General features: G+C 45.2%; 1 protein-coding gene across 1 annotated transcript; it reads right to left on the reverse strand.

The window, feature by feature from the left end:
• Positions 1–22,949: 22,949 nt before the first annotated feature.
• On the reverse strand, positions 22,950–105,959 carry FBLIM1 (filamin binding LIM protein 1). The gene is made up of 8 exons (XM_069240118.1): positions 105,567–105,959; positions 55,934–56,226; positions 53,587–53,771; positions 51,773–51,902; positions 49,955–50,124; positions 39,710–39,888; positions 38,869–38,986; positions 22,950–24,046 (listed from the first exon to the last, which is right to left on the reverse strand). The coding sequence occupies exons 2-8, from the start codon at positions 56,208–56,210 to the stop codon at positions 23,933–23,935; spliced, it is 1,173 nt and encodes a 390-aa protein (XP_069096219.1). The 5' UTR covers positions 56,211–56,226; positions 105,567–105,959; the 3' UTR covers positions 22,950–23,932.
• Positions 105,960–256,864: the final 150,905 nt, after the last annotated feature.

The raw sequence follows: 256,864 nt of genomic DNA on the forward strand, positions 1-256,864 counted from the left end.
GGACAGAACCGCCAGTACCAGCTCCGCTGGGCCAGACAGGCCTGCCAGCACGAGCCCCGCTGGGCCCGACAGGACCGCCAGCACCAGCTCCCCTGGGCCAGACAGGACCGCCAGCACCAGCCTCGCTGGGCCAGAAAGGACCGCCAGCACCAGCCCCGCTGGGCCAGACAGGACCGCCAGCAGCTGAATCACTGCCAAGGACCCCGCCGCCGCAAGCACCGCTGAACAGTACACCGCCGCCACGAGCACCACTGCCAAGGACTCCGCCGCCACAATCACCGCTGAACAGGACACCGCCTCCACAAGCACCGCTGAACAGGACACCGCTGCAACAAGCACCGCTGCCAAGGACACCGCAGCAACAAGCACAGCTTGTCCATGAGCGCCAAGGGCACTGACGCTACTGAGTTCGTCACGAGCAGGATGAAGCACTCTGGGCACAAAGCCCCCTTCAGAACCAGTGGAGAAAGGCATCCACTACCTCAGTCCTTGGCAGGATGAAGCACTCTGGGCACAAAGCCCCCTCCAGAACCAGTGGAGAAAAGCATCCACTACCTCAGTCCTTGGCAGGATGAAGCACTCTGGGCAGAAAGACCCCTCTAGAACCAGTGGAGAAAGGCATCCACTACCTCAGTCCTTGGCAGGATGAAGCACTCTGGGCACAAGGCCCCCTCAAGAACCAGTGGAGAAAGGCATCCACTACCTCAGTCCTTGGCAGGATGAAGCACTCTGGGCACAAAGCCCCCTCCAGAACCAGTGGAGACTGTTATCCACTTGAGAGACTGTGGCTTTGCACTTCCCAGGATTGAACAGTGGGCAGCCCATCCACTGTAGAGACTTGAGAGACTGTGGCTTTGCACTCCCCAGGATAAAGCAGTGGGCAACCCACCCACAGGAGAGACTTGAGAGACTGTGGCTTTGCACTCCCCAGGATAAAGCAGTGGGCAATCTACCCACTGTAGAGACTTGAGAGACTGTGGCTTTGCACTCCCCAGGATAAAGCAGTGGGCAATCTACCCACTGTAGAGACTTGAGAGACTGTGGCTTTGCACTCCCCAGGATAAAGCTGTGGGCAAGCCACCCACTGTAGAGACTTGAGAGACTGTGGCTTTGCACTCCCCAGGATTGAACAGTGGGTAACCCACCCACTGTAGAGACTTGAGAGACTGTGGCTTTGCACTCCCCAGGATTGAAAAGTGGGCAACCCACCCACTGTAGAGACTTGAGAGACTGTGGCTTTGCACTCCCCAGGATTGAACAGTGGGCATGGGGCCCCCTCCTTGATTTGGCGTTGTGCACTCAACCGGCTGAAGTGCCCCCCCTTTCCCTTCCCCATGAGGTGCCTGTTTTATTGCTATCTGATGCCCCTGCAGTGTTCTCTCCGTCATGTTCAGGTATTGAGTGTGGGCCTCGCCCATGCCGTGTGGGCCCAGTGTTCCACAGACTTCAATGGAGCCATACCTGGACTACTATTCTCGGTGTATATATTTGTTTATAGTGTATATATATTTTTGCGTCCTGGATTTTCATATATTACAATGGTTACACTCATTTGCTTTTGTCTTTGCATTCTTCCGGGGGGTTTGGGGGGTTTAACTGTAATGTGTCATGCTGTATTAGTGTGTGTGTTGTAGTGGGTGAGGGTGGGGGTGTAGCGTGTGAGTCCCTGTTTTTTCCCTCCCCTATGTCGTAGGTGCAGTACTCACTGTTGTCTTCGCCGCCGGCGTTCGTGCTCCTGGTAGAGGAGCAAGAAAATGAGGGCTGGCAGGATCTGGAGTTCGGGTTCCATGGCGTCCTGATTCCTTGTGGGGTGTGTAGAGGTGAGCGTTTTCCCTTCGGAGTCCTGTTTCCGCCATGTTTTTGTCTTTGTTTTTGTTTTTGTTTCCGCCCCGGAAAAGGTGGCGGATTGGTAGGTTGTGATAATGTGGGCGGTACATTGTCCTCCACCTGTCTGTTGGCGGTGACCGGCAAGCTGTTTGTTTGTACCGCCGTGGCGGTCGGAGTGTTAAAGTGGCTGTCTTTGTTGGCAGTTTCCGCCACGGTCGTAATCGCAAATGTTTTACCGCCGGCCTATTGGCGGTCTTACCGTCGCTTTAACACTGACCGCCAGGGTTGTAATGACCACCTATGTGACTTAAAGGCTGGTGCTGCAACATCCTATTTCAGACTTGAAATTCTTCATTGTTGAAGACAATGGTGGACCTGGTCGTCCCAGGGTCTGCAACTTCAGAACATAGTTAGGATTGGCCAGGTGGCTTCACCCTTGTTATCCCAGTGATTCTAGGGAACTATTGTCAATGTGCTGTTGTGTGAGCCACCTCGTTCACATCTCCTATCCACCAAGTCATGAGCATTGCCATTGTTATGAGCCCTAAAGGAAAATCACCTGCATTTGAGCGGGAATCACTGTGCCCTTTTATCCAACACCACCCCTACTGCAACGACAAGGATGCAGGTAACGGGTGCCTAAAACTATGCCCTGAATGAGAGACAGAGAAAGCAAACCGAAGTCTGCTGTTCAAACTTGAGACTTTTACTGGGTGAACTTAAAAAGGTGAAAACATACCGAACTGTTGTGCACACCTATGCCTTGGGGGTCTCTTGAGTGAACTGCACCCACCTAATCAGTGGCTTGTCATGTGCTATCCAGGCAAACAGACTGTGTCTGAATCCACTTGTTGTGGTCAGTGGTACTGCATCATGCTGCATGATTAAAATACTGGTGTAATGGCCAGAGCTGCCGACTTTTGATCTGGTGAACCAGGTTTGAGTCGCTGCGTCACTCAACATCTTGTGATTCTGAGCAAATTAGTTAATCTACCTTTTGCCTAAAAAATATGAATGTGACCTTGTGTAATGTACCTGGTGCTCATGTAAAGCACTCCAGTACCCTTAAGTTGAGTTTGCGCTATGTAAAAATTGCCAGGACATCATCATACAGTAAACTAAGAAGTGTACGAATGGAAAAAAAAACAAAGCAGCAGGCCTTTTCTATCTTTGCACAGAAGATCTGGAACAGCATCCCTGTATCCATTAGGACTGCCCCAAAACGGATTCATCTTAGGAATGAGTTGAAGATTCACCTCTTTAAAGAACACTATGATACAATACACTAACCATCCACAGCCCAGCACACTCTTGTATCACTCATAGACTTTATGGTTGTCTTTGACCCTGTACAACATTCCATTGCGTTTTGGCTAGATTGTGTTACAGAAATACCATATATATATATATATATATATATATATATATGGAAAATGTCACTTACCCAGTGTACATCTGTTCGTGGCATGTCCCGCTGCAGATTCACCTGCTATGCATAGTCTGCCATCTAGGGTTGGGCACAGAGTGTTGCAAGTTGTTTTTCTTCAAAGAAGTGTTTTCGAGTCACTGGAATTGAGTGACTCCTCCTCTTCGGGTCCATTGTGCATGGGCATCAACTCCATGTTAGATTGTTTTCCCGCAGAGGGTAAGGTAGGCGTGATAGAGTATAAAGAAAAGAGATGTCCATGCAAATGGAATATATAAATATATGGAAAATGTCACTTACCCAGTGTACATCTGTTCGTGGCATTAGTCGCTGCAGATTCACCTGCTGTGCACATCCCGCCATCTGGTGTTAGGCTCGGAGTGTTACAAGTTGTTTTTCTTCGAAGAAGTCTTTTTCGAGTCACGAGACCGAGGGACTCCTCCCATTTCGACTCCATTGCGCATGGGCGTCGACTCCATCTTAGATTGTTTTCCCCGCAGAGGGTGAGGTAGGAGTTGTGTATGCTAATAATAGTGCCCATGCAATGGAGTGAATACGTATGTACATAATGAAGTTTAAAGTAATATATTTACAAATTTACAAATGTTCAAGATCAACTTCTAAACGGCTACAGGCTCCTGGGGAGGCGGGTGGGCGCATGTGAATCTGCAGCGACTAATGCCACGAACAGATGAGTGACATTTTCCGTTCGATGGCATGTGTAGCTGCAGATACACATGCTGTGCATAGACTAGTAAGCAGTTATCTCCCCAAAAGCGGTGGTTCAGCCTGTAGGAGTTGAAGTTGTTTGAAATAATGTTCGTAGTACAGCTTGACCTACTGTGGCTTGTTGTGTCGTTAACACATCTACACAGTAGTGTTTGGTAAATGTATGAGGCGTAGACCATGTTGCTGCCTTACATATTTCGTTCATTGGAATATTTCCTAGAAAGGCCATGGTAGCACCTTTGTTTCTGGTTGAGTGTGCCTTTGGTGTAATAGGCAGCTCTCTCTTTGCTTTAAGATAGCAGGTTTGAATACACTTAACTATCTATCTAGCAATGCCTTGTTTAGAAATTGGATTCCCTGTATGAGGTTTTTGGAAAGCAATAAATAATTGTTTTGTTTTTCGAATTAGTTTTGTTCTGTCAATGTAGTACATTAGTGCTCTTTTGATGTCTAATGTATGCAGTGCTCTTTCAGCTACAGAATCTGGCTGTGGGAAGAACACTGGTAATTCTACTGTTTGATTCCAGTGGAACGGTGAGATCACTTTTGGTAAAAAATTTGGATTTGTTCGTAGAACTACTTTATGCTTGTGTATTTGAATAAATGGTTCTTGTATGGTAAATGCACGAATTTCACTCACTCTTCTTAGAGATGTGATGGCAATCAGAAATGCAACTTTCCATGTTAAATATTGCATTTCACAAGAGTGCATGGGCTCAAAAGGTGGACCCATGAGTCGTGTTAAGACAATGTTGAGGTTCCATGAAGGAACTGGTGGTGTTCGTGGTGGTATAATTCTCTTTAGGCCTTCCATAAATGCTTTTATGACTGGTATCCTAAATAATGAAGTTGAGTGCGTAATTTGCAGGTAGGCTGAAATTGCGGTCAGATGTATTTTTATTGAAAAGAAAGCTAGCTTTGACTTTTGCAATTGTAGTAAGTATCCTACTATATCTTTGGCAGATGCGTGTAAGGGTTGAATTTGATTATTATGGCAGTAATAAAAAATCTTTTCCACTTATTTGCATAGCAGTGTCTAGTGGTAGGTTTCCTAGCTTGTCTTATGACCTCCATACATTCTTGTGTGAGGTCTAAGTGTCCGAATTCTAGGATTTCAGGAGCCAAATTGCTAGATTCAGCGATGCTGGATTTGGATGTCTGATCTGTTGTTTGTGTTGTGTTAACAGATCTGGTCTGTTTGGTAGTTTGACATGAGAGGTCTAGTAGTGTTGTGTACCAAGGTTGTCTTGCCCATGTCGGTGCTATTAGTATGAGTTTGAGTTTGTTTTGACTCAATTTGTTTACTAGATATGGAAGGAGTGGGAGAGGGGGAAAAGCGTAAGCAAATATCCCTGACTAGCTCATCCATAACGCATTGCCCTGAGACTGATCTTGTGGGTACCTGGATGCGAAGTTTTGGCATTTTGCGTTTTCTTTTGTTGCAAATAGATCTATTTGTGGTGTTCCCCACATTTGGAAGTAAGTGTTTAGTATTTGGGGGTGAATCTCCCATTTGTGGATCTGTTGGTGATCCCGAGAGAGATTGTCTGCTAACTGGTTCTGAATTCCTGGAATAAATTGTGCTATTAGGCGAATGTGGTTGTGAATCGCCCAATGCCATATTTTCTGTGTTAGGAGACACAACTGTGTCGAGTGTGTGCCTCCCTGTTTGTTTAGGTAATACATTGTTGTCATGTTGTCTGTTTTGACAAGAATGTGTTTGTGTCTTATTATGGGTTGAAATGCTTTGAGCGCTAGAAATACCGCTAGCAGTTCTAAGTAATTTATGTGAAACTGTTTTTGCTGTATGTCCCATTGTCCCTGGGTGCTGTGTTGATTGAGGTGTGCTCCCCACCCTATCATGGAAGCATCTGTTGTTATTACGTATTGTGGCACTGGGTCTTGGAAAGGCCACCCTTGGTTTAAATTTATGCTGTTCCACCATTGAAGCGAGATGTATGTTTGGCGGTCTATCAACACCAGATCTAGAAGCTGACCCTGTGCTTGAGACCATTGTGATGATAGGCACTGTTGTAAGGGCCGCATGTGCAACCTTGCGTTTGGGACAATGGCTATGCATGAAGACATCATGCCTAGTAGTTTCATCACCAGTTTGACTTGTATCTTTTGATTTGGATACATGGTCTGTATCACATTGTGAAATGTGTGAACTCTTTGTGGACTTGGAGTGGCAATCCCTTTTGCTGTGTTGATTGTTGCTCCTAAGTATTGCTGTGTTTGACACGGCAGAAGGTGTGACTTTGTGTAGTTGATTGAGAAACCTAGTTTGTGGAGGATTTCTATGACATATTTTGTGTGTTGTGAACACCGTCTTAGCGTGTTGGTTTTGATTAACCAATCGTCTAGGTACGGGAACACATGTATTTGCTGCCTTCTGATATGTGCAGCTACTACTGCAAGGTATTTTGTAAAAACTCTTGGTGCAGTTGTTATTCCGAATGGCAACACTTTGAATTGGTAATGTATCCCTTGGAATACAAACCTTAGGTACTTTCGGTGTGAAGGATGTATTGGTATATGGAAATATGCATCCTTTAGGTCTAGTGTTGTCATGTAGTCTTGTTGTTTGAGCAGTGGGATTACGTCTTGTAATGTAACCATGTGAAAGTGATCTGATTTGATGTAGGTATTTAATGTTCTGAGATCTAGTATAGGTCTCAGACTCTTGTCTTTTTTGGGTATCAGAAAGTACAGGGAGTAAACTCCTGTGTTTATTTGTTGTTTTGGTACTAACTCTATTGCTTCTTTTTGTAGCAATGCCTGAACTTCTAGTCCTAGAAGATCTATATGTTGTTTTGACATATTGTGTGTTTTCGGTGGGATGTTTGGAGGGAATTTGAGAAATTCTATGCAATAACCATGCTGGATAATTGCTAAGACCCAAGTGTCTGTTGTTATTTCCTCCCAATGTTAGTAAAACTTGGTTAGTCTCCCCCCCACAGGTGTTATGTGTTGGGGATTTGTGACCTTGAAGTCACTGCTTGTTTGGAGGAGTTTTGGGACTTTGGAACTTTCCTCTATTCCTTTGAAATTGTCCCCCTCTATATTGTCCCCGAAAACCTCCCCGCTGATACTGGCTCTGGTAAGTGGGCTTTGTTTGTGAGGTTGTGGCTTCTGTGGTTTGCCCTCGAAATCCCCCTCGAAATTGTGTCTTTCGAAATGTGCCTCTGCTCTGTGGGGAGTAGAGTGCGCCCATGGCTTTGGCCGTGTCAGTGTCTTTCTTAAGTTTTTCGATCGCAGTGTCAACCTCCGGCCCAAACAACTGCTGTCCGTTGAATGGCATATTCTGCAAAGCTTGCTGTATATATGGTTTAAATCCTGATGTACGCAGCCATGCATGTCTCCTTATTGTTACTGCTGTGTTGACAGTTCTAGCAACTGTGTCTGCAGCATCCATTGCTGACCGTATCTGATTATTGGAGATACCCTGTCCTTCTTCTGCTACTTGCTGCACTCTTTTTTGGAATTCCTTGGGTAAATGTTCAATAAGGTGTTGCATCTCATCCCAATGGGCCCTATCATATCTGGCTAGCAAAGCTTGCGAATTTGCGATACGCCACTGGTTTGCTGCCTGTGCCGCCACCCTTTTGCCTGCAGCATCGAATTTTCGACTTTCTTTATCTGGAGGTGGTGCATCTCCTGAAGTATGAGAGTTGGCTCTTTTGCGCGCTGCTCCCACTACAACAGAGTCTGGTGTTAGCTGTTGTGTAATGTACACTGGGTCTGTTGGTGGCGGTTTATATTTTTTATCTACTCTTGGAGTAATGGCTCTCCCTTTAACAGTCTCCTCAAACACTTGTTTGGAGTGTTTTAGCATTCCGGGTAGCATAGGAAGACTCTGATATTGGCTGTGTGTGGACGACAGTGTATTAAAAAGAAAGTCGTCTTCAATGGGCTCTGAATGAAGGCTGACATTATGAAATGCAGCTGCTCTTGACACCACCTGTCCGTAGCCTGTACTATCCTCTGGTGGCGATGGTTTAGTTGGATAGCATTCTGGACTATTATCTGACACTGGTGCGTCATAAAGGTCCCATGCGTCAGGGTCATCTTGACTCATTCCTGTATGAGTTGGGGATTGCATCATTGGTGGAGTGGCTACCGGTGATGGTTGCGGAGAGTTATGTGGGGATGGTGGCGGTGTTACTTGTTTAGCCACCTTTGCGTGTGGCTGTTTGTCTTTGTCTTGGAAGGCAAGCTTGCGTTTCATTTTGACTGGAGGAAGAGTGCTGATCTTCCCTGTATCTTTTTGAATAAAGAGCCGTCTTTGTGTGTGATCTGGCTCTATTGCCTGTAATTCCTGTCCAAATCTATGTGTTTTCATTTGTGTGGACAGTCCTTGTTCCTCAGTGTAGGAACTTGTTTTCGGTTCCGAGGCTGGATATTTCGGTACCGAAACCTTTTCGGCTGCTTTTTTCGGCTCCGACGAAACCTTTTTTACTTTCGGCGTCGTGCTCTCTCGGTGCGACCCGTTTCGGTGCCGCTGTCTCGGTGCCGAATCTTCTCTGAGCCACTATCTCGGGCCCGAGATTGCTGTGTGCCGGTATCTCAACCGGAGTCGGATGACTTCGACACCAGCTCGCCCTTTTTCGGTGCCGATGAACGGTCACCTACTTTTCGGGTTAAGCCATGGCCCGTTGGCGGTGGCGTCCCCTGGGCTTTAGCGCTTTTCTCGTGAGTTCTTGCTTTCGACGTCTTACTCACGGTTTTCGGCGTTTCCTCGGGATCGATCTCCTCAGAGTCCGACTCCTGGGTGGAGAATGTTTCTTCCTCCTCCTCGAAACGCTCTTGTCCTGTCGGCGCCGACGCCATTTGCAGTCTTCTTGCTCTTCGGTCCCTGAGTGTCTTCCTGGACCGAAAAGCTTGACAGGCCTCACAAGTATCCTCCTTGTGTTCTGGTGACAAACACAAGTTACAGACCAGATGTTGATCTGTATATGGATACTTGTTATGGCATTTTGGACAGAAGCGGAATGGGGTCCGTTCCATCAGCCTTGAAGAGACACGTGGCCGGGCCGACCAGGCCCCGACGGGGATGGAAGAAAACCCCGAAGGGCCACCGGAGCTCTTCTTAATTCGGTGTCGATCTGTTGTAACTAACCCGATACCAAATGCAAACAATACCGACGATTTTTCCGAGATTCTAACTAACTTTCCGACCCGAAACACGGAGCGAAAAGGAACACGTCCGAACCCGATGGCGGAAAAAAAACAATCTAAGATGGAGTCGACGCCCATGCGCAATGGAGTCGAAATGGGAGGAGTCCCTTGGTCTCGTGACTCGAAAAAGACTTCTTCGAAGAAAAACAACTTGTAACACTCCGAGCCCAACACCAGATGGTGGGATGTGCACAGCATGTGTATCTGCAGCTACACATGCAATCGAACATATATATATATATATATATATATATATATATATATATATATATATGTGAATGTTGAACTTAAACAGCTACAGGCTCCCGGGGAGGTGGGAGGGTGCATGTGAATCTGCAGCGGAACATGCCACCAGCAGATGTACACTGGGTAAGTGACATTTTCCGTTCAATGGTATGTGTAGCTGCAGATACACATGCTATGCATTGACTACAAAGCAGTTTTACCTCCCATAAAAGCGGTGGTTAGCCTGTAGGAGTTGAAGTTGTTTGAAATAGTGTTCTTAGTACAGCTTGATCTAAAGTGGCTTGCTGTGTTGCTAACACATCTACACAGCAATGCTTGGTAAACTTATGCGGTGTTGACCAAGTGGCTGCTTTACAAATTTCAGCCATTGGTATATTTCCTAAGAAAGCCATTGTAGCCCCTTTTCTCCGTGTGGAATGTGCCTTAGGTGTAACTAAGAGCTGCGTTTTACCTTTAAGGTAACATGTCTGGATGCATTTTACTGTCCATCTTGCTAAACCTCGTTTTGAAATAGGGTTACCAGTATGTGGTTTATGGAATGCCACAAATAACTGTTTGGTTTTCCTAAATTATTTTGTTCTATCTATGTAATACATTAAGGCTCTTTTAATATCTAATGTATGCAGGGCTCTTTCTGCTACAGAGTCTGGTTGTGGGAAGAAGACTGGTAGTTCCACTGTTTGATTGATATGAAATGATGATATAACTTTTGGGAGAAATTTTGGGTTCGTTCGACGCACAACTTTATCTTTGTGTACTTGTATGAACGGTTCTTGAATTGTGAAAGCTTGGATTTCACTAACTCTTCTTAATGAATTCATTGTGACTAGGAAGGCAGCTTTCCATGTTAGGTATTGAATTTGTCATGAGTACATAGGTTCAAATGGTGGAGCCACAATGTTTAGATTCCACAAAGGCACTGGAGGCATTCTAGATGGAATGATGCATTTTAATCCTTCCATGAAGACTTTGATAACAGGAACTCTAAATAAAGAGCTGTGTTCTATATTTTGCAAGTATGCAGAGATTGCAGTGAGATTATTTTTTATGGATGAAAAAGCTAAGTTTGCTTTTTGCAAATGAAGCAAATAACATACAATGTCTTGTATTGATGCTGAAAGAGGGGTAATTTGTTTAGATTGACAGTAATACACAAATCATTTCCATTTGTTTGCATAGCACTACCTGGTAGTGGGTTTTCTTGCTTGTTTAATTACTTCCATACATTCAGTTGGTAGTTGCAGATACCCAAACTCTATGACTTCAGGAGCCAAATCGCTAGATTGAGTATGTTAGGATTTGGATGCCTGATCAGTTGTTTGTTTTGTGTTAACAGATCTGGTCTGTTCGGGAGTTTGATATGTGGTACTACTGACAGGTCTAATAGTGTTGTGTACCAGGATTGACATGCCCAAGTTGGCGCTATGAGTATGAGTTTGAGCTTGTTTTGATGTAGTTTGTTGACTAGAAATGGAATGAGCGGGAGAGGGGGAAAAGCGTAAGCAAATATCCCAGACCAATTCATCCATAGAGCATTGCCCTTGGATAGGGGATGTGGGTACCTGGATGCGAAGTTTTGGCATTTTGCGTTTTCGCTGGTGGCAAATAGATCTATGTCTGGTGTTCCCCAATGGTGAAAGTATCGCTGAAGCACTTGAGGATGAATCTCCCACTCGTGTGTTTGTTGATGATCTGCCAATTGGTTGTGTATCCCTGGAATGTACTGTGCTACTAGGTGAATGAATCTTGTTATGGATTGCCCATTGCCAAATCTTTTGGGCTAGGAGGGAGAGTTGAGATGAATGGGTCCCTCCTTGTTTGTTTAGGTAATACATTGTTGTCATGTTGTCTGTTTTGTTAAGGATGTTTTTGTGAGTGAGAAGAGGCTGAAAAGCTTTGAGCGCTAGGAATACAGCTAGCAATTCTAGGTGATTTATGTGTAACTGTTTGTGTTTGGCATCTCATTGTCCTTGAATGTTGTGATTGTTGAGGTGCGCCCCCCACCAATTGTTGGTGTATCTGTTGTAAGTATGGTCTGAGGCACTGGGTCTTGAAATGGCCGCCCTTTGTTTAGGTTTGTGGAATTCCACCACTGAAGTGATATGCATGTTTGGCGGTCTACCAACACTAGATCATGAAGTTGGCCCTGTGACCATTGCTGTGCAAGGCACTGTTGTAAAGGCTGCATGTTTAGTCTTGCATGTGGGATAATGGCGATACAGGATGCCAATATGCCTAATAGGTTCATGACGAGTTTGACAGTGTGCTGTTGGGCTGGCTGTATTTGTGGCAATATATTGTGAAATGCTTGTATTCTTTGTGGACTTGGGCTTGCAAGCGCTGTTTGCTTATTTAGTGTGGCTCCTAAATACTGTTGAATTTGCGCAGATTGTAGGTGTGATTTTTGGTAGTTTATGAAGAACCCTAGGTTGTGTAGGGTTTGTATTACATAATGCGTATGTTTTTGACACATTGTATGACTGTTGGATTTTATTAGCCAATCGTCGAGATATGGGAAGACATAAATGTGTTGCCTTCTTAGGTAGGCTGCAACTACCGCCAGGCATTTTGTGAATACTCTGGGAGCTGTTGTTATTCCGAAGGGTAACACTTTGAACTGATAATGCCTTCCTTGAATGACAAACCTGAGATATTTTCTGTGCGCTGGATGGATGGGTATGTGGAAATACGCATCTTTGAGGTCTAATGTTGCCATGAAATTGTGCTGTTGAAGTAGTGGGACAACATCCTGTAGTGTTACCATGTGAAAGTGTCCTGACAGGATGTAAAGATTGAGGGTTCTGAGATCTAATATTGGCCTTAAGGTTCCGTCCTTTTTGGGAATGAGGAAATACGGTGAGTAAACTCCTGTTCCTAGTTGATTTTGTGGCACTGGCTCTATTGCTTGTTTGAGTAATAGAGATTTTACTTCCTCTTGCAACAGGGCGATATGTTGTGTGGAGAGGTTGTGTGGTTTTGGTGGAATATTTGGTGGAGTTTGTGCCAATTCTGTGCAATAGCCATTGCAGATAATTGATAATACCCAGTTGTCTGTTGTAATGGGTAGCCAATTGGTGTGGAACCTTTGCAGTCTTCCCCCCACAGGTGAGGTTTGAGTTGGGAAAGGATGGATTAAGTCACTGCTTTGGCTGTTGTGAGGCTTGTTTTGTTGACTGATATTTTACCCTGCCTCTGGGGTACTGGCCTCTGTAAGTGCTTTTGAAACCACCTTATTGATATTGAGGTTGGTAGGCAGACTTTGTGAGGTGTATGCCTCGGGTGTTTGGGTTCCAAATCCACCTCTGTATTGGGGCTTACGAAAGGATACCCTATATTGCATTGTATACAAAGCACCCATGGCTTTAGCTGTGTCTTAATCCTTTTTTATTTTTTCAATAGCCGTGTCTACCTCGGGGCTAAAAAGCTGTTTTTGGTTAAACGGCATATTGAGGACCACCTGTTGTATTTCAGGCTTAAATCCTGAAGATCTAAGCCATGCGTGTCTTCTTATGGTGACAGCAGTGTTGATGGTTCTAGCTGCTGTGTTTGCAGAGTCTAGGGCTGACCGGATCTGATTGTTTGTGATAGCTTGCATTCCTCAACTATTTGTTGCGCCCTTTTCTGTTGTTCTTTGGGGAGATGTTGTATTATATCTTTCATCTCATCCCAGTGGGCTCTATCATGTCTAGCCAACAATGCCTAGGAGTTAGCTATCCTCCACTGGTTGGCTGCCTGAGATGCCACCCTTTTGCCCGCAGCATCAAACTTTCTGCTCTCCTTGTCTGGTGGGGGTGCATCCCCTGATGACTGCGAGTTTGCTCTTTTCCTGGCTGCGCTTACCACTACAGAGTCTGGAGGCAACTGTTGTGTGATAAAGGCAGGATCAGAGGGAGGTGGCTTATATTTTTTCTCCACCCTAGGAGTAATTATTCTAGCTTTCACTGGCTCCTGGAATATTTGGTCTGCATGTTTTAACATGCCTGGGGGGCATGGGAAGCGACTGATAGGTGGTATGTGTAGAGGAGAGTATGTTAAAAAGGAAGTCATCCTCCGCAATGGAGCCAAAGAGGAGCAGTCACTCGATCCCGTGACTCGAAAACACTTTTTCGAAGAAAAACAACTTGCAACACTCCGAGCCCAACACTAGATGGCAGACTATGTACATCATGTGTATCTGCAGCTCCACATGCCATTGAACATATATATATATATATATATATATATATATATATAAACAATGAAGAAGCTTCCAAGGAAGAACGCACACTCGGGAAATCCCAGAACTCAAATAGAGTAATTTATTTCACACACTACGCGTTTCGGCTGTCTAGCAGCCTTGATCACGTGTAACATACCACCAGTGTACATTTAGTTAAATACCCCTTGAATATAAACATAGAAATAGGACTACACATTACACATTACAAAAGTTATACAAACAGTGGAAATAATTATGATTATTTTATTATTTGGATTAATGCTCGTATTGAGTGGTAGCTTTTCATTGAAAGTATGTATTTTTAATACTTTTAATATTTAACCAATTTTTTATTTTTCAATTCTATTTTTATTCTTTCAGAATGGAGGAGTCCGGACGGATTCCCGATTTTGGAATACTAAGTGCATGTATTCAGTCACGAGGTGTCAGGGATATCGGATATTTGAAAACTTGTGTAGAACATGTGGTTATGTAGATTGGGAGAAAATATGGTTAGAATCATCTTAGGGAGTAATTTAAGGAATGTTAAATGAATAACTTTAGATACTAGTGCATTGAAGAAGTACATTTGGAAGTGCGGAATAGATGTAACTTGAAATTTACAACGTAAAAATTGACTGGCTCTTATCTATACTTATATTCTTACTTATATTTATACTTATATTTATATATTTATATGTAACTGTGAAGACATTTATATGCAATTGAGTATGCCGATACAATTGATCGTGTATAATTCTAGACATCTACAACTATTAAGAATATTAAATTCATTAAAATAAAATATTGTAAGATGTATTAAATAATATCTATGCGGTTAATTTGTTAAAACGGATACATATAATAACTTAGATTTATATATATGTATTTATTTATGTTATTTATTGAGTACTAATTGGGAGCCAGTTAGGCAATGTTAATGCACTTGGTTGAAAACCGAATGTTTTCTTATTATTATCATTCCTTTACTTATTACTTATGAAATATTGCAATTATTTTAATATATGAAAAAGTACTGCTTTATTAATATATTTATTCCTGCAATGGTCTTAATGTATGAATTATTTACTCCCCTTTTTATTTCCACTGTTTGTATAACTTTTGTAATGTGTAGTCCTATTTCTATGTTTATATTCAAGGGGTATTTAACTAAATGTACACTGGTGGTATGTTACACGTGATCAAGGCTGCTAGACAGCCGAAACGCGTAGTGTGTGAAATAAATTACTCTATTTGAGTTCTGGGATTTCCCGAGTGTGCGTTCTTCCTTGGAAGCTTCTTCATTGTTTCTATTTTTAACCGGAGTGCTCTGCCGGTTCTCTACGCACCACCTCTCTCGGGCCTCCAGGAGCCCAGCTGTGAGCATTGCTATAGTGAATATATATATATATATATATATATATATATATATATATATATATACACACACCTAAAGTGTTATATGTTTTGTTACATGTTTTGAAATTGCTCATGTCAATATTCCCTGTGACAGAGTTGATAGGGATATGCTATGCCCCCACTTGTTGAGATAAAGCATTGTTTTTGTGTTTGAACAACTTGGTTTTGTATTTGATCCCGGAAAGCCTTTAAGGATAGAAACTGTTTTAACAGACAATTGTTTGTGTTTAATGCTTTGGTCTCCAACCATTTTCTTGTGATTCCATATGCACCCAATCCCTTCTGTGATGTCTGTGTTGTTATGATGGCCTGTGGGTTAGGCAGTTGAGATTGTCTTCTCTTTGTCATGTTCGTAATGTTCCACCAATCTACTTCTTTGTCTAACTTGAAACAACCAGTAGATCTTCCCAGTCTTCTGTGTTTGTGACTATTGATAGATTAGCCACTCTTGACCCAGTCTCACCCAGTCTCATATGCAACCATGCATTTAGAAGTAGTTGGATACATAATGCCATCATTTCCAACATTTTCATTCCTCATTGTCAGATCCTGAGATTTCTGGTAAAAGGGAATCTGGCCCTGCAGTACTTTCACCCTCCTCATTATTGGTTCAGTATAACACATTTTTATGTAAAGCACTCCAAAACCTTTAGGTCGTGTTTGCGCAATACTAAAACTAGACTCAACAATACATTATTGTATCTGTTGGTCGAGCTGAGTTTTGAGCTCTTGCCCCTCCGACCCACACACTACCTCTATGAGAAGCCTTTGACTGCTCACCTTTGCTACCCCGAGAGTTAAGTGTGGACATGGTGTACCTGGCCCCGTTTTGCAGAGCCTTAGTAGGTCTGACCCAAGTACAACAATGGCGAACGATCCCAACCTCCATGGTTAGGGCACAGTAGCTCCTGTCTGCCTGTAGCCTCCCAGATGGGGCCTGACATTTTGCCTGTACCTCAGTAGGCTAGTTTAGATGTGTACACTTTTGCCACAATCTTGTGTGTTGTCTCTGAAAATATGTTATGTAAGGTTGTCTTTCCTGGCATCTGTGATCAGAGGAAATCAATTTTTTAAAGGATCCTCTCATTTGCAAAGCCTCGATTGGTTTAGACTTTTGTATTTGCTTACTTCATTTGCTCTATTGCCTTTTCTACCTAAGATTCCTACACATGTCCTTCAGTAACGGGCACATCAATAACAAACGTTTCTTTAAGCCTGATTCACAAACTGCATTTTGTAGTGGGTGAAGTAGTACTAAAGTAGTACTACTTAGTTACTACAGAATGTAATGGTCAAACCTGCGAGTGCAAATCTCCACATCCATCTCTCCTGTCTTTTCAGTGGGGAGGTCCTCACACATGTAAGTTTGCTACTAAGTAGTAAATGTGGGATAGGACGCGGGGAGTGGCTGGAAAAAGGGCCACAGTTAATACAAAATGAAAGGGTTTTAGGAAGGCGTAAGGTGGGGTTTAGAGAGGGTGAAGGAGGGTTTTCGGGAAGGTCATCCATCCACAAAAGAATAAGCCCATTGCTACTGGAAAACAGCACTTCTAAAGTTACTGAAGCAAAAAGAATCCAAAACAGTACTAAGTGTAAAATTCCAACATCACACCTGGCCAACCACTGATACTCCAGCACCCCCCATATAAAATAATGGAAGAAGGGACTTAAAAATAATGCTATACTAAATTATTTAAACTAGTAAAAATATAAATATATTTAATGTAATGTTAAAAAATAATCTAAAAAGAAAACATATTTATTATTTTATTTTAAAATATTTTAGCAGCCTTTTAGAAATTCTTGTAAAATTATTTTTTTGTAAAATACAACTAAATTAATTTTACTTAATTCTATACAATATTAGTATTTTTTGTTTTACTTTAGGTGTCTTTTTAAAATTTAAACTACAATAAATAATGCTAATTTAATATATATAATATAAATTAAAATTCGTTTATAGGGCTGTAGTATGTTTTTATTCTGGCCTACAGTTAAAATAAATGTAAAACATTAATTTACATTAATATTTAACATACACATACTTTTACTATTCTTTTTCAAATGTATTAAACTTGTTAATTTTACTTTACTAAAGGGAGAGCTCCGCCATCAGGGCTGTTCCATACACCTCCCCTCTACTTGACCACTCTGTCTTTACCCGTCTATTTCTACATCTCTTCACAGTATATCAAACATCTCACATCTTTTTCAAAACACTGCTATACTCCACTTTTCTCTCCCTCTCATGACGTCATTTATTTCAACTATGTCTACCTCAATACTCTCTCTTTACCTTACTGTACTGCTTTTATCTCACCTCCATGTACTCCTGAGTCACCTGCCTCTCGATTTCATCTCTCTTTACATTACCTCTTTAGTTCTCTGTCTGTATCTCACCTTTTTCCACGTCTCTCTCCCCCTCTCTAAATCACATTCCTCTACTTAACCTCTCAACCTCATTTCTCTTTCTACCTCACACCGCACTACATCGTCGGTGTCTAACCCACCTCACTCTCACGACCTAACCTCTCAATTTACCTCATCATACGTTCACTACCTTTCCTTTCTACCTATGTCACCTTTACCCCAGCTCACTCATTACCTAACTCCTTTCTTGTAACCTTGCTTTTTCACTTTTTTTCTCTATCATTAACTATTCTCTCACACACCCTATTATCCTTCACTTTTTTAACTCACCCTCTCTACTTTATCTCTCTGCATCCAAAGATGTTTCCCTACCTCTCTCTATCTCTACGTTTTTCTGCCTCACTAATTTCTGGCTCATGCTCTGTCTACCACTGTATCAGGGGTGGTGCCTCCATTATAGCAGAGGAGCGTCGCCCCACTGTTAAAAATACCCCCATACACTAACCAGAGATGAAAAATAAAATTGTGATAAAGTTAATTTATCATTTTATTGTTCATCCTTCACCCCAGAAAGTGTTGGGATGGGGCTAGCTAAGTGCCAGCAGCAGGGAACAGTGGTGGGCTGCCTGTGCACCTGTTTAAAGTGCGCATGTCCCTTTGGCCGGCCTTCTAGCGAAGGCCATCCAGACGTGCACTTTAAACCTCTCAACCCAGCCTTTCTCAGACAGTTGGGTTCAGAGCAAGCACAGGCCTCCAATGCCCTCGGGAGTGCAGAGGCCGCTCCCTCCATTTCTAGCACTTCTCTCATGCTGGTTAACAGCATGAGAGCAGAGTCAGGATTGGTTAAGGGAGTTGGATCCTGGACAGAAGACAGAAACCGGAGTGAGGAGGACGTCACCTTGCAAGCAAGGTAAGTTATTTTTGTTTTATTCATTTTATTTACACCATCCTTGCACCCACTCCCACTCATTTGCCTGCCCCACCACTCAGTAGTTGTCAGCCGCCCCGCTATTGTATCAACCTCTTCTCTCTTTCTCTACCTCGCCTCTGTCTCTATATATGACCTCTTTTATCTCTACACCTTAGACCTCTTTCTACCCTTCACACTTCCATCTCTACCTTCCTCTGCCATACTCTCTGTACTTGACCTGCCATTCTTTTACTCAATTATCTGCCATTCTACCTCTTCCTTTCTCTATTTCTTTCTACCTCTCGGTCTCTCCATCTCTCTAACATTTTCTACCTGCCCTTCAATTGTAAATGACCCATCGGTGTCCGTCACTCTCCTTCCTGTTTCCCTTTCTTTATCTGTAACTCTTGCTGTTTCATGTTAAAATCTTGTGTTGCTTTCTACCGCTTTCTCAACTTACTGCTTCCTTGTTCTGTCTCTATTTCTCAGTTTCACCGTTTCACCACCTCGCCTTTCGCTCTTTATCTTATGTCTCTCTCTAATTCACCTATTTCACCTATCTCTCTATCCCCATTCTCTCGCTACTTTACCTCTACTCCAAGGAGAAAGTTATCGGATTTCACCCGCTGAAATAGTGGAAATCCTCAAAAAAGCTTTTTGACTTTCCTTGTTACAACGAGGATGTTATATTTGGTTATTAAAGCTACCAAATCAAGTGAATGCTATATGTCTTATTTCAATATTTTGCACTTGTCCTCAACATCCATCGTCACCATGCCTCTTACAATAGGATCAAAGGTCTGTCTGGACACAGAATCCCGCATAAAATATAGCTGCTGCAGGATAAAAGAAATCTAGACCCAAGTTAAGTCTCTTCCCCGGGCCTCAGAAATCCTATCGATGGCACTGGGTGTGATAATTACTGCATCCGACCAGGCCATTTTTTTTTTTTTTTTTTTTGGGTGGATTTAACCTCGAAGCAATTCCTGTACTGACCTGTAGGTGTCAGTAGTTTTTAAGATGTGCTCGCCTGGCTCGTCCAGTCAGTATTCTTTGGCCCTCACCTCCTGTACCAGACACAGGTATTGTTTTCAGCAGTTGCCTCCGGCGTGCGTGCAGGCGCGGTACAGGACGAAACAGTAAATACTTAAAGAACGCATTGCACAACTTCAGTTTATAGTACATAGTCATACTCGTTCCAAGACGTAACAGGTACTGCAACTCAATAATTACTTTGGTAGTTCACTCTTGCTTCTTAATCAGCAGTAGGTTTAAACACGCATTGCCAACAGACCTGATTCAGGCGGGAGACTACCTATTTTTAAAGTCAAACATGACTTTAATTTAGTTTTCTACGGCCTGAAATTGCCCACATTTCAATACAAATCAAATGGAAAAATCCCCGCCCCCGAGACTGTTTTTCTTAAATCTCCCTCTTTCAGATTTCCTGATACTGCCTTATATGGGAAAGCAGTTTGTATGTTCTGTTCCTGGAGGTCTGGTGTTTAGCACATGGACATGTCAGAGTTTTGTGGACATGGACATATCAGAGTTCTGTGCAATTCGAAGTGGACATTTGCAGATCATACTTATCATTCAAGGGGGTAGCCAGGGGGGCTTCTCTATGAGGGTGGAGGAGATTCACGCCCCCCACCCCCAACACCAACAGGACAGCTGCAAAGCCTTTACAAGGAAACAATAAGTGTTTGTTATTGTTTCCTTGTATAGGGGCGGGGCCATGGGGTGACATTCTCTGAGGGGAAGTGTGTGGGGAGTGCTCACCACTCCCCCAGCACTCTCCCTCAGAGAGCGCATGTGTGTTCGGCCGCCCAAACACACATGCGCACAGGGCTCTCTCCAGCCCGGGCGAGAGAGTCTGCACAGGCTCCCAGGCTGCCTGGGAGCTCCCTGGCTGGGCGCTCCCATTCAATCCTGATGCTGCTTTGAGCAGTGTCCGGATTGGCTGCAGCGCAAGCTGGGAACCTGTGCCTGCCTCCAGCCAGCAGAGGAGTGGCGCGGGAGCCAAAGCTAGTTTATTTAAACATTTTTTTATTTTATTTTATTACTATCCCCCCACCCGTGCGCACCACCCCGCCCCTTCAACACCTGCGAGCCGCGTCTGGAAGTAGCCAGAAAAATAAAATAACCCCCTGTTTGAGCGCATGTATCAAAATGTCCTAGATATGAAGAAGCAAATGGGTACTGTTCCGCAGAGGAAAGAGCTTCAGTATGATGCATTTTACAGCACAATTTGAAAAGAATGCGGCCAAAAACACCACATTTACCAGCACTGACGTATTTATTAGATTTATTCTTTCCTTTTTTCTCTACCTCATTTTTCGTACTATTTATTTATTTTCTCCCTTTTCATTCTCCTCATTCTGTTTTTCCATCTTTCTTTTGTTCTGTAAATTCTTCTTTACCAGAAGAATTACCTTTTGAGCTTTCTGTCCTTCTATACATTCCAGTTTAATTTTCCTTCCTGGTTTCCCTCTTTCCTTTTCTAGGTACCATTCTCACATTATTATTCCTTCCTTTCATCTTATCATCCTCCTGTCCTTCCTTTACCCATTCTCCTCATCCTTCTTTATTTTATTTTATTCCACCACCTGTCCACTTGTCTCATTTCTCTTTCCATTATTTCATTCTATTTGCTGCTGTCCTTTCTTTCTCTCCTCCCATTTGTCTTTCTTTCTTTCTTTTTCTTCTTGCTACCCCTTTATCCAAGTTTCATTCTTTTCTTCCCCCTCCCATTCTTTTTCCTTTTCAGTCTTTCTCTACTTCCCATTCTCTTTTGTGCCTATGTTCCATCTGGTTTCTTTTAAACTTTTCTTCTTTCTTTTCTTTTTTGCATTCTTCATTCCTTCCTTCTAACTATTTCATTGTATGGGCCTCTAAGTTATTTTTATTCTATATTCAGAACATTTCTCTTCCATTCTGTCACCATTTAAACTGGTTTGAACTCTTGTGGCCCTTCCACATCCCAGAGAGGTACCACTGTGATTCATTCTTCCAGAATGTATAGGTCATTCATTTTGCCTTGCAGTGACATGCAAGCCCGAGATGAAAGTTAAGAAGGGCCGCAAAACAATGTAATCTATCTGAGGCACCCCTGCTTATGCTGGCATAATGAGGACTTCGATACGCCCTTGTTGTCGATAGTAAGATTAAGGCAGGACATCCATGTGCTTAGCCTCGTATGAGCGAAACTTGTTTGGACGTTTAAAAATATGCTCTAAGTTGTGAGATGCACGCCCACTGAGTGAGGCTGCTCCACCGTGTGAGGGTGACACCCATAGATCTAGGCTGTGCTCCTTGGATACACACTTTAGTACAGTGGATAGTTCTTTCAGATTGTACTTCAAAGAGTGTGCTTCAAGGTGTGAGACTCATATCCAACGACTGCCAGAGTGAGTCCCTGATTCTGTGATGAGATTACAACTGTCCGCGGTTTGGGGGGGTTTCCAAAACACTGGGTGATGGTGGTCTGTTACTCCAAAGCATAATAATATTTTTTTTTTTGTACAAGGAATCTGCGTGGACAACATGACTGTAACTGGCATGGCTTATAGAACAAGGTTACTCTGAGCCTGATTTAGAGTTGGGTGGTAAGGGAAACCCTCGAATTTGTTAAGTGAGTGCTAAATCTGGGAAACTACCCCACAGCAGAATTTCCGTAACAGAAAATTGACTCATTTGTGGAAAGTGTGCTAATTCCAGAGGGAGGCCACCAATAGAGTTTCTTTTGGCCTTGGCTTCGTATGATGGTGGTAGATTCCCCTCCTGGTGTAGCATTTCCTCCACAAATTGGAGAATTGTGTGTTACCTTCGAACAATGAGTAACCCATCTAGTCTCTTTCTTTACTTCTACAACACCTATCAATAACTTCACATGCTTACCATCCTCACTGTAAATCAGAAGCACAGTGCAAGATCCCCCTTTCCTGCCCCATTTCCCCAGAGCCAGCAACGTCCTCTATTTACAGTCATACCAAACAGTTACTTAGTGTTCTTATTTTAGGCAGAATAAATCATTATTTAATATAGTCAGAGAAAACCCTTAGCATTGAAATCTCTATGTCATTTGAAGATTTAGTACTGTGCCAAGGATTTTTGCCACTGGGGAAAATTACATTTTACTGTTGACAACTTCACCTCCCTCCACCGCAAACATAGACCACAACGCTATAGACAATGGGAGGCTTTTTCTTTTTTTCTGCTTCTAAGGAGAATTTGGAGAGCTTCTGCTTGTATATCTTGCAGATGCAGAGGTACTGCCTGGTTTAGCCTCAACCCCAAACTGGCACTGAATACAGAATGTAGTGTTTGCCGGACATGTTGTGCCTTAGAATATACAAATGACCATTTCAGATATCGATCGTGTAAACATTCTTTACATTGTAAACTTATGCAAACGCGACAGCAGAACATGAGAGGAATGTTAACCATGGAGCGATCTAGCTGGCTGCATTTTGGCTCGCCATCCCAAGGTTTCTGGGTGCTTGTGGTACAGGACACCCCATTGACCAAGCCTTCTGGCTGCATATGGCACACGGAGTTCAAATGACTCATAGTGGCTACAATTTGGCAGAGGGCATAATTGTGCCTGGGATTGGTGGTTGTATTTTCACACAGAATAATAATTTACATAGTCATGGTCGCTTTATTATGAAGAAGGAAGAGACACACAAATGGTTTTCAAAAGCACTTTCGGAGAGGACACTCCCAGTACCCGATGAGTACTTTCAGCACAGGATAGCCCAGTGAATGTCTTGGTATTTTGGTAGCTGACACCGTCAGTAATGATCTTTCTTACTTCTTTTTGGTACAGGGTACATCAAAGTTTGGTTGAGGGGGATGACATTTGCTTTAGTGCCCCCAAGTAGAGACCTGGGTCTGCTAAGATGAGATCTTGGACTTATATAGGTGCATTTCTAAGAGCCCAGTCTTTGCACCTTGGGTGACTGCCTGGCTGTAACAGGATGATTACACCATACAACATCACAGGACTATTATCTTATGCCTTTCAAAAGAAACAAAAATGGCTTTTTGTAGTCCAAAATCAGTCTTAAACATGCATTTTTGTACTAATGCCAACTAGCCCCCCCCCCCTCCCCACCCCCCCAAAAAAACACTTAACAGTCCATGGTTCATCGTTCTGAACACATTAGATGAAGTTGGTGACTGGTGTCCATACTTGTCCTTCCTGGCTTCACCATGATGTCATGGACACTCGGATACGGGTATAGTAAGCAGACAAGACAACTGCAGATCTCAAGACTGATAAGGTAGGGACTTGGTATCTCATAATCTGCCACCCAAAAGTCAGATCTTTCAGATACCTCCTTTGCTTAAAACGTTGTACTTAGCTTTGTGCTTTTGGCTCTCCTGCCAATTTGGTCACTCCCTGGTAGTTCAGGACCAGCCCAAACTCTTTCCCACTTCTCTCCCTTTTGGGTTTCAAGACAACTATTTGCAGGGGGTTCACGTGCAGAGTCAAAAATTAAAATCACCAAACAGCTGGCATCAAACTTGTCCATTGAAAATCGGATGTGCTGCTAAGATGGTACCATGTCCGCCTTGGGTGGCTAGGATTGTGATATCCCACTCAGCACTGGGTCTGGCTTCAGCAGGAGGTTTCTCTGTCCCATGCCAAGTGGCACTTCTTGCAGAGGATGTGACTGTCCAGAGGGAAACATCCCTGATCCGTCGGCTCCACTGAAAGCAGGATTCGGCATTTCTGCATGAGAAGAAAGACATCACATTAACACTGCACACAAGGCACAAAAAATAAAGTCCTTAACATCGCAACTCTCAAGTTCTGTTCTCCAGACACCTTTATCGAGACTTTTGGAACACTGTTCTTCTGTTTTCCCTTAAATATTGGAAGTCCACGGACAAGCATGGTTGTTGAAGTGTCCAGGTCCTGCGACTGAGCATGCTATCAGCTTCCTTATAATTCACTCCCTTTTCTCTCACATAGACAAAGAGCGTAAATGGCTTGTGAGACATAGGGGGCGGAGGGGGGATGGGTAGAGTTTCAAGAGTCATGTTACATTTCTTGCCACATTCAGCCCTCATCATTCGACTGGGAAGATTCTAGAATGTTTAGTCCAGAAGGGGAACATAGCAGATAATGACATTAGATACAAAGTATTTATTTAGCATCCCTTAACCAAAGTGATCTTTTAATCTACAGATCCAGTTCACATCAAATGCGTAAAACTTACAAAAGGATGATGAGACTACCCATTTAAAAAGAACAATTTACATCCTCTCAATCTAAGTACTGCCGAGTATCTCTAATGCCTAAAGTGTACAAAAGGATAGTGAAACTGCCCATATAAAAAATAACATTAAACTTCCTCCTCATCTAAGTACTACCTACCCAGTACCCAGTACCCCAAGTCCCATTTATAGGTCTCCCCGACCAGACAGCATAAGCTGTCTGTTTGCAAAAAGACCTATTTTCAGCTAACCATGGCCTTAGAGTCTACCCGTTGCTTACCATGGGTTGACTTTATGCGGACTTTCCTTCCTTCTCTTGTGTTTGTTCTTTGCCTGGAGCATGGCCTTATTACTTGTCCTTTCATTGCTTACTATTCTAGCACTACTTTTTTTCTTTTTAGTTAAACATTCCATGAGAGTGCCTTGTTTTCGAGTTGTCTCTCTCTTGTACTTATCTTTCTCACCCTCCAATGATCTGTGTTGTTCTCTTTCGCTTATCTGCTTCTCCCCTGCCACCCACTCCACACCCGGAATGTGCTCGCCCCTCTGTGTTTCTCCCCCCAGCTCCACATGGCTCTCTCTCCCCTGTGTGCTTCTTTCCTCAACTTATGATCCATGTTGCTCTCTCTCCTTGTGAATTTCTTCTCCCTCTGCCCTCCATTTTGTTTTCTCCACCTTCTTTGATGCTTCTCACCACTGGCAACCTCGGTGTTGCTTTCGTCCCTGCAGGCCCCCTTTGTTACGTCCCCCATACACAATCTCTGTGTTGCTTCTGTCCACCTGCTTCAAAATAAAAACATATTTTTTGCTACTTTTTAAAAACCTTTTTATTAACTGGTTCAACGCACATTAGTAAAAAAAAAAAAACGTCTATGCCATTTTGTAGGCACACTCCTATGTGGTGCGCATGCCTACAAAATAATGTGGCCACGTCATAGGCTTTTTCCCTTTCTCTTTGGCACTGCTGCATTGCATGGCTTTGGGGATTCTGGACAGACACTTTGTAAAAACATTATCAAAGTCAAGGGCACCCAAAGGCCACTGCCTGTGATCTATAGCTCCTGAGCAACTTGTTTTCAATAGACTTATTCACTATGTCTCCCCTTTCAATTTATTGACTTTCCTGCAGTGTGACTTCTTTTAATTGCATTCCACGAAACAGCTCTCACGTGTATCTCAAGCTTTCTGTCTGCTTAGATGTCTGCTTAACAAAAAAACCCTTGTCCATGCACATTCAACCAGACTTCTCTGCTAATGTCAACCACTCCGTCATACGCATAAGCCTCCCCTGAAAAGGTCGAGAAAAGCACTGCTCTATCTGATAGAGACATCTAGCCACAGATTCCTTACTTTATAATCCTTTTCAGACGGGAGCCTAGATCCGGAAACTTTTTTCCCATAGTACATCTGAGCTTTGGTAGAGGGTGTCGCACAACTCCGTAACAAGGTTATCCACCCAATGGACGTCAGCAGAGACCGTATAACCCCCTTGCTGACACGCTGATGTCAGTTCCTTATTTTTCACGCTTAAAACACATATCCGGTAACGGTTGATAAGCCGTTTTGAGCCTTCTTCGGTGTTTCCATTGACGGAACAGTGTGCTTTTTCTGTCCATGTCTTCAGGCTTTAAGCCCTGTCAGTCCTGTGGATGACAAATGTTGACTACGGACCCCCACTCTGTTTGTATGTGGTGCCTGGGAGATCTCCATGAGGCCAAAGGGTGCGAATCCTGTCGCCATCTACGCCCAAAGGCTCTGTGGGAGAGCTGTATGAAGCTTCTAGCTGTGCAGATGTCGGAGCCATCCCAGTGTTCAGGTCCGTCACGGTTTCTTTCTCCTACTGATGTCTAGTTGCATGCCCAGTCAAAGCGTCATTCTTGTAGACATCCTTCTCCATCTACATCAATAGGTAAGTCCTGATGTAAGCGGTTGAAGTCGCAAAAGTTACAGACTGCCGTGTTTGGCCTCTCACCATTACTTGGATGAGGAGTCAAGGCCTGAGTCTGTCCTGCGTCTTCCAGCATTTTTTGGGGCTGGGGCGACTGTGACCCAGATGCGTGAGTTCTACAATTCACTTCATGCTGTTTTGGAGAAATCACCTTTCCCTGGAGTGCCTGTGGGCCCCAAGGAGGTGCAAAAGGTCTTGACTGGGCCCACACCAGCGGGAATGCCCTCGGCTTCAGTTAGGTCTCCGGGCTTCAGTTGAGGAAGCCGTTACAGCACCGGTGCACAGCCCTTTGGGGTTCACACCTTCGGTGGCAGTTCCCGATCAGCCGAATCCGCCGACTCCACTGGCGGTGCCCATCGACCTTGCATCCTTTTCCCAGTCTGAAGTCGACATTGATGTTGAGGATCTGCGTTCAAGGCTCCTACGGTAACTATAACTCGCGCCCTCGCCATTCACTAGTAATTACCCACAAATTATGGCACTTATGACATCTTTGATTTCCTCATTGATAATATCTGCAGTAAAATTTTGGTGAAAAAACTGTGCATGGCGGGGGCGCGAGTTATAGTTACCTTAGGGCACGAGTTACAGTTATTTGAGATAACTCTAACTATAACTGGTTAATTTCTAAGGTTTTAATTGTGAGTCTAACTATAACGTCCCTGTAACCTTTCGTTTTTTCAGTGAATTTCTGTTTAAAAAAAAATCTATTTCCTAACTATAACGTCGCTGTAACCTTTGTTTTTTCAACTTGTAGTAAATTTCATTACTATACTTTAATCCAACCACCGCCGAGCACGACCTTTGGCCGTGCGCAGTGGCAGTTGGCCACACCCCCTATAACCACCCAACCTTACACCGTGCACGGCCTTCACCCATGTGCAGCAGAGGTAACCTGCAAGACCTGGCCTGTAACCAGACCCTGAGGCCAACCTCCTTAACCACCCAACCCCATGCTGCAAATTGCCCTTTGGCTGTGCGTGGCGGGAGTTGTCCGCAGCATCTCTGAGTGTGAGAATAGATGTGATAGGGCGTATCTGGGGATGAGAGTGGCTGTCAGTTTGTCTGTCTGGGTGTAATAGTGCGTACATCAGTGTTTTAGTGGGTGCGTCAGTGTGTGCACGGGTATGTGAGTGAGTTCATGAGGTGTCAGTGGGTCTTCGAGTGGGTGTGTGACAGATTAGTGGGTGTGTGAGTGGGTGTGTGAGGGTCTGACTGGGGCTCTGAGTGAGTGCATGAGGGTCTGAGTGGGTGCGTGGAGTGTCTGAGTGGGTCCGTGAGTGGGTGCGTAAGTTTCTGAGTAGGTGTGTGAGTGGGATAATTGATTGAAAGGGAGACAGAGAGAGAAAAAGAAAGTGAAAGGGAGCGAGGAGTATTTTAGACTTTGATGTCTGATATACTTAGAATGAGATATTTCTATCCAAATTAGAATAAAAAATGTATACATTTGAAAAAAATATATACATTTGAAAAAAAAATATGCATTTTTTTATTTATTTAAAAAAAAAAAATATGGTAATGACTCGAAGCTCTAAGCTTAGTGTGAAGGTCTGCAACCTTCACACTGAACTACAGGGGTTTTGTTTTATAATATTTTTTTTAACTCTTTATGGCTTTCTGGGACCGCGAGGGAGCCCTCAAATGCTCCCCCGTGATCCCTACATATTTTATTTATTTAATATTTTTTTTAATAATAAAAACTACCTTACGGGCTACCTGGTAATGCAGGGGAGGCCACTGCTTTGACAGCCGTTCCGTGCTGGATGAAAGCTCTGCTGTTTGACAATAGGACCTGCTTTAAAGGCCCCACTGTCAAACAGCTGTTTGCTGTGGCTTGGTTGCTTTTTTTTGTCTTTTTTTCTGGGAGTAGGCTGAAGCCGAATCTCAAGATAGCTGCCAACACTTCCTTGCTGAAGTGTTGGCAGCCAATCAGATATCAGCATGGGGACAGCTCGATCTGTGGAGAATCCGCATCCCTATATGTCTATAATTTTTGGGATTACATTTCTCCACAACTACTGAACATAGTCACACCAAATCACAAAAAGCATGATCTGCGGAACAGAATATAACTTCATGGCAAATTTTGTGTAATTCCGTTCAGTGGTTTGGGCTGTAGATGTTTCTAAAGGTCATATGGAAAAATGAATAGGGAAAACGTGTTTTGGGACCCCCCCTTTTCTCGGCCCCGCTTGACAGATCACACGAAACTTCCAAGATAGAAGCTGTACTTAGCAAGGTATAAGTTTTGAAAATTTCATGAAGATTCGTCAAGCGGTGCCTAAGTTTTAGGCAAAACAAATAACGCTCTTTCTATAGAAACTATGTCCTGCCTATAACTACCTAGTGGTGACCGCCACTAGGTAATAATATATATATATATATATATATATATATATATATATATATATATATACATATACATATGTGGCACCTTGCACTTTATTATTATGAAATAAAAAAACCTTTTTGAAATAGCAAATCACTCTGTACCAGTTTGTGCTATCTCCTGGATTTGCCCGTGGATCTGTTCAAGGCATGTAGTGCTGCAGATTCACATGCTTTGCATAAGTCTGCCATCTAGCATTGGGCTCGGAGTGTAACAAGTTGTTTTTCTTTGAAGAAGCTTTTTCGAGCCACTGGATCGAGTGACTCCTCCTCTTGGTGATAGTACGCATGGGCATCGAGTCTTTTGTTAGATTGTTTTCCCGCAGGATGGTGAAGTAAGTAGTGAAGAGGAAGAAAAGAAGATGCCCATGCAATGTATATATATATTTAAATAAAGAAAGTACTACAACAGCTATACGCTTCGGGGAGGAGTGAGGGCGCATGTGAATCTGCAGCACTACATGCCACGAACAGATGTCTACTGGGTAAGTGACACTTTCCGTTTGATGGCATGTGTAGCTGCAGATACACATGCTTTGCGAAGACTGAAAAGCAGTCCCCTCCTGAAGTAAGTGGTGGCTAGCCTGTAGGAGTTGGAGTAGCATGAAACAGTGTTTTAAGCACTGCTTGACCAACATTTGCTTGTTGGCGAGATAACACATCCACACATTAGTGCTTAGTAAATGTGTGTGGTGTGGACCATGTGGCTGCTTTGCACATGTCTGATATTGGTATATTTCCTAAGAATGCCATTGCACCTTTCTTTCTAGTAGAGTGTGCTTTAGGAGTTACTAATAGCTGTCTTTTAACTTTAAGATAGCAAGTTTGAATACACTTTACTATCCATCTAGCTAATCCCTGTTTTGAAAAAGGATTACCTTTATGAGGTTGCTGAAAAGCCACAAAAAGCTGTTTAGATTTTCTGAAATCTTTTGTTCTATATATATTATACATGAGAACTCTTTTGACATCAAGAGTGTGAAGAGCTCCTTCAGAAACTGAATCTGGCTGTGGAAAGAAGACTGGCAGTTCCACTGACTGATTAATGGGAAATGGTGAAACTATTTTGGGTAAGAATTTTGGGTTTGTCCTAAGTACTATTTTATTTTTGGGAATTTGGAAGAAAGGTTCCTCTAAAGTGAATGCTTGAATTTCACTAACTCTCCTTAAGGAAGTAATTGCTACTAGGAAAGCAATCTTCCATGAGAGAAATTGAAGAGTGCAAGAATGCATGGGTTCGAATGGTGGACCCATAAGCCTTGTGAGCACAATGTTACGATTCCAGGCAGGAGCTGGTGGAGCGCTAGGTGGAATAACTCTTTTAAGGCCTTCCATAAAAGCTTTTATGACAGGAATTCTAAACAGAGAAGCATGCTGTCTGCTTTGGAGGTAAGCTAATATTGCTGCTAAATGAATTTTAATAGATGAGCATGCAAGATTTGCTTTTTGTAAGTGAAGCAAATAAGAGACAATATCTTGTACTGGTGCTTTAAGTGGATCAATGTTTTTGGGTTGACAATAATATAAAAAATGTTTTCATTTAGCTGCATAGCACTGTCTGGTTGCAGGTTTGTGTGCTTCCTTCAGAATGTTCATACATTCTGATGAAAGCTGTAGACATCCAAACTCTATGACCTTAGGAGCCAAATCGCCAGGTTGAGCATACTGGGATTGGGATGCCTGATTTGACCTTTGTTTTGAGTCATTAGGTCTGGTCTGTTTGGCAGCTTGTGAAGTGGTACTACAGATAGATCCAATAGTGCTGTGTACCAGTGTTGACGTGCCCACGTGGGAGCTATGAGTATTATAGTGAGGGAGGTGTGTCAGACAAAAATGGAATTAGTGGGAGGGGGGGAAAGCGTAAGCAAATTCCCTGACCAATTGATCCATAGTGCATTGCCCTTGGATGGAGGGTGTGGGTATCTGGATGGGAAGTTTGGGCATTTTGCGTTTTCAATGTTGTGAAGAGGTCTATGTCTAATGTTCCCCACATGCAAAAGTACTGTCGAATCATTTGTGAGAGAGTCTCCCATTTATATATTTGTTGCTGCATCCTGCTTAATGAGGCCCGCTAGTTGGTTGTGTATCCCTGGGATATACTCTGCTAGGAGTTGAATGCAATTGTAAATTGCCAATTTCCAAATTGTCTGAGCTGGAAGAGACAATTAAGATGAGTGTCCCCCTCCTCCCCCCCCCTGTTTTTGCAGATAAAACTTTGTTGTCATGTTGTCTGTCCTTAACAACACTGTTTTGTGTGTGGTCTGTGACTGGAAGGCTAGGAGTGCTAGGAACACTGCTAGTAATTCCAAGTGATTTACGTGGTAAGTTTGTTGAGTTGAGTTACATTCTCCCTGTATAGTAAGATTGTTGAGATGGGCTCCCCAACCTGTCATTGATGCATCGGTGGTGATTATGGTCTGTGGCACAGGGCCCTGAAATGGCCGCCCTTTTGATAAGTTGGTGTGATTCCACCATTGGAGAGAGTTGTAAGTTTACGGTCCAACAACACTAGATCGTGAAGTTGACCCTGTGCCTGAGACCATTGTTGAGAGAGACACTGTTGTCGGGGTCTCATGTTTAGAAGTGCATTGGGTACTATTGCTGTGCACAATGCCATCATTCCAGACAGTTTCATAATAAACCTTACTGTGTAAGTTTGATTGCATTGTAGCTGAGATATTTGATTGTGGAAATCTTGAATTCTTTGTGGGTTCGGGTAAGCTAATGCTGACTGAGTGTTCAGAATTGCTCCCAGATATGGTTGTATTTTCGCTGGTCGCAGATGAGATTTTTGGTAATTGAGTGTGAACCCTAGACTGTGTAAGGTATTGATAGTGTATTGTATTTGCTGTTGACAGGTTTGAATGGTGCTGGCTTTTATGAGCCAGTCATCCAGATAGGGAAAGACATGTATATGTTGCCTTCTGAGGTATGCTGCAACCACTGCTAGGCATTTGGTGAATACCCTTTGTGCTGTTGTAACCCCAAATGGTAGCACTTTGAACTGGTAGTGCTTGCCTGCTATCACAAATCTTAGGTATTTGCGATGCGCTGGAAGTATGGGAATGTGGGAGTAAGCATCTTTTAGATCTAATGCTGTTATATAGTCCTGTTTTGTAGTAGGGGAATGATATCCTGAAGAGTGAACCTGTGCAAATGGTCTGAGAGAACGTACTGATTGAGTGGTCTGAGATCCAGGATTGGTCAGAGAGTACCATCCTTTTTTAGTATAAGGAATTATAGAGAATATACTTCTGTCCCTTTTTGAGGTATAGGTAGCATCTCTGTTGCACCTTTGAGTAGAAGTGATTGTACTACCTGTTTTAACAAATTGAGGTGTTCTAGAGAAAGCCTGTGCGAGTGGGAGGGAATGTTTGGTGGAGTAGAGATGAGTTCTAGGCAATAACCATTTTGGATCATTGATAGCACCCATTGATCTGATGTAATGTGGTGCCATTGTTGGTAGGAATATTCCAGCCTTCCTCCCACAGGAGATGTATACTGTGTGGGGATGTGAAGAAAGTCACTGTTAAGTTGAGGTGGAGGCACCTCTTGTGGTGTTGGATTACCTCTACCTTTAAATTTGTTTCCCTTGTAGGATCCTCTGAAAGACCCTCTTGTGAAATATTGGTGTACCTGCTTTTGTTGGGATGTAGAGGGCTCTGATGTTGATGGTTTAAAACCACCTCTGAACTGGGGCTTACGAAAAGTGCCCCGAGCAGGTGTAGTATAAAGGGCACCCATAGCCTTAGCTGTCTCAGAGTCTTTTTTCAGTTTTTCTGTGGTGGTATCCACCTCAAGGCCAAATAACTTCTGTTTGTCAAAAGGCATATTGAGTACTGCCTGTTGTATCTCAGGTTTGAACCCTGAAGTTTGCAACCATGCATGCCTTCTGATTACCACACTACTGTTAATACCCCTTGCTGAGGTGTCTGCTGAATCTAGGGCTGATCTAATTTGGTTGCTGGAGATAGCCTGGCCCTCTGTAACTATCTGTTGTGCCCTTTTTTGCTGTTCTGGTGAGAGATATTGTAAGAACTCCTCCATCGCATCCCAATGGGCTCTATCATTTCTGGCTAAAAGAGCCTGAGAGTCGGCAATCGTCCACTGATTAGCAGCTTGAGTTGCCACTCTTTTCCCTGATGCTTTCTTTATCTGGGGGAGGAGCATCCCCAGTGGACTGACTATTTGCCCTTTTCCTTGCTGCACTAACACCAATAGAGTCAGGTGGCAAATGTTGTGTGATAAAGAGTGGATCTGAAGATGCAGCTTTGTATTTTTTGTCCACCCTTGGTGTTATAACCCTAGCCTTCACTGGCTCCTTAAAAATGTCATCTGCATGTTTAAGCATACCTGGGAGCATTGGTAGGCATTGATACTGTGTTAAATAAAAAACATCCTCTATGGGATCTGAATGCAACTGCACATTGTGATATGCAGCTGCCATAGCAATGACCTGATTATAGGCAGTGGTGTCTTCATGTGGAGATAGCGTAGCAGGTATAAATCAGGATCATTGGATGGAATAGGGTGTGGGTCTTACAAAGCCCATGGGTCTACATTGTAAGGAGTGTTACAGACCTCATCCCCATGTGAAGAAACAGGGGACTGTGGGGAAAATTGTGTAGGTGGTGGAGTATTAGGTGGTGGAGAAGCAGGAACCAAAGGAGAATGTGGTGGTGAAGGCAGATGTACTGCCTTTGGTTTCTCCTTGTGCTTGAATATTTTTGCAGGTGGAGGCCCAGCTTCCAAAGTATCTTGGAAAGTTAATTTCCTTTTGAGTTGTAGAAGGAGGAGAAGCAATAATCCTTCCAGTATCTTTATGGATTTGGATTTTGCGCTGCTTAGCGTCCATCACTTCAAGTATGGGCCTTATTTCTGAAGAATCTTCTGTAGTTGGAGCATATTTCCCTGCTACAGGTTTTAGCTCTGAAAGTTTGGAGATCAAATGTTTTAATCGGGCCAAGAATGTCAGCTCCGAAATGGATGGTAGTTTTTCTGCTCCGAAATGGATGATGGTTGTTTTGGCTTCGTGTTGGAAGATGGGTGTTTCGGCTCTGAGGCGAGGGGTAAGTCTCCACTCTTTGACTTGATCCTGAAACAGGTGTGGTACGCTGTTCGGTCGACGCCAAATGCACTTTGGTCTTTTTTGGTGCCGATCCCGAGGGTTGGTCATCGGAATGTATTTCTCAGGTGTGACCATGGCCGGTTAGCAGTGGTGGACCCAAGACCAGAGCGGATGTCTTATTATATGGTTTTTTGGTAATGGGAAGAGACTGATGTAGTCACGTACTGCACTGCTGGAAATTATTGGCTGTCCCCATCGAAGTCTCGGTTGGAATCGGATTCTGCGATGAAACTGCATTCTGAAGTTGTTTCTCTCCAAAAATGTTGGGCGTTTGTTCCAGCGACTTGGATGCCATCTCTAACTGACACACTCTTCGATCCCGAAGAGTTTTCTTGGAACGGAGGGTTCGATACGCTTCATAGCTTTCCTCCTTGTGATGGGGAGAGAGGGAGAGGTTGCACACCGAGTGTTGGTCGGTGTATGGGAACTTGGCATGACACTGAGGGCAAAAGTGAAACGGAGTCCGATCCATTAGCCTGACATCATTTGACAACCATGAGTCGAAGTAGGCCCGAAAGAGCGTTCAGTCGATCCCAACAATACAATCGGATCGAATATAAGTGAGAAAACACGATCGAAAAACGATACCGACATTTAGAGAAAGAAGAGAGAAGTTCAGATAGTACCAAAACGAGATTTACCGGAGCGAGAGGAAAAATGTCTGAACCCGATGGCAGAAAGAAAACAATCTAACAAAGGACTCGATGCCCATGCGCACTATTACCGAGGGGAGGAGTCACTCGATCTCGTGACTTGAAAAAGCTTCTTCGAAGAAAAACAACTTGTAACACTCTGAGCCCAACACTAGATGGCAGACTTATGCAAAGCATGTGTATCTGCAGCTACACATGCCCTTGACATATATTGTAGATGTTTTATCATCTCTTGCTACTTTTCCTGGGGAAAAGTATATTTATATGCCAAATGGTTGCCATTGTTCTCTTCAACTACTTGCTAAGGAGGGCAATTATAGTTTTTTTCTGCAAAAGATAAACATTCTGTCTGTGTCTTATAGTGTAGGTCTGGTACGTTATACCTTTACAGGGTAAAAGGTATTGTTCAATAGCATGCTTGCTGCTCTGTGTTCCTGTAAGGTAGTACATGCAGTTTCAATCTACATGTAAGAACAAATACATTTATATTTATTACCTCAATTGGTAATACTGTCCTACAGTCATGGGTAGAGTTTTTTACTCATATTCTCGTTTTATTTTGCAATATCATTGCTGTGGTCCTTTCCACAGCATTGATGAGGTGTCCGTGCAGGTGTTCGTATCCCTTTAGAAGAAAGAGTAGTTTAATATACCCCCTGTTAGTTTGCCTCTAACACTTATTGGCCATGTTAATATGTGTTTTCTTTATTCCATGGTTTTTTAATGTTCATGACTCCTTATATGTGGTTCCTTCCATGGGTATTTCCTCATGGGTAGTCATATGAATGCCTGGTCTATTTATTCCTCTTGTACTAGACCAGTTTTCTTCTGGTTAGAAATTTACAATGTTGTTGGGTCACTTCTGACACACATTTGACATACTGACATGAATTAGCTTATTCCTTGTTTTATTTACCTGTGGTTCCTTCCACAGGATTTGATCTCGTAGAGCATATTACTACTCACGTAATTATTTTTCTCTAGTTCTAGACCGGTTTTGGGATACTTCGAGACTTTTTCGAAGGTCTCAGTTTGCAGTCCCTCCTCTGGGTTACTAAGCTTTGTTATCCGATTATAAAGTAAGAAATCTGTGGCTAGATGTCTCTGTCAGATAAACAAGTTGCTTACCTTTGGTACCACATTATTTGATAGAGTCAGGATCTAGCTGCAGATTCCTTAATGACCCTCCCATCCTCTCTGCTCTGCGAACTCTGTGGTCTTGGAAGATATTGTTATGGAAATCCACACCTAGCATTAAGAATTCGGTGATTAATTGACACAAGGGTGTCTTTTGTTCAAAGCACACTGTTTCGATAGGCAGTTTCTATTTGTGGTTCCATGTTTTGAGGGTGGAAAATAGCCATGGAAGAAACTGACGTTGGCGTGTTGGCAAGGGGGTTATATGGACCTTGCTGACATCATAGCCAAGGGATGACATTGCTACGGAGTTGCGCCACGCCCTCTACCGACAGGTAGATGTATTATGGAGAAAAAGGTTTCCAGATCCAGACTCGCGTCTGGGGAGGATTCTAAAGTAAGGAATTTGCAGCTAGATCCTGTCTCCACCAAATAACGCATTATCAAAGGTCATTGAGACTGTGAAAATTTCAAGTGCCATACAAAGAATGTACAGCAAATGTATTCAGCAAGAGAATAGCAAGCATGTGGTATGTAGTTGGTGGTGCATTTTGAAGCACATTGTTGCAAATGTATTACTAAGGCACAGTGTGCATGGTGTGGTAGCGCACTGTCATTACACATAGCACATATAACACTATATAGCACACACAGATAGTATCTGGGAATCAGGTTTTAGGCAATATTTAATTTTTACATCACTTTGGGTCGAATGTACAAAGCCTTTTTGTGTTTGCAACGGGTCTGATTTGCAGAACTGGGCTATTTGCGACCTCAAAAAGACCCTTTCTTATGTGCAAAACTAAATTGCGTGTTGGTAACGCACGGTACAAAACATTCATGTTTTACCACCGCCTCAACTGCAGGGGGGCCCCCAAAGGGACCACTTCCCTTTTGTGATTGTTGACAAAAACATTTTTTAAGAGTAAGCAATAGTCCCATAGACAACTTAAAAAAATGAAACCACTATTTCAAATCTAAAATCAAAAATGCTTTATTTAAAAGCAACCTCAGCAGGCCGTCATCTCTGTGACAGCTGCGATTTCTTGTGGGTGGCTATTTTAATCAGTAATCTGCAGACTGATGTATTAGCAAATGACCACACTGCTCAAAGAAATAATGGTCGGAAATTGCAACCAGTAATTTCCGACCAGTTCTTAGTACATTTGATGCTAAGTGTATTACTTTGTTTTGACTCTATTAAAATGTGTCTTTCCATCACACTTAAAATGTGTTTTATTTGTGCTTTCCTGACTGCTGCTATATTCTGAAATATTTGTACAGTTCATATACAGGTATTGTTAAGTTAGACAAAATTTACAGGTATTTAAATTTTGTTGAGTTACACAAAAGAACATCCTACAGCCTTTCCTTTCACACTCCCCGATCCCAAAAAGATTGTCACATAGTTCATTTTACAAAAACTTGCAGACAAAGAAAAGTAAACACCAATCTCCATATCAAAGGAGTTAGCAGCAATGTCTCTGAAAACATAGCCTGATATTTGACCTCATTTTTGAAGCAAAGCAAAGGTGATAAGATAAAAAACATAAAGGCATGTTTATTGCTCATTCGTGCTCTCATGGTTTTTCTGGGGGGTGCCTCAGCACGCCCCGGTACCCCGACTTCCAGCATCTATGATAGGAAGTCAGACATTTCGGGGCTAATTCATAAAAACATGTCTGTGAATGTGAAGTGGCTCTATAGGAGCACCACTTTATGTATTTATAGAAGTCTTTGTGAACTGGTCCACAAGTTGGGGGTGGGGCGGTGGCTATCAGCTAAGTAAGTTGCATAGCAGAGGCTACTTACCGTGACCATATATCAGCTGCACTTTGCTTTTCTCAGTTGGTGACATGCCACACTCCCACTTACTTGCTGTGTCTTATTAATCTACACTTTTTTGTTGTTTATAAGCATTCTACAATGTTCCGATTTATCCACAAAGGAATGTCCTCCCTATCCCTGTAAGAAAAAACTCCTTCCTTTATGAGTTCAGTCACACTCCCAAAGCTCACCTACTCATGGACAGACCTAACATTACATTCTACACATGTTAAATGTTATAAATACTGAGTAATACAACTTTTAGAATCATAAGGTCTTCATCAGTGTCCACAGGTCAGCCATTAAAAAAACATTTATATGTTGTCCACATCTCTCAATCGCCTGCAGTGTACCATTGTATATAGCACCTACATAAAGCACCTCTACTAGAGCGGCTCCTCAGTAAACAAATGAAACAAAATTAACCACACTGCACGTGTGTACTCTGCAAACTAAATCCGCTTGCACATGCTTCTCAAAAGCCACCAATGACGCCTTTGCCCTAACTCCGCATAGTGAAGTTTATTTTGCTCAAAACTGGTTCAGCCTGATTCCCTGCCGGCAGTGCCAGTCCAACCATCCTGAGCCAAGGGGAAACTAGACAGAGAAGTAGATACATATAGGTAGCAATCAAGAGGAACATGTTGCTAATCCGGTAAAAATCTGTTCGTAACTCGTAGTGCTGTTCTCACAACAGCCTCTGTCTGACCAACAAGGGCCTGAAAAACATATCCACGTAGCAAAGATCCTCTTCTCGGAGGTTCAGTGCACCCCAAGGATGACTGTGAGGACACTGCACCCGGAGGAAAGATCTGCATGCAGGAGTTTTGAATCCTTCCCTCTAATCCCTCACCCTTATCTGCAACGTCATGGTGAATTCACATATGGCTTGCGTGACTTCGTTCCACACTCGGATGTCCAAAATATTGGAGGTTCAAGGCTCATTCTTGAGAGAAATAAGTGAGAGTTTAACTAAAGCTCACGGCCAACGCATTCACCATTGTGTATCCTACATGGATGTCTTTGGTAATGGCCTTGTTGGCTATGTAACACAGAAAGACTGAGATAGAAATGTGGAAACCTCCTGACCCACATTTGCATCTGAAAGGCTGACAAGAGCTGGAACACATTCAGTTGTATATCAGCGATTGACTACGCCTGCCACTCGTCCCATCTCAATCTCAAGGGTCACAGCCGAGCGTGTGCACACATACCGAACAAGAATAATTACGTTCTAATGTAGTCCAACTTACCTCACAGCGGTAGCAATCTTCATGGAAGTTTTTGCCCAAGCATTCGACCTTGTAGGTGTCTTTGCCATCCTTGGGAATGATAGGGTTGGGGCACACACTGCATACAGGCGCATACTTCCTGCAGGGTTAGGAGGCAACCAGAAACTAAGTCATAAAATGTTACATTCAAGGTCTATATGTAATACAACTGGTGAGTGCTTTCTGACTCGCTCGCTCCTACTGATAGTAACCCCATTTCCATTGATACTGTAGTCAAGCCTCCCCTGTTGCAGTGAGGTGGCTTATCCTGTTACCCTAGCGTTGACCCGCCCCACTGCAGTCAGTAAAGCTTCTGCTGATACCCTAGTCAAGCTTCTCTATTCTGCAAAGAGCAGCTTTCCTCATACACGTGGGCAAGCTTCCACCACTCCGTAAAACAAGCTTCACCTGATGGTCTTGCGGAGCTTCCACTTGAAAAAGTGGTCAAGGCTCTACTGACACCCTTATGACCCTTTCCCAACTGCAGTAAGTAGGCTTCCACTATACTTGAGCCAAGCTTCTGTACAATGTAGTGAGCTCCCTTCTCCATAGACTCCAGCTGTGCTCCCCCACTCCATAGAACATGCTTCTTCAACTTGCTAGGGTTCCACTACTGCAGCGGGCAAAGTTTTCCAGTTGTTCTAATTAACTTTCCCCAATTTCACTGAACAAGCTTACTACATCCTCTTGTTGAGCTTCTCTACACTGCAGTGAGCAGCCTATCGCCTGCACCCTTGTCTTGCTTTCTCCACTTTAGGTAGCATGTTCACCTGTCACAGAGCAGCATTCCCCTTTCAAATTATGCGGATTTCTTTTGACGCACCTATAGTAATCCTCGGCGCAGTGAATCTCGTTGTAGTCATCTACTGCAAAACTCTCGTCTGCGATTCTCCGCCGACAAACCACACAGGTGAAACACTCTGGGTGGTAGCCACTGCCCATGGCACGCACTATGTGGTCCAGGATAACTGCATTGCACTTTGCACATTTATCTAGAGTGTCCTGCATGCAGGAGTACAAGAAACTGGTGAGAAACATGCAAAAGGTGCTACATTATATGTTCTGTCTATGTAACCTTTACATCTTTTTACATATGAATACAAAGCAGGGTAAGTTGATTAAAAAATGACACGACCATCAGTTTGACACTGGTCTGTGTTAAGCACTGATATGTTCAGAAAGCACCTTTTTAACATTACCAAGTCATCATTGCAATAAACTGATCGTTTATATTATTACAGTACATGAGGTCACAGAGCCAAAGATCATGTAGGAAGACCGCACTTAAAGTGTATTTCCAGGACATCCTAGCAGCCTGGCCATTCTAACAAAGGAAGTGACTTCGCTGTTTTACCACCCCATTAGTACCAAGAGCTTGTTATTTATATAGTGCTTCATACCACATTTTTGCTGTTTCTAATAGCTGCATATTGCGGGTTCTATGATTACCCAAGTTAATGGTACTCAATGTATTGACTTTGGAAGGATGGAAGGCTGAGTTCATCTTACTAGGGCTCTAACGTGTAAACTGCACATTACAGCAGATGTCAGAGGAGAGCATTAAGTCACTCAGCCATCCAGCCAACTAAGGCCTAGAACATCCATACTATTGTTTGTGGCGATTCTTGTGCCAGTTGCAAACAAACAGCCTCCAGAATGGAGTACATATGGCAGTTAAATGACCTTATAGATTCACATTTGTCTAAATCTATGTAGTACCTTCTGTGAAACCTTTTAAATTCATTGATTCCCTCTGGGAAAAGTGCTATGCTTTGAAAGATGATTCAAATACATGTTCCCCTTTCTTTTCACCCTCCTGATATCTAAGGGCATTATCAATCAGATCATAGGAAAGAGCTCAGAATTCATCCCAAAACTGCCATTGAAGGAGCTCAACTAGTGTCAATGGGACACCAGGAAATGCAACTCTAAAAGCCAGACTTGCAGCAATAGAACAGGACGTAAGGTGAAGTATAGTCCATTCTTAAACGTCCTTATTGATATAACCATCGAACACATCTTGCAAGACTTAGCATGATTATTTCAACATCTGATGACCCATTCGAAATGTATTTATTGTTTTCAACTAAAAGCCATACAACAGTAAAGCGTACACACTATAGCCGTAACACAGCTAGCTCTACGCTGATAACAATAAATGCAAAAAAGTTAAATACTACATTAAGCCTTTAATCTTTACATTGCAACATACACACGAAATGGTGTATTAATCATGCCGAGGCACGAGTCTAAGCCCTTCATATTACTCAACAGTATTGCCCCATTGCCATCATCTGACTCGTTGGCATGTGGATATTTTGATGTATTATATTCAGACTGGAGACTTACCAGCGCGCCAACAAACCAACAGCGCGTCTTTCCCCGCCCACAATCCCATCCTCACCATCGGCATTTCATAAATGCGTGTACTAACACAACTAATGAACACCTAATTAAGCATCATTGCTCGAAGCTCGGGAGTTAACAATAGTTAACCTCTGCGGAGTATGTTAATTGCAGTCAACAGCCTGCTGTGCAATTCTGTGCCCCCGCCAAAGAGGAGGACTCAGGAGGGGGGGTGGCAAATAACAGCTATTAATGCCCAACAGAATGTGTTGTCAGTAGGCAGACACCACATGGCACCAGATGTACACAGCTAAAACAGCAATTTATTTTTTCTTATGCTGTAGATAAAAAATCCTAGCTTAGGTTGCTTGTATTAGACTGTATTAAGACTTCTGAAACATGTTATGGGCTTCCCTAGTTTATGACATAGCATCTCAGTGCCGGTGTTTTTAAGGCAGTGCCTGGGTTGCTTATATCTAACGAAACTCTTCACTTCTATATTGTAAGGTAAAAAAAGGGATCCTGCCTTTCATATGTGATTGTCGACATAGCAGAAAACATCGAATCATAATAAAGCCTTGCTCTTTGCAACTTCATCAAATTGAAAGAAGACTTTTCTTGCATTGTGGATCACAGTATTGAAATCCTGCTAAACATGTGCACACCTAGTCCTCTTTCGCCTTGCCATTTTAAATGAGGATCAGGTTATGATAGACAGAGAAGATTGTAAACCTGGCTCATGGCATACCACAAGGAATGATGAGTGCTTGCAAGAAGTTCGAAAAACGAAGCTCATCAGGTATTGCATGTGAAAAGAAATTAAAAATGTTTTGCATTACTTCAATTTCTGTTGGTTAAGCAAGGCTGACAATTCTAAACATATTCTTTCCTGACAAGCTGTTCCTACATGTGTTTGACATTGCCCCTACAGTTTTCCCACTCCATCTTTAGACTCCATCATCCAACAGGGCATTTATATCATTGTCATTCAGGGCCTGACTGGGAACCCAAAGCAGCCCTGGTAAATTTTGTCAGACCACGCCCCATAGGGTGCATAGCGAATAAGCTTGGCCACTATGGGTTGGGCTGGGTTCTCCCCTGCCAAGAATATTTGGGAAAAATTGCAAAAAAGGGTTGTCTACAACATATTTTTCAATACATATTCAATTGCATCAGTTTTTAAAGCATAGTAAATGACGACCTGACAGTCCACCAGGATACTGAAATCTTTAAAGGGGCTCTTTAAAGATTCCCTCACCATCACCCAATAATAGTGCCTCTAATCTCTCCATAGCCCCTCTCTCACAAATATTTCACATATTTTATAGTGTTGGGGCACTTTATGTCACACACACATGTACAGAGAGAATAACTCATACCTGTGTAAATCAGTGTATTGAAAATATATGTTACAGGAGACAAAAGGGACTACAAGATGTGGGATTCACATGCCATCTATACTGGTAGTCATTTTTTAAGAGTGCTTGGTCTGGTGAAGCATAAACCCGACATTCAGAACGTAACACAGTGGTTAGGGTTGAGTTTACTAATAACAATTTATTTCTACCCAAAAAAACTCTTTTTGTAAAGCAAAATTAGGATAATCAAAGACTGGGGAAAAACATACCTTTCTAAATTGCACCATGTAGTTTGCATGAAGCCCTGTGATGGTAGTTCATTGCTCACTGTGCTACATTATGAATGTAACTTATGAACTGCACAATAATAGACGGATCTATGTGACAAAAGTAGTATCCCACTGAACACTGCACATAAAATACTGTTCTGTGATATGCAGAGTACATGTTTTTGCAGCAGGCATATTTACCCTCTAAGCTAACTTAGATGAGTCAAAACTGCCACTAGGTAAAACTCCCATCTCTCTCCAGCAGGTACATTAATCAACAGAGTTATCTTGACACTTGTATTGCTTCCGGAAAAACTGCAGTGCTTTTAAACCTGCTGCACTTCTACAAAACTGGCACCCGGTTACAACAGCACCCCCTCCCGTCCTTCCAGCCTCTCGGGAAACGCCAAATGCCCAGTATGGCCAGTCCGGCCTTGTTGTCATTTATGAACATTTCATGTTAGATGGGAGATCCTCTAACTTCTGAAAACAATTTCAAAACTCAATTTCGACTCATCTACATTTCTGCAAATTCCATCCGATCCCCTCCGGGTTTGCCACCATTCTTCAGCGAAATGCCGCCAGATTCGCCTGCTTTGACATTCTGGAATGGCCAGTATCTGGAAAATACTGTGTTTATACTGTGTGATACAATTGTATCACTTGTATTTAGGAATATTTTAGACAACCTTAGTATACCTCTCGTGATTTAGTCTTGTATTTGCTGCTTAAAGTTAAATAACATAGCTTTTTGGAGTTTTCTTAATTGTTTTCTGGATTTTAACATATAGATCCAAGCTGTGTTGGTAAAATTCTTGCTCGATGGAAACCCTTTCCCACACCCACCACCAGCTGAGGTCTTTTCCACCAGGGTGGCATATTCTGATGCTTTTGCATTTCAACCGTTCTCATTACGTTTTTCAAATGTGGCCTGCTTCATCGGAGTGCTGCACTGTAAATATTTTCTGCAAAGAATTCTTTCATTCACATACTGTCTTTGACCTCTGCTAGCCAATGCTACAATGTAAAGCGTCCAAAAACAGGTCATGCAAAGCAAACTGAAACTTACTGAACATGCAAAGTCACTATGGAATATGTGTTAAAGCTTCATTGCTGTAATTATATGAATCACCTGACAATCGTATCCCTCGCATTTCTAACTTTATTTCGCCTCAAATTTAATTAATTTCTCTTTCTCATGTATGTTCATATTTTCCAAGCAATGGCTGTCAAATAAAACATTTATTGCTCAAACGGTGAGTGTGGGTAAAAAAATGGCATCTGATTTATTACGATTATTACTTTAAGGTCAATTTCCTGTGGTGCTTCCAGACCCAATGGTGGAAAAAAGAATCCACGCACAGAAACATCTGGGGAGCTGTCTGACATCACACAGAAGATGGACATACCACCGAATGGTGGTCGACAATGTCCACAAAAGAAAAAAAAAGGGGAAACTGACAATTCTGGACACAAGCACTAGATGGCAGAATAATGCACAGCATGTGAATCTAGAAAATGATTCGTCCTGCGAAACAGAGGCCCTGATTTGCCGTTCCACCTTGGGGACAGGGCAAATTACTCTGTCCCCGTGAGGGAGGGGCCACCCACCTAATTTAAAAATGTCCGCCAAGCAGACGGCCATTTATAAAAACATTGCTAGAAACTACCACAGTTACCTACATCATATGTAATAGGGCCTACACCACTTCTAACGCAGGGGCACCTACCAGAATCAGAACAAACACCTACCATATTTGCCCGTTTGACATTCGTCCAACCAGCTATATTAGCTATTCTCAGGTGATGCCTATCACTTCAGTGTGACTCCACAGATGGGCAACTTCTTCACATTATCTCCTGGGCAGTAGATCACCTAGCTGTGCTCTTTTTACCAACTTTGTATTCTGTTACTTGGAGTCTTGCTTTTACAATGTTTAGGAAAAATAAATCGATAATGAAATGTAATTTATGCATTTTGCCAATTTGAGAGTTATTTCCATGTCTTTGAATATGAGACAATGCCTAAATATACATGCATTATACCATCTCCTCAGAGGGGATTCAGAATTAAACAGTATGTGAAATATGAGCTCTTGCAAACAAAGTCAAAACTAGTGATACAAATAGAGAAAACTGGGACTGTATCAACTACATGAGCGTGACACGCTAACACGGATTAACATGAGATCATGAAGCCACTGGTGAATATTTCTGATACATTGTGCTCAGCACTGCCCCATCCAAAGGTGATCCTTTCCTTTTCTCCTACTTTCTCTAGTGTTCGTTGAATCAAAGTGGTTCATGCTTTTGTTTGTCATTGAAGGAAGTGTACATAAAATGTTCTTTAATGTAAAGAAGTTCAGAGAAATCTGAAAGAATAGGTATTTTTTCAAGTAGCTGGTACTCTGTTACAACCAATTCCCTGCAACATTAGGAGAATAACTATTTCAAACTATTTTTTGCCCTGTGTGTGACATGGCAAGATTCATGATAATTTATTCCTGGGAAAGAACCCTGTGTGTTATGGTGACAATTTTGAAGGAGATGTTTGTTTGGCCTAGAGCCCAGTCCAAGTGTTGCAAATGTGCAGTTATGTATTTCTTCTTCTAGATAACAACCCTGGCAAAGCAGTTTTAAATTACAGATGGGTGATTCATCAATTAATTCAGTAGCCCGCCACATTACCAAAGACTCCCAGTTTCAAACCTGACCTGCAACATGACCAAAACAGCTACTATAGCCCTTCTCCATACCTGGCACACATCGCTCCCACTCTGGAGACCAAATTGAGAAGCATTTCTCAGTCAAGGAACATGAGGGGTGGTGTACAATTGAGGGACATTTGAGCCTGAGATTTCCTGACTATCTCTATGGCACACCCAACTAAACATGACCCCTTGCGACAGGCATGGCAAAGTATATTTTGCATTGGAAAGATTGACATTGGGAGGTTTTAAGGGGTGCCAGTGGGAGAAAAAATATATTAAGAAAAATAAAGGGGCAGATTTAAGAAAAGTGGCACTGCACCCATTGCACCCCCACTTTCCTTGCACCCCATTGGGCCCCACTACCATGTGTGCACCATATTTAAAGTACGGCACACCATGGTGCAGGGTAGGGGGAAATAGCGACAGAATTTTTGACACTATTGATGTACTGTTCAGGGTTAGCCCCAACATTTAGGCGCTAACCCTGAGAGTATATAGTGGCCCATTGTAACCAATGGTGTGACCTCTGGGGCAGGGCCGATGCACCACTTTCTTGTAAATATGCCCCTAAGTGTACACTGGGTATTGTTTCAACCTGTCTTGCACCCCACTCATAATGGTTGCCACTGCCCAGCCATTTTCCTCCTATGGCACAGCCACCTTGATAAGCAAGGACAATTACAGCTAGTGCCCATCATGTAGGCATGTTTGGGTGGTGGCACGTATTAGACATGGGTGGACCACCACGCTCTGGGGATACCTGCGATTCCTCCAGGCAATGCCCTAGGATTTCACCCCTGCAAAGAGTCTATCCCAGGTATTATTTCCACCGGTGCTTGCAACACTGTACTCAAGTCTGCAGCTGCCTTGCCATTCTCCTGCTATGGCACAGCTACCTCAGTCTTCAAGAAAAATTACTGCCAAAAGCCAGTATGTGGGAATGTTAGGGTGGTGATGGGTATTAACTCTGGGCAGAGGCAGTATACTTTCGTCTAATTCGAGGCCTTTTGCATTTTATGCTATTTATTCCAGTGGGATATCTAGTGAAGTTGAGTTTTTGTGGCAGTGATCAAAGTATGACCTACTGGTCCCATATTTCAAATCTAGTAAGATGACTCGTCGGGGAAAGTGAGAGGGACAGTAAGCTTATGTTACTTTTATTTTAGGTACTTAAGGAACATTTTTCTCTCAGAAAGAGCAGCTCCTGATTGAAGTGCTGTGTATACAACTGCATTCTGTGTGTGGTGTCTTGAAGTCTGGGTGGTGGGGGATGGTATTATCTTGGAACATTACCAAGCAATTTGGTCTCAGTGTGTATTAACTGCTTTGAGTGTGTGGAAGAAGGAGGTAAGGTTGGATCATATCACAAATCCAATGAGAAGAGCTCCTGTGTCTCCAGTGGTTTGTATTCCTAAGAACATAAAACCACAGAAACTGCTACACCCAACTGACTGTGACCTGCTCCCGTTACCAGTTAATTAAAGCATTTTTAAATAGTAAAACCTCTATCCCCAAAGCTAAGGCGCTGCCACTACAGAGGTATGTGTCTCTAGATTACCTACTAAGGAGGTTGACTCTACGGAGGTCTACTTCAGGATTTTGTCCCTGGGTTTTGCCTGTGGGAGCTGGGAGTTCAAGCCCAGTCTGGCAAACCTGTGCACGGTGGGATACATAAATACCGTCCCTCCCTCTCAAATTCTCGGCTTGTAGCAAACAGCAACAGATTTCTCTGTGCTTACTTTGGACATTTCATATATTTTGATCAACAGGTGTTCCTTTAGTGTAAGGATGTAGCAGGTCGCATGGAATATTACATCAGCAACCATAAAAAAAAACCTACTGAAATATCCCTCCATAAAGTGCATTCTTCACTGAAGGCCTTCTATAACACATTTTAAACCTAGGAAGAACATAGGCAGCCCCTCAAACATTTCCCAGTGGCTGACACACTCTTCCAAAGTGGTGTCTTCAGGAACAGACATGCTTGGATGCCTACAGGCTGAAGCTTTCAACAAATTGCTAAATGCCAAACACACCCAGCACTAAACATGCTGCAACCTAGTTTTGCACCGCTGAGCCTGAGAAGCGTCTCTCAGGGACTATCTGTATCTTGAGTTTGGCAGATCATGTGTCGCTTTCCATGCCTTTATTTTATGCGTATGTACTTCTGCAATCCCTGTTCCCCATACCTGGTGCCCACTATACACTTGTGCTCATCCTGTATTTGGGTATATGTCTTTGGCACTGACCTGCATTTCTCAGAAGACTGCTAACAGAATGAGTCGAGGTGTGCTAAGAAGAAGTGTGGGAATATGGGGTCCCTTAGTGGATCCAGCCTATAATTCCAATCACTCTCATAGAAAATAAGGGCAGGAGAAGCTTAATGTAACACCCCATGGAACATTATTTCGACTAAAAACAGATACAATTGTTCAGCATTAAAAAAGTTGCACAGAAGAGAACATTCTGTAATTTCAAAAATTAATAATGACCTATTGTTTAAAGCAAAATAATTAAATTACACTATTGAACTGTTTTTCAAAAAATGAAATTTATTTTAAATTGATAGGAATGCAAATAGCTATAATTTTAATAAAAAAATAATTCAATATTAAAATGTGAGGAAGTTTAAAATTGTTGATTAACAATAATATATATCAAATTAATATATTTTAATTATGTAATTCTTTAATAAAATTTGACTTTGATGAGTTTATATGCCGTAACATTTGATTTTATTAGTACTAGGTAAAGGAGAATAATTGTAAATTAATTTACATTTTTATTGTGCATTAAAATATTTCTAATATTTTTATTAAGAGTGATAAAACTTTATTATTCTGTCCCTACATTTACCATTTGGAGATCTCCGCCACTGTGGTGGAGTTCTCTACCTACATGTGAAAAATTAATTTACAGTTGTAAATTCAGTCTTAGATATCTCCCTTCCCTGGACTTAAGTGGTGGAGACTTGCAAGGCTGCACTTACGCGTAAATCTACACTTCGAAATAGTGAGTAGCAAAAAACTGTATTCTTAGGGCTATGTGCAAGAGTAAATCTACATGTAAGTAATTCCAACTGTGTCTATTTACCTTTGTGAATAACACCCATTGTGTCTGATGGCTAATGCGGAAGTCCGCCCTCATACTTCCCGCTGTTTCCCTTGTACTCGTGACATCATTTTTACAAGATCTTTCATGACATGGTCTTTAGATTTACTATTCTTTGATGTAGCATAAGTAATACATCTTTGCAATATATGCCTAGGGTGTTATTTTTGATTTTATTTGATACAGATCCATAATAGATGTGACCATGGACGTCATTTAGGGGTCGCAGTTTTGACCTTTGCTACACCTGGCAGTGCCCTTTCGACCCCTATCTTCAGAGGTGGCAAATTTTGTGTCAGGAACATAGTGGCAGCTCGTCCTTATGGGGGTCAGTTGGAGCTTCACTCTTTGTTTTCTGTCAAATTTTTATTACACTAATGTTGAATAATAATATATTACTCACTATTAGTGTAATAAAAATGGAGTACAATTAGTTGGAATATGCCCTTCCATGGCAGTTGAGGTAATTAAAACATGTTTTTAAATTGTATATTGCATGTGTGCTTGCATGTGGTATATAAGTGTGAGTTTTTGTGTATGTGTGTGAGTGAAAGTGTAGGTCAAAGGGCGTGTGTTCCAAGTTTTTTATTTTACTTGAGTCTACCTATAAATGCTGAAAGGGAACAATATATTTTCGTGTCTAAATTTATTTAAAAAAACAAAAAAATACAGAAACTAGGTTTTCACTTGAGTGTGTCGCCATTCTGTCACTCGCAACTTTTTGGACGATCGTTGTGCATGTTGGCATCTTGGATTTTGAAAACACGAGATATACTAATGAAGCTTACAAGCAGATGTGTACAAATGTTAGTCCTACACTGCTGTTGTTTTCAGGCGATTGTACTGCTTTTTTTATGTTTGGAAACTAGATCTATAAGATCCTAAAGATTACAAATTTCAAATGCAAATGTACATGTTAACTATGTAAATATACTAATTCTAATTACATTTTTATCCACCCAAAAATAAATGAGTTAATACCAAGAACACAAGAAAAAAAATACATATTTTTGGAAATACACATGAAAATGTTTACAAAATAGCCTGAGAACCCTAACCATAATAAATGTATACTCTCTTAACACAAGAATACCTCTCCCCGAGGGCCCAAATGAGGGCCGTCGGAAGAACATATAATCATTAATGCATAAAGACTTCTCACTTCTCCTTGTGTTTGGGATGGTACAAGTTCTACATACATACCCGTGCTTTGCAACGGGATAGAAAGCCGGATTGGTGGGCGGGGCAGAGGGCGGCGTTTCTGAAGTCTCACCTTATAGCAGGAGTCGCAGAGGGGTTGACCGTCCATCTGGTAGTACCGCTGCCCTGCCAGGGGGAGCTGACACTTTCTGCAGGTGAAGCAGCCGGCGTGGTATTGCTTCCTCATGGCCTCCACAGCAGCAGCTTGAGCGGAGATGCCCTTCCGACAGAAGCCGCAAACATCTGGAATGGGAAGAGGACGTGTAACTCCACTCTTTATTTAGTTTGGTTGTTAGAGCACTTGTATCCTAAACACTGTGCATGAAATAGTATGGTACAGAAAATGAAGTGAAAGATTAAATATAGGAAGCTCACCTTTATATTAAGGTGCTAATAGAGAAAATCTGTGAAAGCAAGGAGAGGCCGATGGGAATGAGGCACAAATAATCAATGCAGGGTATCACAGTGAAGAGAACGAGAAGCAGAGTACAGCAAGACCAAAGAACCTAAATAAGGCTGGGCTAAAGAATGAACATAGAAGAATGAAAACAGAGAACTTGAAGCTTAAAGCGTATTTAAACAGTAGCAAGATTAAGATAGATATGGAAGCCTCAAAGACGAAAAAAAGCCCGAAGAAATATTCCTATTTTAAAAATATTATACAGATGAAACGCTATTCATGGTCCGGACTGCCTGCAGTTGCCTGATCCTGCCCATCAGCTATCAGTCCTGCTTGGATGTGATTATTCATGGACCACCTTGTTAGGATGGCAATGTTGGGATGGTAAGTGGAGCCCCTGTGTTTTTGTGGCGACCTCTCTCATCACAAAGGTTTTACTGCTTTGCACTAGTAGCGGTTCTCTGCTTATTATATTTGCATATGGGCCCGATTTTAATAACACAGTACTAGTTAGAGTATCATGCAGAGTCCGTAGTGTACATTGGGAAACTAATCTGGCCCAGGGCAAAAGTTACGGTTTGCTAAGAACCTAAACATCACATTCACTTCACGCAGCCAACCATTTCACAGAAAACTTTCGGAAACAAGGCGTGCTCTGAAAGCAGACCCCAATAACCCTCTTCCTCTTACCTGCACTCCCACTGGTGTAATGCAATATAATGGGGGACGCTGCCCAAAGAAGCATGGCCCTGCCCCCTTCTCTCACCCTCAGTAATTCTCCGTTTTACTAACTGTGGGGTTCTAGGCTGCTGTTAACATCTAGGGACACTCACGTTTAATGGCAGTGAGGTTTGACCTTCTTGTCAGTGTCTTGGGGGTGGTGCAGGAACCTCGTCTGTGACTATTCAACATCGTCCATAGCAGAGTTTTGCCTTGCACCTCATTCTAGATTTATACTAGAAAATGGTCAAGTTCGCCTTTTTTCCTTATAAATTTCACCCTTTCCGGTAAGTACACGCGATTTCTGTGTAAAGGTTACCCTCCCACTCTGTAAAGTGTTCAGTTACCCATTCTCCAGCTCTCCCCTATCTTACCCACTTTGCCAGGGTCGGAGTAGGACAGAAAATATGCCTGGGCACCAAAATACAAGTGGCCCTCATTAGCGAATCAGATATCTAAAAGGCTGCTCACATTTGCAGACCAGGGCAGTTTTGAACTTTTGAAAACATGCTGTGTAGGTGTTTTGTAAAGTATGGGAGATTGCATGCATTTGTGCTTGCTGCAAGTAATGTTTGGGGCAATATCAGGGAAATCAACAGTAAAACCCGACCCAGCAGACCATAAAACAGGCCCACAAACTGCCAGAACACCAGCCCACACACTGACCTGCCAGACCAACAGCCCTTTGGGCACTGCCAGGCTGCCCCCGCACTCTGTTACCACAGTGTCCATCTTCTCGTCCCTTATGCTCCCTTTATCCATCAACTGTACCTGTAGTTGCATCCTCCTCCTTGTATCCGTTGATGCCCTTCTTGGACGGTTGCTGTTGATTGGCTTGTATGAAGCTGACTGGTGGTGGTTTAATCAGGGAGTACTCCTCCAGAAGCGGTGAGTTGACTTGCTGCCGAAAGGAATAGAGATGAGTACAAAGGTCTGTCGCTTGAACTGCGCGTTTGTTGGCTCGCTGCAGAGCTAGACCTACACCTATGCAAACCCTGACAATTGCCTAGGACGGGTGGAGTTACAAGGGATGAAAAGTCCTTTCATTCAAGGAAAGCCTTCCAGCGCTGCCTGACGCCATCCTTCTCTCTTAACACAACAACCCGTTATCTTTTTTAAAAATAGGCAAGCACACAAAACACATTTGATAAGCTCTGTCAGTTAAAAATAAACATTTAAATTGTGCTTAGGTGAATTTTTTTTTTTCTTCTTTTGAGTGATTTCTAAACTCAATTTTCACTTTATTTGTGAAATGTGATTTATAACTGAAAAAAAAATACATTAAAATGTTGGTTCCTCCTTTAAATGCGTGAAACTATTATTTATAGTCGCAACTTTTAATTCAGCACTCAGGCATTAAGGAGACTGATTCAAAGCTCGTATTACTGTTAAAATGAACACAAATCTCTTATATGTCACACACATTTTTAGATGTATTCTTGATAGCAAATAGATGAGATTGAAATACAAATAAAAATATAAAATTGCACGTTATTTCAGAGCAACTTTCTTTTTCCTTTGTTTTGTTCTCTGTTGGATCCCTTTGCGGGGGGTGGCTGACCTGCCCCACCTCAACCACCAGATTCCACAAGCTGTATGCAGTTGCCAACCATCCTAATATCTCTCTGGTGTAGGGATCCGCTCTAATCATTTGCAAGTAGCCCTAACCAAAATACTGGAGCAATCTAACTATTAGCAAGGAATCCATCTGGGCCTAACCAGTTACATTGGGTTCCACTCTGTCAATTCACAAGGCATTCACTCTACTCGATCACAAGGGATGACTAACAATTCACCACAAGGCATCTACTCTATTAGTTTATGAGGAACTCACTCTAACCATTCACAGGGGCTCTATGCTCACTAAACAAAGTGGTCTAACTATAATCATTCACAAAGAAACCACTAGCTATTTGCAAGAGATGAATTACCCATTCACCAAAGACAGACATTTTCCAAAGGATACATAACATGATCTCAAGACAGCTGTTCAAACAATTCAAAAGGGATCCACTATAGTTACTCTGAGGAGGTTTGCTCTAATCTTTCAGAAAGCATACATCTTAATTATTCTGAGGTGATCCATCCTAAATGCTCGACTTTGAATTCATTATAACCACTCACAAGGAAATTCACTGTGACCTCTCACAAGAGATCCACTTAAAAAAAGCACTACTGATCCACTACACTTATTCTCCTAGGATTCACTCTAACAATTCACAAAGGATGCATCTTAACACTTGCAAGGTATCTACTTGAACCATCCACAAGCAAACTACTCTACCCGTTCAAGAGATCCTCTGAACCTATTCTTAAGAAATCTATTCTAACTATTCTGAAGGGATCTGCTCTCTCCATTCACAAGGGACGTCTGGGATCTACTTTTAAATCACCATGGATTCTGTGCATGCTGACATGGCTCACTCTACTTCAGGTCATGGAGCACCACCCTCAATCAAAAATACTGCTTTTTATATTCACCAAGGACACGTCAGTTCCAATGAGAGAGTCCTTGTGTATTCTTCCAGTTAAATCACATAGTTCTTTCTGGGAGCAATCATAAAATGTTCAAGCTAGGGCAGTACCTGATAGCCTGGAGAAGGGGTCAAGTCCAGCTTCTGGAAGTTAGAGCTGAGAGGTTCAATCAGTGTAAGAGGAGTTAAGTCTGGCCGATTAGGGTGAGGTGGTGGAGGAGGTGGAGGAAGGTCCAGGATGTGATCTTTCGGTGCGGGGATGTCATCCAGGAATGGATGAGGTAAAGATGGCAGATCTGAAAAAGGAATATAACAAGCACATGATCAAGCAGTATCATACAATGCAACATTTTGCTGCAGTGGTAGGACTTTTTCAGAGCAACACTGCTATACAGGAATTTTACATGTGGTTTCTCCAGAAAGATGGAGCGGTTCTGCTGAAAGGAAGCTTAAAAGAGCTGTGTGAGAGAAACAATCACTGCACAACTGCCATTTTGACAATTCCCGACAGTGGAGTTCCATTGGCCTAGTTTTGTCAGGCTGGCAACCTGCACTGTGGATATTCGTAATAATGAGGTGAGGTTAAGCCAGGGCAGATAACCTCATATTCAAATCATTACTCCAGCATGGGTCAATGAAATATCTCAAGGGATTCAATGGTGTGCTCATACTTCTTTAGTTTTAGAAGTATTCTCACCGCTGTGTTTATATGATGTAACCTATATCTGACATTTTGTGAGGCTAATCAACGTCATTACAATAGTTGAGCATCAAAAAGATACTTCATCACGTGAGTTCTTTAGGTAGTCCGAGGCGCATAGTAAGAAGACTGTTCTTAGCATATTTAATTCGGGGTTCACACTCTTCCTAACTTAACTGTCAAGTGCAGTGAACGATAACTTGTTTTCAGATCTGATGCCCAGGTGCCTGGCCTTGTCAACTAGGATTCAGGCATCTTTTAAGGCCTTGTGCCAGGGGAATGGGACAGCAATGTTCCCACTTTCCAACTGGGTTTTTAGACCCATAAGACACAGCTTTCTCTCATCCAGGGGGGCATTATTTTCTCTGTTTGAAGAGGTTCTCAGAATAGACTGTGGGGAGCTGGAACTGTAAGTACAATGAACTACACTGTCCTTGCTTGGAAAAAATTCAGTAGGAGACATTGTGATGGTAACTGGAATGGTCTCAAGATTCAGCCAAAGTTTTTTTTTTTTTTTGCAGCCTTGTGACTTCTGTGAGTTTCTTGAGACACCTGATAACAGGATTCTCTGAGCGAGCAGTGTAGTCATGTTAGCATTATGCATTGAGAAGACTCGCTTGATCTGTGTTGCTGTGCGGTGTACCATCTCCTGTCATGACAATATTATCCGCAGTGCGGCTGGCTCTTCCTGTGTAGTGGTCAGGAGATTGAAAGTTATGAAAAATGTGTCATTTTATTTGCTAGGTAAAAACTGAGGTTGAAGCTATGTATAAAACATTACATGTGGTTGAGAGAGGGATGGGGAGAGCTAGATAAACAGAGAGAGAGAGAGAGTGATAGAGAGAGATAGAGGATTTTTTTTTTAATTAGGACAAAGACAATGTGTGAATGAGCAAACAAGACTCAATCCTTCTGCTTTCATCAATAAAGTAGGACATCCTTATACATGGATATTGAGATTTTAACTACGTCTAGTTCCAACAATTAGCCCTGCTTATGGCCAGAAGAGCGATTGCTATGAAGTGGAAAGATACACACCTTCCTGGTATAACATTCTGGGCTGCATCTACACTGAAATGGGGTAAAGCAGATTCACTGGCCCTCTGGAGGGAGGGGGTTACAGGGCAACACAAGATCCCCATTGCACTGGCTTGGGACATGCTCCTGCATTAATTGCAGACACTGTTTGAAGAATCCTAGACCTCACTTTCCTCCCCCCGTCGGCATATTCACCCCCCTCTTCTTGGTTGCCATATTACTTACAATAGAGGAACGCCTTCCAAGAGTATCTGATCACCGTTGACTGTTTCTCCCGACAGAGTTGAGAGGTCACGTTTACTTATCCACTGCCAGCTTAATCAGTTGGTCTACCCTCCCCAACCGATGCTGAACATCCAATAGCCTCAACATGAAGAGCTCCAGTTCACATATGCATGCTATGACCTGCTAGTTCTATATGTTCATGACAAGGTTAGTTGATTATGTGACTTTGAAACAATATGTCCTGCTACTCTGTTCACTGTAATGTCATGTGATTAGACCCTTTTGAGATTGTGCGCAGAGATAATGGAAATCATATATTTCCAGAAAATGTCCAGTCTTTGTATTGTTTAACCTGACGTAAAAACAATAAAAATAGGTTAAAAAAAAATCCTAGTTTCAACAAGTCACCACTGTTCACCAAGAGTGAACGGTATAAAACATGCCCTGGGATTGAATGCCTCAAGACAGTACCCACTAAAGTAATTTCCATCTTACCTCCATTGGGGAAGTTGGATTCCTCCAACCAGGACTCCACCACGCCACGTGACCTTTCACTCTGCTTGCTTTTATTGTAACCTCCGTGTAGTGCCTTGGATGGAGCCAGGATTGATGGCTCCCATTGGCTGACTCCAGAAGGCTTGGGAATGTCCTTGTCCTGGCTTAGCCTTGGTTCTGGAATCTCCTGTCCAGCATCTTTACGAATAGGTGGCAGTCCTCTCTGTGGTGGGGAAAGAGTGATGAAAACAGAGGACACCATCCGTTTCTCCGACATTTTCACCAGGTTGTGTCTGTAAAGCAAAACGGACAAAAATGTGATGTAATTGGTCTCGTGATGAAGCCCCCAGCCATTTTTGAGTCTCAGGTCTGCATTCTATTATTTCTATGCAATTGTTGATTCAACACAAGCAAGAAACAAGAGCTAGGCTTAAATTGTAAAAACACCATATTAAACTTGAGACACGCTGAGCTGGAAGGTAACCTGCAACCCATTACGCATCGACTTGTACCCAGATGTGCACCACTTTCACCCAGATATACACCAGGATGCACCACAGGTAAATCTACCTGAGCACAAAATAAACCTTGCTGTATCAAGATATACACCCACATGCACCATGTCTGCTGCATATATTACTTGATATATACCTGCCTATACAGAATGTTTACCATGCCAGATCCCCATTTTTCTGCATAAGAGTACCCACGGCAGGGCTTCCTCATGTTGCAGGGCGTGACTTAGAAAACTGCATCTAAAAAAAAGTCTCTAATCTTTTACACCCATCTGGTCTTGTAATACTCATCTATTTAATTAGCTCATTATAAAATCAAGCAAATACTACATTTATGCAATTTCGCAGCATCGACATTTGGTATAAACAAAGAACTGGATAAATATATCAGTGACTTGGCAAGTTTATTTTCAATTAATTACACTACTGCTGGTAAGCGACATATATAGGAAGTCCCCTTGGCACAAATATAACATCTCTGTTGAGCAGATGCTAAGTAAAATACACGTAAATTGTGTACAATGTGTTCAGAACATTACACAGTCAAGATGGCGCAGGAAATAAAGTACTTAATGGTGCCATCTGCTCTGCCTTGCAGATCACAAATTTGAATCCAGGCTCGTCCAATACAGCCTTTATTGCATATAAGTTCTACATATAAAAAAAATATTACTAGCAGCGCCTGTTATTTACAGCATATTAAGACTGCCAAATTATAGTGGCACCCGCTTATAAAACAAAAAGTATTATTGCAATGAATCAAACCAAATGAGTATGATTGAATCATTACATCATAGTACGTAATGGACTCTATAAACATATTACATGTGAAGTGCATGGAACGGTGGTTCCCAACATGTGGTCCAGGGACCCCTGGGGGTCCGTGAAGCCTCCTCAGGGGGTCCGCGACTGCTTAGAAAATTAAATAATATTAACAGATTAGGTATCCGGCTTTCAGTGATGACTCAGTGGGGGGGTCCTCGGATTCCAATAATGATTCAGTGGGGGTCCCCGGGTTCCAGTAATGATAAAGTGTGGCTACACGGAAGTCAAAAGGTTGGAAACCACTGATTCATGGAAGATTGTGGATAAAAATAATCTCAAAATGTCTCAACATCCAGCTATTGCTTCTTGTCATCTTTCGATTATTTCAGCCCTCAACAATATCAGTTTGTGGGTCACCTCATGCAAACCTGAATGCAGGTAAGTATAAAAGTTCGACGTGAAGCTGTCAAACTAGTAATTGACAGTTTTAATAGTTCTTGTTTGGTGGGGACATATGGATAGCTAGATTCTTTTGGGATGAATTATTGCGTGTCTTCGGGAGTAAGTGGGGAAGCTCTGAATTTAAACAATCCAGACAAGTGTTTCTAAGTCGAAATACAAGGCTTGTTCATTACTTTATCATCCTTACTCATTACAGGCAAAACTGATTAACATTAGTGTCGGGAAGATTATCTCAAATGTATCTAATTATAGATTAATCAAACTAAATAAACAAAGACAAATCTATTAATTTTTCATTTTTTAAGAATCCATGTTATTTTGTAAAGAACAAAGTTATTCATGTTCTATACCTTTTTACAATGTTTTCTTCTTAGGTCGGTTTATTGATAATTCCAAAGAGAGGCGCTGGTTTTCAGCCACATGTTCAGCTACTGAACAACTATCAGATGCCTAGAACTGGCACTCGGTACCTGCCGATCTATATCAGGGTATTTTGTGGTTGCAAAGCCTGCAATTTGCAAAAACAGAGTTTGTGACAGCAAAACTCCTTTTTAAAATGCATCAAAGCTCTTTTACGAGTTAGAAAATGTTATTCTGACTTGTAAAAAGGTTTTTGCCATCCATTACTAGTTACAAATAAGAAGGGGTGTAATCGCAGTGGGTGTATCAATGGGTTGTTACCGCAATTAGTGATCCAGAGGACCATCTGCTTGCTTTCTACAAAATGTTCCCAATCAGGATTTTTTGTTTAAAAAAAAAAAACACCTCTCCCATTAATGGATATGGGCTGCTATTAAAAAAGTGTCCTGTTTGGAAATGTAAAAGGAGGGACAGATGTCTGTCCACTGGAGACCTCCATCCGTGCATTTGCAGCCAATCCCATTGGGTCGCTAACAGCGACCTGCCTGATGACCCTCTGAACAGTCTGCAATGAGCCCTATGAGTACATAGCAGAGCAAAATAAACATGAAACTCCCACCAACTACCAATTTCTCAATTACTATCAAACACAAAACAGCACCTTAATCCTGTGTGCAATGCTATATTATTTATATTTCATTATTCAATGTGCATGACCTTCTTCATTACGCAAAAATAGCCACGTCTTCCATATATCCTGATCCGTAAAATCCACATCATCATACTTTACAAAAACATATATAAAAACAATATAGAACACAATAACATAGTGGTTCCCTATACACAGAAGACAATATATGACACCAACACACAATCGAAAAGAGGATTTTTACATTTGAACACACAGTTTCCAGAGTCCTGTATACATTAAAGGTTAGATTACGACTTCGGCAGACGGAAAAGTCCGTCCACCAAAGTCCCGGTGGTCAGGTTGCAGCCAGTACTACCACCTTCCAGCAGGCCCCATTTAGAGTTTCCTGCTGGCTTAGCAGGTGGAAACGGTGTTTCTGCCCACTGGCCCAGCAGGAAATGGCCTACAACATTGACGCCAACTCATAATAGAGCCGGTAACAATGCTGTAGTGTATAGGGTGCACCAGCACCTGTTGTGATGTTCAATGTTAAAGCAGACAGTGAACATCGCGACAGGACTGGCCAGAGTGACCCCTACACTGCCCATGCCAAGATATGGCCCTGATGATGACCTCACAAAATAACTGATTCTTATGGTTGATGTTGAAAAGCCTTGGCAAGATTGCATAAGGAAGTTGAAGTGTCCTTTCCTGCACTTCTGAAAAAATTAAATAAGAAGTGCTCTAGGATAACTAATGGACTGAGACCAGTAGGGTAGCTTACTCAACATATAGATAATACATTCCTTATTGCGTTTTTGGGTTTCTTTGTGAAGCTTTCTAAGAAGAACATGTGATCAGTTCAAGGGTTAGCTGTTCAAGACTTAGGGCCTGATTCTAACTTTGGAGGACGGTGTTAAACCGTCCCAAAAGTGGCGGATATACCACCTACCGTATTACGAGTTCCATAGGATATAATGGACTCGTAATACGGTAGGTGGTATATCCGCCACTTTTGGGACGGTTTAACACCGTCCTCCAAAGTTAGAATCAGGCCCTTAATGTGCACAGGACTCTGGAAACTGTATGCTCAAATGTAAAATCCTCCTTTTTGTTGTGTATGGGTGTCATATATTGTCTTTTGGGTATAGGGAACCACTATGTAACTGTGATCTGTTTTGTTGATATATATTTTTTTGAAAGGTATGATGATGTAGTCTTTATGGATCAGTATATATGGAAGATGTGGATATTTTGTGTAATTAAGAAGATGATGCAAATTGAATAATGAAATGTAAATAATATAGCATTGCACACAGGATTAAGGTGCTGTTTTGTGTTAGACTGTAATTGAGAAATTGGTAGCTGGTAGGAGTTTCATGTTTATTTTGCTCTGCTTTATTTGAGCCCTCTCCCACTTAGGCTCTACAGGATGAAACCCCTTTGCTTACTGGCTATTATTACATAGGTCACATCACAAATTGCGTTCCTATTTGCAAACCAGTTGTGCAAATTGCAAATCTCTTGTTTTCGAAAGGCTATAATACACCAGGCTCTATATGATAGTTAGCATAAAAGTCTTCGTGCTGTGGGAAAGCTGTGCCCACCAGCACTGTTGTTTTCTGGCCTGCCCCATTTTTTCCCCCTCGAATTAACTTGATAATCTGGAAGTCCACTGCAGGTGCATCACATTTTACTGTGGTATTTTTCTATTCTTTGCTGACCTAAAAGGAACCCATAACTTGAATGACAGTGGCTGACCAATCAACTCATATCTACCTGTGCCACCCAGGCAAATGTCAGCTAGTCCCACATGGCTGGGGTCACTTGCCTAGCTCGTGTTCTGTGAGACAGAAGATTATGTGACTGTAGCCAGTGGTGCCCACTAGAAGACTGTACACACAGTATTGTAGAATTTCAGTTTCACTTTTTTATGCCTCTTCATGAGTCCCCAAATCAGCTGTGGACACAAAAAGTATGGGGGGGGGGGGTGGAAGAACAAACCACAGGACCTGATCAACCTTGTTTGCAGTGGTTTGCTGTGGTTGTGTGATAGATGTGTTTACATACATATAGCCATTTGTGGATGCCATATCTAAAGCTTCCTTCATCTTTCCCTTATCTAGGCCCTCCAGATTTGAGTAAATACTCAGGTAGGCCTTTAGTGTGTTATATATGAACCTTTTACACCTAAGTCAGGACAGGCCTTTTCTTCACACTATACGTAGGAGAGATTCCAGGCCCTGAAGAATACCCCAGTCCGGTAATGGCTCCATGTCTGGGCAGAAACATGTTGGCCGTTAGGATTAGAGCGACGCAATGAGTCATTACACTCAAAAATCGTCCCAATTTTGCTTTTAATTTACCAGCAGACACCACTATTAAAAGGTGTGATCCGCACTGGTGATCTGCTAGGTAATTTTATTCAAACAACTTAATCCCAATATTATCCAGAAAAACATAATTTCAGCACTCCCTAGTCAAGTTGCCTGTGGCGCCGAAGGGTCCAGCGTCGGATGGATCCGAAGAGCGGCGCCGGCGAAGATCTTCAGCGTCGGCCGATGCCTTATCGACGCCGGGACTCAAATCCAGGGTTCCATCCAGAAGATTAGCTTTACGCCTCCTGGAAGAGGAGGAATAAAGCAGACAGCATCTGGAGGAAGGCAAATTCTTGGAGTCTTCAGGTGATTTTCGGGGCCTGGACACAGCAAGTGGCATTGACACTTCCCCTGAATGGGATTTGGCTTCCCCTGGGGAGTATACCGAAGAGGCTGCATCTTTTCATGCAGTAATAAGGAAGGCTGCAGACTTTTTAGATCTTCCTCTTCCGGCTGCTGAGGTGAAAAGGAACCTTTTGACTGAAGTGCTGCATCCGGCTTCAGTAGTGGCGGAGCCTCTCTTGCCCTTCAATGAGGCGCTCCTGGACCCCATCAAGGACATTTGGAGAAAGCCAGTGACTTCTACAGCTGTCAACAGGGCGGTAGCAAGGCGCTATTGTGCGACTCCAGGTGACCCGGACTTCCTCTCCAAACATCCAACTCCGGAGAGTTTGGTTGTTCAGGCATCGTGCTCCTCCCGGTCATCCCCTGCTTCATGCAGTATGGCCTTGAAGTCGACCAATGCAACTTGCATTTTGGGGCGTTACATTCATGCCCTTATGGAGGAAGCGAAAGGTCATCCTAACTTGCCACAAGAGGTGTTGCATTTGTGGGGGTGTATGGCCAAATGATGAAGCATGACACTATAATGTGTGTGAGACCACCTATTCCGTAGGGAAGAACCTCTGAGATAGGTCCCTAATATATGGTTATCGCAACCCTGTGTCCTTAGACTGGACAACGGAAAAGAGTGGTTCTACCACAGGTTGATCAGGTTTTGTGGGTCCCCCCCCACCTTTATACTTTTGGGAGGCAGTATGGGGACTATAACCTTCCTTGTCTCTCTCTCTATGTGTACAAAGTCCCCAAATCACCTTCCAGGTGGTCGAGTAAGTAGCTACCAGATTGTGATGCATATTCAGAAACCATCAGTTATCCTTACACCCTGGTTTCGCCTCTCAGCACACTTCTATCACCCTTGCACTTGGCCAACCAATTAATGGACCTTATTTTTCAATCACTGAGCTTAGTGGAATTTGTCATAATGTTAGTAACTTTCAGTGGTTTTATAGAACACATTCCCACATTTGCAAAATTTAACACCTTCTTTTATATGTCCACACTCTCCTTCTCTCAATAAAACCACTTTTACCCCATGCTTGCCATTACAATATCGTGTGAACACTGCTTGGGCTATCTTAAGGTTTTCTCTAAGTACTTCAAGTGACCACTTTAAAAATCTTCCTTTCAACATTCATCCTAACTTGTCCTTGCTAAGCAGTATTCTACATGTCAAGATGGCAAAGGGACAGTACCCTGTTAAACTAGGCATACGCCCTCATTCTGATATTGGCGGGCGGCGGTCGCCGCCCGCCAATATCTGGCCGCCGAATGACCGCCCTGCGGTCAAAAGACCGCGGCAGCCATTCCAACTTTTCCGCTGGGCCGGCGGGCGCCCTCCAAAAGAGCGCCCGCCGGCCCAGCGGGAAAGCCCCTGCAACAATGAAGCCGGCTCCGAATGGAGCCGGTGGAGTTGCAGGGGTGCGACGGGTGCAGTGGCACCCGTCGCGATTTTCACTGTCTGCTAAGCAGACAGTGAAAATCTTTGTGGGGCCCTGTTAGGGGGCCCCATGACACCCGTTCCCGCCATCCTGTTCCTGGCGGTAAAAACCGCCAGGAACAGGCTGGCGGGAAGGGGGTCGAAATCCCCATGGCGGCGCTGCAAGCAGCGCCGCCATGGAGGATTCCCTGGGCCAGGGGAAATCATCGGGAAACCGCCGGTTCCCCTTTTCTGACCGCGGCTTTACCGCCGTGGTCAGAATGGCCCTGGAAGCACCGCCAGCCTGTTGGCGGTGCTTCCGTGGTCCCCGGCCCTGGCGGTTTGAAACCGCCAGGGTCGAAATGACCACCATAATGTTTATCAGTGCACATTCTCGCCACTTCTTATTGTTCCTACCTAGTTCTATTATCTCTTTAATTACTCAATTAAATCTTCCAACTAAACTGTTAGCACTCGGATCTTATACCGAAGTAGTGTTACGTTGTATACCTTTATGTTGAAGGACATTTTCATTATGCTGCCTTGAACTATGCCTCATTCACTAACGCTCCTTTCCGGTAAACCTTCATGTTGGAAGGGCTTATCTAAAAACTTTAAGAGTCCTATCTACTAGCTCAACTTCTGGCCACTTCAAACAGTATTTTTTTTAAAGTTTACAACATACTATATAGAGCAAACAACATCGGCGGCAGGTCCCATTAAATCCACTTTCACAGTCTCTCGCGTGTGCTAGGGCAGGTAACTGGACACAAAGGAGGCCTAGAGCTGACTTATCAGCCCTCTCTCACTCCACACAGTTACTCACAGTATGCTCAATTTCAAAATCCACACCTAGCCATCAGTACATGTCTTTTATTTTACCTTTTGCTTTTCAAAATGCCAAAATGTATTTCATGGCACAATTGAATTACCCTTTCTCTTATTTCCGCACCTGTGATGACTTTACCATTCCTCAATTTTAAAAAGTCTTTTCCCCTCAGTTCCTGCCTTATGTCCCAAATAACTTTCAAATCGCAACCCATCTCTTTTCTTTTCTGCCCATTCTAGCCTGTCAAAGCGTTCATATTTTGCCCTCAGCTTGGCCACACAATACTTTAGGCACTTATCTTGCAGATTCTCTTGCTATTGTGTTCTTCACTCCTGGAACCTACTGTATCTTGTAATTGTAGTCTTGTAACCTCATGGATGAATGGACAATTTTAGATGATGTAGCAAACCAACCACCTGTGGTTAGTATTTTAGTTAGCAGATTGTGATCGCACTTTATTACAAATTTAGTACCCCACACAAATTAACAGAAATGCTCCGGAACCCACACACAAGCGCCTCTATCTCAATAACAGAGTGGTGCTGCTCTGTAAGTGTTACGGGAAAAGCAAAAACTATTGGAATTTCTTTTTCATCAGGTTTTATCTGTGCGAGGAATGTTCCAAAGCCTTTACCACTCACACCACTGTTATGATATTCTTGGCGTTGGGATCATATCCCTGTAATGCCCTTGTTTCACAGATGCCCTCCTCGGTTTTAACAAAAGCCTCTTGGCAATGATCCAACCAACAAAAGTTTACTTTGTTTTTTTAACAGTTGTCTAAGAGAATAGATTTTTTCAGCAACATTTTTCACATCAAATAAAATCCAGTCAGACATAAGAAATACCTCAGCTCATCCTTTCTTCCCAGAGATTTTGCCTCACTTAGGGCCTCCACCAGTTCCCTGTTAGGTTTTATCCCTGAACATCTCATTTCAAGTCCCAGGTAGGTGACACTTGGGTCAGCAAATGTTCAATTCTCATACTCCTCAGGTCTAAGATCCTCAGAATTTCCTGCAACCTCACATCATGTACTGACTTACTCTTCCTCCCCTGACTAAAATGTCATCCCGGAAAATACTACTCCTTGGATGTCTTTAAACAGCTGATACATTAACTTGTGTAAAATGGCAGCAGCCAATACAAGACCAAATGACGTGCACAAATTGGGGACACTCTGCAGGTGTAATTAACGACCTGAACGTTTTGCTTTCCTGATGTAACGTCACCTGATGATAACCTGAGGAGAGATTAATTCAGTAGAAAACCAGCTAACTTCTCTAGGCATGGACAGCATTTCATTAACTTTGGGAGTCTAATGTATCAACTACAATATTGTTGTTTAAGTACCCAATGTCAATGTCTGACCTAATGTTCCCTTTGGCACACCTAGCCACAACTAGTGGAGCCAACCACTCCGAGGACCCCATAAGTTCAAAAATACCTACTTCTTGCAACATATTTATTTCTTCGTTGTCCTTTTCTTTTCCACTCTTTGGTATGTTTCCAACCATATGCACCACCTTGGGGATGGTGTTCTCTTTCTCCTCTAACTCTCTGATCTTCCAAAAATGCCTTCAAAAATGTCTTCAACATTTCTTCACCTAAACTGCCACTCTCACTCACTACTAGAACTTGTGCATGGCTCTTTGGATCCAAAATATCAAGTGTCCGTTGAGTAAGTTAACCCTACACTAATTGGCCCGTCTCAGCCATGTATTGGCCTTCTTATTTATTTATATTTTTAAACTCAGAAGTAAATAGTCTACAGCCCAGTATGGGAATAGGGCTGATGGTAAAACTATTAGGGTTGATATTTGACACCAATGAAGTGCCCCAATACTTCCTATAAATTTACTCCTCCACACTTCTTTATTACGATGGCATGCAGTGAACCCGGGACAGCGACAATCCACAACCCAGCCTCCCCAATCTTTAATAAACTGGTTTGCTTCTAGAGCTTTTGTTCAGGTTACACACTTTGCTACCACTGCTACCAATATAGAGCACACAAAGCTTAGTGCTTGTGTTACTGGAATCACCCGCATCAAACGCCTCAATTGACTCATACAATCTCAGCATTTTTGGTTAACAAAGTAAAACGTGTTGTATTGTAAATGCTCAGGGCTCCTATTTCTGAAGCACTTATTGAGCATACTGTTCCCTTTGTGTTGCTTCCTGTACTTGTTACCATTCCCACTAGCATCAGCGCTGCTTCTGTCTTTAAATATTTTTTTGTTGTTCCTCTCTACTTTATGTTTCCCTTATTTGACTTTCCTGATCACTTCTTTATTATTAGTGCATTAAAGCTTTGGGACACATCCAGTGGATTCTTAAGAAGTGAATCCCTGCCGATCCATATCTCTCTTGCACACTCCCACTCTTTGTGTATGATGATCTGATTCTGTATCCACTCATCGTGTAACAGCCCAAAACTCAACTGACTGCAAGATTTTTCAATGAAGAGACATATTAATCTATGGTCTCTGTTTTCCCTGTTTTCCCTTATTTCCTGTGGAAAATGATTTAGTGGGAAAACGGTTATGTATAAACTTCTAGAATAGCATGATTTTAATTCTACAAACGCAATAGAGAAAGCAATACATATCCACTTCTCAAACTGCTTCTGACTTTCTTTACAATTTGTTCGTAGATCCTTAGACACTCCAGACCTAAGATATTGTGTTTAATTATTTTTTTCCTTTCTGTGGCTATTTTCTTTTGGATGTAGTTCAGAAAATATTCCTTCAACTCTAAAGTAAGGTGGTTCACCTGGAGTTGAAAGGAAAGGTTGAGGTGGTCCTAAAGTAAGAGTTTGTGCTGCACATTGGATGAAATAAAAGGTTAACCTTGTCTTTGTTACAATTATGAATTGTTTGCAGTTAGTTAGAACAAGAAATACAGGTACAATAACAAGTAAGTACTAGAGAAGAGGTATGTGAGCAATGGGGAATGTTGTGATGAAATTACAGGCACCCCTGCATAGTGGTGCAGTAAACTTGCAGGGGCAGGATTTATGCCAGTTTGGTTTACTGGGAATCAGCTGGCTGGCAGGTCTTGTACGCTGAAGTAGCTGCACAGCAATCATTGAAGAACAAACTACTGGTCCCCCAAAAAAATGGTCACCACTGAACGGTCATGCTGTGTGGTTTTGTGCAGAGACGAAAGCATCACGCTAATGTTCTGTAGGTCTGCCTCGGGCTGGATGGAACTTGTCACCAAAATTGTACTGGAATCAGCTAAAGTACTTTATTTCAGCCCTGGCAACACCTAATGAATCTCGAAAAACCTTCCCCGTTAGTTACCTCTCTCCAGCTGACACCACATTCACCCCACAACATTCCATTAGAATTAAACACCACACAACAGGAATCTACAAGGGGACATGTTTTAACAACACTGCCCCAGGGATCTCTAAATTTGGCGGATGGTTCTCTGCCTAAATGGTGGAGTTTATGATCTCTGCCTAAATAAAGCCATTATTTGTAACATTAACTTAGTTGATGAGATCAGGACATGGGACATGTATCCATTGAAGAAAAGAGGGACATTACTTGAACCTTGAGTACACCTCTTTGAGAGGTGAAATCAAAGAGTGGAAGGGTGGAGATGTGACAATTTTGGCTAGGTTTGTGAGGTAGGATATTCTCCAATTGAGGACAGATTCCTGTTTCCAATAATTGGTGGTGGTGTTCAGGCTGGTAGAGAAAGAATGGTGCCACAACTCTGTCAGTATCTATGGTGATCCCATGGTCATCCCAGATACAAATTCAGATTCAGTATTTCTTCCAGGTCTGAATATATCTGAGAAGAGGTTGAAGGAACCTAGGAATTTGCAAAAAGAGTCCTTTTCAATGAGTTTTGCACAGGAATGGTGAATTGACCACTGTCTAGCGTAATATGGTTGCAGCTGTCAGTGATCATGATGACGTCTGGATTTAGATCGGCTAACAGGTCTTAAATTTGTATGTTGTTTTTGCTAAGAGATGTAGCTTAAAATGCCAGGTTTGTTTGGTCAGGTTGGGGAGGGGTTGTATTCCCTGGTTCATTACATAGTGCTGGTGTTTGCTGGTGCAATTAGCAATTGTTCTGCTGAGCCCTCTGGTGGTACTCTGCCTGGTAAGGCAGCAGAGACTGAATTCCTCTGTGTATGATAAAACATATTTTATTGACCATAATGTGGAAGCTAGTGCCTTTGTTTAGCAGAGGTCAGCTGATTGCTGTTGGTTTGGTTCTGTAGAGCCATTGAGGACTTAGCAGGACCAGGTGGCTTAGTTGACCAGCGGTTTGGCTGGCTGTTGTAATTGTGGTTCTGATGATTGCTTTGGTAGGCAAGATAGCCAAGATGATACAGTTGATTAATCTGCTGGAGTGGTGGCTGATGATGAGAGGAAAGTGTAGAGGGGTTCACACTCTTTACTCCCTTAGACAACCACAGTTTATTTGTTTGCGCTAAAGACTGGTCTGCTGATTGCTCTGGCTGCTTTGATAGCAGAGGGTATGACCAAGGTGTTAGAATTAATTTATGGAGTTGCTCTAAAGGGTGAAGAAGCAATTTTACTGTGTTAGGTTGGATGAGGGGAGGCATGGGTACCAGGGAGAGTTAGAGTGAGGCAAAGAGATGGTGATTGAGAGTTATGCTTGATGTAGACAGATAGTCATTCTCCTTGAAGATATAGTAATAGCTGGAAAGTGAATTAAATGTCTGTTATGCTGTGCATAAGCTTTAACCCCCACCACCACCTAGACTAAGCCTCGATGAATCTAGTGTCTAAAGGTAACTTAGTTATCGAATTAGAGAGCAATTGTCTTGAAGGCCCTGAAATGTCTGTGGTAAATGAGAGCACTTACAAAGAATATGGCCCAGTTACAGCTGTCTGCGTCAGAACCGCAAGAAGCTCTCTTCACCAAGGCACTGTCTATTATTACACAGGCAGACTCAAGGGTGGTTTCAGAAAGGACTCAACTCTATTCTACCTGGGCCTACCCCAAAACCTGTCTAAATCCCTGTACTTCATGACCTCACAGATCATATCAATGACTGCTACTTACCAAAGTAGGTTCTCAATTGAGAACACTTACTTCTTCAGACCACAATGATAAGACTGCTGAATTGTCTATGAATTCCACCCCCTCAAAAAAGGTCTGCCCTAGCCACATCAACATTTCACAAGCATGCACTTGTCAGAATATCTCATCCTAAAAGCCCTAGCTTGCCATGATGTACACCTAATTCTATGGAGCAACCATCTTTATAGGTGCAGCACCGCAACCTTGAACTCCAGTTAGCTATAGATAGGTAAGTCTCATGTGTTTGTGGCATCATAAAGCTTCTCTGTGTCCTTTGCTTTTCCTGGGTCATGTTTCAATGTAATGTGTCCTTCTATTGTAGTCAGTTGATATGGTTGTTAAAGGGGCGGGCCATGGGGTATGACGAGGACGAGGGGAGTGCACTGTGCATGCCCCTTAGTGTGCATGCACAGTGCTCTCGGGCCAGCCGAACACACATGTGCAAAGGGCTCTCTCCAACCCAACAACACAGTTGCCGGACTGGAGAGACACTGACAGACTCCCAGTCTGCCTGGGAGCGCCCTGGCTGGGTGCTCCCAGCCAATCCTGACCCTCTCTGAGCAGCGCCAGGATTAGCAAGGGCGGGCTGGGAGCATGTGCCTGCATGAAGCGATGAGGCAGGGAGGGAGGCACATTGCGGGAGCGGAGCAGGTAAGTTTTACTTTTTATAAATATATATTTTTAATGTTATTATTATTATTCCCGCCACTACAGCCCCCTCCCCCCACACACCTCTGCACCCCTTTTATTCCCTAAGAGCCGCGACTGTCTTCCTGACAAGTGTGTTCCGTTGCCTGGCTGCATATGTTTCCTTTTACCCATAAAAACTTCGCACAGCATACAATTATCAAAGTAAAAATAGACATGGAGTGGCGAAAATAAGATGTGCCATCTATTAAAAGCCTGGCTCCATAATTGCCAACGTGTAAACCTGAATGGATAGCACGAAAAACAATTTTCGATCGCTTGTGATAGTACGGTAAGAACTGATGAGTAAAAAGCCAAACAACTACACATTTATAAACGCAGAAAAGTTTAGATGCCGCCCAAAACATAAAAGCATCAGTTTTCCTAAACTTGAATAGAAAGAGACGTGTGATAATGAAATACCAGGAAATGCCACCATTCTGAGCCCCGTATGAAATAACAGAACCAGTGTTGCACCAATTTAGAAGGACATCTTCAGTGCACACCCAGACATGTCATAGCGCCAGAGTATGAACTCCCAAAACAAGGTTTCCCGGCACAATGTGGAATAAGATAAGAGCACTTGCAGATAATATCTGAGATCAGTAACACAGGACATTACACTAACATGCCCAGACTCAAGACTAAGGTTAGTGCCCATCATGACGCGAGTTAACAAATTGTATGGCAGACATGAAAGCCTATGAAATTCTGCCAGTCGTAGTCCGATCACCAGAACTATGTTGGCAAATGTTTAATCAATAAAGATATTACATGACCAAAATTCCAAGAGACCATTTACTACAAGTGATTACTGGGTGGAGGCCACGAGGTATGACCTTCAGAGAAATGTGTTGGATGTTTTGGGAAGGGCTACCGGGGAAAAATAAGCAAAGTGTGGTAATTATTTCTTGGTAAAGACTAGTGTGATACTTACTATTATGTCATTGAGAGTTTTACATAGCTATTTTCACATAACTAGTGTGCCTTATCATGTTGTGTCATGACACTGTTTTATGCTGGACATTTCGATCCACTGGTCAAAAAATTGACTGTGGAGTACTGCTGGGGTTCTCTTTATGTCAAACTCTTTCAATATGTCTGTGGATCTTCTAGCTGCAGTTATCAACTTAGTTTTCTGTATGTTTGACTCTTGGACACCTGGATGATGACGCTGTCAAAAATAAGTTCCCTACTCCATCCACGCACGACTTCCTTGCAAAACAATCACCTGAAGCTTAATCGTGATAAGGCTGGTTTCCCTGTTCTTGATGGTCTACTTTACATTTTATTGGGCATTTAGTGGTTGACTGAATTCTGTGAGTTGCTGACTCCTGACACAAAAATGCTAAACCTGGGTGTTTTTATTTCGTTTAGCCCCTTCCGTGATTCTCAAGGTCAACAGACTTGCCTTCATCTGCTTTCTGCTGTAAGAGTTCAAGTGGGAGATTTGTAGCCTTTTCCATGTGGCTGCCAAGAGGATTGTGGTGAAAGTGGTCGTTGTGATAGGTCTGGACAATGGGTATGCTAAATTCCTCTTGTTCAGGCTCCAGACTCTCCTGAACAATGCAACCAGAATTTTCTAAAACTTTTGCGGCAGTGCTGCAACTTAAAGTTCTCCCATCTTGTGCACGTTCATTGGGTTCCTGTGGCCAAATGTTTTACCTTTAAGGATCTGTGCAGTTGACATTGGTCTGGATTAGATACTGCTAGAGTCTTCTTCAGCAGCTGTTATTATCAGTATCATCTTTAGCGGACACTGTACTCTTTCTCGAGGGCCGTTCTGAGAGGCAGATATCCTGTGCATTGCTGGGTGGGTGTTGATTACCTGGGCGTGAAGGTCAATACTGTAGCAGGTGTGTGACTTGGGAGCGCCCTCACCAACTCATACTGTTCAGATAAGAGATGTACTTTGCCTTTTGTAGATTGAGTTGTTTGTTTAATGACGCCTTTAGCACACAGGCAGACAGCACCTGAAGCACGTTACCATAAGAGCATCACAAGACGATGAAGCGGCAATATCCGGTTACAGAACTATGCAAGTGATAGTAACACAAGGCACTAAAGTGAGATTCTGAGTGCTATACTGTGTGAATAAGAGTGATATGTTATGTTACATTACCCTAAGTTATATTATTTTATGCTATGTTATAGAAATTTGTATGGCATTTTCTGCCAATGCTATGGCAATAGCAGTGCCGCTGGAGTTCAGGAACCATTGTGCCCTGAGGATTCTATCATATATTGGAGTCTGATTTCCAATTGAGTTGGATCAACAGTGTGGTTGGGTTACTATGCTGCCTTCATGTATGTCTTTGGTTTTAAGGGTGCTGGAGTGTTAAGAGGTGTTTGGTGTGTGTTGATGGAGAACTTTACCAATTCAGGTCCAAGAAGAAACAAGGACAGCATTAGGAAACTAACATGGAACAATGAAAGAGACCGGGGTACAGTGATATCACTGGATTTTATATCATCCATCCACATAGAAGTGACATCACTGGATTTCTCATCATCCATCTGCACAGGAAGTGACACAACTTTATTTTCCATAATTCCGCTGCACAGAAAGTGACATCAATCCTCCCCCTCCTAGGACCTACTTAGTGGGGTCGCAGCGTGGATGCATCATTGGCGTGTCACAGGCACACCAAAGGCAAATCCGCCTGCTACTGAATTGCACCCAATGCCAGGAATGCCGATCTTCTCCCCCTCCACCGGCTGCAATGCTCCATGCGATTATCCCTGGCCACCACTCCCCACGCTGCTGCCTTGCTGCCCCACACCACACTGAGGGAGCATTCTCCTGCACTTCCTGCAAGTTTTCATGCACTTACCAACACCCAACACTCACCGCAACTGCACCAACAGCACTCAACACCCCACTCATTTCTGCAGCCATCCACACAACACCCTGCAATCACATGCATGCTCAACACCCTCTCATGCACCAAACATCCCACAGAGCAGGGGCGGCTCCTCTGCTAGAGCAGAAGAGCGTCACCCCTACCCCTGCCAATAGCTACTGCTGCGCAGCTGCAAACCTTTTATAAAAAAATGATAAAAGACTGTGTTTATTATTGTTTTCTAGTAAAAGGGATGGGACTATGGGCTGTGACAAGAAAGGAGGAGGAGTGCACAGAATTTCCACTCAGTGAACGTGTATGTTTGGCCAGCCGTCTTGGGACGGGCAAACACACATGCGCACTAGGCTCTCTCCAACCCAGCAAGGCAGGCACTGGTCGGTGCTCAGTCCAATCCTAATGCTGTTTTCATGCTGCCAGCACCTGGTGGCAGGTACGTTTTTTAAAAAAGTATGATGTTTTGTGTCCCCCGCTCTGGCACGCCGTCGTGCCCCATTTCCCTCACGTGAGCAGCCACAGAGACTTGTCACCGGCTGCACAACAACACCCCGTCCTGGTAAGTTCAGCGTTCCCATCCAGTCCAGTCAGACCACCCCCCTGAAACTGGAACAGCATAACTGACATCAACTTGAATACTGCTCTCAACACCCACTGACCCAAACAAAGCAACAGTCAAATCCATTTAAAATATAAAAAATTGGATCATGTCTGACACCACTCAGTCTGGTTTCACACCCAGCCACAGCAAGGAAGCTTCCCTCACCTATGCAATGGATGACATATTCATGACTCTTCACAGAGAAGACACAGCTGCCCTCATACTCCTGGACCTCTCTGTAGCATTTATCGGGGTCTCCCACCCCCCTCCAACCTCATCCAATGCTTACATGACATTGAAATCCAAGGACCTGCACTCTGATGGATCTGCTTCTTCTTGGCTGGAAAGACAGAGTCAATCAGCCAGGCACCTTGCATCTTGGATGCCTGCAATGCCATCTGTGGAGTTCTGCAAGGGTTCTCTCCCTCTTCAGTGCATACATGATTCCTCTAGTCATCATCAGCTCTCATGGCATGAATGGCCTCTCCTATGCAGACGACAGGCAACTCCTTCTCTCTCTCATGGAGAAGATGCCCAGTACCAGGATCAAGTTCAAACCCTGCATGACTAAACTTGCCCACTGAATGAAGACCTGCAGTCTGTAACCGAATCCCGACAAGAACAAAATTGTGATCCTCTGGAAGAACACTTTACAATGTTACTCCACCTGGTGGCCAAGACCCACCCTCCCCACCCATGCCAAGAACCTCATGATTGTCATTGGCAGCAAACGTGACATGACCCCTCAATTCAATGTTGTCACCATCACATGCTTCATAGCCTGAAGATGCAGAGGAAGATTTTCAAATGGCTGTCAATCAAAACCCAGAAAACCTTCACTCATGTTCTTGGAACAACCATGGTGGGCTACGGGAACAGCAAAAAACAACAAAAAACTGAGCAGAAGGCTGCAGACTATTTAGAACTCAGTGACCAAGATCACTCTCAACTTCCCCCCCCCCACACTCACATTACTCGATACTTGAAGGAGCTCCACTGACCCCAACACAAACAAACACAATTCAAACTCCTTACCCACACGTTCAAAGCACTACATAACAATTGCCCAGCATATCTCAATAATGGCATCTGCTTTCACAGACCTTTCACATCCAATTGTCTGGACACCAGATCCGGTGGTCGAGCATTCTACTTTGCTCCTAAAGCGTGGAATGACCTGGCACTACACATAAGAAACTGCTCCTCACTGCTGCACGAAGCTGAAGACCTTGCTTTTCAAGTAGTCCCACTAGGTCCTACGTTTGGCTGGAAGAACACCTCCTCAGCACCAGGATACCCTCCAGGAGATAGTATGCTCTACAAATCTGCATAACATAACTTAACATGCAGAGGAGAACAGCAGTAGTCAATAAAAACAGATTCTGTATCATCAGTGGGAAAAATGGGAGGAATGCAATATACAAGTGGAAGTAAGACGAGGAAACCAAGAGGGATCCAGCTACAGAGAAGGAGTTGGAAACGGTGTAAACTACCCTCATACTAATAGGACGTACTAAAGAGGTGGACTGTTGAATGTTCCCTCACTGAAAGAACAGGTAGAAGCTGTGAAATTTTAATTCCCAAATAACTAAAACGGCTATGGAGCGGCACTGCGAGCTTTCCTCGCACACAGAACCGGTAATGCAAACAGCAATTGTGTAAGCTTCCCACATATACAAAAGTGATATCTTATGTCAGCAACGCTATACACATACCTCTCACACAGCAGCATATTAGCCACGTGGTCGTATGTCATGTTTGGCTTTTTAGCCAACAGCAGTTTGCATTTTTTTTTTGGAGAGATACTAACCACTGCCGGAGTGCAAAGTTTGTTGTCTAAAAACAATGCACTGGTAAGGGGTTTACACGATATGCAGTTGCTTGGCAACTATAAAACCAGCATAGCAGTGTGCAAGTTTTCTTCATTCACAGAAAGGATTTGTCAACAAACAGCACGAGCTTCCATCAGATATAGCAGTAGATCAGGGCCAAGGTAGGCCTTGCCAAAGCTTTCCCTGGAGCTTTGGGTGGTCAGTGCAGTCTTGACGGACGGTGGCCCCAAGTCACCTAGCGGGGGTCTCTAAGTGTTCTGTAGCTTTGCTGGAAGTGGTTCAAGCGTATTTGACTTCCCACAACATCATGTGGTGGTGGTTGCTTCCCTTTTGTTGGCTGGAACTGACTGGTGAGGCTGAGGCACCATGACCTGCCATGACAGAATCAGTGTTTGTGTAAACTGAGGGTCAGTTTCCCTGCCCACTTTTGGCTGACTGGGTAACCTGAAACAGCCCTCGAGGTTGTGTGCGCAAGACAGATTAAGTTGTCTCTTGGCAGGGCTTTTGAGGGAAGAGATGGCTGAGGTGAAATCAAGACCGCGATGCAGTTCAGCTACGGATTCTTGAGTGGGTGTGGAAGGGGCATATGCTGTAGGGCAGGTAGGTTTTTTTTAAAGTCATAACCAGTATTTTAATGTCCAGGCTGGTACAAAAATTAGGAAAATCACCTAAGGCTTGTATTTTCCGGTAAACAGTACACAATTTAATACAAAGTAAACTTAAGAAGAAAGCACTTTAAAATGTCTTCTGGAACTGCTTTGATGGTCCTTGACTGATAATTAAAGTAAACAACGACAGAAACGCCACGTTAATAATATACACATGCAGTTTCACATAAAGTCCCATTCAAGTATTATGTCAGGGCCTTTGCACAATTTTAGAGCGTGACCGGTATTCTGCTCTGAAAAATGTGGAACCCCTGTTGGTGAAGGAGGGGGAAAGTATGGGTATAGTGGAGAAAACGGAACATAGCAACAACCCTATTAAAGTGTTTTTTGCCTTGAAAAGGAACAGCTGATCTGTCTGGGTGGCTTGCTCCCGGCGGTTGCAGAGTGTTTGGGTGGGGAGACAGGTTAGTCCTGTGAGAAGTGCGAGGTCTGCTATGCTGGGGCTTGTCCAGCAGGCGGCACCAGATGGTGGTCAATTAAAAGTTGGAGCTTTGGATGCGCCTTAATGAACATCACCATCAGATGGGGTGGAAACTAAATGGGTGAGATAGGGAACAAGCTTTGACAAAGCCAAAAGGTTGCGCCTATGCAAGAGCTATTGGCTTTGCCAATGTGCTTTAGCCATGTTGTTCACCAACGTGGCTCCTGTTCAGCATGGATAAAAGTTAGTGGCATAGAGGAGAATGGCTTGGAGTGTCGTAAAGTGGAATGGAGAAGAGTGCTGTAGAGTGGAGTAGCAGAGAGTGTCGTGTATTAAAGCGGCATTGTGTGGAGTTGCTTAAAGTGGCATACACTGGAGTGGTGTAGAGTAGAGTGGACTAGTGTAAAGTGCATTGGCGTAGAGTGTTGCAGAGTATAGTGGCACAGAGTGCAGTGGCATTGAATTCAGTGGCGCACAATGCAGTGCAGAGTTGTACAATGGAGTGGCATAGATTAGATTGATGTATAGTAGAGTGCAGTGGTGCAGAGTAGGGTGGTACAGAGTAGAGTGGTGCTGAATAGAGTGCAATGGCTTAGAGTGGTGCAGAGTGGAATGGCGTACAGTTGACTGATGCAGAGTAGAGTTGAGTGGCATAGAGTGTAATGGCTTAGAGTGCAGAGTAGAGTTGACTGGCATAGTGTTTAATGACAGAGTGGTGCAGAGTAGAGTATAGTGTCATACAGTGTAGTGGCGTAGAGAGGAGTAGCATAGAGTGTAGTGCAGAGTAGAGTGACAAAGTTCTATGGCAATGGGTGCAGTGTTGCAGAGTAGAGTGTCAAAGTGCAGTAGTGTAGAGTAGCATGGAGAGCAGTGGCACAGAGTACAGTGATGCAAAGTAAAGTGCAGTGGTGTAGAGTGTAATGACAGAGTGCAGTTGTGTGAAGTGCATTGACATGGTTAAGAGCAGAGTGACGTAGAGTGCAGTAGCATAGAGAGAAGTAGCACAGAGTGGAGTAGGGTGGCATAGAGTAGATTGTTTCTGAGTAGAGTGAAGTATCGTAGAGTGGAGTGGTGCAGGGTACAGTGCAGTTGTGCAGAGTGGCATAGAGAGTAATAGCATATATTAAAGTGGTGTAGAGTGCAGTGGCATAGAGTGCAATGGTGCAGAGTAGATTAGAGTAGCATACAGTGGGTTGGCTTTGAGTGCAGGGGCACAGAGTTTAGTGTTACAGAATATACTGGGATAGAGTGCAGTAGTGTAGAGTGCAGTGTTGCAGAGTGGCATAAAGTACAGTGGCAAAGTGTGGAGTTGTGCAGAGTAGACTGGTATGGCCCAGACTGGAGTGATGTAGAGTGCAGTGGTGAAGAGTGTAGTGGTGTAGAGTAGAGTGGCAAATATTGCATTGGCATAGAGTAGACTGTTGCAGGGTAGAGTAAAGAGACATAGGCCCTCATTCTGACCTTGGCGGGCGGCGGAGGCCGCCCGCCAAAGTCCCGCCGTCAGGTTACCGTTCCGCGGTCGAAAGACCGCGGCGGTAATTCTGACTTTCCCGCTGGGCTGGCGGGCGGTCGCCTTCAGACCGCCAGCCAGCCCAGCGGGAAAGAGGCTTCCACGATGAAGCCGGCTCGGAATCGAGCCGGCGGAGTGGAAGCTGTGCGACGGGTGCAGTTGCACCCGTCGCGTATTTCACTGTCTGCGCAGCAGACAGTGAAATACATGTAGGGGCCCTCTTACGGGGGCCCCTGCAATGCCCATGCCAGTGGCATGGGCACTGCAGGGGCCCCCAGGGGCCCCGCGACCCCCCCTACCGCCATCCGGATCTCGGCGGTCCGACCGCCGGGATCTGGATGGCGGTAGGGGGGGTCGGAATCCCCGCGGCGGTGCAGCAAGCTGCGCCGCCGCGGAGGATTCAATGGGGCCGCGGTACACTGGCGGGACCCCGCCAGTGGTGCCGGTCCGACCGCGGCTTTACCGCCGCGGTCGGAATCCCCATTGGAGCACCGCCGGCCTGTCGGCGGTGCTCCCGCGGTCCTCTGCCCTGGCGGTCAAAGACCGCCAGGGTCAGAATGACCACCATAGTGTGAAGTGAAAGAGTGCAATGGCATAGAGTGGAATGGTGCAGAGTGCAGTGGCTTGCAGTGGTGTAAAGTGGAGTGGTGCAGAGTAGAGTGGAGTGGCGTAGAGTGGAGTATTCATAGTGTGGTAGCACACTGCCATTACAGACACATTTTCAACTAAAATGGCCATTATATTTGCACAGGCACACAGTTTTACTAATCAAACTACACAGTGCACTGACAAAAAAGTGGACATTGCATTACCTAGTTTAATGATTCATTTTGATCATATTAAAGTATTTGTTTCCAACACACCTCAGAAATAACAAACAATGTGCTTCATTTGTGCGTTCCTAAGTCTGATATATTCTGAAATACTTACACAGTTCATTTAAACGTTGTTGTGTACTAGAAAAAAACTATTTCGTACCCCCAGTATCCAGAAAGATTGTCACATTAAACCTCACACTTTGAAGTCAGTCAGACAAAGAGAAGTAAAATTGCACTCTCAGAAGACAGCATGTGACCTTTGACATTGGTCTTTGAATGAATAGCAAACGGGAAGAGATAAGAACAAGATTTAAAGGCCTGTTAACAGTAAGCAAGTTCACACAAGGACACAGAAAACAAAGTTTAGGCAACAAGAGGGACGACCTGAGAGCCCAAGCTCTCAGAACAGCAGCAGTGAGTCAGAGGTGAGATGAGTGTGGCAATTGCAGCTTTCTGCGTTGAGCAAGGGGACAGGCGGAGAGATGGACTGCAGAGTCCGCAGCCATCCACTGTTAGGGGTAAAGAGGTTTACACTCTGTGCCCCAAGAACTGAGACAGCTATGTTGCAAATGGGTGCTCATAAATGGTGCTAAATAGGGTGTAGCACAGAGCAGCGTCTGTTGCCAAAATAAACGCTTCTGCGTTTATTAGGAGGCACAATGAGCAGCCAAGCACGAGCATGGTGATATGTGATATGTGCTGCATACATGAGGAAGACCTTTGGGAAAAGCAAGGTGATGTTGAGTTTTACTGTAAGACAAGAGAAAGCAAAAATAATGCTGAGAGATAAGAAAGTTAAACAACTGGTGTAGAAATATGGGGCAGAAGGATGTCCTAGGCCAATGAGGGAGACAAGAAACTTTGGGGCAGAATTAGGAACAGTGGTGCCGTACCCGGTGCAGCGCCACTTTCTTAAGCCCCTTAGCGCCCCCTACCGCCACCATGTGTGCGACGTGCTTAAAATAGGGCACATCATGGCGCAGGGTAGAGGGCAATAGCGTCATTATTTTTTACGCTATTGATGTACTGTTCAGGGTTAGCGACAAAATGTTGGTGCTAACCCTAAACAGTACATAGGGGCCCTTTGTAACCAATGATGTGCCCCCTTTTAACGCCTGCGCTGAGCAGGCGTTAAAAATCCCGAAAAAAATGGAACAAACAATCTTTTAGATATCTTTGCGCCTTTTTTCAATTTTTTCGGCTCCGTGAGCAGGGTACGCCCACCTTGCATACATTATCCCTGTCGCTAGCATAATGTGGTGCAAGAGGTTACAAAGTGGTGCAATGCATGCGTTGTGCCACTTTGTAAATCTGGCTCAGTGATTTTGGCCTCTTTGGGCCACATTTGTGTAAAAAAGTTACACTAATGTGGTGCACGGAGGCACTAGGCCCTCTTAACTCTGGGCCTTTGTGGTGTGCGGAGCAGGTGCTGGGGTGCAGTATTAAGTCTTAGGTGATGCAGGAAGCTTGGTTGGGCTCCTGTTCTGGTGTGGCTTGTGCCCTCCTATCGCTGAAAGAACATTAGGAGCAGTGGGTGGTAGGAATACTTTGGGCGCCAGTAATGATAGCGATGTGGACGTCCACGGTCATACATATACCAGTGTTCAACGCAAATGCTACCAATGGTAAGTTGCATTATTCAGATATATGGACATTTTAACAGAAGGCTTGAATTAATATCAGTGAAATCGCATAGGTACCAGTGGAGGAAGATCTTTGAGTGAGGACCAAGAAGTTTTATTCAGTGAGCTGATTATGGTTCTGGCTCCAAGCCTATTTGGCTAGTGGTTTACTGCTGCCTTATGAAATATGGCACTCCATTCATTTGAAGGTGCGGATGTATGTTAGAGATTTGGGAATGCACAAAATGTGTAATGAGTATGTCTAACAAGCACATATACTTTCAAGTGATGTGCAACTTAAAATCTCAAAGTCCAGTGCTAAACTGCCACCCATCCTGTGACTTGTGCTTAGTGGCACTGCTTTGCACAAAAGAGGGAAGAGGAAGGAATGTGCAGGGAGAAGGTTATGAGGTCACACTTTAACACGGTTAGGTCTGAGGAGTTGCAATTCCTCTGTCACTAATCAGAAAGAGTTGGGGCACAAATTCAGCTAGGATGATTTGATGTAGAATGTCGTACTAGGTGGAGGTAAGTGGACAATTTAAGATTTGTGAAGTGAATAGAAGAATTTGTAATGTGAAAGATGGAAAAGGAATTGGTGGCAGGAGTTTGATGAATGCCTTATTTATAATGCTTGTGGTGTCAGCAACAAAACAGAATGAGGATACAGGCTAATTTATTAACTGTCAAGGAGGTGGGGATAGTATGTGAATAACAGGAGGTGTGTGTGGTGCTCTACACAAACATGGATGAGGCAGTGGAACTTGTGCAGGCATGTTACTAAATGATGAAGTAAGGCTTAAAAACGATATTCCACATGGATATCAGTCTGATGGACATGCATTTTGTCTGCGGATAAGGCCATGCCAATGGGCTATGGTGTAATTTCCTTTATGGAAGAGTAGCATATATCTTCAGTACGAGTTTTTGATGTTGCTGATTCTGGGCAGGTGATGTATTAACTGGACACTTTCCTTTTTGTGGATAAGGTAGACAAATGAGGTGATTGAGACTAACTTTTTCATGTTTGAGCAAGTAGGTTGGGACCTAGGGTATCCTTTGGAACCACAGAAGACACAGAGCTCTATGCCGAATAACTTCTATGAATCAGGTAAATTGGAGCTTAGGCCCTAAAGGATACTTTGGGAGACATTTTGTGACTGGTTGACATGACTTTGAATGTTGAGAAAGTGAATCTGATAAAGGTCCAGTAGCTGTTGTATTGTCTACATTTTGCATGTATGGTATTGAGGGCAGACGACGTTTTGAAAGTATAGCACTTGATAATGCATATCTCCTGTTTCCAAGCATTAACAACAGGTGCTTCTGTTGTTCAAACATCATATCTGGAAGGATGGATACTCCGCAACGCAGCAGGGACATTTGCAGTATCCATCACACACCAAACCGGTACAGCATGGCCAGCAGCAGTGCATGCAGGAGTCACACACAGAAGAAGCAAACAGCACCCGTGCAAGCTTCCATCTCCCAGAAGAGCGGTGCTGAATGCTCATTCCTCAGAGGGTTAGTCTTTCAACAAGTCTTTGGACCCCTCAAGGATTTTCCTGGCAGTCTGGGGTCGTAGCCGAGGTTTGAATTAAATGTCTGCTCAAGTCTGCCTCCCCTAGTCTGGGGACTAATCTCCTAATTTCCTGTCAATGTTCAGGCCCAGCTGGGAAATCTTCAGCTGCCCAGACTTTAGCAAGGCAGAGAAAGGGATGAGCCCAGTATTCCAGGGGACAGGAACTGTCTCTTCTTATTGAATTGTGTTGTATTTATTTAAGTTTTCACCCTGTCAGAGCGCAGAATCAATATTTAATAAAAGGAGGTGCTTTTTATAGATCTAAGAGCAATGTATGACTTTAGGGGGGCGGATGCACAAAGCGTGCTGTCCACAGCTAAATGTCTGCACTGCTCTGTGACCAGCCTCTACCTTTGCTGTGTGAGGGATGCTCAAAGCCCATGCACTGCAAAAGATTTGTTGGAAACACGTATAACATGCCTTCCTCATGAATACTAACAAGAAAATAATGTGATTGCGACTCCTTGTGATAAGTTGAGAATGGGGGGATGGAATCCTGCAAGGGACAGAAGACCTTCCAGCATTTGAATATAAAATGTGCTGCATTAGAACACCTGTGCCTCAAAGGGCCTGGGGTCATAATACCAAACATGCTTGGCCAAAGCCAACACTTCTGTGTTTAATGAGCTAATAAATGCCAGATTGCCCATTAGATAGTTACAAATAAGATGGGCCCAATAGGAGTGGAAAGAGAGGGCTATTAATGTAAAGTAGCTACTCATGCTGGTCAATGCAAGGACTTGAGTGGAAGCGAAAGGATACACCAAAACAGCTAATAGCATTAGTTGAGAGATGAATACTCTACTAGGCTGTGCAAAGATTGACAAAGTCTGAAGCCACTGAGTGAAACAGGCTATTCAAAGAAAGCCGCTGCTTGAAAGTGGTGGACGCAAAGCCTACTCAATATATATTTTGTTAGCAATCGATCTGTTTGACAGCTGCCCTGTCATACCTCAGACCTAAGAAGGCACATTAGGAATGCAACATTGACTACACTATCCATGTGATCCTAAATGTCACCTGCTGATGCTGCAGTCTGCACAGTGTCGGGTAGGTGCTTAACATTCCGTGCTTAGCAACCACAAAATGGTTACTAAGCAGGCACAGCCTGCCTTTAGTGTGGAGGGGCCACGCCCCCCACCTTTTGCCCCTCATGAAGAGTGCCTGTCAGGCTGCGCAAAGGTCAGCCTGACAGACACTCTTCATGTTCAACTCAGGCAGCCAGGAGTGAGACATGCGCGATTTGCGCAGACTCCTGGCTGCCTGAGCTGAACTTTGTTGGGCTTAAGAGGTAACAGCTCCTGTGGGCGTGACCTCCTCGGCTTAGCAAAGGTGCCTCAAGGCCCTCCCCGGGGTGACGAAGGAAGCGTCACCCATTGACTTCTACCTGGGTGCTTCAGGTATAAGCCCTAGAGGGCGAGTGTCATCAGTGACACCTCGTCACATGGTGGGGTGTGGTCAGCAGTCTCACTGACCCCATCCCACTCTGTGATGAAGTTGGGACTGCTGCCTTCCCTCCTGAGACCTTCGAGGCTGAAGGTAAGAGAGAGTATGTGTGTGTGTATGTGTATGAGTGATCTTTTTAAATTAATATTTAGTGCATGCATGTTTGAATGCTGATGAGTGTTGTTAATGGATGTGTGTGCTTGTGAAAGAATGAGTGTGTGTTTGTGTGCTTCCCGCCCGCCCCCCTCCCTCCTAAAGCTGCCGGCCACCAGTGTTACAAAGTATTTGTGCATTGCTCTGTGAATCGTAAAGGTGGAAGAACGCTCCATGGCCCTCATCTTTCTATGGTGACTTACTAGGGATCACAATGCCTGGATTACAGTTCATGATTAATTCCATAATCTTGTGTATGCGTTTTCACTTAAAGTGCACATTCATTTCCTCACCAGTACACCTATTAGCAATTTTGAAGAAGTTAACTTAATATACCACACCCATTTGTACACAGCATTGCATCACAGGCAGCTAATTTCCAAAGGTGCCTAGAAACATTGTTGCCACCTGAAGCTGATTAGTCAACAACCTTACACGCAGCAGAACAAAACAAGGGAGCCCCATGATGAAGCATGACATCTAATAAGATGTGTGAGGGCTCCTCCCTCTTTTGAAAGAACTACCTGTATACGTTTTTTTGCATGTTGGAACAGTGTACTTTTGTTTTTTCACGATTACTTCTAGGGAGAGTGTGCACATGACCATTGAATCTCCCTTGTCCCCCTTTTTTGAGTGTATAGTTTTTCACGAACAAAACAAATGACAAGCTTCTGAGGCAAAGACACATCTTTACACATACTGATCCACGCAGCTCCATAAAATGATTAATTTGTCCCACTGTCCAATATATACAATTAGTAGCAGTGGGTATCGTTTACCGAACATCTCATCAAATGCAAGGCAGTAGAGATATAAAATATATTAACAGAGGAACTGTGTATGTGAGGGGACACTGTTGCTAACTACAGAGTGCAGTTGTATACCACACTCGATGTAACTATGAAGTAACCTGGAGCACACCAAATGAATTCAAGTCCTTAAGAAACATTTGTCGCTGTATTATCAGTTTAAGAAGTCTTCAACTGTATATAAATCTGGTCACAGAATTATAACCTGTATTTTAAGATGTCTTTAACTGCATTTACTTAAGTTTGCAGTTTTATATTGCTGATCCTGGCTACAAATGAACTTTACTATATATACCGCTACATCAGCTGTGGACACTGTTTTTTTTTTTTTTTTTCGACAGGAGTTGAAAGAAAGGAAAAACTTGACCCACTGTATCCTTTGTAGATAGTTTATAAGTTACTGATACCATTACTTTGGACTTTAACCTTCTATTTGGTGCGCTCCAGGCTACTTTGTAGTATTAACAGACCACTTTTACTCTGGTCAATGAGTATTCCATAACTGGAAAGGGACACAAGAAATACTAGAGAATCACTACACGGGTGCAAGCAGTATGCCATAAAAGACACATATTTCAAAGGTTTTAGCTTTCTGACAACATTTTTTTGTTTCTCAAAGCATACAGGGGCGGACTTCACACAGTGGAGGAACCTTTTACGTGAAACAGAAGTGTAGGATCTGACTTTCAACAGTAGAATTGTTTTTCAGTTTACATAGATCTTACAGACGTTTGCTTTGGACACTAGAGATTTCCCTTATGTGGAACAAAGCATGAAGTCTGCAAATGCGATTTATCTGGCCATATTTACAGATTCAGTCACCGGATAGCTGAGTGGTCGCTCAGCTGATGCAAAACATATAGGCCCATATTTATACTTTTTGACGCTAAACTGCGCTAACGCAGTTTAGCGTCAAAAAGTTTTGCGCCGGCTAACGCCATTCTGAAGCGCCATGCGGGCGCCGTATTTATTGAATGGCGTTAGCCGGCGCAAGCAGACCGGCGCTGCCTGGTGTGCGCGAGAAAAACCACGTACACCAGGCAGCGCCGGCGTAGGGGGAAAATGGCGCATGGGCGTCTTAAAATGGTGCAAGTCAGGTTACGTCGAAAAAATCGTCGTAACCCGACTTGCGCCATTTATTTTCGACGCCCATCCCCCATCAACATGACTCCTATCATTGTACAGATAGGAGTCATGCCCCCTTGCCCAATGGCCATGCCCAGGGGACTTCTGTCCCCTGGGCATGGTCATTGGGCATAGTGGCATGTAGGGGGGCACAAATCAGGCCCCCCTATGCCAAAAAAAATTATTAAAAAAAAAAAAAAAAATACTTACCTGAATGTCCCTGGGGTGGGTCCCTCCAGCCTTGGGTGTCCTCCTGGGGTGGGCAAGGGTGGCAGGGGGGGTCCCTGGGGGCAGGGGAGGGCACTGTGGGCTCATTTTGAGCCCACTTGACCCTTAACGCCATGCCTGACCCAGGCGTTAAAAAGCGGCGCAAATGCGCCGTTTTTAGCCACGCCCACTCCCGGGCGTCTCTTTTGCCCGGGAGTATAAATACCACGCAAAGGCCTGGGAGTCATTTTTTAGACGGGAACGCGTCCCTTGCATATCATTAACGCAAGGAAGGGGTTCACGCTAAAAAATGACGCACATTCCGGGAACTTTGGCGCTAGACGCCTCTAACGCCATAGTATAAATATGGCGTTAGTTGGCGTTAGTTTTGCGTCGAATTTGCGTCGAAAAAAACAACGCAAATTCGGCGCAACCAGAGTATAAATACGGCCCATAGGCTCGGCCAACAGCTGACAGTCGTACGTCTCAGGCAGCAGATCTTTCCCTCATGCTACACAGCCCTAACATTCTGGGGCCTTAGGCAGCAAGCCCCAACCTCATGCATAAGGTTCAGGGATATAGAAAATCCGACCCTCACACAATGCATTAAGGCTAGTGACCTGAGTTAGAGTGTGGTAGCTAACAATCAGGCAGTTTCTGGAGGAAACTATTTATATGTGGTTTATTATCAAATGAGTTAATTTCTTCTACCATATTACAAAGTGGGTGAAGCAAATTCAGCTCATGGAATTTCCGTCTTTAGCATTACCTCCAGAAATTTGAAAATTCTCGTTTACCAGCGAACTTCAAACCAGGTCCTGTGCCTTTCTATCACCAGGTCCATCTTTGTCTTCTCTGTCTCTTCTCCTGTCTCGCTGTTCTGTATTTATATTTCCTTGCACTCTTTTACCCTCTTTCTACCTCTCTAATCTTAACACTGTGGTGTGAAAGGTGTCTTCTCAACTCATACACTGACCCCCACATGTATGCTCCTAAAGGCACATCCGTGAAGCAGGATCACAATATTAATACTGGCATAAAGCTTTCTTTCAGTGGTCCAGTAATACCGACAGCAGATGTAGCAGAGCTGCACCGTGGAGAGGGCACCAAGATGTTAGACAGTTGGGCGAACCAAGGGACTGGGCTGATGGAAGGTGAGGTAGACAGGTGACTAGTGGTAACAGGGATTGGGGAAGCAAGGGGTGCGAGGAGAGGATCTAGTGTGACCCTGGAGAGTGAACCTGCAAGCCAAGAAGGGCCCATCTAAGTCAGGCATAGGCTAAAACTTATCACCCCAAAGAACGGACAGGGAATGGACAGAAGGGCAGAGTTCAGCACAGCTTGCCCTTGGCAGCCAGAGAAGAATGCCAGATGATGGCAACAAGTGAACAAGTTGCATCGCAGGTTTAGTACTGTGAAGAGCTTCCAGACATGAAGGACAGGGGTGGAGGCAGGAATCAGACTGGAACAGAGTATGAAAAATGTGGGATTACAAAGTGCCGTTTGATGTGAAGGCATGGCAGGTGTCTTGTCAGTTTTCCATTTGAGTTAAAGGTGTTCTTCAGGTGGGTGCTGGGGGGTAATTTATTTCATGTCAGACTGGACATTCCAGGAGAGGCAATTAAAATGCTGTATGTGTAGGTTCAAGAGAGGCGGATTACTGGACCCTTCGGCTGGTGGTATCTTCAAAGTTATAAGGTGAGTAAAAGAAAGTGGTGGATGACTTATGGGGGCTGGACAACTGTTTGGTGGTTAATACACGTGCACAGTATGTACTCGTGACCAGGGGTGTAATAATGAACTAAGTCATCTTCAGTTTTCCACCTGTTGTTGGTTCCTCTTGCTTTTTTTGTTTGCTGGGATTGCAATATAATGAAAAGACTGATGCTGACTAGGCCCTCCTGATAGGCTGTTTTTTTTTCTTGAGCACCCTATTTGAAAGGCGCTCAACATTCCTTCAGTGGGCTTCATTGTTTGCTATGTCAGTATGTAATGGCCATGCTGGTTGAATCATTTTCTGTTTGTCAGGAGGCGTAGGAAGAATGTAGAAGGTTATGTCAGGCTGCCTAACAAGTTGTTATCTGCTGGCATCAGAAAAGACAATGGGTGTTTTTAACTGTAACTTTTCTGTTCATGGAGGTTTACTCAGAAATTTGAGCTCAGTGAAAACATGACTTCAATAGAAGACGATTTGAAGGTGAAAAAACTGGAGTTGAGGGAGGCCCTCTGCAGAATATTGACAGCAGGCCAAGAGTGCCACTAGGAGGATGGGGCCAGACACCGGCCTTCCCTATGCTTATGGATTTTACAGTAGATGTGGTGGTGGCTGGTGATGTAGCCTGTAAAGTGCAGTGTCTAGATCTAGAATCGTCAGTGTGCTTATGAAGCAGTAAGGACCTTTGAGGGGGTAAGAGATTGGTGTTGTCTGGTAAACCAATTCCCAAGGTTAGTGTGGTTGAAAGTCCTAGTGAAAGTGGATTTGCAAGTTTTGCATGCTTTTCAAATGGATTTTTTCGGATGCTGGTCTTTATACTTTGTATCAGATAGTTGTCTATGGTGGTTATTGGAAACAAACGTTTGGGTTTGGCTGTTTCTGGGAAGTGATTTTGAGGTCACTGGCGTTTGGTGGGCCAAATGGGCTACAGACTGCTGATAGAGTGAGGAAGAGAAAGCAAGCATTGGCGAAGCCTGACTGAAATATTTTTTTTAAGCCTGCTGCAGTTAAACATCAAAACAAAATGCTTTTTTTCATAGTACTTCTAAGAGATTATTAATTTAGAGTGAGGTGAATCTTTTGAGATGAAAATCAGTCCTGCTTGCATTTAAGTGTAAGCATTCCATAGGCATCAGAATCATGCATTAAACAGTCACTAGCATGAGGTGAGAGAGAAATACTCCTTTGAGTGGAGCCAGAGTGCACTCTATGTATGCTTTAAAGAATTGGTAATAGGTCGTGTAGGCAGCTGTGCTAACAAGCTAGAACTAATATATAGAAAAGACGACGGGAGAAGGCTGGTTAAGGTAACCGTGTTGAAGGGCATGTGTGGTGCGCTGGAAGCAGTTTGTTTGGTTTGAGAGAGGAGCTAAAGTACAATGTTATACAATGTTTTTAGAGGATGTCAGTTTCAGAGTTGGTTGGTGGCAGTGGTTTCTTGTGCATGCTTAGGACGATGTGAACATGCAGTATGATGGGGTGCCAGTTAGGGTAAGCAAGTAATAATTGATGAGAGAGACTGGCTAGCTGGTCAAGCTGCAAGCATCTCTGTACTCTATGCTCCAACCTTGGCATACTTTTCCTACTTCGAGGAGTTAGCGAGTGGACTAGAAGGGATGGTTTTGAGGCACAGGTGGGAAAATTCTAACATATTTTCACTTACTTAATGGTTATGAGTAAATTCTTAAGGAACTGGATCAATGAAGTCTGATTAATGGAGTCAACCTTCTTTTGGATAGGTGCCACAAACCAAGATGGCCTGAATGCAGTTTGGAGAAGAGCAACTAAAATAAATAACACAACATTTTGAAGGTTGTGTGCTTTTATTTTACACAATGTAAGAGGCTTGTTAATATGCGATTTGTTTTTCTCCACGTTATACTATAGGCAATGAGGCAGATGAGGAAGACCCGGGCATTGTGTAGTTTTTTTATTTTTTATTTAAAGGAAATTAAAGGAAACAGCTTGGTAGAGATGCCTGGTCGATTACATTGCTTTGGTTACATGGTTACAGTGTTTTGTAATGGAGCCAAAACCTTTAGTGGAGATGAACAAAGGCTGGACTTGTCCCAACCTTTTGTTGATCTGCTTGAGAGAGTAAGTTCAGGATCCAGCTCCAGGGATCTTCCTTTTAGGGAAATTTAAACAAGACCTAGGTGCCATAAATATGACGGGGCACATAACTGTACTGTGCGACCAAAGCTTTCTCATACCAGGGTCTGAAGGGTGGTCATCTCCCACCGATAAATCACACAGAAACATAAATAGAAGAACCAATTCCACGTGCAAAGAGTGTTGGCGAGTTTGGAGCATGGAGAGGATCTTATGAGCCATCCAATACTTCATGGAGGGCACGGTCTACTTGTTGTTTTTTTATGTTATACAGAGAATTAAAGGTAAGAAGAGAGTCACTGAAGAAAGGAGAGGAATCAGTCGGGAGTAAGCAAAGGTCAATTTTCCATGCAAGATTTAGGAGTATAGTGGGAGAAGGCTTTCTGAGTTAGCAGGCAATAGAATGTAAGCTGTAAAAAAGAACTGTTATGTATGTCACTTATTGTGTTAGATATTTGGAGCAACTGAAATCACAGGAAAGCACCAAATTACCAGTCAAGTGGTACGCAATGGGAATTACATCTTAAAGCCACGCCCTTAATTACGTAGACCATGCCCCTTTTAGAGACCCTCCCACTTTTTTCATTACACTTAAAGCCACGACCCTGGCAGTTAACACTGGCGTGCCTGTAAGAGCAGAGTGGCCCCAGAGTCACGTTTGCCACTCTGAGAGAGAAGTAACTGTTTAGCCAAAAGCATGCTGCATTTTAAAAAAGTACAGTTTTGCATTAACGGAGGCTGAAATATCCCAGCATGGAATCTGCAGTCGGCCAAAGGGCTAGGACTGGCTACATGTTTCATGTATGATATGGAGTCGCCACGCAGCAAGCCTATCAGTCAGACATGGCCTTCCTTTCTTTAGCTACCTACAACGCACTTTCAAAGTATCCTTTAAAATGAGGTGTTAGGACTTTCACCCCCATCCTTGAAAAGTGATCTGTGCTGAAAAGTAGGCTTTTCTGTGCTGAAAAATACGCTTGTATGTGCCAAGCAAAACACGGAGCTGGTAATTCACAATAATCAGGTAAATGGAAACATAGCAAGACTGCAATGCCCATAATGCACTAGGTTATCAAAAGGCTGCCTAGGGCTTGACGGTGTGCGTGGCGACATGGCGTGTTGGTGGTCACCCCACAAGTAATTGTCCCCGAGTGGTAAACAGTGGGCCAAACTTCCAACCAGTCCTTCTTTTCTGCAGCACCATTCTGCAACATGCAGGTTTGCACCAAGGCTCCAGCCGCACCCAGGAGTAGTGGTGACAGCTGAAGGGTCACTCTCACCCCCGGGAAGTGGCCCGCGAAGGGCTGCAGTAGTAGAGGATGTCCAGGTGGAGGCTGGGGCCCTGTGTCCATAGTGGTGACGGTGCAGCAGTGCTTAATTTGAGCCACTGGTGTCCGGTGCTCTGCACCGGCATTTGATTGTCAACACCAACACTTGTGACAGTCTGACCACAACAACAGTTGATTATTATTTCAATGTACATTAAAAATGACTATTACTTGCCGCCCAAGCTATTCTTAGAATTCGGGGGCCTGAAATAGTCTGAATTGTCACACTTTTAAGAGTGTGATGGTTAGTAATTGTGTTGTTACTATCACTGGCAGCATGCCAGCTGCAGTGTGTGGTGCAAGCTGCAATGCCCTCCTGACAAGAGCCCTGGAAGGTATTTATTTTTTTTTACAAATTAAGCACTGTGGTGCAGACGGGTGCCCGGGCCTGACGCCGAGTGTCAGGGCTCCAAAAACCGGAGTTGTGTGACAGGGGACTGCAGGAGGGTTGACCTTGTTTCAGTGTTTCAGTCAGCCCTTAAGCGCCGAGGCAGGTGAACCTGTTGACTCTAAACAAACAGAAGGCCCGGAGAGGTGAGGGACGACCGACCACAGGGGCTCCTAGATCACAGGAGCTCAAGGCAATCAGCCCCACTGACAATATTTAGATAAAGTCACTGTCCCCCCCGGAAGAATGCCTTGCCCTCATCTGCACACAATTGCAGGCTGCTAGAGAGGTTAGCCATGCTGCTCCCGATGCCTAGAACTGCAGACAGTATGCTCCTCCCACAGGTCAGCAAGAAATAAAAGAAACATTGGCAAAGCCAAAAAGTCTTACCTTTGGGATCTATTGGTTTTGCCTATACATTTTAGCATAGCTGTACAGCATCCCCAATGCTGTGCAGTATGGTAAATAAGAATAAAACACGCTTTGGCTAATTTAATAGGTTTTGTCTATGCAAGATCTAGTAGCTTTGTCAATTAGTTTTAGATGTGATGCACAGCAGTATGGGCACCTGAGCAACATGGCTTAAAGTTATGAAAAACAGCGTTATGGCGCGATCATTGATGACTGCAACATAGCGTTTTTTTTCCACTAAGCCATGTTGCACAGCAGCCCGTGCTTCTGTGCAATATGTCTAATAAAGCATGGGGCAAGCAACATGAGGGAAGTAGATGGGAGGAGGGAGGGAGCAGCAACACAATGGACAGCGGGAAGAGGGGAGGAGAAGCAACATGAGGGAGCTGCAGGAGAGGTGCGGGGAAGGGAGAGGCGAGAAGCAACACAGACAGTGGAAGGAGGGTAGGGAGCAAGCAACATGAGGGAGGTGCGGTGAATGAAGGAGGGAGCAGCAACGTATCAGAGAGCGGGAGGAGGGATGGGAGGTTGAAGCAAGAGCATGGAAGCTCGGTGGAGGGAGGGTACAACAGACACATGCACTTTTATAGAGTGCATTACAAAAAGTTTTTAAAAAAAGACACTGGCTGCAGACAGAAAATGGTTCTTGGTCCATGAGCCATGACATGGACAAACACTGGAAGTGCAAGCAGGAAGCAAACGGCAGGCACCAGGTGCTGAGCAACAGGAATCAAGGAAATGAGAGTGATGTTGAGGCCTACAAATCGGTAAGTAATGGGATGGCTCTAAGCCCGTTGAGTTGTTTTTTTTTCTTCTTTTTTTCAAGAGATTTTGTTTTAGTAAAACCTAAAAAGCCTAGGGTATAATTTTCTGTGGGTGCCTATAAAGTGGCCTGCTTCTTTTTCCCTCTTTTTATTGGCCGATCAAACTCTGATTGGCAAATAAAAAGAAAAATAATCTGAGAAAGTGTTTTTTTATTACAAAGCGGTGGGGTGAGCAACAAGTACAGGGGGGTATGGAATCACCAAGGGGGTGAAGCAGGTGGGGTAATACACATAGGTGGCTGGTTTGCTGAAGCAACAGGAGGGACTGGTGGGTGGTGAAGCAACACTGGTTGCTGGAAGCAACACACAGGATGCACCTGAGGGGGACACAACATGAAGGGTGCTTTCATAACTTTCCCAAAAGAGCATGCACATGGGTAATTGGTAAACAGGGTTTCCTCTAGACAGCCAACAATTTAATTATTTAATCCATACTAGGGAGGTTTTATAACTACATCAAAGTGTTTCAAATCAGAGTAGCGGGGTTGCAAGTATACATCTTTGCAAACTCTCATGTAACCAATCTCTGAACGCCCTTTTAAGAAAATATGCCTTTACCTTGTGCTTGATATAGTAATCTGTATTTGTGTTTTATTTAATTCCATGTATAGTGATTGAATTTTAAACATGTGAATGTCCAATGGCTTCTCACTGCCATATAGCTGCATATGACTGCTATACCCGGGAACTTGACAGGTAGGCTGGTAAAAAGTGGTAAGACTAGTAGGTTTGTGGCAGGGGCAAGGATGATGGTGTGAGGTTTATCCAAGGAGAGGCAGATATATGCAATCTATTAGTTCACTGTTAAGGGTAGTTGTGTGAAACAAATGTGACAAGATTAGCATTGTTTCAAAGGTCAGGACCTTCACAGATTCGAACAACAGTCTGTCAGTGATTGTGTCCTGAGCCTTCCTTGCAAGATTTTGTCTCCTTTCTGATTCCTATCACACATAATGTCAAGCTCGCGTTGAGCCCGCTGCTTGTTCTCTACTTCTATTCATAAAATCCCTCCTGCTATTAACAGGTTTTCCAAACAGCCCGGGGCTGGCCTTACGCGCCTTGTAAATACTGCAGTATCATTTTCATTACCGTCTCTCTTGTTCCTGTACTTTTGTGGTGGAGTGAGACAATCTGATACTCTAGCAATTGATGAGGGAATAGATTTTCTAGCAGGCCAACGTCTCCTGGGTGCATGTGGGCTCGTGGACAATACTCTTAAGTGTCAGGCTTAGTGAAAGCCATGGTTTTAAACCCAACGGTGACACCTAAAGTCGAGTCAGTCACGTAGGCTGGCAAAAGCTAACAGACCCCCAGAGAAGATAATTTTGGCGGGTAACACAGAGATAGGATTATCCTGCGAACTCCGACAGGCAGGCTGCGTCGATCCTCTCAACCTGGAAGTCAGGGCCTAGTGCCGAACTGTGACCTAACGGTGACCCCCGTGGCTGTTACTGGGAGGGGCTGCTTGACAAATTCTGACTTGCTATGATGGAGGCGATCGAATGATGAATTAATGGACCACATACCTGTCGGTGATCAGCGCACATGTGTATAGGGAAGGGCCATTAGTATAATGCAATTTTACGACTGTGGCGTTTCCACATAGTTATGGATTTGATGCATTTGCCACATTGCCCGTAATCTGATGCACAATCTCCAGATATTTCACAAAAAATGTTGATCAAAAGTTACTAAAAAAAGCTGCGACAAGTATTGCCGCGCAGTTAAAGGTCCTTCACAATGGTTGACTGCTCACCTTTCTGTTGCTTATTGCAAAAACATCTTGTTAAACTGGTGCTTATATGGTGAAATGTATGCCCAGTGCCGACAGAAATACAAAATACGAAGTAATGCTATCACAGATGTGAAGCAAAGTTGCCTTTTCCTGATGCAGAATTTAGTCAACCAAGCCATATAATTTGACCACCCCCTGCTGCATAACTGCGGTGGTCCTTATGTAGAGCTTGGAATTTTCTGGTCCAGGTATAATCTGGGCCAAGGAGTCAAGGGGCCTAACGACTGCAGCTGCCAACTTTGGAACTGGGAATCCAGGTTTTTGTTCTGGCCTCGGTTCAACATCCTGACATTCCTAGCAAGTCACTCAGTCTTCTCCTGCCTGAAAAAAAGGTGAAGCGTCTGGCTCACACGTAAAGATCCCTAACGCCCTTTCGCGTTCCCAAGAGTGCAGAGATTAAAAAAAAAAACGGCAGGCCGAGTTATTATAAATCCTTTTATTTGGCTTGTCTGTTCATCGCTGAGTTGGAACGAGAAGGGTGGGGGGCAATTTGCGCGCACACATAACTCCCCCGCCTAGTTACTATCTCTCGTTGTCAGGGCCATAAACAATGCAGATGCTCCGGGTCAAAAGTGCTCATGGCAAGGCCCGCATTCCTGTGCCGGTGTGCCGCCATTTCCTCTAGAAAGAAAAAAAACTTCTGCATTGCCCACGATTTTTGTCGATTTCCTGATTGTTCAAACATCTCAGGGCGGCCATGTTGACTCTCCCTCTGCACAGCCAACATGGTGGAGCCCCAGCTGGTATTTCAGAGCAGCGGGCTAGAACTATCCATATGATGCCACGGACCCGTCTGTGCCTGCTGCCTGGGAGGTGTGTGGTGGCCCTTTTGTGAATTCCGTGTCTGGCCCGTAGTCAGTTCACCGTGAAACATGTTCTTCGACACAAAGGAGACTGCCTGCCGCCACTGTGCTGAGTCTCAGACATCTATCTGCCAATACACACAGTTTAGGAGGGGGCCTCACGATTTCTGACGCAAAAAATGTATTTTGTTTTAAATGTCTTCTTATTTAAAGTTCCTTTATTGTATTCCAAGTTAATGGAGAAATTAAATTCCCTTTTTTTTCTAATCTCCCCTTAGCTGTTGGCGGATGCTGGCTTGTGTGACATGGTGCCTAGACCTGTGTGAATTCGTGGTGGTTAGGTATGGCAACAGAATATTCTGTTCTAAATATCGCTTGACAAAAATATTATGTCATAAATATTGTGCACAATATTATTGCCCTATTGGTGATGAGCAAAATAACCTACACCCCCATGGAGCGATTTTTTACAAATGGCGTTTAGGCCACAATTATTAATTCAGATGATATTTTTGTTATCCGTATTCTGACATACAGCCAGTGGTGAATGGTCAGGACTGGTGGAAAGCGTCAAAATTTCGACCCAGCCTTAAAATGGGAGGTGGCCTATTGAATTACCGTCAAAACTGCTCACCGTCAAAGACTGGATCACTTTAATCTGAGTCCAGCCAAAACAGAAAGCCTCACTCAGATGGAGAATCTAATTGCTCGTGGAAGTCATCTTTGCTAACAGATCTTGGAAATGCATACCCTCAGGGTTCTTAGGCTAGAAATCCTCTTAAATGCTCTCCTGACCTTTGAATCCGCAATACAATATACATATTAGGAATCTATATGACTAGGCTCATAATCTTAAAATGGGTCCCCCGTTACCTAGGCTTTCCCTACAGAGTTCAAGCAATAGCCACACTTACACTCAGTTGCCTCGGTGTTGCGAACAAACTCTATCTAGAAGCACCAAAATTCTTCCTGATCAAACTGCAACAGATTCAAAATCCAGCAGCCAGACTTCTATATCTTAAATCCTGGGATCGCATTAATTCAGCTCTCAAATGGCTGCTGGTTTTACAAAGGGACCACTTTCATGGCACTACGCATAACACACCGAGCACGCCAAGGAACCAGAAAGGCCAGGGATATTCTCCAAAAATTCCACACCCTTCTTCCCAGTTTGCATCCTCTTTCCCAACACACTCTCGTACAAGTCGTGCCTCAACATATAACAATTGGCCTGTCATTCGTTTTAGGTCTAACCCAGCAAATCTAGGAATTCCCTAGCACTCCACATCACAAAACTACAGATTACCTTTCCTTCCCATAGGGCATACAATGCGTCTCCTTAACCATCAGACCCTTAAGTGATCTTTAGCTCTCAATCCCCACTCCCCACAGCAAGACCTGTGTCTGAGATGACTGGTTAGTAAATCGACCATGTAATGGTTAATAGAAGTATGTTAACTAGAATAAATATGGGTAGATTTACCCCGTCCCTTGTTGCATACTTTTATAAACATTGGTAGGCATGAGAGCAGCAACATTGATACAACGTGACAAAACCACTTGTCAGGACTTCATGCGTCACACCCAGTTCTTCCTGCATAGGCCTTAATACGACCGAACTCTGCATAGAGAAATACCTGCACACCTGTGGTTACGCCGGACAGTATCTGTCCTGTGATGGTACAGTATTGGCAGTAGCACGCTGTGCAAAGGCTACAGAATATAACATAAGCAGGCAGGTTCTGAGGCATTTGAATGGAGATGCAACAAGGACTCCTGGGGCTTAGACAGGTCTCTCATCCTGAAGGAGGCCATCAAAGGCCTTGGAAGACTTCTAAGCACTGCAAAGTACAGGAGTGCCCACGAGGTTTAACGTATACAAGACTTAGTGAAATGTTAGGCCAGCATGGCCCTATCGAGGTCTACTCGGGTCTGCTCTGAAGCACCCTGGAGCTTTTCGAGACTGGGTGTGGATAAACCTCACCTTTAGAAATTCCAAATTTAAGCCGCGGCTTCTTAGAATGAAATACTGTAGCGAGAAAGTGAGTGAGGACAAAGTTTGGAACATGTGCCTACAAGTCGAAAGCTTGCATCATTGTAAGTCATTGCCTGCTCTTCAGAATGAATCATGGCTGCAGGATTCAGCCAGCAACTAAATCCTCCACACTTTGAAAGCTGCAAGGAAGATGCTCAAAGCACAATGAAGAGAGCACATTGCAGCTGACAGGATACTTGGTCTGAAGGCACCATGTTACAGTTGCCGCTAGCACTTCACCCTAGCTGTACCTACACACAGCCGCCACGTACAGCTAAACTCATGGCACCAGAGGCAGTCTAGTTCTACAGGCTGTGCAGGATAAAAACATGAGTGCAACATAGGGGCACAGAGTCTTCAGAGTCAGCCTAGGGCCAGAGGAGACACCAACTCCTACCCTTTCGTGAAGGAGGCAACACTACCCAGTGTGGACAACAACTGCAACCATCTCTTACAGGAAGACCTCACACTGGTAGGAAACCACCCCAGACCACCTCTTTCACATGATCCTACATTGCCTGGATGAGACAAGCACTTCAAACTTCTGCTTGGGGTGAGCCCACGTTGACTGGAGGAGACAATCAGTTCATCCTACTTCGGAGCTCACATGTTTGGTGGGACCCCCACCCCATCCCACCCCCTAAGCCTCAGCTACAGGATGTGGTGATGAAACCGAATGAGAATTGAAGGAAACTTGGAAGCGACCACAGATCATGTGTGCCTTCCTTGCACAGTGGGCACCTTGACTGTTTCGTTTTCTTCTTTTGTCTAATTTCATGGATGTTAACAGGTGTAGTTGAATTATTTGTGTCCTGTGGTACTACTCAATGGATTTCCCAGAAAACACGAGTCCTTTGTAACTACACACAAGCCGGCACACCGTACGCAGATGTTAAATTGCCGTCAATATGGTCGTCATTTAATTTAAAACAAAGTGGGTGGTTGTTTTGCGGCAGAAACATATGAATCTTTCTGTCTGGCCTTTCTAAGGTAGTCGACAATGTTGGACCCAGTGAAGCACTTTATCGGACACGCTACATCAGCGGGAGCGATAGGTTGGAAGGGGCTTGAACTGCAGTATGGTATAAGTGAGAAATGTTTTGTGTTGTTTGTGAGCGAGCTGAGTGGTGCTCTTACCCTGGCTTGGGTCTCAGTGCCTAAAAGGGAGATGGAAGGATTAAGCGTGAGAGAGAAAGCGTGCATGGATTACTTTTATCAGTTGTGACTCATTCAGCAGATTCCTGTAGGATTCCCTTAAGTGACAGTGAAAACAATCAACCTCAGCTGTGGTACAATAACAATGTAAGAAATACTTATGCAAGTGCTGCTAACATAACCCAAATATTGCTCACAGCACTAGTTCCAAGTTAAAACATCATTTTTAAAGTAGAAACTACCAACACCACGCACAGTTTGCAGGCAGCCGGTATCACGAAATAGACGTGTTATTCGGAGAGGAGGCCTCAAACATTATCTGCTGTCAGAAGAAGAGCAGTAAATTGTAGGGTATTCACCGGTGCCTCGGCACTGTGTATTTTCTGCTTTTATGAAAAAAAATCACTGCTTGAGGATTCAATATCAGCTCTGAGAGACCACATCTGGAAAACATTGGGGCCTGAGCTGCCAGAAACGGCGATTCTTTAATGCTCTTGGAATGGTCGAGCCCTCTGGATGTGCACTCATGTTCCCTGGTTGGTTCTAAACCCAAATTGATAAAAGGAGGAACATAGTGACACTTTGATATATAATGTATATTAACTTTGTCTTGGAGTGCCAAAATGCTTGAAATATTCATAAGATTTACCGTGCAGTACTACGAGCAAAAGTAATAGAGATTACTGGGCATTCTGCTCTTTTATTAGTGTATGCCACATCGCAGAAAGGAAACTGAAATGAACAAAACTCCAGTAAGAATAATGGATTTCTTTTACTAAATGCAGATGGAGCGGAATTGCAAATAGACTGGTGCCATGCACATGCGAGCATGAGGTAGTAATGGCTGAAGGACCGCCACCCTAGCATCCCTTGACAGGCCCACAGTTACACCATACTACAGTCGTCTCGCCTCTCCTTTAACTTCCATCCAAGCGCAAAACTGAATTTTGGATCCTAAAAACGTCAGATGTAAATGAATTCACCCAGGTTCGAGTCTAGGATTCTTCACGCACAGGTAAAAGGACATTGTAAAGTTTGGGCTCCCCTATTGACCTAGAAATCGGGGTTTTTGTTATATTTGACCGACTATTGTGACCACCTGATGTGAAGCTGACTTAGAAATTACCTCCTTTGGGTTCAATACTCTACTGGCTCCGAATACACTAAAACGAAAATAACTTGTGCTCAGAGCTCACAGCTTTTATTCCAACTCTCAGCTTTCTCTACGTAACTGGCAGCTTTTACTCTCACCTCAGGTTTCTGTTCGTAGCTAGCAGCATTTACTCTCACGGTCATAGCTGTAGCTTTTACTCTCACTCTCTTCTTAACGTTCATACCCGGCAGCGTTTACTCCCACGCTCTGCTTTACGCTTGTATCTGCCAGCGTCTACTCTCACGCTCTGCTTTACGTTTCTATCTGCCAGCGTCTACTCTCAGGTTCTGCTTTATGCCTGTGCCTGACAGCGTTTACTCTCACGCTCTGCTTTACGCTTGTATCTGCCAGCGTCTACTCTCACGCTCTGCTTTACGTATGTACATGCCAGCGACTACTCTCAGGCTCTGCTTTACGCTTGTATCTGCCAGCGTCTACTCTCTGCTTTACGTATGTACATGCCAGCGACTACTCTCACGCTCTGCTTTACGCTTCTATCTGCCAGGGTCTACTCTCACGCTCTGCTTTGCGCTTGTATCTGCCAGCGTTTACTCTCACGCTCTGCTTTACGCTTGTATCTGCCAGCGTCTACTCTCACGCTCTGCTTTACGTATGTACATGCCAGCGACTACTCTCAGGCTCTGCTTTACGCTTGTGCCTGACAGCGTTTACTCTCACGCTCTGCTTTACACTTGTGCCTGACAGCGTTTACTCTCACGCTCTGCTTTACGCTTGTATCTGCCAGCGTCTACTCTCACGCTCTGCTTTGCGCTTGTATCTGCCAGCGTCTACTCTCAGGCTCTGCTTTATGCTTGTGCCTGACAGCGTTTACTCTCACGCTCTGCTTTACGCTTGTATCTGCCAGTGTCTACTCTCAGGCTCTGCTTGCTTCCACTGTTTCTATTTAGTGAATTCTCTAGGTGTGTTTGTTTCTTCTTTACAGGCTGTGAGGTGCCTCTAACCATTCTGTATGCTGGCGCTATAGAAATCATTCAAATTATGCAAGAACTGCCTAATAACCACAGACAAGCAAACAACAGAACAGAGCTGATTGATGGAGGCTGCAAAGGGGCGCTCGGATCAAGAAAGTGCCCCAGCGCCACCAGAATGGTAAAAAGCACTATACAAATGCAGGGACCGCACATAACCGGGGTGCTTTAAAGGCAGCTAGTATAGCTTCCAGGAGGAACACTCGGCTGCCATTGGCTGGAGTAAAGACACTTGTGAGGGAAGGGTTGGGTAAGCATCTGCAAGGTCTGCCACTCTCCGAGAATATACAAACGGGCAATGGCCATGGTTTAAACATTTGCGTGAATAACTGCACTAAAATGTATGATTTCCAACGAATGTGAGTACTTTTTAAAGTTAGAACCTTGAAGTTATATTACGGACCACACAGCTCTCTATGTTACTCTTCCTGAAATTATATTTTAAAAAAAAGCATTTGCAATGCAATTGGTCTCGCAATTGTGAAAGTTAACATCCTTGGCGTTGAAAATAGCACTTTTAACTTTTGTTTTTTTGTATGCGGTGGAGTGATGATATTTGCATAGCGCTATTTCTATTCGTATGACCTTGCAGCGCTGGAGAACCAGAAAATGGGTAATATGTTATGAGAGAGGGGAGACAAGACAATTATGCAAAAATAAGTAACAATATCCTCGAAAAAGCAAACACTCATAGAGAATGCAAGATTAAGTAAAGCATTGAAATGTAAGCAGGAACAACATGGTTACGTTAATGCTTTTACATTTCTAATATGCTGGCTGAAAAAGACATGCAACATTTAGGCCCGTATTTACACTTTTTTTGCGCCGCATTTGCGTCGTTTTTTGACGCAAAAACTGCGCAAACTTGCAAAATGCCATTGTATTTTGTAGGTTTGCGCCGTTTTGCGTGAAAAAGCGGCGCAAATGCGGCGCTAAAAAAAGTATAAATACGGGCCTTACTGTTCTAATGTGCACGCAACAACGAAAGGGTGCAACACCACAGGCTGTCACAAGGTGTCCCTTGGGAACTCTTTTGGCCACGTAAGGTACTGCACCCTGCAATCCTGAATTCAACACATCCCCAATTACTTTTGGGCGCTGTGCTGACAAATGAAGCGTGGCACCCGTTTTGAGGAAAGTTTTACGCTGTGCATTCAGGTTATGAGAGAGGAGACAAGAGTAATATGCTGGCTGAAAAAAAAATAAGTACGGGGTTGCGCCATAAGAAACTTCACATAGTCATGTAATGCGCTCTTCTGATCGAGTTTGAGCTATATGAAGCTTCACATCCTCAGGTAAAGCGCTCAGACACCACAAAGAAACAACTGCATGGCCAAAACAAAGAAGAGGAAGAAACAACATACGGCCATGCAATGCGAAGCGGCGAGGCAAAAGAAGTAAGCATTTGCAATGCAATAGGTCTCGCATTTACTTGAGTTGGAGCTATTGGCACTGTAAATGCATAACTGGACTTTTTGCCACATTAATTGGTCAACCCCGCCGCATATTTTGGTCCCTTCTGCCACATAATTCCAGTTGCCCTGCATATAACTAAAGGGCTAGTAGGCATACTGGAATATTTTTTTAAACAAGGCCGTTAAAACACAAACTACTCCCAGGTGCAAAACATATTTACTTGGCAGTTGGTACAGGTGACATTGCCCATGGGAAACTGGATGAATAATTGTACTCCACGAATGGGTGCTTTACTGCAGCCTGGGTGGTCGAACAAAATGCCCATGATTTTTCACACGCTTGAGGAGAGCTCCCTTACATGATATTAATTATCCTCGGTCAGTCTTGAACTGAAATATTAGTTATAAAATATTGACCATTGTACAGAATAAGCGACTGTAAGCTCTCCTCGAGGTTAGTTTTATAAATACCCGCACACACAGCTCATGTTTCACAGACTCAAACATGTGTAGCTCATCTAGTCAGGTTTCTGCTTTGTGTTCACAGCTTGTATCATGTTATATAAACAAAACTACAAGTCCCAGAATATAAATCAGAAACATAAACTCAATGAGCGAATCACACATCGAACTAGGGAGCTGGACAACTCTACAAACACATCTCCAAGGGCTGGTTTCCAGCTTGTATCACGTTATAAAAATACAACTACGAGTCCCAGAATGAATCTGTGTGCTGCAAGGAACGTGTACTAAGCAGATCAGAGTGGATATAATGTAAAAATGTCAAAATAGCTCTGGAAATTAATTTTCTTTCTGGAGAGAACGTACTTTTATCTAGTGGAAGCTTGGAGTCATTATAAGGTAGTGCACAGGGTAACTATGCCTGCTGCAAAGAACGTGCAGTAAGCAGATGATAGTGCATATAATGTAAAAACGATACTGCTGATTGAGTTCACGCTCTGAGCGTTGTGAGCGACATGGCAGCCATGAAGCGCAGACAAAAGAAAGAAATAGTTCACCCACGCTTAAGTATATCGGCAATCGTGCAATTATCCCTATAACAGGGTCGGTGTCCGGTGTGGTAACCATACTGCCCCAAGGCGGGACCATCATAAAGCATTTACCAATGAAATCAAGTGGTTTTTGAAAGGCAAGCCCACAAATGAATGAAAGTGATGGGCGTGAGGTGGGCGTGGTTAAAAGCCCACAATACTTACAAGCAGTCAAAGCGCTTGTGCTCTCGACCTAAAAAGTAGTGCACCACACTAGGGTATTTTGCTGATTGTGCAATAATCCATGTAACAGGGTCAGTCTCCAAAGAGGTAACAAAGCAGCCTCAAGGAAGGACAAACATAAAGCATTTACCTACAAAATCCTGTGAGTTTTTTAGGGTAGGCCAAGGGATGAATTAAAGTTATGGGTGTGCGATGGGCGTGTTGCAAGCCCACAGATGTAGATACCAACATGTCAAGAAACAGCACTTGTGCGCTGCCAGGTTCAATCTAAAATCCCTTTCACACAGCTCCCTCACAGCCGTGTGTCTGCTTGCCCTGCAGAAACTCTGCAAATCTCCCTGGGTGTGCCCCATTCGTATGTTTGCTTCTCACCCCCACCCTTACTCCTTGTCCTACCACTGACCTTGCACTACACACCACTTCCTTTGAATTCTAGTACATATTCCACCATGGAGCCCATTGTATAGCACCCCTCGATCAGCAACCTTTCCCACTGCTTCTTAGAGATAAAATCAGCTTCTAAGACTGAAGCTAAAGCGGCCTGGCCAGGATCTCAGATTGTAAGGTGGGCGCTGGGATATCAACCCTAGAAATAAGTGACTCAGTGTTAGTGACTTCACCACTGAACCCCACTGCCCCCATTGCTCACCGATACATTTTCTACCTCTTGCAGGTGTGTCTGGCAGGTGTGTGCGCCAGGGCGGTATGAATGAATGAATGAACGAAGGTGACTCATACGCATGTATGACTGTGAATGAATAATGTTGGGTGACTGAAGTTATCCGATCTGGGTGGGTGAATGGATCATAAATTCACGATGGGCAGGAGTGGACCAATGAATGAACACTAGAATAGCATTTCTCAAGTTAGGGACCTGGGCCGTGCACTCTCTCTCTCTTGTTTCCATTCTAAGCATTATAATTAAGGCTCCCTGTTTTCAGTTTTTACTGATCAGAAGACGTATGTGTGTGTGTTTATTTTTAACGGCGGATAAATAAAAAATTGTGATTCTTGTAACTCTCCATGCTGTCCTTCATGAACTCCAGGCCAACAGCTGGGCAGATACAAGCATGAGGACTTTAGAAACAGGATGAGATTTTCTTTAATACAGGCATATGCTAATATATGTTTGTATAAAAAACATATTTATCTGCGGGTGTAGTGTTTTGTTATATGTGGCTGCTTACTTTGCTAAAACGCGACAGACTTCAAAGAAGGAGTGCGTGAAGGTCAGTTAAATAAATGTGGAAATATACAATTTTTACAACTCCTTTTATTCTCAAACACAAACTAAATATGGATAAATACAACTAAGATGGTCAAAAAATAAATACTGATAAATACATATAGAAATGTTAAAAAATAAATACCATAAAACTAATTATAATCACGAAACAGAAGAAGAGTGAGTGGTATAATGGTCTGCAAAGCAAGTTGTGAGGAGGAGGTACATCCGAAGAGGAGCCCCGCCCAGGGAGGTAAAGAACACGGAAGTACGTTCCACATGAGAGAGGACGAGGGATGGGCCCTGGAGCCTCAGAAGACTCTGGCACGGCAGCCGGGGCCACAGGAACCAGGGAATCGAGGTCAAAAGAGGCCACAGACCTGGAAGCGGCAGGACAACATAGACCTGGAGCCAGAGAAGAGGTCAGAGTCCCAGGAACTGCAGCCAAAGGATGCCGAGGAGGCCAAACGCCTGTGAACTGGAGGAGCAGGACCGGGCCCAGGCGTGGGAACTGAAGCTCTGGGAAAAGACACAGGCATTGCAACTTGTGCAATAGGAAGCGGGAACCAGTTGAGGGCACAGAGTTCAAAACGGGAGACCCGAGAGAGGACACAGACCTGTGAACTGGAGCCAAAGGGGGTGACACACGCCTCAAGAGATGGATATGACGCAGACCCGTGAACTGCAGCCGGAGGAGGGACACAGATCTACCGGCTGGAGCCGGAGGAGGGGACATGGGCCTGAGAGCTGGAGCAATAAGAGAGGACACAGGCCTGAAACCTAGAGCCACAGAAAAGGATACAGACCTGAGAAATGGAGACAAAGGGGGTGACACATACATCCAGAGATGGATATGACGCAGACCTGTGAACTGGAGTTGGGGGAGGGACACAGATCTACCGCTGTAGCCGTAGGAGAGGACACAGGCCTGATACTTGAGCCACAGAGGAGGACTCAGACCTGAGAACTGGAGCCATAGAAGAAGACACAGACCTGAGAACTGGAGCCATAGAAGAAGACACAGACCTGAGAACTGGAGCCATAACAGAAGGCAGACCTGATAACGTGAACCATAGGAGAGGACACAGACCTGAGACGTGGAGCCACAGAAGAGTACACAAACCCAAAGGGGGTGACACAAACCTCAAGAGATGGAAATGACACAGATCTAAGGACTGGAGCTGTAGGAGAGGACACAGGCCTGAGAGCTGGAGCCTAACATGAAGACATTGAATTGAGAGTTAAAGCCATAGAAGAAGACAGACCTTAGAACTGGGGGCGTGGGAGAGGACACAGACCTGAGGACAGGAGCCAAAAGGGTTGACGCAGACCTCAATAAATGGACATAACGCAGACCCGAGAACTGGAGCCCTAGGAGGGACACAGACCTATGGATTGGAGCTGAAGAAGAGGATACAGCCCTGAGAACTGGCGCCAGAGGAGAGGACACACCTAGCGGCTGGAGTCCGAGGAGGCGACGCCGACTTGAGAACTGGAATAGGAGCGGACGCAGACATATAAACTGGGGCAATAGAATAAGTTATAAACATTGGGGTGAGTCAGATACCTAAATAATGGAGCCACGGGAGAGACCACATACTATGAAAGTGAGGCTATAAGAGCACAGAGTCCCGGGACAAGGTGTACAGTGAAATAAGCGGCCTCCTTTTCCGTTCAGTTTGTGTCTGTAAAATGTGTCCCATAATACGTCTGCCTCTGCCCTCTGCCTTTCCATGGTACACTTAGAATGTGTGTAGGACCCCAACCACCACACACAGTCACAGGAGCACCCATGCCTCCCCACACACAGTACACTCCTATTCCCCCCTCCGTATTTTCCAGGTGAAGTGTGCGAGGAGTGGAGATGTTTTAAGCCTACTAGCCCCCCCCAACCCCACCCGGGCGCATTAGACTGAGAAAAAAAAGGAGAGAGGAAATCCTACCTGGCCGCACACGCGGGGTCGCCGCCCTCGGCACTGCTGTGGGCAGGGGTCCTGCTGTCGGGGCTGCTCCCGCCCTCCGCCGCCGGTCCCGCGGTCCCTTTGCCACAGGGGAGCACCCGTGCTCTGCTGTAGACGTCCTTTCTCCCTGCGCGGCACGGGACCCTCTGCTGTCAGTGCTCCTTGGCTACAGCCGGGAGCTCAGCTGTCCTCCGCCTCCCGAGTGTCCCCCTGGGCTCGGGACAAAGCCAGGCTCTCTCCTCCTTCTCTTTCTTCTGCTGCGGTTTTTACAAGCCCAGTCCTGCTGACATCACCGCCCTTCCCCACTACCCCCCCACCCCACCCTCCCTGCTTTCTCCCTTCCCCACCTTCTCCTCCCTCCTTGCACCTCGAACCTCCCCTCTGTCTCCCCTTCCGCCTACCTCCCTCTGCCCTCCCTCTCCCGAGCTCTTCTCCACCCCCTGCTGCTAGGCAGCCCCCCTTCCCGTTGACCATAAAAGGTGAACACATTCTTGCACAACCCCCCATGCTCTGGCAGGAAATGGCCCATTACCTGCCCGCTGGATGGGGGTGGGTACGTGCGTCCCCTGCAGCCCCCGCCCCTCCCTACTCAGCGCGATCCAAACTCTGTCCTCTGTCTGTGCCCTTTGTTCTATGTGTTTGTCTTGTCACCCCTTTACCTTTCACGTCACCCCTTCTACACACCGCCCTGTATGCTGGCACCTCATCCCCTTTCCTTCTTCTCTCAAATTCTGTCCCCTGCAGCTCCCCTTTCTTATCCCAAATGGCTGCACTCCCACCCCAGCCCCTCTATCTCACTAACCGCGTACATGAACCTTTTATATTTCCTGTATTTCTTCCATATTATTTTAATCTCTCATTTGTCCTCCCGTCTTTTATTTCTGTTTTCCCATTCCCTTGTAAATATTTTTCATCTCCCCTCTTCCTCTCTCACTCCCTTGCCGCGGCCTTTGCTTTTCGCCCCCTTTGAATATTTCTTCTACATTTCTTTCCTTCTGATACTTTCTGTTCTCTGCATCTTTCTTTGTACGTTATCTTCTGCTCTGTCTATTGACTTTTCTCTTTGCCTTTTCCAAACCCTCCACCGCTACATATCATTTTTCTTTCTCTTTCGTGTCTGAATTTGAGCTTGGCTTTCCGTTTCTCCCTCTGCCTCGCGCTCATGCCTCCCCCTACATTTCTAACTCCTCTTTCGACATTTTATACTTATTTTCTTCAATTTTATTTCCCCCCATTCACTATTTCGGTTTCATTCGGTTTTTATTCCAAAATGCATTCCATGTTTGAACCACTAATTCCCTTCAGTCTCTTCCTCAATTTCGTTAATCTCTTATCGTTTTCGTTTTGGCTTGACAGTACAACTGCCTGTGTACCTTATGTTATAAATTCGTTGTATTATACGTAAATTAAGTTTTGGCTCCGCCCAAAGTAGTATAGCAGGTTTCCACACATGCACTTGGCGGATTGCTATATAATTCCACTTCTTTTGGTGTGCTTCTATTACAATGCACACGCACAAGTGGCTATGTTATATATGAAAAGTACACGGAACCATCACACATTAAATTATTTATCTCATAGGTGCATTGTATAGAAAAACATTTTCTCTGGGGCCAAAAAGTTTGGTCTGTGTTGTGACGGGGGCTGCTTTGATGCCACCTGGGTGGCAGCCAGGGGGTGCGAAGGGAGAGAATGTGCCCTGCGGCAGGTGTGAGGTGAGCACTGGGCATGTAATGTGACCTGTGGCAGGTGTGTGATGAACTCTGGGGGTCAGATGTGTCCTGTGACATGTATGTGGTAAGACCTGGGGATATAATGTGCCCTGCTGGAGGTGTGTGATGAACACCAGTGGGTAAGATGTGCCCTACGGTGGGTGTGTGGTGAGCTTTGGGTTTGTAATGTCCCCTGTGGCGGGTGTGTAGTGAACCCTGAGGATTAGATGCATCCTGTATCAGGTATGTGGTGAGCTCTGGGGGTGAGATCAGATCTGCCCTGTGGCTGGAGTGTGGTGAGCTCTGGAAGTTGGTTGGACTTCAGGAGATGAGGCTCTGATGGTCTTGCCGTGAGATAGAAGGCTTGGGTGAGAGGAGCAAAGTGGAGAGACCAGCCCAGAGTTAGCTGCAAAGAACCATATGGAACCTAGGGATGAGGGTTAAGGCGTGATCATTAGGGGTGAGATGCGTTTGAGACTGTTTGTGAGATGATAGGCCTGCATCTGAATGGACCACGTCAGCCGGAGCTCAGGGCTAAGAATGAGAGGCATCCTATGAATGAGGCAGAGCCATGGGCTAGTGGTGAGATGAGTTCATGGTGTGAGACCGGGCCTGGGGGATGATTAGATTATTTAAAAAGGAGGCATGCGGCTTATGGTGTGATAAGCCTGGGGGTGAGACATAGCCCTGGTGTACGGTTGAATTTTTTTTGGGGGGAAGCTAGATGAGTGGACGGGAGAAGAGGAGGATTGGGTTTGATAACATAACAATTGACCCAGTGAGTTGGAACCGAGAACTCGGGATGAGATGAGACCCAGGGATACAGGTAAGACCTGGGAGTAAGAGGCAGCCTGGCTCTGGACTGGTGTGCTACATAGGAGCTGGGTGAGCTATGCACAGTTGGTCCCAACTCTTGAGAGTGTACTGTCCAGTATTCAGTGCTTGTGTGCCATGTCCTTTAGAAGGTCAAACATGACAAATCTGATTTTAGATGTTATACCTGGAAGGACTGCTTTGTTCAGTACACCACATGCCATTTTTCTGAACACACGCCACAAACTCTTGACTGATGGCTGTATTTACTCTGTTCAATGTGCAGTATTAAGTATTTTTAGTCTCTGTACTCGTTTCTTCTACATTGTAAAGATGAAACACTGAATTAGCTTGTGGTTGAGCTGTCAGCCCACTTGAGCTGGCACACCGACATTTAATGATTTAAAATTTCCACCTAATTTTTCTTCCTTTATCTTTAGACTGCCTCGTCGGACAACGGAGGCAGAGGCAATCCAAATCTGAGCATATAACCATGTAATCTTTCAGGGAATTTATTTTCCATGGTAATGCACTTTAGTAGTATACCCTGAAAAAATACCAGTGATGTCCTGTTCAATGTAATGTAAACTATTCTCACTTGTAATGAGCTGAGACCTGAGTGAGTGGGCTAATGGGTGGAGTAATCCAGCACTCACAACTGTCCCCTTGGGAATAAATTGGCCTTGCATCTCAGCATCATCTCCTTGTTCCACAGAGCTCTATTCTCTCCCCTATACTTTTCAATTTCTGCATGGAATCTCTGCGTTTTCTCTTGAAAGAGCCACTTCTATATAAATGTTAGAACCCATTGGGGGCAGAGAGCAGACCAGGGCTACTGGTTCCCTACTATGGTGGTTGATGTAGTTGCCCTGGTGCCTGCCCTGGTGTTCATCCTACTATGGCTTAGAAAACTGGGCTTTCCTCATGTCTGGAGAACACGGGCTTCATATCCTGGACAGTCTCTCCACCTGCTGGGCCAGCAGTTCTGCTTCCCTTTCTCAGCAGGCAGTCAGGCTTCTAGGCTCTAAGTGCTACCAGTAGAAAGTGCAGGCTTCAGGTGATGCCCGCTCCCCTTTAGTAGATTGACTGTCATGCAGACACCAGCCCTGATCACACTGGCGTGTTACGAGTACTCTATGGAGCACTCTCTTTCCTGGTCAAGAAGAACTTGAAACGGGACAATGTGGGGTGGTTTGGATCCCACTTTTATACTAATTTTCTGGACAGGGGATGTGGTACCACAGTCAGGTTTTAGAACTGGTTTAGATTGGTTCTTATCAAATGCCCTTTTCTGGCTCCTCTTCAGAGACACAGTCTTGGTGTAAGGTGATGGATCTCGGAGCAGGAAGTAAAGACATTGGCTTAAAACAAAGGTGTCCAAAGTAAGGGCACAATGAAGTGTGGGATCTCTGCATCTGTCTCGTCCACTTTCCTGAAGCAGTGTTCCAGGAGAAACATAGGAGCCCACACCACCCCAATTATTGTCCAAATTATAGTGCTTCAGATGAAACTAATCAGAAACCTTCTACAAACAAGGACCAAATTGAATTTCTAAGGTAGTCCTCGCTCCATCCTCCCTAACTTCCCTATCAAAGTCTCCACCATGCAGGAAGAGGAATCCAGTGATTACACTTGCACAGTCTGGGCAAGCTGTATCTGCCCTCCATCCAGACTAAACCAGGGGCCATCCAGACTAGTTTCTGCCAGCCCCTGTACTCAGACTCTCTCCACGCGGATAGACTTACTACCATACGTTGCTATACATCCACTCCACATGCATGCACTCAACATGGGATATTAACACAAGATCTGGGATCTTGAAAGTGGATCAGATGGGCTGGCAGACTGCACTCTCTCTAGAAACAGAGAAAAAGGACTGCTCACACTGAAGATTCACATACATTTTGTAAATTGCCACCATTGCTTTATGTGATTTACCTATGGCATTGCCAGTATTCCTAAGCCAGCTGCAAGGGCATACTATGTGAGATCCTTGTGGCCACAGAAGAGGTTCTGAACATCACATTAAGAGTGGAGGCCTAGGCCTCTAAGCACACACTAGATTAGTGTGATCACTGGAGAAAGCAAAAAGTCAGGATGCCAGTTTCACATGCAGTCAAACATTCTGAGCATGGCACACACTCATTTACCGTGCAGGGGGCATCCCGGTCCCAACAGAAGATGACATAATTCTATTTGAAAATCTCTGCTATGGAGACACTGTCATACTATTCTGCAACCTTCACAACATTCAATCACGGATGACTGTGCACCACCTGAAGCACAATTTCTGAGAATCAAATTACTGCTTATTTCCCCAACCCACTTTAACAACCCTTTCCAGTCCTGAATTAACACTCCAAACTGCAAACCACACATAATTAAAAGTGTGAAATATTAGGGTTTCATGCTTAACAAGATGCCTAAACCCATAGGCCTGGATCAACGAAATGACAAAAACGCCCAGTCTTCAACTAAAACTGCAAAAAAAGTATCAAAGCCTATAGAACTTCAAAACAGTAATACAGTTGTTTGTACAAAACAGTAATACAGTTGTTTGTACAAAACAGTAATATAGTTATGTGTACTATTAAGAACAGGCTATGGTAGCTCGCAGTTCTTTGACCTCTAAGAAGCAAAATAACACCAGGGAAAACAGCTCTTCGAGCAGTAGTCAGACTAGTATAAGGGACAAGACTATCTGACCACATTTCACCCATTTAGGGACAGATCTCAATTCATCCCAGAAGCATTTTAAAACTAGCCTACATAACTCATATAGTACACTTTGGAACTCCTTGTGTCTCCATTTCTTGACTGATATCAGTCTGTATATTTTTTGTTAGTTTCAGATGTTCGATTTATATGGTCATAAATCTAGTTTTTACATTTGGGTCGTATTGGAGGTCAACCTCTTTTAATGTTATGATGTACTTCTGACTATGAAGCCCCAGCCACTCAGGACCCGGACCACAATGTCCATTACCAGCGTCTCATTCAATTGAAATAGCTGCAAAGTCACGCAAGCTCTATGGCCACACCAGCACTGCTTTATAGAAGGCCATGTCGATCCAGTACAAAAGAAACACACTCCTGGCTAGCAGATCTGACACTTGGGGCTTCCAGCAGAGGTTCTCTACTACTGAGGGTGAATGGCCCACACAGTTGGTGCCGGCAACCACACTTGGGCCTGGTGGTCACTAAACCCCACATTGGGCTTCACATCCCCCGCTGCTCCTATTGGCTGCTCGTAAAAGTACTTTCAAGCAGAAACTGTTGCTTCACTATTGCTTGTGTTTGTTCGCACTTTTGCATTGATAACCTAACGATTCACCCCGCTGAGCATCTTTTGCCACTCCATTATTACTTCATTTCTAATACATAATTAGTGCATCATTTGTGGATGGTCTATTACATATATTCTATATGTTTATTTTTCTAGCTTACTTCTTTACTTGAAATAGAGTACATTTTATTTTGAGTAATACCCACAGTTATGGAAACAATGTTTTAGCTTCTGTTCTGAGTAATACCCACAGTTATGGAATACATTTTTAGCTACACACACTTACCCAGGTTACTTTTCTATTGGCTTACCTGGTATACCTTAAATATTCCTAGGGTAAGGCCATGTAGTGGCTACATTCTGGTGCAGTATTTCTAAGGTAATGCTGTCACTTTGGCACACGATAGCGCAGCTGTGCTGTAAGAATTACTGGAATCATTATTATTTATCACAGGAATACTGCACTCTGCAGTGTCGATGTCGCAGCACTGCCTAGTGTACCAAACCCAGGGCATTATTATATTGATATTGACCTTTACAGGACCAGCTCAGGAGTGTATAGCGGTAGATGGCAAACGTGCACTACATAGTTGCCAATATATTAATATTGCACTGTACAACACCAAAGCCACAGCAAAATAACAGGAACACAGTGCTGGCCATGTTTTTTGTATAGCATAAACCTTGCTCAAGGCCATTATAGCGCTTTGGGACTGAACCAGACTATGATTTGCCAGAACCACTAGATGTTGGATCGGGGCCGAGGCTCCATGCTGGATCCTTGTGCTACAAGGTCGGCAGCTCCAGGCACAAGGTCACCATGCCCCCTCCCAAATAATGAAGTCAAATCCATCGCACTACTTTTAAGAACTCTTTGCCTCCGTAATGGCTCAAATTCGCAGCATTGTCAAATGAATATTACACTGTACAATGCCAAATCCGCAGCAACAGTATCTAAATATAGCACCACAATATTCCAGATTCAGAGCAGTCCCAGGAATGCAGTGCTGGGTTGTGTGGTAGGGAGGCCATCCAGCACTACATTGCTACCAAGGTCACCCAGCCATCTGTTTTACGTTGTGCGAAAGTTACATACCTTTGCAATTCTGACATCTAGTGGCCAATTGAGGTTTTGGCATCATTTAGTAGATGAGCATTGGAGGAGAATGCCAGCACAAGGGATTTTGGGGATCTGAAACTCAGGGGCAATTCAGGTAGAAGGGTTATCGCACAAGTAACTTCCCTGCTCAGTACTGTAAATAAAATAATGAACCCCAGGAACTAAACAGGGCGGAAACACTGGATCATGGTGACTGGCAGCTACTGGGCGGCCTCGGCGAAGTGTACTTTTGGATCTCAGAACTTCACCATTACTGAAACATCTCATTAAGGCTCCTTCACGTTCAATATAACATTTATCAATAATGCTGTTGTACCAGTAATGGACGATAGCAGCAGTTCTCATCGCGTATGCCAATAGTGAAGAGCCCTAGTACCTTTCAGCAGCTCTGTTATAGAAATAGTAGAGTACCAGCACTTCTAAGCAAGTTTGTTAAACCAGTAGCGAACAGTACTGCTACTTCTCAGCGTGTATTTTAAAGCAATAGTAAAGGGTACAAGCACGTCTAAGCAGGTTTGTTAAACGAATAGTGAAGAGTATTAGCACTTCTCAGCGGGTGTTATACCAATAGTGATGAGTACTAGTACTTCTCAGCAAGATTGTTATTTCAACAGTGAAGAGTCGCAGTACTTCTCAGCAGGACTGTTAAAGCAATAGTAAACAGTACGAGCACTTCTAAGTAGGTTTGTTAAAACATTTCTGAAGAGTACATGCTCTTCTAAGTAGATCTGTTATATCAATAGTGAAGAGCACGGGTATTTCTTAGCAGGCCTTTTAAAGCAATAGTAACGAATTCGAGCACTTATAAGCAGATTTCTTAAAGCAATAGTGATGGGTACCAGCACTTCTCAGCAGGTCTACTACATCAACAGCGAAGAGTACTGGCACTTCTGAGCAGGTCAGAATTAAAAGTACTGGAGCATCCCAGCACCTCTCAGCAGGTTTTGTACACCAATATTGGGGAGTCTCAGATTTTCTCAGCAGGTCTGTAAAACCAATAGTGAAGAGCCCCAAAACTTCTCAGCGGGTCTGTTAACAGCAGCGATGATAAGTCTAGGAACCTCTCAGCAGGTCTGTTACACTGTCTCAGCAGCAGTGAATAGTGCAAGCACTTCTAAGTAGGCATGTTATAGATACAGCGGAGAGTACTAATGGTACTTAACAGGTCTTTTAGACCACTATGGGGTAATATTAGCACTTCTCAGTAGGTTTCTTATACCAAATACTGGAGAGTCCAGGCATTTCTCAGGAGTGCTTTTCTAGCCACAATGAGAACAAGGGACTTCTCAGCAGGTCCGTTATTGAACCAGTGAGGAGTCCCAGAAGTTCTCAGCAGGTCCGTTATTGAACCAGTGAGGAGTCCCAGAAGTTCTCAGCAGGTCCGTTATACTAGAAGAGAGGAGTACGAGCAGTTCTCAGTTGGCCCGTTACAGCAATATTGAAAAATCTTGGCATTTATCCGCTCTATAATGCCAGTAGTTAGGAGGACCAGTACTTATCAGCAGGTCTAGTGAAGCAACAGTAAACATTACGATCACTTCTAAGCAGGTTTGTTAAAAAACTAGTGAAGAGTACCTGCACTTCTCAGTGGGACTTTTGAATCAATAGTGAAGAACACTAGTACTTCTCAGCAGGCCTTTTAAAGCAATAGTAACAAGTGAGAGCATTCATTAGCAAGTTTGCTGAATGTCTAGTGACGGGTACCAGCACCTCTCAGCAGGTCTATCACATCAATAGCGAAGAGTACTGGCACTTCTGAGCAGGTCAGTTATACCAATACTGGAGTACCAGCACCTATCAGCAGGTTTCATATACAAATATTGGAGAGTCTCAGAATTTCTCAGAAGGTCTGTAAAAACAATAGTGAAGAGTCCCAGAACGTCTCAGCAGGTTTGCTATAGCAGCAGTGAAGAATGCAAGCACTTCAAAGCAGGTCTGTTATACCAGTAGAGAAGAGTACGGGCAGTTCTCAGCATGTCTGTTACAGCAATAGCAAAACGTCTTGGCACTTATCAGCTCAATTATCCCAATAGTGAGGAGAACCAGTTCTTCTCAGCAGGTACGTTATGGCAACAGTGTAGAGTACCAGCACTTCTGAGCAGCTCTGTCATACCAATAGTGGAGAGTACCAGTACTCCTTGACAGCTACGTTATACAAATAATGGACAATGCACTTGCTGCTCAGTTGGGCTGTTATACTTGAAACAGGGTAGCACCGCGTGTTCCTAGCAGAACACTAATAAACGTAATAGAGAGTATCAGCACTTTAAAAAAATGCATTCATTTACATAGAGTTGTAAAACACAAACCTGGCTTTGCGAGCGTGAGAGCGCTGTACAACAGTGGTATACTACAAATACAACGTATACACCACAGGATGTCCATTAACATGATGCAGCAAGGGCTGCTACACTGCCATCTGACTGCACTAACACTTTTCAGCAGACCAGCAGAACTGCCATTTTTACAAGAGGAGAGTACCTTTTGCAGAGATGCTACACTAGTAAGGAACACTGATTGCACTGCCTTAGTGACTGAGCATGCTTTTAATGACTTCGGAGCAGCACTTCTCTGCAGGGCTGTTATACTTGTAATAAGACACTGCCAGCACTTCCAAGCAGGGCTGCTGCTGTGGTAATGCGCCGGTATAGGACGAGCGTCGAAGGCTGCTATACTATTACCGTAAATGTACTGCGCCTCAGACGTGCAATACTTGGCTGTAATGGACCGTCTTAGCACTGAATGCAGGTCTGTAGCACTTTAAATTCCACAGTGCAATGACTTGTCTCCCATGAGTGCTGTACTTTAAATGAGAGATCGCAGGCTCTTCTCAGCAGGAAGCGGACATTTTGTGACTAAGTAATAAGCCTGGCAGGAGGCCATTATTCCGGTGCGAGCCAAGCATGATGGTGACTGTGTTTCACTTTGAAACAGCTCGCTGCACAGGAAGGACATGCCATTTGATGACAAGGGCGCCCTAGTACATGTGGTGAGTTCCAAGTAGGGTGAAGGGTGGTGCAGCTGCTGGATAAGGCCCCGAGGCAAGTTCTGTTCCATTTCCGCACTTTTTTTGCTTCTCTTTTTAGGCCTGGCCTAGAGACAGCTTTAGCAGTTTCACGAACCTCAGGTTATCAAAACAATTTCTAAAGAAAACGTGTATACATATACACATACAGAGTGGCTTTGGGCCTTCTCTTTTCATCGTTTTGTTTCTTCATTCACATTTGCTCGTAGTTTCAGAGCGGATTAAATGCCATCAAACTGCAAGACAAAATACATTTATGACAGCAAATGAGGAATCAAGGACATTTTTGACTTTTGACAATGTGCTCCCATCTTTTACGAGTTTGTTCCAAGAAAAACTCAAAACATTGTGTGTACCTTGGCTTCGATAGGCCATCACTCTGTCTGATCTCTAATTGCGTTATGGACATTATAGTTGTACATTTGACAGTTCATCTGCCATGATTATAAATTTCAGTAGCCCAAATTCTCATGTCAAAAATGCACAGCCATTTTAATCATAACCAAAACAAGCTGATGGATATAATGCTGGAATTAATGTCACCCTCTAGCAATTGCTCAGGGCCACATTCCAATCCATCCTTTTTCTCCCACCATGCCACTCTAGACAGAGGACAGCCTTCGTAAAAACAGTACCTACCCTACTTTAAATGGCGGGACCCATGTCTGGACATACCCTGGCACTTAGGGCTTAACTTGCAATAACAACAAGGTGAGGCTTGGAATGCTCAAATTCATCTCAGCCACTGGCAATAGCTTGGGCTGCATTCCAGTCTATCTTTTTCTCCCACAATGCTACTATAGCGAAGACCAGCCTTTTGCAAATTAGTACCAACCCTGCTCTGTCCCAAACTGCCAGACAAAGCTCTCTCCAGAAGAGAACACAAGCAACCCAAGACCGGTTTTGACGTACTTAGGTCTCACCAATAAGGTATAGCATGAGTGTTATGGCACAGTGAACACGGGACCTACATCTGGGCATACCCATCGCACTTAGGCCCTGATTTAACAAAAGTGGCGCTGCACCCAATGCAGCGCCACTTTTCTTGTGCCCCTTTGCACCCCCCTAACGCCACCATGGGCGTGCCGTATCCAAGATACAGTGCACCATGGCAGTAGTTAGGGGAACTAGTGTCAACATTATTTACTTTTTTGCTTTTTCGCTGCTTTGCAGGATTAGCGTAATTATTTTTATGCTAATCCTGCAAAACCCATTGAAAACTATGGCATGCCTCCTTTTAACACATGTCCTGAGCCGGCATTAAAAGTGCCAAAATAATGACGCAAACATAAAGTAGCGCAAAGGTTTATAAAGTGGCACAATGCATGCACTTTTTAAATTTGGTGTGATAATTTTGGCCTTGTTGGGCCATTTTAGTGTAAAAAAAAATTATGCTAATGTGGCGCAAGGTGGTCTTAAATCATCCCATTACTGTTATGGATGGAATGCTTAAATTAACGTCAGCCTCTGGCAATCACTTGTGCTGCATTCTAGTACACCCTTTTTCACCCACCATGCCACTCTTGACAAGGCCTACATTATGCAAATAATTTCAGTCTCTGCTCCTCATGGGAACAGTCTTTCCCGTACTGCCAAGCAAGGCACCCTCCAGAAGGCACCAGAAGCAACTCCACATTGGTTATCAACCTACCTAGTTCTCAGCAGTGAGGTATAGGTTGAGTCCAATGGCACAGTAAGTACAGGACACACTTCTGGGCATTCCTGTTGCACTTGCGGCATAAACTGCAACAATAACAAGGTGATAGATGGAATGCTTGAATGAATCTCAGCCACTGGAAGTAGCTCAGTATTCCATCCTATTTCACCCCCATGCCTTTGTCGACAAAGGTCAGCCTCATCGCAATCAGTACAGAACATGCTGTCATGGGAAGAGTCTGTCCCAAACTGCAGGAAGGTGCCCCTTTTTGACATGGTCATCCACATTTTTTGCCTGGTACATGATGCAATTTTGACTGAAGGTACACTGGGCTCCTGCTAATCAGGTCCACAGTTCCAGATCTCTTTCCCTCAAACTGTACAACTGTTCCCTAATTGGCACTATCTTTGCTGCCCCTGTACGTCCCCAGTAAATGGTACCCCTGGGATTACCAGTATTATCTTGGAGAAAACTGCTTTCCCTGATTAAGTCCGCAATCCCTCCTAATCAATGTACCAAAACTTTGATAGTTTGCCTCTGGAATGATGTTCTAAGATGGACAAATGGGGCACATTAGGCCCTAGTACTCTTTTCCGATTTATCCACAGGTTTTAACGATGTAGTTCCCATGGTCCTTATTACTAGGATGGCTAAGATATTGAATACCTCAATTATCACTGTTGCTTAATTTAGATCCTTCTTGTCAAACCATCACAGAAGCTAAAATCAGACTCTTTCCCTTCAAACTGAGATCACACAGGGCTCTCTAATCTCCCTGTTTTATTTTTAACATTTGTTCAGGTCCAATGGAATTGGAGGACCACATTTTGCATCCGGTCTGACTAAATTATCTGCAGGAAAATGCAAGCTATGCAGCATAAACTATACAAACAGACAGTATTATCTCTCTACTTTTTCATATTGACATATATTGATACTAAAGGGACCTCAACAGTATGACAAATTTAAAGGTTTGCTTTAAAATAATAGTGTTAACATTCATCAGATCTATGTAGAATATTATTCAACATCAAATAATGATTTTGCAGTGCTTGGAAGCACAGGAAAACCTTTTTAATAATTTTTTTCTTCCAAGCCTCAGCTCTGAGAGTATAATACTAAGCTTCACAAAAGCTTACAGTGCTATATTACTATATCAGTATCACAGACACGTTCTGTAAAATATGCAATATTGCATTTGGCAGAAAACAAGCCTAAATACGCATCATTTGTGTTATAAAAGTCATTTCTCTACTAGGGACCATATCCCAGTTATGTATTCAAACATTCTGTGGCTGTTGGTTTGAGCTGTTTTGAAACTAATGACTTTTAAAAGCCCATTTGTCATTAAGAAACAACCTCACATTAAAACATTTTACTTTATAGATGTTTAAGCTAAGTGACTCACAAGGAGGTACTGCAACATTTAAGATAACAGCCTCTGAATACTGTTGTGTCCACTTGTAACACCTAATGTTTTCCAAACAATGTTGGCATACATTTTCACATGACAGTGAAGGAATTATTATCTCAATCCTGTTTTGTTATAATTTAAATATTTATGCTGTTTTCATGGCGTTTGGACAAAATATCGATTTAAAAATATCGAAGACAGAAATATCAGCAATTGAATATCATGAAACACAAATATTGTGATGCACAAATATCATTGATATAAGAAGACATTTATATATGGTATTAAATATTAGTGGAACATTTAATTTACATTATACTAAAGTTATATACTAAAATATTTAGCATTTACCATTTCAATCTCTTTTTATATTAAAAAATCATTATTATTTTCTATCTTTGGACGATATTCGTGTCAATGATCTTTTTTCCGATATTTTGTACTTACCAGTATAAGTATAGGAGCACAATATTATGATAAACGATGTTCTTGACACAATATTTTTGTCAACAATATTGTTCACCATGACATTGTGTCAGTGATCAGTTTTCATGCTAAAGATAAAAACCTTTCTATAGTTCACGTGTAGCATGTTTGTTTGAGTAACCTGATTAGTTTCAGCAAAAAACACATTTTTGTTAAAATCTGGAAATTATAAAATTAGGCTGAGGAGAGTGAAATATGTGGCAAGTGTGGTAAACCAATAGCCACGTAATCCCCCTTCTGGCCCACACAATTGCATTTTTCCAGTGGCACTTTCTATATAATGCTATTTTTGCTCTTTGCGGAGGAATTTTAATGTTAGGATGCAACTGGTGATGCCACCCAGATTTACTTTAAGATCACCAATGAGACAGAGATCTTGGGTTATTTATTATACCGTGTGCCAGAAATCCAGTCGTAGATGAACACCCACTGGCTACAAACAAATAGTGGTAAAACAAAGATCATGTACTTCGTTTAAGTGGAAAACTGCTCCTCATACTTTTTATTAACCCTATGCACTTGGGTATGGTGTGCAATGTGCTATGTGCCAGTGACCATATATGTCCTGATAATGTTATTTTCTGTTACAGGCCTTCACATGTATTAACAATTTATTGTGTCAGCTTGTGTTTGCATATTTCTGTGCATTCACTTGGCACAAGCATGTTTTATAGAATGGTAATGCAAAATGCTCCTTTAATGTTTCTGTGCATACAGCTGCATGCTTTTTCTTTCCCCATGGCTTGGATTCTCTGCAATGTGAATGGATGAAGAATTTCCACTTTCCACTGCCCATTACTAAAGTAGCTTGGAGGTGAAACATTTTGCATGTCTTTGTAAGAAATTAGATTTCCTCACCACCGGCTTTCAAATGTGATATAATCTAATAAATCCAGTGTTTGGAAGGATAGGATCGTTTCCTGCAAATGTTACTAGAGAAGATGCCTAACTTCAGTTTCCAGTTGAGAGGTGCCATCACCAGCTCCATAGAGGTGCTATGGAAAAATACATTGGCAATGCCTATAGGACTTATCTTTGTAGCTTTTTGGCTTTGCCAGTGGTTTTAGCAATATTGATATATTTATTCATTGCATATTTTACATAAGTAAAGACTTTGAATTTGTTACCATTTGTAAATGCTCTTTGCTTTACTGCAATTGTGTATCGGAATTGGAAGTGACTTTACTAGGCATTGGCAAATCCAAGAGGTCTTGGATCTGAAAACCTCACATATATTTTCCAGTGCGAGCATCATTCATGTGAGATGAGTCATGTAGGAAGTTGGCTCTGTATGCACTATTTCAAAGTAAGGAATAGTATGCACAGAGTCCAAGGGTTCCCCTTAGAGGTAAGATAGTGGCAAAAAGAGATAATACTAATGCTCTATTTTGTGGTAGAGTGGTCGAGCAGTAGGCTTATCAAAGGAGTAGTGTTAAGCATTTGTTGTACATACACACAGGCAATAAATGAGGAACACACACTCAGAGACAAATCCAGCCAATAGGTTTTGTTATAGAAAAATATCTTTTCTTAGTTTATTTTAAGAACCACAGGTTCAAATTCTACATGTAATATCTCATTTGAAAGGTATTGCAGGTAAGTACTTCAGGAACTTTAAATCATTACACTAGCATGTACACTTTTTTCATAAAACACAATAAGCTGTTTTAAAAATGGACACTGCAATTTTCACAGTTCCTGGGGGAGGTAAGTTTTTGTTAGTTTTCACAGGTAAGTAAGTCACTTACAGGTTTCAGTTTTTGGTCCAAGGTAGCCCACCGTTGGGGGTTCAGAGCAACCCCAAAGTTACCACACCAGCAGCTCAGGGCCGGTCAGGTGCAGAGGTCAAAGAGGTGCCCAAAACGCATAGGCTTCAATGGAGAGAAGCGGGTGCCCCGGTTCCAGTCTGCCAGCAGGTAAGTACCCGCGTCTTCGGAGGGCAGACCAGGGGGGTTTTGTAGGGCACCGGGGGGGACACAGGTCAGCACAAAAAGTACACCCTCAGCAGCGCGGGGGCGGCCGGGTGCAGTGTGCAAACACGCGTCGGGTTTCCTTTAGTTTTCAATGAGAGATCAAGGGATCTCTTCAGCGTTGCAGGCAGGCAAGGGGGGGGCTCCTTCGGGTAGCCACCACCTGGGCAAGGGAGAGGGCCTCCTGGGGGTCACTCCTGCACAGGAGTTCCGTTTCTTTAGGTGCTGGGGGCTGCGGGTGCAGAGTCTTTTCCAGCCGTCGGGAAAGGGAGTTCAGGCAGTCGCGGTCAGGGGGAGCCTCGGGATTCCCTCTGCAGGCGTCGCTGTAGGGGCTCAGGGGGGACAACTTTGGTTACTCACAGTCGTAGAGTCGCCGGAGGGTCCTCCCTGAAGCGTTGTTTCCCCACCAGTCGAGTCGGGGTCGCCGGGTGCAGTGTTGCAAGTCTCACGCTTCTGGCGGGGAGTTGCAGGGGTCTTTAAATCTGCTACTTGAAACAAAGTTGCAGTTCTTTTGGAGCAGTGCCGCTGTCCTCGGGAGTTTCTTGGTCTCTTGGAAGTAGGACAGTCCTCTGAGGATTCAGAGGTCGCTGGTCCCGGAGAAAGCGTCGCTGGAGCAGGGTTCTTTAGAAGGCAGGAGACAGGCCGGTAGGACTGGGGCCAAAGCAGTTGGTGTCTTCTTTCTTCTTCTGCAGGGGTTTTCAGCTCAGCAGTCTTCTTCTTCGGTAAGTTGCAGGAATCTAAAGTTTTAGGTTCAGGGGAGCCCTTAAATACTAAATTTAAGGGCGTATTTAGGTCTGGGGGGTTAGTAGCCAATGGCTACTAGCCCTGAGGGTGGGTACACCCTCTTTGTGCCTCCTCCCAAGGGGAGGGGGTCACATCCCTAATCCTATTGGGGGAATCCTCCATCTGCAAGATGGAGGATTTCTAAAAGTTAGAGTCGCCTCAGCTCAGGACACCTTAGGGGCTGTCCTGACTGGCCAGTGACTCCTCCTTGTTTTTCTCATTATTTTCTCCGGCCTTGCCGCCAAAAGTGGGGGCCGTGGCCGGAGGGGGCGGGCAACTCCACTAGCTGGAGTGTCCTGCGGTGCTGGCACAAAGGGGTGAGCCTTTGAGGCTCACCGCCAGGTGTGACAGCTCCTGCCTGGGGGAGGTGTTAGCATCGCCACCCAGTGCAGGCTTTGTTACTGGCCTCAGAGTGACAAAGGCACTCTCCCCATGGGGCCAGCAACATGTCTCGGTTGTGGCAGGCTGCTGGAACTAGTCAGCCTACACAGATAGTCGGTTAAGGTTTCAGGGGGCACCTCTAAGGTGCCCTCTGGGGTGTATTTTACAATAAAATGTACACTGGCATCAGTGTGCATTTATTGTGCTGAGAAGTGTGATACCAAACTTCCCAGTTTTCAGTGTAGCCATTATGGTGCTGTGGAGTTTGTGTAAAACAGACTCCCAGACCATATACTCTTATGGCTACCCTGCACTTACAATGTCTAAGGTATTGCTTAGACACTGTAGGGGCACAGTGCTCATGCACTGGTGCCCCCACCTATGGTATAGTGCACCCTGCCTTAGGGCTGTAAGGCCTGCTAGAGGGGTGACTTATCTATACCTGAATAGGTAGTGAGAGGCTGGCATGGCACCCTGAGGGGAGTGCCATGTCGACTTACTCGTTTTGTTCTCACCAGCACACACAAGCTGGCAAGCAGTGTGTCTGTGCTGAGTGAGGGGTCCCCAGGGTGGCATAAGACATGCTGCAGCCCTTAGAGACCTTCCTTGGCATCAGGGCCCTTGGTACCAGGGGTACCACTTACAAGGGACGTATCGGGATGCCAGGGTGTGCCAATTGTGGAATCAAAAGTACAGGTTAGGGAAAGAACACTGGTGCTGGGGCCTGGTTAGCAGGCCTCAGCACATTTTCAATTCAAAACATAGCATCAGCAAAGGCAAAAAGTCAGGGGGTAACCATGCCAAGGAGGCATTTCCTTACAAGTCGCATTTAGGTTTCTGGGTGACTTCTGGCTGTGGGAGGGTGTTCATTACAGGGCACAATGGAGAGCTCTGGAACTGTGGCTGAAGGCAGTGTGAGCCAGTGTGCCAGAACAGTATTCAGATTACATGCTCATCCAGGCGTTGGCCTTACTTTAGTGTGCACATAGTGATGGTCACATATGTACCATTTGTAATTACCACACTTAATTATTTACAACCAAATCATTATTATTATTCATTTATGTCAAACTGTGTACAAGCAGGCACAATGCCAATAAGTCTGGCTTGTTTAAGCACATGTTTGTTGCTGTGGAATATATCTAAACGCAAAAGCAGCAAACTTACATAGAGGCATCTAAATGATCATCAAGCAGCATGCTGTGTAAAGCACAGGATTGTGAGTTCACATGTTTTAAGCCAGGCTATTAATTACTTGGGCTACACCTCTTTTAGAGAGAACCCCAACCCACTCTTTTCATCCCACTAAAATCACAGTGGGCCATAATAGACATTTTCCTACAGACAGCTAAAAGCTGCTGTTGGACTTGACCTTTTCTTCAGGGTCATCCCAAACATTTTGCATTACTCCTTTCCTTTTGCTGATCTTGTTTTTTGTGGCCTAGGGACTATGTGCAGTTTACCACTGCAAACCAGTGCTAAGGTGTGTATGCTCTCTCCTTTGAACATGGTGAAATTGGCTTACACCCAATTGGCACATTTGATTTACTTGTAGGTCCTTAGTAAAGTGGTACTACATGTACCTGTTGTCGGTAAATTAAACGCTTCCAATGGGCCTGGAGCTCTCATTGTGCCACCCATTTAAGTAGCCCTTTAAACATGTCTCAGGCAAGCCATTCCATCCTGCCGTTGCAGTTTAAAACTGCCATTTTGACCAGGATAAATAGACATTTTGCCAGGTCTAAACCTCCCTTTTTAATATATATGTTACCCCTAGAGTAGCCCCTACATAGCCCAAAGGACAGGGTGCAGTATATATAAAAAGTAGGACATGTACCTTTAAGTTTTACGTGTCCTAGTAGTGAAAAACTCCTAAATTTGTTTTTCACTACCGCAAGTCCTACCCTCTCTTATAGGATAGCATTGGATTAACATAATACATAAGTGATCATTTTCAACTAGAAGCAGGTGGGAATGTTGAGTTAGTATCTGAAGGATTGTACAGGGAGTGCAGAATTATTAGGCAAGTTGTATTTTTGAGGATTAATTTTATTATTGAACAACAACCATGTTCTCAATGAACCCAAAAAACTCATTAATATCAAAGCTGAATATTTTTGGAAGTAGTTTTTAGTTTGTTTTTAGTTTTAGCTATGTTAGGGGGATATCTGTGTGTGCAGGTGACTATTACTGTGCATAATTATTAGGCAACTTAACAAAAAAAAATATATACCCATTTCAATTATTTATTACCAGTGAAACCAATATAACATCTCAACATTCACAAATATACATTTCTGACATTCAAAAACAAAACAAAAACAAATCAGTGACCAATATAGCCACATTTCTTTGCAAGGACACTCAAAAGCCTGCCATCCATGGATTCTGTCAGTGTTTTGATCTGTTCACCATCAACATTGCGTGCAGCAGCAACCACAGCCTCCCAGACACTGTTCAGAGAGGTGTACTGTTTTCCCTCCTTGTAAATCTCACATTTGATGATGGACCACAGGTTCTCAATGGGGTTCAGATCAGGTGAACAAGGAGGCCATGTCATTAGATTTCCTTCTTTTATACCCTTTCTTGCCAGCCACGCTGTGGAGTACTTGGACGCGTGTGATGGAGCATTGTCCTGCATGAAAATCATGTTTTTCTTGAAGGATGCAGACTTCTTCCTGTACCACTGCTTGAAGAAGGTGTCTTCCAGGAACTGGCAGTAGGACTGGGAGTTGAGCTTGACTCCATCCTCAACCCGAAAAGGCCCCACAAGCTCATCTTTGATGATACCAGCCCAAACCAGTACTCCACCTCCACCTTGCTGGCGTCTGAGTCGGACTGGAGCTCTCTGCCCTTTACCAATCCAGCCACGGGCCCATCCATCTGGCCCATCAAGACTCACTCTCATTTCATCAGTCCATAAAACCTTAGAAAAATCAGTCGAGAGATATTTCTTGGCCCAGTCTTGACGTTTCAGCTTGTGTGTCTTGTTCAGTGGTGGTCGTCTTTCAGCCTTTCTTACCTTGGCCATGTCTCTGAGTATTGCACACCTTGTGCTTTTGGGCACTCCAGTGATGTTGCAGCTCTGAAATATGGCCAAACTGGTGGCAAGTGGCATCGTGGCAGCTGCATGCTTGACTTTTCTCAGTTCATGGGCAGTTATTTTGCGCCTTGGTTTTTCCACATGCTTCTTGCGACCCTGTTGACTATTTTGAATGAAACGCTTGATTGTTCGATGATCACGCTTCAGAAGCTTTGCAATTTTAAGAGTGCTGCATCCCTCTGCAAGATATCTCACTATTTTTGACTTTTCTGAGCCTGTCAAGTCCTTCTTTTGACCCATTTTGCCAAAGGAAAGGAAGTTGCCTAATAATTATGCACACCTGATATAGGGTGTTGATGTCATTAGACCACACCCCTTCTCATCACAGAGATGCACATCACCTAATATGCTTAATTGGTAGTAGGCTTTCGAGCCTATACAGCTTGGAGTAAGACAACATGCATAAAGAGGATGATGTGGTCAAAATACTCATTTGCCTAATAATTCTGCACTCCCTGTAATTTGAAACTCTCTTTAATGGTAGAGTTGTATTTTAAGTCACAATTCTGAAAATACTTTGTTCAGAAAGTTGGCATTTTCTTGTCCCAACCATTTGGTGCCTGCAGCTTGTATCCTGGGTCACATGACCAGTTGTTTTTTGTGTATTGCTCCCAGACAGTGAGACAAAGGGGAAATAGGTGTTGGCAGGATAGGCCAGCTCTGACTTGATAGGGGAGGGGGGGTGGAGCTGTCACTTACCACACTTGCACGTCTCTGCCTAAGCGCACTCACAAAGAGTTTGACACTAGATTTTATGCCCTCAGAGAAGCTGAGACCAGGGCAAGAAATTTCAAATACCTCTGAGGGTGGAGGGCCAGGGCAGTAAATTCCAAACACCCATGGAGGTGGAACCCTCCAGAACCTTCTCCTACTTCAAAGTGAGTACCATTTAAAAACAGTGGACCCCAAGACTCAACTCTTGAGAACACCTCTGGACATGTGGAAGACTCAGAAGGACTGCTACTGGGTGCAAAGGAATTAACCTACATCTTGAACCCTGGGCCTCCAGAGTGACTCCAAGGGCTAGATGGCTGGTCTCCTTATCAGAGCCTTAGGGACAGCAAAGGCTCCAACAACCTTGAACCCAGCACCTGGAGTCTGCCTGCTGTGAGTCTTGTCCCCCAAGTGGTGCCACCCCAGTCCTGAACACTTGGAAGCCGGCATGAAGTTGCTTTGTTATCCCAGCTGTGTTCTCTTGGGTAGAACGAATCTCCTTGCAGCCCTGCATCGTAACCATCACTGCACAACACATCCTCGATACAAGATCTTGCATTAAACCCCGCAGCTCCTCAAAACCGCTGCTGCACGATGTATCCTCGACACAGGACCTCACACGGTGCTGCACAACACATCCTCAACACGGGACATCACAACACTCTGCAACCATGATTTGAGATACTTTGTTCAGTGGGCCTAACTTGGTCACCATAACCGACCTGTATTCTATCGCAGTCAGCCTGAACTTGAGACTTTGTCTCAGTTTGGCACAATCAGAAAACCACATTTGGCGCTTTGTATTTCTGAGCACTGTTTTCACTTAAGTCTTTAAAATTACATATCTCCGTTTCTACTGACCAGGTTTTTGTTGTTTTGTTCTCAAATAATTGGTCTGGGGTTTTTCTTGTGTTGTGTTTTCACTTTATCACTGTTTGAAGTGTTGCAAAAATATCTACACATCACCTTCAAGTTAAGCTTGACTTCTTTGTGCCAGGCTACCAGAGGGTTGAGCACAGGTTTATCTGGGGTTTTCTTGTTTTTCATCCTGACAATAGAATTGTGGTGGCGGCTTCAGCAGGGTTTCACCCCCCTCAACCAGTAACCCCATTTCCTACAGCTTTTTATAGACGGGGGATAAAAACTGTGGAGTCCTCTGAATGAAATCTAAGACTTGTGAAGCTGGAAAAAGGAACAACCATTTTGCTCTTCTGTGGTAGTTTTTCTGAAAGGTCGGGGCACAGCTAGTGTTATGTGTTGGCTGGAGAAGTTATGAATTTCAGTTGAAGAAAGCTGAGTGCCTGACCTGTGCTGTAACATCCTAGATTGTTATTGTGGGTCCTGGGGCTCCTTGTGCCATTCACGCCCCTTAAGAAGTGGATATGCAGTATTTGTTTCCTGGTGAAGCTGATCCAAAAGTTGTGCAGGTAATTGTCTCCCTCTTGAAGGCGATCCAAATGATCTCTGTGAGTCAAGTGCAAACACTGATGACAGAAAGTAATGTGAAGCGGGAAGGGTGTGAATCACAGAGGACAGGGGTGGAGAAAGCAACAGGAGAGGTAAGCAACATATGGGCATGGAAGGGGGAAGTAATACAGAGGGCACAGGAAGGAAAGCAAATTAATAGGGAGAGAGAGCAACATGGAGCATGGGGTGAGGATAAGTAATTGGGTGATAAACCAACAGGAGTGGGAATGGGAGAAGCGCGCGGGCAAGCAGGAGAGCTGAACACGGACCACACAATGGGGAAGAGAAGCACACTGGAAACACTTGCACTATTGTGGAGTGCATAAATTAAAAAAAGAAGTACTAACTGAAAAATGAGCAGTGGAAGGACACAAGTAATTTGTCCATGCTCCTGTACAGGAACTAACATCAGAGGATTGAAAGTCCACAAAAGGTAACAAATAAGAAGCAGAAAAAGATAGTAACAATGTGGCTAACCAATGTTAAGCAATGGACGGACTCTAAGTCCACTGTAAGCTAACAATAAATCTTTCAACGGAGCATGCGCTGTCTAATAGGTGAGACCCAAAAAAGGGTTTATGAGCACCTCTCAATTACAGAGGGAAAGAGAGACAGAGAACAATACAGAGACCAGATGAAGAGGACCATTGGTTCTAGAGAAGATAGGCCAGGAATGACAGGCAGCAAAGTAACAGACATGCCAAAGGGCAAATAGGGATAAGAGAGACTAAACTGTTAGGGGTGTGGGATAAATAATTTTTGGGCTGTATAGTTTGCTTATTCTAATAATAGTCCTAATTGATAAAGTAATTAATTATTATGGTGAGATTCATAATACATATAACAAATATTAGATTAGCAAATAATACACACTAACTGGTATATAATACCAAGCTGCATTTGTCTAATGATTTGGGGCTTCTCACTTATACAATGCAAGAGCTTTTCTTGCAGTTCTGTCAGTCACACACCTCCATATTTCTATGGGTACATACGAAAGGAAGGAATGAACAGCACCTATCATCCTTTTCACCACAGAGGCCAAAGCTATCCATACATGTCTGGGGGCTAAAGAAATATGCAGAATGTTAGCCATATAAAGAGGGTGTCCTCAGCCAGAGGAGGGGGTGATTCAATTGACTTTCCAGAAACATTTAAAAAATGATTAGGCAGCAAAATTATCTTGCCTCACAATTTAGTAGTTTCATACAGAATTGTGGTTTCCATACCAAGAAACATTATGTAATTTGGTTCATAGTTACACAACAACTGAGAGCCCTCACAATTAGAGCAACCATTAAGGCAAGGCACCTGTAATAGTGTGTATGCAATGCACCCCACTAATCTTTGACAAATGCTATAGCTGGCTCAAAACACTGTGTTGAGATGTGTTGATGGAAAAGGGAAGATGAGCTTAAGTTCCTGGGTTAGGAGAGTGGTACATTGGCTCTCTATCAACAGGCATATGTGCTTTAAACTGTGCTGTTCAGCCTTAAATCTCATTAAAAATAAGCTCCCTCATTACCTGCTAAATGTTCTTCGTGTTATATGCTCCAAGAGATCCAGTCCCCCAAAGAATGAGCAGCTCACATTTGAGACTACTTTCAACCATTTGTCTAACTGGAACAGAAATGTGATTTAAAAAAAAGAAGATTCTAACTGCAAGTATGTAATTATGAATTTCAGAGGGCCAAGGGACAAGCTAATTTTAATTAGCCACACCATGGTGGTTGAGGCCTTTTTATCCTGATGTTCTGGGGCAGGGCCGGCTCCTCCACTAAGGTGGAGGAGCATAACCCCCAGGCATCAGCTGGAATATGTTTATTATCATTTTCTTGTGAAAGTCACTGGCTTTGACAAGGATGGAGGGGGGAGTGCGCAGCACTCTTCCTCAGTTCACATGTATGTTTGGCCAGCCAAACACACATGCGCACTAGGCTCTCTCAAACCAGCACTGCGTTGCCGGGTTGAAGACACAGGCAGAGACTTTCACTCTGCCTCAGAGCACCCTGGCTGGCCGCTCCGTCCAATTCTAACGCTGCTTTCATGCTTCCAGCAGCATGAAAGCTGCATTAGGATTGGACACGTGGCAGGCTGGGAGCCTGTGCCTGCAGCGGAGGAACAAGGAGCAGATCCGAGCAGCATGGCGAAAAAGGTAAGTTTAAAAACAAATTATTATCATATTTATTTTTTGTCATTCCCCTGGCCATGCACTGTGCTGCCCATCCCTTTTGCCTCTCACGAGCCGCCACTGCTGTGGGGCCTGGTCTACTATGAGCTCCCAGCAACTGGGCCAAGTACCCCTTCAGCACTTGAGTCATAAAGGTTAAATGGGTTGGGCAGTCCACAGCTTCTCAGGGAGAAGGTAGGTGTAAGGCGAGCACAGACTTACAGCTAAAAATACAGCCAGCAACCCCAGTAAATGGTTTTCCAGTCAAATACTCGCTTTTATGACAAAGGGGTATTTATCTACTAACACAAGACACCTTGCAAACAATATACACAGCCTTTTCGAGGCAAGTCCATTAGCATTACCTGGGTCAGCTTTCCACTCCCACTAACCCGTTTATGGCTTGTGTCTATTCCCCATTCACATATGGTGACTTTTAAGGTGTTGAAGTCTCAGAAGTTTTATGAGGGCTCCTCAGTAAGATTCTGGGACCCCACACTGGAGTGCATCAGTTCAAAGCACGTTCCAGAGAGTCTGATAGCCTGTTTGCTAATTACCTCTGTCACCATGATGCACTACTGTCCATCAAATTTAGAGTTGAGTGCCAGCCCAGAGGTCTTCTCTGTACATTGAAAGGAACCATAGTTGCAGCAGGTCCTTTCAATGTACAAAAGCTTTGGTGGATGAACTTCCTCCTATTTGACAGTTGTCCCCCGAACGTTTAACATTTGTTTGTTTCTCAGAAACAATCTTCCAAAACAGGAATTTGTTCGCCCACTAAAAACCAAAAAACATAATGACCCCACACCCTGGCAGTTGTCTCCTAGTGTGTGTGTGTCGGGGGTTGATCATTATTATTTTTTTCTGACCCTCAGCCCCGGATTTACCTGGAGGTGACGGGCAGGAAAAAAAGATTTATCGTCCACCGTAAATAGGGCAGGTGATGTAATGTCCTTCCTTCGACTATCCCACCTCTGTGGGATCATTGAAAGAAGTTTTTATCCCTAGGCTCAGTCGAGGGAAAACTTGATGTCTGCTGAACTCTAAATGAGGTGGGTGGACTGAAGTACTCCGTCATATTTGTGATGGAGCATCTAGTCCGCCAAACTGTAAATCGAGCCATTCGTTGTTTTTCATTCCAGTTCCTATCATTTTTTAATTTTTTGTCATTCTGTTTGCCTCTTTTTGGCTCCCTATCCCCCTCCACAAGGCGTAATGGAAATGTGCCACTTTTATAGACTGGTGTCGAAAAAGCGTGTAGGTTTTATTAAAATGTGTTGATTTCATTTGCTAACTTTACCCTGTGCCAGTTAGTCTCCCAGTATTTGCTCTATGTTTCCTATTGACATTATACATAGAATTCTATTATACCATGCAGTGCACTCTTTTGGACACCCACCAAGTGGGTAACCCACCAAGAAGAGGAGCTCATGGAATAAATTATTTGGTAATGATTTCATTGCCATTGATGGGAACAGTCAATGCAGAAAGAAAGCATTATTGTAGAAGTTGTCTTCTTGTCTACCCCCTTCAGGAACAACAGTAGGAGATTATTATGAGTACCTTGAAGCTCTAATAGGTTGAAATAGCAATTTAAGAAGTATCCTCACCTTTAAGTGGAATTTCATATCATAAAGTGTATGCACCAATTCCAAGATGAACCCTCTGAAACTAATGTAGCATATTTATGAATTTTAGGGCAAGTTTGATCAGACTTTGGATCTTTACGTAAGAGATCAAATTATAGTTCGTTGCTCCAAAAAATATGAGAACTATTGTTATGTCTCTGTATACCTCCTCTCTAGGAAACAATATTGTTAAAGGTGTAGAGATGTTGTTGTGTTCTATTAAACCAATGTCAGAATATGGAGAAGGTTCTGAGGATGTGTGCTATATTAGGCAAAATATTTCTGAAAATAAAAATTAGTCGAAATATAAAAGTGCTTCTGCTATTAATTCTTTATGCAAGAGTCACATGGGTGGTTCAAGATCACATACTGTGAACTCTAGAAACTGTTCTGTCCAGTGTAAAGAATATTTCAGAAGCAGGGAAAGTGGTTATTTTAGAATCAGAGCGCAACCACTCAGCAAAGAAAATAAAAGTAATTCATCACATGGAAGAAGAGTTCTATTAAGGCAATGTTAACATGGCTCTAATCATTGTTGTGGAAGACAAATCTGTTCTAGTTGCAACAGCAAAAGAAATATAAGACCAGCACACAGAGATTGCCACTATTCAATGTGACAATAGGGAAAAGGTTACTTATTGTGAAAGGCATTCACATGGATGATCTTGTTGATTCTATTTTTGTAAGTGTATGTATTGAGTTTTAGAAACATATTATCGAATAACAACACACAAACAACTGCAGTGATGCTCTTTCCCCCCCTCCAGGACCTTCCCCCAACCACATTACTCTAGGTACCACAAAGGATAATGTCTTACTTCAGAACAGCAGGGTCGATGCACTTAGGTTTCACTGTCGAGAATTCCAGCGCCTTTGTTACCCTCCCTTGTCGACTGTCCATAGAAGGGCCCGAGACAGACCCCACAGTTCCTGCTTCCTATTCTCAGTGGCCCACCCTGACAACCCCCACACCCCCTCACATCCTCTTGAACGTACTCAAGCAACCCTGGCCTTCGTAGACTAATTCCCTTCCACAACAAACATCGATCTCCCGTATCCAATCTTGTAATTGTGAGCTCACAGCATGCCTCCATTTCCGTGCAATCTCCTGTTCTGCTAAAAGAAACCCCAAACTCCTCAGTATTTTTGTAGGAGTTGAGGACTGAGGTTCCCCACTCTCCCAACAACATCAATGGAGCATGAAGTGCAATTGACGCCCCAGTCGCCATTTCCAACCAAACTTTCATTCTCTCCCAAAATGTGCGGATTCTGGGGCGCTCCCACCTACCCTCGGGTAGGTCGCTCCCCTGCTCACACAGCGGCACCAGTCCCTGACTGCCCTCCTCTCCGTTCTCCTCCTGTGAGTGTGTGCGAGTGTGCCCTTCTTTGCCCGTGTACCCCCGAGTGCCTGTGTGACGAACTGACTGGATTCCTCTTTTTCCCCGTGTATCCCGTGCGTGTGCCCCTGAGTGCCCCTGAGTGCCCCTGAGTGCCCCTGAGTGCCGTGTGCCCCCCCCCCCCCGCCGTCCTCCCTCTTCTCTTCTCAACCCCTCCCTTTAGAGTTTTTCTTGGCCTCTCGCCATTCTTTTACCGCCGCTGCTTCGCCGCCTTTTGCCGCGTTTTCTTTCCCCAGGCCTCCAGGCCGCTCTTTTCCCGCCTCCAGTTTCCCCCGCCTCCCGCCTCCCAGCTGACCCCTCCTCCCCGGCTACCCTTAAATGGGAGCCGCTGCGAGGCAGAGGTAGCGACCACTGACCCTGGGGTAGGTCGCTCCCCTGCTCACACAGCGCCACCAGTCCCTGACTGCCCTCCTCTCCGTTCTCCTCCTGTGAGTGTGTGCGAGTGTGCCCTTCTTTGCCCGTGTACCCCCGAGTGCCTGTGTGACGAACTGACTGGATTCCTCTTTTTCCCCGTGTATCCCGTGCGTGTGCCCCTGAGTGCGCCTGAGTGCCCCTGAGTGCCCCTGAGTGCCGTGTGCCCCCCCCCGCCGTCCTCCCTCTTCTCTTCTCAACCCCTCCCTTTAGAGTTTTTCTTGGCCTCTCGCCGTTCTTTTACGGCCGCTGCTTCGCCGCCTTTTTCCGCGTTTTCTTTCCCCAGGCCTCCAGGCCTCCTCGCCGCTCTTTTCCCGCCTCCAGTTTCCCCCGCCTCCCAGCTGACCCCTCCTCCCCGGCTACCCTTAAATGGCGGCCGCTGCGAGGCCGCGCAGCGGGCGCGCCGCTGGCGCGCAAAAGGCGCGCCTAAGGCAAGCCCGTCTGCGCCCGTCCACGCCTGGACCGCGCCTAGCACCACAACCCCTGGCCCCCGCGGCCCCCGCGACCCCCACCTCCCCCGCCTGACCCACAACTCCGCCTTCCTCACCGCTCTCAACCCCGGCCGCACGCCGGGCTGCTGCCGCGCCACCCCGAAGCGGACCCACGGACCCTTCACCTGCCGCAACTGCCATTTCACCTGCCTACGAACTCACACCACACCCAACAGGAACGACTCGCCCGGAAACAACCTCGAATGCATCCTGGTCAACACCAGATCCGTCCACAGGCACGCCATCGAACTGTGGAACCTCATCGACTCTACAAACCCGGACATCGCCTTCCTCACCGAGACCTGGATGAACCCCTCCTCGGCACCCGACATCGCCATAGCCATCCCCGACGGCTACAAAATCATCAGGAAAGACCGTACCAACCGCACCGGAGGAGGCATCGCCATCGCCCACAAGAGCTCCATCCGCATCTCAACCTACACCGACAACTCATTGCCCGACGCCGAGCACCTCCACTTCTCAATCAACAGCGACCCCAAGACCACCCTCAGAGGCACCCTCATATACAGACCACCAGGACCACGCACAAAGTTCAGCGAAGACATCGCAGACTTCATCAGCCCACACGCACTCCCGTCCACCAACTACATCCTCCTAGGGGACCTCAACTTCCACCTGGAGAATCGAACCGACAACAACACCACCGCCTTACTGGACAACCTCGCCAACCTGGGACTGAAACAACTAGTCAACACCCCCACCCACTACGCCGGACACACGCTGGACCCCATCTTCTCCTCCAGCAAACACATCTCTTTCAGCCACACCGCCGTACTCTCCTGGACAGACCACAGCTGTGTCCACTTCAGCTTCAAGAAAACCAACGTACACCACCACGCCCAACAGCCACCAAGAAGACAGTGGAACAGAATCTCCTCGGAACAACTCACATCGACCCTCTCTCAGAACCCACCCACCAGCACTACAGACCCCAACGAAGCCGCCAACAACCTCACGAGCTGGATCTCAGACTGCGCCAACCTCCTGGCCCCCCTGAAGACCCAAGCAAACAGAAACAGCCACAAGAAAAATTCCTGGTTCACCCCCGACCTCAAAGACTCCAAAAAAGAATGCCGCACCCTCGAGAAGACTTGGCGCCTCAACCAGACCGACGAAAACATGTCTGCTCTCAAAAACGCCACCCGCAAACACCACCAACTCCTCCGCGCAGCACGAAAATCAGCCTTCCAGAACAGACTAGACAGCAACGCCCACAACAGCAAGGAACTATTTGGCATCGTCAAAGAGCTCTCCAACCCCGACGCCGAAAACAACTCCATCCCTCCCTCACAGGACCTCTGCGACTCCCTCGCAGCCTTCTTCCACCACAAGATCACCGACATCTACAACAGCTTCACCACAACCAACACGAATCCTCCACCGGAACCCGCCACCGACAACACCACCATCCACACCTGGAACCCAACCTCCACTGAGGAAACCACCCGCGTCATGAACTCCATCCACTCAGGATCACCATCCGACCCCTGCCCGCACCACATCTTTAACAAAGCCGACAACATCATCGCACCCCACCTCCGAGACGTCATCAACACATCTTTTTCCACCGCCACCTTCCCCGAGAACTGGAAGCACGCCGAACTGAACGCCCTCCTAAAGAAACCAACAGCAGACCCCGCCGAACTCAAAAACTTCCGGCCCATCTCCCTCATTCCGTTCCCCGCCAAAGTGATCGAGATAATCGTCAACGCTCAACTCACCACCGCCCTGGAAACCAACGACTCACTCGACCCCTCACAGTTCGGCTTCAGAGCTAACCACAGCACCGAGACCGCCCTCATCGCAGCCACGGACGACATCAGATCCCTGACCGATAAAGGAGAAACCGTGGCCCTCATACTCCTGGACCTCTCTGCAGCATTCGACACGGTCTGCCACCGCACCCCGATATGCCGCCTAAGCAACGCCGGCATCAGAGGCAAGGCCCTGGAATGGATCACCTCCTTCCTCTCCGGAAGAACTCAGAGAGTCCGCCTCCCCCCCTTCAGATCCACGGCTACGGAGATCATCTGCGGCGTCCCCCAGGGGTCCTCCCTCAGCCCCACCCTCTTCAACATCTACATGACCCACCTGGCGAACATCGCACGCAAACACAGACTCGACCTCATATCCTACGCAGACGACACCCAGCTCATCCTATCCCTCACCAACAACCCCACCTCAGCAAGAACCAGACTACACGAAGGCATGAAGGAAGTAGCGAACTGGATGACAGACAGCCGGCTTAAACTGAATACAGAGAAAACGGAGGTCCTCATCCTCGGCCCGACACCAACCGCCTGGGACGACTCCTGGTGGCCTCCCTCCCTAGGCAGCACTCCCCAACCCACCGACCACGCACGCAACCTCGGTTTCATCCTGGACTCTTCCCTCTCCATGACCAGACAGGTCAACTCGGTGACCTCAGCATGCTTCAACACCCTCTGCATGCTCCGCAAGATCTTCCGCTGGATCCCCACCGACACCAGGAAGACCGTCACCCACGCCCTCGTCACCAGTCGCTTGGACTATGGGAACGCCCTGTACGCCGGCATCACCATCAAGCTGCAGAGGAAACTTCAACGAATCCAGAACGCTGCCGCACGACTCATCCTGAACATACCCCGCCACCACCACATCTCCGGTCACCTGAAGAAACTCCACTGGCTCCCAGTCAACAAGAGGATAACCTTCAGACTCCTCACCCATGCACACAAAGCCCTGCACAACCGCGGACCAGAACTCATCAACCACCGCGTCTCCTTCTACACTCCTCCTCGCACCCTATGCTCGACCGGACAAGCCCTGGCAGCCGTACCCCGCATTCGCAAAGCCACCGCCGGAGGCAGGTCCTTCTCCTACCTAGCAGCGAAGACCTGGAACTCCCTTCCCAGCCACCTTCGCGCCATACAAGACCACCTTCACTTCAGAAGGCAGCTCAAGACCTGGCTCTTCGAGCATTGACCCCCCCCCCCATCGCCTTGAGACCCTTACGGGTGAGTAGCGCGCTTTATAAATGCGACTGATTGATTGATTGATATGCACGAAAGACCCTCTCTAGCCACATGCAAGCATTTATCGCTCTCTGCCCTACTGATCCTATGCAGGAATGCCCTAGCCTAGCGTAACATATTGTATGAAAGATTTTAAAGTGAATTAAACAGACGAGGTGCCTATCTGGCCACCTCCCTCGAAAACCGTAACACCTCCTGCCACTCATCATCCTCCAATTCTCCTACCTCCACCTGCCATTTCTCCCTCAGATGTGTCAATTCACCCTTTGTATTGCTCGTAAGAATCTTATAAGTTAGGGAGATTACTTTGGTCATCATATGGCCATCGAGGAGTTGTCGCTTGAGGTGAGACACTTCCATAGTGTCTTCTTCTTGTGCTGTCCTCCCCCTCAGGGCATGTCCTGATTGGTAGTATTTTAAAAGCTGTGAGGGTGCCATATCATATTCCCCTCTAAGATGAGCGAGCAGCACCCATCCCATACGTCTTGGAGTTTGAAGAGACCGATATGGGCACACCCTTTAAAGCCCTGCAGAGTCAGCACTGCCCCTAATTTCATGTCCAACCACAGTGTGGGGTTTTTGGGGGTCAATCTCTTCCCCAACTTATTTCCTTCAGAAGGGTGGTCCATACCATACATACCGTCTTGGTCACTTCTGGGTAATGGGGCTCATTTAGCCACCATAGAGGACATCAGGATATCCCTTAAGACCCAGGGAATCTCAGTCATGTCGAAAGGCCCGGGTGCTCCAGTGTTGCAAATGCTCATTAATTCACAATGCTAAACTGAGCAGCCTCATAATATTTGCAGAGATCTGGTATGGTTATCCCACCACCTACATAGATCCCTGGAGGGTTCGGAGTGCCACTCGTGATGGTCCATTCAGTCACATATGTGTCCTCACACAGCTATTAATTTAACAGAAGAAGGCCTCTGGTATCCAATGGGGGCTGTGATGTAAAACATAAGTCAGTTTGGGATGGGTAATCATCTTAGAAAGTGCTGCCCTACCCAGCAGGGAGAGTGTGAGCGCCTTCCAGTATGTGGTATCTACTTTCAATCTATGCCAGAGCAGGACCAGGTTATTCTCATAGTGAGTTGGTACATCCCGGGAGATCCAGAGGCCCAGGTACCAGAAACGATCAGGCACCATCCTCAGTGGAATAGGGAGAGCATCTCGAACTACCCAAGAACCAAGGGGGAATATAAGTCATTTTTCCCAATTGATACTCAATCCTGACTAGTCACTGTATATCATGAAAATCTCCCCCATGCTTGCCAGAGACCGCTCCGGTTTGGCCAAATAGAAAAGCACATCATCGGCATATAGAGATATCTTTTCCCCTGAAGGCTCCCCCAGTTGGCAGCCCAAAACTTGTGTATCCACCTGGATCAATTCTGCCAGTACCTCTATTGCCAAAACAAATAACCTAGGCAATAAGGGCCAGACTTGTTGAGTCCCCCTACCTATGGGGAACTTCTGGGGAACCAGAACAAAACAGGGATATAGATACAAGGAGGGTAATGTGGTCCAGCACGTCAGTCTCCCTATGACAATCTGTAACTCAAAAGAGATGTGGTGTTCCAAGAAAGTAGACTCTGTACTACCAACTAAGGTAGGAGACTGGGTGGTACCCTAACACATTTGTATTACAGAAACAATAGCCTTCACTTACCAATGGGTGACATGCTTCTCATCGGGCCATGGTCCTCGTCAGGCCAGCACTACAATGCCTGACGGTCCCTACTAGGGGGCTCTTTGCCGGAGATCTTTTGTAGAGCAATTGCCGGTAATGGGTGAATGTGAGAGGGGATGAAAAAATAATTAAAGTTTACTATGAGTGCCAAAGACAACTATCTTTAATATAGTCTGATATTCATGTCAAGATTAAAATCAGAAACTAGGAAAACTCAGGATCTGATTCCCTATCAAAGTCAAAATGTATCTGCTACTCCATTTGGGAGTGTGTATCTTGAAAGTCTGTGTGTAAGGAATCACTACACTGCAGATATATGGATCTCGGTCGACATGTTTCTTGCCTAAAATTAGTCTTGCAGATTTAGTGGCAATTCATCAGGACCGACTTCAAAGCCTAACCCTCGCTAAGAGAATAAAAATACTCAATGATAATATGATGACACTAAGGTTGTGTCCTTCTAAGTCAGGGGACCTATAAGAAACATAAACAAAACAGATTCCAAAACATTAAAGTCAATGTCAAGTAAATATTCTTTTACGTGCACACCTGTTACCATGACAACAAGTGTTATGGATGTATGATAAAACTGCAAGCCGTATCCATGCATATTGTTGGCAAAAACCAAAGTGCAATCATGCTGAAGCGGGGGGAAGGGGAAAGGATGCATCCCCATCCTGAGTAAAGCTTACCCTCCTAGATAAGGTATTGGTACACCTTGGAGATAGTTTGGATGTTGGCCCCTCCTCTATTTGGATAATCTAGCAAGTATAATAGTTAACATGATGATAAAAATTCTATATTCTCTTCTGATATCATGTCATAGTATATCCGGTAAAGGGCAAGTGAATCTAGTCCCTGAGATCTCGAGTGATATTTTGCGCCAGAGTACCTACTGATTGTGGTCTGGGTCCCCAGTATGTGACCCCCTGCCATTGCAGGAAAACGAGGGCAACTACCACAGGTGCTGTGGCAGATACCTCTCACCTCCCAATAATAATCTAGCTCCACGGCAATGCCGTATGCCCTTAGGTTGGAGTCAGATCTGTCACTGTATCATTTAGTTTGACAGCCACCAACAAGGCAATATAGTTACTGAGAAGCAACCAATGAAGTCTCAATACGTATCTGAAGGGACTGTTCACTTTCACTTTATAATCACTGTAACTGATGAAAAGTAGTTTGAAGATTGTGGCGTATAAATTAGTTCTCTATAACATATCTACCAATGTGGTAAGGTATACGGTGCCCGCCACACGACTCTGGAACAGTGAAGAGACAGCAAATCTGTGTTCCATATTGAAACAGAATGCGAGTGCTGCAGTGAATGGGTTAAACTGTGTGGTAAATCAACATACTGAGACACAGATTAGGTAGTCTCAGACTGCAGTATACAACCACGACCCCCTTAAAATCCAGATTGACATTGTAGTTGTACATCATCAGGTTCAAGTCGTGCATACCTCATTATCATTTAATTTGACAGCCCCAACCAAGATTGTGTTACTGTCAATAAAGTTTGGATGTGATTAAAAATTAAAAAGAAACTAATTGTTACAGTCCCATGATCACTATGATTTATGAAACTTTCTCTGGATATTGTGGCATATAGCTTCATGCTTTAAAATGAATTCAAACATAAAGAACACAATTTGACAGCTCCCGCCAAATAATATAACTCACAGCTGAAAATCGGAGATCCTGTCTCTGTCATGTATCGGAGCACTAAGCATGTGCTACGGCGAGTGGATTATACTGTACTGTACATCAATATGTAGAAACAAGATTCTCATACATATATAGAGTGCAATTAGAGAGCTCCCGCCAAGTGACTTATAAACCTGTCAAAAAACAGAGAATCTGTTTCTGTCACATATTCGAACAGAATGCACAAGTTACAGCGTGTGTGTTATACTATGCTGTGTGCCAATATGTAAAGATGGGGTTTAAGCCCTTGGGAGCCTTGGACGTAATGGTTATGTCCTCGGTCACGGCGCTCGTGTGCTGAGGACGTAACCGTTATGTCCTGCACCCGGCCCCCCTGGGCAGGGATAGAAGAGGAATCGCTTCCCCTACCACACCGACTCCCCCCCTCCAAGTGATGTCTGATGACGTCAGCGCACGATCGCATGCTGACCTCATCAGAGGTCACCTCCATTGCGCTGGAAGCATGGCTTCCAGCACGATCAGAGGATAAACTGATTAGTTTCTCCTCAGTACGGGGGCAGAGGAGGTCAGAGAGGCATGAAAAGGAAAGGAAAGGCTTTTCCTTTCCTTTTCATGTCTCTCTGAGCATTCCTACAGTACGATCACATAGCGATCGTGCTTTAGGAATGCCCACTAGACACCAGGGAGTTTTTCTTTTGTTTACACATGAGGGGAGCGGCCCCCTGGGCAAGGGTCGCTCCCGAAGGGGGGCAATTTATTTCTAAGCCATTTCTGCCCCCCCAGGGGACAGATCAGCCTATTTTAATTAGGGTGATCTGCCCCCAGATCACTAGACACCAGGGACTTTTTTAATGCCAATTTCACCAAGGAGGGCGACCCCTCAAGCAAGGGTCACTCCCCTGGGGAGCAATTCATTTTAGGCCATTTCTCCCCCCTTTGGGGGAACATCGGCCTATTTTAGTTAGGCCAATCTGCCCCCAAGGGGGGGCAGAAACCACTAGGCACCAGGGATATTTTTTTTACAGATGGTGAGCGACCCCTTTGGCAAGGGTCGCTCCCCTGGGGGCAATTTTATTTTAGGCCATTTCTGCCCCCCCTGGGGGCTGATCGGCCCACTTTTATTAGGCCAATCTGCCCCCAAGGGGGGCAGAAACCACTAGACACAAGGGATTTATTTTTTTCTTTACTATTTTACTTAAGGGGAGCGGCCCCTTAGGCAAGGGCTGTTACCAATGGGGGCAAATTATTTTAGGCCATTTCTGCTCCCCTTGGGGACAGATCAGCCTATTTCTATTAGGCCGATCTGCTGACAACGGGGGCAGAAACGACTTAGGCACCAGGGATTGGTGTGTGTGTGTTTTGTTTTGGGGGCAGCCCCTTGGGCAAGGGTCGCTCCCTATGGAAGCACATTACTGTTGGCCATTTCTGCCCCCCCTTTGGGGGCAGTTCGGGCTATTTTTGTAAGGTCCATCTGGCCCCAAGGAGGGCAGAAATCCCACTAGACACCAGGAATAAAAAAAAAGGTGGGGGTATGACCATACCCCCACCCCAAATAAATGGGGACAAAGTTGTTCTGCCCACCGGTGGGCAGATGGGGACATTACCCCTGGTCCACTCCCCAGTGGGACAGAAAGCCTTCTAGATGCCAGGGATTTAAAAAAGAATAGTGGGGTGGTGGCTACCAACCAGTATGGCATAGTTAAGCCCCCACCCCAATGGAAGGGGGTATTAGTCTTTCAGCTCTCCCCCAGCATACTAAAAGATCTTATCCCAATGGCAAGCAAGAGGACATTTGATTATTTTTGGTTTTGAATTTACACTTGGGCCATGAGAGCTTGGCTAACTCTCAAAATCATCCCACTTGGAATGGTGAGTGCTGCACTTTTTGGACTTTAGGACGCTGCCATCTAGAAAAATCTACGAGACCTAGACACATCTGAAAACTAAACATCTGGGTGAGTCCAGGGTGGTGTACTGCACATGCACCCCACACCATTTTCTTACCCACAATGCCCTGCAAACCTCAAACTTTGCTTGAAATCACACATTTTTCTCACATTTTTGTGATGGAATCTTCTGGAATCTGCAGGAATCAACACAATTTCTAGCACCCAGCATTGTCGCATCTATACCGATAAACATTCTGTCCCACTTGTCAGCCTAAAAATTTATTTTTTTCAAACTGCCCTTTTGGACCCAATTTGGTTCCCCCTCAATTTCAACATGTTTTTGGCTCTTCCCTGTCACAGGCACTTGACCTACCTACACCAGTGAGGTATCATTTTTATCAGGAGGCTGAGGGGAACGTTGGGTGGTAGGAAATTTGTGCCGGTGTGGTGATCCCTCAAAGAAATGTGGGGAAAATGTGATTTTTTAGCTACATTTGAGGTTTGCTGACGATTCTGGTTAAGAAAACACTGGGGGATCCATACAAGTCAGACCTCTGTGTACTCCCTTGGGTGTCTAGTTTTCAGAAATAACACCAAATACTAGGGATATCAATGGGAAGTACCTTCACTCCGAGTCTAGCTTGTATGTATATGTATTCCTTTGAGTCAAGACACTTTTTAAATCCAGATTGTCCTTTTTCAACCAACATTCAACTGTGGCACAGATATATCAATGATATTTTGCTTATCTGGAAGGGTAATGAAGAGAAAGTACCTGACTTCATAACCTGGATAAATGGTTTGGACTTACATCTTCATTTCACAGCCACGGTATCCAGTAAAGAAGTTGTCTTTTTGGACCTACGGATCTCTTTACGTGAAGGGATTCTCCATTCATCTGTTTTTTATAAGACCACAGATAGTAATAGTTTACTCCTGTTCGATAGTCATCATTCTCGGGCTCTCTGGATGAATTTACCGTATGGACAGTTCTTGAAGCTCCGACGTAACTGTAGTGCTACAAAGGACTTCAATGAGCACGCTGGCAACCTGGGTGAAAAACTGAGAAGTTGACACTACGCAACTCATGTGGTCAACACAGCCATAAAAAGAGCTCAGAATACCCAGAGAGAGTCCATTTTGGTGACCTTTCCCAAACCAGAACATATGAGACTAACATGTGTCACCACTTTTACACCTTTCTCGAACCAAGTGAAAAAAATCATAAATAAGAGGTGGTCCATTCTGAGAAGTACAGAGGAGTCCTTGAACCAAGACTTGAACCAAGAACATCAAAGGTTTGTTGGTCCACACACTTCCTAGAAGCATAGTACCCAAGAATAAACTTCCAGAAACGATCAGCGGAATACTACCTCAGGTACGAGGCCACCACCCTTGTGGTCACTACAATGTGTGTTTCTTATCCATGGATACTACATCAGTGGAACTAGGAGAAACTGGGACATGACATCTTTATAAACATACAAACTGTTGTACAAAGAACTGTGCTTACTTTATTAGACGCCCATGCAATCTCGGGCCCTTGGTGCATTGGTGCCCTATAGAGGAGTCTGAATTAACATCCAAATTTTGGCGCAATGCCCATGTTTTCTAATATTGTGAAAAGGAAGGGCTATTTCACCGAGCCACATGCTTTATTCACATCAAATGATATCAATGCTAGTGGGAGTTCCACATCCTTGGCTGTGGTAATGTTGCAGTGCAGGCAGTGGAGAATGAGTCTAGTCGATTCAGGTACAGAGGATAAAGTAGATAATACTAATGCTCTCTTTTGTGTTAGTGTGGTCGAGCAGATTGCCTTAACAGAGGGTAGTTCATAGCATTTGTTGTACACACACAGTCAAAAAATGAGGCACACATTCAATGACTAACTCCAGGCCAATGTATTTATATTGGAAAAATATATTTTGTTACTTTATTTCTAGAACCAAAGGGATCTTGTTGCAGGTAAGTACATTTGCAGGTAAGTATCGAACATGTGTATCACTAGCACTTTGTATAGAGTTGGCCAAGAAAACTGTTTACAGGCAAGTAACACTTTTCACTTTTAAAAGTTGACAATGCAATTTTCAGAACAGTCCTGGGGCAGTGGGAAAGTGTTAGTGCAGTTTTGAGGTAAGTACTTGACTTACTGTTCCAGTCTCCGGGGGTTAGGATGTCCAGTGGTCGCGGTTCAGGATGACCCCAAACTCACACCACCAGCAATATAGGACCGGCTGGGCGCAGTTTTAAAGTTGTAGTTAGATTTTGAATGGGATCCTATGGAGACTGGGGGCACTCGGAAACAGATCTGCTGGAAGGTAAGTACCCCTTTGGAGGGCAGACCTGGAGCGTTTAGGTGAGCATCGGGAGGGCCACATTTCAGCACCAAACACACACCCTCAGCAGGACAGTGGCAGCCGGGTGCAGGGTGTAAACACAGCGTCGGGCTCCCAATGCTTTTCAATATGGGAACCCAGGGGGTCACAAAGATGTTGGACGCTGGGTCCAGGGCGTTGGTCCAGGAAACCACATGCTGGGCAAGGAGGAGGGACGCCTGCTGAACGTTCCTGGACCAGTGGTCAGCTTCTCCAAGGCTAAGGGGCTACGGAAGCAGGGGTACCTTTAGGCATTGGGAATCTTCAGCCGGTTCTCTCACGGTCAGGGGGGTCCTCTGGATTTAGGCCGCAGACATTGTTGTGCTGGCCAGGAAGGGTCAACCCAGGGTGGAGCAAAGGTCAGAATTGCCTGGGGACCTGCTCTGGACCAGTGGGCCATCTGGACTCGGCCCATGGGTGTCAGGTGCAGAGTGGGCAGGACTTGCGGATCCGGGGCAGTTCTGGATTTCTTTTGGAGGGTTTCTTCTGGGCAGGGCAGTTGTCCTTGGGAGTTTTTGGTCCTCTGGTGGGCAGGCAGTCCTTTAGGGGTTTGGAGAGGTGGCTGGACCTGCTGGATGTGTTGATTTTTCGTAGCAGAGTCCTTGAAGCTGCAGACAGGCCGGTTGGGCTGGGACCAAGTCAGTTGTGCTCTCTGTGATCAGTAACAAAGCCTGCTCTCTGTGGAGGTGCTTCACACCTCCCCCTACAGGAACTGTAACACTTGGCGGTGAGCCTCAAAGGCTCAGGTCTCCTGTTAGAGTGCCCCAGGGCACTCCATCTAGTGGAGATGCCCACCCCCCCACACCAACCCCCACTTTTGGTGGCAAGTCCGGCGGGAAAGTTAGGAAAGCAGGGAGGAGTGACCACCCCAGCCAGGACCACCCCTAAGGTGTCCAGTGCTGAGGTGACCCTTTCCCTGCAGAATCCTCCATCTTGATTTGGAGGATAGGGACCAATAGGATTAGGGTTGTGCCCCCCTCCCCAAAGGGAGTGGGCACAAGGAGGGTGTAGCCACCCTCAGCCATTGGATACTGCCCTCTGACCCCTGCAACGCCCCTAAATCTTGTAGTTAAGGGCTTCTCTGAACCCAGCTCACCAACTTCCTGGTGACCTGACAAGAAGAAGAAGGACTGTATAGCTGAAACCCCCAGCAGAGACGAAGGAAGCCGACAACTGATTTGGCACCAGCCCTACCGGCCTGTCTCCTGCTTCAAAGAACCTGCACAAGCCCAGCGATGCATCCAGTGGGACCAGCGACCTCTGCCAAGTTCCAGAGGACTGTCCTGCACCCAAAAGGACCAAGAACTCCAGTGTACAGCGGCCCTGTCCAAAGAAGAAACAATAACCAAGGACTCCAACCCCACTGCGAACGCGTGAGTCCTCACCACTCTGCACCCAAAACCCACAGCCCGTGTCCAGGTGGCCCAACCAGCTACAGAGGATCCCCAGGCAATTCTGAGCAAGTGTCCACTCTTGGTTGATGTCTCTACCCCTCCACGACGACACCTGCAGAAGGAATCCCGAGGACCCACCTGACCACGAAAGCTCCGGATTAAGATATCCGACCCCTAAATACACACTGCACCCGCAGCACCCAGGCCTTGCAGAACCTGACCTCTGGTGCAGCAACATTCAGCAGACGGGCCCCTTCCCTGTCCAGCCTGCAGTTTGCCCAAGACGACCTCTGGACCTCACCTGTAACCTCTGAGTGACCCCCGGGGTTCCCTCATAGAGAATCATTGGAGACCCAACATCTTGTTTGCACCCTGCACCTGGCCGTCCCTGCGCCATTGAGGGTGTATGTTTGGTGCCTACTTGTTCCTCCCAGTGCTCCTCTAAACCCCCCAGGTTTGTCCTCCGAAGACACGGATACTTACCTGCCTGCAGATCTGAAACAGAGTGCCCCCAGTCTCCATAGCAGCCCATGTTAATTTTGCCTACATTTTGACCTCTGCACCTGGCCTGCCCCTTGTTACTGGTGGTGAGTGTTTGGGGTTAACTTGAATCCCGACCTCTGGACTGCCTAACCCCCGGAAACTGAAACTGTAAGATGAGTACCTACCTGTAAATCATACTAACCTTTCTTCCCCCCCAGGAACTGTTTCTGAAAATTGCACTGTGTGAACTTTTAAAACAGATAATTGCCAACATTTCAAAAATTGAATAACTTATCGATTTCAAACAAAGTACTGTTGATATGTGTGAAATGTAAATATATTGAAGTACTTACCTGCAACTTGAATCTTGTTGTTCTAAAGATAAATTAAGAAAATATAATTTTGCTATATAAAAACCATTGGTCTGGAGTTAAGTCATTGAGTGTGTGCTTCTTCTATTGCTTGTGTGTGTACAACAAATGCTTTACACTACCCTTTGATAAGCTCAACTGCTCGACCACTCTACCACAAAAGAGAGCATTAGTAATATCTACTTTCGCCTCTGTTAAGCCTTTGGGGAACCCCTGGACCCTGTGCACACTATATCTCACTTTGATATAGTATATACAGAGCCAGCTTCCTACAGGAAAGAACACTGGTGCTAGGGCCTGGTTAGCAGGATTCCAGCACACACTTAGTCAAGTTAGCATCAGATATCAGGCAAACAGTGGGGAGTGACTGCAACAAGGGCCAGTTTCCTACACTGACCTTTAACTTTCCGAGAGGATTGTCATCCAGACAACAGACAGACCCTTGCTATCACATTGAGGTATGGAGTTGGGTTACTTCCTTAAATCAGGACTGGCAGAAGGGTTACCACTGCTATGCTCTCAGACCTAGACATAGCATGTGGGAAGGAATCCCTAGAGATTCTATAATCATACAACATGGTTGGGTTGTTTGTCTTCTTTGTACTGGTTGTAATGATGATTACTGTACTCTGTTTCATCTGACTTATTATCATAGCTCATGCGTTCAGTATTAGGATTCAATTGCTCCAATAAATGCATTGAAATCTAGTTTGCATCTCGTGTTCTACTTCCACGATTTCCCTGAGCAGCCATAATGTCAGGTTTGGGTTGCCACAAATCACCTCTTCCTTTCCAGGTTTGTGTGAGACTCTGAGGGCTAGCCAGGAGTTAGGCCAACAGTTTCCAAAGTGGTGTGGAGTGGTATGGAGTTGACTCAGTGTGAGCAGTCCTTTTCAATGACCGACAACTTTGCCAGGAACAACAAGGCATATCGGACGTCTAGGTTTCTCATGTTGTTTGATCTGCAAGAAGGACTCTCTCTGTCTTTGAACCAGTACCGTATAGTGCAGATAAATGTTAACAGATTGTCCTTCCAGCATCCATGCTACAATCGCTTTGTGAGGCTCTCCAGAGGGTGATGGCTGACCCGGTACCCTGTGGGCATGTTCCACACTAAACCACTTAAAGGTTTTTCCCCCCAGCACTACCTATGTCAACCATCCCTCCAGGAAGAGGTCCATACTCAGGCCCTCCACTCATACCAAGATGCCAACCAGTCACATATTGTTACAGTTGGAGCAAATCTTTGCATCTTTTACCCCTTCCATGCAAATGGGCCACTTCTTGCTCCAGCTTTTGCAGTTGGGTGGAGTGTTCTGACACTGTTGGGTGTGTAAGGGTCAGTGTAGATTCCCTGTCAGTCACACGGTCCTCCAATTAGTCCGGGGGAGGTTCACCTCCTTAGTCACTGCATCAATTTTAAATTCCAGGGCTGTCTTCATGTCTTTTATGGCTGCTAAAATGGTGGCTGTGTGGGATTTCAGATTTTGATCTGGTGAGTTTGCCATTGGTTCCTGTTCAACTCCTATGTGGGGCCTTGATCACCTTTGGCCTCACCATGGTCTCTCCCTCTGACAGTGTCCTGGTGTGGGTCCGGCTCCCTCCCAGGCACCACCCTAGAACTTTATCTGTGTCCACCAACCTATAGGCTCCACCATGTTAGAGTGCAAAGTAGTCCAGAGCTGGGCTGCTATTTCCACAAATGCAGCTCTGTTGTAGTCCCTATAAGTGGAACCCCGGGCACAAGCACCACCAATCAATTCCACACAACAGTTGTCTCATGATGAGGCGTTGGCTGCTCCCACCACAGAGGACCGCTTCTCTCTTCTCTACATTGCATACATCCACTCACTGCTGAGTTGTGTGGAGATCCAGTCTCTACCAGAGTGGATAGGAGATAGATTGGCTGGTTGTGTACGTGAGAAGCTCAGACCTCACCAGAGTTCCTTCGGGGGTCACTTGTTACTGAAGAATAACGGGAGGGTCACCAATGACAGAAGCCACCACTGTGGCTGCTATGTACTGTATGACCCTTAGTTGGTGGGGGAGGGACAGAAAGGAGAACAGTCACTTTGTTCAGGCTTCCCAGGTTCACCCCCATCACGGCGTGCCTCCGTGGCAACAGGCACGCCCAACAAACACCTCCTTACCTCCTCCATCCCAAATCCCATTCTCCACCACTCTGTACTCTCTTCAAGGCCCAGCCTCCAAAATTATATCATTTTATATGCGCAGACAGTAGATGAAAATAATCATCTTTTGTCAAAATATTGTAAGTCCTTAATGAAAGAGTCATGATTTTGCCAAAAGAGAAATGTAAATTTTGACACAAGAGTACGGAGCAGTAGCAGCTGATGAGCTTTGAAATTAGTGGAGTCTAATAATGGCCAGGAGTTCACTCCACTTTTTAAAACCTTTCTTTCACTCATACGCACGCCCTCTCACATTTAGGCCTAGATTAACAAACATTTTGCACTGTTTTTGTGTCACATCAGTGATGCAAACCTTCACAAAATGTTTTTTTTTACTTTTCAACACAAACCTTGCTTTGCACTGCTTTGCGGCTTTGCCTCATTGTTGCGTTCGTTGGGAAGTGCCTGGGCATTCCCAGGCAACTACCCATAGTTTTTGATACAAGCCGTATCTGCTAACAACTGCAGACAGAGATTTACTCAACAAAATAATACCACTTGAAAGCAGTTGTTAAAAAAGAAAATTGCTTTTATTTCTCCTAACTTTTCCCACACTGCATGTGTGCTGCACTGTACAGCACACCTCCAAAGTTTTTAAAGTGAGTCAAAGAATAGTATTTTGTACTGGAAGGGCACTTTTCCTGTACAAGACCTATGCTTGACTCATGCAGATACCATTGCACTAAGGCACAAAGGTGTGTATGTGGTGCACTGAAGCCTAATTTTGCACCAGTACCATGGAGAGAACAGGACAGTGCAATATCTTTGTCGATATAGTACTTTCCTGCTCCCTCCCTGTCATGCAATTCAGTACAGCAACATTGGGTGCTGTGCTACATTGTGTGAAAGTTTTGATAATCTGTGCTTTAGGGGCTGATTACGAGTTTGGTGCCCCTGTGACCGCCAACGGTCTGGCGGAGCAGACCGCTGTATTACAAGTTTGGTGGTCGTACCCACAGAAGAATGCCAGTGGTCTGCCACCACCGTCAGGCACCACAGACAGTCATGGTCACAAGCAGGCTGATACAGCCTGTCTTTCTGCCAGACACATTATGAGGTGGCACACCACCAACATGACCGCGGCGGTCCAACCACCATGTAGAAGCTGGCAGAAATGGACAGTATAAGTGGAGACACTCACCTGCAGGCAGCTGCACATGTCCGGTTCTGTCATGAAGCCCTTCGAAAAAAGTCATGTCACTGTTCCTGCTTATCCAGAGACAACAAAATCAACATTGACGTGGGTAACACCAACCATTAGTACACACACCTACCTATATCATTAACCCTTAAAAACTTCACGTAGCGCCGCAAACACGTCAAACACATCAAATACGCACACTTTGGCCAGCACACTCACACTGCATGGCAACACCACACAAATACATACAGCCACACAGATCAGGCACAAGGACACTGAAGGCTACACAATGTAGTCACACACACCAACAACACACCTACAGCACATACAAAAATACAACTCACACACTCATATCTAACACTGGCCATGGACTGTCCCCACATACAACACACATCTCAATCTCTGTGGCACAGAACACAAACAACATCACCAGTAAACATCCCTGCAATGGACAAACACAACACACATATCACACCACAATGGAAGCACAGTGCCATGCACAAACCACAGAGAGACAAATACACCAGGAACAACTTCATAACTACACCTACATATTTGAGATGGGGCCAACTGGGACACCCAGGGAAGGAGACTGCACAGGGACATGTCACACTCCCAAAACGGCCCTCAATCAACATGTCCACAGGAAATGGCCCTACATAGGTCACAGGGACAAACAATACTAAAAACAATTGTCATGCACATCTAAGCAATGGGGAAGGGCAAGTCAACAAAGTGCCACAACTCCTACTGCATGGGACAGACCTCTACAGGAATCAGCTGCAAGGGACACACACCTAAATGGACACATGCACAGACAAATGAAAACACAGCTAGCACAACTAAACACACCCCATGTCTGCACATACAAAACTCAAGATGATACACATCACATCAGTACAGAAGCCATATCATGGGGACACATCCAACACCATACATGCCCCCAGTGCTCAACACAATAAGAAAAGCATACCAAAACACACACTACACAATGTCAGAATACCAACATTGCAATTACACACACATACCTACAGACAGAACACATAACCTCCTCTTGGGTGACACCAGCACTGCACACAAACTCACATACTGCAAACCAAACCACATAGAGCAGCAAACAGGCTCAAACACACTCAACTGCAGGCACACTACTAAAATCACTCAGGAACTACATAAAGCTAGGAAAGGAAGTGCATGACAAAGGTGTACCCCAAAAAACAACTGTTTGTGGTTATGCTGTGTAAAACTTCAGAAAGTACAAGGCCATGGGACAGTCCATCAGATTTGCCTATATGGCACAGTGTTGTGCCCCTACTTAACTCCTGATTGCCATGTATCCTCCATAGGAAGGGGCATCCAGGGGGCAGGCAGACCCCTCAGGGATTATCCGGGGTTGGTGGGGAGGGAATGGACTTGGGAGGGGGGGTTTGGTCTTGGGCTTGGGAAGTGGGGTTTCGTCTTGGGAGAGGTGGGCTACTTCTTGGTGGGGGAGGGAATTGGGTGCGTTCAGGGGCAGGGGAGGCCTTAGAGGTGGAAAGGATGGCCTTGGACAAGGCAGAGGACCTTTTGGGTGTGTTACGAGGGAGGACAGGGTTAAGGTCAAGGTCACACAGGAAACATTTCTTGGACACATGGGGGCGGTTGTTAGAAGGGGACGGGATTTGGAGGTTGAGGGAGTGGTTGTATGACATTTAGGTGTGGATGTCATAGGTGCGTGCTTGTGGGTGTCTGTTGGGTGGGTGGGTGAGTGAGGGCGTTTATGTGTCTTGGGCTTAGTGGGGTGGAGGTGCTGGGGGTTGCCGTGGTGGTTGGGTGGCTGTCTGTTGGGGTGGTGACTGCAGGTATGGTGGATGTGCTGTATGTAGGTGTGTCTGTAGTTGTGATGTCTGCAGGTGTTGTGATTGGGGTGGATGTCTGAGGGTCTGCTGGGGTGGTGTCTGCGAGTAGGATGGGTGTGGTGGCTGTATCCGTGACTGTTATGTGGTGCCTGTAGTTATGCTTGATGTTGTGTGTATGATGCTGGGGATGGTGGGGTTATCAGGGGAAGTTGTGACTCCTGCTGTATCTGTGGGTGGATGTTGTCTGTCTGCGTGCCGATGTGTCTTATGGTGCTTGTGTGTGTGTGTGCTACCTTTGTTTGTTGAGGTGGATGCTTGAGTGTCTGTTTTTGTGCTTTGGGTAGGTCTGGGAAGGGGGGTTTGGACTGGGAAGAGGGAGGTGGAGGGGGGATGGAAGGTGGGGGGTGACTGGCTGCCATGAGTGTGGATGCCAGATCTCTGTAGGCCAGCCATTGCAGCGTGAATGCCCTCCAGGAACACGGTTGTGTGTTGGACTTGTGTCGCCAGTCCCTAGATGGCATTCACGATGGCTGACTGACCCACAGAGATCGTCCTCAGGAGGACAATAGCCACCTCACTGAGGGCAGCACGGGTAACAGTGGCTGAGGCAGAGGTGCCTGTGGAAAAGGAGATGCCCACCCTCTTGGGTGAGTGGGCACGGCCAACTGGGTGGGGAACTACAGGGAGGGCAGTGATAGAACGGGGGTGGCAGACAAGGGTGGTACAGGATGGGTCCCCGATGGGTCTGCCACCACTAGGGGGTGGGCACTGAAAGAGGAATCTGAAGATGATGACGTGGTCTTGGTCTCCCCTGTGGCACTTCCCTCGCCCTCCAGGCCACTGGGTTCCTCGGTTGTATCTAGACCCGAGTTCCCGTGGCAAGATGATTGCCCATTCGGCTTGGCCCGTCTCCTTCGTCTGCCTGTGCTGATGCTGCAAATACAAAAAAAAATAGGGTCATAACACGTACATGACTACCGTTCAACCACAACTCTGAGTGACAGACAATACCATCATGTCTAGTAGCCCTCAGCAAAACCTTCAACTAAGTGGCACATTCATGTGCCACCACATATGCATGCATGTCATCTGGACCTACCAAATTACTCACCGGAAAATCAGGATCTCAGACAACTGCAATTGAATGGATGAAGTCTAGCAACCACAAAAACTTTACTACAACCAGGTGACCTCTCCATGCTCCAAATTGTGCCATCAGACCCCAGTAAACTTGTAGTCAACAATGGTATCCCACTGTAAACTACTCTGCCATATTTCACACACAAGCAAATGCACACATCTATCTTTCACTTGCATGATGTACCAACAATTAGAGATGATGCCAATGAAAACCAACTAACTCAGATTCCTATCTGCAATATCCTGGAGTAGGTGACTTGGAAATACCCATGTCACAATGAACACATTCCAACAATGTACAGCTCAATAAGTCCCAACTGAGTCAAGGAGGTAGTAGCAAGGTCACCCAGATAGGCCTCACATGTGGCATTAAAAGGACCAGCATTGACGTCAGGTCTAATAAGTCAGGGAGAGATGTCTCGAGAAAATACTCAACAATGAATCAGCAAGCCACAGGAAAGCCACCACTAATGTCTGACACCAATCACAATGACATCATCTTAGTGTGTCTGTAATAAACATCTGTTCCTTGCATGTTAAAGCCACAGGACCTGTAATGACCAATAGAAGAACCCCAACCCATTGTCCAATGTGAAGGCACATTACTACCCACATCTCAGAAATGTTACGCCTGCCATCTGTCTGTGGATGAATGCCTGAACCCAAACACATGTGATGTCAACATCACTACAAGTCACTCCATGATGCATGCCTACAGTCAAGGCACAATCCCCAATCACTACATAGGTGCACTGCACTAAACAACATGATGCCACATCAAGAGCATGGAAAACACAGAGATGTTCGACAGTCTTGGTCTACCAGCCCTGTCCCTCAGTATAACTGCAGTCCTACTTGCCAAATGACATACTGTGACGCAAGAAGGTATCAGTGAGACAATAACCAAAGGTGGCACACTCCTGTCTGTGAAACAACATGAAAAGGACCACCTTTGTAATTGTACCAGTCCATTAACTGTTTTCCATGCACATATATATGTGTGACTACATACATTATCCCATCAACACGGATGGGTCAGAAATCACACTTATCCCAACTACAAATAGTACATGATTGTTCACTGCACACAGCCATTTGTGGTACCTGCAGAGCAAATGGCTTGAGGATTCACAACAGTTTTGTACTAGGTTCTAGGTTCAGAAGGCAAGGTACCCCAGTTTGATACACATCACATGTAAAAAAAACAACCTCCCAACAACTGTGTGACACATGGCTCAGCCGTCATTGTCAGGGGGAGCAGTCAGTACCCCACTCATTCACATAGCAAGGGGACAGGCTGGAACTTGCTGTGTACTAACCCCCTTGTGGCTGCTGTGCTGTCCTCAAAAGCCCATCCAGCTCTGGGTAGGCCACCACCAGAATGCAGGACATAAGGAGGGTCATGGTCCGATGGTCACCGCAACGACGTTGGGAGGACAGCCCCAGCTGGGCCTCTGAGATGTTCTGGGCCCAGGGTCTCAAGTGCTCCCACCTATTGCAGCAGTGGGTGCTGTGCTCCCCAGGGTCCGCACCTTCTTGGCGATGGCTCTCCAAATCCCCGTCCTCTGATGGGTTTTGACCTGCATGGATGCAAAAGACAAGACAGGAAATCATGTCAAAAATGCCCCATCCAAAATAGCAGAGCCACATACATGTCTGTACACTAAGCTAAGCACATCATCATCATCATCAAAAGACTTTATTTCGGCCACACGGGCCATAAAAGTGCATAACAATACAAAATAATAAATAAATAAATATATATAAGAATAAAATCATTACAATACATTTTATAAAAAGAATGAAAACCTGAAGACCTGAATACTCCTCATAAGCGTTCTTCAGTACATAATTATTTATACAAATGCATTATGTTAGTGTAAATGAAATGTTTGCTCTAAGAATCCACATCGCTCCAGAAACCTGGCAGTGGCGATAACCAATGCCAACAAAGTATCTGATCTAAGGATTCGTAGAACAACAAGGGACCTACGAACTCCCAACAACCTACAGTCATGAGCAAGCTATTTCCTGCGAGGGGTTGTAGAAGTAGGGCAAACAAATATAACATGAGGCAAATTTTCGATAGGAGCATTACAAGCTGGACAAGTGGTCACCCCCTCAGATGACCAATGACTGGTAAATGATCTTAATGTTAAGGTTCCTACACGAAACTGGAAGTACAACTTCCTGTGTTTGGGAACCAGAATTGCATCCCAAAAAGCCTCATATTTACACATATCTTTCAGATCAATAAAGGTGTGTGATAATTTGGAGTGAAGTGCTGCCCCCATGCTTCTCAGAGTCTACACCCTCCAGTACTGTTTTTTAAGGTCAAGTTTTGATGGAAAGGGCTCAATACTTGGGGAATCCCAAAGCTCACTGAGCCCAAGCATCCATAGTGACTGTTTAATATATCTGAGCCAAGGAATACTAAGGGAGCAATCAGCTTCCATTACGGCCTGCAGGGCTACAGTGTAGGGGGCAAGCTCTGGTGTAGTCCAAATCCACTTGCAGTACAAAAGAGGGCGTAAGCGCGCCTGATAACCTATGCTTTTAATGCCCAAGTCCTTGAAAAGAGGAAGCAACGGAGTGCTCAAAGGAAGATGGACAAGCTTTCTTAGGAAGGTATTCTCAACAGTTGATATTTCTTGGGCTTTGGCATGACCTCATAGTTCTGCACAATAAAGAGCAGAGCTCACAGCCTTGGGTTCTTAGATCTGGAGTAATTGACGTATTCACTTAGTATAAGGAAGACCAGAATCCTTGATTAAAACCCCCGTAGTTAGTTTTTGCATCAACACCTGCTTAGCAGTGTGTGGATTCCAAGACATGTTCTCCGATAGCATTAGGCCAAGATTGCTAAACGATTTCACCTTCTCCCAAGTGTAACCTTCCCTTTAAAAGATCTATGGGGAATGAACGTCATCATTTTGTTTGGAGGCGTTGATTTCCAGTTCCCAAGTGGAACAAAATTCCTCAAAACACGTAAGGAGTTTCCATAAACCACTCGGGTCTTAGATATCAAAAAGGTGTCATCTGCAAATAGCAAGACCGGAACTTTATGTGTGCCTAAGAATGGTGCGTCTGCCTCCGCCTTGAGTAAAGAAGAAACAATGTTGTTAATATATAAAGAGAGCAGAGTTGGAGCAAGGACACACCCTTGATGTACTCCCCTTGATACTGGAATTTATCAGTAAGCTGCCCCAAATCGCCCCACCTGACACATGCATAGTTGGCTCCATGGAGTTGTAATAGCAAGGAAAGAATGTGGTTGAGAACTCCCTACATCTTATTGCGAGGCACTAAATCAAACGTGGATTTCAAACCAACAAAGACAATGTACAGATTACCCTTACCAATAAAAACTGTTTTCAAATTTAGAAGCACAAACCTAAAAGCTTGATCAATAGAGGACGTTTTCTTGCGAAAGTCAGCTTGCAATGGCCTAAGTATATCATGCTCAGACATCCAGTCCTGAATCTTCCCCCAGAAGGCACTGGCAGAAAAACATTTTGCACACAGTCCAGTAGGCTAACTGGTCTATAGTTGCAAGGTAGAGCTCTATCACACTTTTTGAAAATAGGAACTGCAACAGCAACCTTCCATGACTCAGGAATTGGTGTCCCGCCAATATTGCATTGGATATGATAGTAATATATCTCAATCAGAATTCAATATCAGTTAGAAACAAACCCACTGGTATGCCATCTTGGCCAGATGTCCTGCTGTGCTTTAAAGTACCTATTGAGTGCACTACCTCCAAAATAGTAAACAGTTTCATTGGTAAAGGACTAGGAGTTTGGTCAGTAGTGGTACTCAAGACCTTATCACATTCACATAGCATACTGAGATGATCATCTGAGTACATTCGGCTAAAGTGGTCTACCCACTTTGCTGCAGCAATGTTCGTTGTAATATTTAATCGAGTATTATCACGGCCACGTGCAGTCAAAGACCAGAATTTAGTACAGTTCTTCTTACGCAAAGCGTCGTTTAGTGCAGCCCACCACTTATCATCTTGCTCACGATAGGCTTTCCAAATAGCAGACTTATAAGACTTGCTAGCTGTACGGATAGCAACTGTATCCTTGGAATTGATGGCCTGGATCAAGAGTTTATTTGAAGCTCAACCTTCCTTGTTGAACCAATGATGTTTTCCTTTATCCTTCCACCACCAGAGTCAATACCTGTTATGAAGGGGGCTGCAATACTCTCAAAACATTGAGCATGAGTTGTAATTATTTGCTCACAAGAAGTTGCAAAACCCGCCTCTAAATGCACCAATGAAGTCCTCAGTGCAGCATTCGCAGAGCTTATAATGTCTGGCCGTGCTGATACCTTACTCCACTTTAAGTAGCGCTTATCATTAGTCATACTAATACCTAACGATAATATAGTGGGGATATTGGTCGTAGATGTTTGATTACACAGGGCAAACATTTGGACAGAGAGTGGATTATGATCAGTCTCGGTTCTCTCAATAACTATCATATGAATAATTAAAAGCCACAATCTTATTTCAACTAAACAATAGTCGATTTTACTTGTGTGGTTAACCTTGTTGTAAGTGTGACAACCCTTTGTGTCAGCTTTTGTCCTGCCATTGAGTGCTCTAAGCCCAAATTCAATAGTCAAGGTTTTTAGCTGAACGCCAACTTGCGACCACCTTTTAATGGGCGGAATGTCCAAGGAAGGGACAGACCACGCCTTATCCTCCTCACAAGTAAACCCAAGATCCTCCCAGTCAAGAGGTTCGAACGTGACATTGAAGTCACCTGCCGCAATGATTTTAAAGTGCCGGGGACGTTGCCTTAGGAGTGTCTCCAAAACGTGGAGGGTATCAGAAGCCAAACCTCCCCTAACCCCTCTTGCATCGATATTAAGAATAATCACGCCCACGTTTACCCCGAATAGTAACCGGATGCCTAGTGTGTCAGGGGAGTCAATGTATAGCTGAGATATACGGCAGTTTAATGATGTTCTGATCCATGTAATTAGACCGCCAGATGGTCTGCCCCTATTACTAGAAAGTACTGGAGTGTAAAAGTTTAAGTAGCCAGACCGAAACAGTGGATCAACTGCCCAAGTTTCCTGAAAAAGACAGAGGTCATGGTCTTCAATGAAAGAAAGAAATACTGGAAGGGAGACAACAGATCTTAAACCTGCCGCATTCCAGGAAGCATATCACACCCCAACACTTTGAGAGGCTGCCCTGGCCATAGATGTAATGTTAACACAATTGGCTAGATAATCCAGAGTTGACTGGTAAAATCTATCAGGAGAAGAGGAGTAGGTAGTGACAAAGTCCAAGGTAGGGGAAACACCAGTACAAGAGCCAATTACGTCATGTGAGGAGGGAACCTGAAATGGTAGGTCTAAAGGGGACCCAGGCAGTACACCACGTCAATCCTTCACATTTAAATCAGATGAGCTACACCCCAAATGGGGGGTAAGCTGAAACTTGAGATGCTAGAAAAGCCTACGGTATTTAAACTGAATGCAAGAATACCTAGTAGGACTTGTCCGAGCATCTAGGGCCACCAAATTGTCTACCATAAGCTTGTCCCATATTGTTAACTCAATTATATCATAATGTGTGTCAGGATCAGCCCTTGTAACTGCCTCAATTATATCCTCACATACCACAGAGTAACAACCTCTCACATGATGGATCCAATGAATCGCCTTATTTCTGACAGATTCTCCCCTTCCCTAGGAGCCATTGGATGTAATTTGGGCACATTAACCATCAAGACAGTATTGGTAGATTTGGACCAATCAGCAGTAGGGTGTACAACACGATTGGAGACATTGGGGGTCATTCTGACCTCGGCGGTAAAAGGCCCTTACCGCCGGTCAGAAGACCGCCATAACACCGCCGCGGCCGCGGTTAACCGCCACGGTCATTCTGACCCACAACGGCCAAACCTCCAAAATTCCGTCCTCCACTGCAGGCCGCCACATCAGCGGGCAGCGATAAACTGGAGATGACCAAACCTCCACCGTCACACCAACAGAAATACGCCCATGCCATTACGACCCACGAATCCACACGGCGATCATTCAACCGCGGTATTCCATTGGCGGTACACACCGCCGCGGTCAGAATACACACACATCACCAAAACACAGCCACATTGGACAATTTGAAATACACACACCTGATACACATACACACACCACTCCCACACAATCAACCAACTATAAAACACACACCCACATCACCCACAAACCCCTGCGACCAGAATTACTGAGAGAAGGAGAGAGAGACACAGCAGACAATTCAAAGCAAGACACACTGAGGCACACTACACCATCACACACACCACATAGTAGCACAAAGCACCACTCACCAACATACTTATCATCACATACACCACCCCACACCACCCCATGGCACCCCAAAGGCACCCACGCTTTTCTGACCAAGAACTCCGGGTCATGGTGGAGGAAATCCTAAGAGTGGAACCCCAGCTCTTCGGCTCGCAGGTGCAGCACACCAGTATAGCTAGGAAGGCGGAGCTATGGCAGCGGATCGTGGACAGGGTCAACGCGGTGGGACAGCATCCCAGGAATAGGGAGGACATACGCAAAAGATGGAACGACCTACGGGGGAAGGTCCGATCGATGGTCTCCCGGAACAACATCGCGGTCCAGAAGACTGGCGGCGAACCCCCACCCACCCCTCCCGAATTCACATTGTGGGAGCAAGACGTCTTGGACATCCTGCATCCTCAGGGCCTCGCAGGAGTATCCGGAGGAATGGACTCTGGTAAGTCCAATCTCAACTACTATATCCCCACCACCCCACCCCACCAGCATGCCAACCCACACCCCCACCCTCACCCCCAACCCCCCAGCACACATCCTCCCTGACAATGTCTCACCAGCACAACCCACCCATCCCAACACCAACTCCTGCATGCCAACACAAATCATGGGCACCCATCACCTAAGCATGACCACTGCACTAACCCCCCTCCCCCCCTAACTACCCTCACAACACCTCCCTCAAGGGAATGCCTGCACTGGGGGACAAGGGCACCCATAACACGCACGCTATTGCACACACAGAAACAATAACCAAACTCTCTTACCCCATGCAGGACCCGAACGACAACACACCAGCCAGGAGGGTCCAGAAGTGTCCATCCCACCCCCGGAACAGGACCACACTGAGGATAGCAGCTCTGTCGACAGTGAACCTGATGACCAGCCCGGACCATCGGGGACCTCTGGGCAGTCGGTTCCCCTCAGGCAGCCACAGGCCACACCAGACCCGACCCCCTCTGCCAACACCAGCACAGCTCCCACCCAGCGGGCCCATGCCTCTGTCTCTAGGACAGCTCAATCAGCGGTGTGTCCGCCACTACAGGGCACCCAGGCTAACCCAACACCCCAACAACAACAGGGACCTGGGGGCAGTGGTAGCGGGCACACCGGCCAGGGGACAGAGGCCGGGGGAAACCGGGCAGCTCGGAGGGCTGCTGTGCGACAGGGGGGGGAGGAGAGGCCCAGGGAACCCACTCTCCAAGAGGCCCTCACCACCATCATGGGGGCATACCACCACTCCCAAGAAACGATGGCGACGGTACTGGCCAGGTTCACTGAGATACAGGCACAGCAGGAAGAACGCTACATGGGGTTCAGGGAGGAGCTGAGAATCATCGGGACCGCAATGGGGACCATCGTCCTGGCCCTCCACAGGATAGAGGACGCGTTGCGGGACCATGGTGCACCACACAGGGCCCCTGTCACTAGGCCGGACCAGGAACAGCCTACCACCTCCGCCGGCGCTAGTGGACAGGAGGTCCCAACACCTCGACAGCCCCCCAGAACCCCACCTCCTGCTGAAGAACAACCACCCCGTAAGAGGAGCCTGAGACCAAAAAAAAAGACAGAGTAGGATGTCAAGACCCCCGCCAGCAGGAAATACCCCCTCAAGTCATCCCACTGTCCCACATTGCCACCCTGTCCAACCATGAACTGCCTATGCTCCATCCTTCCACAGGCAAAAGAACAATGCACCTGTGAGACTGAGAACTGGACTCTGCCATGGATATTCCTCCACCCCCACCCATCACCCTTAGAATCACATGTACCGATATCTAGCACTGTAAATAAATCACATTTTGCACACAAATCTGTTTTGAGTCATGCTGTATTATTAACAAATGTATTACATATTACTGTTCAATTTCTGTTCTGTCAATTAGTCATGACAACATACCAATGTCAATACGCTGTATTTCATGGGCGAACCAAGCAGAAGTCAGGTACTGAGTCAGACAGCACTGAGAAGGGAAGGGAAAGGCAAAAATCAATGAAAAACATCTGTGGGGAACTACAGAATGTACAGATGCAGGAGGCTATAAGCAATTGTGAAATGGCGTGGGTGATTCTTACCTGGGTGTTACTGGAAATACTGTTGTATCACTCTGTCCCTATTGTCTGTGTCGTCCTCAGAGTCTTCCTCCTCTTCACTCTCCACAGGCTCCACGGCTTCTACAACACCACCATCTGGACCATCCTCCTGCAGGAAAGGCACCTGGCATCGCAAAGCCAGGTTGTGGAGCATACAGCACGCCACGATGATATGGCACACCTTCTTTGGTGAGTACATTAGGGATCCACCTGTCATATGCAGGCACCTAAATCTGGCCTTCAGGAGCCCAAAGGTTCGCTCAATCACCCTCCTAGTCCGCCCATGGGCCTCATTGTACCGTTCCTCTGCCCTGGTCCTGGGATTCCTCACTGGGGTCAATAGCCACGGCAGGTTGGGGTAACCAGAGTCACCTATTAGCCACACACGCTGTCTCTGTAGCTGTTCCATCACATAGGGAATGCTGCTATTTCGCATCACATACGCGTCATGCACAGACCCAGGGAACTTGGCATTCACATGGGAGATGTACTGGTCAGCCAAACAGACCACCTGGATATTCATTGAATGGTAATTCTTCCTGTTCCTGTACACCTGTTCATCGTCATTTGGGGGGACTAAAGCCACATGGGTTCCATCAATTGCACCAATGATGTTGGGGATGTGTCCAAGGGCATAGAAATCAGCTTTCACTGTAGGCAAATCACCCTCCTCTGGGAAAATGATGTAGCTCCGCATGAGTTTCATCAGGGCAGACAACACTCTGGATAAGATCTTGGAAAACATAGGCTGAGACATCCCAGATGACATGGCCACTGTTGTCTGGAATGAGCCAGTTGCAAAGAAATGGAGGACTGACAGAACCTGCACCAGAGGGGGAATTCCTGTGGGTTGGCGGATGGGGGACATCAGGGCTGGCTCCAGCTGGGCACACAGTTCATGGATGGAGGCACGGTCAAGTCGGTATCGTAGTATTATATGGCGTTCTTCCATTGTCGACAGGTCCACCAGCGGCCGGTACACGCGAGGATTCCTCCTTCTCATCACTAGTCCCAGCGGACGGTGCCTAGGAAGGAGAATATGGAGTACAGAGTCAATCCACTCACAGGTACGTACAACACAGCTTGCACAGTACAGGTAAATGTATGGTTTGATATGTTTGTATGTGTGCCATTGCAAGGCCTAGGCCTGTGTGACGCATTAGAAATTAAGCCATGTGGGCCCTTGAAATGGCCGATGCCTGACCTGTGAAGTGGGACAATGGGATGTGAGGTCACTGCGCTGGCGGGGCGCACCGTGGCGGTAGGCGGTCGAAGACCGCTGTGCGAAGACGCATTGGTTAACATTGAAGCCTATGGGTTTCAGGAGCCAATGACAATGTGCGCCGGCGGTCGCGGGACGCACCGCCGCGGTACGCACCGCCGCGGGCGTGACCGCCATTTTCTATCAGCTCAATCATTCGAGACCTGATCATCCACAGGAGAGGACCTATACTGCAAGTGCTGCTGTGAACTCGGTCTGGAAGTGACAATGGCTGCTGCGACTGGGGAAAGGGCCCCCGCCTTCAGTTCAGAAGAGTTGGAGAAGCTCGTGGACGGGGTCCTCCCCCAGTATGCGCAACTGTACGGTCCTCCAGACGAACAGGTGAGTACACTCAGTGCACATTGAATGGGTTATGCCTGTGTGGAGGGGGGGGGATGTAAGTTGGTGGGGTGTGGAGGGAATGGGGAGTGCAAGGCACGACAGATGAGAGAATGGGAACCATGACAAGGTTGGGGAGGGGGGGCATGTACTCCAAACATGCAGATATGTGACGGTTTCTCTTTCCCACCCTGTACATGTCAAACAGGTGAGCGCCCACCAGAAGATCGATATTTGGCGTGCCATCGCCGAGGAAGTCCGGAACTTGGGGGTCCACAACAGACGGGGCACCCACTGCCGCAAGAGGTGGGAGGACATCCGCCGCGGAACGAGGAAGACCGCAGAAACACTGCTGGGGATGGCCTCCCGACCTAGGAGGGGTGCCAGTCGCACCATGACCCCCCTGATGTCCCGGATCCTGGCAGTGGCCTACCCTAATTTGGATGGGCGCTTGAGGACAGCACAGCAGACACAAGGGGGTGAGAATCTGCACATTCTCCCATCTGTATGCGCATTGGAGGCGTCTGGGGGGGGAGGAGGGCTGTGGGTGACATTAGGCCCGGGCGCTCTCTGTAGTGTAGTCCGCTCCCTTAGGCATGGCCCTGTGCCCCCGCCCCCCACCTCTGTAGGGTGCCAAGTGCAGCTACCCATGCTCCAGCATCACCCATGTGCACGTGTGTTGTCCCTAGACCTGTTTGCCTAGTCAGAGGTACTGAGTAGTGTACCCTAAGTTCGCGACTTAGTGCACGAGGCACCTGTGTCTGTCCTCTCCGCAAAGGGTATTGCTAAGGCATGCACTCAACTTTGTTTAATTTCTCCCCCCACCCTAAATCTTTGTCTTCTTGTGTTTTAGCATCATCCGGCGGAGGAGATTTGGCGTCGGAGCAGGAGGGAGCTGCAGATCACCAGGCCCCGGTGGGCACTGACACAGACACCGAGGGCACCAGTGATCCGGAGGGCGAGGGGAGCACCACAACGGGGGCCGGTGGAGACACCAGCGACACGGACACGTCCTCGTTTGGGAGCTCCCTGGCGGGGGCGGCACCATCTGTGCCCCCCGCAACAACAGGTACAGCCGCCACCCAGCGCACCAGCACCGCCCTCCCAGCAGCCCCTCAGTCTTCGCTCCGTGGCCGCTCGGCCAGGAAGGCGCGCGTCTCCTTCGCCCCAGGCACCTCAGCCCCTGCCTCTGTTACCCCTGCTGCCCTCAGTGCGGAGCTCATTGACCTGGTGAGGACGCTCATTGTTGGGCAGACTACCCTTCTGAATGCCATCCAGGGGGTGGAAAGGGAGGTGCATCGGAGCAATGCCTACCTGGAGGGCATTCATTCGGGTCAGGCTGCCCATCAACGAGCGTTCACTGCTCTGGCCTCAGCACTGACGGCAGCCATTGTCCCTGTCTCCAGTCTCCCTCTTCTATCTGCCTCCACCCTTTCTCTGTCTCCTGTACCTCAACCTATCCCATTCACACCATCAGACCAGCCTGCACACCCCTCAACACCCAAGGCCAGCTCATCCAAACATAAGCACCACAGAAAACACAAGCATTCACCCAAGCAACACACAGATGCAGACATATCAACAGTCACTACCACCTCTGTGTCCCCGTCCTCCTCGTCTCCCTCCTCCCTCCCTGTGACGTCTACCCTCACACCTGCATGCACCCCAACATCAGCCAGTTCTTCCACCAACAGCAAACCCTCCACTACAGTCCGCACACCTGCAGTCACCACCCCCACTGGCATTTACACGTCCCCTGTGTCCTCTCCCACTGTGTCTGTCACCCCCTCTTCCAAGACACATAAACGCAGGCAGACACCCAAACAACAGCCAACCACCTCACCACAGCCTACGTCCCAGTCACCTGCACCCAAGGACAGCACACCTGGCTCTCATACAACCACATCCTCTTCCTCCACTTCTCTCACCACTACTCCTACCCCTTACCTTGGTCCCAAGAAAAATTACCTCTCCAGTTTTGACCTCTTTCCCTCCCCCGACCCACCCCCTCCAACTGGGAAAAGTCCCAAGGGCACCTCAGCCACCACCAGCCCAACTACTACAGTGCAAGTGGTGCATGGCATGTGGAGTCCACCCTTTGGCGGCAGTAACACTTCGGTGAGCAGCAAGGGGACAGCCAGCCCCCCCCCAGGCAAGAGGACCCGGAAATTGAAGGGCCGCCGTGAGCGGACAGAGACGGCTGCCCCCAAGGAGGTGACTCCGGCCACTTCACCGGCCACAGCAGCCAGGGGAGGCAAGGGCCCGAGAGCCCCATCTAAGGAGCGGAAGGACAGCAGGGCGGAGAGGACAACCACCAGGTGCGCGGAGCAGGAGGGCCCCACAAGCCCCATCCCGGCTGCAAGGGACGACACCAAAGGGCCCAGGACTCACTCCCCGAAGGGGCCTGACACAGCACGGTCGGAGGGCGACTGAGCAGGGTGTCCAGGCCAGGTATGACTCCCTTGACATACTGCAAGAGCACCGCTGAAGAGGGCCCCGCCGTGAAGACAGGCACCGCTGAAGAGGGCCCCGCCGTGAAGACAGGCACCGCTGAAGAGGGCCCCGCCGTGAAGACAGGCACCGCTGAAGAGGGCCCCGCCGTGCAGAAGAGCACCGCTGAAGAGGGCCCCGCCGTGCAGAAGAGCACCGCTGAAGAGGGCCCCGCCGTGAAGACAGGTACCGCTGAAGAGGGCCCCGCCGTGCAGAAGAGCACCGCTGAAGAGGGCCCCGCCGTGCAGATGAGCACCGCTGAAGAGGGCCCCGCCGTGCAGAAGAGCACCGCTGAAGAGGGCCCCGCCGTGAAGACCGGTACCGCTGAAGAGGGCACCGCCGTGCAGAAGAGCACCGCTGAAGAGGGCCCCGCCGTGCAGAAGAGCACCGCTGAAGAGGGCCCCGCCGTGAAGACAGGTACTGCTGAAGAGGGCCCCGCCGTGCAGAAGAGCACCGCTGAAGAGGGCCCCGCCGTGCAGAAGAGCACCGCTGAAGAGGGCCCCGCCGTGCAGAAGAGCACCGCTGAAGAGGGCCCCGCCGTGAAGACCGGTACCGCTGAAGAGGGCCCCGCCGTGCAGAAGAGCACCGCTGAAGAGGGCCCCGCCGTGCAGAAGAGCACCGCTGAAGAGGCCCCGCCGTGAAGACAGGTACCGCTGAAGAGGGCCCCGCCGTGCAGAAGAGCACCGCTGAAGAGGGCCCCGCCGTGCAGAAGAGCACCGCTGAAGAGGGCCCCGCCGTGAAGACAGGTACCGCTGAAGAGGGCCCCGCCGTGCAGAAGAGCACCGCTGAAGAGGGCCCCGCCATGAAGACAGGTACCGCTGAAGAGGGCCCCGCCGTCTCAAGCACCGCTCCGCTGGGCCCTTCCTGTCAAGCACCGCTCCGCTGGGCCCTTCCTGTCAAGCACCGCTCCGCTGGGCCCCGCCGTCTCAAGCACCGCTCCGCTGGGCCCTTCCTGTCAAGCACCGCTCCGCTGGGCCCCGCCGTCTCAAGCACCGCTCCGCTGGGCCCCGCCGTCTCAAGCACCGCTCCGCTGGGCCCTTCCTGTCAAGCACCGCTCCGCTGGGCCCTTCCTGTCAAGCACCGCTCCGCTGGGCCCTTCCTGTCAAGCACCGCTCCGCTGGGCCCCGCCGTCTCAAGCACCGCTCCGCTGGGCCCTTCCTGTCAAGCACCGCTCCGCTGGGCCCCGCCGTCTCAAGCACCGCTCCGCTGGGCCCCGCCGTCTCAAGCACCGCTCCGCTGGGCCCCGCCGTCTCAAGCACCGCTCCGCTGGGCCCTTCCTGTCAAGCACCGCTCCGCTGGGCCCCGCCGTCTCAAGCACCGCTCCACTGGGCCCTTCCTGTCAAGCACCGCTCCGCTGGGCCCCGCCGTCTCAAGCACCGCTCCGCTGGGCCCCGCCGTCTCAAGCACCGCTCCGCTGGGCCCCGCCGTCTCAAGCACCGCTCCGCTGGGCCCTTCCTGTCAAGCACCGCTCCGCTGGGCCCCGCCGTCTCAAGCACCGCTCCGCTGGGCCCCGCCGTCTCAAGCACCGCTCAGCTGGGCCCCGCCGTCTCAAGCACAGCTCCGCTGGGCCCCGCCGTCTCAAGCACCACTCCGCTGGGCCCTTCCTGTCAAGCACCGCTCCGCTGGGCCCCGCCGTCTCAAGCACCGCTCCGCTGGGCCCTTCCTGTCAAGCACCGCTCCGCTGGGCCCCGCCGTCTCAAGCACCGCTCCGCTGGACATCGCCATGTCATGCACCGCTGCTCTGGGTCCCGCCGTCTCAGGCACTGTTTATGGTTCACTGTGCCCACCATGCCTCCTCCTTGACCAGTGGACTCTGTAATCCACCTGAGAGACTGTGGCTTTGCACTCCCCAGGATGGTACAGTGGGCAACCCACCCACTGTAGAGACATTGAGAGACTGTGGCTTTGCACTCCCCAGGATGGTCCAGTGGGCAACCCACCCACTGCAGAGACTTGAGAGACTGTGGCTTTGCACTCCCCAGGATGGTCCAGTGGGCAACCCACCCACTGCAGAGACTTGAGAGACTGTGGCTTTGCACTCCCCAGGATGGTCCAGTGGGCAACCCACCCACTGCAGAGACTTGAGAGACTGTGGCTTTGCACTCCCCAGGATGGTACAGTGGGCAACCCACCCACTGCAGAGACTTGAGAGACTGTGGCTTTGCACTCCCCAGGATGGTACAGTGGGCATGGTGGCTCCTCGTGGATCTGGCGTCGTGGACTCATGTGGCTGTGGTGGCCACCCCTTCCCTTCCCCCTGAGGTGCCTGTAGTTTTGACATCGGATGCCCCTGCAGTGTTCTCTCCAAAGGACTCAGGTCTCGTGTGTGGGCTTTGCCCTTGTTTCGCAGAACCTTGGCCCACGGACATGTTAGTTTCGTAGGATGTGCAGGACTTGTTACTTCAGTGATACACTGATGTGTATATATTTTTGGTTTTTGTAAATATTTTTCACGGTTGCTCAATTATTTCCAGGTGCTTTTTTTTTAACATGAAAATTTATTCCAAATTTGGTTGTGTCATTGTATTTTTTAAGGGTGTTTGTGTGGTGTCACTGTGACTTCCTGCTCTGCATTGGTGTGTACATATTGGGGGGGTGGGGGGGTCGCATATGTATATGCCCGTAACCTTTCTTCCTCCCCCCTCCCGTGTGTCGTAGGTGCAGTACTCACCGTTGACGTCTGCGCCGGAGTTCGTACTCGTGGTAGATGAGCAGGTATGATGTTCAATTCGGGTTCCATGCTGTCCGGATTCCGCGTGGAGTGTCTCGAGGTGAGCGTTTTCCATTGGAAATGTCTGTTTCCGCCGTGTTTTTATCGGCGGTGCTCCCGCCCCGGAAAAGGTGGCGGATTGGTGGGTCGTGATAGGGTGGGCGGTACATTGTCTGCCGCCTGGCTGTTGGCGGTGACCGCCGCGCTGTTTGTTTGTTCCGCCGTGGCGGTCGGAGTGTTAATGCGGCGGGCTGTGTTGGCGGTTCCCGCCAGGGTCAGAATTCCATTTTTTTGACCGCCGGCCTGTTGGCGGGTTGGCCGCCGCTTTATCACCGACCGCCAGGGTTAGAATCACCCCCATTGTCATTCACAGATTTGGAAAATTAACAGCAGGCTATTAATTCCTTAACCGAGCCCAGACCATTACATGTGGGAACAAGTCTAGAGTTCCCAGTCTTGCTGCTTGCTGCATAGTAACCAACACAGGGAACCGAGTTGACGGCAGCAGGACAGGTAACACAAGCATGATTCTTATTGCAGGTAGACAGAGGCAGTTTTGGTGACGGAGCCAAGAGGCCTAAGAAACTGTGTGTGGAACTATGGACACAATCAAAAATGGTCTTCGCATCTGTAAGGAAATGCCTCCTTGGCATGGTTACCCCCTGACTTTTTGCCTTTGCTGATGCTATGTTTTGAATTGAAAGTGTGCTGAGGCCTGCTAACCAGGCCCCAGCACCAGTGTTCTTTCCCTAACCTGTACTTTTGATTCCACAATTGGCACACCCTGGCATCCAGGTAAGTCCCTTGTAACTGGTACCCCTGGTACCAAGGGCCCTGATGCCAGGGAAGGTCTCTAAGGGCTGCAGCATATCTTATGCCACCCTGGGGACCCCTCACTCAGCACAGACACACTGCTTACCAGCTTGTGTGTGCTGGTGAGAACAAAACGAGTAAGTCGACATGGCACTCCCCTCAGGGTGCCATGCCAACCTCACACTGCCTATGCAGTATAGATAAGTCACCCCTCTAGTAGGCCTTACAGCCCTAAGGCAGGGTGCACTATACCATAGGTGAGGGCACCAGTACATGAGTACTGTGCCCCTACAGTGTCTAAGCCCAACCTTAGACATTGTAAGTGCAGGGTAGCCATAAGAGTATATGGTCTGGGAGTCTGTCAAACACGGACTCCACAGCACCATAATGGCTACACTGAAAACTGGGAAGTTTGGTATCAAACTTCTCAGCACAATAAATGCACACTGATGCCAGTGTACATTTTATTGTGAAATACACCCCAGAGGGCACCTTAGAGGTGCCCCCTGAAACCTTAACCGACTGTCTGTGTAGGCTGACTAGTTCCAGCAGCCTGCCACAACCGAGACATGTTGCTGGCCCCATGGGGAGAGTGCCTTTGTCACTCTGAGGCCAGTAACAAAGCCTGCACTGGGTGGAGATGCTAACACCTCCCCCAGGCAGGAGCTGTCACACCTGGCGGTGAGCCTCAAAGGCTCACCCCTTTGTGCCAGCACCGCAGGACACTCCAGCTAGTGGAGTTGCCCGCCCCCTCCGGCCACGGCCCCCACTTTTGGCGGCAAGGCCGGAGAAAATAATGAGAATAACAAGGAGGAGTCACTGGCCAGTCAGGACAGCCCCTAAGGTGTCTTGAGCTGAAGTGACTCTAACTTTTAGAAATCCTCCATCTTGCAGATGGAGGATTCCCCAATAGGATTAGGGATGTGACCCCCTCCCCTTGGGAGGAGGCACAAAGAGGGTGTACCCACCCTCAGGGCTAGTAGCCATTGGCTACTAACCCCCCAGACCTAAACACGCCCTTAAATTTAGTATTTAAGGGCTTCCCTGAACCGAAGAATTTAGATTCCTGAAACTACAAGAAGAAGAAGACTGCTGAGCTGAAACACCCCTGCAGAGGAAGAACAGAAGACACCAACTGCTTTGGCCCCAGTCCTACCGGCCTGTCTCCTGCCTTCCAAAGAACCCTGCTCCAGCGACGCTTTCCAGCGACCTCTGAATCCTCTGAGGACTGCCCTGCTTCAAGAAAGACAAGAAACTCCCGAGGACAGCGGCACTGCTCCAAAAGAACTGCAACTTTGTTTCAAGGAGCAGATTTAAAGACCCCTGCAACTCCCCGCAAGAAGCGTGAGACTTGCAACACTGCACCCGGCGACCCCGACTCGACTGGTGGAGAACCAACACCTCAGGGAGGACCCTCCGGCGACTCCGAGACCGTGAGTAACCAAAGTTGTCCCCCCTGAGCCCCCACAGCGACGCCTGCAGAGGGAATCCCGAGGCTCCCCCTGACCGTGACTGCCTGAAACTCCATTTCCCGACGGCTGGAAAAGACCCTGCACCCGCAGCCCCCAGCACCTAAAGGAACGGAACTCCTGTGCAGGAGTGACCCCCAGGAGGCCCTCTCCCTTGCCTAGGTGGTGGCTACCCCGAGGAGCCCCCCCCTTGCCTGCCTGCGACGCTGAAGAGATCCCTTGATCTCTCATTGAAAACCATTGAAAACCCGACGCGTGTTTGCACACTGCACCCGGCCGCCCCCGCGCTGCTGAGGGTGTACTTTTTGTGCTGACTTGTATCCCCCCCCGGTGCCCTACAAAACCCCCCTGGTCTGCCCTCCGAAGACGCGGGTACTTACCTGCTGGCAGACCGGAACCGGGGCACCCCCTTCTCTCCATTGCAGCCTATGCGTTTTGGGCACCACTTTGACCTCTGCACCTGACCGGCCCTGAGCTGCTGGTGTGGTAACTTTGGGGTTGCTCTGAACCCCCAACAGTGGGCTACCTTGGACCCAAACCTGAGACTTGCAAGTGATTTACTTACCTGACAAAACTAACAAAAACTTACCTCCCCCAGGAACTGTGAAAATTGCACTGTGTCCACTTTTAAAACAGCTTATTGTGTTTTATGAAAAAAGTATACATGCTAATGTAATGATTCAAAGTTCCTAAAGTACTTACCTGCAATACCTTTCAAATGAGATATTACATGTAGAATTTGAACCTGTGGTTCTTAAAATAAACTAAGAACAGATATTTTTCTATAACAAAACCTATTGGCTGGATTTGTCTCTGAGTGTGTGTTCCTCATTTATTGCCTGTGTGTATGTACAACAAATGCTTAACACTACTCCTTTGATAAGCCTACTGCTCGACCACACTACCACAAAATAGAGCATTAGTATTATCTCTTTTTGCCACTATCTTACCTCTAAGGGGAACCCTTGGACTCTGTGCATACTATTCCTTACTTTGAAATAGTGCATACAGAGCCAACTTCCTACAGCATCTTTTGGCAATAACTGTTTAACCATAGATGTTCAGATATTTACCATAGATTTAAGCTATGCCGCCTCACACTTTAAATCTTGGATGTGGGAAGTGTACTGGGCTTCGGACACAACAGGGTTTATATTTGCATCTAGTATCACACCTGCCATGGTACCTACATCAGGATCATCATGTGAATCTAAAATGTCATTTAAAGGACTAAAGTGATTGCTACAATGAAGGACTTCACTATCAACAAGCCATGGCTCATTCGCCAGTACTGAGGAAATGTGGGTGATAGCATGCCCCCGCCCCCACCCTATGGGAGCTGAATCCTGTGTCTCGCTTTTTTTAAACATAACTGGAATTTTCCTGTGATACAAACCCAAGCTAGCTGGGGAGCATGCACTCAGTGTGCCTTCGGAGACATTATCAGGAGGAGAAGGTTAATTTTTCCTCACATTCAACCAGGAGATTATCAATCCTTTCCATTATACATTTGCTGCATGTTTCTGCTTCTTGTATTTTTTCTTGTGCACCACCCCAGCCCTGCCCTCTGTCACCTTCCTTTTACCCATCAGTAATACTATATTCAGTATGAGGGTGGGCCCTTGACGATCAAATAGGTCAATAATACAGTCTCAGTTATAAATGCAACAGTACAGTGGGACCAAAATAAATCCGCTTAAAAATACAGAAATGTTAGGGGGCTGGTCCAGCCCAGCCCAGCTTCCTTCAGTCTCCGATGGGCGTGGACGGGCCCGCCCATTTCCCAGGCGCATCCTGCGCTGTGGGAGAATGAAAGTGCTTATGAGCGTGAGTCAGTGCCGGCGGGCCTGGGACAGCCTCGTGGGGCCCTGGGCCTGCTGGGACCTGTAGTTTCCCCACAAGACAGGATCCGCTGCTGATTGCATCCTGCGCTACGGAAGAATGAAAGTGCTTATGAGCGCGAGTTAGTGCTGGTGGGCCTGGGACCACCTCCTGGGGCTCTGGGCCTGCTGGGACCTGTGGTTTCCCCGCAAGTCTGGTCTGCCGCTGTTCGCGTCCCACGCTGCGGGAAAAGGAAAGTGCTTATGAGCGTGAGTCACTGACAGTGTGCTGGTGGGCCTGGGGCCGCTTCCTGGGGCCCTGGGCCTGCTGGGATCTGTAGTTTCCCCAGAAGTCTGGATCTGCTGCTGTTCACGTCCCGTGCTGCAGGAGAATGAAAGCACCTATGAGCGCGAGTTAGTGCCGGTGTGCTGGTGGACCTGGGACCACCTTTTGGGGCCCTGGGCCTGTTGGAACATGTAGTTTCCCCACAAGACAGGATCTGCTGGCCCGTGGGAGCTCCCGTCATACTCCGGGACTAGAGCTTCGTAGATCCGCAAAGATGGCGGGGGAACGGAGCACCGATGAACGTGCTGCCGTCCCCTGAAAAATAAAGAACCGTCTTGCCTCTCCTCTAAAGGGAAGTGCACCGTAAGAGATCATAAATGAGACCATCTCTGCCCGCCTCGGCCCGTCTTGAAGAGCCACTTGGCCACCAATTAGTAGTCACCGAGCTGGGAAACGGCTCGAGCGCAGAGCTGCGTCCGGCTGAATTGTAGCGAGGCTGATGAACCGGCGGTTCGGATCTTTTCCTTTTTCAGCACACAGATCGATTGGATCAGCCAGCAGTGATCAAGGCGTGAGCAGCAGCAGCAATCTGGTGGGGGCTGCCCAGCATCGACTACAGGATCAGGGACTGAGACCACCCCCTTTCTTCTTGAGCCTGAGTACACAGAGCGAGACGCCCGCCGAGGAGCCCAGATAAGTAATGAGGCATCAGGGTTGTGAGGGCGGGGTTCTGCAGGCATAGCCCCAGAAGTGGACTTATTGCAGAGTATATTTATTATTGGGCTGCCTGAATTAGTACTCTAAGGAGTGATTTTCATGGACTTTCACTCACTCACGGATTGATTGACTCTCCTTTTTTTTTTAAATAAGGCATATTTCAACATATAATATAGTTGCCATTTGAAAATCAAGGATCGGTGCTCCAGATGGACTTACCTGAGTGAGCAAGGGCATGAAGCTACTGTAGAGACAGATGTTAATGCGGCCTCTTGCCTTCTTTGCCTCATTATTATGGTTCCGTGGGTATCAAGAGATCCCTGGAGGTATAGCTAAAAGGATTGAATCAGTTTTTCTGAGCTTTGGTACCTTGACTCTTTTTGTTTTTTTAGTGTTTTTTTTTTAGTATGAAACAGATGACTCAAGACACAAGCGGCAAAGCACGGACAATGGGCAAATATGTTAAGGGCCCTAAAACCAAGACTCTGACTCCCGCTACGGGTAGACAGAGATGTAGCTCTGAGCATGTGCCTTAGGGGGGTGCTGAATCCTTTTAATGGGGCGCAGGGTTTGCTGCAATATTTTCCTTGCGTTTCACCAGCGCTATCTGTGCTATCTGCGCTATCAACACCCGGTTCAGTAGAAGATAATGAGCCGTTAGCATTAAGGTCAGCATAACCAGCAAGGGAATCAGCACATCCCCCTCGACAGTTTCTCTATCAGCCATCGCCGCTTCTAACAACCCATCTCCTGCTGTGTCGGCTGTGTCGGCTATAAGGCTGCAACTTAAAGAGATGTCTACTTAACCCTGTTTTCAACCTCTGGTAACAATGCCAAGGCAACACCGAAGGCCCCAGAAAGGAAAGAGGATAAAGAAGTAGATCAAGAGGAAGCAATATTGACAGACAGAGCAGGGGCTACAGATGATGTTATAATCCCTAATATGACGCTAGATCCTGTAGTAGAGAGCTCTGCTCCAGCTATGTCTGACTTGATATTACTGAGCGCCAGCACTAGCGAATATGTTTATGCATTTCCTCGCGCCTCTAGCCCCAGCCCTAGCAATCACAGTTCAACATGCAAGGTGCCCGGCACCTTCACAACGGAGGAATGGATGAGGCAGGTATTAGAGGAATTGCGAGCAATAAAGCTGTCCCAAGAGGTGGCTCATAAAGAGACAAAAGACCAGCTTAGCCAACTAAACACTCATCTAACCCATCTCTTTACAAGATTAACACAAGTGGAACAGAGAGTCTCGGATTTAGAGGACGCTGGAAGTCAAGCCGAATCAGCAATACCCCAGATCCAATCAGAATTAGAAGATCTCCAATTTAAGTTGGACGAGATGGAAAACAGATCTCGGCGCTCAAACCTGAGGTTTGTAGGAGTACTGGTGTAGTGAATCCTAGTTCATTTTAGTGGGATAACAGGAGTTAGCTTAGCCTTTGGCTTGCAGACTCGTGCCCCCGTCACCTAGTGACTTTTAACCTACATAGCTTGCTCTGTCTTAGCCCATTTAATTATTTATTTCTTCTAAGATGGCTGCCTTGTTTATAGTTAGGCCGCTTGTTATGGGTAACATTATCAGTGTCACCGCGCCAAGGCGTCAAGATCAAGCACCAAAGACAAACAAACAGTAGGTGTTCACACTTAGGGATTTTCCCTCTCTATACTTTCGAGGGATTGTTTATATTAATTGCCGTCCCAAGCATGTCCGTTATCTATTGTTTAGGAACACACCTACGTCAGGGGACCTTGTAGATCTGTATAAATACATCACACTTTAGACAGATAATCAGAGGGATTCCGACCAGAGGATATCGCCACCATCGCTGATACTGATGCTGCAGTCGTCTTGACGCTGACCCAGTCTTCGTGTCCCTGCGGAGTCTGAGATAGAGACCTCATTCCAAGGTAACGAGGGTTGGGGGCTCCTCTCATGGACATGGCATTGGCAGATTAGGTTTAACAAACCCAGCTCTCCTTTAGGTAGGAGGTTAGGCCTTTTCACATTAGGGTATTAGGGCATATTACATCTCATATATCTTTTCTATGTATTGCAAGATGGTGGGGGTCTTTGTAATAATGACTCTCGTCTTCACAATACTGTTTCTTGCTTTATTCATTATCCTAATCATTGCAGCCCATGCAACTTATCGCAAATTGCAGGTATGTTAAATAAAAACTATTGTAACTTTACTGCATCTGTGTCATTGCCTGTGTTTGTATGAGTCATAATATATCTGTGAGAAAAGGGTAATCTCCGTTTAACCACGACACTCCCTGAGATATCTTATTTTCGAGTCCATGCGTAAACGGCTGTCATAAATCACCTTTTACTATTGTGTTTCTGGTGAGGTGCTGCTAGTGAGCCGGTAAGGTTGGGACAACAGTTGTGACTTGTTGTAGGAAAGACGCAGTCGCCTACAAACAAAAGTACTTTTATCCTTAAACCAGCAGTCTTGCTCAGAGCAAGAGTCCAAACTACGACATGGCGGCACCAGCGATGGTGTTTAGGCACTAATTTACGGATACCCTGACTATCACTGTCTCACAGACAACAGGTACCCTAAGTACCATTATACGGAGACCTCTGTGGTCTTTGGGAGAATCCTCCTCAGCTGAAAAGGTAACACCTAATTAAGCTGTAGGTTGTTCGAGCTCGAACTCATAAAAGGAATATACTTCCCATTTCTGGTGTTCCATTTCTCTAAAAAAATATGGCTGATGCCATAGACATTCCTGAAAATGCTAGACATGCACTAACACAACATTTATTAACGCATGGCCTTACAGATGAGAGCGGGAATGTTACTCTGATAATAGAAGCTACTGAAGCATACCAAACAGAAACATTTTACTGTTGGGTCACTTTTCCTGATGTTAACGAAAGAACGCACACATTTCACACATATGAAGTTGCGAACGTACCTTTACGGTACCAAGCATTCCAGTATCATGAAATATCGCTCACATACCAAGAGCATCAGAACTGGTTTGAAGGCACCCTACCACATGTACTACAAAGAGTGAGGTTAGGTCCCTTAAGTAATGATGGACCTACGTGGCCTATGTTTGCCACATACACACCTCACCCAGGCTTACAAAATATGCCGATAGCAGATTTACGAGTTTTATATAATGAATTAGTGGCATTGTATAGACGATTAGTACAGTTTGTAATGCAAACATTGAACACAACACCAGCGCGTCCAGCACCGCCAGTAGCTGGTGGTTATCAATTGGCTACTGGGATTAATCCACAAACAGTGCATACTATTATGGGTAAAGTACCCACGGAACGGGAAAAAATACTGTTCTGGATTGCCCAGAAAACGAACCAGCTGGAAGCTGTGTTTCCCCATACGGGACCACAGGAAAAACATAGATTGCTCACTATGTGCTTGCCTTTTGGGATGGTTCCCTCGGTGGATGACTGTGCCACATGGGGTGCAGTCTTCGCTGCCATATATACTACCACACATGGTACCCCGACACTTGCCAATTTACCGGAAGTGTTAAAACAAATACAAAATGAGCATGGGGCTGCCCCAGCCCTGGATTTGGGGATGAAATTAATGCGTAACTTTGACGCCGTATCATCAATTATACTGAGTAATATTAAAGGGGAAGCGGTAGCACTGGCAATTCGCCAGCGACTCCGGGAAACTCCAAACCAGGAACAAGAGAGACAGCTACCGAAAATAATTTCCGATACCTATACTAGTATAGGACGGGATAGTTTGGGAGCCAAACCTAAAAAATTGGAGTTACAAGGTACCGCCCATAAGGAGGGTACGAAGCAGGCACAACAGGGGTCTAAGAAGCGCTGGGACAAACAAAAAGATTTAAAAGAAAAAAGAAATAAGAGACCTGATTCTCCACACCCGGAGAACTCCGAAAGGAGATATAATCTCAGAAATAGGGAGAACATTAAAACTCCAGACAGATATACTGATTCACGTCCCTCTCGTTCCTTTCAGGACGCACCGGATAGACGTAGCGAGAGAGGGGGTCGTCAAGATCGACGTCCGGAATACGTGAAAGAAAAGAAAGACTCACAACAGTCTACCATTAAAAAAGAAGAAAAGACTCCTCAGCAAAAACCACAGTTTAAAAAGAAGAAGGTGGCAGCACTGACAGTTAAAAATGCCAGTAATATTGAGAACGCTGTTGAGGAACAAGAGGTGGGCAGTGACTCTGTTAGGCAGCACGGCAGAGGTCACGATATGTCGCCAGAGTCTGAAAGATCATCTGGATGCGACAGCAACTAGCGATTACATCGCGGTTGAAACAGCGGATGGCCGCGTTCTTCCCCCCGATAGGGTTTATGACTTAAAAATTCAGATAGAGGGAGACGTGGAGCGCACTATTAGTGTGACATTTTGGGATGAACTTACTAGTGATATCCTATTGGCTGAAAGAGACTGGCCACCTGAACACGTCCGCAAGCTCCCGCATGGGGAAGATGTCTACCTCTGGCTATTTCATTGACATTGATGATTTTTCTTTGGATTCATCCTCTACAGTGATTGACGATATTTCAAAAAGTAGTAAGCTGTATCGATGGCTTAAAAAGAACTATTTGATATACCCATGGAACTACTTGTGGTTCTGTTTGACATTTAATGCATTATTTTTATGGATTGTTTTTGTGACTGTTTTCTTTTTGCTCATAAATGGTCACTATATTCCTGATCGCTCCTCAGTGGAGCCTGTTGATGAAGTTTTAACGCCACATCATTCTTCACATAAGGTCCGAAGGGATATGTCCCCTGTAAATATTACGGCAATACCGATTACTGATGGGATTGTGTGGGACAAAGTTCCATTCGATATATACGGGCCTACAGAAATTATTCAAATACCATACGTGTTCAAAATTTCAATGACTGATGTAATTACACCTGATATTGTCTCTGATGATTGGGATGTCCAAACAGTTGATTCCATGATAACTGAAATGAAGGACTATTCTGCTTTTGAAAGTGATGATGTATATGATTATACAATGAATTATGGGGAAATGTTCTGCTATAACAATTGGGGACATCACTACCTACACCGTGCCACTAGATACAGGCCTCTCTTGAACTACACACAGTGGGAACACTGTTCTACACCACTGGTGGGGAGTCCAAAGTATTATAGCGATACATTTACATACTTTTCTGGGCATGATACAAGAAAAGCAGAGTCGTATTATTTTAAAAAACCTCCGGCACAAACTAGGAAAATTTTGCTAACAGATACAAAACTGATTTATTCAGATCCCTTTGTTTCCCGGCTCTCGATTGAGGGTTACGAATACTTGAAGAACACTATTGACTTGAAAAGTGTATGGGGCACGCAAGATTGGCAAATACAGGGGAGGGAGGCTTTGTTTCGAGAATGCCTGATTCCTGTGCAAATGATTTTCCTAAATGACACTATTGAACAGACATCCTGTCTGGGGTTAGCAAAAATTAAAGATCTGAACATGCCCAGTATCCCTACTCTGGCAGGGTTTAAAGATTGGCAACACTTCCTTAATATCACAGAGGAAAGGCTAGATGCAATGGTTAAGGCTGGTACCTATAATTCTTCACTTTCCAGTCCCGGCGGGTGGTTGGTATGGCCCACAGACACTAATGAGTGACAAAGACGTTTTTTGAACTCTTCAAGGGTTTTTTCGACTAACAGGCCAGACCCTCGCTTTATATCGGGTCAACATCCAGGTATAGTTACAACATACAGTGTGGGTAAGCTGTGCCAGCAATGGGTGCAAACGAACATGTTAGCCGCAGTTAAGAAACACCTGAACACTCTTTCTGAAAATATCGATTTGCAGGATTTTCTGTTGGGTCCTAGTAAACAGCGCTCAAAAAGGTTTTTATATGCTATGTACAATGAAATTTGGAAACTTTCCCAAATTGAGGCTGCTGCGCGTTTAAGGCAACTAGATAAGGAAAATTTGGAAAAAACATTAGCTGCTGTCGACAACGGCATGGATACACTGTCCAACAGGATTTATTCACTATCAAATATAGTGTTGTCTGCTATTGATATCACTCACACAGACTTGTCCCGGTTATATCATGGGCAAACTTAGCTACGTTCCATCATGCAGCTAGGTTGGACATTACAGACACTGAAAAGTGGCCACATTCCATGGAAGTATATTAATGGGAGTGAATTATTCACTGCTTTTAATTTTTCCAAGGAACAAGAGACAATGGCTACAAGGGAGGCTAGTTTCACCCTGCTTCAAGTAGAGAAATTAGATAAGTTGCCCTTCACGGTAGCAGAGAGTCCTTCAACTATCTGGCTCTTACATGGCATTATTAATTTACCAATTTCGACCTTTCGTTTCTCGAGCTGCCTGAAACATCTTGCAGTGGGACGATATGAGCAACTAGGAGATAGCTTTATTAAGGAAAAGTGGGAGTTGCCCTTTGACTATAGATGTCTGAACGGCGAAAAGGAGGGTCTTTCTTAGCGGAAGAGAATGTGAGACTGCTGTTTGTCATTCTATGATATGCAAACAGGTGTCTCTTCACGGTCTTTGCAATGCGGGGGTCGCAAATTTGGCCTGTTTTCTGAAGGGTACTCCCATCCCCTTGATTCGTCCGGTGTTTCATGTACTTTCCTATGGAAGTTATGTTGTACTGAACGATCAAAGTTGTTGCGGCATGCAACCCGGAATTGCCTACGCAATCTCGGTCTCGAAGGTCATTACGTGTTGTGGACATGTTTTGTTTCCCCCCACACGAGAGATTAAAGTATCTGACATGTGGCCCCACATAGATACATTAATGTGAACTATGACAAACTGAGTAGGCTAAAGGCGCTATTGTTTCAAAAACAGGTCGCCTTGACATCCGCAAAGGAGACGTATGCTCTCCAGATTGCAAGATCATCAGCCGAGATACAATCCCTTTTAAATACCGATTTCCCCAAACACTTTGGAGAACTGGTATCCAGAATATTCAATGCTTCAAGCACCACTGGGATTGTTCATTTCTTTAAGGCTGTTGGGTCTGGTTTCGTGTCCATCTTCCAGACTGTCTTCGGAGTCATCCCATCAGCCATCCATTCTCTCTTTTCAAGTGTGTTTGGTGGCTTTCCGATTATTTTGGCTTTAATTGGCGGACTACTACTGCTATTTCTTCTGATTCGCAGTGGTTGTTTCTTTCCAGCAACGCAGAGAAATGGAGCTGCTCCCACAAACTCCACTGTGCCGTGAGTGCATGGTTCGGATCTTCGGTGCACCTTTGCTGGTGGAACTGGAGCATGACTGGTCATTGTCATTCCGGCCCCTTCTCTGGTGCGTACAACCAGTCTTCCGCTGCATATGGTGTCTCTTTGAACATCTGCCTATGGTCTGTCTTGCTGTTGCACCGACATCTCCTGTGGACCATGAACTGCTGATGTCCCCGATGAGGGTTCATACACGGTCATGCCCCTTGAGACTGAGGTTGCTCCGCGAGGCCACCTATGAGCCTTCCGTTTTGAGATCTACCATGGATGAGGACACTGCAACGGATAACGATACACCAGGAAAAAGGGCTCACTTCTGCTCTGTGGATCCGTTTGTCCGCCCAGTACTCGACTTAACATCGGACGATGTCGACTCATTTTTGAGGTCCTTGGTTGGTGACTTCGATGACACTCTTCAAGATCATGCATATAGCAAATAATTTGATGAATTGACTTACCATTCCTGATTCCAAATTATACATTTAAATTGACATTTGCTTCTGCACGCTGTGCTTGTCATGGTTGACATTAACATCTCTGTATGTATTTTAACAGATTTTTTAACAGATTTTTGCATATTTTTTTTTCCCTGCTTTTAGCTTTTAGTTCGGAAGCAAGTTTTAGCATTTGGATTGCTGTGCTTTCGTCATACCTGTTACGGCAATTGGGAGGGTGTAGTGAATCCTAGTTCGTTTTAATGGGATAACAGGAGTTAGCTTAGCCTTTGGCTTGCAGACTCATGCCCCCGTCACCTAGTGACTTTTAACCTACATAGCTTGCTCTGTCTTAGCCCATTTAATTATTTATTTCTTCTAAGATGGCTGCCTTGTTTATAGTTAGGCTGCTTGTTATGGGTAACAATATCAGTGTCACCGCGCCAAGGCGTCAAGATCAAGCACCAAAGACAAACAAACAGTAGGTGTTCACACTTAGGGATTTTCCCTCTCTATACTTTCGAGGGATTGTTTATATTAATTGCCGTCCCAAGCATGTCCGTTATCTATTGTTTAGGAACACACCTACGTCAGGGGACCTTGTAGATCTGTATAAATACATCACACTTTAGACAGATAATCAGAGGGATTCCGACCAGAGGGCATCGCCACCATCGCTGATATCAATGCTGCAGTCGTCTTGATGCTGACCCAGTCTTTGTGTCCCTGCGGAGTCTGAGATAGAGACCTCATTCCAAGGTAACGAGGGTTGGGGGCTCCTCTCATGGACATGGCATTGGCAGATTAGGTTTAACAAACCCAACTCTCCTTTAGGTAGGAGGTTAGGCCTTTTCACATTAGGGTATTAGGGCATATTAAATCTCAAATATCTTTTCTATGTATTGCAAGATGGTGGGGGTTCTTGTAATAATGACTCTCGTCTTCACAATACTGTTTCTTGCTTTATTCATTATACTAATCATTGCAGCCCATGCAACTTATCGCAAATTGCAGTTATGTTAAATAAAAACTATTGTAACTTTACTGCATCTGTGTCATTGCCTGTGTTTGTATGAGACATAATATATCTGCGAGAAAAGGGGAATCTCTGTTTAACCACGACACTCCCTGAGATATCTTATTTTCGAGTCGATGCGTAAACGGCTGCCATAAATCACCTTTTACTATTGTGTTTCTGGTGAGGTGCTGCTAGTGAGCCGGTAAGGTTGGGACAACAGTTGCGACCTGTTGTAGGAAAGACACAGTCGCCTACAAACAAAAGTACTGTTATCCTTAAACCAGCAGTCTTGCTCAGAGCAAGAGTCCAAACTATAACATCGGAAGAGATGGAGGCAGCCTCATCCTGAACCAAGGTGATTTCCAATTTCATCAGTGACTGCATTCTTCCAGAATCTGCAAAAATTGCAGCGGATCTCTCAATAATGAGAGCACATAGGGTACCATTTACACACTCTGCAAACTTAAAACATCCTCGTACTATAGTAGTTAATTTTGGCAACTATAGGATTAAAGTGCAGATCCTTTCACAAGCAATCAAAAAGAATTTTTTTTAATTTGGAGATACCTTCAGCTTTCGTGTGTTTTCAGATATGTCTGTCATCGCGGCTCATCAACGACGGGAGTTTGTTGGACTGATAGACAACTTTAAATGGCTGGGAGGCCCCGGCTGGTATTGTACAATTATCTAAACTCCAAGTGCTTCATAAAGGACAAGTGCACGTTTTTCAGCGTGAACAGGATGCAAAGAACTTTCTAGTATCTTTAAAGCAATGACAATGTGAAAAGTGCAGGAGAAGGGGGTGGATGGAGAGCGGAGATAACGTAAGAGGGGGGAGAAGACGCAACGAGACAAGTAGCAAGTAGGGGGAAGGGGGGAAGGTGGGACGAGCAGGAAAGAAATTGGATGTTTTATGGATAATTCTTTTTTTTTTTAGTTGATGCTTTATGTGTTAAACGCTTCCCCTTCTATCTTTCTCTCCATGGATTCCTCCGCCCGTCGGTCTTGTTGATCGTTTGAGGTCAGGCTTCAGGAGTGCCATGTCAGTGCACTCTCCTTTGCGGTACGGGGGACAGGGTTATGGTAAATGGGGTGGCACAGGGAGAGTAAGGGAGAGGGAGGAAGGGGTCAGAACGGATGAGGCCCTTGATGAGGATGGGAAGGGGGGGGGTCACAAGGTGGAGGCGGCGCAAAAATGCAGGTGAAGGTCAGGCAGGTATATCCTTTACTTCAGAATGAGATTTAAGATGGAAGTGCAACTAAGCATATTTAAAAATATTGTTGAAATACAATCGGCCAGACAGATGATGGGGTGGCATATAAAGGAGAGATAGACTACAAGTTAAGAGTAGCTTCGTGCATTCTAAACGGAGCAAATAATAAGGTTAAACTGCAAGCGGACCTTAATTGGCTTGAAACAACCCAAGTGCAAGTCATCCTTCTACAGGAAACCCAGTGGAAGGCTAATAGTAAACTACCTAAACTGCCTGCGTATATCACCCATTCCTACTTTACATCGTTAACACAGCAGTACGAGGTGTGGCTGTTTTGTTTTCGAGAAAATTCATAGAAAGAATAAAGAGAGTTTTTAGAGATCCAAAGGCAAGATGGATAGTAGTTACAGCTATGTTGGCGGTAAAAGAGATCCATTTTGCAAGTTTTTATGGCTCAGTAGAGGATGACGCGGCATCAATGCCGGCTTTGTATATATATATATATATATATATATATATTTGTCTTCACTGTCAGGCTATTTCAAAATCAGAGGGGATTTGAATATAATTCCCAACATCAAATGGGACACAACATGCACAAATATAGCACAAAACAAACCAAGAGCCTCTCAAATGCTTCTCAAACTAATCTCGGATTTAGCCTTAGTAGACGTGTGGCGAGCGGACCATCCCCAGGGGAAAGCATTTACATGCTACTCAAAAAGGTTTAATACGGCATCAAGAATTGATTATATTCTAATCTCATCTGCACTGCAGTGCCAGGTGGCAGGAATACTTGCAAATTCCTTTTCAGATCATTCTGTTCCATGGGTTAATATTAGTGAGCTAGGAAATCCGCAGCGCCGCCCAAAGTGCCGATTGGATAGATACCTCTTAGCAGAGGAAGGTTGGGTAGCAAAGCTCAAAGCATCAGTTACAGAATTTCTAGCAGTTGATGAGAATATAGCTCCTCTTTTTAGCATTTGGGGCACCACAAAAGCCTATATATGCGGAGAGGCAATTTCCTTTAAGGCTCACCTAGGGAAATTAGCGCATGATCAAAGCCATTTGCTTCAGTGGGAACTAGAGCGTGTATTAAAAAGAAATCAATTATTACCCAGTCCAGAGACAGAAATAACATTGATAAGAGCTCAGGCCAAACTAAGGGACTTCTATCTATCTCGCAAGATTCTTAATAGACATACAAGCTTCCAGAAGCAATACGAAGAAAGTGAGCATGCAGGCAGGTTTCTGGCCTGGCCAGTTAGAAAGAGATCCAACTCTAATATAATAAAAACCATATTTGATGAAGAGCTGGGCAGAAAGGTTAGTAAGCCTAAAGAGACAGAAAAAGTATTTCTCTTGCACTATCGCAAGCTGTACACCGAGACAATGCAAGCGAATAGTTTACAGATCAAACAGTATTTAGATTCAGTGATACTGCCAAGCTTAGACCCAGGGGCACAAAATATATTAGTGTCCCCCATCACTCTTTATGAAGTAGTTAAGGCAATAAGTGGTACCCCCGATGGAAAAGCGCCAGGAGAAGATAGCCTTCCTGTGGAGGTTTATAAAATATTAGAGGATCAAATCGCCAAAATATTAGTCAACCTATTTAACGAAATAATAGCAGGAGCTGGGGTCCCTTCAGCATTTTCCAGGGCTATAGTGGTTAGCTTTGCCAAAAAGGATAAATCACCTGAATACCCGGGCTCGTATTGTCCGATTAGCCTCCTAAATCAGGATTATAAATTATTTACCAAGATACTCATGGTCCGTATGACCCAGGTGATGCAAGGACTGATTCATGAGGATCAATGTGGGTTTCTTGTGGGAAGGCTATTGTCTACCAATACTAATTTTTTGATACAGTCAATGGACCATTTTACACATAATCATCGTCAGGCGGCAATTATAATGCTTGATGCGTAAAAAGCATTTGATCTAGTTCAATGGGAAGCATTGTTTATGGTCCTAGGCAAGTTCGGTTTTCCAGGGAAATTTATCCAAACGCTGCGAAGGCTATACTTAGGGGCCCAAGCCAAGGTCTAGGTAAATGCCCAAATAGCAGGACTGGTACAGATATCATGAGGCACGCAACAAGGTTGTCCTCTATCCCCAGTGCTGTTTGTGCTCTTTATTGAGCCACTGGCTGCTGCAATTCGGCAGGACCAATATATACAGGCTCCGCTCCCCTTAGCGACTAAAGTGAAATAATTCGCCGAATATATGATTTTAAATATCCGTGCGCATTTGCAAAATATCGATAGAGCTTTTTTAAAGATCAAGGCCTTTTCGGACCTAGGGGCTTATAAAATCAATAGGTCCAAATCAGAAGCTCTTTTGTATAATGCAGAAATATCAGTTCTACCAAAAGAGGTTCGAGTGTTATCTTAAGTTGCTAGCCCCATCAGGTACGTAGGACTATATGTGTCTAAAACTCCAGCAGACTTATTTGGTTTTGAATAAGATTCAGGGATTATTATCGAAGTGGCAGAAATCCACCAGGACGATTATAGGAAAGACGGCATTGGTCAAAATGATGATTCTCCCTTTGTTGTTATTTGTGTTCTCCAGCATAGTTTGGAGAATACCGAAAAAGTTTTTTCAAGAGCTGGATTAATAAATTAGACAATTCATAAGGAATCATAAGACGCCTCGGCTATCGTTAGAGGAGGTAACTTCTCCAGTGGAAGATGGGGGGCTGGGCACACTCCCCAATGCTCAAACTTATTATGAAGCCACTATTCTGGATTGGACGTCAAGAGCAACGCTAAAGCCAAATCTTAATTTTTATCTCAATCAAATGCTGGCAGAAATGAATATGCAGCTTCCGTGATTTCTTAAGCATCCTCGCCTCCCAAAAAGGGTAAGATATAAGGTACCAGTAATGCTACAGACTAGTTTATCTTTAATACAGTGTAAATACCTGATTTTTAAGATTCACCCATCATTAAGACTTAGTGATACATGGATGATAGGTCTAGAAATTAGTCAAAGAAATGTATAAATGTGGGAAGATGGAGGGATTAGTACCCTAGCGGACTTTCTTATAGGAGATCGTATCAAACCATGGACCCAGTGCGTAATGGAGAAAAATGATATTTCAGAGAGTTTAAAATTCTCTTACTGTCAAATTCAGCATTTTTTACAATCAGTGGAAAAAGTAATAGATGGCTACAATGAAGTTATCTTTCAGGCCTTTTACAATAACAAAATAGTTGTTGGTAGATGGTATAAAATACTTCAGGGAGGGTGCCTAACGAAGGCGATATCCCAACTATTGGTTAGAATAGAAGATATTACCGGGAGTAAAATAGGAATACAACAATAGCGAAAGTACAACGCGTTGCCACAAAAAGCACTTAGAGGGGCGAATCTTAAAAGAATTACACTCTTTTCCAAATGGATGTTATATTATACCCCCGCCAGGATAAAGGAAATGTACCCGGAGGCATCAGGGATGTGCCCGCGTTGTCAAACGATTCAGGGGGATTGGCTCCATATGTGTTTCTCATGCAAGCACTTGGCAGGGTATTGGGATAAGATCTTTGTAGTGCTTTCCTCTTATCTAGTTTCTAAGCACTAACATAACACAACAGAAATGCACTTCTGAGGTCAAAGAAGACTTTTATTGTTGTTAATTCTTCCCCAACCACAATATTTTATGTATGACGAATTAGTAGCTTTCAAGTCCGCGTTAATCAAACAAAATATATCAGTTTGCAATATACACAGCAGGTTATATTTATAAGATATTGAATGCAAAGCAAAACAAATACTTCACCGTGTGGGAACTATTCACAGCTTCATCTTTCTAAGGTCTGCAAGCTGATGACCCCTGTCAGACGCGAGAAAGAGAGATTCATCTACCCACACGGGATTGCTGGCAGCTGGCGCCAAGCTCCAGCACGAGGTCCGGCAGATTCGAATCTGACCCTCTGCAGCCTGTTACATTCGTTACAAAGGTGTGCCCCCTCCTCTCAGACCTGGGAAACTGAGCAAGCCTTTTGGAGACTGGCCAGGTCTCCAAGACTACTCCTGTTCCCAAGCTCAAGCGAAGAAAAAACAACACCCATGTACTCTCTCTTATCATTTCTAGTCTACTGTGAGAACAAAACATCTTGGTTCATCTTGTGCAAAAACACAGCTTGGAAAAATACAGCTTGGATTCTCAACTGCAATGTCTAACTCCACGTTAAAGGCAATGGGCAGCTAACCTAAATATCAAATGCAATGTCATGTTAAAGGCAATAGGCAGCTAACCTAAATATCAAATGCAATGTCTAGTGTCATGTCAAAGCCAATAGGCAGCTGAGCTGAATATAAAATGCAATGTATAATATCATGTCAAAGCCCATAGGCAGCTGAGCTGAATACAAAATGCAATGTCTAATATCATGTCAAAGCCAATAGGCAGCTGAGCTGAATACAAAATGCAATATGTGATATCATGTCAAAGCCAATAGGCAGCGGAGCTGAATACAAAATGTAATATATGATATCATGTCAAAGCCAATAGGCAGAATACAGAATGTAATGACTAATGCAATGTCAAAGCCCATAGGCGGCTAAACTGAATACAGAAAGTAATGGCTAATGCAATGTCAAAGCCCATAGGCGGCTAAACTGAACAAAACATACCATGTGCTACTGGTGAACATTGAGCAACTAATATGCGCAGTGGTGAAACACAAAGTCATTGGTCAAAACAAAACTTATCAAATGGCAGTACATTCCGCCCTTTGACCAATGAATTTTTGTTTCACATATCTCTTGTTTCAAACAAAAACAAAAAAAAACATCAGCACATTTGAATGATCAAAACAATCCCTGTAAAGCAATAAAAGTGAATTAACACATTGACTTCATAACCTTTCACATCAGATACATCTACATAGAAAAGACTGGGCAATTTTGTTTTTCTCTGAATGGGTCTCTAATTCAACAGTGTTAGCAATTTGATGTGGCATGAGTTCTGCTCATGTAAAGGATGCACGGTCCACCTGAAAGGTTTGCTGGAAGGTAAGCAAAAGTCAGAGTTCCATACGAGAAGGGAAAAAAAAAAAAAAAAAAAACACAGCAAACAAGTTGAACTTGAACTGAAGGCGCAGTTTGCGCAAAATGGATCCATGGTGCTGGCACTTTACTCAGCCAGGTTCAGGTTGGGGATTCGGTCCCTTCCCCGACCCCACACGCACACACCGGAAGGGGGACCACACAGCACACTCAGGGACAGTGGCGAAACGTGGTAGGATCTGCAAAAGAAACAAGTATGACTTTTCTTGCCAATAACATTTTTCATTTAAACTGCACCCTTCCTCTTTCTTTCCCTGTTTTATAATCAGCAGGACGTTTTTGAGGCCCTTTGTTATATTTTCTGCAGGGTCTGGAGGATCACTTAGGGCTTCAGCCCACACATCAGCACTGAGGTTTTTATCTGCTGCGCCACAGCTTCCCTTTTCTTGCACTGTCAGAAGGGCTGGGGCAGACTCATTCTTTACCAAACCTCCATTCACTGCACTTTTGTCAATTTGGGCCATTCTGTCTCCAATTTGTATCAATGAATCAGATTATTTTCTAGGTATCAGCATAATTTCCATTTTTCCTTGGTAATCTGCAGCAATCACTTTCCCTAAAACCTGATCAATTTGCCATTTCTGTTCTGGTAACTTTCCTCTCCCCAACTGCTCTGTGACTGCTTGCATGACAGATTGCTTTTGTGCGTGCTACACAGTTTTTATCAAATCTAGGGGAATGTGCATCTCTCTCATCTCTGCCCACCTGTGAGTGGCTTTTTCTCTCAGCTGTTCACATTTCTGGGGCACCCACTTAGCCATCCCCACTAAGGCAGAATTCTGGGTGAACACTTCTCTCTCTGCATTTTTCTCATTAACATCTGCAAGGTAATTGAACCAGTTAAGTGCTAAAACATTAGCAATGAACCAAAAATCAGCATAAAAATGACACATCTCACGTAGCTCTTGCTTTAAAATCTGACACACATTATACAACGCTGTTCCTTCTACTGTGCCAGAAAACAACATTTCAGTCAATGAATCATTAGTAAAACAAACATGCTTTTTATCTTCAGTAGACACGAATTCAAATGGTGCACACAACTTCATTAATAATTCTTTTACCTGTGGTACTCTAGCCCTGTCTTGCAAGTACCAGATCCATTGTATGATTCTAGCTAGGGGCACTATTTTCTTTCCTTGTTCTTGAGTTACATGTACATAAGTATTTCCTTCTTGCACTGCGCAGAAACCTAAAGTCTGCATTATTTCATTTGCCAAATCACAAGCGCGCAGCTGCATATAATTTTTCACAGTGACCATATACAAAAGTGTTAGGATTTCACTCAAATGAGGGCTATTCTTTTTCCAAAAATCAAACAAGCTAATGAAACTTGGTGTCTCTTGCTCTAAAATCCTTCGTTTTACTTGTGCATTTTGCAACGGTAACTCGTAAATCACATTCTGGTCTCTCTCGTCCGTGTTATCAGTTAAGGAATGCATTTTGTCTGCCAAAAACCCTGGCTCACACGAAAACTCAGTGCAGCTCGGAGCTGTCTTAACCCCCTCATTACTGGAATGGGACAAGAAAGATTCTTCAAAAACAGCCCTTTTATAACTTTCAGTCGGGCTAATTTGCTCACGTAAATTCCTATTTTCATGTTCCAACTGCCTACATTTCTCCTGCATTTCTCTGTAAGCAGATAAAGGTATCCAGACCTTTCTGTCATCATTACTTCCAAAACACACGTTTTCTACACATGCATTTTCTTCTGTAATTCCCCAAACAGAAAACAATTCACAGTTTTTCTTAGCACCATCAGGCAGTTTAACAACACATGACATGGTCTGCCGTGCTACTGTGATTCTCCAAACAACAAACAATTCACAGTTTTTCGTAGCACCATCAGGCAGTTTAACAACACATGACATGGTCTGCCGTGCTACTGTGATTCTCCAAACAACAAAAAACAATTTCTGTAACTCTCCAAACAACAAAAAAACAATTACACTTTTAAAGTGTGCACTTAGAAATCTACTAACTCGTCAAACCCCTTCTTAATCACCTCTTAATGACCGACCCCACGACTCCAGGTACCAATTGTAGTGCTTTCCTCTTATCTAGTTTCTAAGCACTAACATAACACAACAGAAATGCACTTCTGAGGTCAAAGAAGACTTTTATTGTTGTTAATTCTTCCCCAACCACAATATTTTATGTATGACGAATTAGTAGCTTTCAAGTCCGCGTTAATCAAACAAAATATATCAGTTTGCAATATACACAGCAGGTTATATTTATAAGATATTGAATGCAAAGCAAAACAAATACTTCACCGTGTGGGAACTATTCACAGCTTCATCTTTCTAAGGTCTGCAAGCTGATGACCCCTGTCAGCCGCGAGAAAGAGAGATTCATCTACCCACACGGGATTGCTGGCAGCTGGCGCCAAGCTCCAGCACGAGGTCCGGCAGATTCGAATCTGACCCTCTGCAGCCTGTTACATTCGTTACAAAGGTGTGCCCCCTCCTCTCAGACCTGGGAAACTGAGCAAGCCTTTTGGAGACTGGCCAGGTCTCCAAGACTACTCCTGTTCCCAAGCTCAAGCGAAGAAAAAACAACACCCATGTACTCTCTCTTATCATGTCTAGTCTACTGTGAGAACAAAACATCTTGGTTCATCTTGTGCAAAAACACAGCTTGGAAAAATACAGCTTGGATTCTCAACTGCAATGTCTAACTCCACGTTAAAGGCAATGGGCAGCTAACCTAAATATCAAATGCAATGTCATGTTAAAGGCAATAGGCAGCTAACCTAAATATCAAATGCAATGTCTAGTGTCATGTCAAAGCCAATAGGCAGCTGAGCTGAATATAAAATGCAATGTATAATATCATGTCAAAGCCCATAGGCAGCTGAGCTGAATACAAAATGCAATGTCTAATATCATGTCAAAGCCAATAGGCAGCTGAGCTGAATACAAAATGCAATATGTGATATCATGTCAAAGCCAATAGGCAGCGGAGCTGAATACAAAATGTAATATATGATATCATGTCAAAGCCAATAGGCAGAATACAGAATGTAATGACTAATGCAATGTCAAAGCCCATAGGCGGCTAAACTGAATACAGAAAGTAATGGCTAATGCAATGTCAAAGCCCATAGGCGGCTAAACTGAACAAAACATACCATGTGCTACTGGTGAACATTGAGCAACTAATATGCGCAGTGGTGAAACACAAAGTCATTGGTCAAAACAAAACTTATCAAATGGCAGTACATTCCGCCCTTTGACCAATGAATTTTTGTTTCACATATCTCTTGTTTCAAACAAAAACAAAAAAAAACATCAGCACATTTGAATGATCAAAACAATCCCTGTAAAGCAATAAAAGTGAATTAACACATTGACTTCATAACCTTTCACATCAGATACATCTACATAGAAAAGACTGGGCAATTTTGTTTTTCTCTGAATGGGTCTCTAATTCAACAGTGTTAGCAATTTGATGTGGCATGAGTTCTGCTCATGTAAAGGATGCACGGTCCACCTGAAAGGTTTGCTGGAAGGTAAGCAAAAGTCAGAGTTCCATACGAGAAGGGAAAAAAAAAAAAATAATAAACACAGCAAACAAGTTGAACTTGAACTGAAGGCGCAGTTTGCGCAAAATGGATCCATGGTGCTGGCACTTTACTCAGCCAGGTTCAGGTTGGGGATTCGGTCCCTTCCCCGACCCCACACGCACACACCGGAAGGGGGACCACACAGCACACTCAGGGACAGTGGCGAAACGTGGTAGGATCTGCAAAAGAAACAAGTATGACTTTTCTTGCCAATAACATTTTTCATTTAAACTGCACCCTTCCTCTTTCTTTCCCTGTTTTATAATCAGCAGGACGTTTTTGAGGCCCTTTGTTATATTTTCTGCAGGGTCTGGAGGATCACTTAGGGCTTCAGCCCACACATCAGCACTGAGGTTTTTATCTGCTGCGCCACAGCTTCCCTTTTCTTGCACTGTCAGAAGGGCTGGGGCAGACTCATTCTTTACCAAACCTCCATTCACTGCACTTTTGTCAATTTGGGCCATTCTGTCTCCAATTTGTATCAATGAATCAGATTATTTTCTAGGTATCAGCATAATTTCCATTTTTCCTTGGTAATCTGCAGCAATCACTTTCCCTAAAACCTGATCAATTTGCCATTTCTGTTCTGGTAACTTTCCTCTCCCCAACTGCTCTGTGACTGCTTGCATGACAGATTGCTTTTGTGCGTGCTACACAGTTTTTATCAAATCTAGGGGAATGTGCATCTCTCTCATCTCTGCCCACCTGTGAGTGGCTTTTTCTCTCAGCTGTTCACATTTCTGGGGCACCCACTTAGCCATCCCCACTAAGGCAGAATTCTGGGTGAACACTTGTCTCTCTGCATTTTTCTCATTAACATCTGCAAGGTAATTGAACCAGTTAAGTGCTAAAACATTAGCAATGAACCAAAAATCAGCATAAAAATGACACATCTCACGTAGCTCTTGCTTTAAAATCTGACACACATTATACAACGCTGTTCCTTCTACTGTGCCAGAAAACAACATTTCAGTCAATGAATCATTAGTAAAACAAACATGCTTTTTATCTTCAGTAGACACGAATTCAAATGGTGCACACAACTTCATTAATAATTCTTTTACCTGTGGTACTCTAGCCCTGTCTTGCAAGTACCAGATCCATTGTATGATTCTAGCTAGGGGCACTATTTTCTTTCCTTGTTCTTGAGTTACATGTACATAAGTATTTCCTTCTTGCACTGCGCAGAAACCTAAAGTCTGCATTATTTCATTTGCCAAATCACAAGCGCGCAGCTGCATATAATTTTTCACAGTGACCATATACAAAAGTGTTAGGATTTCACTCAAATGAGGGCTATTCTTTTTCCAAAAATCAAACAAGCTAATGAAACTTGGTGTCTCTTGCTCTAAAATCCTTCGTTTTACTTGTGCATTTTGCAACGGTAACTCGTAAATCACATTCTGGTCTCTCTCGTCCGTGTTATCAGTTAAGGAATGCATTTTGTCTGCCAAAAACCCTGGCTCACACGAAAACTCAGTGCAGCTCGGAGCTGTCTTAACCCCCTCATTACTGGAATGGGACAAGAAAGATTCTTCAAAAACAGCCCTTTTATAACTTTCAGTCGGGCTAATTTGCTCACGTAAATTCCTATTTTCATGTTCCAACTGCCTACATTTCTCCTGCATTTCTCTGTAAGCAGATAAAGGTATCCAGACCTTTCTGTCATCATTACTTCCAAAACACACGTTTTCTACACATGCATTTTCTTCTGTAATTCCCCAAACAGAAAACAATTCACAGTTTTTCTTAGCACCATCAGGCAGTTTAACAACACATGACATGGTCTGCCGTGCTACTGTGATTCTCCAAACAACAAACAATTCACAGTTTTTCGTAGCACCATCAGGCAGTTTAACAACACATGACATGGTCTGCCGTGCTACTGTGATTCTCCAAACAACAAAAAACAATTTCTGTAACTCTCCAAACAACAAAAAAACAATTACACTTTTAAAGTGTGCACTTAGAAATCTACTAACTCGTCAAACCCCTTCTTAATCACCTCTTAATGACCGACCCCACGACTCCAGGTACCAATTGTAGTGCTTTCCTCTTATCTAGTTTCTAAGCACTAACATAACACAACAGAAATGCACTTCTGAGGTCAAAGAAGACTTTTATTGTTGTTAATTCTTCCCCAACCACAATATTTTATGTATGACGAATTAGTAGCTTTCAAGTCCGCGTTAATCAAACAAAATATATCAGTTTGCAATATACACAGCAGGTTATATTTATAAGATATTGAATGCAAAGCAAAACAAATACTTCACCGTGTGGGAACTATTCACAGCTTCATCTTTCTAAGGTCTGCAAGCTGATGACCCCTGTCAGCCGCGAGAAAGAGAGATTCATCTACCCACACGGGATTGCTGGCAGCTGGCGCCAAGCTCCAGCACGAGGTCCGGCAGATTCGAATCTGACCCTCTGCAGCCTGTTACATTCGTTACAAAGGTGTGCCCCCTCCTCTCAGACCTGGGAAACTGAGCAAGCCTTTTGGAGACTGGCCAGGTCTCCAAGACTACTCCTGTTCCCAAGCTCAAGCGAAGAAAAAACAACACCCATGTACTCTCTCTTATCATGTCTAGTCTACTGTGAGAACAAAACATCTTGGTTCATCTTGTGCAAAAACACAGCTTGGAAAAATACAGCTTGGATTCTCAACTGCAATGTCTAACTCCACGTTAAAGGCAATGGGCAGCTAACCTAAATATCAAATGCAATGTCATGTTAAAGGCAATAGGCAGCTAACCTAAATATCAAATGCAATGTCTAGTGTCATGTCAAAGCCAATAGGCAGCTGAGCTGAATATAAAATGCAATGTATAATATCATGTCAAAGCCCATAGGCAGCTGAGCTGAATACAAAATGCAATGTCTAATATCATGTCAAAGCCAATAGGCAGCTGAGCTGAATACAAAATGCAATATGTGATATCATGTCAAAGCCAATAGGCAGCGGAGCTGAATACAAAATGTAATATATGATATCATGTCAAAGCCAATAGGCAGAATACAGAATGTAATGACTAATGCAATGTCAAAGCCCATAGGCGGCTAAACTGAATACAGAAAGTAATGGCTAATGCAATGTCAAAGCCCATAGGCGGCTAAACTGAACAAAACATACCATGTGCTACTGGTGAACATTGAGCAACTAATATGCGCAGTGGTGAAACACAAAGTCATTGGTCAAAACAAAACTTATCAAATGGCAGTACAATCTTCCATAGGATAAGTGTCATGATATCGCATGACCTAGCTCCTAGTCCATTAGCGGCACTGTGGGGTATCACGCAAAACACAGATTTGTCCATTACCGCTGAACAAATAGTATTTGTGGGCACCTTGATAGCTAAATCACTGATTCCTCAAGTGTGGAAATCACCAACACCCACCACGTATGAGGCTTGGGAGGCATGGATGGAGGCAATACGTGCGAAAGAAAAGCTGTATGCCCAGCGAACCTAAGCACTACGGAGATACCGGGGTATGTGGGGGAAGATGAACAATGTGCAAAACGACTGGGCTAGGGCGGGAAATAGAGTCCTGGTCTAGGGCGGGAAATAGAGTCCAAAACTAGTAGGCCGCGCCTGTAGATACACTTATATGTACATAGGCTCAATTATTTCTGGGACGGGGTACTCGCAAGAATAGTAATATATTAGATCGATCTTTTATTTTATTAAATGTATGTCTTGTTGATGATGTAATAGGATCAAGTTCTGAATTATGGAAAGTAATTGCACCTGCATTAAAAATAAAATTGTAAAAAAAAAAAAAAGACTGAATCTGCTGCTGTCGCGTCCCGCGCTGCGGGTGAATAAAAGCGCTTATGAGTGCAAGTCATTGCCAGTGTGCCGGTGGGCCAGGGACGGCCTCCTGGGGCCTCCCCACAAGATTGGATCTGTTGCTGTTCGCGAAGCACATCTTGCATTGTCAAGACTGGCCAGGTAAAACACATACCAGTCACTGAGTACAGGGAGATGACAACAAACACTTCCTAATCAGCAGACAAACCCACCACTCTGCTCATTCCGTCACTGGCTAGGTAGGGCAACTGACATCTTGTGGGACATGCCCAAGCAATCAGAGTAAGCTCAGAAGCACTATGGGACACATGACAACTCTGTGGCTTCTGAGAGGTGGATTCCATAGGCACAAAGGTTTCAATTTACTCACAATCTGTGAGGATGGTTATCCACCAACATTTACTCCAGCCTAGTACCAGGGCACAAGACCCAACCCCACACATGGGTAACAATGAAGGGACTGGCATGGTGGGTACAGGAGGTTCCTAATAATCAGGCCAGAAATCTTGGGTTCACAGGACTCATCACACTGTCTGCACTGTGAGACTGACATGTATGCTGTAAGCCTGCACAGGACAACTTTGACCTCTATAATGATGACAACAGGGCTGTGGGAGTAAGGGACCTGTCAGGGGTCAGAGATACATATTGACAGTGATACCTTGTGCACATTGGTCACAGAGCTTTGACTCTTCATCCAATACCATCTAAATACTCCTCAGTGAAAGAACCTCAGGAAGCTGCATCTTAGCACAGAGACTAGAGTGGTCCACATGACAGGATGTCCTGCGAGACAGGTAGTGGACACAGTGTCACAGTTGCATAGTCAAAATGACTCAACGCAAGCCTAGACTTGGACCCATAGAGTGAGATACAGTTGACAGACACTTGTCTCTGTAGGCTGAGCAGAGAGATCCTGCATGAAAATCGACTCCCATCAATTCCATGCATGACAGTACATCAAGTAGCCAACAGCAATTTACCATCTGATGTCTATGTGGCAACCGGAAAGGCAGAGTGAGTCTGTATATGCCTCCGAAACGACAGCCAGACATGGTCTGAAGCTCAGTGGCAACATACACATGGCTCAGTTTACACACACCTTACACATACAACATGCCCATGCTGTCATGGATGTACATGTGCTCTCATATTGTCAGCATTCATGTGTCAAGTGTTGTATGGGCTTGGCTGAGGAGTCCCCTCACGTAGTTTAGTGAATCCCAAATACGGAAGAACATGGTACACTCAAACACAATCACACAAAAGTCAGTTGCCTCAACCTCCTGCACTGTTCCAAGTTACATGAACAATAAGTCTCCCATTGACGCCACACCAATGGCACCCCCATGACCCTGACTTTAAATACTGGTCACCATGGCCTCAATCTAGCCAGTGAGGAGTAGAAATATGGTGAATTACAGGGTAAAATAGTGTACATGAGGCACTTACTTGCTACTCTGGTGCATCATAAAGCTGTAGGACCTCCTCCACTTGCTTCTCAAGCTCCTCCGGGGAGAAGGCTGGGGACCTATCACCTGCCTGGACATGGCATGATTGCTCCCCGAGGCGGTACACAGCAGCTCAGGTTGTGGAGGTCTTGCTGGCAGCAGTGTCAGGAGTCAAGTGAGGGATGTTGCAGAACATGGCAGTCACATCCGCCACATGCGCGGCCGTAACTGCCAGCGGGCACAGCCATTGGCTCAAGACCGTCACTGGCAACCATGTTAGCTTATGGCAGTGTCCACCACGGTATCATCTGCCTACCGCCTTGATGACTTCCGCTGGTGGTTGAGGGCGATTCACAATGTCCAGTGGAATAGGTAAGGCAGCTGTAATTTTAGGGGCATAACATGTGGTTTATGTCCAAACAAAATGTGCCACAATTTAAAAAAAGTTGTTAATGCTAGTGGTGAGTGCTGGCATGTACGTCCTTGACTTTTACCACCTTTTGGGCATACACCACACACATATGGCTTCTTGCTCTGGAACACAGCCCAGAGGGGTGGCAGTGTAGCACTTCCTCGCCACAGGCTCCTTCCAGAATACAGTGGCATTATCTGCTGGGATGTCCCAGCCCATGTTTAGTCTAGTATTGAAGGATGTACTCTCAGCAATGTTGAAACACCTGGACAGCTACATCCAACGTCTTCAGTGTGAGCGTTTTGCCCATGTGAAGGCTGACTTATATGGTTTGGCGCACATTACACATGTAGCCTTGGGTCCACCGCATGGCAATGAACAAGTCTATCGGAACAGGAAGAATTTCCGTTCCATTAATGGCTAGGTTGAGTTTTTTGGCGGACCTCTACATTTCACAGGTCTGTGCCAGTTATCCGGGTTCAGTCCATGATACCTTCATCATGTGGAACAGCACAATTCCACAGCTGATGCCATGACTGTACCTGGAGAGGACCTGGCTGGTTTGTAAGTCATATATGTCATGTATTTTTTTAAAGCAATGTCTGTGGGAATGAAAATGATGAGAGGGACTCATAGTTGCACATATGTCACATTCCCTTACAGGGGACTTTGCATACCCCTGGTTGTTGACACCGGTGAGGTACCCAACTACTCCTGGGGAGGTCATCTTCAATTATGCCCATGGAAGAACACAGCATGTCATGGAGTGAGCCTTTGGGCTCCTGAAATCCAGATTTCGGTGTCTGGACAAGACCGGTGGAGCCCTCCTCTACTCACCTGAAAAAGTTTGTAAGATCATTGTGGCCTGATGCATGCTCCACAACATTGCCCTGCGGAGGAGTATCCCATATATACCAGATGAGGGGGAGCTAGCAGTGCCACCGGTTGAGTCTCCTGAAATACCAAGAGAGGATGACTGTGATGAAGAGGAAGGTGAAGCCTTGTGGGCAGATCTCATCAATCACTGCTTCACTTGAGTGTAAGTACCTCATGTGATGTGATTTCTGTGACTCTCTGGGGAAGTGTAGGGGTCAGGATGTGTTGAGTGGGGTAATTTCCCACTAAAGACAGGGCATCTCATCCTATGAAGTATACAGCAAAGCTTTGCTGCCTAAGTCAGCCTAGGACATGTGACTACCTTTACTATCTGCCCTTTTTGTGTCAGTCTCATTGCAACGTGAGTGGATCTACAGTACTTTGTGATGTGGTGTGGGTCATATGTATGATTTTTCATGCCTTAACTACCCATATTCAAATTTTTCACCCAGTTCTCTTCCTGATGCCATCCTCATGTGGGCATTTCAGAGTTGTGACATTGGCAGGCAGCTGTAGCTGTTCTGACACGTGAAGTGGACATGGATTTATCCAGGTAATGTTGGTCACAGATTTGGGGTGTATGGGTCCTGTGTCAAAGGAGGCTGGACAGTGGGTAGGGGGAGATCGAAGTGCACAATACACTTATGAGTTGTGGTGTGATGGGACAGTTGTTTCATGTGTGTGATCATGTGGCCTTGCTACAGGTCATCCAGTGTCATCCATGCATTTTCCCTTCACATTGCATGTACAGGGATCCTATATGACCCTTTTGTGGCTGTCAATGTGTTTCCACATAGCAGGCCAGAGTGCCTGTGCCACAACACTGACACAGGTTAGCATCATACCACCAGATGCTTGGTCATTGTAATAGGATGGACCTAGGATCAGGAAATGTTGTACTGCCCTCTGGCTGTGCCCTGGTGTATGTAGAGTTGGCAGACCTGATTTGGTATGTGAAAAGGCTCAAGCTGGTGACAACATCCACTAATCTGTTGGCCTATCCTATGCACATTCTACTGTGATTCTACTGTGGTCTGAAGGGCAGTCCCTTTAGGATATCTGGTCTGACTCAAAGTGGCTCAGACATTCTTGGCTATGGCAGTCCAGACCTTTTAATAGGCTATGTGCAGTACAGTGCAATAAAATGTTTGGTGTGTCATCCTCAGCATGACACTACTTGAAACCTCTCCCTCCTTCCATTACCATCGTATGTGTTCCTTGTGTGCATTACATGTATTTAACACTCATCATTTCAAAACTGTGAAAACAAATAGGTAGTAGGCGGTGTTTTTGTGATAGGTGTGTTTATTTACATATGTACATGGAATAATTGTGAAACTTTAAAAAAAATGTAAGGTGAAGTGATCAGTCATGGTGGATGTAATCAGTAGAGTAGATGCCACAGAATTTGAAGACCAAATTCCAGTGTCCTACTATCATGTCAAATGGAAAGTGGTAACAGACCAGTCAACAGAATGAATCTGTGGCACACAAAGACGTTCCATCAAGAAGAGGTCACTTCCTGGCAGTGGTTGGTGTCTTGCCATCTGCACTTCCTGGAGTCTTGGGTGGATGTCCCACTTGTGGGGGAGTTTAGAAGCTATAGTAGCAGGGGTGTTTGAGGCGGGTGCTTCCCCTGACAGGGCCTCCCTTCCAGTGGCTACCACAGATGTTGGAGGGGCTGGTGTTGCTGGGCCACAGGAAGGAGTATGTTGTTGTTTATGGTCCCTGATCCGGGTACTGCTGATGTCTTTGAACACCCATGTTAGGGAGGCCAAGATGGTGTTGGAGACCTCCCATTTTTCCATGTCTTCTTAATGGAAGTCCCTCTACAGCTGCTTCATCTCCCTGAGTTTGGGAAGTACCAAGCCCATCACGCCTTGGGGTTGTTTGTAGGCTCCCAAGACCTGTCTGATGGTGTCCTGGCCAGGAACATCACCAGCAGCCTCTTGCTGCTGGGCTACATCATCCCTCCCATGCACCCTACCGCCACATGCCTGCACCCTTGGCGCAGCCTGCCCCCTTCCACTGGTTCCTGGTCCTTCATTGTCTGAGTTGGCTTGCTGTGACTCAGGAACCTGGACAAGGGGGCATAAGATGTTAATGACTGTCCTCTGGACTCAGGTTTGCGGGCGACTGGCTGCTTGAGATGTTGCGGGCCCGGGGCTGGGAGGAGTCAATGTGGTCCGGGGGACGCTCACTGGTGTGCCAGAACCGGCCTCAATGTCCACATGACCAGGAGTGGTATCCTCACTGAGAGCTTCATCCCTGGGGGTTGTGGCAGTCTCTTCAGTGGTGTCAGTAATCACAGTGGCTGCTCGACCTATTGGTGTGAGAGATATTGGCCCTCATTAAAAGATTGGCAATAAATGCCACCTACCGCTGCGGGGACTCTAACATCCATCCGCCAAATTATGACCACAGACAGATTTCTGCTACAAGAAGGGCGGAAATCCGGCTGTGGCCATACTGGCGGATGGTGTTAAGGTGGAGCTGCTACCACCAGCAGCGCCACACCAGTAGACTGCCGCCAGCTGTATAATGACAAATAATATGGCCTGGCGGTGTTCTGCTGGCGGTAGCAGTGCCCCGTCCCCTGCCGGAACACCCCATGGATGCAGGTAAGCTGGGTTTCCGACAAGGGAGGGGGGTGTTGTGTGTGTGTGTGGGGTTGTGTGCATGAATGTGTGAGTGTGTGCGTGAATGCGAATGTGTGTGTAGTGTTGTTTGTGTGTGTGAATGCATGTGTGAAAATGCATGTATGAATGGAAATGTGAATGCGTGTCTGCGTGTCAGTGTGAATGTGTGTACGGGTGTGTGCAAGAATGAATGGATGCATGCGTGTATGAATGCCTGTATGCCTGTGTGAGTGAGTGTGTGTATGCGTGGTGCGTGTCAGCCAGTGTGCGTGAATGGGGGGATGGGATATTGGAAGGGGGAGCGTGGATGGAGGGGGGGCGTCTGGGGAGTGTTTGGGGGAGTGGATGGGCCTCCTACCAGTGACAGGGAAGGAATTCCCTGTCACTGGTAGGGCCTACCACCATGGTTTTCGTGCCGTTACGAATGCCACAAAAAGCATGGCGGTAGGCAGGGACAAAATGCCGCCGCCGGTACATTAGTGGCCGCCGGGCTGGAGATTGTTATCTCCGACCCGGCGGCTGCTACCGCCATGGCGGTTGGAGTGGTATGTTGGCGGGTTGGCTGCAGCCAAGCCACCAATGACACAATGTGGCATTATGTACCGCCAGCCTGTTGGCGGTACTACCACCACATTATCACCGGCCGCCGGGTTCATAATGACCCCCATAATGTAATAGGTTGTATTGTGACACCTACTTCCAATGGATGACAGTGACATTTGGCTAGACCCATGTACACATTGGGGGTAGCAGCTTTCCCTTATGTGACAGGTTTACATGCTATCCTTTGTAATGACCTGAAACTTGAGTAACATACATATTCCATTTCAGTCAACTGGCTTCAGAATGTCTGAGTACCTTAGCACTTGGAGGGATGGTCATAGACTTATATCTTGCCAGCAGTGCAGGCGAAACAGTGACTGGGCAGGATGTGGTTTGGGTCATCTTAAGACCTAGTTGGCTGTTATGCAGGCAGACCCAATACCTTGCAGTATATGTGATAGTTGTCACCATGTGGTCAGTGCATTGTGGATATGTCTGCTGGCAATACCATTCAGATGATGCATCATGGGGCCTTTGATCTGTCATAAAGTTTTATAGCCCACATTTTGAGCTGTCCTTCCTTTCTAAAACTGTTCATCTTGGCATAGCTGCCCGGTGAGGGTTCTAGTTGTGTAGCCACATCACACGGTGTAACATAACCTGTATCTTGGTCCCTCCCAGGTGTGTAAACTTCATTAGTGAGTTCACAGACAGCTGCACAATGTCACATGGCCTCTAGCCTGGTGACAGGAGTTACATGGACTTTCCCTACTAGGGTTTACAGGGATGTTTCTCCAAGTACTACCCCCAGAATACATGGGTCATCCTCTTAGGTGAGTACACTTCCATTGCAGGTTAACCTGTAAGCATATTTGAGCAAATGCAGAGTGTGCTGGTGCTTTGAATTGGGTAGACCTAGCCTCCTGACTTAGCAATCCTGTGACTCCCTGTTCCTCATGCACTTGCTATGTGTTATCCCCCCAGGTGAGTGCACTTCATATTTGAATTCCCAAGAAAATTGTATTTTGGCAGGTGTTCACTGGACTGGTACTTGGAGTGGCAGTTAGGGATCCTCCTGTGTATTGTAGCCATTTGACTCCATGTATCACACACAACATACAGGCATGATCCTTTCTAGGTGAGTAAATTTCAAAGGCTGATAGAAGTGGAAGGCTCATTATTGCCAAGGACATTGTGTTGGCTGAGTGGGGTAAGACTACTAGGGCATCCCGGCCGTTGCATTCCTGTCAGTGCCTGTCCTACACCCACACACTATACAGTTGTGATCCTTTCTAGTTGAGTTCAGTTCAATGGCTGAGTAGAGGTAGTAGACTCATTATAGCAGAGGACACTGTGTTGGCTGAGTGTGGTGATACTTCTAGTGCCTCCTGGTCTTAGCAGTTATGTCAGTGTCTGTGCTGCACACACACACACACACTGTACAGTTGAGCTCCTTTCTAGGTGAGTACACTATTTTGGGGCTTTGCAATACAAGGTAATTTTGTATGGAATACACAGTTCTGGTTTTGTAAATTGTAGGACAGTGACTGCTGTCAGTCCCTGTCCTTCACCCGGTATACACAGATAAGGTTCCCCCAGGTCAGTCTAGTTCACATGTGAGATGCCAGACAGTATTCTCTGGACAGGTGGAAACTGGGCTGGTGATTGTGCTGCCAGTGAAGGTGTCCAAAGGTGAGCAGTGAGCATGCATGCCAATACATTTCGGTGCAATATTTTAGTGTTGTAGCTTACCAGACTCCAATCCCCCAGGTAGTCCCGTTAGGCTCTCATGATGCAGGATGGCCAAGACCTTCTCCTCCCATGATATGAGCTGTAAGGGTGGAGGTGGGGGACCACCACCTGTCTCCTGGAGCTGCAGCTGGAGCCTTAATGCCATGGAACAGACCTTCCCCCTGAGGTCTTTCCACCTCTTCCTGATGTCATCCCTTGTGCGCGGCGTGGATTCTACCGCATTCACTCTGTTGATGATCCTTTGCCACATTTCCATTTTCTGCGCGATAGTAGTTTGCTGGACTTGGGCTCCAAATAAATGTGGCTCCACTCTAATGATTTAATCCACCATGACTCTTAACTCATCTTCAGAGAAACAGGGATTTTTCTTTTGTGACATGGTGCTGTTAAAATAGATGGGTGGGTGCTAGGAAAATGAACAGGTCATGGGGAGTAAATGGAGTAAGGAGGTGCAGATGGATGTGATAGGGGTGTGTTGAGGGTGTGGGGTGTGTAGTTGGTATAAATTGGAAGGGTGCCTATTCTAGTGGATTTTAAGTTTTGGGAATTTTGCTCTGTCTTGCAGGGTCTTGATGTGAAGTGCAAAGGATTGTGGTGTGGGAAGGGGTGTGTTTTATAGTGTGCTTTGTTGGTGTGTCGGGTGTAGGAATGTGTGTCAGCTGTGTTGTTTTCAAACCCATCCAATGTGGTGTTGTGTATTACTGTTGTGACCGCGAAATGCCGCAGAACTGTCCGCCATTGGAAGACCACCATGGCTGAACCATCATTGCGACTTTTGACTTGTAATGGGTTTCGGTGGTTGGTTGACGGGCTGGCAGTGCTGGTGGTCGGAACGCCTATTTCCCACCCTCACGAGTCCTGACAGTGTTGGGTTTTTGGCTAGCCTTTGGCAGTCTTGGCTGTGTGAGTGGCAATACGGCAGTCTGTATGAACGCCAACATGGCGGTCTTTTGGTGGCCGTCACTATGGCGATCTGGCGTTCTGACCACCAAACTCATGATAAGGCCATTAGTCTCTTTCATCTCACTTACTCTAACTCAGTTCTTTCACTGGATCATTGTCAATCACGCTCACTTCCACTCACTTTTACCTACAAACAATTCTCAGAATCAGAGGTTCTTATTCTCTCTTACTAACACACTTACACACGCTCACTGAATCTGGGCCGGTGCAACTGCAGTTGCTACACCATTGATAGTTACACTCCTGACTCACTTCTACTCACTACCTCCAATCAATAACTCGTTCTAACATACTCATACTCCATCACTCACTCTCTCGTACTCACTTTCCCTTATTCATACACACTCTCAAACTCAGATTCTCACTCACCTTTACTTTTTATTGACACTCTCAAACACACTCACACACATACTTTCACTCAAAACCATTCACTCTCAATTGCTCACAATTACTCACAAACACATACACACATACATAGAAAAATATATTTACTTACCTTTCCTACTTATCTGGCAACTCGGAGTCTCCATGGCATCAGCAGAGCAGGCATCTGGTGCTGGGCATGGGAACCAGCAAGCTATGATTCTCAATGAGTATCCAGACAGAGCAGCGAGGTCAGGATAAAAGAGGGGAATACCCACCCCAATCGAGCTTCTTTATAGGACAGGAAGAACAGCCCTATAAGAAGCTTAGATAGTGCTGGGGATCCTGCCCCTTCTTCTCTGTGTGGCTTTCTTTTCATTGGTTTCAGGGATGCACTGATGTGTGCCCTGGAAGCCACATTTTAGCAGACAGACTGTGCTGCTTGGGACCTGCACGGTTTGTCAGCTAAATAAAATGGATTGTGCCTGTGTGAGGGGATCATAGTTGAATTATACCTCACAAACATGGGCATTCCAGACATCCAGCTACAGTGTTTTATTATGAAACAACACTCTGTAGCTGGATCATGTGCCAGCCCCTCAGCCCTCTCTCCCCCCTCCTCTCATTAGGAGCCGGGATATGAGACAGAGACGGCTGACCTTTGCACCAGCAGTGTTCATAAAAACACAAAACCCATGTTTTCATGACACCGCTAAATTGAAAAATGCACAGGACTCTCACCGGTGGCTGTTCATAGAACCCCCCTGGGGCGTCGATGCTGAGAGAAATGCTTTTAATGCTCCTAACCGTCCCCCCTGAAGTAGGAAAAGTTTTAAAGTTAGTAATAGCATAGCTTTTATGTACTGAAGGAACATCTTTCTAGTACAAAACCTATGCTAGTCTCACGCAGACCCCATTGCACTATGATGCAGAGGTGTATGCGTGGCACACAGCAGCCTAATTGTGCGCCAGAGCTAGGGAAAGTACAGGATAGTGTTATATCTTTGCAGATATGGCTCTTTCCTGCTCTCTCCTTCTCAGGGAATGCAGTGCAGAAACTTTGGGTGCTGTACTGTGTTGCGTGAAAGTTTTGATAATCTGGGCCTTAGTTTCTTCCCCTCACTCACTCTAATTTACATTCTCTTACTTGCTCATTCCTACTCATGCTCACTCCCACTCCCTGTTTCTCACACACAAACATGCTCATACTTACTAGTTCTCATTCTCCCTTGCTAACAAAGTTGCACACACTCTTTGACTCTGAGCCCTAGTGCACCTGCACCTGCCGCACCATTTATATCTACACCTGAGTAATTTCCACTCCTTCCCACAACCTCCAAAGACACACTTGTCCTTCTTCACTCATTCCTGCATAGTCATACACACTCTCAAACTCAAATTCTCATTCACTTTCACTTTCATTGACACTCTAAACACTCACACACACTTTCACTCAGTCCCATTCTCTGTTATGCACAAACACACTTCTATCCCATTCACTCTCATTTACTTATAAGCACACTCACATGGCTAGAGAAGTAAGCTTAGTTTCTTACTTACTTTGTCTACTTAGCAGACAACTTGGACGCTCCATGGCAGTAGCAGAGCAGGAACCCGGTGCTGGGCACTGGATCTAGTAAGCCATGATTGCCAACAAGGAGCCTGACAGAGCAGCAGGGGCAGAATTGAAAAGGGGAACATCCACCATAATACACTTCCCAGCTTCTTGTTAGAACTTGAAGTACAGCCATATACCAGAAGATTGGATAGTGAAAAGGATCATGCCCCTGCTGCTCTGCGTGGCTTTTCATTGGCTTCAAAGATGCATTAATGCGAGTCCTCACTGCTAAATTTTAGCAGATATACTGTGCTGCTTGAGACATGCACAATATGTCTGCTAAATAAAATTGATTGTGCCTGCATGAGGGTACTGTAGTTGAACCAGTGCTTAATTTGTGCTCGTTGTTTCCGGTGCTGAGCACCAGCACTTATTTTTGAGGGCCGGGGCTAATTCTTCTGACTCAAGCATTTGCTGCGAGCAAAAGACACATATGGGAAAGACGGAGGAAGGGAAAAACGGAAAAGCGTCACAAAGGGGGAAAGTAGAAAGCTGCTAGAGTGAGCTGAAGGGGCAGGTAGTGGCTTTATATGGATTGAAGAGGCCCAAGATGGCTTCAGGATTAAGCTGCCTCAGTATTCCGTGTTCACACATTTAATTGCAGCAGCCACGTGTTTAAGAGGAGGGCTTTGGGCACCGGCACCTTTTTATTTACAAATTAAGCACTGAGTTGAACTATGCCCCCCAGATGTGCAATTCAGACTTCCAGCTACAGAGTGTTTCATTTTGAATCAATGCTCTGTAGCTGGACCATGCATCAGCCCCCTCAGCCCTCTCCTTCTCGTCCTGTCATCAGGATCCTGGAGACAAGTCAGAGAGGGCTGACCTGTGCAGCAGCACTGTTCATGAAAACATGAAACTCATGCTTTTCCAAACACTGCTAAATGGGAAAGTGAACAGGGGCCTCACTGGAGGCTGCACCCAGGAGCTGTTAAGGAACCGATGCTTGTGTGGAGTACGTAGAGCATTCCATTTTAGAAAAGGGCATTAGGACTAAGGAATGTTACTTAAACCTATTAATGAGATGCCTGTTCAATTGGCCTCATTTTTGGGACTCTGCACGTATTACACATCTTTTATAGAGGATTTTTCTAAGTTGATTGTATCTTTGCGCTAGTTTATTTAAAAAAAGTAAAATGTGAGAGGAGTGAGAAGTTATCTTATGATTTTGAGACTAAAGAAAGAAATATTGCTGCATCTGCACTGTCACTGATGAAATTGGGAGCAGAGTGGGTTTTGGTGCTGTGATAACACATAATATAAGAGGTAAGGATTAAATGGAGCAAACTGTAGCATTTTCCTCTAGGTCATTGTCTGATGTAGAACACAAATAATCATCATCAAAAGGGTAGGCACTTCCACATCTGATATGTGAGCATTTTAAGACTTGTGGGGCAGATGTTTCACATTGAAAACAGATCACAAGCCTCATATAACTGTACTTTCCAGCATGGTACAGGAAAAGCTACTTCTAGACTCATATGTATTCTATTCAAATGTTAAAAGTTTAATTTTGACATTGAATTCCTTTCTGGATGTGATAACACCAGGGCTGCTTGTTTACCCAGATAACCCTCGTAAAATGTTCATGAGAGTGCCATTTTTTTGGAAAGTGCTTTGTGGGCATTGTTGATGGTAATATTGTTGGTGAGGAAGACAGTATTTATGATAAACAGTGATTTTAGGGAATGGACGAAGACTGACGTTTGAGAGAAGTTAAACTACTTAAAGGGATGTTGTCCAAGGTGTAATAAGTATTTTGGAAAGTAAAGGATTAACTAACTATGGAGGGTGACTTTATTCTTAGAGAAGAACAATGTGTACCCCCTGACTTGGTAAAATCTACAATTATCTGAGTGGCACACGTGGGACACTTAGGGGAACCTTTACTAATACGTTGTTTAGGTCCAGAATTTGATGGCCCTACATTGGCAATATGGTGAATACTACTGTAAAATTGTGAGGTTTGTGCTAAACCAGATAAATCATATAAGACTTTCCAAGCTCCCTTAGGTCTGGTCATCTTTTTGCCTAGACAGCGGGAATTGTTGGGAGTAGATTTTTTTGGGGTCCAGTTAATTCCTTAAACAGTATAGAAAAACATGTTCTTCTTCTAGTAGATCAATACTCCAAATGTGCGGAATCAAAATTTGTGAGATAATCTATCACTGATGCTGTTCTATAATTTTTAAGAGGGTTTCTGCAGAGGTTTTCCCAGAACCTTGATCACTGATATTGAAGTGCAATTAGATAAGACGGGACAATTTCTTGGTAAACATAAAATTGGAACTGAACACAAGTGCTAACATTTGTAATCTACAAAATTGAATGGGCAAGTTGAAAGAGTTAATACAATTCTCAAAGAAAGAGTACAATCTGCTTTAGTTGTTGGGGAAAAATGGAAAATCCTTTGTTCAAGAGAAAATGTGGAGTTGCAATGTAACATTACACACAATTACTGGTTTCTCACCATTTGGGTTGTTAAATAACAAGATTCTAAACTCAGGGGCTTATTTAGATTTCGGCAGACAGGTTACTCCGTCACAATGGTGATGGATGGCCTGTCTGCCAAAATATAAATCCCATTATATTCTATCGGAGTTAGGGGCATATTTATACTCCATTTGTGCCAAATTTGCTTCATTTCTTTACGCAAATTCGGCGCAAAACTATCTCCATATTTATATTTTGACATGAGACATGTTTAACGTCAAAATATTGGTGTTTGCACCATTTATTAGATGCGTGAACCTTCCTTGCGTCAATGAGATGCAAGGTAGGCGTTCCCTTCTAAACAATTGTGCTAACCCCATAGCCCCATATTTACCCCCCTGTGCTAAAATGAGGCACGGGTGGGAGGAGTGGCTAAATAATGGTACAAAGCTTGCTTTACACCATTATTTAACGCCTTGATCAGACCAGGCGTTAGGGGACCTGTGGATCCATGTCCATGGTTAAACACCATGGAATGGGTCCACAGGTGCCCTCCTCAAGCCCCAGGAACACCCCCACCCACACCAGAGGGACACCGGAGGATGGGGGACCCCATCCCAGGTAAGTAGGGTAAGTATAGGTAAGTATTTGTTTTTAAAATTAAAGTGCTATCGTGGGCTCAATTTGGGGCCCCCTGCATGGCACAGGGTGCAATGCCCATGGTTAGGGGACACTGGTCCCCTGTGCTGGCCCTTGGGGTGGTGGGCATGACTCCTGTCTTTTCTGAGACAGGAGTCATGTGGTATGGATGGTTTTGCGTTGGAAAATGACGTTAGGCTGGTTAGAGGCCTTTTTTTTGCCTCTAACCAGCCTAATGTAATTGTTTGGTGCAAAACCCCCTTCTCCCATACCGCCAGCCCCACCCGGCTAAAGTAATCTTTTTTTACATTAGCCTACCCTTTGCATCGGCTTGCAGCATTCCATAAATATGGTGCCCAGCTGGCGCTCAGGAATGGAGCAAGCCGGAGCTAAACTTTTTTATGCAAAACTGCGTTCGTGCAGTTTTGCATCAAAAAGTATAAATATGCCCCTTATATTTTGGCAGACGGATATCTATCACCGTTGTAATGAAGTAACCATCTGCCAAAATCTAAATCAGGCCCTTGGATATTAATCCAAGCTGGTTGTCAAAATTTCACTACCAAAGTGTGAATAAGCACATACTCGAAAAGTAATGTTTTGAACAAACAAAAGAAGACTAAAGAATTGTATGATAGATGGTTTGGTGCTGGACCTTGTAAGTTGAAGGAAGGCGATTGTCTGATGTCTACGTCTCCATACTTATTGAGAAGGGAAACTGCAAATTATTGGGTCCCAAGAGGATACTGATAAAATCAAGCTAATATGCCAGATTGGATTATGGGTGATGGTAAAGTATGAATAGACTGATTAAGCGCTATATGGCCAACACCCTTGAAGGTGACTATTGTCTTGATGTGTCCCATTCTCAGTAATTCTTATAGTCCAAACATTGTAGTTCCATGAGTGCTAGTATTTGTGGAAGTAAAATTGAGTTTAATGTCTTTATTAAAATCCAGAGAGGGAAGGTTTAGATCAAAGGTTACAGATTGACACACATAGTAGTTCCACAGGTCTTAGTAGTATTGTAAAAAACAACCACATCATCAAGAGACCTGTTCGTCTGAAAGATTATGGGGGTCATTATGAACACGGCGGTAAACACCGACGTGTTCATGCTGGCGGTCTTTCCATAGACCGCCAGCCCCCTTGAGACCCAGCCGGCCGCATTACGAACATTCTGCTGGGCCAGGACATTTGCGACGGCTCCCCGTGGAGCCGTCGTCAATGCCTCAGTGTCGCGGGTGCAGCAGCACCCGTCGCGTAGATCACTGTCCGTAAATCGGGCAGTGACCTGCATGACGGGGCACTGCACGGGGGCCACTGCAGTGCCCATGCCAAGTGCATGGGCAGTGCAGGGGCCCCCAAGGGGGCCCTGGAGCACCCCTTCCCCTAGCCTTTTTCTGGCGGGGGAACCCGCTGGGGGAAACAGGGTACATTATCCGGAGGGCAGCGCTGCCCTGTCGGATAATGTAATCCGTCAACGTTACTTAAAAGGGCAGGGTGGTTGATGCTAACGTTGCACATCTGACACAGCACAGTTGAAAGTCTTGTAGTGATCGAAAGCAGGTAATGAGATAGGTGCAATCCCGGTTGGAAAACCCAACCACCAAAGGGTTTTATAGGTACACAAGACCACAGGTGGACCAAACAAAGTATGGAACCATCTATGGTATGTGCTGTAGATACAAGATGCAAAGAAGAAAGCAAAACCAGGGCACTCAAAGATACAAAAAGTAGTCCGTAGAAGTCCAAATTTCACACAAAGGTTTATTCTTTCGTAAGCAAGGCGTGATGTACTGGTTCAAGAAGTACATAAATCCATATATGAAAACAACAGAAAACAGCCAACACGTGTTTCGTCCTATTGGACTTTTTCAAGGCTCAGAAAATATAATATAGGTAAAGTGCTGACCATCGATATTATTGCCTCTGGGGTGGCATATAGTGTTAACCCAGATTATGAGACACGCCGTAAGGGGGGTTAGAGTATGTCATCCAAACAACGGCGAGGGTTCAATTGCGGGGTTTCTGAACGCAGGACGAGCGTTACCATACGCTGCGATAAAACTTTACAACCGAGGATTTCTCGTACCTCTATTTAAGACATACATCATATACAGGGGCAATTGAACCCTCGCCGTTGTTTGGATGACATACTCTAACCCCCCTTACGGCGTGTCCTAATGTTTCATAGGTATGGACTTAAAATAAAACCTCAATAAAAATAATGCTAAATTAAAGTTTTTAAAGCATAATTTAATGTTAAAAAAATTGCAAATAACACATTTATTATTAAGTATACATTAGTTTAACAATCGTTTGTAAATCTATAAATTAATGTAACATTAATTTTTATTACTATATATTTTCATTATTTTTAATTAATTAATTCTGTTAATGCATTTTAAGAATTATTAATGCATAATAAAATAATGTATTTTTTTTACTCTAGGTGGGAATTTACTTTTTAATTTAATTATTTTTTGTATTTTTCTTTAGTTAATTATCCTTTTTACTTTCCCCTATATATTGCTATAGGAAGACTGTACAACCACGGTAAAGTATAGAGAACATTTAAAAAAGTTTATTAAGCTTTATACTACTTTAGTAAAAATATTTTTCAGGTTATTTTAGGTAATTTTAAATGCAGGACAAAATAAAAAACGTGACACCACTATTTACTTAATTTTGAAACAAATCTTTAATTCAATTACATTTTTTAGATTAAATACCATTTATTTTGCTGATGTTAAAATGAACACTATTGGATCTTGGAGAGTCTGATTTACTATTCCAACTACAAAGTAAGCAATGGTAGGAAAAGCATTGGACTTTAAAGGGGCCACATTTTCTATTTCCTCTCCAACGCGAGCAACTGTATGGAATCAGGCGTACTTTGGAGGGATCAGCTTTACTATTCCCACTCTGACGCAAGCTACAGTAGGGAAAGTCATGGGCCTTGGACTGGTCGGAACTACTATTCCAACTGCAGCATAGGCAACAGTTATATAAACAACCAATACATAATTAGAATATTTCATTCCCCATGTTTAAAATTACCTATTAAATAATTTAAACTGTTACAAGATTAATAATCAAAATAACAAATTAAAATGCATTAAAATTGTTTATACTCAAATTAAATTTTTATTTAAACTTCACACTCTCCTACAAATCCAACAAGCATCCCAAAAACTTGTAAATAAATGAAATGAAATGTATTACCGAATTATAAAAAGCAAAACTGCACATACATATCATTAAAATAATAACAACTTAAAACACAAGAGTATTAAAAGTAAACAAATTAATTAAAAACCTACATTAAGTAGAACTATATTTTAAAAAATCTTATAAAAGGCTTAGAAAATGATGTTCTGACTTTCAGTATTTTATCCCATGACGTTTTTGACATCACAGTATTTTTTACATGATATTTGTGTCAGTCGATATTTTTGAAATATATTTTGGTGGAATACCTATATATATTTCATATTTTATTCCTTATTTTGAGTTATTCATATTGCTTATTTGCTGTTCTGTATTTGTAAAGGGGAAAATGTGTTGTAATGTATTCTTTGTGTATTGTTTCCTTTTATTTGTGCTTGTGAACTTGCTTGTGTCCTGTCCATACCCTCCCTGTGTTGCTTTCTTGTTTGGGGGTTCTAAGTTCCAGTTGAACTGATTGACAGACGAACAGTTTACAGTGGTACTGCTGTGGGGCTAATTAATAAAGGACACTTCATGTATGTCTTGCTTTTCAACAGTGTTCCAATATTCCAGTCTAAAGAGTACCAGTGCCTGGACTACAGTTTTCAGATGCTACTCAGGAATGAACTGCCTGATGCTCCAGAGCAGTGTAGTTTGGTGGCAGTGAATCTTGGCCATTGTTTCTGAAGGTTAAGGCAACTGTCAAGGATAAAGCCCAGTGAATTAGAATATTCTACAATGGCCAATTTGCAGTTCAGGCGAGAGAAGGGATTGAACTATGGGCAGGGAGTTACAATTTTTAGTGAGATTAAAAGAAATTCAGTTTTTGTTGGGTTGAGTTTTAGGTGGTGGTTGGCCAGGTTGAGTGAAAGGAATAGTGCTGCCTGTCTCCACTCACAGTGAGGAGGTAATCGAAGTGTGCATATGCAGTACAAATCTCATTGAATTTATGATCAAGACAAACCGATTAACCAGCCTGTTGTCAAGTGTGTGTCACAATCACTGACCTGTTTTCTGGGTTGCCCTTGGCATCGTTGCTTAACAGGTGATATGAAATTACCAAACCCCATGTTACATTAATGGTGACAATCACTGAGTCACCAAACTCACCAACCTTGAAGGCGAAACATGGGAAAGAAAATATTTAGGGGTGAGAAGAAGAAAAATGGCTGCTCTCTGAAGGTTATCTTAATTTGCATTCATTTTTGTGGTACAAACTTGATAAGGTAGAGCCAAGGTATGGCTGAGAAGAAGGGTTGTTTTCTGAGAGAAACTCTTATGCGAGCACAGACGCAATAATTTTTATGTGTAGTGTAAATTGGACCAAATATAAGAAGTTTAGTATAATGTGGGAACTAGAGTGGGACCACCTTGATATCAAAGGATATATTATGGACCAATCCACAAAAATATGCAACTTGGATTCCACAAGGGAACTCAGTATGAAACTCCAAGTCAACCCACTCTCGGCTGGAACCCTCTATACAAATTAGGGCATCCTTCCCATGTCGTCCTTTACAAGCTTGTGGCCGGCTTCCGAACCTGATTGTAAGATATGCAAGTCTGACACCAGCACTTGTGTGGTATTTGCTGTCTCGAAATTTCTAATGAAAGAATGCATCGAGACTGGACTTATAAACTCCTGCGTTCATTGTAAAGTCAATTAGTCAATGTTTTTATCTTGATTTTGACTTGCAACTCTCATTGTGTCCTAAATGAATGTTATTTTAATATGTTTTGTTGATGGATAATTTGTATCCGAACCAGCGATAAAGAACAAAGCTGGCAGAAAGGCACATATTGTGGAGAAGAGGCTGGAGTACCCAAGTGAAGAAATAAATTGACCATGTTGCACACAATCCCAGCAGAGAAAGAAACTGACTCTTTGCAATTTAATTGCAGTTGACAAAAGAACTATTCTATATACCCAAAAGTATTTTCTGTTTTAGCGGGTTTCAATTGCTTTTTATTGCAAGTGTTTATTTGCCCATAGGCATGGGTAGTGAAGGGCTCCCCCTGTGGCCCCCTGCACAGGCTTTCCACGAAAGGCTGGCAGAAAGTGGGGTTGTAGTCAGCCAGATGGTGCTGAGTTCAGTGCCGCCCTGGCTGGTTACAACTCCAGCTGCCGTTGACCAGCCCGGAACCACATTCCTGGCGGAGACGGCGGTCCCCTGGCAGGTACCCCCGGCCAGGTTTTAATGTGGCAGTCAGACCGCCACAGTTGCGGCGGTCCGACCATCACCGTGAGGCTGGTGGTCCTTGGATTGCCAGCCTTGTAATAAGGCCCTTTCTCTTTATGAAAGCTAAGGCATCTGAACAGGGCACACTGCCTAAACAATAGAAAGTAATAAATAAGCCATGCACATGTTTTTTTGTCAGAAAAGAAAATACATTAAAGAGCACAGACACTAACTGTAGTCTAGCATAAGAGATACTTGATGCCCAGTCATCAACACCCAGTTGCAACCCACATGGAAAATGTCTGAAAGCGGCTGTCCCAAAGATCACACTTTAACTCTTTGCACCCTTTAAAAGAATTGATGTATTGATGTCTTCCAGAAAGCTACAACTGCGTGTAGCGAGGCATAAAATGGTCCATTTTGGAACAGCGTCACCTATCTAGTAGTGACTGCATTAAAAAAATATTTTAAATGTGATCACAGACATGGTGGTCTGCTGACTCTCATCTAGCTATTCGTATTTTGTAAGGCACTAAAAAGGCTTTTATAGTCCTGCCATTAACTTGTAATGCTTAGCCCCTCCATGTCTTATCTCTTGAAACATTGCGATACCTCCTGAGGTTGCCGTTGACCTGTACAAGTTAAATTAATTCAGTCATTAAATCAAACCAGAGTAAGCAGAGGTAATGGTTATTAACAGAGTTCCAAAATGCAACATATGAAGGTTATTGTTTACTGCTCTGTGTTCTAGACATGTTATAACATGTAAGTGTTATGCGAAGATCTTTTGCAGAGGATGGCAAAGCTGAATTGAAAACATGCAACATGGAAATAACTAGCAATGCAGAAGGTCTAAAAAATACGGAAAGTAAAAATAAAATTGTTTATATTTTAAATAAAAGGGATGTCAAGGAAGTTTGTTTGAGGGCAAATGGAAAGTAAACACTTACTAGCCAGTATGACTGGTTCTTTGAAGTGATAGAGCTGATAAAGCAGACTGTACTATAAAGGAGATTTTATCAAGCTAACTATGACTTTTGAAAGTTTGTAATATTACAAAACAAACACTTACTGGAAACAACAATGTAAGTAAGAAAAGGCCGTGGAAACAGCACACTTGTTATTTTATTATGTACTTGTGTGTGTCTATTCATTAGCTGTTTAAGTGTCAGTGAGAAAGAAATAAAATTGATCTAGATATTGTAATTTATTACACCAATGATGTAGCTCTTCGAAGACCTGACTTTGGGCCTGATTACGAGTTTGGCGGTTGTACGAGCCGACCGACAAACTCGCAGGGAGGACATCACTGTCATACCTGTGGTGTCCCCCCACCTCCAAGTGTATTACAATGTTACCGCTGAGCTGACCAGCGGGAACATTGTATTCCACGTTCCCGCAAGGTTGACCAGTGGGAACAGACCTACGATATTGGGCTTGGCTCCTTTAAGGGAACCGAGGCCAATACAGTAGCACACCAGCACCATTGGAATGCGCACTGTCTGCATAGAAGACAGTGCGCATTCTGATGGTGCTGGCCAGGGGGGTTCTTGCACTGCCAATACCATGGGCATCGGCAGTGCAGGGGCCCGCCTTTTGCCCCCGGCGCTGGCTTTCCGCAAGCCTTTCCATGGCGGAGTCCTCACCATGGAAAGGCTGGCGGAAAGCTGAGTTGTAATCAGCGAGGCAGTGCTGAGTTCAGCGTCACCGTGGCTGAGCACAACTCAGACTGCTGTCAACCCATTGGAAACCATGTTCCTGGTAGGGACGGCGGTCCCCTGGCGTGTCCGCCCACCATGGTTGTAACGTGGGAATCAGACCGCATGGAGTGCTCTGATTTGGATTGGGTCTTTGGACATATTTCCAGAGAGTATGGCTGAAAAAAGTAATTGGTTGTTCATATGACGTAGCCCTGGCTATATATAGAGTCCATACAAAATAAAGCCAGACCCTGGTGGTTTGTTAAGGTAACCAAAGAATATTATGTAGAGGCCACCCAGAAGCATCATAAGGCCCGGCCCTGGTGGAATGTTTAAGCAACAAAAGAATACTGTATAGCGTCCACCATGGAGTGACATAATCCCCGGCCCTGGTGGCATGGTTACGCAACAAGAGAATATTGTATAGAGTCCACCCAGAAGCAATATAAGCCCAGGATTTGAGCACTGGTAAAGCGAACAGAAAACACTTTATAAGTTCCACCAAGAAATGACATATGTGGTGGCGGCATGCTAAAGGAAAGAGAAAACATTATATTGAATTCATCTAGGAGGGACATAAGCCCAGAGCCTGGTGGCCTTGTAAAGCAGCAAAAAACACTATATTAAGTCCAGTCAAGGGTGACAGAAACCCAGGTCCTGAAGGCACAGTTAAGCAACTAGAGAATAAAATATAGAGTTCACCCAAGAACAGCACAAGCCTAGGCCCAGGCAGAATTTTAAAGGAACCAAAGGGTACTCTATTAAGTCCATTCAGACAATAGAAAGGAGCAGTTATGAAGCTTCTTAGAAGTCCCTTCAGAAGGATTCGATCTTAGGAGCAGGCAGTATACATCTAGCTGAGAAACATGGGCTGTGACATCACCATGAAATAAATAAATATGTGTATTTGCATGGAATGTTTCATTTAGGCCGGGCTCCAGGAATTTTCATCTGGATGGGCCACGGGTGCATTTGGGTGGGCCATGGCAGGCCCAATTTTTTTCGCCTCTCGAGTTGGCCTACAAGCCCTAGATCACATCATATCTGCTTCCAACAGACACCACAATACAAACAGTACAATCTTTGTGTATACAGAGCATGTAGAATGTAGGGTAATGGTAAATTGAGGTAAGGTTAGTTTTAGGGTTTAGCGGTGGGAAGTGGTAATGGGATGTAAGGGTGAATTTAGGGTTCAGGGATGGGTAGCGGTAAATTGAGCTATGGGTAATTTTAGGGTTTACGGGTGGGTAGTGGAAAGGGGATGAATGGGTAGCTTAGGGCTATAGGGTAGATAGTGATGAAGGAATGTAAGCATTTTGTGTGTGTTAGTCTGAGTTTGTTTCTATTAAATTAATTAGACACACACTAAATACCAATTATTTGTGAGTTTAAAGTGTATGACTGCAAACAATGTCTGTGTTAACATGGAGGGAAGTTGTAATCCTACACACATGCGAAAGCTTCTGGTACCTCTAGAAAGCTTCCTAAATGGAGTAGGCCGTATGCAGAACTGCTGGAAATGAGATTGAAATCACCAGCACTCCAGCCTACAATCCCTCTGTCCTTTGCACAGGAACTTGTGGACATCATATTATGTGGAAGTGTTAAAACAGCATTTCCACCATTTTAGCTGAATAAAAGGAGTGAGGGAGATCAGCAAGAGTAAGTTAATATAACAGAAACCTGCAAGAAGTGATGGCAAAGTAGAGTCTTAAAAAGTGAAGAGGTGCAGAAGAAAATCCTTGAGGTCAAACGTTGACTGTCCAGAAGGAGTGAGTGAAGCCAGCGTAACCACGGTCTACCTCCAAAGAGCACCTATCCCATCAGATTTAGGATGCCATTAATGGTAATTTCAAGATGAGGCCTCTCAACAAGATGCCACCTCTCATTCCAGACAGACCTGAAGCTGGTTGCGGGCACCGTAGTAGACAGCCATCAGATTTATGGTATCTCAATCTAGGTTAATCTCTCCTTTAGTCTATTAGTTCAATTACACAGAACACTTTGCACTGATGCTGGCTGTCGATTAGAGCCAACAGCAACTCATCACCACAAGCACCAGGCCTGCTACTGGCTCACAGAACGGCCTACATCAACTTTTGCCTCTTTAACATTAGTTGGTTGGCACTTGCTGCAGGAGATTAAATCTCCCAGATTTGAGTGACCATCCCAGTATAACGTTACATACAAATCGTGACCACTGATACTGCATTAAATGATGTGTACATTTCCAACAATCAGAGTCCAAAAAATCTGATCAAAGCTTGTCTGTTCTACTGATGACGGTGTGTCAAACTTTTCATTGAGAAACTCAATTTTCTTTTTGCAATTTAAATATAAGAGCTGTGTCCCAGACCACCTTAATTCTGCACATTTTTTCGCCGGTTATCAGTGGCGGCTGGTACATTTTAAAATTGGTGGGGCAGAAAACCGTAAACTGAATATAAAAAGCGAGCTTGAATCACATATGCAGTGGGGCAGTGAGGGTTTTTTCCCTTGCAAGGAAATGCAAGAGAAAATGGTGCTGATGATGCATTTTCAGCATATATTTCAAGGAAACCTGGGAAATAAGTGCAAATGGACTAACAAATACTCCACTCTCCCTGCACACACGCACTTATCGCTCTGTTCAGCCAGCAATCACACACTGAAGCTGCTATACTCACCCTACGTTCACACAAGCACACCACCCACAAGGGCACACCTCTCATCTAGTGCATTCACACCACTCACCCTGCACTCATGAAGGCATATTACTCTGTATTCCTACAACTCACCCTTCACTCATATAAGCACACCATTCACAACACGCAAAAGGCATATTCTGCACTCGTGCAATTTTACCACTCAAGGGCCTCTCACTACTCATCCTGTACACATACATACCGCTCTCCCGCACTCATTCAATCGCACACCTCACTCTGCAGTTACGCAGGTGCATCCCTCACTGTCCACCCTGCACACACACCCCAAGCTGCAGCTGCACTAAACCCTCTCTGTCCACCCACTCAGGCAGAGTCCAGTAGGAGCACTCCTGGGGCCTGAGGTGTGTTGGGGAAGGGTATTTTCACGGAGCACAAACAGAGGAACAAGTCCAGTGAACAAGACCGCAGGGGGTCCGGAGGACACGCTAATGACAACCCCCTGGGAAGCGCCAGTTGAGGGCAGAGCAGGAATGTTCAGTGCTCTGATAGCCTCTCCCCCTTACCACACTGCAGGAGCTTGAGCCGTTTTAACAATATATGATCACTGACTAAGTAAATAAAAACAGCACAGTCGCGTTACAAATTCATATAAGTGCTCTTTAAGTATATTGTCCAAGCCCTTGTAGCCTCCTAAAAGGAACAAATGGCCTATATTTTTACCTATCTGATGGTAAGGGGAGATATTAATGATCACAAAAGTGTGATTCTGCAATGCTAATAACTATCAACTTCTAGGCACTATGGTAGCAGGCTGCGCTGTTACCGTTCTCGTATGTAGACCCTTAATAGTCTTTACCCAATTTATTGGTCCTCATGTTACCTTCATCTGGAAGGATGAAAGGCTGAGTTGGTTCATCCATGATTCAGACCTCTGACCAGCCACAGGCTATTTCTGGTGTAAAACAGAGCTGCAAATGAAGTCTCATCCCCTTTGCCTTAGAAACATCTTTTCATTTACATCCATGACTCACTTGGTTTTTCAATTGTTTTACTCTGAATTCACGCCAATTTCAGCAGGAGCCACAAAAACTCTCTTTGTGGTTTCCAGGCTGGGGAAAGAAAAAATCTAGGGATGGTCCACGGGTAGGAAACTCATCAGGCAGCAAACTCCTGTCAGGCAACAGGTTGTTGCAGAGACCAGTGAGAGTTAAATGAGGCTCTCAGGTGTCATGAACATTATATCATAACCACTTTGTATTAGCATGGCCCATACAGCACCTGGTTGTAGACTTCAGCTTTGAAGCGCTATACAGAGCAGCTATTTCTCTGAAATTTACTTCATGACCTGTGGTGTGCCATGGATCACTGGCATCTTAGGGTGGGACAGTCACTTACCTGACCGGAACTTTCTACAGATCAGCATGGGATGCTCCAAGGCATGGGTACTCACAAACATTTTCACGGGGGCCGCAGACCTTGGTCTTCGATGTGACTGAGGGCCGCACTGATGGCAGCAGGGTGGCAGTCGGGAGTTGGTAGTAAAGTGGGTGTAAGGGGCGCAAAGCTATACTTCTAGTGTCTGAATAGCACAACGTGAAACCATAAACTTGGGAATAATCACGGCTTCTCCACTTAACCAAACTGTGTGATCCTAAGCAAATGTTTTATTTCACTTTCCCTGCTTTTTGTTCATTATCACATATGAGGGCCTCGCATGACTTTAGGATGTGTGCTGCACAAAACCTTTTTGTATTTGATTTAATAAACTATAATGTTTTTGTATAATTGAAACCTAGGCCACCGAACGAGTGCACATAGCTGACTTGCCTCGTAGCTCATCAAAGGCATTGTTTTCGGGGTGGGAGATGGGGGAGTGAATGTTTCTAAATTCTGGTTAGAAAATTAACACTTTGAAAAAATATATTTCTTAAATTCACTGATATAATCTGGTGTACTAAGGTGAAGTTTCTGCGTGTTTATGAAATACACTTTTTGAATTTTGAGCAGACTTGAAAGTGCTTTTACATTTTTGCTTCAAATATGTCTTTAAAAATGAAGGTGTTTCTGATGTTACATTATAAAGAACCCCTCTCTTATCTCTTTTCTTTACCTTCAACTCGCCTTAAATAAATGCTTGCCTGTTTATTAACATTTTTAGGGTCGAGCCTGCGTTGCATGCGCTTGCGTGTGTGTTTCGCAGGGAGACTCTTTTGTATTTATAAAAAAGACTGTCAACTTCACATCAGTGTTTTTTATTGGTTTGTGGGCTTCCCTAATAAAATCCGCTTGCTTTCATTAGTCGAAGGCACGCATAGGGCATGCCTTTTCCGGTGGCAAGCCCTCCTCGAGCGCAGCGACCAAGTACAGAAAACATGCGAGGCTCGCTGTTTTCCATCGGGCTCGTGGACTTTTTTTTCTCTAATTTACGAGCCCGATCTCGCTTGGCAGAAGTCGAGCGCTTTACGTACTTGATTTCACTTATTCGGGTTATGTACATAAATGCACTTTTGCCCGATAGGTGAAAAGTCGGGTTAGGAGTTTACAACGCGATCAGCTCTAACATGAGCAAACGCGAGACCCGATGCATTGTAAATGCTTGTTTTAATGTTAGTGTCGAGTCTAGTTAAGAGCAGCCCAGTGCTGCTGGGCCGCATGTTAAGGTCGAAATGCCGCTCTATGAGTATCACTGCTCCAAGGCAAACAAGGCAAGGGATGCTCCTTGGCCTGTATTCCAAACACACTCCGGGAGAGTTTGGCATGGAGACAATGTGACGGCAGCCCCTCGGGTGGGGACTACACCCAGTGCCCTCGTAGAGAAAAATATTGAAATAAAGAAAATCTAAATTAAAAGATTCTAGTTCGTTGTGCTGCCTGGTTTGATACAGTGACCTTTTAAGAGCGGCCTGTTTTTTAGGGCTGGAGTGCTCTTTTCCTTCTCTCCTCATATGTGCCAAATGCACTGTTCGCTCCCCAGCTCGTTCTGTTCCAAACAAATGTTCAAATCCAGACGGCATGGGTAGGGGAGGAGTTCGCACTTTTGCTCTATGATCACGGAGCTGTGTGGACCCCTGCCCACCGTGCCGGGCCTCAGAACTAAACGCCGGAATACAAGCAAAGACACCGGCATTACAAAATGCCACGCCCACCACACTGACATCACTATGCTGCCTCGTGCCACCATGGCCAGAAAACCCTCGCCCAGCAAAGGCACATGTCCAGCTGGATACCCTCGAGTTCCAGATGACTTGCCAAAACTGAGCATTTCCTAGGCCTCTGTTAAGGCAGCTCAGTGGATTTTTTAAATGCTTTTGCTAGTGGGGCAATGCCCACTCTGTCTCTTATCACCAGCCGCCCTTTCTGGTCATAGCTTAGAATAGAATGCTCAAGGATGCAACTCTGCAGTCTTTCAGTACAGGTGTGCCCCAACCCTCAATGGGGCCCAGTGCTTAACTTGTAAATAAAAACGTGCCAGTGCCCAAAGCCCTCCTCCTAAACACAAAGCTGCTGCAATTAAATATGCGGACACAGAATACTGAGGCAGCATGATCTTGAAGCCATCATGGGCCTCTTTAATCCATTTACACCCACTCCCTGCCCCTTCAGCTCACTCTTGCAGGTTTCTGCTTTCTCCCATTGGGACGCCTTTTCGTTTTTCCCTTGCTCCATCTTTCCCATGTGTGTCTTTTGCTTGCAGCAAATGCTTAAGCAGAAAAATAAGTGCCGGCCCTCAAAACTAAGTGCCGGTGCTATGTCCCGGAAACAACAAGCACAAATTAAGCACTAATGGGGGCCCCTCAACCCTTCAGAAGACCCCATTCATTCCAAGGCCACTATATATCTGAGATATGGGCCGCTCAGGGGCCCTCATCACTTTCTGAAGGGGGACCCCTCATTTAAAGTTATGCCACTGGGAATGATCTGGCTCCATCAGGGTCAAGGTGATCCGATCACCCCAGTCTGCCAACCCCACTATGGTACTGATAAAGATGCACTGTGTTTCATGTCACAAGACCTCCAATAGTTGAGGAAGACGTTTCAGAGTTCAGCTATAATATAAAGCTCGAAAAAAATGTAAAAAGCCTCACTTCCAAGAGTCTTAATTTCTGTCAGCTGTCAGTGGAATAGCCAAAGGTGTCATGGGCCCTAGTGCAAGAAAGAAAGAAATTGGATCCCCTATTTGAACTGTGATCACGGTTCAGTGACTCCCCACCCCGCCCCCTGACTTCAAGCCCCGGTGCCACAGGATCTGCTGCACCCTGGTATCTCTTGCCTTCTGCTTAACAGAGTACCTGTCCTACTATCACCATAGCATCCCTAGCCTCCACTCCAAGTTTCCAATCTTTCTAAAATAGATCACTGCCTTGGTCCATATCCTACAGCTCAATATTCAGACATCTGGGGGTGTTACATGCCTCACACAGGGTTGCCACATAGCCGTTTCATAAAGGCCTGACTGAAATTTTACTGTCCCAGCCAGTACAAAAATTAGTAAAATCACCTAAGTCTGGTATTGATTTGCCTTTCATACTTGAAACAGTAAATATAAGTCAAATGCAATTTAAAATGTGTTCACAGTTACACATATGACCAGATTGACAAAGTAAACACAATTAGAAAGGGAATATTTAAAATGAAAATATTTTTTTTACATTTAGTTCTATTTATAGATGATGTCCAAACCTTTGCAGAATCTCAAAAACATGAAAAACTGGTCAGTATTTTGTGTTGGAAAGATGTCAGCCTGCCCCCCCACACACCCCATAACTATGCTCCTGCAACATGTTCTTACCTGCTTTGAACATTACAATCTTTGCCACACAGCACAATCCGATAAAACAGTAGCTGTGGAAAGATGCAGTCCTTTACCAGGCTTAATTTCTGTCCACAGGGTCTGGGGAGCAAAGGTGAGGTCAACGGAGTAGTAGGTAGGGCTGGCTTTTGGCATGGACGAGCTGGGCCGAAACCCTGGACACCAATCTTCAGAGGGGCGAAACAAACTGTTTGCATAAAGGTCATTGAAACAGGAACACCACTTACATTGGCTCCAGTAATTCCATTTAAAATGCTTTAAATCATTCTTAAGATGCTACAATCAATGTTTTTAGCAACCTATCAGCCCCTTACCTTGAACTGCCATCTACCTCTCACCCCATGCCGCCACACATCAACACCCCCTCCACTTCCCCACAAACAACGTGGAACTCGCCTGAGGAAGCTAAGTTGTGGGTGATTAAGGTTAGTTGAGGGAAGGTGCGGAAATATGTGTTCTCAGGCAAGTCCTCCTTTGATGTAGCCAAGCAAGGGATGACATGTGAAAAGGGCATGCTACCTCATTTTATTCACCAGCAGCAGGGCCATTTTAAGGATTTTGGGGGGCCCGGGTCAAACGTATTTTGGGGGCCCCTGTTCAGAACAGCTTTGAATTTAGGATTACATTTCAGCTTTTTCATGCCCTTTTTGGCCAGGCCGCTGGCAGTGCACAAGCACACAGGTCTAAATTCTAAATGTGTTTGCATCTAATATTCAAGGATAGTGATGTTTTGTTTTCTATATTGTAACACAGAAGCAGCTCACTAATATTACTGCAAATAATCTCTGTAACACCCTCTCATACCTGATATGTGAGGTCTTATTTTGATCTAAAAGAAACTTTTTTTATGGAAGTCCCATGAAACATAAACACAGCATTTCTCTGAAAAATGTCCCTCATAGACTCCCACTCATCACCTACATTAAAATAATTATAACTTAAAGGGAAATGGTGTTTAAAACAATCTGGTTAAGAATTATTTAAGGTAATCAGGGCAAGACTCTCTGAAGAACAAAGCTGGATCTATCATGGGCCCTCTCAAAGGCTGGGGCCCTGGGCCAGAGTCCACTTTGCCCATGCCTTGAAACATCCCTGACCAGCAGTGAGGGCGGCACATTTATTTTTTCCCAAGGTGCTACTGGACTGAGGGCCAGCACTGGTAGCAGACACACCAGGATGGAGCCCTCAAACAACAGTAAAAGTTGCCCTGGAGAAAGAAAAAATCAGAGCAGCTGGAAATCGAATTCACTCGGCACGAAGAGAGGAAATGATTTATTTCCCTCGCAATGTCCCTAATGTACCTGCACTGGCAGGTGGAGAAAAAGCCCACCTCTCTAAAAGATGTGTGACTGTGTCTCCTTTGAGAGAGAGACCCTGGCACAATTACTACCAGTAAACAAGAGCTGTGAAAACATCACAAAGTTTGGCCGACAGCACCGAAAAAGTTAGAGGAACTTAACATGCATGCTCTGCCTTGGCTTTTATGTAGTGGCTGGGCGGGCCAAAAGTTAAGTTTGGGTGGGCCTGGTCCACCCAGCCATCCCTCTAGAACTGGGCCTGGTTGCATTCCCCCATGCCAAAGTCTATGCTATGTAGACTTTCACAGAGGGGAACTTATGGTAGAGGTCACGTGACCTTTCTGGTAGGGTGCATGGCAACCCACAGCTGGTGTAGCTGCCCAGGCATATTATGAGAATGTTTGTGAATTAAATAAATAAATAAATAACCATAAAACTATGTTCGTGTGAAGATGTAATCTCTGCCCATATTTTTTTTTTGCAATTCTTTTTAATGCACGTGAACAACAACCAAAAACATTGCAGCAGCATATTAGATAATATTAGGATGTGGGTTAGCCATGCTACTTCCCTCAGGGGACTCCCTGAGTCTCATTCCCTCCCTCCCAACTCCAGCTCAGTCAAACCGTAACCTAGTGATACAGTTATATCTGACTGTAGCCCTCTGCTCTTACGGGGCTGGGTGGAGAGCATAAACCCCCTCTGTGGGAGTTCCACTTTCCCCAGACCCCAGTCCATCTCCTTGGGCATCATTTGCTCGTGAAGACCACCCGTTCCGCCAGCATGCTCCAGTCCAGATCTTGTTTCTAGTGCACCAGTGCTGGCGGGTGACACGCCTTCCATACGCGGGCAATGTTATGTTTTGCTATTATCAGTCCCAGAGTCATCCATACCCGGTCCAGGCAGGCGTGATCCATTTCACCCCATTTTACCCCAGATGTTCAACAGGCAACACTTAGGGGAAAGCTTGACGACCTTCCCACACACAGTATTTAGCCATAACATCACTGCTTCCCAATAACTCTCTATGAACGGGCAGCTCCATAACATATGGTAAAAAGTCCCTCCCTGTCTGCAAGCAAAAGGGGGGTTTCCACTCTGCCCATCTTTGCCAAGGTCGTGCAGGCGTAGTAACTTCTGTGAAGGATTTTCAACTGGACTAGGCGGAATCTAGAGTGCACTGCCACCTCCCTCGGGAAAGCGAGAGCTTCATGCCACTCCCTGCCGTCCACCTCGCCCAGATTTCGCTCCCACTGACTCCTCAGATTCCTGAAAGCATCAGGGGAGATTTTGATGAGTTTCCAGTATGTGAGAGAGATGTCCTTCTTGGGCATGAACTTGGTTAATAAGCGCTCTCCAGTGGGGAGGACCATGGAGGGGACACCTACCTCAGAAGCGCCACATCTAGTGCGTGTCGGATTTGTAGGTACCGGTATGTTTCTGTGGGTGCCAGCTAGTATTCTACCTGAAGATCTGAGAAAGAAAGGACGGAGCCATTTCTCCACAGGTCTCCCACCTTGGCTATTCTAATAGTGTCCCAGTTGTGAAAAGCCAGGTGTGTGCCCAAAGTGACCAAGCTTGCAGTGTCCCACAGCAGGGTGGCCCGTGTAATCTTGTTTTTCCAACCCATTGAATGAAGGGTTTCATGCCAGATGGTGAGGGTTACTGCCGTGGGAATGGGGCAGGTCCGGGGCTTCTTCCCTCCATACAGTGCCCGCTGGATGCCCCCAGGTTTCATAACCTCACGGTCTAGTCGATAAGCTGGCTCAGTCTTGGGGAGATGGACCCAAAGGTTGATAGGTACCAATTGAGCTGCTTGGTAATAGGCCCGCACATTAGGTAATGCAATGCCTCCATCATACCAACTTCTTGTGAGCTTCTTGATGGCTATACGCGTGGGGCCTGTGTCCCAGAGCAGGGTGCGCAGTGCATCGTCAATATGTCGGAAAAAAGAGGCAGGGACGCAGTAGGGTGTATTCTGGAGAGCATACGAAAAGCGAGGCAGAGCCATCATTTTAAATAGGGCCGCTTTGCCTAGCAAAGACAGTGGAAAGGAACGCCAGTGTTCCACATCCTTCTTCAAATGTGTCAAACGTGTCAGCTGGGGTGTCAAATTGTAGGCTCTGAATGCACTCTGGTCTGTAGTGACATAGATGCCTAAGTATCGGAACCCCTCTGTGACTATGTGGGTGGAGCATCCGGCCGGCAGACTTGGAGCCGCGCTGCAGAGAAGGTATATCGGAGACTTGTCTCAGTTGAAAGTGTAGCCTGAATAACAGCTGAATTGCGTTAGGACATTAAGTATTCTGTCAAGTGTGCGTTTGGGGTTTGTTACATACAGTAAAATGTCATCTGCATAGAGGGTTATCCTGTCCTTCCATCCCTCTGTCCATTTCAGGCCTCAAATCAGGGGGTCACCGTGTATCCAGACCACCAGAGGTTCCAGAGGTAGGGCAAATATCAGGGGGATAATGGACAGCCCTGTCTCGTGCCCCGCTGCAGTCAGAATGGTGTTGATGTACTTCTGCTCACGGTTACTTGAGTATTCGGTTTGTGTATAGGAGGCGCACCCACGCCACAAAACGTACCCCAAAGCTGAGTCGCTGGAGAACGTCAAAGAGGTATGGCCACTCAATCGTATCGAAGGCCATCCTCGCATCGAGCGAGAAGACCACGGCGTCTTCACGGATTCGAGGCACCCGGCCCAGGAAGGCCATGAAGACGTCGCAAGTTAAGGACTGTGTTTCATCCAGGCATAAAGCCAGACTGGTCTGGGTGGATCAGAGAGGGAATCACCTTGACCAACCGGAAAGCCAAGAATTTAGCCAGGATTTTCACTTCAGCTTTGAGGAGCGAGATTTGTCTATATGAAGTACGTAACACAGGCAGTTTACCATCTTTGAGTATGACTGCTATGTTGGCAAGCCTCTGATCTCTGGGTAGAACTCCCTTGTCTCGGCTTTCAAGGAACATCGCCAGGAGGTGTGGGGCAATCGTGGTCGCTGTGAGTTTGTATATTTCAATAGGCGGGCCATTAGGCCCCAGTGCCTTGCCAGGAAACAAGTCATGTATAGCTTGGGTTATTTTGTCTGCCATTATCTCTTGATCTAGTAGAATTTTGTCTGGTGTAGTCAGGACTGGGAGTTCGACATCTGCCAGCAATTCCCGAGTCTCGAGTGCTGTAGCACAGGGGAATATACTTGCGTGTAGTGGGCCACAAATGCATCTGCGATCTGCCGCCCACCTTTCACTTGGTCCCTGCTGTCAGTCACGATTTCTGGTACCCATCAATTTGCCCTTTCCTTGCCGTCTAACCAGGCCAGTAACTTACCAACCCTATCGCCTTCTTCGTATAGGCGTTTTTGCTGCACTGTGTATTGTGAGGGGGCCGTGTCTGTCACGACATCCCTGAACTCTTTCTCTTTCAAGGCCAATTGATGGCGCACTGTCTTCTGCCCGAGCCTGTGTGTCTGGCCTCTAGGTCTAGAATCTCCTTCTCTAATGTGTAGGAAAATGGCTCGCTGTTGACTCTGTGCACACTATCTCTCACTTTGAGATAGTATATACAGAGCCAACTTCCTACACAATACCTCTAGGCGTGACCTCTTATCTTGTGGCCTGCAATCAACGATATCCCCTGATCCTTTATTACTGCCTTGTAGGCCTCCCAAAGTGTCTGTGCTGACTCTATTGAGCCTGTGTTTTCCTCAAAGTAGTGCTTTGCTGTTGTCAGACTTTCTCGAATATTTGGAATTTGGAGGTAGCAGGGGCTGAGCACCAGACGGCGCTGTTCCGAGACAGGTGGGCCCCCATATGTCAGGCAGATCGGAGAGTGATCCGATATGCCTCTCACCATGTGGCCGATCTCTTTGATACCAGGGGTCATGTGTGGAAGGACTAAGACATAATCAATTTGTGAAATGCTTTCATGGGCCCAGGAATTAAATGTGTACTGCAGCTCATGTGGATGGCAGACCCGCCACGCGTCTATCAGCCCCATGGCCCCCAGAAACTCCAACAAGGAGTGGCGATGGGAACCTGGTCCCTGGGAGGGCCTGCGGTCCTTAAACTCACAGTGCGTCATGTTAAAGTCCCCTACCAGTAACAGCTCCCCCTTCGGGAGGCTGATTATAAGGGTACTCAGTGCGGTAAAGGTAGTGTCGTGTAGCCTTGGGGGGATGTAAGTCGAGACTGTATTAACCATAGTATTCTCCCATTGTCCCGAAACTGCTGTGTATCTCCCATACTGGTCTGCCCAAGTGATCCGAACCCTAAAGGGTGAGGTCATTGGCATCAGAACACCCACTCCCCGGGAACCTGAGGTCTATCCCGCGTTCGCTATCAGTTTAAATCCCCAGCGATCTAAGGCTCGATAGGTGTTACCTTGTAAGTGCATCTTCTGTAGGAGCACCACATCTAGGGCATGTCTTTTCAGGTATTGGAGTACTACTCCGCTCTTTAGCTTGTCGCCCAGACCGTTTACGTTCCAGGAGATTAGCTTAATTTCTGGTGTGGACGAGGTCATGGGTAAAGATAGAGAAATCCACCGCCCGGGGTGTCTAAGTATCGTGCGGGGGCAGTTACCATGTCTCAGTATATCTACCCCCAGGAAGAGCTGCGTGCTGTATCCAATCGAGTGTGTTGCCTGTTGAGTGTAATAACAACATTTCTCCTAACAAAACTAAACAACGTTCAAAACCGACCCCCTCTCCTCCTCCCTGCAAGGTGGATCTAGAACTACCCACTCCCCCAAAGCTGCAGAGTGCCTGTCGCCCCATTCCAACATATCCAACTATTGGTGGCAGTTACCAACATTCAGAAGTCCCCAACGTTTGCCTCTCATAAGGAAAGCATTGGCCCGCTTGCACTGCTCTATTTGTAATAGCAGGATTGTCCTGACCGGGCACCGCCCAGTGTTTTCTTGGCAGCCAAAGTGCTGCGAAGTTGTTAGGAGGTTGAAGGGGTGCTGAGCCCTCCCATATAGGCAGTCCCCTGGGAGATCCCTTGTTCAATAGTTAAGGTTGCTGAGCCCCCCATTTCCTGTAAGGGTTTTTAGGTCTCATTCTGCTCTGGTGAGCCGCCATGTTCTCTGGGATGTTCCTGTGCTGTTCGATGTTCAGGCCTGTTTGTTCCTTGTCACCTTCTTCCCAGGTGTGTCTTCCGTTGCGGCGTTCCTGCCGGCGCCATCCCTCCAGCCAGTCAAAGGTATCTTGTAGTTTCTCAAAGTACAGTGTTTTACCCTCAGACGCCAATCACACTTTGGCGGGGAACATCATAGAATACTTCAGGCCTCGATCTCGCAACACCTTCTTTACCTCCAAGTAGTTACGCCAAAGTTTTTGTATGTGCATTGTGAAGTCTGGAAAGAAGGTTACAGTTGCGTTTTCATACTGTACAGGTGGTGCACTGTGGGCTGTCTGCAAAATCACGACTCTGTCTCGAAATTGAATAGTCTGGCTATTATCGGTCATGGAGGTGCTCCCTGGCGTAGAGTCACTCCCAGAACACAGTGGGCCCGCTCCACTGAGAAGAACTTTGATAGGCCTCTTGGTTGTAGTTTCTTAAGGATGAGGTCCTCAACAAACAAGTCTACTGCGGGCCCCTCTGCTTGTTCAGGCACCCCAATAAAGTGGATGTTATTTCTTTGTGACCATCCTTCGTAGTCTTCCAAACAGGCTTGTAAGGTGGTGGTCAGGGCCTGCAATTCCCCCACTTGCGCCTGTAGCATCTTTGTCTCACCCTGAAGGGCGGCGATCGATTCCGCCACATCTTTCACTTGCGTTGCCATATTTCACAGGTCCGTCCTTAGCAGTGACACTTCAGTGGACACCGAGTCGATCCTTGTTTCCAGGGACGTGCAAACCCCCTGTATAGCTACCATAATGTCTTGCAATGTGAGAGACTCCCTCTCGGGCTGAGGATGGTCTGGTGTAGTAATAGTGGAGTCCAGCGATGCTCCCGCACCAGGGGCCTCTTTTGGGAGTGTATATTTGCCCAGTTTGGACTGGTGGACCGCACATCCCTCCCTTGCCTCCAGTCATGGCCTGGCCACCTGTTGCTGGGCACCGCGGGCCCTCTCCTCGGGGAGCAGTAGAATGATTGGGGGAGTGAGCAGTGCCACAGTACTCACCGCTGCCCAACCTGGGGGGTTTTCAGGTACCCTCGCCGGCCTGTCGGTTTCCCTGCAATGCCACTCGTCTCCTCCTCTGAAGAGGTGTCTTGCGGTGCACCGCCCCGGTGTATTTTTTAGCTCTGGTGCGGGCGTCCCACTCCATCACTCCAGACGCTGGGTTAGGATCCCTGCAGAGGCACTGGATTATTGATTTATATATTTTTTTTATTTTCATGATAGTGACAACAGGTCTTATTTTGGCCACCTTGAGTAGTATGAGGCTTAGGGCATTGTATCACTGTAGGAAAGTGGAGTATTATGCAGTGAGGCTAGTTAGGCTTCACTATGTAATACTCTAACGTAATCTCAAACTGAGTCGTTTGGATTCACACCAATAAATCCCTAGCTTATTCCTTGTAGTGTGGCACAGCACAGTCAGGCTTTACTAGAGGAACATGTGTCAAGCATATCAGAGTAGGAACTGGACGATATGTAATTAGACGACTCAAAAGAAATCTGACACTAATTTATAAAAATGAAGCAGATTATAATTTTAGACACCAAAACAAAGACAACTGCATGAGTTTAATCAGTTATCGATTTTCCACAGATCAATAAATCAGTGAATGTCCCTCTTGCAAAACTTTAACGTTGTGGTCAATGGAGAAATGTACTAGTGATGATTGGTCACTTGCCGGTCGAATTCGGCGGAACCCACTGAGGGTAAAGGTGATGCAGGTCCCTGGACCAAGGTGCAGCAGTCAGTACAGTTTTACCTCGCTTGTCGGGCCCGGGTGCAGTGTTGTCCTGGCTGTTCTTGGTGTTGAATGCAGAACCTGTGGATGCTGGTTTTGTTGCTTGGACGGTGCTGGTGAAGGAAGTGGTGCAAAATCTCAACAACGGGGCCACTGGGGTGATGAGCTGAGGCTGTTGTAGGATTCCCTTACGATGTAGCATTGAACAAAGTTAGTGGTAGCCTGATTGTCCACCAACAAGCCGTGGCACAAGCAAACTCAGCTTTCAGTTATTTCAACATAATGGAGTCCAGGGGAAAACTGTAGCTACTTGAAACTGGCTGGAGGTCAGGACTACGTTTCCCACAATGTACTAGAGCATTTACTCTTGTGCGTTTCCTAGGCATGCCCTATGGCCAGTGATTTTTTGATTCCGGGAGTGCAAGTTGACTCCGGGCTTCATAGGTCTAGTACCTCTAGAGTAAGGGAGTTATGGTGCTGCCATTGGCTTGTTGAGTGGTTCCACCATCTTTTGGAGCCGGTCTCTGGTCGAGAACGAGTCGTGGTCGTGCAGTCACAGGATGGTTGCTGCAGGTGCAGGTTGCTTGAGGGCTGCGGGGGACTAGGACCTTTGGTCCAAGGGAGGTCTAGAGCTGCCTTTGGCTTGCAGAGTGGTCCCTCTTTCTTTAGGAGCTGGTCTCTGGTCCAGGAGAAGTCGTGGTCATTCGATTGCAAGATGGTTGCCATAGGTGCAGGTTATACTGCATTTGCTTTGTGCTGGTCCTGAATTCTCAGTCCTGGGTCTCTTCTTTGTCCCTTGTTGCAGGTTTGTCAGATCTGCGGCTCTGGTGCCAGAGAAGCTCCTTAAATCCTAGATTTAGGGGCATTAGAGGTGTGGGTTCTGGTAGCCAATGGGCTACTGGCCCATGCGGCTAATCCGCCCCTGGAAGGACCACATCTGGTGGAGTGTGGCACCTTTTCTACCCAGAAGCCTCTATTCTGTCACTTTTTAAAATGGCAGAACCCTTCTTTGGCTGTACAGACTAGGTATCCCACCCTAGGGGTGTGGCTAGTCTTCTCAGGGGTATATGCCTCCCGACTACTGAATTTTCCTACCTGCCACAGTGCAAATGTGCTGGGAGCAGGGGAACAGCTTTGTATGCCTCTGGGAAGTCGCCCAATCGCATATCAGAGGCACTGTGGTCTTTGAAGCTCTCTGTCTTGATGTGCCACTTCACCAGCCATTCTGCCAGGGAGGCAGGTGAAACCTCCTATCCAGGCAGGCCTTTATTTCTGACTCTTGGCAGTGTTCACACCTCCTGATCCGTGGTAGGAGCAGCTCATAGGCTGCCAACCAGGACACAGGAAGGCTGGGGTACAAGTGGGTAACTGCTAAGGTGGCCATCTGGGTGCACGTCACATCAAATCTGAATTCGGGAACCAAACATGACACCTTTCAGTGGGACCATATTAGAGCTAGCATACCCGGACTGCCCATGTGCCAGCCCACGTTATCCTATGGCCCTCTGAACATTTAATGTAGCCCTTACTGGAAAGAGGCTTCTATAGGGACATATAAGCTTGTGCTTATATGTCCACACCTTTAATATAATGCACCCTGCCTCCTGGGCTCAGGAGGGCTAAAATAGTGGTGACTGACATATATTAATAGTCCTATGACCTTGCCACTCTTGGTGAGGATACAGTCAAGTTTGGGCAGCTAACACTACTCATGCGGTCTGCAATAGCAGGACTGCTGACATCTTTTTACCTGGGTCCCTCAAGGTGGCATAATAAGTGCTGCAGGCCCAGGGGACCCTTTTAACTCCCATGCCCTTGGAACCACTAGTACCATTTACCAGGGACTTATAAGGGGGTTAAAGTCTTTGCCAATTGGGGATACCAATTCACATGCATCATATTTAAGGAGAGAGCACTGGCACTGGGGCTTGGTTAGCAGGCTCTAGTGCATTTTCAAAGTGATAACCATCAGCATTGGGGAAAAGTGTGTGGGGTTGACCATGCAAAAAGGGCTCTTTACTACAATTACTGTGGACAAAATTTGTAAAATGAATAAATAAGTAAAAGTAAGTTCACATTTTTTTTATAACGCCCAATAGAGCCTCCAGGATGAACCTTTGTAGACTACATAGCTGTCTTGATGCACCGAGATGGGATGCTAAGCCTTGATAATACTGTCCTGAGATACTACCAAGGCCTTTGATCAATACACTGGCCCTTCATGTTCAGAATTCTGGAGAAAGTGGGCTTCGGCCAGAAAATATATATATGGACATGGCTACTTTGCGAGGCACTTAGCTCCAAAGTGAAGTTGAATGGTGTACTGTTGAATGCTTTCCTATTAAAAAAAGATACTAGGCAGGGGTAGTGTCTGTCCCTGTATTTTTTTGCCTTGGCTCTGGAACCCCTCACATTCTGGATCAGTTGTGATGCACTTATCTGGGGTGTGAGATGGAGCCTTCTTGAAATGACAGGATATCTCACTGAGCAGACAACGTCTCGTTATACATTCCTAACCCAAAGTGTCTAGCAGCAGGATTCTCTCCGTCCTTGACATATGGGTTCAACTGGGAAAAGGCAATACTTTATGCTTTGTGGGTCTGGACACAAAGTTATCAATTTAAAAACCACTTCAGGATTGAAAGGATAGGGGTTTTTATATGTCAATTATCAAAGGTGAAACAAGTGTCTATGAGCATACCTTGATGCCTCTGCTTCATAATTTCCAATCATTATCATGGTACACTGGAGAAAACTCCCATTGCAGCAGTTGAGAAGCCCTATTTAAGTTGGTGGAACCTGCCATGTTCCTGTATATGCTACAGAATGTCATATTCTGGGTTCCAGATTCCTTCTTTGAGGTTGTGAACAAGATAATGAGGCCCTTATTTTTGGGAGAGACCAAGAGTCCCAATAGGGGATTAGACAGGGCTTGGGTCCCCAGGGGTCGTTTTCTGAATTTACTTCACAGGGTAATTAATGGTTATAATAAAGTCTGCACCCTACCTTAAATTTCAGAAGATCAAATGGGCTGGAAAAGAGCACAGTATTTATTTTGGCATTTGGATTTTGGGGCGGGAAACCGACAATATGAATGCTATGCCCCAAAAATTGAATAGGTGCAGGTGAGAAATTGGGTTCTTGGTGAAACCCCTGTTCAATCAACAGCCATACTCCCTGTCAAGGTGAACCACAAACATTCATTAAATTAACTTGTGCTTCAGCCTCAGGTAGCTCTGCACAAAAAAAGTCAGGCTTAACTTAGAGGCAATGAGTAAAGTATTCATGCAGCACATAAACCGCAATAAAGTGAAAACATAACACAAGAAAAAACCCACACTAATTGTGTAATAGAGTAAATTTTAATAAATTATTTGACACCAAAACAACAAAAATTCAAACAGTCTAACCAGAGTTATGATTTTTTAAATTTTAAGGTGAAAACTAGCACCTGAAAGATCAAAGTGCCAACAGTGGACATCTAGACTGAAGCAAAATTAAAAGTTATGCTGACCGCAATAGGGCGCAGGTTGGATTCGATTGGCCACTCTCTGTGTATACTTTCGGACCTGGAAGCATTTTTTTAAAGAAAAAATGTCTGTGAAAGTAAAGTTCAGCAGGGCAAGGCGGCAGGCAGTGTCCAAGGGACCCCACCATGAACAGGCTGGTGGAAAGCCAGCACAGGGTGCCACAGGGGGGCCCCTACACTTCCCATGCCCATGTGCATTCCGAGGGTGCTGTTGTGCTGCGGTATTGGCCTCTGGAGGCAGGATCAATACTGTAGCACTGTTTCTGCCGGTCGTAATCCAATGTTCCTGCCAGTCAGCCCAGCAGCAACATGGTAATATGACTGTTAGAAACGGGGTTTCTGGCTGGAAGTCAGTTTGCACTCTGTCTAAGCATGGACCCTCACTCTAATGAGGGCAATGGAGATACACACGTAAGATAACCCCTGCTTACCCACTTGGTAGCTTTAATAGTGAGGCCTTCCTTCTGCAAAGCCTTCAACACTTTGCAGAGGTACTGCATGTGCTGCAGGTGTTCCTCCCAGCTGGAGCTGGACACTGCAATGCCATCCAGGTAGGCTGCACTGAAATCCTCCAACCCAGTCAAAACCTGGTTGACCAACCTCTGAAAGGTGGCAGGGGCATTTTTTCATCCAAAAGGGCATCACCTTGAACTGGTAGTGCCCATCTGGGGTGGAAAATGCTGACCTCTCCTTCGCCCCTTCAGCTAGAGCAGTCTGCCAGTACTCGGATGTTAGATCAAATGTGCTAAGAAACTTGGCAGCTTCCAACCGATCAATGAGCTCATCAGCTCTGGGGTTGGGGTGTGCCTCAGTCTTCATGACAGTGTTGAGTCCACGGTAGTCCACACAGAGCCTGAGTTGTGGGGTGGCACCGGGGGCAGCAGCCTTTGAGCCCAAGACCATGGGGCTGGCCCAAGGGCTACTGGAAAACTCAATAACCCCTAATGCTAACATCTTGGACACCTCATCCTTGATGCTAGCACTGACCTTGTCAGTCACTCTGTAAATATTGTGCTTCACAGGTGAACCGTCCCCAGTGTCCACATGTGTACACAGATGAGTGACCCCTGGGGTCAAGGAGAACAAGGAGGCAAACTGTCCGAACACCTGGCGACAGTCCCTCTGTTGCTCTGGGGTCAGTGAAGGGGAGAGGTTCACACCCTCCACAGACCCATCCCTCTCCTGGGCAGACATAGGCCAGGAAGAGGCTCACTCTCTTCTTCCACCCCATCATCTGTTGCAAGGAGCATTGTCAACTCAGACCTCTCAAAGTGAGGGTTGATGCGGTTCACATGCAGGACCCTTAAAGGGTTCTTTGGAGTCCGCAAGTTACCAGACAGGTGACCTCACTCTTGCTCTCCACCACCTCAAAAGGCCCAGCCACTTATCTTGTAAAGCACGAGGTTCCACTGAGGCCATGACCCACACTTTCTGGCCAGGCTGAAACTCAACCAGAGTGGCATCCTGGTCACACCAGTGTTTCATGTCTTCCTGGCTTGCTTCCTGGCTTTTCTCCTGAGCGAGCTTCCTGAAGCGTGCTGTCTGGTTTCTAAAAGCCAGCAGGTATCTAAACACATCCTGAAGGGCTTACTGGAGGCCTTCTCCAAGCCCTCCTTCACTAGACTCAGACCGCCATGAAAAGGCTGGCGGAGAACAAAGTTGTAATCATCAGGGTGGCTCTGACTTCAGCGGCACCCTGGCTGATTACAACCAGGACTGCCCGTCAGCTCATCAGGTTCACCGATCCTGGCGGGGACAGCGGTAGGTTGGCGGGTCTGCCTGCCATCCTCATAATGTAGTGGCCGGTCCGCCACAGCCATGGCAGTCCCACCACCACCACGAGGCTGGCAATCTTCAGACCGCCAGCCTCGTAATAAGGCCCATATGCTTTAAACAGAGAACAGATGGCTGGACCAAGTCGATAGGGTGCAGCCCCCGCACAATTCAATAAACAGTTATCCGAAATAAAAATAAAACAAGGAGTAACATGCCAAAAGGAAGGAATCTCTCACATTTTGTACACATATATCACACATTTTAATGTTATGCCTACCTCTTGCAACTTTCAAAACGACAAGTCAACACATCATTGAGAGAGCCAGAGAAAATCACTAGATCTTCACCTAAGTACATGGATGCACCAGAGTTATTGAAGACTGGATCACCTACAAACTGAGTCGTTGTTATCCTGTGTAACAAATCTCCCTTCACATTATCAACATGCAACCAAAGTAATGGCAAGACATCGGGCTCTGTTCTTGAAAAAGCATACATGCTGTAATCTCCTCTCAACATGCCAGACAATGCTTGCCACATTGAAACAGAGCCCGCCTATGCATCCAGAAGTGTACACGCCCCCATAATCTCTCTCTCTCATGTCCGTCTCTCTCTCTTGCTTTCTCCCTCCTCTCTCTCCCTCTCTGTGCTCAGTTCAGAACACTTTTTAGCTTTATTATTTCTGTGGTGCTCATTTTATCCGAAATTGTGAACACCCTGAACAACCAAAAACAAAGGCCCTTGTTTAAGAGGGCCTATTGGCACTTTAGCTCCACCTTAGCATCTTTTTTTTTATGTCAAGGTGGCCTTTTCCCTGCGCCATACTACCAAAATGTCGCAATGCATGCACTGCGCCACCTTGTAACCCTTTGCCTTACATTATGCCTGGCACAGGCATAATGTATGCAAAAGGGTGTTTTCCCCGTTTGTGTGTGGGGGGGGGGGTGAAACGGCACAAAGAAATCTAAAAGATTTCTTTGCCAACCTTTTTTTCAGCACTTTTAACAGTTGCTCAGAGCAGGCGTTAAAAGGGGCACACCATTGTTTCCAATGGGACCCTATGTACTGTTCAGGGTTAGTGCCAAAATGTTGGCGCTAATTGTGAACAGTACATCACTAGCATCAGAAATTCTGATGCTATTTGCCTCCTACCCTGGCGCAAGGAGTCTCCAGAAAAGTGGCCACTTTTCATAAATCTTGCCCGAAGTGTTTTTGTTCCATTCTCGTCTACAAATCTATCTTTACAAGTTTTATTCCTGTAGCTGTGTAGAGGGCATTTATTGCAAAATTTGTTTTGCTCAACTACCTGTCACGAGTGCCTCCTTATTTGTTTTAGCAGCTATTTCAGCTCTTCATTTGGGTGCGAATTCTATTCCTGCTTCTTTCATTGCAAAGGTGCTTGAAATCTGATTAACATCGCGCACTTATATTACAAATACACTGATTTAAACTCGATCCTGTTGTAGATCAATTTTTTCAGATATGGTCATTCTACTGAGCTGATTGGAATCATCTTTATGTTGTGGTAGAGTTACATTAGAAAATTCACACATGGAGGCACTGGAGATGTTTATCACCGCAGGTTCCAGTACATCGTCTGATCATGGTCAGGCCTCCTCTGCTGCTCGAGTATGCCCTTGATGGTCCCCAGATGCACCCGGGGTGTGATGTTGCTGGGGCACCATTGCATAACAGTGTACCATATTGTGGTAATAAACTCAATTGCGCACCCATACCACAATGGACCCCTCCCCCAAGACATGGCCACCATTATCAGTGCAAGAATCATGAACCTCTGAACATCATCAGATACGTCACAGACATTCCCTAATAAAGTATGGGTATGCATTATTGCACAACCTGTTCTCGACGAAAGGTCGAAAAACACAACCTCTGCAGACAGGGCATGACCAAGTTTCTCCACTGGTGTGTAAAAGAGTCCATGAAGATACCTGAAGCAAAGCAGCTTGTGTCTGCTACTTAAAGATACCTTCTTCGTTGTTGAACAACAAGAAGCCCACTTTTTATCACTCAATGGGGTGTGCAGCTACTTGTCACAGTTGTTTCTAAACCCACTGCCACCACTCACTGCCAACAATCCTGATGCACTGCCATAAAAGAGAAACACTAACCATCACCGCTACCGGTTTATAACTTGTCATAGCATCTCAAACATCTTGGGCTCCACGAGAAAGGAAGTGTTACATTTAACAACTATTCCTTGCAGGTGACAGAATAAGAAGAGTCCAAAGGGATGGGCGGGTCACATCAAGCAGAGATTTGAACTGTCACAGTGTCAAAAATTGATGGTCTGGGTAGAGGTCATCTCTCTGCAGAAGGTTCAGGCCAGTTAACTGCGATTGTGCTTCAGGCTTGACTTTAAGGCATTTGGGGATTATCAAATAGGTGAAATTTAGCAGAGTGTAATGAACATGACCGGAGCATGCAGTCAGGTTGCATTCCGCTGTGGGAATCTGAGGTGATTGAACAAAGGGGCAGGTTTAAGAGCCCTTATTGCCGTTATAGCATCATTTTTTTACGCTAAGGCGGTGCTAAAGTGGTATTTTCCCTGTGCCATATTTACAAAGTGGTGCAATGCATGCATTGCGCCACTTTGTAAACGCCTGCGCCACATTATGCCTGCGCCAGGCATACTGTATGCAAGGGGGGCGTTCCCTCATTAGGGGGGATGAAAAAATGGTGCAAGGAAATCTAATCCCCCATTTACTCTGCAGGCGTAGTGTCAAAATTTTGGTGCTACTCCTGCAGAGTACATCAATAGCATCAAAAAAATTGCCGCTATTGTCCCCTACCCTATGCCATGGTGCGTCGTATTTTAAATACGAAACACACATGGTGGCGGTAGGGGGGCGCTTAGTGGCACTTACGGGCGCAAGGAAAGTGGTGCTGAACTATGTGCAGCACCACTTTTCTTAAATCTGCTCCAAAGTGTTCAATGGAACCGGCAAAAGAGGTGTCGCTTTCCATCATAAGATGAGGCATATATGGTTCTGACTGAAACTGTTACTACACTGCGACATTCAAAATCAGATCCAGAGACTCAACCTAATTGTACAGCATGTCAACAACTTCCATCTGACTCGGGGCTGACCATTGGATCAAAGCATCCTCAACCTGTGAGAAAAGGGATATTTAAGAAAGACTGAGGGAGAACAATAGTAATATTTAAGAAAAGGTTCGGTAATGGCGGAAGTACCAGCATCTTCACTATCGCAAGATTCAGAATCCATAATAATACCTCTAAAGAGATCCCCTTGATACCACACTAACGCATGTTGCTGATGATCTAGGAGTACTTCATCTGTACTCCCATTGGTGGAAACTACACAGACCTGCCCAAATTGCACAGAGGCCACTGAATGATCTCTTGTATTGTAAGAGAAATATTAAAAGCTGATTCTTGAACATAAAGTAAAATATCATCAGCATAACGAGACAGGTAAACATCTCCTCCAATTAAAGTGCAGGACTTTTTCGGAGTGAAACTCTTGAACCACGAAGAAATGAGTTCGCGTGTGGTTGTGATAATCAACGGGTAATGGACGTTTGCCTGATGTGTGTCCCTCTGTATCATAGAGAACCATTAAAGCTGATGCCAGCCAACTGATCAGCATTTAGATGAGCAATCCACCCCAATAGCTCCTACTCCTGGTCAATTCTTCAAAATACAGTGAATATGAAGTCCCACTGGAGGGAAGCAAAGGGTTTTCCATGCCTAGAAAACCAGCGGCTGCTACCAATTCCAGAAGAGAGTGAGGAAACAAAGAGAACAAAGTACAGAGATTATGTGATGTGGAGCGCACAAGTTAAAAGCCAGCCTCATCTGGTAGAACAATCCTACACATAAATGGCCCGTTACTTCATTACTAGGAGTCCAAGTATTTCTGTTGCATTTCTTACAGAGTGAGCAGTCCCTCCACTCCACAGAATACCATTACATTGCCCAAAGTCAAGATGGCTCCTATTCCCATCATGCATGAATGAGGAACTGGTGATGACCACTTAATGAAATAACCAAGCAAAAGAAAAAAAAAGATCAATCGTCACACCAGCGGGAGTGGGGCTCAGGACTCTGGCATGAATACCTGGACTTGGAGTAGTGAAGGTTACCTGTAAGTAACTTGGTCATTACCTTCTCATCCATCGTCTTGCCACTGTCCTAGGTGAGAGAGACAAAGCCCAAGCTGGTGATAAGTGAGCTTAATCTTGATTGAAAAAAAAGCAATTGCACATACATAATACTGATGCTTCATGTGAGTTTTTTAGAGGTAGTAACCAATTAAAGGCCATGAACTGAAGACAAAACATGAGTACTGAACCCTGACGATGCTCCACCGCCGAAGTGAAGTCGAAAATGTAACATAAGTGTGTGGTGAGTCCCATGTTGCAGCATTACAAATGTCTCTCAAGGAAACTCCTTTGAACATTGCCCATGAAGAAGAGATCCATGTGTAGATTTGCCTTAAAGTGGAAGGTAATTTTATCTTGGATGATTCATAGGAGTGAATGACAGCCAATTTTACTCATCTTGAAAGTGACTGACAGTGAGAGGTAGGTTTAAGCCACGTGTTAGTAAGCGCATCACACAATGTAGGGGATTCTTTGCTCTGGATTCTTCTAACATCTTTAACAAGTAATGGGCAAGGATATTAGTGTCCTCCTCAGGAAATTTACAGTGAGTTCATTGCTCTCCGCAGTTCCCAAATGGCCATCTCTTATAATGCCTTTTTAGATCGAGCCCAGGCATTGCGCATGCTGTAATCTATTTGTGGGCTTTCACCACACCTGTCACTTTCATTCATTCCTTGGCCTGCCTTTCAAAATTCCTTTGGTTTGCTAGGCAAATGCTATGGGCTTGCCCTGCTTGAGTCTGTTTTGTTCCCATCCTGGAGACTGACTTAGTTTCATGGATTACTGCATGATAGACCATACACCTTAGTGTCAACGCACTACATTTTTCTTTTGCCTTTCCGCCTCCTGCTCTTGGCGTGCTGTTCCTTCCTCTGGCATCTTGCTGTTTCTTTGCATGTCTGTGCCCTAAATAGGCTGCAAGTTGGAGAGGGATTCTTTTTTATTTATTTATATAGCGCGAACTGGACCGGAAGACTGGAGTGCTTTACATGAGCATCAGTTAAATTTGCAGTCCCACTCCTAAATTCTTCGCAGGTTTTTAAATAGAAAAAACACAAGGGAAACCCTCAATGTGGCTCCCCCGCCAGCACGAGAGCCTATACTACAATATTTACTGCACTCTGAAAACTCATTCCATAATGCCTTGCGTAGTGTTCCTTTTACAACACTTTTCTGCCCATAACTAAGCCAGTGGTGGTCCTAGGACAATGGGACCACCACCAAAACGGTCAGCACCACGTGCTCTTTCTGTCCAGCTCATCTTCTGGGTCCCCACACTAAGTTGGGGCGTCAAATTCATAGCCTCTCTCACCCGTCAATGTCTTTTCAAGCTCTCTCACAGCTGCAGCATTTGCTTCACAGCTGGCAGTAGTTTGTGTTCTAAAGGTGTTGTTTGAAATAAGTTTCTAACAGGCCTGCAAATATGTAATGCACTATGTCTTCTGGGGGCTGAATATATGGTTATACTGCAATGTTCTCTGCTCTTCTCTTTTCATGTGGTTATTCCCTCTAAGGGCTGACTATGTGTTTACATGACCATGTTTCTTACAAATGCTATTTTCATTGTGGTGCCCTCTACGGGATGTTCTGACCATTGCAGTCTAATGCCAAGTGTATGAAGGAATGCACTAACACAGTTTATTTCTGATAAAGGTTTAATGTGCTGCGTGGCTAAATACGTAAAAGACCCCAAACACAGTTTATTTTTGATAAAGGTTTAATGTGCTGCATGGCTAAATACTTATAAGGTCCCAAAGGGGAGACCTATTGACTATGCTAATGCTTGTTATTCACTGCGAGCATGATGGCCTGCAACCTTCTTGCACCCCATTCACAGATGAAGGTATCAGTCTCAAGAACGTTTGCTTCCCGTGATTGTGACCCATTCTGAATTTCTCCCAGTAGAATTTGCCAACACCTGCAGGGTGGGGCCGGCATATGGCAAAATCCAGGAGGAATAGTCTGACAGGCCAGTATGTAGGCTGTTTCATTTGGCTGTTTGTGTGCCTGGTTTATGGGTTTGTGGGACTTTCTTACCACTGATATTACCACAAACAATGCCTGCAGCAAGCACAGACTCCTTTAACCTGCAAAATGCCACTACATTGTCTCGTTTCAAGTTCAGAACTGTCTTGATTTACAGATTGTGAGCCACTTTTTTGTTAACTATGTGATTCACTAAGATTGTGGGCCACTTTTATTTTGGTGCCTGGCCCTATTTTCTGTCACAGACTGACCCTGGACATCGGGACACATTTAGCAGCTCTCTCTTATTTCCAGCTATTCCACAAACAAAAGCCAAATGTAAAGGGCCAACAGCCCTCATTTTGTTCGAGTATGATCCTGGTAGGCAGCTATCTAGAGCCTATTAAGTACATGCCGATACAATGGAGGGAAACAAAGAAGCACAACTTCTTATCACTTCACAAGTACTTAAGGGAAATATTGGAGGCTGTTTTTTTTACTTTGGTTAACCCCTTAAATATGCAATGTGCATGTAGTGTAAGAATGTCAGATGTATTAGTCTGTCTGAGTGGTCACATAAATAATTTAATTATCACTAACATTTGTTTTTTTAATTTAAATACTTCATAGCACTACTTAACTTACAGTTCTTCAGTGCATCAGCAGTATGCCTGCTGATCAGTAATGAAGGCTTGAATAAACTCAGCAACATGAAAAAGGGGTCCTTGGAGCTTACAGGACAGCATTGTTGACCTTGGTGATTACTAATGCACAGAACCACTGAAGATCTTTGTTGAAACTTCTGGCATGTGGGCTAGCACCTGTCCAATGGCTGCTGAGGGTCAGGCAACCGCATCTGTCTTACCCCTTTGCACACTGCAGAGGAATGCATAATCCATATTGATAAGAGAATGGCAAAGGACAAAACTGTGGAGCATGAATAATCTATATTGTAGCCATTTTGGGACACTGAGTTGCTGATCTTTATCCTATTTTGAATACATTTTGCTGACTGACTCAACATTTGGGTAGGTGTTGCGTTTCTCATATGATGATTACAGATGTGTTCACGCTTCCAAGACATCACTAAAGAATGGGAATTTTTTTCTTTCTTATCGTCCAGCTCCAACTTTACTGTGCCTGGTTTGGAGCTGTGTACAATCAGTGTAGCATTAGTAAGATCCGTCTTGCAGCCACTGTCACACTGTATCCAGATTTTCATCTATATGTATATCTTAATTGTGGTGATTTATGTTTTTCCTTATTATTCTTCAACCTATCTCTATGGCTGAACGTGAGTATGGAAACAGAAGACCATCTCCATTTCTAAAAACGCAAAGGAAACTACCAACATGCTGGAAGGACTAGTGTAGAGCTTTTAACGGACAGATGACATGAATGGATGGTTCTCTATCAGCCTAATCACATTCATTTTGCCTCAAATGTACGATTTGGTGGTACTGACCTAAGGTTTCAGAAACAGATCAATGTATTTACATAGTTGCTCCAAAATAGTACTTCATCATCAAGTATCTCCCTGTTGAGATCTGTTATTTCCTTGGTCAACTTGCAAACATAAGCCAGGGTTGTGTCTAAAGAGACTTAAGAAAACTATCCAAGACTTTAAAACTATTACTCAGTCTAAAAAGTTTGAAAAATTAGTGAAAACATTTTATGATAAAAAGGTGACATACCCTACGTACACCAGAGATACCAAAACGCTTGTTTGAATATTTTTGGGAGTATCACTGATAATCTGTTTCAAGCATGGAACGCAAACCCTGAGGCAGCCATCTTAAAAGTAGGATCTTCACCAAACCAGAAAGCATGCAAGCATATGTCTAAGTGCTGCTTCTTCATTATTATCTATAGGTAATAGGATGTATGGGGCCTCTGATACGATCCTACTCACCAGTGGAAATTAATTCATTAAGAACAAGGTACGCAGCCTTATTGTTCCCTTTTTTTCCATGCTTCTCTTAGGCAGATGAAGACATTAAGGCCCATATTTATACTTTTTTAACACCACATTTGCGTCATTTTTTTACGCAAAAGCTGCGCAAACTTACAAAATACAATTGTATTTTGTAAGTTTGCGACGCTTTTGCGTCAAAAAGCAACGCAAATGCGGCGCTAAAAAAGTATAACTATGGGCCTAAATTACTCTTCTGTATTTCATTCAGTAACACGAGTTGGAATGCGATGTTTTAACAGACAATCCAACACACATTTTCTTCAGTCTCTAGAATTCTGGTGAGTGCCGAAAGGGTCACCTTAACTGAATTTGGTCACGGGTACGTACCAACCACCAATTAACATTGTATCTCACTTTTTAACCCGCATGACTGATATTTGAGGATATTTGACAATTCTGATGAGTGATTGAAACTTTCATTCACTGATAATGTGAGAAACTGCCCACTGGAAGATTCTGGTAGTTTGCGAAACCCAGGAAATTCTCTTGGGGCCTCTATTTCATAGCAACTCAGATTCATATATCTTTTTTGATTTATACCCCGTTTTTTTCTTCCTAATACAGGGGAACCTTTTTTGAAGGAGTGAAAGTCATTCATAATCTTTCTCCGACTCCAGGTGAATCATACCTTGGCCCTAAAGTTTATTATTATTTTCCATAAATGAAGTGTGACAGTACAAAGTGTAATACATAGGTTGTTCCATACCTAGTCCTGATAAAGACCCACCTAGATGTAAAGAGAGCGCATGCTTCGTAAGATGGTCAAAATGTCGACAGTTTTATATTTAGGTTGTGCGGAAGTTTCTTTTTTGGGCAACTAAGAAGAGAAGAGTTTAGCCTACCAATGAGAGACATCAGATTTGAGCATACTGGACAGGCTTAACAAATAATCTGAATTGTTTTTGTATAAATGTATAGTACCTGTTCTTGTGATGCACTCCATGAGTATTTTTTCACCTATCACTTGTGGGGCACCTCAATGATTGATTTTATGAATTGATATAATTTGCCTACAAAATATATGTAATTCACTCAGAAACCCAGTTGTTCAGAACTGCATGTTTTGTATTTCTCTTTTTAGGTCTAACCTAGGCAGTGCGTATGCTGTCTGTGCAAGACATGTTCCAGCTCACACATCGCTTTAAATTTGTTGCTTTGTGTGTCCTTCGCAAAGTATTGCTTCTCTGTGGTCAATGTTGGTTATATGGGCCGCCTTTTTGTGTGTCCACCCCTCCCCAAAGAACATGCCTTATTGCTTGTAGGTTTGCCATTTTGTGCACGGAGGTTTGTTTAAGCACGCTATTTTTTTAATTTGTTTCTGCCCACATTTTCAAAATGTCAGCTTTTCTATCTGTAAGGGTTTACCCGACGGGAGTTTAGCAACAATTGCCATAGTGTTAATAAACTTGTGTATCAGCATTCTGCATTTGTCATTTTGTTTCTGTTGCGTGTTTGTTTCCAATCTGATTTTTGTTGGTTTTCACCATTGTTTTATTTGGTTACAATCATCATGTATAAACATTGCCTATTTTGCTAGGAACGAGGAAAGCCGAGACATGACCCCAGTTCCAAAATTGGCAGCTCTGGATGTTACACCTCATACTCTCTCCAAATATTGCTTGGCACATGCATGATTCCTAATACTCCCTCTGTGTGATTGGCTAAGAGTGGCTGAGTTTCATTATTTATTTATTTTTTCCACTTGGGGCCAACTTCGTTGTGTCGGCAAGCTGCAAGAAATAACATAGGGAAGAAGTCAAGGAAAGCCAACAAATGCAGACTTGTGGTAATGTGAAGCAGGCGCATTAATGAAAATGATATACTTATCTGACTGAGGCCTGTTGAAGTTCATGAATCTATGAGTCTGGAACTGCGAACCTGTAAGAAAAGAGTGAATATAATTAGTCTGTGGAATTGTATGTCTTTTCTTTAATTATTTTAATTTTCTCTACAGTATGCAAGGCTTAGAACTTAATATTGTGCACTTACATGAAGACTGAATCTTAAGGTCTTTATGATATAGGTAATGTTTTATTAGGCATGAATGTACCAACACTCCTATAGGATTGTGGATGTATTTATTTTTCTTGTACGGCAATCTGGAAGTACCGGAGACTGGTTTCTGCATCAATGTACTCACTTCTAGGTATGCACAATATTCATAGTGCAGACTACACCCATAGATTGTTGAACTCCAGAATCTTCTTTTTTTTTATTTTAATCTGTTATTTTGAAATTTTTAGCTTTTCGTACAATGCTAATGAAAATTAAAATGTTCTACCAAAATGTACATATTTTCACAAATAATGAGACTCCTACATGTCAACCTGTGCAACAAATAATAGGAGAGGTGGAGGACCAGCAGAGTGAGGAACTCCAGAATATTATATTGGGTATTCTTTTGTGTCCAGATAGTTTGGATGCATCAATGTGCTACACACATGTTGGGTCAGACAGGAGAGGAGATAATAAGGCCTCTCTCTCTCTCTCTCCCTATATATATAGTACCTGTAAGATCGCGGGACAACAACCCACACGTGAGTCAGGCCAACTGAACAATACGCTTTATTGGTATCAACGCGTGTGTGCATGAATGAATCCTTCCTGTCCACATGCATATATACTTTTTCCCATGTTACTCCTTAGGCACGACCATAGTAACACTCAGGGGAGGGGTGTAATCAATCCCCCCCCCGATGGGGCATCCCCTGTTGGACTGGCCTGGACAAAGGCCAGCACTTTATTCCTCTTCAACTGAAAACAAAACCCATAATCATTTCACATCATAGACACAGTCAGAGTTTGGCAGACACAAATGTTAGCCTACAACGCCGGGGTGCTTCTTACGTGTCCTTTTCAGTCAGCCACAAAATCCGCTTAGTGTCTGGATAAGTTGGGTGTGTGCCTCAGATGGTACCACTCGCCTCCGGACCTCCCTGACAGCAACCCCGGAGTCTCCCTGGTGCTTGGCACTTCTCCTGCCAAGAACAGGTCTCCTGCTGGCGCCGGTAAGGGTGAGGGCAGCGGCATAGGCTGTCTCATCGCGGCACCCTCTGCTGCTGAGAGTCTCTGTCTGGCAGGGACATCAGGCAAAGGTGGGGCATCTTCCTGATCACCCTGAACTCAGGGCGTCACAGAGCCATCATTGTCATGTACCTAAGGGGGTGATGAACGAGAAGCATTTGAACTGAAATACATTCCTGGTTACACTCTTGTTCCCCCCTTTCCGCCGTTAACATCTTTCCCTTGATGGTGGTCACAGTCCATGGTTTGGTCTCAAAAGGCAAACAGAACTTCCCTCCTGGATGGCGATCTTTCACCAGCACTTTGTTTCCCTCTCGGACTGGAATCATTCAGGCTCTTTGCTTTCGTGGGGCATTCTCATTAGTGCAAGACCTCCTCCTTGTGGACTGGCTCTGGGACTGCGGCTGAGTTGTCCACAGAGGGTGTTGTGGGATGGTGTCAGTTACTATTCTTCCAAAAAAGAGATGGCTCGGGGTCACTACAGTGGCTTGGGGTGTGACTTGGTATTTCCGGAGGAATGTGTATGTGTTTCAACATTCTGAGATTCCGCGGTGGCGATGCGGATGGTCTTGGATAGCATCTTCACAAACCGTTCTACCTTGCCGTTTGCTTGTGGCCATCTGGGTGTGATCCGGCGATGCTTGGTATTCCTAGATCTCAGAAACTCCACCCACTCCTGACTGTTAAATGGGGGTCTGTTGTCTGTGCGTACTTCCCCAAACAGACCGTGGGTGGCCATCAACTTCTCCATCTTTGGATGACCCTGGACACTGACATGGATGGTACAAGCTCCACCTCTGGGTACCGAGAGTAGACATCCACCACCATTAGCATGTAGGGGCCGTCAGGCAGGCTCCCAAAATCTGCGCTTACTCTCTCCCGGGGGCGGTAGGGGCATTCTCGGTGATGACTGGTGCTGGGGGGTCAAGCACTCCACTTGCTTGGCAGACAAGGCAACCTTTCACCACATCTTCTACCTGTTGGTCCAGACCAGAGAACCAGACCTTGCTCCGGAGTCGGTTCTTTGATTTGACGATACCCTGGTGGGCTCCATGCGTTAATAACAGGCTTGTGGTGCCAGGCAGGAAGGTAGTACGAGATGGATTCCTCATAGCAGACACCCTTCATCACTCACTGAGAGCTTGTGGCGAATGTTGAAGAGAGCCTAGCTCTGGCTTCTGCGGTGCAGAAGACTGAGGGGCGCTGCAGTGGGTGCCAATCACCAGACCGTGTAGCTTCCAGGGCAATCTGCAAACAGTCGCCTTGACTCGTGGCTTCCACTACTTTGATGAGCGGTATGGGCAGTGGCCTGGCCCGATCAACCACTAGCCAGACATACTCCTCAGTTTCAAGGGCTACTTCGGCTTCCTGGGGGGTAGCCGGGCACGCATGGCACGACAGGAAGTCAGCAGGATTTCGAGTGCCTGGTCGATATTTCACTGTGAAATTGAACCTCTGCAGCTGCAGTAGCCATTTTTCGATCCGGGGCTTCGATGAGCAGCTTGTGGTCGCTAACTGCGGTAAAAGTTCTATCTGATAGTACCGCTGCTCTGTGGGCGTTAGTGTTCAGCTGGCAAAAGCAATGGGAGCCCACTCTCCGCAGTCTTGTTTCTGGGCCAGGACAGCACCCAGGCTAGTGGGGCTGGCATCCATGGCAAGCTGGGATTCACAATGAGGATCAAAAAAGGCTAGCTTCATGCCAGCTGAGAGGGCGCTCTTCGTGTTCTCGATGGTGCGTTCTTGCTCTTCGCCCCAAACCCAGGGATGATCAGCTCGGGTGAGCACTCGCAGTGGGCTGGTGATTTTGGACAGGTTTCTCATAAAACGCCCGCAGCATGTGACCATACCGAGAAAGCTTCTTACCCCTGAGACAGAGGTCAGAGCCGGGACCTCCTGGATGTCTTTCACTTTGTGCAGGTCTGGGCCAATCCCGTGCTCCGAGAATTGGTCCCCGAAGAAGCAAATGTCTCTTTTGAGAAACTCGCACTTTTCTCGCAGCCCGTGTTGCTTCAACCTTGTGAACACCACTCACAGTCGCACCATGTGGTCTTCCAGTGTGGGGGCGTGCACTAGAACATCATTGCTCACATTGGAGACACCCGAGAGCCCTTGCAGGACCCCCTTGATGGTGTGCTGAAACACCTCAGCTGCGCTGGAGGTGCTGAAATTTAACCTGGTTACCTCCAGAGGCCCATGTTCATGAAGAAGGTAGTTATTGGGCAGAAGGCTTGGTGTAGCACAATCGGGTGGTAACCAGACTGAAGGTCCATTTTAGAGAACCTCTTGTACCCAGAGAGTTCTCCAATGATATTGTCTATGGTTGGGGTCAGATGTCTTTCCCTCTTGATAGCCTTTGAGATGGAAGGCCACCCACTTGTGTCTCAGGGTGACAGGAGCTATGGAATCATCTATATGCAAACAGAGGGGTGGCCCCATCACGCACCCAATGCTGTTGAAGAGTGTGTCGAACTCCTTAGTGAGGTCTTCCAAACTGCTAGCGTAGACACTGAATGTGAAATGCATCAGATTGAGGCTTTAGGCTGCCTGGCAACTGAGCAAGAAACCCAACCCTTCTTGTGACACGTGAACTTTGGTTGTGATCTTTGTGCTCTTGTGTGCAATGTCCGCTGTAAAGACGCCAGCTATTTCGAGTGAGTGGACATTCCCAAAAGCTTGTGCACCATTGTGGGTTTGAGTGGCGGTGGGCTTGGTAGTCAATGGTACACCTCGGCGGCCATGAGATTTATCAAAGCCCCAGTGTCAATTAGGGCTGAGATGGGGTGATTTAGCAGTAGCACCTGGCACATAGGTAGCCACGGTTTCAGATCGCTCGCACCACATGGACTACTTGTTGGTGTTCGTCCATGTCACTGTCTGACGAGGTGGTAGGGAGGGCCACTGCAGCCCTGACGGCTTTCTTGGGTGCGGGCATCGCTACTTTGGGTGAGGAATGGCAAACATTTGCGAAATGATTGAGCTTGCCACATGCGCTGCAGGTTTTCACTAAGGCTGGGCAGCCTCCGGGGTGTGGCAAGGGGCTCCCACATGATCTGCAGAGTTTGTCTCTTGGTTTCCCCCTGTGGCCTTCAGCTTTTGTCTTTGACACAACTGTGATCACTACGTTGACTGGCTCTGGCTTTATTTGGATGGTTGGCGCCTGTTCCATATGCGCGGCCCGCGCTTTCGATAGCTTTTGTGAGCGTCTTAGGGTGAGAATGCCCCTCATCCGCATGTTTGGTTCCTGCAGGATGCGTTCCCGGAGCTTTGATAAGGAACACCCTTGGATGAACTGTGTCCTGACTTCATCCTCTTCGTCGGGCAACATACACGTGCTGGCCAGCTCTCTTAGGCACGCATAAAAAACATCCACTGATTCGTCTGACTTTTGGCGTGCTTGGCTTAGTAGGAAGCGTTCATAGTCCGGCTTTGCGTAAGGTTCCGAATGCTCAGTGATTGCGCCTTTCAATGTGTCGTACGTGTGAGGTGTTGTTTCTGCCACTGACTTGAATACTTTGTGGGTATCTGCCCCTCCCAAGTGAATGAGTAGAGGTCATTTACGCTCATCTTTCACCTCCAAGGCCTAAAAGTAGGTTTCGAGGCGTTCAACCCATGCCTTCCACCTCACAACCTGGGTGTGGGGGATCCAGTGATTGTAAAGGACTCAAGGGCAGGGATGCCAGCCATGTTGTGGGGTGCACTGTGCTGCCAGTAACATCCAGAGTGGGGTGCTTAACCTCCTTGTCCTGAGAGCGGTGGCCTGTGCTGCGATCTGCCTACCTCCTTATCTCAGCAGTCGTTGCTGATCCGACTCTGGGCTGTTCACACCTCCTACGCTTGTCTGGGGACAGCCACCTCATAGATGAATACCCACACGGGGCCAGGAACAGCAGGTGCCGCAGCTTGCCGGCTCATTAAACAAGGGGTTGCTGGTCTCCCTCATTAGTGAACTGCAGCGGCAGACGGTCAGGCCGCCCCAAAACTCAGCGTGTCACGGAGCCACAGGAGGTGCCACGAAGGCAGGGCCAGGCAGAGCCACTCCTGCAGGGCAACAAGCAGCCGGATGATGTGCTACTGTGTCGAGCGTGGCCTGGGAGCAGTGGGAAGGTGTTTCGGGGCTAGGCAGAGACACTCAGGGGGCAGCAGGCAGTCAGAGGACGTGCCGCTGCGCCGAGCAGGGCCTTGGAATGCTGGGACGGTGTGCGCAAGCAGATCGGAGGGCTCCGTCCACACCCTAGCTGAGCACACACAGCTGGGTTGCACCATGTTGCAGCCTGAGAGGGCGTCGGCACAGGGTCTGGTGCAGAAGGTGGCTTGGCCTTCTTCGTTGCCAAATGTGAGGTCGCGAGCTGGCAAACCACACAAGTCAGTGCAACTGAACCACATACTTTATTGGTATCAACGTGTGTGCATGAATGAATCCTTCCCGCCCTGTCCACATACATATATATTGTTTCCCATGTCACCCCTTAGGCGCAGCCATAGTAACACTCAGTGGAGACTGAAATTAATATGGCCCTCACTGTAAACAATAAAGCAATCACTGAAACGAATACAATATTCACCAAAAAGAAGGGGGCATTTCTTGAAATGATTGACTTATGCCAAGAGAAATATGACATACATTGAAATTAATATGGCAGATTGAAAATAATATAAAGTGTTGAAATGAATATATTATATTCTGAAAAGAAAACAATGCACATTGAAACTAATACAATGTACATTGAAATGAACATTAAACATGTTGCAATCAATTTGAATTGTGTTGAAATCAATATTTCCGAGATGGCAATGAATATGAGACACACAGAAATGAATAGGAGATGATTGAAAATGAATATGGCTTGTGTTGAAATTAATGCAATCCAATTGAATTGAAGTTGACATGCCTTCAAATGAGTAGGACCACAGCTGAAATTCACATGAGATTTGTTAAAATGAATATGGCACGCCTTGAAATTAAAATGACACACATTCAAATTAATATGATACATATTCAAATTAATATGATATATGTTAAAATTGATAAGTTGCATCTTAAAATTAATATGACAAGTGTTAATATGAATATGACATCCATTGAAATAAACTTAACATTGATTGAAAAGAATATAACCCATGGTAAAATGAATATGTCATGAATTGAAATGAATATGACCTTCATTGAGATGAATTTGACATGTTTTAAAATTAATACGAGTAACGTTAAAATGATCATGACATTTGTCACAATGAATATGGCTTGCATTGAAAGTGATATGATATACATTGACATGATTATGATATATGTTGCAATGGATATGATTCATGTTAAAATTAAGATGTGTTAGTACGAAGGAAGCATCCATTGAAAGAAATATGACACATGCTAAGATGAATATGACATGCATTGAAACAAATATGAGGTCCACCGAAATGAATTCATCATGTCTTAAACTGAATATGACCAATGCTGAAATTAAAATGAAACTTGTCAAAGTGAATATGTTATGCTTTGAGATTGATATGATACACAGCAAAATAAATACTGCATATATTGAAATTAATATGACCTATGTTGAAATGGATATGACCTGTGTTAAACTTATTATGACAGGTGTTAAGGTGAATATGACATCCATTGAAATGAATGACATTCATAGAAAGGAATATGACACATGTTGAGATGAATATGAGCCACTTTGAAATGAATATGACACCTGGTGAAATTAATATGGCCCACATCAAAAGTAATATGACATTCTGTAACATGAATATCACACTTTTTGAAATGAAAATGAAACTGAGATAAATGTAACATGCTTTGAAATGAATTAGGCAAATATTGAAATGAACACAAGCCATGTTTAAATGAATATGACTGCTGTTTAAATGAATATGGCTTGATCTGAACTTATGTTGATTTGCTTTAAAATTAATATTACATATTGAAATCAGTGTTACATATTCTCAAAGGGTCGCATTACGAGTTTGGCAGTTTGTGCACCACCATGGCGGCGGTGTGACCGCCACCTGCTTGGCAGTCAGACCACAGTATTACAATGCTGGCAGTCCCATAGGGAAAGACTGCCGCAGTCCCGCCAGCACCACCAGGCAGCGCAGACCACCACGGTGGCGAGGCAGGCCAAAAAGGCCCACAGAGTCAGTGTTTCAGATGGAAACATTATAATGTTGCCTACCGCCAGCATGACCGTGACAGTCCAACCACCACACCCCAGCAGGTGGAAACGGAAAGCATAAAGGAAGCAACTCACCTGCAGGCAGTGTTACATGACCTGTGCTGCCATGGAGCCCATCACACACACGTCCTGCTGCAGGTGCTGCTCATCGATGGATCCACACAGCACCCACATTGCAACACAATGGAAGGTCAATGGGATGTACAATAGGTTGTGAAACAAATATCCAAAGCTCACAATGCAAACAATACCTGCATAATAGTGATGGCGACATCAGGAGCATTCATGGACACATTTCACTTTGCACATGCCCCTAAGGCAGCATTTGCATAGAAACTGACCCTTCATGTATCTCAGGGACAAACAATATTTGAGCCAGGTGATATGCCTAGCTGCCAAATGTGTAAGCGCAAGTCAAGAAAGCACATACAATGGCAACAGCATGGTCCAGACATCTAGATGATGTAGCTGTAAGGTACAAACATCAAAGTGGACACATGGTCAGTTAAGTCCAAAGGAAGCTACCACAATTTAACACCCTCCATGTGTGGACAAACAAACCTCTAGATCCCGCACATGAGACGAAAGCACAATCTATATCAGCAGACAAATCTACACCATACATGCTGACATTGGCCAACACAAGATGAAATACATACCCTAGCAAGCATAACACAATGCAATGACACCCCAATTGGATCAACACCCACATATCCATACAGTGAACATCTACCCTTGTCTTGGGTGACCAACACTTCCCACAAATTCAGATTTTGAAAAACAACAGAAAATGTGGTGGATGTGTCTGTGGGTGTTGTGGTGGTGTCTGGGGGTATGGTGACTGAGGTGTGTGGGGCTGTGGGTTGTGAGCTGTTGTAGGAGGCTAGCCTGGCTTGTAGTGGGTACCTTAGGTACTTACACCTTATACCGGGTCCAGTTATCCCTTATTAGTGAAATGTAGTAGTGTTCTAGCACCTTAGGCTGATAGCGGTAGCTGTGGCAGAGCAGCTTAGGCTGAACTAGGAGAGATGCAAAGCTCCTGCAATACCACTTATAGTTACACAGTACTTATACACAATAAAAGACAATACTCAGTGTTACCAAAAATAAAGGTACTTTAGTTTTGTGACACAAGGCCAAAATTATCTTAGAGGCAATACTCCTTCTGGAGGTACGTATTATACACAATATATACACTAGACACCAAAATCAGGTAAGTAAATAATCATAGGATAGTGCTAACAATAGAAAATACCATAGAATGCAATAGGAAGAAATAGGCCTTGGGGCAACACAAACCATATACTAAGAAACTGGAATGCAAATCACGAATTCCCCCCTAGGCAAATGTAGTGTGTAGAGGGGAGTGTAGGAAAACCACAAAGGTTGGTAAAATACCTCACCCCAGACCCCAGGAAAGTAGGAGTAAAGTACTGCAAGTTTCCTCAGGACACACTAAAAGTCGTGAATAGAGTTATTGCAAGAACCAAGCAAGACTGCAAGCAACAAATGGTGGATTCCTGGACCTGAAGACCTGTAAAGAGAGGAGACCAAGTCCAGAAGTCACAGAAGATTCCAGGAAGGACAGGAGCCCCTACAAAGCTAGAAGATGGTGCAAAAGAGGATTCTCCGGTTGGAAGAAGTCTGCAGAAGAGCACCAAAGAAGATGGCTGTGGGTTCTTGCATAATGCAAAGGATGTCCCACCTGGAGATGTTGGATGCAGGCAAGTTGTTGCGCTGGATTAGTCCAACAAGCCTTGGTTCAAGCAATGTCGCAGATTGTGTCAAAATGGCGCTGCCTGGACCCAGGAGGGACCTGGGAGCCTCAACTCAGGCTGAGGAGGCAGAGGGGGCTCCTAACACTGGAGGGAACCCACAGATGACCAGGCAGCACCCACAGAGGTTCCAGGACATGGGGACAAAGAAGGTGCAAATTCCGGTTGCTGCAGCACTACAAAAGAAGGTTCCACGCCACCGGAGAACAACTCAGCGAGTTGAGCATCGCAGGATAGAGTGCTGGAGGCGAAGATGACGTGGTGCACAGGGGTACTGTTGCAAACGGGGAAGGCAAGCTCTTACCTCCTCCAAATTTGGACAGCTGGACCTTAGGACAGTCTGTGTTGAAGGGGTCCACCACCTGTGTTCCAAAGAGCACGCTCGTTATCAGGAGAGGAGTCCCAGAGAACCAGTCGTCGTCTTAGAAGGTGCCTGCTGGAGCAGGGAAGTGACTCTGTCACTCCACTGGAGATTTCTTCGCCTCATCTTGGACATCCCCTGCCACTGCCACATCACAGACCACCTGAGAAACCTGCACTGGCTCCCAGTC

Source organism: Pleurodeles waltl, chromosome 6, assembly GCF_031143425.1.
Source record: "Pleurodeles waltl isolate 20211129_DDA chromosome 6, aPleWal1.hap1.20221129, whole genome shotgun sequence".
Classification (NCBI taxonomy): Eukaryota; Metazoa; Chordata; class Amphibia; order Caudata; family Salamandridae; genus Pleurodeles; species Pleurodeles waltl.

Coding starts and splice junctions, on each gene's coding strand:
- FBLIM1 (XM_069240118.1), bottom strand. CDS start 56,210: ATGTCGGAGAAACGGATGGTGTCCTCTGTTTTCATCACTCTTTCCCCA. Junction 38,987..39,709: donor TGCGCCGAGGATTACTATAG/GTGCGTCAAAAG, acceptor CTAACCCTGCAG/GAAGTATGCGCCTGTATGCA. Junction 24,047..38,868: donor AAGATTGCTACCGCTGTGAG/GTAAGTTGGACT, acceptor CTTCTCATGCAG/AAATGCCGAATCCTGCTTTC.